This window comes from Notolepis coatsorum (assembly GCF_963971535.1).
Source record: "Notolepis coatsorum genome assembly, chromosome: 3".
Taxonomy (NCBI): Eukaryota; Metazoa; Chordata; class Actinopteri; order Aulopiformes; family Paralepididae; genus Notolepis; species Notolepis coatsorum.
In genome coordinates this window covers 12,489,186-12,777,543 of record NC_140167.1, presented here as the reverse complement: position 1 = coordinate 12,777,543, position 288,358 = coordinate 12,489,186, and the positions used below count along the sequence as shown (strand labels likewise).

The 288,358-nt window shown below is 44.2% G+C and overlaps 10 protein-coding genes across 14 annotated transcripts in view; 3 read left to right on the top strand and 7 right to left on the bottom strand.

Annotated features, from left to right (window-relative positions):
• The first annotated feature begins 5,031 nt into the window (after positions 1-5,031).
• ndufaf1 (NADH:ubiquinone oxidoreductase complex assembly factor 1) lies at positions 5,032-11,349 on the top strand. Its single transcript, XM_084309592.1, has 5 exons — positions 5,032-5,206; positions 6,070-6,622; positions 7,823-8,008; positions 10,642-10,716; positions 11,049-11,349. Exons 2-5 carry the CDS (start codon positions 6,104-6,106, stop codon positions 11,187-11,189), a joined length of 921 nt encoding a protein of 306 aa, XP_084165718.1. The 5' UTR covers positions 5,032-5,206; positions 6,070-6,103; the 3' UTR covers positions 11,190-11,349.
• Positions 11,350-11,555: 206 nt separating this feature from the next.
• nusap1 (nucleolar and spindle associated protein 1) lies at positions 11,556-25,984 on the bottom strand. Of its 2 annotated transcripts, none has more exons than XM_084309590.1 (12): positions 25,841-25,984; positions 24,841-24,909; positions 21,991-22,191; positions 20,398-20,578; positions 19,046-19,138; positions 17,167-17,279; positions 16,986-17,036; positions 16,689-16,858; positions 15,088-15,251; positions 13,545-13,676; positions 13,349-13,454; positions 11,556-12,410 (listed from the first exon to the last, which is right to left on the bottom strand). In XM_084309590.1, the coding sequence occupies exons 1-12, from the start codon at positions 25,913-25,915 to the stop codon at positions 12,323-12,325; spliced, it is 1,443 nt and encodes a 480-aa protein (XP_084165716.1). In that variant the 5' UTR covers positions 25,916-25,984; the 3' UTR covers positions 11,556-12,322. The 2 variants fall into 2 exon arrangements, with proteins under 2 accessions (XP_084165716.1, XP_084165715.1); XM_084309589.1 differs by having other exon boundaries at positions 11,561-12,410; positions 16,689-16,861.
• Positions 25,985-28,572: 2,588 nt separating this feature from the next.
• Positions 28,573-41,015, top strand: oip5 (opa interacting protein 5). The gene is made up of 5 exons (XM_084309599.1): positions 28,573-28,748; positions 31,691-31,757; positions 33,254-33,376; positions 33,692-33,773; positions 39,755-41,015. Exons 1-5 carry the CDS (start codon positions 28,589-28,591, stop codon positions 39,848-39,850), a joined length of 528 nt encoding a protein of 175 aa, XP_084165725.1. The 5' UTR covers positions 28,573-28,588; the 3' UTR covers positions 39,851-41,015.
• Positions 41,016-48,524: 7,509 nt separating this feature from the next.
• Positions 48,525-64,583, bottom strand: chp1 (calcineurin-like EF-hand protein 1). The gene is made up of 7 exons (XM_084309598.1): positions 64,117-64,583; positions 62,507-62,579; positions 58,482-58,562; positions 56,473-56,600; positions 54,001-54,062; positions 51,882-52,004; positions 48,525-50,223 (listed from the first exon to the last, which is right to left on the bottom strand). The coding sequence occupies exons 1-7, from the start codon at positions 64,181-64,183 to the stop codon at positions 50,170-50,172; spliced, it is 588 nt and encodes a 195-aa protein (XP_084165724.1). The 5' UTR covers positions 64,184-64,583; the 3' UTR covers positions 48,525-50,169.
• Positions 64,584-68,133: 3,550 nt separating this feature from the next.
• On the bottom strand, positions 68,134-87,967 carry lgmn (legumain). The gene is made up of 14 exons (XM_084309591.1): positions 87,863-87,967; positions 87,367-87,526; positions 87,015-87,112; positions 80,843-80,924; positions 79,228-79,310; positions 78,335-78,410; positions 77,528-77,590; positions 76,923-76,989; positions 75,499-75,617; positions 74,075-74,164; positions 73,440-73,649; positions 71,587-71,757; positions 69,786-69,853; positions 68,134-68,963 (listed from the first exon to the last, which is right to left on the bottom strand). The coding sequence occupies exons 2-14, from the start codon at positions 87,502-87,504 to the stop codon at positions 68,921-68,923; spliced, it is 1,308 nt and encodes a 435-aa protein (XP_084165717.1). The 5' UTR covers positions 87,505-87,526; positions 87,863-87,967; the 3' UTR covers positions 68,134-68,920.
• Positions 87,968-102,292: 14,325 nt separating this feature from the next.
• Positions 102,293-212,011, bottom strand: pcnx1 (pecanex 1). 2 transcript variants are annotated; one of them, XM_084309587.1, is made up of 36 exons: positions 211,818-212,011; positions 209,455-209,672; positions 199,845-199,950; positions 196,105-196,141; positions 192,910-192,984; positions 190,270-192,021; positions 175,787-175,916; positions 171,809-172,011; positions 170,718-170,811; positions 166,998-167,055; positions 154,462-154,688; positions 153,028-153,181; positions 151,556-151,588; positions 148,521-148,692; positions 147,680-147,790; positions 147,122-147,213; positions 145,309-145,418; positions 142,580-142,685; positions 139,565-139,657; positions 138,769-138,919; positions 137,621-137,762; positions 133,156-133,333; positions 132,206-132,314; positions 130,822-130,951; positions 130,649-130,707; positions 129,454-129,669; positions 127,047-127,300; positions 125,701-125,931; positions 124,911-125,011; positions 123,115-123,265; positions 121,320-121,550; positions 119,625-119,899; positions 114,520-114,701; positions 111,511-111,989; positions 110,333-110,473; positions 102,293-103,661 (listed from the first exon to the last, which is right to left on the bottom strand). In XM_084309587.1, the coding sequence occupies exons 1-36, from the start codon at positions 211,968-211,970 to the stop codon at positions 103,521-103,523; spliced, it is 7,095 nt and encodes a 2,364-aa protein (XP_084165713.1). In that variant the 5' UTR covers positions 211,971-212,011; the 3' UTR covers positions 102,293-103,520. The 2 variants fall into 2 exon arrangements, with proteins under 2 accessions (XP_084165713.1, XP_084165714.1); XM_084309588.1 differs by lacking the exons at positions 171,809-172,011; positions 175,787-175,916.
• Positions 212,012-214,181: 2,170 nt separating this feature from the next.
• med6 (mediator complex subunit 6) lies at positions 214,182-225,902 on the bottom strand. Its single transcript, XM_084309596.1, has 8 exons — positions 225,864-225,902; positions 224,483-224,642; positions 223,707-223,798; positions 220,838-220,920; positions 219,608-219,716; positions 217,993-218,108; positions 217,853-217,880; positions 214,182-214,758 (listed from the first exon to the last, which is right to left on the bottom strand). Exons 1-8 carry the CDS (start codon positions 225,883-225,885, stop codon positions 214,628-214,630), a joined length of 741 nt encoding a protein of 246 aa, XP_084165722.1. The 5' UTR covers positions 225,886-225,902; the 3' UTR covers positions 214,182-214,627.
• ttc9 (tetratricopeptide repeat domain 9) lies at positions 224,575-231,016 on the top strand. 3 transcript variants are annotated; one of them, XM_084309593.1, is made up of 5 exons: positions 224,575-224,704; positions 227,424-227,734; positions 227,934-228,183; positions 228,916-229,098; positions 230,608-231,016. In XM_084309593.1, the coding sequence occupies exons 2-5, from the start codon at positions 227,438-227,440 to the stop codon at positions 230,688-230,690; spliced, it is 813 nt and encodes a 270-aa protein (XP_084165719.1). In that variant the 5' UTR covers positions 224,575-224,704; positions 227,424-227,437; the 3' UTR covers positions 230,691-231,016. The 3 variants fall into 3 exon arrangements, with proteins under 3 accessions (XP_084165719.1, XP_084165721.1, XP_084165720.1); XM_084309595.1 differs by having other exon boundaries at positions 224,622-224,711; XM_084309594.1 differs by lacking the exon at positions 224,575-224,704 and having other exon boundaries at positions 227,248-227,734.
• A 6,779-nt stretch (positions 231,017-237,795) lies between these two features.
• On the bottom strand, positions 237,796-263,405 carry map3k9 (mitogen-activated protein kinase kinase kinase 9; the record flags this gene model as incomplete). Its single annotated transcript, XM_084309962.1, has 12 exons — positions 237,796-237,916; positions 238,136-238,496; positions 239,569-240,402; positions 242,471-242,583; positions 245,380-245,515; positions 246,806-246,931; positions 248,116-248,356; positions 250,494-250,669; positions 252,069-252,217; positions 254,556-254,736; positions 258,906-259,319; positions 262,991-263,405. 12 exons carry the CDS (start codon positions 263,403-263,405, stop codon positions 237,796-237,798), a joined length of 3,267 nt encoding a protein of 1,088 aa, XP_084166088.1.
• Positions 263,406-271,757: 8,352 nt separating this feature from the next.
• slc8a3 (solute carrier family 8 member 3) overlaps positions 271,758-288,358 on the bottom strand; it is a gene marked incomplete at its 5' end in the record, with an annotated part of 38,491 nt that continues 21,890 nt past the window's right edge. Inside the window, 5 exon segments of the mRNA XM_084309393.1 lie at positions 271,758-272,175; positions 275,449-275,718; positions 283,732-283,831; positions 284,107-284,299; positions 284,301-284,320. Coding sequence (XP_084165519.1) covers positions 271,799-272,175; positions 275,449-275,718; positions 283,732-283,831; positions 284,107-284,299; positions 284,301-284,320 — 960 coding nt within the window. The 3' untranslated portion in view covers positions 271,758-271,798.

Sequence of the window (288,358 nt, the reverse complement as noted above, 5' to 3'; positions counted from 1 at the left end):
CCCTGCAGAACAGGCAGTCAGCATGGCCGTAAGCACACAAAAAGGTTAACCAACGGAAGCAGGCAGCGCACCGGGGAAAAACCAGGCAACAGGCTGTTAACCCTAGCCTGGAGACTGCGGACGAGACAGGCGCCAGAGGGGACAGCTGAACACAGCCGCCCCGGCGGAAGGAGCGTAAGCTGGCGGTGTTGCATGACCAAGCCTCCATTTAAAAACCCCCACCCAGAGGGGTCGAGGCAGAGAAGGCTGACACGATTGGCAGACGTCATGAACGTGCAGGGGCACCCTCAAACGGTGAACCCGGGAGTTGACACTGCTCCAACACACCAGGGAATCAACCACCTCGGTGTTACCCAATGCGGTGGTTGTTCCTATAACCCCCCAAGAAAAAACTCCAAAACACACCTGCGGGCATACACCGGCTATACCGCAGTACAAGTGTTTCAGTTTCCAAAAAGGGTTAACCCAGGCCTACGGGTCGCAAACATCACTTCGGACCGGGCCTGGCGGTACGGGAAGCACAGGGTCACCAGAGGAGGTCAAAAAAACCACCCCCACAGGCCCCTCTTCGCCATGCGTGAGAGAGGAGCGAAAAATAATGGAGAACCAGCCCCTAAGCACACCGTACCTGGTATTCCCCGGCGGTCTCCCAACCAAGTACTAACCAGGACCAACCTGTGTAGCGGCCGAGATCCGACGAGATCGAGCGCGTACAGAATGGCATGGCTGTAAGCCATGACGACAGTGCTGAGTAAAAACATACCCAACCAGGGTCTCCATAGCGCTTAACCCTGTGACACCCAGACCGACCTGGCATTTTTCCCCCTGAAAAAAGCCCAAGTCCCTCAGGGTACCAGAACAGCAGATCTGCATCCCCGGCGGACAACGGGTTCAACTGATCTGGACCAGCGTGACCAGAACCAGTCCCGTGCCCTAACCACGCCGACATGCCTACTCCAGGAGAAGGGCAGATATGCGTGTTGATCTTAACATGAAAAGAAGGCGCCACCCAGACGTTCGGACGAACCGCGCCTGGTGGCCCACCCCAAGGGCGTGAGACCCCACTACATATGTTCAGATCCATCCCGTCATCATCCCCCAGACATGAACGAGAATCCGTCGACAACCCACCCAGGTCATGGGATGTGGTCGTCGGAAGAGGAAAAACCCCCATCTCAGTTGCTTTATAAAAACGCTGTTTCAACCACAAGCAACCAAGGCGTGCCAGTCAATCGCCTGTTTACAGCGAGCTAGCACTATACGTGCGTCGGGACACACCCCCATCAATGAACAGGCTATTTAGACCTGTCATTGAATCCCCAAGGCGCCCAGGGGAACGACAAGAGGGGTGTGACACTCCCTAACTCCAACACTTCTGGAATAGAAAGAAGGAAGCATCAACAGTATGTATCCCAGTCTACACAGCCGGGGTAAAAAATGTTCACATTTTTACATCCCACCACCCTCCCATAGGAAAGAGACGGGGATCCCCAGAGAGACTTCCCACGCGAGCTGTACAGATTGAAAAGAATATATTGCACCTTGAGCCATGTAAAAAACTGGTTTTAGGGCCTCCGGGGAAGAGGCACTGAACCCATACACACTCAACAAACGAATTGAATCGAATATACATACAATAGAAAAGGACCCTTCTAGAGGGTCCACTCACTTTGACAATCTGAGGAGGAAGGCTCTGTACTCTGATGGAGGCTTCCTCACATGGAAGAAGGAGTCCGAACTCACAGAAGGCCTGAATAGGCGCTTGGTGAGGAGGAGCCCTGACCACCCCCCCTGAAAACAGATCCATCACATGGACCTGAACAGCACACGGAAGTCCTACCAACAGAGACGCGCACGGTGACGTACTCTATGGCGGGGGAATTCCTGCGGTGCACACGCCCAATATACCAGGCCGTGGGACCAGGAACTCCCTCCCCCCCCCCCCCCCCCCCCCCGTAACGTGCCGAACCGCCACGTGACGGGAACCTTGAAGGACAGGGGGTGTACCCCTGACCGACAGAACAATGGGGAGAGGAAAGGTTACCAGTTCACCCCTTTACGACCCCACACCCATGATACGACGTAACGACAAAAAGAGAATATGACACAGTCATAGTCAGCTCTATGAAGCGTCTCACAGCTCCACACAGCGCATGAGCTAACCTGCTATCTGATTTTTACTAAGGAAAAACACAGAATAGAGAGGGCTCTAAGAACCCCGGTCCAACATACACATGTGCTTCTGTGGCCAGTACAACCCAGTTGTAGGTCACATGACACACACAACCCATCATCACCTACAAAAAATGGCAAAAACACTCAACAGAGGAACGCCGTTTTTTTCACAATGAGAGAATACATCATTCTTGATTAGTATCGACCACAGGCCTTGCTAAGCACACATGACAGCAACCAAACCAATTTCCCTTTAGGAAATAAGTTTCTCCAACAGATTTAGCACAACCTCAGCAATCAAGCTAAGAGTTACATCGTATCCCTACCACACAAAAGACACAATTAATGCACAACATGTCTGATAGGAGGTGATAAAGTCCCCAGGGAACCGGGGGGGAAAACACAATCCTCCTATTTTACCCTCAATACGGCCAGTCAAAACAGGAAAACCTGTTAATGTGTGAACACACTGTTCATTGTCATTACAGTCTGAGAAAGAACATTCTTTTACTCACTTGTCACCAAGCATAGCTTCATAGGTTAGTTGCCTTAGTAGTGAGTACACGGTACACATAAACACCATGATGTTTCTCACACAACAACCAGATCAATACATCACGATCTGCACGGAGAAGCTAACTGCCAGTGACAAAAACAGCTCACACATAACCCGCAACGTATCCTAAATGCATTGCGACAACACACGTTTTGGGAAAAAACACCGTTATTCACAATACATTTAGCAAAGTAAAACCAGAAGACGTGTTATGAGGTCTGGCCAACCCCGTACCTACCCGGAACGCAGATCAGCGAAGTGCAGTCACAAGACACCGTAGAACACAGCCGACCTGTGTTGTTCGATCCGGGCAGCGTCGCCGCTCCAACCAGTCGCTACAGTCCTCTTTGTTGACGCAATCCCCGTCCAGGCTCAGGGCAGGGTCGACGAAACATCCCCTGTCAAGGATGACGTCGCGGTCAAGAGTGTAAAACATGTTAAAATCAAAGCACGTTCAACAGAATAGCATCAAGCCAACGGCGATCAGAAGCGAGCTCCGGCGGCGCGCGAGAAGCTAAGCTACCCCGCGCCAGCCATGGCCCTAGCAGCAAGCTAACATTTACCCAGCGACCACGACATGCTAGCCCCGCAGCTAACAGCTGACTGGCTAACAGTAGGCCTTAAGCAGGCCATGCAGCGATCCAGCAGGCTAACGCAGCAGTTAACAGCTGACTGGCTAACCGTAAGCTATGAACATGTAAACAATGACATAACACTCACCCAGACAGGCCGCCGTTCTGAACATCTCCTCACTTTTTAAGAGAAAAGAGAAAACAAGACGTCAACACCGCTTCACAACGGTGACCATCCGGCGGAATCAGCACAGTACCAACTGGCCTGTGTAGCTGACTTCGAACATGAATCTGCCGCTATCGCACATTACATGCACATATCCCCTCGTGAAGGAATACTCTCATTTGGATATGAAAGATGGGGTCTTAACACGGTGACAGAGAGAATCCACTCGTCCAGAACACACAGGGATCACCAGTGTCAATGGTCGCGGCCCACTAGTTAAAACTATAATGGTCTCCAGACCAAGGCCTTCTGTCGCCTAGGCGGCTAAACAAAGGACCCTAGCCTGGGGCCGGTTTCCATAAACTTTGTCAAGTAGCCCCCATAGCACTAACAGACAAGTGGAGCCCGCCAGCAAACACTACTCACCCAACCTGGAACGCACCGCTCCTCACAACAGCGGCATGTCCGACAGTTCAGCTGTGGCCTGACAGGTTTCACCCCAACAAACACAGCAAGGAACTGCAGTTGAGAAGCATGCAGCGGCGTGCTCCCAATACGAAAACCGGTGGAGGGTTTTTAGAATGATCATCATCTTCTAGACACTCCAGTACGAAGACAATATCGCCGTATTTTCTCGAAAATAGTGAGAGAGAAAATAAAGATATGATGTCAACGTATCCTTGTTTCCCAAGCTGTTCCTAATCCAATTTCTTCCATCATGGTGTCAAGTGTGGGGATCTACCGAGGCACTTCTTCCTTGTGGTGAAAGCGAGAAGGAGGAGAGCAGGTGACCACACACCTGCTTATGAAGGTAAGCTGATGAGGGGTGTGGTCAGACTAATACTGGTATTAGAGGTACATTTGTGGTTTATTCAGTACGCGTGCACGTACGCGAGATAGTGCAGTAGTGATGCCAAGCTAAGCCACTAACGATACAGAACTTTAAGCATTGTTTCGGAGTTGGTTAAGGTTAGGCATTGTTTCGGAGTTGGTTATGGTTAGAAAGGTTAAGTTTAGGCGCTGTTAAGGAGCTGGTTAAGGTTAGAGTTTGTCTTAGAGAATGGCAATATTCTTTCGGAGTTGGTTATGCCTTATGGTTAAGGTTAGGCATGGTTAAGGTTAAGGTTAAGGTTAGGCATAGTTTCGGAGTTGCTTAAGGTTAAAGGGTTAAGTTTAGGCGCTGTTAAGGAGCTGGTTAAGGTTAGAGTTTGTCTTAGAGAATGGCAATAGACAGCCTATTTCCGCGCGACAGCTCTCAGCAGCCGCGTCACGTGCCTGTCGGGGCCAATCAGGCCTACCCCGGAAGTAACTTATTGTTGCGGAACCGGTACAGGCGTCCGGAACGAACTTATAGTTGCGGAACAGTAACAGGCGTTCCGGACGGGGATCTTTGGTGCACTAGAGTCGCGTTCAAGAAAACGAAGCCTTCCGAGTGTCACGTTTTTTCTTCTTCAATTAGTTTGAGTGGCGTGTTGCTTCTGCGTTGCACATTTCTATCTGGTGGCTGCTGAATGCACCCCATGTATTTCCGCTGTCTCCACACTACTCACAACCTTGGGATTTGTACATGTTTATCCATCCGACTTCGCACGTCTAATATAAACAGTCTGTATTCCGCAGTTTGGTTGTAAGAATGAAATATATACATATGAATATTATTTCAGCGAGCATCGAATAGTAACCGGCATGGCGCAACCTGGTGATCATCACTCTTTTTCTGGTCCAGCATTGCTTCATGTAAGAAGTGAGCACACTAGACACACGTAACGTTAGCGTTAGCCTTCAGTAGTCGATGATAGATAATTATTACACAGATCTATAATAAATATCTTCTTTTGTTTTGTTTTATTATAGAACAGTGGTCTTACGTACGACAACCTTTGACGTCTTTAATTTCACATCTTCAAAACAGCCAAACCCTTGCTCACTTTATCACATGCACCTAAATGTAGATTATGTGAGGAGGAACCCGGCTGTGTTAGTCACTCACAATCTATCAAAGCAGTGTATTGTACGTGGACACTGTTGTGGAATATTTTAAATTAATGAATGAAATGGGTACAATACAGTACGGCTCAATACACACAATTGTTAAGGGGATGCAGACCAGAGAAAGACGTTTGTCTTTTACATCAGGGTCCCCCATTTTCAATTCATAGTGAAGGAAATTTTGCATTTTATACTGTAAGACACAAGGTTACATAGGAAAGAAAGACGTTTGGTCATGTCAGGCATCTGGTACTTGACAAGGTACTTGAAAATTACTCTGGCTATGATTGTGAAGTGAAACCCAGAGTCATAAGTAACCCTGAGCTAATTGTATACAGTAAGATAATGAAGTTATCGTGGGGGAGTGCAGCATGGAAAGAGATAAGCTGCACCTGGGCCTAGATAGAATTTAAGACATTTTGTTATGAGAAACAGACTAAACTATCTGTACATGTACGCTAGAGAATGTATGCCCAGTAAGCTGGTGGTTTATTACAAATAATTGTAATAGGATGAACATATAATGTTTTCTATAACAACACACATTCAAATAATTTAATTTAAGTATAAATAGTTTTGTCATATTCTTTTTTTCTGTTTTATCCCAACAGTGAATCACTGAGATAAAACTCCCATCTCCAGAAAATGTCCATGTCGAGGATCATGAGTCTCCCTCCAGCGAGGCTGCTCGGCTCAATACAACACCAACGGCAGCTCCTGGTCCACTTGATAAACTCTCCGCTGATTGTGACAAAAAGGTCCATTCTTCAAAGTGAATATAGACGACCGGGCCAACCTAAAACCAACGACCCTCCGTGGAAGAAAATACGGTTTGACTTCTCAAAGGGTGTGGAGGGGATGAAGAGACATTTCAGAATGCTGAAAAAGGAGTTTGCGGACCGCTGGGTTGGTCCCGAAGGTAAAGAACTCCTTGCATACATGCTGGAGCAGAACAGCGTGGTGTGGGAGTTCAGGGGGGCGGAGAGTCTGCAGCAGTGGACGGTGTCTTCAGATCATGAGATAGGGGGGCAAAGTGAAGCTTATTTGAAGCTTGGTCGAAACAATGACACCTGCTTTGTTTATGGGACTCTGTGCTCTGTCCCTCCGAGGGATGGGGAAACACGTTATAGTGGCTACTGCACAATGCGCTCCAAACAACCACTGGTAAGTGCCTGTGTGATCACCTTTTACCTCTTTTATAGACCTGTTTGCTGTCCACAAGTGTGCGCGCGCATCAAGGGGGCAAAAGGAACTCAATCCTGGTCAGAACAACGGGGCAGACTACAATATATTTGCATTTGTTAGCCATGCTAGCGATCTAAACAATTAATCCATGCCAAAGCTAGATATGTAAAAAGTGAAAGACTATACTGATTTGGCAAAATGACATCCAGACGTTTTCGTTTGAAACAACTTTTAGTCAGGAGAGTGTCATGGTTTCTCCATAGGGCCCCATAGTATTTTAGCTTGTGCAGGTAGGGGGCAACTAATTAGTCACATGACTCAGTTGGTATTGCTGATTGGCTCGGACACGGTATGTTTGTATAGATGCAGTCCTCAATTTAAAGGTGCTATGCTATAGATGTCACACATGAATGTCATTTATCCAATAAGGTGAATTCCACATAGGGAAATGGGAAGTAGGGAAGTACATGTGTAACGGATGGTACTGTGAAGCGCAGTCACGAAGAGCTGGGGTGAGTAGCGGTGCTATGGGGTAAACTCACTCTCATCCTCAAAAGACACATAGACACGTTACAAAGCAGTGAGTTAACTTCTTGGTATAGCGGTCTGTGCTGTTGCCCGTGGCGTGGGAGACCCGGGTTCGAAACTCCCTCGGGGCATCGAAGTTTAAGGTGACGATGTCACAACCGTTACACGTGCATTCAACATGTAAACAACAACATTCATTTTGGACCTGCTATTTTTTTTTTATCAATATTAAAAAATATATAATAATAATGTTTTTGGGGAGAGGGGCAATACTTTTATTACACACCTTTCTAAAAGCTCTGTGGATGTATTTTATGAAAACATATGTATGGCACCTTTAATGTCAAGACCATGGAAAATCAGTGTAAGGGAAGTAGATGAGTGTCCCCTCCCTCAACAACTACTGTTGTGGTGCCTTTGAGCAAGACACTGAACCCCCCAACTGCTCCAGTGGCCAACAGTAGGAGACTGGTTGTACTGGGCAGCTTCCAGGTGTGTCAATGTGTGTGGACCCGTATCTGTGAATCAGTGTTGCTGGAAGAAGTGTGCTCCACCATCAACCTATCCTGGATAAATAAGAGTAAAAAGAATATATATGTATATGCACTTGTGCAGATATACACAATTAACCCCAAAACATATTTTCTCAAGGCTTCATTTGACAGGAAGAAGCATTTGGATTGGTCCCAGTTCAACACCCTGCATCTGCGCATACGTGGCGATGGCCGTCCATGGATGATAAACGTTGCAGCAGAAACCTACTACTCTCACCAGAAAGACGACGTCTACAGTTATTTCCTGTACACCAGGGGAGGACCCTACTGGCAGGACGTCAAGGTACTATTCACCTGCGCTGCATCACAGTGCTGCACTAACAAGCACTTTAACCCTTGTGCGTTCCTGGTCATGATTTCTACTACTTTTCTACTTTCTTGACTTTTTTTGTGTGTGTGTGTGAGCACAGCAGTGTCTGTGTTTATTATTATTTCATGAAATTGGGGCCATATCTTATTTTATGTCAAAAGATTTGGTTTGAAACACTCTAAAAAAAAAGTTTGTCATATAGGGGTACAACCGTGTCCCTGGCGTCCATTTTCATCCCATCCACTTCCATGTTAATAAAAACGCAATAAAAACGCAACAGTCTAAAAACAAAAAATGATATCTCCTCCCTAATTTTCACATCATATATCGATAAATAAACAGAATAATTACACCAGGCATGCACTATAAAACACTTTTAGTAATAGATTAGTACTAACCGGTGCTTACTAACGCTTACTAACAGCTATTTCTGACCTAAATAGTCAACCTTTCTTTTTTATAATGGCAGATTCTTATTCACAGGGATTTTGGCCAGTTTTCATACGCTGTAATATGGTGTCTAAAATGTATAGATATATGATGGATATGAATATGAATTTTTTCAATAAAAACGGACTTAGTATCAAACGAACACGAATACAAGTGGTTAAAATTCAGAATTTTTTGTAATTTGTTACAGATATCTTGAGATTAGGCTATTAATGTTAATCATGGGGAAAACATTTTTTTAAATAGTAAACAGTTAAAATGATATGGCTTTAAACATGATGTATCATTTCATCTCTTAAGCCCAGTGAGTGTCAGCAGTTCTAGGGAGCCACAAGGGTTTTAAAGGTAGAATCTGTAATGCCGTGAAACAGTGACCTCCAGGCAAAAGAGCCCTGCTTGGTCTTGCACTTTGTTTTGGTCTGATGTGTGGGTTGGAGTATAGTTAACTTATTAAGACTGTGAATTTCACCAGACCTCTCTTGGCAGAGACGTGAGGTGTGGCCAGCAGTAAATCAATCAATCAGTCCCCCACTCAACTCTAACCCAAAAGAAATTGGGCTCTTTTGCCTAGAGGTCACTGTTTGATGACATTACACAGGGAATCTGCAGGGTCTTCAAAAGTCTTAAATTCATAGTTCTCAATTGAAGGCCTTAAAGGGTATTAAAAAGTCGGGAGCTTAGTGCGTCTGGCGAGAGCTTGTATGGAACAAGCGAGAATTTAAATTGGCGCACAGTTCAGTGTCGCTATGTGTTTTTAGTTTTTTTTGCTAGTATGGTCGTGAAATTGGTATTAAAAAGTCTTAAATGTAACTTGTTGAAACCTGCAGATACCTTGTTTCAGGTTCTACTTAAAAAAAGAAAAAAAAAATCAACCGCAATTTACTTTTAGGTTGAAATTCTGTTAAAGGATAGCCTTGCAGGCCAGATTAAAAAAGAAAGAAGTTGTGAAATTTGTCTGCCTTGCGAGGCTAGTAAAAGCAGAAATCTTCTTGAAATTGCCCTAGATTTTTTTGGGGTTGTTTTATGTTAAGAGGGTTATGAGCTCTGAAATGTACAGTAATGCAATGTGACGACATCCTTAAATCATACTGCCTGAGACGGCTGAAAGACCTTATGGACACTAATTTCCTTACCTATACTTAACATCTAGAACAGTGGTTTCTCAACATGGGGGGCAGGGCCCACAAAGGGACCTCAGGCATCTGCCAAGGGGAGACTGAGATGATGGGAAATTATAGAAAAACATTACAGAATGCTTCCGTCGCAAAACATCAAGTAATTATTCAACTACATAAATAATACATAGCGCAGGGCTTTCCCTACACAATGTTATTAAACTATTGTTAAACCTTAACCTTATATACTGTACTTAAAGGAACATGCCAACATTTTGGGAAATTAGCTTATCGTCTTCTCCAGAGACAAGAAGATAGATAACAGTTTCCTCTCTGTGCGTTCAGTAGAAAGCTATCTGCCTGCACGTTAGCCTAGCTTAGCACAATGAATGGAAGCGGACAGTGCCGGTTAGCCTTCGGGAGAGGTGTTAGTTGGACAATGCCTAGGCTAAACAGCCCAGCATTGCATTATGAATTGAAAATGGGGGACCCTGATGTTTTCAATCAATCAGTCCGCTTCCATTCATTGTGCTAAGCTAGGCTAACGTGCAGCCAGATAGCTTTCTACTGAATGCACAGAAAGGAAACTGGTATATCTTCTGGTCTCTCTCTGGAGAAGACTGTAAGCTCATTTCCCCAAATGTTAGTGTGTTCCTTTAAGCTTATAACCATCCTGGGGAAAGCCCTGCATAGCAGTTATCATCACATAAATATAATAGCAGGCTTTTTCCTTTCTGCTGGTGTCTCATCTACTGTTTGTTATGAATGAGATGAAGGAAATTGAGGATTTTTGCTTTGTAGATATTTGAGTACTACAACGGCAAAAGCTGGTTTTGAATCACTTTTATGAGGTTAAATGGAATAAGCTGGACAAACTGCATTGGAGTGTGTACAGATTGAGCTACGGTGATGACAGGCAGAGGCACTGAAATAGGTTGAGAACCGCTAACTCTAGAATGAAGAAAGTAATATAGACAACATAGGTCCAGGACCATAGGAAGTATTGGCATGACTAAGATATATCCTATTAACCTTTTACAGATCCCATTCTCCAAGTTCTTCCTCGCACACCGTGGGAGAATACAAGATAATCAACACCCCCTCTGGCTGGACAAGGTAGTACACACCAAGATGCTCTTTTTGATGTGCAAATTAGATCTCATGTCACGGCCATGCATGTAGCCGAACCTTGTAGTGTAGCCATAAATATGAATTTATTTATTTTTGCACATCAAAAGTACCTAGCTTCTTTTCCTAAAACCTGACTCTACTCTCAACTACAAAGTACACTTTTTTTCAAGCAATTAAAGTGTTTATCCAATATTGGAATACTCTTGTATCCACAGAACTTGTATTAGAAGCATTATACCAAGTGCTTGACTTGTGCTGCAGACTAGTGTGTAATACAGAGCACTTAACGTCAAGCCACTTTGTGTTTTTATTTACAGATTAACACGGTTGGATTCACCTTGGGCGATAAAGCAGATGGTCCTTTTCAACTGGAGATCGATTTCATTGGCTTATGTAAAGACTATGCCCACACGGAAGAGTTTGCCTACGAGCTTTACAAGAGGAACCCTGAAGTCTGAAGAGTCAGACTGCCCAAGCAGAAACAAGACAATACAAGATTTATATCTAGAACTCACTGAAGATGAATTGTCTTCTGATCCAAGAGCTGCATCATGACATTGCCAATAAACAAAGCTTCATTCATAAGGACTAAATGCATCCAAAACATGACCATTAAATGCTTTGTAGCGGGATTCCTAATGGATTATGGTAATAACCTCCACAAGAACACAAGGGTTTTATCCTTGCAACGAGGTGAAGCCTGAAGAGATGAGCTATGGACACATGTCAAATTATCCATTTATAGTATCCGTCGTGTTTGGTTTGTGTGTTCTGTTCTTCCACTGGATAACCTTTATTTTATAAAAATTAAAGCAAACAATCTTTTCCTTGAGATTTATTTATTTACAGCGCAAATCAGTTTAAACATGAGAACCAAAATTCAATAACAATCTCAATTAGTATATTTTTTACTGATTAAAACAATTGCACTGGGAGGGGGTGCCACGATTCAGTTTAGAAACAATCTAAACGAGCAAATTTGAACCATGACCTTAAAATCTAAAGTCAATTAATCAATTGGGAATAAACCGCGGTAGTTATTACATTCTAAATATAAAAATTACCATATGGCCTTAGTGTGATACATTACAAAGAAATGGCAGCTATGTCACACTTAATACCATGTAGCCTATCTTTTTAAAGAAGAATTTGAAAGGACGGTTGTCGGGGCATAAACCAACGATCTGACTTTACACAACTAGTCTAACAATGGCATAGCTGTCAATGCTGAAGATTTTAAAATCAAATCCTCTGACACCCCTACAAAAGCAAATAAAAATGGTAGAACACCAGAAATACAAGTTAAATGTTGCAGAGGACAAAATACACATCGGGGCGCCAGGGTGGACCCGGAGACCTTTGCCGCATGTCTTCCCCCACGTCTTCTCCCATCCTTCCTCTGACGGGCCCATCCGGATAAAGCAATAAATGCAAACAAATAATAAAATACTCTACACATCGAAATATATAAAAATGTACCCTTATCATCCCAAGTTGTAACGTCATGTTTGAAGGATTCATGTTAACAGTAAAATTGGAATGACAAATTAAGAAATGAAAGGGACTGTACAAACAAAATGCAAAACGTTTCTTATGTGAGAACCAGGCCTCTCCTCGCTCCAAGGACAGTCTCCTTCTTCTGCTTCCTGCCGTCGACGTGTTTCGTTCTCCGTTGCTCCCTTAGGAAACACAAGAGCAAAACCATTACAGTCCAGCCTCTTATTCTGGGAAGAGACGAGGTAAACAACCTCAGCTAAAATACCATTTTAAAATGTTAATTTACATTTAAACACTTTAATTCTAAATAGGGTTGGGGGCAATATATCTATATAGTCTAACCTTTGATATTGTATTGTGGATTTTTTTTCTCTTTAATTGTGGCACACAATTTTGCTGTCTAAATCAATGCAAAAAAGCAAATGGGAAGTCAGCTTTCTCACAAAATCATTTCTGAAATGTTACAAAAAAAGTACAGTCCCTTCCACTTTATAGAGTAATATGTATCCATCAGTCGTTACGCCAATTCCCAACCCCCTTCCTGGTTGTTGCGCACTCGCCCCTACTGTTGGTCCGGGAGGCCGGAGACTGTCACATGCTTTCCTCCGACGCATGTGCAGCCAGCCGGCAGCCAGCCTGGCAGCGCAGATTCTCACCGGGAGAGTGTAACGTGTGGAAGGTCACACTACCTCCCTCCAGATCCTACCCTCGCTGTGCAGGCGCCCCCCAACCGAACTGTAGGGTCGCTGTCCACAGCTTTCCCATCCCTAACACTGCCAATTGTGTTAGTATGAACGACCAGCCAAGCTGATATTGAATATATATTTGATTTATATTACAACTGTTTGACATAGTTTGATTTGGTTTAGTGGTCTTGTCATTATTGTTACTGTCCTGTGATGTCTTGTTTCATGTAGAATAAAGAAAAATGTACAGTCCCAATGGATTGCGTCACTTCCATTAACACGCAGGACCAATATGATAAACATCAACTGGATTATCTGACATGTGATTTTCCACATCCATGAGATATATAGCTAGCGAAAAAAGAGATTCTGAATATTGTTGACAAATGTTTTTCCACATGGCCCTAATTCTAAAGGCCTTCCGACAGACCCACCTCGTCTGGACCTTGTGCTGTTTGTAATTCTTCTGATGAGACTCCATGAGCACAGACTTGTTTGCTGCCGTGTTTTCCTTGGAGTCTGCGAAAGGCTTCAGCTTCCCTGTGAAAAAACACACAAACCACAAAGTCAGGGTCCGACGATCCTCTCCAGCGAAGGTCATTTGAAGCGGATGAGGCTCTATGGTCTCACCTGTATGAGGCTTGTAGGAGAGAGCACGAGAGAGACTGGCTTTCAGGTCGAAGCCATTCTTGTTCGTCCCGGGGGTGCTCACGCTCGTGTTGGCGTTGAGGACACTCGTGTTGGCGTTGAAAACGAAGGCTCCTTTGGAAATGGGAAGAAAAATAATTAAGGAGTCTATTTAGCAGTAGAGCCGCTGCGATAGTGGCATTTCTATAATGACAATGATCGTCTCAGAACTTCAGAAGTAATTGCAAATACAGTTTAAGTTTATTTTTACCCAGGGACAGTGCACATTAATCAACATGTTCAGTTTCCACATCAATGTAAATAACATGCATGTCTTTATGTGTGGGAGGAAACCCACACGAACACAGGGAGAACATGCAAACTCCACACAAAGGCCCCTGCTGGGGTTCGAACCCAAGACCTTGCTGTGAAGCAGCAGTGCTAATCACTGCGACCGTGCCGCCCAAATTGGCTTTTTGGGCTTGAATACAAAGTGCGACCAGGTCGCGTGTAGCTTTTCTCCAACGCGTCAGTGTTTCCGGGTTCCCGTTTTGCGCTCTGATTGGCCAGGTCATGTGACATGTGCGCCAATCGTGGGACGGCAAGTTCTGCGCCTATTTCCGGGTCGAACAGCCTGCAAACTACCTAACGCCTAGTTTATCACTGGTTAAGCTTAGGCGACTCTTTCGAAGTTGGTTAAGGTAAGAGTTTGGAATCAGGGCAGGTGTTCTATCGCCATGCTCTAAGACAAACTCTAACCTTAACCAACTTCGAAAGAGCGCCTAAGCTTAACCAGTGTAGAAACTTGCGGTCCCACGATTGGGCGTACATGTCACATGACCTGGCAAACAGAGACACGGAAACACAAACGTGTTGGAGAAAGGCTTCAAGCGACCAGGTCGTGGAAGCACTATGAGGCTCTGCAACAAGAGCCATGTTGCTCACTGTGCTACGCTGCAATTACAACGTCCAAGCATCGATAAACATCAAATGATAAACTGAGCATAAAGTGACACGGCATCTAACATCTTTGCTATTTCTCCTGCACAGAGATGTAGCTTGATCTGAATATTAAGTAATGACCTATTGGGTGACAGAATATAATTTGACCATTTGCAAACATATTTGCTTTTATTTGAAAGAGGGAAATAAATTGAATGGCGTTCATACAAATTAACAGATTTGCAGCGACCCTGATCAGAGTATAGACAGTTTCACTGGAACGCTGTTGCTTGGACCAAGTGTATTTCCTGTCAGTTATTGTATTACTATTAGCAATTGTAACTCTGCAACAGGAAATTGACTTTTGGAATATTCATGTTGTTCATGATGAAACCGTCCATAGAAAAGGTCCACAAACCACTCGGAGGACTCGGTAGGGTTTTACCAGGAGTCTTTGTGGCAGAGACAAACCACTCGGAGGACTCGGTAGGGTTTTACCAGGAGTCTTTGTGGCAGAGACAAACCACTCGGAGGACTCAGTAGGGTTTTACCTGGAGTCTTTGTGGCAGAGACAAACCACTCGGAGGACTCAGTAGGGTTTTACCTGGAGTCTTTGTGGCAGAGACGACCGCGGTCTTGATGATGTTGGGCTTTGACGCATCATTGGCCTGTTTGCCCGGCGTGCTGGAGGACACGCAGGCAGACCTGCGCGCCGGAGTCTTCACCAAGGACATCTTGTACTCATTATCATGGGTAGCTTCAGAGAACCTGCACACAAACAGATATTTGGTTGTCCGCTGTGCCATTAACTACAATGTCATTCAAGTCTGTCATCAGAGAGGGAACTGCGCCCTGAGAGGGAGGTTCGAAGGGTCAAAGTGGGTATCGAACAAGAGGGAAGACTGTCAGGTTTTAAACTGTGGATACCAAACAGAGAAGGTAAAGACGACTTTGAACTGTTAAACAGTAATCCAGAACTATTTTATTGCACTGTAAAAAAAACTGATTTTATAGTCTGCACTTTTATGTGCTCATTTCATCATTCATGACTTTTCTATTTCTACTCAAACTGAATCAAACCATAAACAAGGGGCCCTGTTGGGATGTTAGATACTAATGTGAAAAAATTATTTTACATCTGCACATTTTACCCTTGCTATTATTTTACTTATTTTTACTTTTGTCTCTACGCCCCACTATCCGATGGATGCATACTCTGACCTTTATCATGTTTTGAACAGATTACAGAAGCCTATTGGAACGTGAGGTTCTCTGATATGATTAATATATTTGCATTTTATCCCACTTTATGCTTTGCTCTTGCTGCTTGTTTTATACATATTTTATGTCTCATTTCTTACTGATGTAAAGCACTTTGAACTGCAATCCCCTGCGTGAAAGGTGCTATACAAATAAAGTTATTATTATTATTATAGTCTCCATAGAAACAGGCCTGGACTATTTAGAGGAAACTATTACCAACATCCTCTAGCAGACAAAACAGCGATTATTTTTGCTTACCATCCATCGATGTGATGTTTTTGCTTTGATATTGTGAACCGTGATATAAAACTATGTTGTGTAAATTAATCATTAAAAGCAAATAAGTCAAATGTCTCAAAGAACAAAATTCTGAAATAAATGACAACACACTTGCCATTATCATGCAGTCCAATATAATTGATATTTAATCATTTAGCTGACTATTATCCAAAGCGACTTACAAATTGTAAACAACAAGTCAGCAGGAGGGGTACATCTCTGGCAGCTAAAGGTCAGTAGCATCGTTTGTCAAATAGTGTTGAACTTGAGTGTTACACTCTGAGTGCATAGTAGTATAGACATATTAGCATGCTAGGTAGTAGTATAAGTATAGTGATATAGTATATAGTAAGGTACAGACTTGTACCCAAGTCTGTAGCAGTCAAGTTCGACACTGTTTGACGAACAATTGTACCCTTCCTGCTGACTTGTTTTACAGAACTTGTATCGTGTCAGCTAAATAAATAAATGTAAATAATAGTAAAGACAGTAAGAAGGTTAGTTTGTTTTGTTTTTATAATGTACGGTATATAATATACATTATATAATATAATGAACACAATCACAACATTTAACATGATGCCTAAGCGAGCAGATATTGTGGTTATGTATCCAAAGAAGTCCCTCTCATTATGGTGATATTCCCTAGCAGCCAACACTCACCTGACGTTGATCCTGCGGGTGGAGAGGACAGAGGGTCTGAACGGAGCCTCCTCCTTCTCCTTCTTGGCAGGCTTGCTGGCTGAGAGCAGGGTGCTCCTGCTCCTGTCTGCAGCGGGCCTCTTCTGGACCGCCGGTGCAGGACTGAACAGGGAGGTCCGACTCGCGTTCGCCTTCTGCAAAACACGGACGCAACGATGATCCACGATCTTGGGTGGGAATTCAGAATTATACTGAAGCAATGTTTTCTTTAAAAAGGTCATTATTGATGTCTGGCGGGTGTTGCTACTTGCTACTCACTGCTTTAGGTTTCCCATCAGTTGGCTTCGAGATGGTCTTCTCCGATAGAATCTGTATGAAAATAAATATTAAGTTCACGTTGAAAGTATTACACTATATATATTCTGGACAAATGTATCAATCCAAGAATCTTCCATTCATTCCCATAATACAGTTTGTTTAAGTCTGTTAAGTTATTTACCTTCAATTCTTTCACCGAATCCCTGTAACTCTGGACCTGGTTGGCCTTCCTCTGGACGTAGGAGTCGATGGACTCCATCTTGTCGAAGTGTGCCTCGTGAAGTTTCTTGAAGTCTGCAGAGGAGATTAACAAGTTTTATGAACAAATACGGTGCAAAGAGAAAACAAAGTTTTTAGCTCATTTGAAAGAGTGAAATATGCAGTGACCATATATGTAGAATAATGAATAGATATAGAAAACAATTTCCCTTCTTCCGTGGGTTCAAGCATCTGCCTTGGATACGCAACAGTGGGCTGGCATCGGCGGCAGACTGAAATGTTTTTCGGAAATCGACAACCGCTTTTGTCGTTGAAAGAAGTCATGCCTAAGATAACTTTAAATGTGGAAATCTTTTCACGACTCTATATCTACTCATTTAGCGAGGCTATTTTGTTATGATTAGTTGATTACTCTAGTTTCAGGGAGTGCTCGACATCGCCCGCAACACCCACAAGCCTGACAAATTATCGGGGCAACCGAGTAAAGTACAGGAATACAGTGGCCTAACGTCCCACTCTGTGCTACAGGGACTGTATACAGAGTCTGGAACTGGTTCTCTCAAAGAAACGGTAATGACCACGGACAGTCCAAAGCCTCCTCTTCCCAACATTTGTATCGTTTGTTCACCAACAGCCTGGCGTTTTTGTGACCACATGCTTCCAACTGTATAATAACTCAACTTGAAGCACATGCACTACAACAAAACCTACACCTGGGTTCTCTGATTTTGCCAGGTGTAGGGCATTATTTTGTCGCAGTGCACATGCGACAAGTTGATCAGAAGCACATGGTCAGAAAAGGCCCAAGTGCTGTTAGTGACCGAGGTGCCGCTAGTGACCGAGGTGCCGCTAATGACCGAGGTGCTGCTAGTGACCGAGGTGCCGCTAGTGACCGAGGTGCTACTAGTGACCGAGGTGCTACTAGTGACCGAGGTGCCGCTAGTGACCGAGGTGCTGCTAATGACCGAGGTGCTGCTAATGACCGAGGTGCCGCTAATGACCGAGGTGCCGCTAGTGACCGAGGTGCTGCTAGTGACCGAGGTGCTGCTAGTGACCGAGGTGCTGCTAGTGACCGAGGTGCTGCTAGTGACCGAGGTGCTGCTAGTGACCGAGGTGCTGCTAGTGACCGAGGTGCCGTTAGTGACCGAGGTGCTGCTAGTGACCGAGGTGCCGCTAGTGACCGAGGTGCCGTTAGTGACCGAGGTGCTGCTAGTGACCGAGGTGCTACTAGTGACCGAGGTGCTACTAGTGACCGAGGTGCTGCTAGTGACCGAGGTGCTGCTAGTGACCGAGGTGCTGCTAGTGACCGAGGTGCTGCTAGTGACCGAGGTGCTGCTAGTGACCGAGGTGCTGCTAGTGACCGAGGTGCTACTAGTGACCGAGGTGCCGCTAGTGACCGAGGTGCCGCTAGTGACCGAGGTGCCGCTAGTGACCGAGGTGCTGCTAGTGACCGAGGTGCTGCTAGTGACCGAGGTGCTACTAGTGACCGAGGTGCTACTAGTGACCGAGGTGCCGTTAGTGACCGAGGTGATGCTAGTGACCGAGGTGCTACTAGCCACCGGCTCAGAGGAGTCGCCCCATGGTTTCATTATTTCCTGGTCCATGTTTACCCGAGCTCAAAGAGTGTTGATGTGTGTTGGAATGTCCGTTCTATACATTAACCCTTTCACTACCACACCACCAAAAGGGAAAACCCTTTCACTGTGACAATACAGAAGGTTAACCCTTTCACTGTCACACGACAAAGGGTTAACCCTTCCCACAACCACACTACAGAAGGTTAACGATTTCACTGCCACACTACAGGGTTATTGTACACTGACGGAGACGGGAACACTTACTGGGCGTTGAGAGCTTCGGCATGGCCCTGGTCCTCTTGAGGAGCCCCTCGTGGCGGGGGATTCTACCCGCTTTGGACACTTTCGGTTCATCCTCTACGAACAGACACATTGAACATGATGCATAAGAACTGAAAGTATTGTGAGTGAGTATGAAAAGATTATAGAAGAAAAAAAATTATGTAATTCCGTTGCTAGGGTTTAAACTTTACAGTTTGGGCCCAAATGTATTCCTTGTCAACTATTGCATCAGCAAAAAACCTTCATACAGTCTTTTACTATTATGCACTTTGCTACTAAGTAATCTACCTTGACTATATTACTCTTTACTATGCCAATATGTCTTTACTACTAAGTATGCACTCAAGACTGTAGCACTCAAGTTCAAAACTGTTTGACGAACAATGTTACTGACCCTTAGCTGCCAGAGTTGTACCCTTCCGCTGACTTTTTTGTACAGAACTTGTACGTCTCTTTGGATAAAAAAGTGTCAGCTAAATGACTAAATGTAAATGTAGCAAACACTGCAACAGGAAATAAAGTGGGTCATTTTTCAGAATGTAACTTGTCACTTTGAAACCGTTTATAGCTCTGAACAACATGTTGCCATCAGCTGCTACTAGGGCTGACCCCGATTAGTCGACTACCGGTAATTGATCGAAAGGAACTGTAGTCGACTGCCAACCTCTTAGCCGAATGCAAAAAATTTAATATATATATATTAGTGGTGTAAAGGTACACGTATCCGTACCAAACCGCTTCAGTGTGTACCGTACCGTACGGCTGTGTATCGTACAAATACGAAAACAGTATGTTAACCACTAACGACCACCCACCGGGGTCTGTTAGTCGCCCGATCGTTGAGTGCCGGAAACGTAGATCTACGTTTTTCTTACTGTATTTCTTTTATTCGCTATTGCCATTCATAATTCAGCGGGGCACCTTGTACATGCTGTACTCAGTGTGTCTGAGCTGGCAGACTGTCTTATACCGCCCTCTAACGCCTTCGGCGCGCCGGTTTAAACCACATTGCATGCGTGCACGAGGAAGGATAATAATTATGATTTCATTATTTCAGGAAGATCCGATAATCAGGCGAAAAATGACTTGAATTACACAAAAACGCCGTTTGTGTCTTTTCCCTGGAATTACTCAGAAGCAACCAAACTATATTCATATTCAAAACGGAAATGTACAGATGAAAATGGAATGGTGAAATAAAAAAAATATATTCTTTTACATATTTTTTTTTGATAGTCGACTATCGGCAAATTTCGGCCAATCAAAGTCGACTATTCAAATCCTTAGTCTGGGACAGTCCTAGCTGCTACACACACAAAATCATCGTCACTTACCTTTAACTGCGGGGACTTGGTCTTTGATGTCAGCTTGTTCCTCGTTGTCGGTAGCAACAGGCTCTTCGAGCAGTAAAGCAGCCTCAGCGTCCTTAACGGGAGACATAGTCATCGTCCTCCTCCTCTTCGCACTCCCAGCAGCGCCATCATCAGCACCGGATTCAGTCGCCTCATTGTCCTTCTAGGTTGGGAAATAAGAGGTGAGCATCCCTATATATATATTTATTCTTACCGTGTGCGTGTGTGTGTGTATATATATATCCACACCCGTCATACATGTACATACCTGGCGTGCATATAATCTTTTTTACATATCTGTAAATACTATATCTAAAAATATCAATTACCTACTCTTACAAGTTACGCTGCGCTGCTGACCAGTATGACTATGACTACAACCATACTGTCTTTATACCTGTATCACTGTACACATTAATACCACATACATCCGATTAGCAGCACTATTACTCAGTAGTACAAATTTATATATATTTTTTTTGATCCACTTTTTCTCCCATTTTTTCTATATTTTCTCCCATCCCAATTTCGTATCATCCAATTCAACCCTCCCCTGTCACGGACGCTGTTTCTTGCCTCCCACAAGCCGGCTGCAATGTGGACTAAGTCATACATAGCACAAGTCCCCTCCGGTACTTGAGGTAACAGCAGTCGCATCTTTTTCACCTGCGCAGCTCGATCTCTCAGTGGCGAGGAGTAACGCGTGGGAGGCTCACGCTGCCCCCGACACTTCCTGATTCTACTGCGCAGGCGCACCAACCGACCTGTAGGAGTCGCTGTCCACAACGCCCGATCCCCACCCATCAGTTTCCCACCCCCTAATATGGCCAATGTGTGTATTAGTACGGACGACCAGCTAAACTGAAAGCAAATGTGGAGCGCTGGGCTCGAACTGACGAGCCCAGCGTCTCCAGCATTTCATGGTGAGCGCCTTGCCCACTACGCCACGTAGCCGCCCTTACAAATTTATATATTTTATACCCAGTTTAATCACCTGTATACAGTGCCGTCTGAGAGAAATGCGAGGCCCATTGCGAGATTTAAACGCGAGCCCCCCCCCCCCCCCCCCCTAAAGGTTAATAAAGAAAAATGATTAATAAAAAATATTTAAAAAAATTGCATACAGTCTGCATCATAACGTTAGCCTTCTGTATCATAACGTCAGTTTATACTCTGGACTGGATTGATAGCAGGGCTAGTATAGCCAGCTAGGCTACTGCAGGTCTTCCAGCTCTTGGCTAATTGCTAACAGAGCCAGCTAGGCTAGGCTACTGCTAACAAAGCATTAGCACCAGTGTAATTCGGCGATTCCACACAGAAGCAGAGCCACTTTGCTAGTTAGCTATGGCCCAGTGCGACCGCACTGCTCGCACCCTCTAGCGGCGGCCCTGCCTGTACATTGTATATATTACTATCGCACTTTACTGTTATATTTGCACTCTGGTTGGATGCCAAACCCATTTTCATTGTACTGTACTCGTACTGTATAATGACAATACATTTGAATAGAATCTAATCATGGGAATTCAACTGCCACAGTGTGCGTCAGTCAGAAGAATAAGCAGACTTTGTTACCTTGGCTGCACTAAGTGGCAACTCTGGATCACAATCTGTTTCAGATATCTTCCTCTTGGTCTTCGTCCCCCTTCGTTTGGTCACAAAAGTGTTGGCGACTGGCTTGCCGAGTGTTTCCACACTTTTGTCCTCTTGGACAATATGCTGTTGTTCTACGTTGTTGTCGTTATCTTTGGCAGCGATACCATCATTCATGTGTTCCTGCGAATAATATGAAAGCAAAAAGTGACAGTGAGCTGATGAAGCACCTGGTGTTGGTGCACTCGCTAGGGTTGGGTACCGAACCCGGGCCCTCTTTAGGACGATTTGCCCACCAGCGCGACACTGCACTTTGCGAACGTCTAGGGTGGCCAACCAGTAATTGCCACAATAATTACTGTGGTACCACAAAGAGCCACACCATTATATAGCGTTTCTCAACCTTTTTTTCAGTCAAGGCACCCTTCATACGTTTATAGGTCCCACCATCTGGCCTCTGGCTAATGTTTTTTTTATTTTTTTTGGGCCTCACAGGGTTGGCCACCTCTAGCGGCTTGGGTCTGCATTTTTTATAAAAACATATAATATATAGAATTAAAGCCCTATTTGTTGCAGTTCGAATGCCACCTCACCCGACCAAATCAGTTCAGCGGTTCTCGATAGGGATGTCCGATATTATCGGCCGATATTGGCATTAAAATGTGATATCGGAAAATATCTGTATCTGTTTTCAAACAAAATAAATAAATAATTTTTTTTTTTTTTTTTTACATTTCTATAACCCAGGCAAGCAAGTAAGAACAAATTCTGATTTTATTTATTGTCAAAAGTATGCATAATGTTATGTTAATTCCACAACAAGACATATGTAATGTTAATTACCTGAAATTATTCAGGTTTTTGGGGGGGGAAACCCTGCATATATCGATATCGGAAATTAAGAGTTGGACAATATCGGTATAGGTAAAAAAGCCAATATCGAGCATCTCTAGTTCTCGAGTTACATGCCGATATGTCAGGCGTGCGACTTTGTACACGCAAGCCTCATATTACCATCCCTGACTCCCGAGGCTCTGGAACTGTCGATCATTCGCCGATTGCTAAAATGATTGGACAGGGTTGTAGCCAATGAGTGTAGCTTTCCAATGATACTTTGTGTGAATCAGGGATCTAGGTGAAAATTGACGAGTGAAAACAGGAAGTGAAAAACACACAGAGTGGTCCTTCCCCTAGACTTAGTTTGGAGGAAGGATATACCAAACTTGGAAGTAGATTTTGATTGGGATGAAGTCTGGGCAAACGTTCGGCTGTCGTCACGCAACCCGGATCATCAACAGATTCATCTTAATTTTATTCATAGGACTTACTTAACTCCTTACGTTTGCACCCTCGATGCTCCTTGTGTTTAAACGGTGATATTGGTACATTTATGCATATGTATTGGGAATGCCCTCCTGTTGAGATATTCTGGGAAGAAGTAACCACTCAATTATCAGAATTCTTATTTCTGATCATACCTGTACTGCCTTCTGTATTGTTGTTGAATGATGTTTCTCAGTTATCAACCTCTGTACATGTAAAGAGACTATTTGTCCGGTCTCACGGCTGCCAAAAAGTTGATAGCATCACGGATTCAACCGGATAAAATGTGCCGGAAGGTATGGGTTCTTACCTATCTCGATGTGATTTATCTAGAGATATCTACCGCACAAATTTTAGGTGTTAATGAAGCCAGCATAGCAATCTGGTTAGATGTGGTGGAGAAGATAAAGGATAGCATATGAACTTGTAATCCCTGGTGTTAAACTGAATAATGGATAGACAGTCCAAGAGGGGGTCCTGAGGGGGGGGTGGGGGGGGAAGGGAAGGAGAAGGAAAGAGTGAGGAAGAGCAAGCAAGAGCATATGTATTGTATTGTATTTATTATGTGTATATCTTTTAATCTACATTTATTTTGATTTAAGTAATGGACTGTCATTGTTATTATTATGTCGGTCATAGTCCTGTGATTTATTGTGGATTTCTACTGTTAATGTATTGTGTGTCTAGTTTTATGTTAAAAGAAAGTGAAAATAAAAAAACATTTGTTCAAAAATAAAACACAGATATTGCCGTCAATGAGGAAATGCATTACCGGAGAACTTTTTTTTGTACACAGTTTACCAAAATCACTCTAAATCACCCATTTCTGAACAAATTTTCTTGGATATTATTTTCTTGGATATTGCAACTACTACACAAAAACGTAAGTACACAATTACAAGTACAACTCGTTCAGCCCTATGTTACTCTATTTCATTAGCACTAAAAGAGACCAGGCTTATGCATGTGCTACAAGTATAAAGATACGCTTTTCAAAAAATGCCATCCTCAAGTTCAAGTTTAAAAATGGCCACTTTTCTGGGTGGCTGTTAATGGTACCGAATTTCGGTACCTTTACATGTTTAGTATAAGAGTGTAATATTACTTGACAAGAGGGAGCCTTTTCTACAAATAGATATATTACTGTCCCGTCTCAGACTTGGGTCTTTGGCTGGCAAGATAATGTTGATATTTAAACACATAATCCATGATCATGCGATTTATTTTTGTGTGGTGTGTTACAACAATAAATAACAAAATGTTCTAAATAAATAACAATGTTGAAATTGAGAAATTTGGATTTATTTTTTACAACTGAAATAAAATAATGTGGTATTACAAAAAGAGTTGTACCGAAAAAAGGTACCACTGGGTACCGATACCGAATTCCAGGAACTGGTACCGGGTATCAGATCAAATGTGAACGGTACCCAACCACCGCTCGCCACGCGGACAAGAAGATCCAAATCAAAACGTAGCGTTGGTCAGGAGGATGAATGTTTAAGTTACCTGCTCATCCTCATGCTGTTGTTGTTGCTGCTGGTAATGCTTCTTGAGCTCCTTCAAGAGTTTATCAGCCTGTTAAAGACAAAAAAAAAAATGGTAAATGGACTGCATTTGTATGTCGTGTGTCATATATGTTATGAATTGAAAATGGGGGACCCTGATGTAAACAAGACGAACGTCTTTCTCTGGTCTGCATCCCCTTAACAATTGTATTGTATATTGAGCTGTACTGTATACTGTACCCACTCTGCAATCTGTTAAATAAAGTTCTCATTCATTCATTCGCCTGTAACCACTTTAAAAATGAAACGCCTATTTTCTATGCAGTGGTAGTCTGGTAGAATAGGTCAAACACAGGAAAGCGTGATTATTATGAATTAATTTAGTTTATTTCGAATAAATATAAACAAGAAATAAGTCATAAAATATATGACAATTTGCTGTGAAAAGAAAAAATAACCGAATTACTGTTGACAAGATCCAGTAATAGCAACCGTTGTCTCTTCCATTGCAATGTACAAAACAATGGTTGCTATGTCACACCATGTTGGGAGAAAGAGAGCTCAGCTTACAATATCATTAATTCACATGAAGACAGCGATATTATTTATAACATTATGAGATTGATTGAAAATTGTATTAACAGATGCAGAAAGGGTACAGTACAGCTCAATACACACAATTGTTAAGGGAATGCAGACCAGAGAAAGACTTTAGTCTTGTTTACATCAGGGTCCCCCATTTTCAATTCATCAGGACGTTGACTCGGGGTCGGAGCCCCTTTCGTGACTTGTTGGAGTGCATATCAGACCCGGGCTAGGTAACTATAATACACGTTCATTGAAATGGATATATTACACATTTGCATTTATACTATCACACATCAGAACAGATACGCAAGTTAGGTTTAACACCCATTATAAGCGTTAGCTGGCGAATGTTTTCTAGAGCCACGTTAGCCCGAGCAGTTAATTTTCAAAAATAAAAAATGTACTTTCATTACCTTCATATTTGCTTTGATGCCAGCCTGTTTGCCGAGACTTCGCAGCTGTGCATATTTCATATTGTCCAAATCCATTGTATATAGTGTAAATGAGTCTTGTTTGAGAGACAGTTTCACCACAACGAGAGTTCTGAGCGCCTGACCGTTAAGTGTATCTTTTTCAAAACACAGCAGTGCGGCTCATCTGATTGGATAGTCTTCTTCTTCTTCTTCGGAGTTAATGGCGGGTCGCAACCACACCACACCGCCACCTACTGTACAACCCAGCAACTGGATCCGGCAAAGAAAAGAAAATAATAAAGGAAAGAGAAAAAATACCCCAACACCACCCTATACAAACCTAATACAAATAAAACTAAAACCTAAAACACAAACATCGTTGGCATAAGCGGAAGTACCTCATATAGCCAATCGGAATTGAGCAAAGTTGTGTTTCTCCTCTGTCCACTTGCTTACTGGAAAGTACACTGCTAAAAAAATAAAAGGGAACAGTTAAACAAATCCTAGATCTCTCGATGAATGAAATATTCCAGTTGAAAATCTTTATTAATTACATAGTGGAATGCGTTGAGAACAAAACACATAAGAATGATCAATGTAAATCAAAATCATTAACCCATGGAGGTCTGGATTCAGAATCCTACTCAAATAAAAAAAGTGGAAAAATCAAGATCACAGGCTGATCCAACTTCTGTGGAAATTCCTCAAGACAATTTTTCCCCCAACTTTTTCCCCCTCCATTTTCCTCCGATTTTCTCCCATCCCAATGTTAGTCGTTATGCCAATTCCCAATCCCCTTCCTGGTCGCTGCGCACTTACCCCCCCACAGTCGGTCTGGGAGAGTGGAGGCCATCACATGCTTCCTCCGACACACGTCCAGCCAATCAACCGCTTATTTTCACCTGGCAGCGCGGATTCTCATTGAGAGGGCGTAGCGTGTGGAAGGATCACACTATCCCACTCAAGTCCTATCCGCGCTTAGCAGGCGCCCCGACCGAACTGTAGGAGTCGCTGTTTACAACGACCCGGACCCACCCCGCCAGCTTCTCCCACCCTCTAATACAGCCAATTGTATTAGTGTGAACGGCCAGCCAAGCTGGTGACAATTCCGGAGCTGTGAGCTGGATTCGAACAGGCGAATCTAGCCGCTCCGGGGTTTGGTGGCGAACGCAATCTCCGTTACGCCACCTGACCGCCCTCCTCAAGACAATTCTAAATGAGGCTCAGTAGTGTGTGTGGCCTCCACGTACCTGTATGTATCCCGTACAACATCAGGGCATGCTCCTGATGAGACGACGGATGTTCTCCTGAGGGATCTCCTCCCAGACCTGGATCAGGGCATCAGTCAACTCCTGGACAGTCTCTGGTGCGACGTGGTATACAAATAAAGTTTATTATTATTATTATTATTATTATTATTATTATTATTATTATTATTATTATTATTATTATTATTATTATTATTATTATGGTCTGCAACTTCTGTGGGTTGCAGACACCGCCTCCTGCTACCTCTAGTGGCAAAATGCAAACGTAACCAAAAATATGCCAGAAAGGATGAGGACAGGGAAATGGTCTGTGACTGTGGCCACCACCTGCCGAACCATTCCTTTATAGGGGCTGTCTTGCAAATTGCCTCTCATTTCCACCTGTTGTCTGTTCCATTTGCACAACAGCAGGTGAAATTGATTCACAATCAGTGTTGCTTTCTAGACAGCTTGATATCCCAGACGTGTGATTGACTTGGAGTTACATTGTAATGATTATGTGTTCCCTTTATTTCTTTGAGCAGTGTATTAATGATCGGTCCTCATCCTAGGTTGCTTGCTTATATGTGCAATATTTACGTTAACTAAACATAAAGAAAAAAATATTAAGAACGCCTTCCTTCATCATATATTTTCAAATGTTCTTACTGATGCACTGCTCTGGTGTATGTTAAATACCCTGTTGTATGTCCGTTCTATTTTATAATTTGTTGCCTATTTTTAAACTGAATCCAACCGCACTTTGTCTATTCTATTTTTATTATTTGTATTACTGAATGAAACTGTAAACAGAAAGGCCTATTGGGATGCTAGATCCTAATGTGAAACACTATGATTTACCTTACCTTGCTATTGATTGATTGATTGATTGATTGATTGAAAAGTTTATTAACAGATTGCAGAATGGGTACAGTACAGTACAGCTCAATACATACAATTGTTAAGGGGATGCAGACCTGGCAGAGAAAGACTTTCGTCTTGTTTACATCAGGGTCCCCCATTTTCAATTCATCATATGACACACACGAGACAGTACTGCTACATCTATACATTTACCTCTCTATCTTTTTTATGCTCGCTTATGCCTATATTTTTTACTGTTGTGAAGCACTTTGAACTGCAACTTCTGTATGAAAAGTGCTATACAAATAAAGTTTATTATTATTATTATTATTATTATTATTATTATTATTATTATTATTATTATTATTATTATTATTATTATTATTATTATTATTATTATTATTATTATTATTATTGTTATTATTATTATTATTATTATTATTATTATTATTATTAAATGTTGATGGAAATGTTTTCGCGGTGACGTTACATTTCTTGCATTTCTCTAATTGTCCAGCTGGTGGCAGTGGTGTCCAAACCAACCCTACTGGTCCAGGGACAAACTTTCAAATCACAAGCGGGAGGGCGGGGACGGGAAGTTACCTCGCTGAAAATGGCGCTCGATGCAAGTTTATCAATGCTATCGCTATCTAATAACAGTATAAATGAATTAAAGGTGGCGAAAGGAATGGGACAAAACCTGATGACTTTCCACTGTGAAGAATGCAACGTTGTGTTGGGAGACTCGAGCGGTTTTTGTGGGGAGGTCGACTGTATGGACTCTATCATGTGCCTTAGTAAGTTAACCTCATACAATGGATATTATGACAAAGCAGGTCCCATCATAGACCACTGCACTTCCGCGTTTCATGGAGCTCGTGTGTGGGGGGGGGGGGGGATACAATTATGAATGAATGTTAATGTACCCCCCCCCCCCCTCACGAGCTCCCATGAGCTCAACATACAGGAAGTGTTGCGGTGGTGAAAGTAGAAATACCCAGATAAATGAGTACTCTAGTCAAAGTAAAAGTCCTCCATTCGAATTTTACTCCAAACGTATTTGCTATTGAATGTACTTAAGTATCTAAAGTAAAAGTATGCATTCTACATGACTCCAGTCAGTGCTTGGGAGCATGCACTCCTCTATTTTATAGGTTATGTTAGTGGTATGTGTTCCAGTTATGCTGCTCTGATTACTCATCTTGAAGTTGACAGGGTTCAAATGTGAAAGTACATAATCATCATACATTTTTGCCATGTTTTTTGTGTGCAAAATATCTTTCTTCGAAGTCACTAGTAACGGGTGGTTTCAGATAAATGTAATGGAGTAAACGTACGGTATAAAGTTCCCTAAAATGAAAATAAGTAGCTTGAAATTGTAGTTGAGTACAGTACTTTTTAGATGGAGTAATATATCATTAGTCTACCGTAACTGTCCACAGAGTGGACAAGTTGGTCGCAAACAGGTGATTGTAATCAAATACTAGCAGGTTATTATAAATGACAACGGTGGCCGACAAAAACGTCATGAGGATACTATGAATAGCCTACTGTAGTTGGGGGGTAAACAGTGGTTGGTAATTGTTCTCGTACAGTGTCTCATTGTGTTGTTGACATAGTGCAGTGGTTAGAGAAGAGTGTCTATTCTTCTGATCAGCACTGTGCTGCGTCCTCTCACCAGGCCACAAGTGTCTTATCCTTCAAAAACATTCATACAATTGACCTTTTACAAAATAGAAATCTCACAGTAAGCTATAATCAGAATGATGTGTCTTCATGTGTTTTACAGAGGAAATGGTTGTAAACCGACGTACATCGTATCAAACATAATGAGTTTCATAGGCTTTGCCTTTGTAGTGTCTTAAGTTGCCTATAGTTACATTACGTAACTGACCCATGAAACTGAAAACTTTTGACAATTTCCAAACTGGAACATATGGAGACGAATCCGATCACACCGTGAGCTTCCTGTTTTGGAAAAGTCCACGCAGCATGGTTTTCGAAGGCTAAAACAGTTGGGAGTGTATCAGAGCCTGGTCAGAGAGAGGATACAGCACAGTGCTATGTTTCTAAAGTGAACCCATACTTTAAGTTTAGAATACATTGTTCAGTCCTAACAACATATAGAAATATGGGAGGCTAAGTGGCGCAGTGGGCAAGGCGCTCGCCACTAACGCAGGAGATGCTGGGTTCGAGCCCAGCTCTCGGCGTTGCTTCCGGCTTGGCTGGTCGTTCATACTAATACAATTGGCAGTATTAGGGGGTGGGAAAGCCGGTGGGTGGATCGGACGTTGTGGACAGCGACTCCTACAGGTCGGTTGGTGCGCCTGTACAGCAGAATCAGGAAGCAACGGGGGCAGCAGAGCCTCCCACGCGTTACCCCTCGCCGCTGAGAGATCGCGCTGTGCAGGTGAAAAGATGCGACAGTTGCCTCCTCGTGTACCGGAGGGGACACGTGATGCAAGGTTTGGTCCACATCGCAGCCGACCAGTGGGAGGCATGGTCTAACAACGTTCGAGACGGGAGGGTAGAATTGGATAAATACGAAAATTGGGATGGGAGAAAAATAGAAAATGGGGAGAAAAAGTTGATATAGAAATATATATAAGAACAAAAAACCTGCTTGTCTACTCTATATGACGAGATGCAATTCACAATCAACAGACACAGTTACTCCACCAGGCATGTGTCAATGGAAAGATGTACTGTAAAGATGCCAAGAACAAATGCAATGAAAAGGACTGTGATGTATAGAGCAATGACTGCATGGAATTCCTTACCACGGTCTGCATTAACTAGGGTTGAAGAAAAACAGACATTTAAAAAACACCTTAAAAATCATATAAGAAAGAATCATGGTACTGTCAGTTAAGTAAACATAGTGGCTGATTGAGAAGATGGGTATGTGTGATTGGTGAACGTAGATTTTTAATATATTTGTATGTTGTATGGATATGTATTGTACTTTAAGTTAACATATATGCGGGCGGCTAGGTGTTGCAGTGGGCATGGCACTCACCACCAATGCTGGAGACGCTGGGTTCGAGCCCAGCTCTCCACATTGTTTTCAGTTTGGCTGGTCGTCCGTACTAATACAATTGGCAGTATTAGGGGGAGGGAAAACTGAGGGGTGGGGATCGGACGTTGTGGACAGCGACTCCTACAGGTCGGTTGGTGCGCCTGCGCAGTAGAATCAAGAAGCATTGGGGGCGGCGTCCCTCCAAAGCGCAGACCCCTGACGCTGAAAGATCGCGCCGCGCAGGTGAAAAGATGCGACGGCTGCTACCTCGAGTATCGGAGGGGACTCGTGCTATGTATGGCTTACACGTCCACATTTCAGCCGGCTTGTGGGAGGCAAGAAACAGCGTTCGAGACAGGGGAGGGTTGAATTGGACGATACGAAATTGGGATGGGAGAAAAATGGAAAATGGGAGAAAAAGTGGATTAAAAAAAAAGTTAACATATATGCCTTGAAACATGATTGAGTAGATGGGTATGTGTGATTGGTGAACTTAGATATTTTATTATATAATATTTGTATGTGTTATTGAGGTGTATTGTTTTATTGTATTGTATTGTATTGATTTTATTGTATTGATATTAGTTAGTTAATACTAATTAGTTAGTATTAGATATTATGTATTGTATTGAGTAATAGTAGCCTATGCCTGTGGCAATGGCTAATGAGGATCCGAATAAACTAAACTAAACACCTGTACTACTGCTTGGCTCACTTCAGGAGTAACTCAGAATGTGGTCATCAGTGAGGATGTGGAGTTGGCCCTGAAGGGGAGAATGGCTTGTTGGTGAGTTTTTAATTTTATTTAACCAGGTTTTGAATAGAATCAACCTCCCATAGCCCTCAAACCTGTTTTAAACATAGAGCGTGTACGTGTTTCTGTAAATGCAGTGAGGGTAGAGAGATAATGAAGGTGTCTCCAGAGCTGGTACTGGTATAGTGTTTTAGCCTGTATATAATGCTGTATATGTTCATATATATTCTTACCGTATATATATATATCTATCCACATCTGTCTGTTAGTGGTGTGGATTTTTTTTTTGCTAGCTTTTATGTTCTTTTACAATGTAGCGCTTTGGGATTTGCTCCACAACTATAAAGCACCCTACAAATCAAATATATTATTATTATTGTATTATTAAAGCTATTGCTCTGGTCATGCATCGACTCAACTCATAGAAAATATTAGTATTATAGTATTGAACTGTTTTTAACAGCTGGGTATCGAGATACCTTTCTAGTATGTGTATCATGCAACACTAGTAAAGACATTTATTTTGACATTCTGATTTAAGAACTTTATAAATAAAAGTTAATTTATCTGACTGCTTGTATTAATTGATGAAAAAGTAGCCATGAATATAGATTATAAAATTGAGGATGTAATATATTATTGAGCGCATTGAGATGCATCGTAGAATCGAATCATGGACAGCTGAATCGTAATCGAATCGTGAGGCCAGTGAAGATTCACAGCTCTACTGTCTGTACTATACCATCTGTAGATCTATGATCTGCACATGACATATCCCTTACCTACTCTTACTAGTTACGCTGCTGACCAGTATGACTTACTACCATAGTGTCTTTATACCTGTATCACTGTACATATTAATACTAGTACAACTCTGTACATACATCTATATATCTATCCACATCTGTATACATACCTGTATATAATCCGTTTTACATATCTGTAGATGTAGATATAGGTACTATATATGATATGTACATATCTCTTACCTACTCTGTACATACATCTGATTAGCAGTATTACTCAGTACTCATTTATATATTTTATACCCAGTTTAATCACCTGTACATTGTATATCACTATTGCACTTTACTGTAACATTTGCACTCTGGTTGGATGCCAAACTTATTTTTGTTGTACTGTACTTGTGCTGTATAATGACAATACATTTTAATGTAATCTATACTGTAATATCGTTATTTTAATTGCTGAGTGACTGCACATCTTATGGATGGACGCAGAAGTACATTTTGTGATTTGAGTGTCATCGGTTAGAATCTCGAGTGTGAAAAGTAAACAGACCCTTCCTTCCCAATGTCAGGGGTACATATAGATATCATTCAGTGGGCAGCAGCACCCAGATGAGACTTGTTAATGTGCAAACGTGTAAAACACAAACCTGTTCACTCACTTTCTCACTCAATTACCTCTCCAAGTTGTTGCTGTAACATTACATCAATGTTCTTCTTAGTCAACTTGGACTGAAAGATCGCTGCAAGTATCTTAACATTACTATTACTATTATTCAGCATCTACAGTGCTCTGAGCTGCTCTGGCTGCCAGTCTGATGTGGGCGTACTTGTTGGTTCAACCCCAGAGCATCTGGACTTGCTACGCGGCAACTTTCTTCTTCGCAAAGAGAACATCAATTGGTAAGCCCCCCCCCCCTAGCCATCAACGCTCAGGAGCAAGATAAGGTATTCCTTTATTGATCCCCTTGGGGAAATTCAGGCATCATAGCAGCATGGGGGAGGGGGAAGAGGAGGTACTAGTAATAGTAGAAAGATATAAATATAGACAATACAATTACAATAAAAATGTACAGTGTCAACAATATGATTAACTCTGAATATAAATAACATGATAAAGTAAACCGTGTAATCAAAGGTGCAGGGTCTGTATGCTCTATCAGTTATAGACTTTCAAAGTCTGTATTTTGATATGCTACTCTGTATCTTCTTCTACAGTTATAATCTCATCAGTAACAAGATGGTGAACGCCTCCAAGATGTCCTTTGACTTGAAGCCCCTTTTGGAAAGCATAAAGCAGGTAAATGTGAACATAAATCGGGTAAATGTGAGCATAAAACAGGTGAATGAGCATAAAGCAGGCGAATGAGCAACATCAACTCAAGGGTCTCCGGCAAGCTGAACAAGGCTAGCTCAGTAGTGGGTGGTGAGCTGGATGACCTAGAGGTGGTGGCTGAGAGGAGGATGAGGAAAAAGCTAGAAGCCATCCTGGAGAACCCCTCTCACCCCTTCTACGAAGAGCTAGCCAGAATGAAGAGCACGTTCAGCCTAAAAGACTCATCCCCCCCGACACACCGCACAAACGCGTTATTTTTAAACCTAGCCGCATTTTTCGGAGACGCTTTCTGATTGGCCGACGCCTGTTTCTACACTGGTTAAGCTTAGGCACTCTTTCGAAGTTGGTTACGGTTAGAGTTTGTCTTAGAGCGTGACGGCAAGTTCTTTCGACGGTTAAGCTTAGGCACTCTTTCGAAGTTGGTTAAGGTTAGAGTTTGTCTTAGAGCATGGCGATAGAACGCCAGGTAGTTTGCAGGCTGTTTGGCGCGGAAATGGGCAAAGACACAGCTCGTCACGCGATTGGGCAAACATGTCAGTGGCCAATCAGAGAGCGTCAGTCAGTGGCCAATCAGAGAGCATCTCCTAAAAATGCGGCTAGGTTTAAAAATAACGCACCACAAACCACCTGGGCCGGTCCTTTATACCGGCAGCCATCAGGCTCTACAACAAAGGGCTCGGGCGGTTCTGCTGCCAGAGCTATCACTGTCACAACTCGGGACCTGAGAACTAGAGACTCTCATCAACGACTATCTTGATTCTTTGCACTAGAGACTCATACCACTGGTCTATCTTGTGTTTGTACTTTTATATTACCATTTTATATTACTTTATTTTATATTACTTTATTTTATATTACTTTATTTTATATTACTTTATTATTATTATTTTTTTTTATTTTATATTACTATATTGTATTGTACTGTGAATCTATGCATCCCCCCCACCCTGTACCCCCCCCCCCCCCCCCCCCCCCCCCATGCTGCTTTGACACCCGAATTTCCCCTAGGGGATTAATAAAGGATTATCTTATTTTATCTTTATCTTAAAGCAGGTGAATGAGCATAAAGCAGGTGAATGTGAACATAAAGCAGGTGAATGAACATAAAGCAGGTGAATGAGCATAAAGCAGGTGAATGTGAACATAAAGCAGGTACATGTGAACATAAAGCAGGTGAATGAACATAAAGCAGGCGAATGTGAACATAAAGCAGGTGAATGTGAACATAAAGCAGGTGAATGTGAACATAAAGCAGGTGAATGAACATAAAGCAGGCGAATGTGAACATAAAGCAGGTGAATGTGAACATAAAGCAGGTGAATGTGAACATAAAGCAGGTGAATGAACATAAAGCAGGCGAATGTGAACATAAAGCAGGTGAATGTGAACATAAAGCAGGCGAATGTGAACATAAAGCAGGTGAATGTGAACATAAAGCAGGTGAATGTGAACATAAAGCAGGTGAATGAACATAAAGCAGGCGAATGTGAACATAAAGCAGGTGAATGTGAACATAAAGCAGGTGAATGAACATAAAGCAGGCGAATGAGCATAAAGCAGGTGAATGTGAACATAAAGCAGGTGAATGAACATAAAGCAGGTGAATGAGCATAAAGCAGGTACATGTGAGCATAAAGCAGGTACATGTGAGCATAAAGCAGGTACATGTGAGCTTAAAGCAGGTACATGTGAGCTTAAAGCAGGTGAATGAGCATAAAACAGGTAAATGTGAGCATAAAGCAGGTGAATGAGCATAAAGCAGGTAAATGTGAGCATAAAGCAGGTGAATGAGCATAAAGCAGGTAAATGTGAGTATAAAGCAGGTACATGTGAGCATAAAGAAGGTGAATGAGCATAAAGCAGGTAAATGTGAGCATAAAGCAGGTAAATGTGAGTATAAATCTGAATCTGAATAAGGATAACTTTTATAAATCCCTCTTGGGGAAATTCGGTGACATACACATACAGCTCATAGTCTCATTAAACGGATATTTCACAATCATTACATTTTTACAGTAATAATGGTAGATGATGACGCTCTGTGGGTTTCTCCCCCAAACCTGCACCGTTGATAAATAACACAAAAGTCTGTTGTATGTGGAGTTGTGTCCTGTAGTGTCTTTTTTCCCCTTTACACTTGTGTTCGCACTGGCGCTGCATGTGGTGTATTGTTACAGCCATTCCACCTGTACCGAGATTAATTCCACCGGCTTATAGCCGTGGCGGCGGTAATAAAAGAAACCCTGGGCCCAGAGACTGGCCTGGGATCTAATTCATGCCCCGTCGCCCCCTTCTCCGTCTCCCTCTCAGCCTTCCTGCTGTCTGAATAAATAAAGACAAACACTAAGAGGATTGAACTGCATGATGTCCTTTAAAAAAAACTAAAAATCTGATCTCCCGACACCATTGAGGCGAACATGGATCGATAAGCCGGTAATTGGATCCGTGGTCATAAAGCGACAGCCTCATGAAAGCGAGCAAGCAGCCACACCCATCCACATTCCCCCCGAGCTATCTGCCCAGGTGGATGGATGCACACGCCTTGTGTCGTCTACAACAGACGAGCTGTTGTTTGATCCACTGGCTTTAACCCCACTACACACTGAGCCGAGCTGGCCATGGTTACACGTCCACTGCAGCTGCTCATCGTATGATGGAAAGAGGAATGTTCATTATTATCTGAGCAACGAGCACGCTCTCAGGCCAGAATGACAGAGAAATAGTTATTAGGTCTAGAATAACTTCCACTTTTGGATCAGTTTAGGAGTTGCACGTCGTGTTTTGTCATGTTTTATACAGGTGACTCTACCCATGTCATTACCAATTATCTTCAGCAATTCAGTTGTTAAGTTGTGACCTATCGACCGTCAATAAACACCTCAGTGCCGTGTTGTTTTAATAGATCCGAGGCATAAATGTGGGGTATGTGCTCCTGGTATCTCCCGCTGTCTGAAGCGGAGTGTTTGGCCCGTGGCATCAAGACTTAACAACGGAATAGTGATATGGCCTAGCTGACGGGCACCTTGGAATAGAGTGATATGGCCTAGCTTGACGGGCACATTGGAATAGAGTGATATGGCCTAGCTGACAGCACCTTGGAATAGAGCATGGATGGCCAACCAGTTAGAGACTAAGAGCCACAAAAATTACTGTGGTACCACAAAGAGCCACTCAACCTTTTTTTCAGTCACGGCACCCTTCATGTGTTTATGGGTCCCACCCTCTGGCCTCTGATGTTGCTAATGTCTTTTTTTATTTCGGCCTCACAGGGTGTATAATATAATCATATTTCAAATTGCATGTGTCCGGATGGCACAATTCAGTACTGTATCTACAAAACCTTCTGTTTAATCATCTTCCCTTTATTAATTTGCTTAGATTTTCCAGGTCTGGTAAATTTTAGCATGGTGTTATTCACAGTCAAAGATTAAAAAAAAAATATATATATATATATATAATTTAATTGATATTCTCCTTTGGTTCATTACAATTTACTCTAGCCTAGTAACATACACAATATTTCTGACACCGGGAATACATTCCCTGAGATCCATAATGTCCCTAGAATCAGATACCAAGAACATGCAAATGAACCATTAAAAAAAAATATATATATCTGTAAATGTTTATTCTATGTCTTAAGGTGTAGACAACACAAAATGCAATGTCCGCACATGTGGACACCAGGTTGCAGGAGTGTACATGAATGACCAAAAAAAGTATAATTTTTTTTAACACTTTGACTGCCATGAAACGTGTTTTGACGTCATTGCGGGCCATGCTCAAGTTGCCGGAGGACGCTGTACAGCGTCCTTATATCAATATTTCAAAAATCTGCGATCGGATTCATATGTCCCCTCCGCTGGCCTGAGATCCACCAGCAGGACCCACTGAGCTCTCTGGCGGTTCAGGAGCGCCATCTGGTGGCCGATCGGCGCAATCGCTTTAACAGGAAGTGGCATAGAGGTTGTGCTAGACGTCCGTAGTACTTCCGGGCGCTCGCTATAGGTCCCGGGACTCTGGCTCGTCACGCTACACAGTGATCGATTGCCAATAACTCGATAAACAACATGATTTGGACGTATATACCATTATACAAGCTGGAGATGGACCGGGTAAATTTACATCCCATAATGATAAGATTTCAACTCTACGATGATCGCCCAACGGCGCGCGGAGACTGGGGTGAGTTTCAGCGTGTAACGTTACCGTCTTCGATACTAACTGCTATTATCAACATTTGACCCACATTAGATGATTGGTATAACGCTGCCCACGGAATTATAAACGCCCCCTAGCCCATCCGGTCAACACGTGTAGTAACTTCTAGAAGTACGTCTAGTTGGAATTTTTTATATCACGCTGATTGCCATAAAACTGTATTGCATCATCAATATAATGCATTTGGGGCTATAGATCACGTTCTGGAGAAAGCTGCAGAAAGAGATGAAAACATACTTATACATTAGACCATACTTTACTATGAATATGTGAATGAAAAAGTTTAACGTTGCTACACAATGAACAATACATATAGGACTTTGAATGGGCCCTAATAATGGCAATGTAGCAATAGAATTTAAAAAGTTATAGCCCTGCAAAGAAGGGGTACTTCTCCATAGACAAATAGAGCTGGCAATCTATGGTATATCATGAATTTAACCCAAGGCAACCAAAGTGGAGGGATGCAGCTCGCGAGCCGCAGGTTGGCCACCCCTGGAATAGAGTGATATGGCCTAGCTGACGGGCACCTTGGAATAGAGTGATATGGCCTAGCTGACGGGCACCTTGGAATAGAGTGATATGGCCTAGCTGACGGGTACCTTGGAATAGAGTGATATGGCCTAGCTGACGGGTACCTTGGAATAGAGTGATATGGCCTAGCTGACGGGCACCTTGGAATATAGTGATATGGCCTAGCTGATGGGCACCTTGGAATAGAGTGATATGGCCTAGCTAATGGGCACCTTGGCAGCATATAGGTCTGGTCCTTAAGGTCCCTCGAGTTTGCTCGGAACAGGGTAAATCTGAATTTCATTACAATGCCCCTAGCTCATCACAATCAAGTTGTACGTGTTTTAATTGATTGTTATCCTTACTTGTCTTATTGTTGTGATTTGACTCTGTATGTACACTCGACGTGACTGTAAATTAGGGGAACTTCAGTTGCCTTTCGAGTTTAAATAAAGGTTTGAAATTAAATGAAAATTAAATATATCATAATGAATAACACAGACCAGAATCTTCCAATTCTCAAGAAATTAAGGTCTGGATAAAGTATGACATCCTGAACTGGACAATGTGTTGAAACACCGTCATCAAGATCACATAAAATCATGTACAAAATACTGGGTATTTTTTACCTAATAATTGCAGGTGTACTAGGGCAGGGCGATATGGACAAAATATCACATCACAATATTTTCCTTAGTATTGATAGTATAACGGTATTTAGTTTTCCAGTATTAAATTAAGATATTTCTTTATTGATCCCCTTGGGGAAATTCGGGCAGCATGGGGGAGGGGGAGCGGAGGTACAGGTATGGGCAGGGTAATAGTAGAAAAGAAAGACATAAATATAGGCAATAAAATTGGATCTGAATACAAAAAATTCTAAGAAACTGTAAACAATATAATTAACTCTGAATATAAAACTATGAGAAAAATAAAGTGTAAATATTAAGTAAAGGTGCAGATATTATACGTTACAATGAATATAGGCAATAAAGAATTTGAATCTGAATACATAAAGTCTTTATCTTCCAACACAATTGTCATGGTGCTGTTTCATTCAAAATGTTCTATTCTTTTTACAATGTGTATATATCCTGGACGGTATAGTAATCCATACCTTTCTATAGATCCATGACGATTATAATTTCCTATTTACCTCCCAGCCCTACGATGTACTAATCAATACTTGTGTTTATCCTCACGGTCTCCAGGAGATGCTGCAGATGCAAGCCCAGGCCGAGCGCATGTCCCTCATCGAGAAACGGCTGAGAGAACGGGACACCTGTAAAATGGAATTCGGATGCTGAGTGTCCAGCACTGGGATGTGTGACAGTGTGTTCCTCCCATCTTGTATATATACAATATATCTTTCTGTTGATGTTGGTTTGTTAGTGTCTATATACCTTTTTCTTTTTGTATTAAAGTTGCCGTAATAATTATGTTGAGTTCACGGTGAGTGAGACTGTGTATAAAATGAGTCTTTTCACATTACTGATACAGGATACAACGAGATACAAGATACTTTAATGCCACACAACAATGGTTGGTGGTAATTGTTTGCGGTACAGATTGTTAAGCACTGGTTACATCAAACATGAAACAGACATCAAACATCAAAAACGCCCCCCTCCCAATCCCACAATAAATACATATATACATAAATACATATAGGACAGTCACGGTAACAGTCAGTGACGGATGCTTGCCCGTCTGTGCAAAGGGGGGCGGTCCAGGGTGTTCAGTGTTCGGACTGCTGTGGGGAAAAAACTGTTTGTGAAGCATGTGTGTCTGGTTAGGATGGACCTGTAGCGACCTGAGGGCATGTGCTGGAATAAGTGGTGTGCTGGATCGCCATCAACGGTATTCGTTTTGAATACTACATACGTTGATCGGCTGGATCGATATGAAATCATTGTAGGATCAAGGTGGAATTGACGTCAGATCGCGATTTCCAGTATTGATGTCCATCGGGTCCCCGACATAATCTGGCACAACACATGCATCGAGGGGCCATGGACGCGTTCCAATGTGCTTGGATGAACCGCTAGACTTGCCTGGACCAAAATTCTCCGCCCGGACGACATTAGATGTGACGCACAGTCTGGAACAGGGTTTCAAAGGGTGGGCGATACTGCCACCTAGCAGGATCTCGCCGGTATTGCACTCTCGGGGTCTCAGTATGGCTTTTAACGGTAACATAGAGGTCCGTGAGACAGAATATAATATTAAAATCGAACGTATATATGTGATTGGCGTTCAACGGTTGGCGAGCAAACACGTATATATAGACGTGAATGGTGCACATTGAGACACGATACATTAAGTGTGGGGTCACCAAAAAAATTCCTAAATAAAATGGGGTTGTGGTATAAAAAAAGTTTGAGAACCGCTGAATTAGAGGCATAGCACTTAAAAAGCATTTAAACCGGGTGCACCTGGGTAGTGTAGAGGTCTAAGCACTCGCCTACTACTGCAGAGATTCTGGGTTCGATTACCACTTCACCGGTAATTCCGGCTTTGTCAGTCGTCCCTACGAACATGATTGCCAGTTTTTGCGAGTGGAAAGCCAGTGGAATAGGAGTCCTGGTCGCTACAATAGCGACTCCTACTGGTGGTCGGTTGGGGAGGAGATGGCGTTAAAAGGCTGGTGACTCAACATGTATTGGAGGAGGCGTGTGGTAGTCTACACCCTCCCCAGACCGACAGTAGGGCAGCATGTGGTAGTCTACACCCTCCCCAGACCGACAGTAGGGCAGCATGTGGTAGTCTACACCCTCCCCAGACCGACAGTAGGGCAGCATGTGGTATTGTGGTAGTCTACCACTACAAATTTGGTCTGCCCAGATCCTAGAGATTTGTTTGTTTTCATGGGCTTGTTAAGCCATACATCCTTGGTCCTGTTGTGACTATTTAGTATATTCATTGTATTGCATTAACTTGTGCATTTTATATAGTATTTTGTATTTGTTTGTTTCTTTATACTGTAAAGCACTTTGATGCCACTTCGGTTGATTTTAAATGTGCTATATAAATAAGGTGACCTTGACCTAGGAAAGCAATTGGCGACTAAATTGGGGGATGGGAGAAAATATAGAAAAATACAACACATCCGCGCTGCCAGGTGAAAAGAAGCGGTTGATTGGCTGGACGTGTGTCGGAGGAAGCACGTGATAGCCTCCACTCTCCCAGATGATCCAACTGTGTAAGTGCGCAGCGACCAGGAAGGGGATTGGGAATTGGCATACGACTAACATTGGGATGGGAAAAAAATCGGAGGAAAATGGAGAAAAAAAAAAAAAAAAGACAACACACGAAAATAAATACATAAACATTGACCATCCAATTGGCACCATGCTGCTTTTTATTGCTGAATTTCTGATACAGATTTTTTTTCAGTTAATACAAAACCAGACAAGAGGTTCACACAGAATGCAGCCCAAACCCCTTCCTCCTAGAGTGCATAGTTTCTACATAGTGTACCACCACCACCACCTCTGTGGAACAGCTGATCGACAGAGTGATGTCACTAGATCTTCTTACCTAAGACTATCCTCGAATTCTCTCGTGAGAAGAGAGGCGATTCCTGTTTCCGAGCGGTACTTCTGAGCTGCACCGCGTGGCTACATCGCCTCTCAAGTCTGACACAACAGAGGGCATAGCTAACGAGCGACATATGCTTTGTGCAGTTGTGTTATTGTACTATTATTCCATTTTCCAATATTTTGTGTGTAGTTTGCATTACTAAAGAGCTTTAGAAATTATTTGGTTTGTATAATCGGAACATAACGTTATAAAAGGCGCACCAAACACGCCGCTCGCTGTTGTGTCATGTGACCGTCCCGTGAATAGCATCTTGTTACATTAACATTTCAGTATCATAGTTATACTCGTTCACATTACAAAGTTGGATTATTGCATGCAATACAAATCATTCATTATTCTAAGTCATGCATCGTTTTTTTTACCCATATATTCATGTTGCTAAACGCCTAGTCGCTTATAAATTCAGATTATAAATCCCCACGCAGGCTATAGCATTACATATCTTTTAGAACACGGTATTCAAGACGGGATGACGATGATGATGATAGTAGATGGAGAAAAAGTGCTTTTCAACAAGTGTCAAGTTCAGCCATTTGTCCTTTTGAGGCTACACGGTTAATGAATGTAAATGTTTGTTGGGAGGGGATCCGATGAGACAACACTGCAAAGACTTAACTCTATTGCTTCCAGGGTAATGATGGGTATTGTACTGTTTGCTTGTGATTAGATTTAAATGTCTTGTAGATCTACGCTTTATTGTTTGGTTCGTTTGTCGTTGCAATGCCACGGTACCCATCAGCCTATCCTGTTTCCACAAGGACTTGGGAGTTCAAACTTTTCATCAGTAATACTGTATTCTAAAGCCAAAGATAATACATCTCCTGGAAAATGACCACGGCAAACTACCACAGGAAGAAGGGAAAAAAAGAATCCCTTCCACATTACACTACAGAATCCTTTCCACATCTATACCCATTACCCTGGCACTAAACTCATGCATTATCGTTGGTTATTGCTTCTAAAACTATAATTAAGTACAATTTTGTGGATTAAAATGTCCAAACAATATGCGGCATACCTACATTACAATGTTATGCTGATATATTTACTCTAGCCCACTAAATTGTCTATTCTCATTCTCTACCTATCAGATATAAATCTAGAGTTTAAGTAATACTTTTAGTATTACAATTCTCTATAGGGATCACACAATCACATCTGAGACTTTCTGGAGCCCCCCCCCCCCCCCCCCATCATTATGAAGGTGACTCGTTTTAAGTAAATTGACACCTCCGACAATAAGAAAAAATATCAGCTCTTGAGCCTTCTGTTGGACAAATTATGAATGAGTTAAAAGCACTATATATATGTGTTATAATCTAAATATAAATCAGTGGTTACAATACAGCTCAGTTAAAAAATTACTTCAACTAGAGCATAATTAAGCCTATTCAAACTTAAGAAGTACTTGTACTATGTCCTTGAATACTTAAGATCTAGGTAAATACTATAATTAAATGGTCTACTACAGCCTAGTTCTAGATTAAAGGATGTCTCACATTAGCCACGGCTTACATTTCCAGACACTGGGCGACAAAATGTAGCTCATTGCTGTACCTAGATATATAATTAGTTATTTTCCTCTGTGGTAGTATACTTAATTATATGATACCAAGGCTCTTTACCAGTTCTCACTCAGTAAAGGTGCTGTAAGTGGTACTTTGTTGTTTAAATAAGTTAAATAGCTCAAATTCCAACAGCCATCACTGATATAGAGTTTTGTCAGTAACATGGGTCTCCCAGTCCCTCTGCTTTGCAGCAAACAGAAAATAAATGTTCTGGTATCCTGTTCCCACTTCACCCAATCAGGAGGTATTTTTATTTATTTCAAGAAATCTTGCAGAGTCACATTTTCTCACTGCACTGGCAAATTTATTTGACTGGTTTCAAGAACATTATTTGCTTAAAACTTTGTGACCGTTTTTCTCCTGGTGAAGTGGGAATGGGATACCAGGAAATGTATTTTCCAGTTTACTGCAGAGAGGAGGAACTGGGAGACCTGTGTTACTGACCAGACACTCAGTGATGGCTGTCAGAATGTAGTTTTAGAATCATTTTAACATGTAGACGACTATTTTTTAACAACGTAAAATACCACTTACAGCACCTTTAATTGTCTCAGACCTCAGATGGACTGAAGATACATTCCCACTGGGGTTTTGTGCTCCAACTTGGTTAGAAATCCATTCCACTATTCTTCATGAAGCAAGCATCACTACTTTTCATGCACGGCTACTGTTAATGTTGGCACCACGGTCCCGCTAAGCAAGCTAATGCATATGAGTCTATACATATCTTAATGGAAGACATTGGTGATTTTGCTGTTTTTTCGAACAACTTGTCACTTGTTTATACAATATACAATTTTGTCAACAACATGACAGTTAGAGATAAAATATTGCACAAATCCCGGTTAATATGAAACTACTGTCGTACTAAATCTAAAATAAAATAAAAAGATGCAACCGAAACGGATCTAGCAAATGATACCAGGGTTACGTTCAGGTAAGGACCAATCCAAGGTGGGAATATTCTGAATCAACCACTCGGCCTAAAGTGGAAAGCGCATAACGTAGCATCGGCATTTATGGACTAAACGAATAGATTCGGTTATAGTCCATAAATACGTTTTGTTGTGAAACAGTACGGCGGAATCTGGAAGCTGCAAGTGTCGCTGGGGTAACAGTTGATTTGTTTTGCTCTGGGAATCTTCCTCACAAGGGTCAGTGTTCTTCTAAGTCACAAAAGGGGAAAGTATAGCTATTACGTCTATAACCACGATAGGACATTGAAAAGAAAATACGTGGAGATGCAGCTAAATTGCTACAGCGTTTGGACAGTTTGGCTACACATACTGATTACGCTTCTCTCCTATGTCACCTGCATGACAATGAGGTAGTGCAAAAATCACATTTCAATCACAGACCAAGATCTTTGCTACAGTGTGTCGTGTCTTGCTTTCCTCCCAGATAATTGGGCCAATGTGCAATTTGTTCATAACGGAAATTGTTTTGTTCTAATTTAGCAAAGAATGGGTGGCGTAATTTTTAAACCAATTCTCTAAACTATAACCATGTTTGCATGTGCAGGCAGCCTAATAATACATTATATGACTGCACTTATTCCAAATGAACTGGGCTCATATAAACACTAAGAGTGACCTTAGTGGCCCGTGTCCAATGGCAACTTCAAAGTAGTTGGGATTTTCTTGCACATAATCAATGCAACAATCCCAACTACTTTTCAACTGGGTTAGATGGATGACTGATAATCCAGTCGCAGCCTGCATGGAAACTAAACTAGTCTAGAAACTAGCAGGTTATATAATTATAACATGATGGAGGCAGGGAGAATGCCAGGACTGGCCCCAAAACGTGCCGACGTCCTCACCCGCCGACCAGGCTGCATGCAATCTATAGTGGACATGGCGGTGTAGATGGGATGTTTTGGATCCAGCTTGTGGTCGAGAGGCCAGTGTCCCAACAGATATCCCAAAGACCAGAATCTGTTGTCATCATCTTGAGTCTTCTTCGGTCTTGACCTCCAGTGGGTTGCTGCTGGCCGGGTTGGAGTTGGTTCTGGCCTGCAGGGGACATCTCTAGAGGCTCGTCTGGCATCGGCTGACTTTGAACCTGGACCGTCTGGACGTGAATGAATGAATGAAAACTTTATTTAACAGATTGCAGAATGGGTACAATACAGTACGGCTCAATACACAATTGTTAAGGGGATGCAGACCAGAGAAATACGTTTGTCTCGTTTACATCAGGGTCCTCCATTTTCAATTCATAGTGCGTATGAAAGTATTTGGCAAATAAAACAAAAGGACACTGGCAGTGCATTCAGTACAAAATCATACACTTAGCATGCTGAAACGTGACTGAAAATCACTGACCTTGGACATGGTTTCCTCAGAATCTCGGGGTAAATAATTGCAGACTTGTAACCCAGCTAACGTTATAGCTGCAGGCAGCTCCGTGGCGTTATTATTATTAACGATGGTAAACAAAAGCGAAGGGGGACCGAATTTACATCATCCAAAGCGGAGTGGTGGACAACATACCGATGGCCGGGTGAACTAGGCCAGGTGCTGAGGCATTAGGAGAGAAAACACTGGCTGGCCGGGACCCCCGACGAGAACCAGGAGAGGAGAAGGTCCCCTCGACCGCTCTTCTTCACACACCCTCTCTCTGCTACGCCATTTTCGAGTAGGGTATATCTGCAGAGCCGCCCAGACGTTGGTCTTGCGGCTCTGCAGATATCCCCTATTGCCATTTTCACTCCCACTAGTCATGTGACGTTCGCGGAACGATCCGACTCATTTGAACGGCTCTTTGGTAGAACGAAGGGAACACTCGGGTGTAACGGTACGGTACACAACAACCACAGTTCGGTACGTACCTCGGTTTTAAAGTCACGGTTCGGTACGGGTTTTCGGTACAGTGGGGGAAAGTTTGGCTTTCCATGTTCCACTCAGGGGTGATGTAGTGTGCAGTAACTAATTGTACTTAAGTTGTAGGGCTGTCAACAAATATTCTATATTGAAATTAATAATCGATTTGTTAAATAAAAAATAAAAAAATAATGATATTAGATTGTGAAAAAAAAAAAACCCCGGTGGGTTAGTGGTTAACATACCGTTGTATTCGTTCGGTACACAGCCGTACTGAACGGTTCGGTACGGTACGGATATGTGTACCTTTACACCCCTAGAACAGAGTCATACGTGGGGCCGTTCTATAGCGCGATAAGGATATATGCGTTTTATTTAGCGTATTTTTTCTTTTTTAACTGTAAGAACGAATTACTGACAGGATATGGCCAAGGACAGATTACTTAAATCGGAGACAGTACTGTATATTTGCATATCGTATGTCACAAATGTAACTACTATATACCTGTATATGTCATGTATGTCCCTATTCCATAAATAGTTAATTAATTAATTAATTAATTAATTATTAATGTCATGATGTCATGTATGTTGTGTATGTCATAAATCTCACTATGAATTGAAAATGGGGGACCCTGATGGACAAACGTCTTTCTCTGGTCTGCATCCCCTTAACAATTGTGTGTAATGAGCCGTACTGTATTGTACCCATTCTGCAATCTGTTAAATAAAGTGTTCATTCAGTCAGTCGTGTCACCTTAATATAGGCCTATATATTTTCATTCAAACTTTGGCGGACGTTAAATATCATATACACATTTTAACGATTTGAGGCTTCGTTTCCAGGGGCTTTAAGTATCTACGTTTGTATCCAAATCGTATGTGTTACACAAATATCACATGATTAGGTTATCCCCAAACACTGCAAAGGGGTTTCCAATGTGCCCATCCGACAAGTTTAGCTTGCTAACGTTGGTTACTGGCTCGGTTTTAACCATGAATAAGTATTTGTATGGATTTCCCATTAATATACATTACATTTATATCACAATTTCGCATTTACATAAGCAGTTATACTGCAGTTGACAGTGTTCCATTCCAGCTTACTGTAAAAGAGGAGGATCTGCTGCGACAAATAATAGTTCTTAGTCAGTCATAGATTTCTTTGTAGTTTATGCAAAACAAGTAAACAATTTACAGAGCAGTTGATGCAAAAAACTTCAAGAAAACATGAAAGGAATTTTCCAGTGGCTTTGCATTTGTTTTCCAAAAGACAAGACAGCCGTTATGTGTAGACTGAACTGCTATAATAATAATATAATAATAATCGTCTGTCTCACAAGCATGGCACCATGTACAGCACTGTACATGTTTCTTTTTCCATATCATTAAATTAAATGTTTTGATTTAAGACCAAGTTTCAAAATATTTTGATCTAAGACTAAGACCAAGTAACCCCCGCCACACAAAAATAAAAGACAACAACGACGAGCCGTTATTTTAGGTTCTTGGAAAGGGACGGAGCCAAAAGATCCGGCTCCCTTCAAAGAGCCGTAATGCCCACCACCAACTCCCACTACAGACGCACGGCGATTGCGCGTTGAAGACGTCACTCAAAGCCCCCCCCTCCCTCATGTCACATAGAAATAGATGCAGTAGCAGCAAAGATGTTGTTGGAGCATCATCACTGGTAGCATTGAGCACAACAACAACAACAAAATGGAATGGTCATTCGATCATTCAGTTTGTCACGTTGGTCTATTAATTATAATGTACCTTCCCTGCTTTCATTCCTAATGAAACGGTATTTCTGACTGCATAGAACACGTTGTTGAATCAGTTGTGCAAGCTCATTAAGCATTCTATTGTCTCCCATGTGGGGAATCGACCAAAAACAGGGTCATTGATGTATTTTGGCTCCTAAACGACTGTTTGAGAAACCAGACTTCATAACCAGCTTCATAACCAATACCAACAAATGAGACTTTGTTATCATGGCACTTATTTTATTCAAATCACATGAAATCATTGGATAATTTCTAGACTTAACGTATCACATGATATAACATTTGAATTATAATTTGATTGATAATCACATCTCGATTAATAAAATGGGCGAGTTGTATTTCCAGCACTTCGGTCACTGAAAGGTAATCTTGGAAATCATACCATTTAGGAACCTCACAATCACGCACACACACACACAAAAAGAAATAATAATAAAATAAAAATCAACGGTCATACATCTGCATTTTCGGTCCAGTATGTTGGCCTATACAGAAAATATATCCCTATTTCATTGAATCCTCATTATATACCTGCAACTATCCTGATGAATAATGCATAACAGATAATGAGCAGTGCATAGTTTTCCTTTATCCACAAGAAAGCTGACCGTGGAAAGAGACAAGCATGGTGTATTATCCTGGACTTATGCAGTTCTAAGCCTCTGCACTAAGCAGTCAACAGCCTGGGTTTCCACTACGGGGCCAAGTAGGGACTACTGGGGCTTCGCTATGGGCATCACATTCTCTCAAAACAACAGACCATAATGTATGTCATTTTTTTTTATGTCTTATGATGATTTATGGGCCAAGTTCTAAATGTACATTTAAATTAAAGAATACCTTTCCCCGATGGCATGTTGGAAGTTGATGAGTTGGCTTTGGCCCTGCAAAGAAAACATGCAGTGGAAAAAGAGGCTTATTTGCTTTGAAGGAAGGTCAAAATCCATTTTGGTTGCAGTCCCAACACGAGATATGGGCAATTACAATCCGTTGGCAGTGGCTTAGGTCAAACCATATGAAGATAAACACACACACACACACATGATCATAGGTTCCCCATGTGTCTGGTGATATTTATGAACGGGAACCCAAAGTCATGGCACTTCAGTGGGTAAAACGCAAGAACTCAGAAGGTCCTTGGAGAATGAATGCTTTAAGGGAGAGGGGGAGAGAGAGGGAGAGAGAGGGAGAGGGAGCACACTCTGAAGCTTCGGGCTGGTCGGACTTGCCCTGTAACGAGTCAACGCGCGCGGACGAGTGGTAAAGGTCTTGCTAGCGTTAAAACATTGCCTGCTTTTTGAGGTGGGATTATACATCAAATAGTTTTTAAAGTTTTTTCTTTTTCTTTTTTTTTACTTCCAACATCTGCATATTTATATGGACAAAGATGCAACACATGATAAATATTCACAGAGCAGTGTGAGTAAGCTTAACACGGCCAGACTCGGCCTTTCCAGTCGGCTCATTACAATAGCAAAAGCCACGTCGTACCATGGATTTCCACATTAAACATCGCTCCGGTGGGGGGGGGGGGGATACTGTGACCCAGGCAATAAATAGAATTCCATTTCTGAGGGGGGGGGGGGGGGGCAACACACAGCGACAGCATAAAACAACCCAAAGGCACGCAACTTTTCCCTTTGTTTACGGAGCAGCGCAAAGGCAGGAACTCAAAAGACAAATGAGATCTATGACGTCGTCTACCGGCTAATGCTTGGTCAGAGGGGGAGGGGGGGCGATGGGGTGGGCCGCCGCAGCTGCCCCCCCCCCCCCCAAGAGTCGATGAAATGGGGTTCGGGTCTCGCTTTGGAACACTGGCGAAGGTGAAGCGGCGCTCGGCTTCTCAGTGCAGAAACCGGATGCTCATCTTCTGCTCCACGTCCACCTTCTCCAGCACCTGAGAGAACCGGCAGACATGGAAGCCATTTTTATTATTTACCTGGGTTACCCAAGCAGTCAACAGCCTGGGTTTTGCCTATTTACCTGGGTTACCTGCGTTCAAACAGTCTTTTCCTGGCACCTAACGCTCAGTCTTTGGTGCTGCTGCCTGGATGTCACTATGCTATTTATTTATTGTAATGCATAAGATTCAAGAGGTTTATTTATCTCATACATACCAGGGCATACAGTGAAATGCGGTTGGCCATGCCCGCTACGATTGTGCAAGAATACAATAGTAAATAAAATAAGTAGAATAGACATGATAAAATAGACATGTTAATAAATCCTGAGATAATTGCAATACAATGTTGAGCTACGTGTTAAAGGCACTGGGTCCTATGTACACTACTAGACAATATACAGTTTTTACTTCTATGTCCCTATGCTATACTTGCTATTACTAACTATACTATGCAATAATCACAACAAGTTCTTTTCTTAAAGTGTCCTTTTTCCCCTTCCTTTAAAGTGTCCTTTTCTTGTGTGTTTAAAGTGACCTATGGTGCTGAAGGGAATCTATGTTTATCAATGTGTATATAATGTATATATATCGGTGGGTGACAGCATCTACTCAGACGGATCTATAGATATTAAAAGTAGCTGGCAGTCAGAGAGTGTGTTGCAGCAGACTAACAGCAGCAGATGAGATTCAGGCTGTGCTGTTTACAGCCACAGCATCAAGGTCATTGTCTACAGCAGCGCTGGGCAGTCGTCACATAGCAGTGTAAACTTATATTGTTTACACTGCCTTTTTTTACTTTTCTACTGCACTATAATTTTATTACCTGTATTGTGTCTTCTACTATTACCCTGCCCATACCTGTACCCCCCCTCCCCCATTGTGCTATGATGCCTGCATTTTCCCAAGGGAATCAATAAAGGAATATCTTATCAGAGATAACAGTAGTACTGACAAGAATAAAAGTGTATGTCATACATATGTATATTCCAAATACATAGAAACATGGTTGAAAATTGTTTAAGTGGTCCCGCAATAACGATTCAATCATTGTTTTACCTGAATTTATCCCATTCACATTTAGCTGCTGCTTTTCTCCAAAGTGACTTACAAATTGTGTATAATTATGAACAGCATTGGATTCCAGAAAGTTCCACAATGGAATTAAGTCTGAGAACCTTTTGAGTAATCCTTGATTTAGAGGTGTGTAATGTACATGTTTGTTTTTATGCCAAATAAGGTAATAGTCTCAGGAGCAAAACCAGTGGGTTATTGTTAGTGAACCATATTGTTATGGTTAGTGAACCATAATAACAGGACAATGACACAGTGTCATCAACTGCCATTGTAACGCTACACTCAATCTATTTATTCTTTTAAACAAAGTACAGCGTGATAAGGATTAAAGGAACATGCCAACACGACCAGCTAGCTTAAAACACCTCTCCCAGAGTTTAAGACAGGCTAGTGGTCCGTATTCGCTTCCATTCATTTGTGCCAAGCTAGGCTATAGCTTGCAGCCGGATGGCCTTCTACTGAACGCACAGAGAGGAAACTGGTATCCCATCTTCTTGAGCGCATTTCCCATAATGTTGCCGTGTTCCTTTAACACTAGGCACATTCCCTCGGCAGTAAAACATGAAACCTGACGTTACCTTGATGAACTCGTGAAAGGAGATGGAACTGTCTCCGTTCTGGTCGGCCTCCTGAATGGTCCTGTCGGCGATGCTGCCGAGCTGCTCGTCAGAGATGTTCACACCAACCATCATCCTCAGGACCTGGACATGTGGACACAAGAACTTTAATAATAATAATAATCATCATTCCAAAATTAGGTATCTGCCTTTTGGAAAAAAAAGAAAAAAAAATTTATACATACTCATACACTTTTAACACTACACCATATTGTATCTATTTATTACAAAAAGATTAGCACTACATCCATACCTCATTTTAGCATTTAGTACCTCATTGTTTGCATTTTCAACTTAATTGTGTACTTTAGTTTGTATATTTTGTATAGTGTTTGGACTTTATTTGTTTGTACTTTTCTTTACTGTATGAAGCACCTTCTCAGGGGGCGCATACAGAACCAAGCATTTCACTGTAATGTACATGGTACTTTTATGTGACAAATAAAAAACAAAACTTGTAACAATTAAATAATTGTCCTTTACGAAATATATAAAAAATGTGCAGATGTAATCTGTACTTTTGAAATACTGAGGAATGCATTTCAAAACATAGGCTATTTCCCCCCCCCCCCCCCCCCTCCAAATGGATATACGGCATTTTAGAATGAAACCCTTTAAATAACTTTCCCAGCGGAGGTGAACATGAGACAGGCCTTCGCAAAGCTGTCCGCGGTTTTGAAAATAATGTACGTTGTTTTTCTACTACTCAATGTAATTTGTAGTTGCTGTAGTTAAATAATAGCAAGTAAACACCGGCTTCAGTTAAATGTAGGAATTAAGAGATCATCACTACAGTAAACATTACATTTCCGGAGAAAAGGGAAATTGGTATGAAAACATTACTCGTGGCTGTATGGCCGCGAAGGCTCGTGTCGCCTGGAGCGTGTAAGGCAGCAGTGTTTTGAGCAAAACAAGAGATGAGTTTCCTGAGTCATTAAACCCTGGGCTTACAGCAATTAAAGGACACACAATGTCGACCAAACAGAGATGGTTTCCCAGGGAGATGGCAAATAACACGATAGGAATGCAAACAGAGAGACAGGACGCTGAGGGTTCTCCGACAGTGGGTTCTCTAAGTCCGTCTCCGACAGTGGGTTCTCTAGCACTTTGAGTTTTTTCACAAATATAAAGAGCGGTACAAATTGAATCTATTATTATTATTATTATTATTCTCTAAGCGAGTCCATGACTCACTTAGACTATATATATATATATATATATTATGAATTTAATCTTACTGTATATATATATATATCGATCCACATCCGTCTGTACATACCTGCATATAATCCTTTTTACATATCTGTAGATACTATTTACGCCGCTGGCCAGTATGACTTACTACCATAGTGTCTTTATACCTGCATCACTGTACATTTACTACAATTCTGTACATAAGTCTGATTAGCACTATTACTCAGTAGTACTGGTTTATATATTTTATATAAACATTGTGTACATTGTATATTACTGTGTATATATCCTTATCCTATTATATGTGACAAATAAAACAAAACTTGAACTATTTCACTTCATGGTCACATTTGCACTCTGCTGGTTGGATGCCAAACTTATTTTTGTTGTACCGTGTACTTGTGCTGTATAATGACAATAAGTTTGAATCTAATCCAACCACAAATATGTATTTATATGAGGGGGGTGGGGATCCCCTGGCCCAAGGCCTATGATTTATCAATATGACACATGACGAAATTGAGAAACACTGGTCTTAAGAAATCAGCAATGTAGTTACAGTAAGAGATCACACCATTATCAAGAGAGGGCAAAGTCCTGCCTTCATTAGTGAGGAAATGCCACTAGTGACTCTACAGCACTTTGAAATGGACATTATTACACAACAGCACAGCACTGGGTCCTTGGTTGAGTCACAGTATAAACAGCAACTGTGTTGAGAAACAACAACGGAGAAAGGTGCGTTTCAGATCCTGTTATACAGAGTTTTGATTTCCTGATCAAATATTTGCTCTCTCTCTCTCTCTCTCCCTCTCTATCTATCTATCAAACGCATTGTGACACAACATCCCCATTATTCACACCAGCCCGGAAGTCAAGCGCCCACCTGCAGTAGCTCGTCACGGGAGATTTTGTCATCTCTGTCGAGGTCATACAGGCGGAAGGCAACTGGAAATAAGAAGCAGAGGTTTCAGTCAGACGAGTTTGGTTTTATTTGTATTGCCCAATGAAACAAAGAAAGAATGTTAATTCACCGACTACATCGGAATACATCAAATCCTTATATAATATATATTACAGATTTTTCACTCATGCATTCATTGTTCTACACATCTGATGACAGGCGTATCGTAATATTAATACTTTGCGCACACGTAGGCTCTCTCAGGGACGAGCGATCAGCAGTGTAGTGGTGAATTTACAGAAATTTTCCAATGTTCCTTTAAGATAAGATACAGTATCCCTTTATTGATCCCCTTGGGAAAATGTGGTCATCATAGCAGCATGGGGGATGGGGTGGTACCGCTATGGGCAGGGTAATAGTAGAAGACATAAATATAGGCAATACAATTAGATAAAAAGATATAAATAAGCATAATTAACTCTGAATATGAGAATATGAGCAAGTAAACAGTGTAATCAAAGGTGCAGATGAGGGTCAGTTATATTATACGTTACAATAAATATGGGCAATAAAACACTTAGAATCTGAATGTATACTATGGGTAAGTAAAGTAAACAAGTAAAGTGTGTGTCAGGGGGCTCATACAGAACCAAGCAGTTCACTGTAACGTACATGTACTTCATATGCGACAAATAAAACAAAACTTGAACTAGTGTTAGTTTTTTCTATTCTCATAAAGAACCTGGAAACTGCCTAAACGTCTCCCAGTCTTCCCGGACCCTCTGGTAGAAACCGTGAGGCGCGTGACAATGTGTCTGGACGCGGAGACAGCGTGAGACAGTGTGGAGACAACATGGAGACAATGTGAGACAGTGTGGAGACAACGTGGAGACAACGTGAGACAGCGTGAGACAGCGTGAGACAATGTGAGACAACGTGAGACAGCGTGAGACAGCGTGAGACAATGTGAGACAGCGTGAGACAGCGTGAGACAGCGTGAGACAACGTGAGACAACGTGGAGACAACGTGGAGACAATGTGAGACAACGTGGAGACAGCGTGAGACAATGTGAGACAGCGTGAGACAACGTGGAGACAGCGTGAGACAACGTGGAGACAATGTGAGACAACGTGAGACAACGTGGAGACAACGTGGAGACAATGTGAGACAACGTGGAGACAGCGTGAGACAATGTGAGACAGCGTGAGACAACGTGGAGACAATGTGAGACAACGTGAGACAACGTGGAGACAGCGTGAGACAATGTGAGACAGCGTGGAGACAGCGTGAGACAATGTGAGACAATGTGAGACAGCGTGGAGACAGACTAGACGCCCGCAGCCAGGCCGACCCTCCAGACTAGACCCCTGCAGGCTGACCCTCCAGACTCTCCAGACTAGACCCCTGCAGGCCGACCCTCCAGACTAGACCCCTGCAGGCTGACCCTCCAGACTAGACCCTCCAGACTAGACCCCTGCAGGCCGACCCTCCAGACTCGCCAGACTAGACCCCTGCAGGCCGACCCTCCAGACTAGACCCCTGCAGGCTGACCCTCCAGACTAGACCCTCCAGACTAGACCCTCCAGACTAGACCCTCCAGACTAGACCCTCCAGACTAGACCCTCCAGACTAGACCCCTGCAGGCCGACCCTCCAGACTCGCCAGACTCGCCAGACTAGACCCCTGCAGGCTGACCCTCCAGACTAGACCCTCCAGACTAGACCCCTCCAGACTAGACCCTCTAGACTAGACCCTCCAGACTAGACCCCTGCAGGCTGACCCTCCAGACTAGACCCCTGCAGGCTGACCCTCCAGACTAGACCCCCGCAGCCAGGCTGACCCTCCAGACTAGACCCCTGCAGGCTGACCCTCCAGACTAGACCCCCGCAGGCTGACCCTCCAGACTAGACCCCCGCAGCCAGGCTGACCCTCCAGACTAGACCCCCGCAGGCCGACCCTCCAGACTAGACCCCCGCAGCCAGGCTGACCCTCCAGACTAGACCCCCGCAGCCAGGCTGACCCTCCAGACTAGACCCCCGCAGGCCGACCCTCCAGACTAGACCCCCGCAGCCAGGCTGACCCTCCAGACTAGACCCCTGCAGGCCGACCCTCCAGACTAGACCCCCGCAGCCAGGCTGACCCTCCAGACTAGACCCCTGCAGGCCGACCCTCCAGACTAGACCCCCGCAGCCAGGCCGACCCTCTAGACTAGACCCCTGCAGCCAGGCCGACCCTCCAGACTAGACCCCTGCAGCCAGGCTGACCCTCCAGACTAGACCCCCGCAGGCCGACCCTCCAGACTAGACCCTCCAGACTAGACCCCTGCAGGCTGACCCTCCAGACTAGACCCCCGCAGCCAGGCCGACCCTCCAGACTAGACCCTCCAGACTAGACCCCTGCAGGCTGACCCTCCAGACTAGACCCCCGCAGCCAGGCCGACCCTCCAGACTCACAGAGCAGCTTGTTGGTCCTGCTGTTGAGCGGCTCACTGTGTGCAGCGTCTTTGTTCTTCTCGTTGTCCTCGATCGGCCTGAAGTGAGCCAGGGTCCTCATGAAGCCCCTGAAGTTCACCTGGTCCTCCCTGAAGCACAGCAAGAGGGGGGGGGGGGTGAGACAGAAGAGAGAGAGACAGAAGAGAGAGAGAGGGTGAGACAGGAGAGAGAGAGGGGGTGGAGAAAGTGAGACAGGAGAGAGAAGGGGGTGGAAAAAGTGAGACAGGAGAGAGAAAGACCGGTGGAGAAAGTGAGACAGGAGAGAACAAGAGAGACAGAGAGAGAAGGGGGTGGAGAAAGTGACAGGAGGGAGGGAGGGAGAGAGAGAGAGAGAGAGAGAAGGGGGTGGAGAAAGTGACAGGAGGGAGGGAGAGAGAGAGAGAGAGAAGGGGGTGGAGAAAGTGAGACAGGAGGGAGAGAGAGAGAGAGAGAGATGAACACAAGTGAGGACATCTCAGAGTAAATATATATTTCTGTTTCGTGTCTGAGGTTATCAAACCATCAACTCACACTAGAAATCAATACTCCACTATCCTATAAACAATTTAAAAACATCACAAACTGGCCATGTAAATTGGCCATCGTTATTCTCGGCGAGAAATTCATTGGCTTACCCTCATTTACAAAACCCTCCTTGATCTGACCCCTCCTTATTGATACACTTGTTAAAACTATCATCTACTCCCTGCAACACCAGAGCTGCTCACCATATCTCGCTAGATGTTCCCCGTGTTAACACTTCTATTTATTTATGTTATGTTTTACCTTATATATGTACTTGAACCGTTTGAACTTGTAATCTCGACGACGTTGCAAACAAGGGTAAAACCTCAATGTACATTTTGAGAATAAATAAAGCTTTCAATCAATCAATCATTGTGCCTGGGGCGAGGCCAGAGATTATTTCACAGCTGTGGTTAATAATAAAGCTATATCAGATTCTATCTGCGTAATCATCCAGGTGATTCATCCAAATCGCATTTAACTTTCTACTCTACACATAAATAAAAGGAGATCCGGGAGTCGACACTGGAGGGCTGGGGAGATCCGTCAACAACGGGAACCACGCTCTTCTCTGGCAACACAATGAAAATGGCCCAAGTGGGGGAGTAAGGAAACACCGCTTCAGCAGTCAGGATTCCTCCGAGCAGAATAAAAGGTTTTAGCCAGAGTTCCCTGCTGTGGCCTCAAGCTGCGCTAAACCAAACAGACCCAAAGCGAATCCAAAGAGGAAGAACTACATGTGAAACCATTACAAACCACGGCTAAAATTAAGACGCCTACACGCCGGATGTCTCTGGACCGTAATGACATGTTGAGACGATCGCTTTAAGAACCAACGAAACAAAACATTTGACCGAAATGGAACCTGTAATACACTGACCAAAAAAACCCTGATGCAAACACACACACACACAAAAACAGCTCCATTTCTTTAGGAACGGTTACAATAGAAGAGCCACGAAAAAGGCATTACGGAACGTTTCACCCTTGTGGTGATTATGATTCAAACCTATAATATGCGCTCTTCAGAACAGAAACATATCACAATATGAAAGAAAGCAATATCCATATTGTGAAAACTACGACACTTAAGATGAAAAGGAAATGTACTAGTCTCTAAACAAGACTTTACCATAATAATTATATTGCACATTATATATCGCAATGGCAAGATCTGCTCAAATAAATGCAGATGGAGTGCATTTATATAGTGCTTTTCTAGTCTTCAAACCACTCAAAGCGCTTTACAAGGTGCATCATGCCTGACATTAATCCACACACATGCCGACAGCGGAGGCAGCCTCGCAAGGTGCCAACCCGCTCTTCGGGAGAAAATTATGGGTTCGGTGTCTTCCTCTCGACAACGTGAGCCGTAATCGAACCAGCAACCTTCAGATTACCCCCCCCCCCCCCCCCCTAATATGATGTTTTGTCCATATTGTTGAGTCACAGGAAGTACTACTTACCCTTCAGGGAAGAATGCATTGATGATTCTGTCTCCCAGAGGATTGATGGCCAACTCTGGGATTCTCTGGAAATCTTCTCGACTACAGAAATAAAGAGGGGTGTGGGATGTGAGACTGATGTGTTATCTATTTAATAAGGAACATGCCCACATTATGGGAAATGCACGTACCGGTCTTCTCCAGAGTCAGACAAGAAGATGGATACCCATTTCCTCTCTGTGCATTCAGGAAAAAAATGTCCAGCTGCTAGACAGCCAAGCTTAGTACAAATGAATGGAAGCGGATGGGTAGCGGCTAGCTAAAACACCGGGAAAGGTGTTATCGGCCAACTCCTAGGCTAGCCTTTACGCATCCGCTTCCATTCATTTGTGCTAAGCTAGGCTAACTTGCAGCCAGATACATTTCTACTGAACACACGGAGATCTTCTTGTCCGACTCTGGAGAAGACGGTAACTGCATTTCCCATAATGTCGGCATGTTCCGTTAGGTCGGTGTCACAGACCGTTGCCATGCCACCCAGCCCTAATGGGCTTAGAAGACACTAGCTAACCCTCGATCAAACAATATATTATCGATCACACACAAACAAAAACAGCATATAGGCCTAGGCATATCTACTGTACATATTATGCAAATGCAAAATGCTTGTCCTCATATGACTTTATTTTATAAAAAGTAACCAAAGGGCTCTATGGAGTTTGTCCCAACCTCATATCACAGTCCCACGTATCTTAGACAGGTTGACGGATAACTAATCGTCACCAGCTATAGATTTGGCACGTCAAGGCTCACAAGGCCTAGAATAGGACAACGTGTCTTGAAATAAACAGTAAACGCTTGTAGGGAAAGAATAGCCGAGGGAGTACAATATATGAAATAATGATAGTTAACAAGCTAGTATGTGGAATATAACAGTATGAGAGTGATTCTGTGTCTGTATTGGCTGCCAGAGCCAGTGTGTCTCCTATGCGAGACATTAGTACATGAGCGACTGTTGTGGCAACTGATGAATGATTATAAGAAAGAAAGAAAAAGTCACCTTGGAATCAAAGAGACGGCGCCTGACTGCATATCACAACATAAGGCAAAGCTTCAGCGCGAGCCGCGAGGACAAGGGGATGTGAGAACTTGTTATGTGTAAACATTAAAAGGTGCACTATGCGGTTTTGGAGGTAGGGGGGGTTTGTTTGCAAAAGACATTTACTGTAATTCTTAGAATTGTTCCATCTTGTATTATTGTGAATGAAAATAGTTTCTAGACACTGTGAACCAAAACGTAAGCCTAGAATATGTTTGTAAACGACAGCAGTGAAATAGTAACTTTTCAGGAAGCTTTCTGGCTTCAGACAGTGTTGCAGGGACCCAGTTTTCCTCTGAGGACAGTTTGTTTATTCAGTTATGAAAATATACTTTAGAAATCATTTACTCCTCTGACTCTCACAAAACGACATAGTGCACCTTTAACACTACACAGTGCATCTTTAACACTACACAGTGCATCTTTAAAACGTTTAGGTCTTTCAGAAGACAGGCGAGACCGAGCGGAACAAATGGTTCGGCTGATATTACCGACAGTCTTGTTGTCAGAGAGACTGACCTGTGGCTGAACTCGTTTCACCAAAGACAAGTAGAAACACTTGTAAGTTATATAGTCAAACTTATTTTTTGTATATATACAATTTTAAGACATTTTCTGCTTTATTGTGGATAGGACTGTTAGGACAGTTTGGAAATTGGGAGAGAGATGGAGGAGGACATGCAGCACATATCCTGGGCCGGATTCGAACCCAGGCCAGGACACGTCTATTCTTTCCCCAATACATTTCCAGTTCCGCGTTCGCGTTCTGCGATCTGATTGGCCACTGCCGTTTCTGGTGCGATCCGATTGGCCACTGACGTTTCTGGTCATGTGACATGGGCGCCCCAATCGCGTGACGCGCCAATTTCCGGCTCCAACAGCCTGCAAACTACCCAACGCCTAGTTTATCACTGGTTAAGCTTAGGCGACTCTTTCGAAGTTGGTTAAGGTTAGAGTTTGGAATCAGGGCTGGCGTTCTATCGCCCCCTGCTCTAAGACAAACTCTAACCTTAACCAACTTCGAAAGAGTGCCTATTGCTTAACAGGCGAAAGAACTTGCCGTCACACGATTGGCGCGACCAGAAACGTCAGTGGCCAATCAGAGCGCAGAAGGCGAACGCGGAACTGGAAATGTATTGGGGAAAGAATTCAAGCGTTCCGCAACAGTAAGTGACTTCCGGGGTAGGCCTGATTGGCCCCGACAGGCACGTGACGCGGCAAACTCAGGACGCGCAACGAGGCTGCTGAGAGCTGTCGCGCGGAAATAGGCTGTCTATTGCCATTCTCTAACACAAACTCTAACCTTAACCAGCTCCTTAACAGCGCCTAAACTTAACCGTTCTAACCTTAACCAACTCCGAAACAATGCCTAACCTTAACCTTAACCATGCCTAACCTTAACCATAGAAAGAATATTGCCATTCTCTAAGACAAACTCTAACCTTAACCAGCTCCTTAACAGCGCCTAAACTTAACCGTTCTAACCTTAACCAACTCCGAAACAATGCCTAACCTTAACCTTAACCATGCCTAACCTTAACCATAGAAAGAATACATGTTAAAAAAAAAATCACGTTAAAAAAAAAAGATTTGATGGGATTCGAACTCACCAACAACGGACCGCAGGATCGCAGGACCGCTGCTCTGCCAGGTGAGCTATAGCGCCGAATGAGAGTCATGGCGTATTTGGACGGTTACGTAATTCCGTAAGATCTGCCGCTCGGCTCCGCGTAGCGTGCCGCGCGGCAGAGAAAGTTGCGCGTCACGTGCCTGTCGGGGCCAATCAGGCCTACCCCGGAAGTCACTTACTGTTGCGGAACAGTTACACGCGGCCAGGACACTGCGGTTACACCGAGCGTATATAGGTGGCGCGCCACCGGGGCGCCCCATAGTCAACATTAAGGCTCTGTGTGTCGAGCTTCTCAGCAATGATTGCTTACTTCTTTACCTATTCCTCCTTCATAGTGGAATGTCAACAGCTCCGGTAGTTAATCAAGAACAAACCGAAGCCATGTGTTACCACAGAGTTCTCAACTGATTCCATTTATAACCCACAGTCCTTCCAAGTAGGGATGTCCCGATACCACTTTTTTTTCAGACCAAGATACTTTCTGATACCAAGTACAGATGTGAGTACTTAATATCATTACAGTTCTAATCAGATGTTGCTCACTTTCTGACTGGATCAAATAATAATATAAAAGAATAGAAATATAATAGAAACTTTAACATTAGATTTTGCGTTTTCCTGAACAAACATGGCACTGCCACTGAGTAGTAGTATTGGGGTAGTTTTACGAGTATGAGCACAGTATCTGAGTCGATACCGAAACAGGCATTGGGACATCCCGGTCTTCAAGGATTCTTCATCACATCCCAGATAGTATGAACCCCAGCATAAGACAAGCCCAACCTTCAGACAAGTACAGCCTTAAAATACCATTTAATTACAATTTATAAAACTTACTGTATCCTTAATTCCAAGAAGAAAATATTCAACATCAAAAACAACAATGATTTATTTTGCACATAACCGCATACATTTCCCAAAAAGCAGTCAATTAGTTTGACAGCTACTGAGAATTAGCTGGGTTATTAGTTTGAATATGTCCTCCAGTGATGTCATCGGAGGACACTGAATCCTCATGCTGTGTTAATTACAGGCCAATGGAATGATGTAGATGACAATGTAGCAGTCCCCTATAAGACAAAGTGTCGCTATTTTTCACAAACATCATGTCATTGAGCTGTAAATTGACACAACACAGGGATTTAGTCTTCCAATGACATCACTGGAGGGCATATTCAAAGTCACCGACACTCAATAATGGTCGAACTAAATTAATGTGTGTGCAAGACTGTAGACACGGGGAGATCTCATGTGACGGATCAAATTCAGCATTGTTTTTGTTTGTCTGTGTCCCTTTCGGTGTTTGTTATTGTTTACCTGAGGGTTCCATTTTCACCTTTATCCAAGCTGGTGAAGCGACTGTAGAGGCGCGTTATCTGACTGTGAGAGACTGCAAGGAACACAAGTTGTAGTCAGACAACAAGAGAAAGTTCAGCTGCAACGTTACATCTGTCGAAATACTTTGTGGTCTCAAAACCTGCCCACTTTGACAACCTAGGATGGCTTAGAGTAGACGACAGAGTACAGCAACTTGCAATGGGCCTGGTCTACAAGATACACTACGCGACCAAGATACCCATGTACATGTCAAAATACTTCCCAAAGGTCAGTGAATACCACGATCACAACACCAGAGGGAGCTCCACAAATCATGTAAAACCCAGATTCGGCTCAAACAAGGGACTAAACATGTTTCGCAATTATGCCACATCAATGTGGAACGCCCTACCTAAAGCTGTAAAGGAATGTGAATCACTACCCACTTTCAAAAACACTCTCAAAAAACACCTACGTGAGACTGCAATTCGAAACTGGCCCCTACAAATGTCCTAACCTAGTTGTACAGTAAATGACCAAGTAAGGCTTTGTCAGTATTCCAATGTACAGTGTAAAATGTGTGTGTGTCCCCTACCCAACCCCCCCCCCCCCCCACCGCCAATGTACAGCCCTCACCCAACCCACCCAACCCCACCCACCCACCCAACCCCCCCCCACCCCCCCACCTCCAATGTACAGCCCTCACCCAACCCACCCAACCCCACACCACCCAACCAACCTCCTCCAATGTACAGTTTCTACGCCAAATGTATATACACTCTTTTTCTGGACACTTTTGTATCACAAACAGTACTGTACTTGCAAAACTGATATGTCATAAATGTATAGATGTAGCAGTACTGTCTATCTGTATGTCATGTATGTCATATATGTTATGATGAATTGAAAATGGGGGACCCTGATGTAAACAAGACGAAAGTCTTTCTCTGGTCTGCATCCCCTTAACAATTGTATCATATGTATTGAGCTGGTCTGTACTGTACCCATTCTGCAATCTGTTAATAAACTTTTCAATCAATCAATCAGCTAGTAGTACACCTGCTATGTTGCACTAACAATGATTGATTGATTGAACACTTTATTAACAGATTGCAGAATGGGTACAGTACAGCTCAATACATACAATTGTTAAGAGGATGCAGACCAGAGAAAGACTTTCGTCTTGTTTACATCAGGGTCCCCCATTTTCAATCCACAATGACATTTATGACATAAACAAAATACAGATAGACAGTACTGCTACACATTTATGACATGTGCTGGTGGTTGTCAAGAGTACCATTATTACCGAAACTACTCTGGACAAAAGTTGTCGCACTGGTTATCCGACTATGGTATTTCTCAAATACACAAACAGCCCACATCGATTCCAATAAACGTTATCCTCAGAAAACAAAAACGACCAGAAACGACAACGACAGTGAACTAGTAATAATGTTCACCCCATCATTATCTTCTTCTTACGAGTTATGTTTTGCAAGTCAGAACAAGATAACAACAACAAGAGAGCGTCAACAACGCAAACATAACATTTTGTTGTTATTAAAAAAACACAACACTCCCAGGAAATAGACTGGAGCTCAACTTACATCCAGTCTCCTTCTTGATTTCTTCGATCTCCTCTTCTCTTAGTAACGTGGACGCTCGGGAACCCATGATGGTTTAAAATAAATGGACCCGGACCAGACTAGTAGAAGAAGTGTGTCTTGTTTCGCAACAAACCTAACTATCTGCCCGTGGTGTGAACTTCTCTAAGGAATCCTGCAGAGACAGACAGAGAGCACTTCTTCTGTCGCCCGAGCTGTTAGCCCCAAGCTAGCTAGCTGGCTAAGCTACTTAGCTTGCTTGGTCTCGTAGCGACGGCTCCAAACTAGAGCCAGATATTAATAATAACTTAATCCAACCAGCGATGCTGCGTCTCTTCATGTGATTCACTAGCTCTCTGTGCTTTAAAGGAGCTTGTTTAGTGAGATGTGTTGTGTTGTTGTGTTGTCATGCTCCGGTGATACAGCTATATCTCCCTGCTCGGTGAAGTGGGTGGGCAGAACAGGGCAGGGAGGGCAGGTAAAGCGATGACACGGGGCTAAAAAAGGCCCTTCCTACCTCCTGGTCTCTGACATAGAAATAAAACGACAAGAACAAACCACAAGCGAGGGGGGGGGGGGACACACGGCGGTACCACCTTTTGCCACACGGTGTCGCTGTAGGACTGCAAAGAAATCCAATAGCCTCCAGCTGCAGCTCCGGAGGGCGTGTTCTATATCTATGGTCTGTGTTCGGTCTGATTGATTGATTGATTGAAAAGTTTATTAACAGATTGCAGAATGGGTACAATACAGTACGGCTCAATACAAACAACTGCCAAGTGGATGCAGACCAGAAAAATACTTTTGTCTTGTTTACATCATTTATGACATACAAGACATACAAATATACAGTAGGCCTACTGTGTAAGAAAAAAAAATATCATAAGATAAGTATAGATTTGGACATTTACCGGGGACAGTTTCTAATTGCAGCCACCCGTAGGTGCTCTTTGAGAGCGGTTTTGAAGGAGGGTAGGGATTCACAATATTTTTTTACGGCTGTGGGTAGGGCATTCCGCATTATTGTGGCATAATTGCTAAACATGTTTAGTCCCTTGTTTGAGCCAAATCTGGGTTGAATATGATTTGTGGAACTCCCTCTGGTGTTGTGGTCATGGAATTCACTGACCTTTGGGAAGTATTTCGACATGTACATGGGTATCTTAGTGGTGTAGTGTATCTTGTAGACCAGGCCCATTGCAAGTTGCTGTACTCTGTCGTCTACTCTAAAAAGACATCCTAGGTTGTCAAAATGGGTAGGGGTAAGGTGGGTTTTAGGAGTAAGGCCAAGCTGTAGTCTGACCAGTTTGTTTTGTGCAAGCATAGTCGTAGTACCCTTGAATGAGTGCTCCTGTTAGAGTCTTCAAGGTATTCTTGTTTACCAGAGAGGAGATCCGGTACAAGAATCTTGTTCATTGGTTGACTTTTTTTATTACATTGGTTGCCATTTTGTCACAGGAAAGATTTGCCTCTAGGATGGAACCCAGGTAGGTAATTTCATCTTTCCTTGTGACAATATTCACCCACTGTAACAGAGAAGCCGTTGGCCTTGCTGAGTTATTTGATCCAAAGAGAATGGATTCTGTTTTACCCAGGTGTAATGATAGTTTGTTATCAGCGAGCCAGGTGCAGATTCTGCCGAGTTCAGAGCTGAGGTCTTTTTCAACCTGCAACTTGTCCCTGTCAGAGACCAGCAGCAGGGCTGAGTCGTCCACGAACAGGAACAAGTTGCAGTCACAAGCTGATGACATGTAATTTGCATAAATTAGGAACAGTAAAGGTCCTAGTATGCTTCCTTGTGGAACACCACAGCTCACTGGGAACTCCTGGGAACTCTCCCGGGGGTAGAAAACCTGGCCAAAACCGTCTTGGATAGTGGTATGTTCTAGAACAGCAACACCAACTTCGGTTTTGTAGAGGGGGAATCTTTTATGACCGTTTTGATAGTTATTATCAAGATGCTCGCTCTGTCTATCAGTAGTCTCCGTCAATATCTTTCTCTGCTCTATCAGAGAGAAAACGGCACGATTTCCAAAGACGACTTAAAGGGGCAGGGATTGTCAAAACATTGTTAATCTTACATACAAAATATATATATATATATCCGTTAGTTATGAATCTGAAATAGCATTAACTATTTATGTGTTTATCGGTTAGTTATGAATCTGAAACCTGGGTTACACTTACCTCTTATCTAAAGTCATCTAATTTACATGTAAGCTATAGCGACCACTGCTACGCCTGTCCTGTGTGTCTGCTGTCAACACCACCATTCCTCCCAGGTGTCAGGCTCCTCATTCATTTCCATTCATTTTGACGACCAAGTATAAATATAATACCTCTGAATTATAAACAAAAAAAATGCAGCAATATTATTCTGTGAAATATATTTTTCTGAGTCAAATGTACTTGTTTTTTTTTTAGCTAATGTCACCATTTTCAAATAATGAGTATAGGAACTATTTCTAACTTGAGGTGTAGTTTGACCAACTGTCCACTTCTCACAGAATGTTTAGAATCTTTGTTCCAGCAAGGCAGTAGGTAACCATGATAACCACTCTCCAGACATTCCATGCAGGGCAAAGATACACAGCACACTCAAACCTACGACATATTCACCGGATCTGCATTTATTTTTCAAAGGTCATAAACAGACCCATGACTAACCCATGATCTGTAAAGAAAGACACATAATCAAATGCCAAAACAAATAAGTACCTACTACCTTTGACCCAGAACTGTCTGCTTTATTGAAATCTGCACAGTAGTAGTTTCTTTATATTTCAGATGTATGATATTTAGACAAGGTCCCCAAAATGAATGGAAGTGAATGAGGAGCCTCACACGTGGCAGGAATGGAGGTGTTGACAGCGGAGGACAGGGACAGCAGTGGTCACTAGCTTATTTGTAGATGACCTTAGATAGAGGTAAGACCGCTGAAAAGTTATACTAGAGTGAAATATCCCTTTAAAGGTTGATATTCTTCCAACCTTTGCACAATTCAAAGTTTGGTCACTAACCATTGTGCTTCATTTTGTAATTGTTTTTAGCCTGATCTTCTTGTTTTTGTGTTGTGATTTTTATTTTATTTTTGCTCCAATCCCAATTTAGTCGTTATGCCAATTCCCTTCCTGGTCGTTGCGCGCATTGCCCCACTGTCGGCCTAGGGAGGGTGTAGAACTACCACATGCCTCCTCCGATACATGTGGAGTCAGCCAGCCGCTTCTTTTCACCTGACAGCGAGGACTCTCACTGGGGGAACGTAACGCATGCGAAGGTTCACGCTATTTCGCCCCGATCCCCTCCCTGCTGAACAGGCGTCCCGACCGACCAGTAGGAACCGCAGTTTTACAACAGCCAGGACACATACCCCACCGGCATCCCACCCGCTAACACTGCCAATTGTGTTAGTAGGGACGACTGACCAAGTCGGAGGTACCGCTGGCAGCTGGATTCGATCCCAGAGTCTCTGCGGTGGTAGGCGAGTGCATTCTCCACTGCGCTACCCAGCCGCTCCTTGTGTTGTGATTTTTATCTCTGTGTCATCTTATCTCTTTTAACTGTGTATAAACCCAACGTCACGGTAAATGAGGGAAACCTCAGTGTCCCTCAAGTTTAAATAAAGGTTGAATGAATTAATGAAAAATCAACCAACTACCAGTAAATGCTGGCTGGTAGATTTGGTTGTGAAACTCGTGATTGGTACATGTGTCTACTGCTCTTCTGTGGGTCATGGGTCTGCTTCTGCTGGGTCCCATGATAGTAAAACAGCTCGAGTCCCAGGACTAAACTTGCTCATGTGGGTCAAGTTTGTCAAGAGCTGAAAAAGTTATAACTTTTTTATTGATTATAGTAGGCTATTACACTGGCGTTGTTCCAGTGAGATTTTGCCTGTCATGGCTGTAAAAAATAGAAAAGATTATCGTCTGATATCAGGAAATAAATCAGAATCACACGAGACATTTTCCATTTGGTTTGAACAGTCAGTGTTTTATTTCAAGACCCCTGTGTTACCAACAAAGCATCTTGAGCCAATGGCCTTACATTACTTGGTGGTAGGTTCGTTTTTTTTTTACTAAAAACATTCATGCTGGGCCCGCCGCCACACATAAAAGTGAAAACCCAATTAGGAACATCTCAAGGTCCATGTCATATTTGTCTCAGATACGACTTTAAAAATCACAAGCAGTAAAACATTCATCCAAACACAGCAACGTTCACAGTGACATAGTGCAATTCATTCACGTCGTTCAATTTCTCAGTAAAATCAAAAAGATCACAAGTAAAAAAGAAAGAAAAGTGTTAAAGGGGTGTGAAAAAAAAAAAAAAAAAAAACGAAAACAAACAACGTCAACTAGATTCTTTATGCCGGGATCAGACTACACAATAATATGTTTTTGTCCTTCACGGTGGTCGCCATCATGTCAGATTAGGTTACCGTAGCATCCTAAAACGCCTTGGCCAGGGGACGGGGTGCACTGTGCAGTATGTCCCCGACAGATCGCCGCCTTGGCGTGACGGAAATTGTCACACTAGAAGAAGAAGAAAAAAGGCAAACAAGGGGAACAATTCTAAACACGCTTGACTTTTCGTCGCGGGGCGTCCCAGACGCCACATCGCTGTTCTTCAATCGTGTCACACTGTAAAGAGGTAAAGAAAGGGGCACGGCGCTGGAACTGGTCGTGTCTGAATTGGTGTCTGAATTGGTGTAGTCTGACCCTGGCAGTGCAAAGAGAAGTCATGTCTTCTCGGCTCCTCCCAGAGAGAGGCAGCGGTCCAATCGGAGGCTTGTGTGGATTTCCCTACGTTACTCAGTGAAGTAACACACGTAGTCCATGGCTCTCTGGATCCTGCAGAAATGAAGAAATACAATGAATTAGATATGTATTAATGAAATGAAGATGTAAAAAAAACCTTGGGCCTTGCTGTTTTCCTCACCTAAATTGAATCAACTGACCAGAGAATTGTACACTTTTATTTTGTTACATGATTATCAGAATCAGAAAAGTAAGCTTGCACATACAAGGAATTAGTCTTGGTCATTTGGTGCATCTAACATTAACAGACAATATCAACACTTACCGAACAAGTAGGAGTCAATAAAAGAACATGTCAATTATAAGTAGAATAAAATATAATGTAATATATAAAACTAAATTAGAATAAAAATACAATAGAATAGAATATTGGCTATGTACTCAGAATGGACACCAACACGATCCCAAGAGTCGCATTACACTGGACCCCAGAAGGCAAAAGAAAGAAAGGGAGGCCTAAAACGACATGGCGTAGGACTATGCACCAGCCGGCGTAATGGGGATAAGTAAGTAAGAATATGGGGCTATACAGTTGTGCAGGATTGTCATAGAATAGAAAATACAGTGGAATAGAATCCTAATCCTATCCTAAACGTTATGACAGGACCTAAACATCCCATTTAGTCCAGCTGTAGCTCTGGATCTACAATATATCTAACTAACGCTGAAGAGCAGGACATGCCAATACAAACTTGTGGAGAGTTAGGAATACGGCTTGGTTTCATCAGGGAACTATCCCAAAATGTTAATTATGTGTGTAACTATAATGCTCTAAATAAACTTTGGGTAGAAATACAGGTAAAATAACTTGTACAGAGAGTTATGAAGCGGGCATTGGACAGTGTCGACTCGTACCTCTCTGCAGAGTATCCGCCCTCACACATGTTGACCAGAGCGTAGAGTTGCCTCAGAGCGTATTCATACTGAAATACAAGAGAACACAGAACAAATTAGAACCTTTTCTGGAACTCAATGTCGCTTTAACCCTTTCACTATCACCCTTTCACTGCGACACTACAGAAGGATAACCCTTTCACTATCACATGACAAAGGGTTAACCCTTTCACTACAGAAGGTTAAACCTTCGTCTGTACTGTAGTGTGGTAGTGAAAGGTTAACCATCTGTAGTGTGGCAGTGAAAGGGTTAAAATAGTGAAACAAAATACACAGACCATAGGTGTAGTTTTAGGGGGGGTTGCAGGGGACATGTCCCCCCTCAATAATGAGAAGAGGTACATTTGTCCCCCTCAAAAGATAATAGTGAGAGCAGTACTGCATTATATTCCATCATATTTGTGCCAGCGGGTACCTGAATGTTGTCTTTTCCTTTACATAAATAAAGACATTTCCACCATAAATTGATGCAGAAAAGGCACAACTTGGTGCATAAAAGTACACCAGAATGAAGTGTTTGATCCTCAAAGGTTCCGGCGAATGGTCCCCCAGGCATTTACTACCAGTGACCATCACTTGCCAACTATTTTCTTTGTTGAACGTTCTGTATGCAAATGACGGTGATCCAAGCAGGGTTTTCCCCCTGTTATAGAAAATACTATCATCATTTAGATTTAAAAAAAAAAAGGGCCGAAACTCAAAGGAAACTCTAGTCTGAACACTTAATACTTCCTGTATTTAAATATTAGGTATGAGGTTTGTGATGTGAATGGCATGTGACGTCAGTTTCCTCATTTTAAAAGAGAACGAAAACTAGGTTAAAATAAAGCCCATGACAGAGTTGAGGAATAGACAGGTTTCACAGCAGGGGGAATGAATCCATGTTATCCCTAAAACTAAGGTACCATTTATTAAAAAACTAAAATAAAAAGACTGAATCTTGATGTATAAAGGGATGCACCTTAATAGGTTTTTGGGTGTGGTGCTACACCTAAGTCATATAGTTCCAATGAGCAAAATATATAGGTGAAATTGAGATTAGTCAACTCTGCACGGTGTGTGTGTGTGTGTGTGTGTGCTACCTCTTTACTTTTGCGTACCGGATCTTGGTACTCTAGGACTGACAAAGGACATAAAGGCTAAATTTGTACAGGACGTATTGGGTCTAAATTTGATAGCCGGAGGGACGGTTCTACTCTGCTGGACCTCAGTGCTGCTCCAGTTGAAGCGGGTGTGTTTGTAGTGGTTCTACTCTGCTGGACCTCAGTCCTGCTCCAGTTGAAGCGGGTGTGTTTGTAGTGGTTCTACTCTGCTGTACCTCAGTCCTGCTCCAGTTGAAGCAGGTGTGTTTGTAGTGGTTCTACTCTGCTGTACCTCAGTCCTGCTCCAGTTGAAGCAGGTGTGTTTGTAGTGGTTCTACTCTGCTGTACCTCAGTCCTGCTCCAGTTGAAGCGGGTGTGTTTGTAGTGGTTCTACTCTGCTGTACCTCAGTGCTGCTCCAGTTGAAGCGGGTGTGTTTGTAGTGGTTCTACTCTGCTGTACCTCAGTGCTGCTCCAGTTGAAGCAGGTGTGTTTGTAGTGGTTCTACTCTGCTGTACCTCAGTGCTGCTCCAGTTGAAGCGGGTGTGTTTGTAGTGGTTCTACTCTGCTGTACCTCAGTGCTGCTCCAGTTGAAGCAGGTGTGTTTGTAGTGGTTCTACTCTGCTGGACCTCAGTGCTGCTCCAGTTGAAGCGGGTGTTTGTAGCGGTTCTACTGCTGTACCTCAGTGCTGCTCCAGTTGAAGCAGGTGTGTTTGTAGTGGCTGACGGCAGCTTTGTAGCACTGGTGCTGGGAGAGGTCCTGTCTGTCGTTGAGGATCTTCTGGGCCTGGATCTTGTCTCCGGTCACCCTCTCCACCACACGGCTTATGGTCTCGACCATCATCTCCCTGAGCTGGACGGACAGAAGACAGTGTTGCTGTAGGGCTGGGAGTGTGTGTGTGTGTGTCTGACGTGATACTGTTGTGGATCCATGAGAAGGTATGGATTTCTACAATACTGTTGTCAACGATATATACATGTTGTAAAAAATATATATATACTGTTTATATATATAGTTTTTGCCTTTTATCTTTCCTCCCATCCCCCAATTTAGTCATAATGGCAATTCCCCCTGGTCCTTGCGCTGCCCTAATGTCGGTCTGAGGAGGGTGTAGACTACCACATGCTGCCCTACTGTCAGTCTGAGGAGGGTGTAGACTACCACATGCTGCCCTACTGTCAGTCTGAGGAGGGTGTAGACTACCACATGCTGCCCTACTGTCGGTCTGAGGAGGGTGTAGACCACCACATGCTGCCTTACTGTCGGTCTGAGGAGGGTGTAGACTACCACATGCTGCCCTACCGTCGGTCTGGGGAGGGTGTAGACTACCACATGCTGCCCTACTGTCGGTCTGAGGAGGGTGTAGACTACCACATGCTGCCCTACTGTCAGTCTGGGGAGGGTGTAGACCACCACATGCTGCCCTACCGTCAGTCTGGGGAGGGTGTAGACTACCACATGCTGCCCTACTGTCGGTCTGAGGAGGGTGTAGACTACCACATGCTGCCCTACTGTCGGTCTGAGGAGGGTGTAGACTACCACATGCTGTCCTACTGTCGGTCTGGGGAGGGTGTAGACTACCACATGCTGCCCTACTGTCAGTCTGGGGAGGGTGTAGACTACCACATGCTGCCCTACTGTCAGTCTGGGGAGGGTGTAGACTACCACATTCTGCCCTACTGTCAGTCTGGGGAGGGTGTAGACTACCACATGCTGCCCTACTGTCGGTCTGTGGAGGGTGTAGACTACCACATTCTGCCCTACTGTCAGTCTGGGGAGGGTGTAGACTACCACATGCTGCCCTACTGTCAGTCTGGGGAGGGTGTAGACTACCACATGCTGCCCTACTGTCAGTCTGGGGAGGGTGTAGACTACCACATGCTGCCCTAATGTCGGTCTGGGGAGGGTGTAGACTACCACATGCTGCCCTACTGTCGGTCTGGGGAGGGTGTAGACTACCACATGCTGCCCTACTGTCAGTCTGGGGAGGGTGTAGACTACCACATGCTGCCCTACTGTCAGTCTGGGGAGGGTGTAGAGTAGACTACCACATGCTGCCCTACTGTCAGTCTGGGGAGGGTGTAGAGTAGAGTAGACCACCACATGCCTCCTCTAATACATCGCCAGCCGCTTCTTTTCACCTGACAGCGAGGAGTTTCACTGGGAGAGAGTAACACATGTGGAGGTTCACATTATCTCCCCTTCCCTGCTGAACAGGCGCCCCCTGACCGACCAGTAGGAATCACTATTGCAATGATCAGGACTTTACAAAGAAAATGCAAACAAAGTGCAATACCAAGGCTCTTTTGCCTAGAGGTCGCTATTTGACTGCATTACAGATTATACCTTTAATGCTTATACATGAGATGCCTGGATTTTAGGGAGTCCTGTTCACGACCACATTAGAACTCTACCGTTTCACGTCAAAAAACGTCATTGTTAACACGTCATTCCAGCCGTGGCGTCTCCATTCGATGACATTCCTCTGTTTATATATTGGGGGCCAAACCGCTGACAGCGTTGTCCGTCTTTACCTTAAGGTGGGCGCTGATCTCCATCAGCAGTCCCCTGGTGAGAGCCATGTCGTTGGAGTACATCATCTTCCTCTTGAGGATGGCCAGGGGCACGTCCGGGCTGGGGACCAGGTCTGGGTTGGCAATGGGCTGCAGGGTCATAGGAGGGGCAGGCGGGGCGACGGCCATGGAGTTACCCTGGAACGCCATCACCTTCATGTTGGCCAGAGTCTAAAGCGAGAGGCAAAATAAACAGTTTTCATTTCGATATCGGATACTTCTCAACTGCTCAATGTTTTACATGTTTAAATAAAGGTTACGTTAGCATGTCGGTGTGTGAATGTGAGGAACAAATTGTAAAGCGCTATATAAATGCAGTCCATTTACTGTCTCAGGGACAGACAATCTGCAGAATAGTAGTGCATTTCTAGACTTTTTCCAAAAACGTTCTCTTGATTTTGTTGCGTTTTTAACTCTTAACTTTTGTCTAGGGCTCTTTTCCAAGTCTTGACTTTTTAAGACTTGAAAATTCTTTAAAAAAATCTATTTCCCAAAAACTTGAACATCCTTTCCAGATCTCAGGGAGTAGATTGTACAAAATGTCAGAATCTCAGAGCACATGAACACAGCCCTGCAGTCCCTCATTCCTCCCTGACCTTGTTTCCAAACTGCTGGACGTGGCTGGTGTTGGTGTGATGCTTCACGATCTTGAACTGCCTCTCCAGGGACTCCTTAGTCAGGTCCTCCTACAAACACAGTCAAGAGGGTAGAGATCAAATATTTGAACATTAAACAATCTTTGAAAAGATTCCTCTTCTTTTGTATTTTCGTCCGACTGGAAACGTTGGAACAAAAGCTCAAAGCTTCGACACGGTAACTCAAGATTCAGATTCACAGCTTTATATTTAATTTAATTTTTTTTTTAAATGTACATACATTCAGAAAAACGTGAGATGCTTGTTTTTCCCGGATCCTCAGCCGTAGTAGGTTTGTAAACAACAATACACAACTATCTATACAAACTATACAATATAAGGTATATGTTTTTTTACAAGGTAAAAAACAGCGGATAAATAAAGAAAAAAGAAAATATTCTACAGTGTAAGTAGCAGCAGTGTGTGTGTGTAACAAGTGCGCTTGTGTGGTGTGTAAGTCACTTAACTCACTCACTGCCAACAACGATTATACTCGTTATTGGCCGCCAACCGTTGAACGCCAACAACAAGTATACTCGTTATTTGATCGTTATTTCTTTTATTCGATATTTCTATTCATTACAGGCCCACTGACTCGGGGTTAACATTGGGAATCACATTGAGAATGCCTAGGTGCAATACCAGCCGCATCACGCTAGACGGCGGTATCGAGCACCCTTTCTAACATTGTATCCTGGGCTGTTGGATGGCCAAGGGTTTCGGGTTACATTTTTCCTTGTCGGGCAAGACGAACGGTTCTGCCGGTTACATTGAAGCCCGTCAAATATGCCCGATCCATATGTTATGGTGGATTATGCCGTTGAGCAAATGGACATTGGATGTACCAGATGGCGATCAAGAAATTGGAATATTGTTTTTGGAATACTCCCGGTCGCAGGTAAGGACAATTTGACGTAAATTAAATTTCTTTCGCTTTTGTACCGATCGGGCTGATAAGCGTTTTTAGTGTTGAATACAAATGCCGTTACCGACAATCAAATAATCAGAAACGACCCCCCCCCCCCCCCCCCCCTTTCATGCATTCATGATGGAACATAATACCTATGATGTAGATTTGGTGACTAACTCACATCGTTTACAGCGTGGCAATACTACCACAGGATAAGGCTAATCCCAGGCTAATAAGGTGATTTTGTGTGTATGCTCATGTGATAATTCAGTGTCTATCTGTCAGTAGTCTGTTTGCCCGGTGGAAGTAGCTGTTCAGTGTTCTTTTGGATGTGGAGCCGAGACCGCGGTACCGTCTGCCATGACGGCATGAGCTCAAACAGTTTGTGATTTGGGTGGCAGGGGTCTTTCAGGATCCTGTGTGCCTTGCTGACGCATTTTAATGCTTTTTGTAATGACGCCCTGGTAGTTCTCACCACGTCAGAGTCCTCCATCCAGTTGACGCTGTACCAGTCTCCCAGGTAGGTGTCCCTCGCCTCGTCGTAGTAACAGGCGTACGACGACTCGTGGGAATTGGCGGCAGTGGTGGCAAACACTGGAGGAGGAGGAGGAACCACGACGGTAAAGCAACACCTTTACTTAAAAGTGATAAACTAAAAATAACCTGGAAATGACTCGTACAGAAAATGTCCAACTCATTGTTGACCGTCTCAATCAAACAGGGGAAAAAACATTATTTGAGAAAAGTACAATACAGAACACAGAATATCTGCCATTCTCGTTCAGACGTAGTTTGTGTTAAAGGGGCACTTCACCAAAAAGAAAAAATGCTGATTTATTTAGCAAAAACTAGTTTGTGGCAATATTCAGACAAATTTACTCTCAATAACTGTCAAACTAAATGAATGTGCGTAAAACTGAGTTTTGGGATGGGTGTGAGATTATGGCCAAAATAAATCAGAGTTTGGTTGGGTACAAAATATGCATGAGGGGGAATGTGTGCTAAAAAAACAAATGGTAATGACTAGAGAAACATTGGTCTCCAATATGGGTCATCGTGTACAGTGATACTACATTACAGTAACTGTTTGCCACAATATGGGAAGCGATCATTGTAAAACAGATTAAAACACTCTAACGGATGAAGATAAAAACAGGACCTTGACCCCGAGGGTCAAAACGTTATGTGTATCACATGGGGGACAAGCACGAGAGAGAGTGACTTCGCAGGCAAAGTGCCATCAAAAACTGCTGAGCTCGTCAGCGACAGGCTAGAAGAGCAGAGACCACCGGAGAGAGACTGCCTTTCACCTTGATACAAGCTACATCTATTACAGAGAGTTCAGTTGCACCCATAGCCACACTGGCACAATGCCGGGCTAAAATACTTGTACTGGCATCGACACAATACCAGGCTAAAATACTTGTACTGGCATCGACACAATACCAGGCTAAAATACTTGTACTGGTATCGACACAATACCAGGCTAAAATACATGTACTGGCATCGACACAATACCAGGCTAAAATACTTGTACTGGCATCGACACAATACCAGGCTAAAATACTTGTACTGGCATCGACACAATACCAGGCTAAAATACTTGTACTGGCATCGACACAATACCAGGCTAAAATACTTGTACTGGTATCAACACAATACCAGGATAAAATACTTGTACTGGCATCGACACAATACCAGGATAAAATACTTGTACTGGTATTGGCACAAACAAACAAAACAAAACAATCACAACGAACAGCCAAGTACATCTTTACTGTAAAACCCTATGCAGTTGATTGATTGGACAACTTGATGTTGATTGATTCCATATCTCTTCTTTCCCGGAAAGTGATGTGTGCGGTGGGGGGGGGGGGGGGGGGGTCAAGTGTAACTCACCATCAATGTCTTTGGGCAGATTAGTCATCATGGACCCAGACTCACAGGCCTCGATGTAGAACACCATCTGTAGTGAGGTGGAGGAGGAAGTTCAGCCTGACGTCATGCTTTCACTCATTCACATCATCGCCACATCATCTGACAGACATAAATCTGTTTTTTTTTGTCATAATGTGACTCAGATCAGTTTTTCTTTCATAACAGTGTGAGCAGCACAAATCACATGGAATTCTGATTTGGGCCACTTTCATATGTGCTCCTATAGGTCAGATACAGGTCTGATTAGTTTTAATTAGTTGGTCTCCACTGCACATCGAAACATTTATTAAACCATAAACTGTGACTTCAGTGTCCTCCATGTTTACATCCATCTTCATTATTGTTCATTTGAGCGTGCGGGTCAGTTCAGGAGCGTGACCAGTTCACACTGCAATCGGATATTGGCCAGATAAAAAATAAAACAATGTGAACAGCCAGATCTGAGCAATAAATCAGAAGTGAGCGCACTAAGGCTTGCAGTGTGAACGTAGCCAAGGAGCGACCAGGAAGCATGTTTGGCCAAAGAGTACAGATCAATGAAGATCAATGAGGGCAAACACTCGCACCTTTTTGTATCTCTTGTTTTCATGCATGTATGTTATGGCCGTCATGAAGTCGTCAACGTGGAGCTGAGGGCAAAAACATAAAGAGTTCACATTAGACACATGTTTTCTTAATTTATATGTACAACATTGTGAGTTTGAATATACGTCTCTCTCTCTCTCTCTCACTCCATCCAGACAACCTCCCTCTCCCTCGGTTTTTCCCTTCTTCTCTTCTCTCTCTCCTCTCTCTCACTCACACATTCGCACACCGAAGGCGGAGGCGACCATGCAAGGTGCCGACCTGCTCATCGGGAGCAGTTAGGGGGTTAAGTGTCTTGCTCAAGGACACTTCGACACGCTGCCCGGTAGGAGCGGGAATCTAACCGGAAACCTCCGGATTGCCAGACGACTGCTCTACCTCCCGAGCCACTGTCGCCCCCCCCCCCCCAAATTTACAATTCTCTTGTAACTAAAACGTTTTTTTACAAGTAAAACATGGACACCAGGTCGACATAAACATCCTGAGAGATCGTCTGATGAAACGAGAGTGTCACAATCCCACGTTCTCGTTGAGGAACCGCTCAGTGACTCAGCTCTGCCAGTAAACCCCATCACAAGGTATTACATGACAAGCCATTAACCGATGGGTCAAGGCAACAGTGGAGAGCCTGGTGTTTGTCTGACTGTGAACAACTGGGTTATAGTGTTTGTACAGTAAGTCCTGTGAGGTGAGTTTAACATGGAGGTGAACATCTGGGTTATAGTGTTTGTACAGTAAGTCCTGTGAGGTGAGTTTAACATGGAGGTGAACAAGAAAGTAAAACTGACCTCATCGTCGGGGAAGGCCAGGATACCAGGAGCGCCGTGATCAGCGAAAAATACAAACACATGATCGTCAGGGCCGCTGCCAGGGGAGAGAGAGATAGAGAGAGAGGAGAGAGAGAGAAAGAGAGATAGAGAGGGAGATAGAGAGATAGAGAGGGAGAGAGAGATAGAGACAGAGAGAGAGGAAGAGAAAGATAGATGGAGAGAGAGGAAGAGAAAGACTATTAGAAAACCTGAGAAACCAGCTAGGTGTAGTTTTATTCAGTTCCTGCTCATTTAATTTTGATGTCGCAGATTTATCTCTCATTGTTCATCTTAATCTTGAGTACAGGCAAATAATAATTTCACCAATACTTAAATAGATTCTAAAAAAAGATATATACCGGTATATATTGACGTACAAAGCATGCACAAAATTCAGGGGCAAGTACTTTGCAATGTGGCTTTTAATTGTCAAAATAATAAATTGGGAGGTGCTTTTTATTATGAAATTGTTGTGCTTTTGTGGAGCTGTGCATTGTCATGAACGGAACAAATACACATTGTATGAAAAATTAAATGAAATTGGCAAAATAATCGTCCATTCTTTTTCTGTATTGAAAACCTGCATACGGTAATACACTCATTGTATCCCCTTTCATCTCTTATAAGATAAGATATTCCTTTATTGATCCCCTTGGGGGAAATTTGGGCATGATAGCAGTATGGGGGGGTACAGGTATGGGCAGGTTAATAATAGGAAGACATAAATGTAGGCCATCAAATTTGATCTGAATATAAAAATATGAGAAAAAAGAAACAGTGTAAACAATATAATTAACTCTTGAATAAAAAGATACGAGAAGAAGAAACGGTGTAAACAAGGTCTGTATGTATCACTTATTATCACTACTGACCTCTTCAGGACCTTCCCGGAGCCTCCTTTCACACTCGCAGAGTCGCCCTTCAACACGGCCAGGAAGTTCTCTGGGGTCACGGCCTTCAGAAGACAGAAGACAAACGAGAGCTTTAAAGAACCCCTCCACTCCATTTCCCCCCCTACGCTTAACTCCTCACGACTTTGACGATGCAGATTGTCACTTGCGCAGACCGTGTCACCAGAGGGCATTTTTCCACATTATTTCCGATACGATATATTTTTGTATTCATACAAAAAACAAGCATCATACAGATCATGTTGTTATAAGTTGAGGTTGTATGAAAAGGAAAACTCCAGGATCAGCTGAAGCCACTGCTTTTTTTTTTTAGAGGAACCCAGCGAAAACAAAACTAATGAATACATCTATAACAACACGGTATATAGAACAAAACAAGACGTATTATATAGAACATAACACGGTACAGACATGGTACACAATACTAGTTGTCATGTATTTGCGGAGTGTGATTTTCTGTAAACAATCATCGGTTATATGAAGACGAGAGTTTATTTTTTTCCCCGAAGAGGGAGAGCTTCCTGAAACCTTGCATGTGTGACGTTACCCATCGGTTGACCCTCCGTATCACGGGGCCAACATGTGGTAACGTGACACCTTTCGCTTCAGCATGAAAGCTGAGTCGGTATATCGACGCGTCTTGAAAGAATATAAGCCGCCGACTTGGAATTCCTGGTAAATATCAATGGGTGCTTGTTGTGGGAACAATTGAACATCTTGGTGGATAAAACCATATTCATACAAATTGTTATTCAATATAGAACATGTTTAAGGCTTTGGAATAGATCTGGAGGGGATCTATAACAAACCGGTAGTGATTACTTTGAACATTAACAGTACGTACAACCGAGCATTGAGGCCGGCCAATCCATGAGAATGGACTTTTAATTTGTACGAGGCTGCAGACGGTTGTACAGAAACAAAACCAGTTTTCTATGTTTAGCAGAAGGAAGGTCGTTGAAGCTGTTTTTCTGTCCGTTTTGGATTATGGATACATTGTTTATAGACGTGCTGCTGCTTCCACTCTAAAGCCTCTGGACTCTGTATAGCATTCTGCCCTTAGATTTATCACTGGTGACAGTTATGGTTCCCACCATTGTATCCTATGTGATAAGGTCGGGTGGTCCTCTCTGGCAGAGAGACGTTTCTGTATAAGGCCATTATTGGTGATCTCCCACCCTACATCACCTCATTGCTGGATTGGAGCTCTGGACCCGATCAGATTTCAATCTGGTGATTGGTTTACACACTTAAGGTTCCTAGAGTTTGTACTGAGAGAGGAAAATCTGCTTTTAGCTTCTGTGCCCCAGAAACATAGAACGTTTTGCAGTGCATTTTAAAACTCAATTCATTAGTATCTATTGGGTCAGTTTAAATGTTTAATAGCAAACCACTTCACCACAGTCTGCAGTTGTTTTTAATTATTTTAAATGTTTAATTGATTGACTTTCTGTTTCTATCCTTTCTTCTTTTGTCTTTATTATGTTTTGTATTATTTTCTCTAGCTTGCTGCATGACAAATAAATACTTCTTCTTCTATCTGAGCTCATACAAGCGTTTGTTCTGAAATACCCACCTCTCCAGTGTAATCCTTGGGAACTCCGCTGTACACATCTGTACCATTGGGCCTGTTGATCACGACACCAGGGGTGGGGTTGCTGGGAACAAACAAATTAAATACTTAGAAAAATGAAAACGGGAAGTGAAATTTAACAAATGACGAGCAGATGAACGATCACCCATCAGGTGACCACCACCATGATGACAGTGGTGATAATGCTACAGTACAAGTGGGGTACAACTTGGGTATCACTTCCTCATACGACAGTGAATACGGGGGGCGACAGTGACTCAGGAGGTAGAACGACCGTCTGGTAATCAGAAGGTTCCCGGTTCAATTCCGGTTCCTCCTGGCACACTTAACTCCTAACCCTTAATGTCTTCCTTCTCATGTTATTTATTTCTAAAGGTAATATTTTTCACTATCACTGAGAGAAATCATTCCACATGTAATTGGTGATAAGTGGAAGACATTTTTAGTCAAGGCACTGGGAAAAGCTATAACTATAAAAATGTAAGATTATATTTGTTGTGTTAGAAGCAACATGGACCACCTTCCTGCCTACAGTGGTTATTTTACACAAGTTACCAATCAGCCAACATGACAGGTGATGCTGATGATCATACTGCAGATCAATAACCTTAAGTATGATAGCAGATATAAAATGAAAAACTTTACATAATAATCTTCAGAACTTGAACAAAAGTATGTCCAGGTATTTATTTGTTTACATAATCATCTTCAGAACATAGTAGGGCTGGGCGATATGGCCAAAAATGTTATCACGATAAACATTTTCATATAGTTCGATATCGATAATTATCAATATTTTTATTAGTATTATTATTTAAACAACAAATGTATGTTTATTTTGCAGCAATTCTTTGTCATTGCCGCCATCTTTAGTGTTACAGCCCCTCACACTCCAGTTCTCAGCTGCAGCTGGTTTGAAAGCGAAAGTACCAAAACAAGTGGCTGTGGCTCCAGGGGAGTTGAACAGTTCTGGCTCTGCTCGTTTCTTTTCTATCTTTTAGCGCTTTTTTGGTGGACAAACCACCGCACATGTGCACCGTGACTCGCGACTGGAGTCTAGCTCTGCTAGCACACATAGCCTACTGTGAACAGACAGTTTCAAACTGTATTTTAAATTAGAAAGCAAACAAAATAAATGGACAAGAGAAAAATAAATCTCAATTTGGTCAGTATTGTCATTTGGACAAGCAAAGCCATTACTTTATGTTTATGTTTATTTAGGATCCCCATTAGCTTTTGCACTTGACAAAAGCTATTCTTCCTGGGGTCCAGCACTTACAACAATACAACAATATTCAATACAAGCCTCCTATCATCCATGCTCTTAAACCAGTCGTCGGTCATTTGGGCAAGTGCTGTGCTTGTAGAGTGACCATCTCTATATGCATGTTGGTAGTTTGTTATCAGACTGTTACTTGAAAAGTAGTTTTGAATTTGGGTGTATACAATTTCTTCTATTATTTTACTTAACACTGGGAGGAGACTTATGGGTAGACTGTTGGAACCAGCGAAGGTTTTTCTTTTGTCCTTAGGTAATGGGATAACCTCGGCTTCCTTCCAGATCTCGGGGCACACACCTTGCTCTAAACATTTATTGAAGATGTGACTTAATGGCTTATATATGTATTAAGTTGCAGGCAAGAAAGACAAGTCTGTCCACTGTCTCTGGCTTTAAAGCTGCCCTGTTGCAGGTCACAACATTTTTATTTTTATTTTTTTATTATCGATATTATTTTTATTATTATAATATATCGCGATAATTATCGTTGTCGTTTTATTGCCCAGCCCTAGAACATAGCCTACATTACTGTATGTCCAGGTATTTCTATTTTTACATAGTCATCTTCAGAACTTAGCCTACATTATGTCCAGGTATTCTGCAACGCACAGATCAACACACGTATGCAGCAAGAATGGACACCTTCATGGACCCATGATTGATTGATTGTTAGCAGCTTACTGACTAAATTAACAATCGATCTGTGTTGAATTAGCCATGATATCTCTGGGCACCGTATGTGAACAGTGTTGTTATCAATGTCTCTCTGACTGTGAAGCGTGAGAGTTGTTTTTCTGCTCCTTATTAGTCATCATCTATGTACTTCTCTCTATCCACTCAGTAAAACCATGTCCTCATGGCCAGTAGAGAGACTCAAAAGGAGCTTCTATCCCACCATCAGGATGTTCAATGTGGACTCTGTGTAACACTAACCCATCCATTCTACATTCACTGCACACACATCCACATGCACACGCTCACTTTAAACACTCACCTTCAACATTCACTAACAAACACTTTTTAACACTACACCATATTTTATATATTTATTACTAAAGAATTTACACTGCCTCATTTTGTTTGCATTTTGTGTTTGTATATTGTATATTATTTTGTATAGTGTTTATTTAGTGTTTACTTTATTCTTTTTACTGTATGCAGCACAATCGCAGGAGGCTCATACAGAACCAAGCATTTCACTGTAATGTACTGTACATGTTATATGTGACAAATCAAACAAAACTTGAACTTGAAACACATACAGTACATGTTATGTTGGGCATCTGTAGTCATTCCTTGCCACCAGTCTAATAACAACAATAAATGATTTTAGAACATTGAGAATAGGAGTGAATTGAATACATAACCTTTTTGGAGGGCATCTGACATTTAGTATTGGTATTGGTTTTGTACTTCCTTGTTGAACTGGTTTGTTTGTTAAGGTATGCCTTGACATAGGAGTCCAACCCCAGAGGGCTTGCTGGTTTCAGTTTAGTTTTTATTGTTTCAAATAGTTTTTAGTTTGGTTGTATTCGTTTCAGCATTAGTTTTATAGAATAGGGCCTGACAGGGGCATGTTTGGAGAAGTTCAGAATAGGTATTGTGTAACACAAACACATCACATTGTGAAGGCAGCCGACTCACTCATCCCAGTCTCAATAAACATAATATTCACTAGTTAATTGTCATGCTTACTGTGTTGACAAATTTGACCAAATTGACAATGACTAGCACTAGACATTTTCTGTATATTTGTATGCGTTAATAAAAAAAATCGTTTTACATTATATTACATTTACATTTGGTCATTTAGCTGACGCTTTTATCCAAAGCGACTTACAAGTTTTGTACGACACAGTAGGAAGGAACTCTATCAGCTGAGTAACAATGTTCATCAAAGTGTTCAGACTTGAGCGCTACAGTGTTGAGTGTATGTTAGTATATTAGGAAGAGTGCATGACAGTAAGGTTATTATATATATATATATATTTTTTTTTCTCATTTCAGATATTGATTGAAGAAGTGTGTCTTCAGTTACACTGAAGTATTGAAAGTATACAGTATAGTTTCAGTTCGTCTTTCTTCTTTCACTTCCTGCTGGGGTGGAACCAGTCAATTATGTCGTAGACGGATCGTCGTGATAAATATAGGTTTAATAGTGAAAACAATGCTCTCATGAGGGAGAGCAGGGGACACTGAGCGAGTAGAGAGGGGGGGGGGGGGGGGGGGGCTGTGAGCCCCACGACTCTCACCAAGGTGTGAGATTTATTGTTTGGGGGGCGACCAAAAGGGATTCCTCCAGTCCACTGCCTTCCTTTGTAGTGATCTGTGACTGCATTTCACACACCTGTTTCACACCCTCAACCTATGTTGTCATGTCAGCGCTTTTCAGTTTGCAGGGGTAAGGGGGCCAGTAAGGGAGCCAGTAAGGGAGCCAGTTTGCAGGAGTAAGGGAGCCAGTAAGGGAGCCAGTAAGGCAGCCCGTTTGCAGGAGTAAGGGAGCCAGTTTGCAGGGGTAAGGGAAGCCAGTAAGGGAGCCCGTTTGCAGGAGTAAGGGAGCCAGTTTGCAGGGGTAAGGGAGCCAGTATGCAGGGGTAAGGGAAGCCAGTAAGGGAGCCCGTTTGCAGGAGTAAGGGAGCCAGTTTGCAGGGGTAAGGGAAGCCAGTAAGGGAGCCAGTAAGGGAGCCCGTTTGCAGGGGTAAAGGAGCCAGTAAGGGAGCCTGTTTGCAGGGGTAAGGGAGCCAGTTTACAGGGGTAAGGGAGCCAGTAAGGGAGCCAGTTTACAGGGGTAAGGGAGCCAGTAAGGGAGCCAGTTTGCAGGAGTAAGGGAGCCAGTTTGCAGGGGTAAGGGAGCCAGTATGCAGGGGTAAGAGGAGCCAGTAAGGGAGCCAGTTTGCATGGGTAGGGGAGTCAGTAAGGGAGCCAGTATGCAGGAGTAAGGGAGCGAGTAAGGGAGCCAGTATGCAGGAGTAAGGGAGCCAGTAAGGGAGTCAGTAAGGGAGCCAGTTTGCAGGGGTAAGGGAGCCAGTATGCAGGAGTAAGGGAGCCAGTAAGGGAGCCAGTAAGGGAGTCCGTTTTCAGGGGTAAGGGAGCCAGTAAGGGAGCCAGTTTTCAGGGGTAGGGGAGCCTGGCAGTAAGGGAGCCAGTTTGCAGGGGTAGGGGGGCCAGGATGAGGTGTGGGACCTTCAGATTGGGCAGAGGGGGGTGCAGCGAGCTATTGCCTGGGAATGTCCAGATATCCATTTTGTGTGAATATACCTGCATATAATCCTTCTATATACCTACCTATAGACCTGCATATAACCCATATAACTCTGTATGATAGGATGGGGGGGGGGGGGGGGGGGGTTCTCTGCATGCGTTTTATTTGTCTTTATTATATATGTATAATTGTTTTTAGTAAAAAAAGAAATAAAAAAAAGAAAGTGAATACTATTGTTTTTGTATGTCTATCCTAAATGTCAAAGAAAGATTGATCACAAAAAAAGAATGGTGGAGAGGAGGGGGCCAAGAGTTCACCAATAGGTCACAGAGAGGTCAACCATAGAACCAAGGTACCTGTTCACGTGCATGCACATCTCACGTGCGCGGGGGGCATATTATTTACTACTACTGTGTATGTAGTGATGATGACTTGGTGGGGTTAGGGGGGGGGGTGTATAATTTGCTATTCATATTATGGTATATTTTGTTTGAAAAATAACCGGAAAAGGAGTCGCAAGCCCTATTTTTCTTGACTCAGATATGACAGATTTTGCCTCCATGAAAAAAGCACCCAGTCAGGTTTTTCGTTGTGTACGGACTAACACTCCTGCTAGAGACTGGGTAATGTAATTCCAGGAGGCCCTGAAGGGACACCAAAATTAGTTCCTTGTGACTGCACAGTCCAGGCTCAGTGTCTCAGTGTCTCTCTCTCTCTCTAGAACTATGTGCCACAGCAACAGGAAGCGAGTGACTCAAAACAAAAGTGACTTTTCCTGTCTGAAATCTATATAAAAAATAAATAGAATTGTGAAAGATATTCGGCAGGCTGTATCATATCATTTCACCATTTCAATGCTAGGATATGATTATAGTTATATGAGTGAGGTTCTTTCTCACCATGCTTTACAACAAACAAGGGTGGCTCTGTCTGACACAATTATAATATTCACCACTAAATATTTACCAGCCCTAATGGATGTATGAATTGATCTTTTGAGTTTAGTTTTTGGAAGAGAACGCCTATCAAGTCATGTGGCCGGTGAAACGGACACATCCAATCATATGACAGCATTTGGCTGGTGAATCCCCACCAGTTAATGTTGTAAACAGAACTTCCCTTATGGACATTAAAACATCTCTATCGGTTTCCAGGCTGGATGGAGACCGGAAGCAGAACCAAAACAAAACAAAGTAACCAAACACTAGCAGCCAATGATGTGAGTGGATTCCTAAAAGCCTATGAGGAGAGTGGATTCAAGCCTATGAGGAGAGTGGATTCTTAAAAGCCTATGAGGAGAGTGGATTCTTAAAAGCCTATGAGGAGAGTGGATTCTTAAAAGCCTATGAGGAGAGTGGATTCTTAAAAGCCTATGAGGAGAGTGGATTCTTAAAAGCCTATGAGGAGAGTGGATTCTTAAAAGCCTATGAGGAGAGTGGATTCTTAAAAGCCTATGAGGAGAGTGGATTCTTAAAAGCCTATGAGGAGAGTGGATTCAAGCCTATGAGGAGAGTGGATTCTTAAAAGCCTATGAGGAGAGTGGATTCTTAAAAGCCTATGAGGAGAGTGGATTCTTAAAAGCCTATGAGGAGAGTGGATTCAAGCCTATGAGGAGAGTGGATTCTTAAAAGCCTAGGAGGAGAGTGGATCTTTAAAGGAAAAGGGAAACTTACTTCTCACTGGTTGCCAGGTCGTCGTACATCATCACCACTATCTGCTCATCGGGAATGCCGTTCTTGCGTACAATCTGGTAGGCATGGCAAGCGTCAGCCTAGGGGGGGGGGGGCAATAACAATAACAAGCAGAGAGGTCAATAAGAGGTTAATACATCATGTGAACTATTTACTGTCCGGAAAAGAAACTTTCCAAAGTGACCATTGGGACAGCCGCCAGGCCAGAGGTAATCTTATCAAAGAGTCAATAAGGAAAAACCTCTCTCTCTCTCTCCTGAATGCGAGCAGCCAACACACACAGGGTCATGTTCAGAGTTGATAAGGTAAATGTGACATTGGTTTTACTTCTTACCTGATGTCTGTAATTGTACCAGCCGTTGGAGCCTGCCACGATCAGAACCCAGTTCTTCCCCGTCTTTGCCTGCTCTGAGGGAAAGGCGTTTGCCAGCCCCAGACTCAGACCCACCAAGGCAATTAACAGCTTCATCATTGCCTCTGCTTTTGGGGGTGTCCTGTGTTGGTGAGAAGATTAAGAAGCAGAGTCACAACAACACTCCCCTCGTCCAAATGCACTGCAGATGCCAGTAATCATTATGTAATGTGTCCCGTGTGTTGAGTTACTTTAACGTTGTTTGTTTGCGGATGGTAATACACACAACACACTAGTAGTTACACACTAACAACAGTGTCACAACAACTTGTCATGTCACATGATCTCAGGAAAGCTAGTGTTAGCTAGTAGCACAGTGAGCTATCTTCATTGAACTGCTCGAATGCTGGGATTTAATGAAACTAATGTAAACACAACCATACTAGAAATACGAAGTCAAATGGTAGGTCTTGGTTACCTTGTGTTTGTTGTAGCGTAGCTAGTTGACACCGACGCTTGGTGTTTATCCTACATCCACAGGAGTCAATGGGACATTTATATGTGATGTCGGGGGGAAACAAAGTGACGGGGGATCTGCTTTGGCAGCCAATCCCGTTGCTCCGTGGGCGGGGCTTGGCTGATCATCACAGTCATGTCATGTGCTACTATCTCAATTATCTTCTTCAGAAATATTATGGGATGCATCATGCATGCTAAACCCACTGTCTTTACTCAACTTCTTATTTGTGTATTGGCTGAAAATAGATGGACACTAGTCCATACAGATTGAGGCAATGGTACATAAATAGTGTCTTTCGAGGAAGTACAATTAAGTGATATTGTTCAGGGGGGGGGAGTACATAATATATATAAAAATTGGAGTTCACAGTTTATCCACTGTTATGTTACCACTACTGCATCACTAGAAATACGCGTAGAAAAGTGATTTTTTTGTATCAGAAATTGGCCCATGTCACCCCGAAGTCGGCCCATGTCACCCACTTCTTAGGGACCTGCACTGGCTCCCCATTGCTGCACGTATCCGCTTCAAGGCCCTCAACCTAGCATACCGTGCGGCAAAGGGAACCGCTCCCGCCTACCTCCGGTCAATGGTCTCTAACTACACACCCTCAGTTGTACAGTAAATGACCAAGTATGGCTTTGTCAGTATTCCAATGTACAGTGTACAGTGTCCCCCCCCTACCCAACCCCCCCCCCCCCCCACCTCCAATATACAGCCCCCACCCACCCACCCAACCCCATCCCCCCACCCAACCTCCTCCAATGTACAGTTTCTACGTCAAATGTATATACACTCTTTTTCTGGACACTTTTGTATCACAAACAGTACTGTATTTGCAAATCTGATATGTCATAAATGTATAGATGTAGCAGTACTGTCTATCTGTATGTCATGTATGTCATATATGTTATGCTGAATTGAAAATGGGGGACCCTAATGTAAACAAGACGAAAGTCTTTCTCTGGTCTGCATCCCCTTAACAATTGTATGTATTGAGCTGTACTGTACTGTACCCATTCTGCAATCTGTTAATAAAGTTTTCAATCAATCAATCAAACTCAAGACCCCTACGCTCTGCATCTTCTGGCCGCCTCAGACCTACTCCTATCATCAAAGAGAAGCCGCCTATTCTCAGTCCTTGCCCGACAATGGTGGAATGAACTACCCATCCCAGTTAGGACAGCCGAATCCCGTCCAATCTTTCGCGGTCGACTAAAGACTCACTTCTTCAACCATTATCTGAAATGATAATAAAAAAGAAATTAAAAAAAAATCTAACCCTGACTAACCGTACTGTCATGCACTTGTCCTAATAAACTAACCTATACACTGTAACACGCAACACTTTGATGAACATTTTTACTCAGCTGATAGAGTTGTACCCTTCTTGCTGTCTTGTCGTACAGAACTTGTAAGTCGCTTTGGATAAAAGCGTCAGCTAAATGACAAAATGTAAATGTAAATGTAAATGGAAGGAGACAGCTCTGTACAGGATTATTTATTTGTAATACAACTGTAATTACAAATACTGGATTATGCAACAATACTAGTCATAGACTACTATCTTGTGATAATTTTGCAATTGATTGTGTCTTAATACATTCATGGTGAATTGTGAATCAGATCCCATAATTGGAATACTTCTAATTCTTCTAATTTTGTTTACACTATTATTTTATTTACACTATTGTACTAGTGATCTACTGATTTGATTTCTACTGACAATGCTACATCCCCTGTAATCTAAAATAATAATACAAAATGATTATAATAATTTGATCTCACACACACACACACACACACACACACACACACACACACACACACACACACACACACACACACACACACACACACACACACACAATAATAATAATAATAGGAATAATGAGAGCATTGTCCAAGGGAAGCGGCAGTTGTGATTGGAGGATCAAGAAAAGAGGGCAGGGTTTGAAATAGGTCAATTCTTATGACACTTTACATAAGTTCACAGTACTGGGTACAATAAATGTCACAGGTTCTTCTCACTGTTGATCACCTGCTCAGTCAGATCAAGGCTTTGACCTTTGCCCTCTTATTAACCTCTAGTGACTCTGCATCTCTCCGCTGAGTGCCAAGGGGCACAGCACATGCATTGGGAAGAAAGATGGCTGTTATTAAATGGGGCTAGAATGAACAGTGGACAGTGCCGGTTAGACACTTTAGTTTAAAGGAAGGAGGAGAAAAAAAGAAAAAAAATCACTTTAAGGAAATAACTTGTTGTGGTTCTTGTATAGTATAGTTAGTAATAGCAAGTATAGCATGGGGACATAGAGTAAAACTGCATATTGTATACTAGTGTACATAGGACCCAGTGCCTTTAATTTGTAGCTCAACATTGTATTGCATTTATCTCAGGACTTTCAACATGTCTATTTTATCATGTCTATTTTATGTCTTTTTATTATCTATTGAATTCTTGCACAATCGAAGCGGGCATGGCCACCCGCATTTCACTGTATGCCCTTGGCCTGGTATGTATGTGATAAATAAACCTCTTGATTTTTTTTTTTTTTTTTTTGATGAGTATTTCATTTTTAATCTGACAATGAAAAAAAAATGGTTATGATCAGGACTGAAGTTGAATAAAAGATTTATGGGAAAAAAAAAGTGACATGGGATGATGATGATGCATGGTAACGTTAGCTATGTTAGCTAGTAGCTAGCATGTTTATTTTTATCACTGACTAACCTGGTGGTGCAAGAAAACATTTGGTAAATGTTGCCACATTTAGCGGCATCTCCTGCAAGGGCCTTTCTTTTTATTTCTCTCTCCCTCTCTGCTCCACTCTTCCTCTTTTTTTCACTGTTGAAGTGTTGGAACATTTAATTTCCAGTCATTTCCATCTGACTGTTCTGTGAAATACAAACAGTCAGCAGTATGTATTTTTCTCTCCCTCCCTCTCTGCTCCACCCTTCCTCTTTTTTCCACTGTTGAAACATTTCATTTCCAGTCATTTTCATCTGACTGTTCTGTGAAATACAAGCAGTAAGCAGTATGTATTCTTCTCTCTTTCCCTCTATGCTCGACCCTTCCTCTTTTTTCACTGTCCATTTTATATAATGGTCATAATGCTTGAAATGTTTTGTCTTTCGCCATTCCATTCGCCATCTCCACTGTCAATCAGTTGTATGGCCTGGTCCCGCCTCCACCAATCACATGCGGCTCCCTTTGTGTGTGTGTGACAGACAGACAGAGCTCCCGATGGCCAGTCGGGGCCTTCGCCATACATGGATGCCAACATGAATCTGAAGGAAATCCTAACATGCAAGGTGTCTAAATAATGTGTTTCTTAATGGGGAATTTAAATATGAGTACATTTTTGGGATAAGATAACTCTAACCTACATAATTTTGTATTGCAAAATTTCCAAATGTACCCATCCCCTTTCGAAGATTTTAAAAGATATGGGAGTTCAGGAAGAAATCCTGGACAGTCTGTGTTACACCCTGTATGAATGTTGGCTTTTTCTGAGGATGCTCCCTTTCTCTCATTAACTTATAGGTTAACCCAAAGTCTTTAATTTGTTGAAGAAGACGATACTTTTTAAGAATCGTGCCTGATGACACACTCAGTGCTGCTTTTTTGGCGCCGTGGGCCAGGAGTTTGTTTGTTTGTCTTCAGATCTCTTCTGAGGATGTGGTGGAATAGCAGGGCCTTTGGGATTTTCTGATTCCTTACTTTGCTTCCTGATAGCATATTCTTTGTTTCCGTGCCTGGAGAGTCCAGCACATTATTGTTTTTCTCAGGTTGTTTCGTTGCTTTGTTACATTTGTAATCTTCTCTTTTAAAGTTTGTATTTCTCTTGAATGCCTTTTTCACGTTTTACTTTGTTTCTGTTCCTGTCTGAGAGACTCTCTGCGCTGTCTGGCATTGTTATCTAGAATATCCTGATTCAAACCTCTTGAATCTTGAAGGCATTGTCCAACTAACACCTCTCCCGAAGGCTAACCGGCACTGTCCGCTTCCATTCATTGTGCTGTGCTAGGCTAACGTGCAGCCAGATAGCTTTCTACTGAACGCACAGAGAGGAAACTGGTATCTATCTTCTTGTCTCTCTCTGGAGAAGACGATAAGCTCATTTCCCAAAATGTTGGCGTGTTCCTTTAAAGGGGAAGTAACTCCAATACAAGGCTTGCTTGACCCCAATGTTTACAAGTTCTGCCATTTTGTATTATTGACCGTGGAACATTCCTCCAACCACCTGCCTCAGTGAATTATATTGAAAGTAGATACTCTTGATTCTTACAAGGTGCGCCGACCTTGATGGGTTATTGTCAATAACCTGTGACTGATAAATAGCATCAACAGCCTCGTGTCTTGAAATAAATACAATAAAATCAATATAATTGCATAAAATAAATTCTACAACTCACACATATTATTGTTTTGACTTTGGACTGTCGTTGCTCTCTTCTAGCTTTTGAGAGACTTGTTCATATCCACAATTCAATACTGTGTGGTCCTTTGGAATAACGTGTATTTCCCCCTCTTATGCCCATCATTTGCACTGTCTGGATTGTCATGTTTTGTGGGTTTCACTCGATGGAACAGGTTTTCTTGTGTTGGTTGTAACTTGCAGATCAAACACGAAATGTGGTAGTTTCCATCTGCACTTCTGTACTATTTGAACTTGTTCCTGGTAAATCAACATACACAACAACTGCAGTTTCCGCAAATGAACCCACAGATTGTCTCAGCTGTTTCCCCTACAACCCTTTTGCCCCAGGAGATCTGAAATGCTACAAAAATATATGCAATACAAGACAATTGAAATATGAACTATCTCTAACCCCAATTGTATATCTGAGTGGAAATTGTATATTATTTTAAACCTTTATTTAAAGAAATCATCGAGGGCCGGCCCTCATTTACAACAATGTCATGGACATACAAAGTTATACTAAACAAGATCATACAAAATAGAAAATAAATCTGTTAAAACAATTACAAATTGAAGCAGAATGGGTTATGATCGTGGATTCAAATTGGATATGAATAAATATACTGAGAATAATAAATGCATTGCACCTGGGCCTGAGAACCACCATAGTGACCAGAGCCACTCAGAGCCTGATTAACTGAGTGATTTGATTCATGAATTCAAACATAAAGCACTTTTCAATTCAAATGTTTGTCATGGATGTAAAAGATTGATAGTACAATGGGACTGTTTGAACTGTGGATAATCAGTGTTAACCAGATGCATGTCATCAGACTAAGGCTTGTAAAGAAAGTAGTGCAGAATATTCATCATGCCACGTTGTGGGTCGACGGCATGAGACCTGATAACATCATGTTCTCACAGACAGTCAACCCCGTGATGGGAGTGTTTTTCATCATAAGAAGCTAAAATGTCATGAAGGTCTTTGATGTTCAGCATCAATAATGTTTTGGTCTTTTCTCCTTTTACTTTCTTTTAAACCCGGATTTATAAATTGATCTTGAAATTTGTATTATCATTTCCCCTTATTGATATAATGTATATCAATGACATGTAATAAATAAATAATGGGGGAGGGGGGGTAGTCCACCCAACAATTACATTATTATGGGGGGGGGGGGGGGGTGTATTTCGGTAGAAAATACTTCCTACATGAAACCGTTCACAGCAAGGTCTGTGGATTACTGTATCTTCAGTATCCGCGGTTCATGATTTCTTAATTTTTAATTTTTGTATCTCTCTTTCTCTGATTTTCTCTGTTTTTCTCCCCGTCCCAATTTAGTCGTTGTGCCAATTCCCCCCCCCCCCCTACCTGGTTGTTGTGCGCATGTTCTCCTACTGGTCGATACAAGGGAACCCTGAAGTAGCCGCACGCTTCCTCCGACACGTGCAGCGACAGCCAGTGGCTCTCTTCTCACCTGGCAGCGAGGACTCTCATTGGTGAAGTGTAACGCGTGGGAGGTCACGCTGCCTTCATCAAGTCCTGCCTCCGCTGAGCAAGCGCCCAGACCTGACCTGTAGGCGTCGCTGTCCACAACGCCAATTTCCCACCCACGGCTTCCCTCCCCCTAACCCAGCCAAACGAGTTAGTATAGCGATCAGCCCAAGCCAAGGCAATGCTGACTCTCCGGGAGTCGAGACCGCAGCCTCTTGCATTGGTGACAAGCGCAATCTCCGCTACGCCACCTGACCGCCGTGGTTTTATTTTTAGATTTTCTTTAATTTTTTTTTAGTTTTTCAAATGTATTTTTCTGGTGCCACAAACCGAGTGCCATTCAGCTCCATTGTATTGGGAGTGACGGCAGAAAATCCCCCCACCCAACCCCCTCCAATGTACAGTTTCTTCCCCTTCGGATCTATATATTTTTATGATCTCTTTTTCTTACACAGTACCGTATATTTGTATGTCTTGTATGTCATAAATGTCTTGATGAATTGAAAATGGAGGACCCTTATGTAAACAAGACAGAAGTATTTTTCTGGTCTTCATCCTCTTAGCAGTTGTTAGTATTGAGCTGTACTGTATTGTACCCATTCTGTAATCTGTTAATAAAGTTTTCCAATCAATCAATCAATCACTCAATCAATCAATCGATATTTGTGAACACAAACAACCGCTTCCCTAGGGCAGAAAACAACTACTACTTGGAAGTTGTGATGTTGTCGATATGTTCGATTATCGATTATCACAATTTCCAAGGCATATTGTTTTCTGCTCCTGGGAAGCAATCATTTGTGTTCACAAATATCGATCGGGTCGTTCACGACCATATGAAAAACATGAACAACTTTTAGCGATGTCACCAAAGAGCTCAATATTACCCATTAACAGGGCTCTTCATGTGGCGCTATGTGCCCAGTGTCACTTCTTGTAAACGGGGGGAAAGTTCCTGCTGATGTGCTGGTTTCTGACTTGTCCTGGTAAAACCTGCTGAGCATGCAAAGCTACGTCTTGCTTCACACTCATATAGACCAAGTTTATTCCCTGTTCCCCTAGCAACAGAATAGCAACGTCATTCTTCTGAAAAGGTCTCGTGTATAGTAGTTACACACTGTCATGCACAGTCACACGTGGGAGCTGCCGTGTATGCTCCATTGGAGTAGTTGGGGGGTAAGTGCCTTGCTCAAGGGCACCTCAGCAGTATTGTTTGAGGGAGAGAACAGTGTTACTTAACCCTCCAGTCAACCTTCAAAAAACTCCCACCTTTCTCCCTAGTGACGGAAACTGCGATCTCAGTAAAACATAATCTTTTTCATGTATTGTTTTTTTTTCTTTCATGAATATCATTATTAACTTCAGTCCTCACCATACATATGGAATATTTATAAATTTTCAGGATTTAAATTATTTTTTAAATTAGGGTTAGGGTTAGGGTAACCCTAACCATAACCCCCTAACCCTAAAGAAAATAATGGTTAAAATCCTCAAAAAGTGCTAAGTGGTGCAGTGGGCAAGGCGCTCGCCACTAATGCAGGAGATGCTGGGTTGCTCTAATGCAGGAGATGCCACTAATGCAGGAGATGCTGGGTTGCTCTAATGCAGGAGATGCTCTCGGCATTGCTACCAGCTTGGCTGGTCGTTCATACTAATACAATTGGCAGTATTAGGGGGTGGGAAGCTGATGGGGTGGGGATCGGACGTTGTGGACAGCGACTCCTACAGGTCGGTTGGTGCGCCTGCGCAGCAGAATCAGGAAGCAACGAGGGCGCAGACCCTCGCCGCTGAGAGATCGCGCTGTGCAGGTGAAAAGATGCGACAGCTGCCTCCTCGTGTACCGGAGGGGACACGTGATGCAAGGCTTGGTCCACATTGCAGGCGGCTTGTGGGAGGCATGGCCTAACAGCGTTCGAGACAGGGGAGGGGAGAATTGGACAATACGAAATTGGGATGGGAGAAAAATAGAAAAAATGGGAGAAAAAGTAGATAAAAAAAAAAAATCCTGAATGGTAGTCTGACGGACCGGATTAAACTAGAGAGAGCTACCAGACAGGGTTGTTGTCTTTCGCCGACGCTCTTCGATGTATTCATCGAACCACTGGCCCAACTAATTAGACAGACCAAAGACATCAAAGGGGTGGAGATAAGGGGGACGGAACATAAATTGGGATTATTCGCAGACGACGTGATAGTATATATGAGACAACCAGACACAAGCTTCCCGACACTGATGGATCTACTGACAGAATATGGATATTACTCAGGGTATAGACTTAATGTGACGAAGACACAGACATTAGCACTGAACTACACACCAACGATAGAGATCAAAGAAAAATACAAAATCAAATGGGACATGGACAGGATCAAGTACCTAGGGGTGAACATCACACGATGCAAACTATACACAGATAAATCAGAAAATCAAGAGATCTAGAAAGATGGACGGTGATGCCCCTAGATTTCAGTTCAAGGATCGAAATCATTAAGATGAACATATTACCAAGGTTACTATACCTATTTCAATCCCTACCTATATTAATACCACAAAAACTATTTAGGGAATGGGATAGACAGATATCAAGATTAATTTGGGGGGGGGGGGGGGGGAAAGGCCAAGGATCAGATATGTGACTCTACAATTACCAAAGGAGAAAGGAGGGATGGCAGTACCCAGTTTAGAAAGCTATTACTATGCAGCACAGCTTAGAACAGTAGCATGCTGGTGCAATGTGAACTATGAGGCCAAATGGAAAGATATAGAAACCAAAAGAGAGGGATTCAAAGTGCAGGCACTGATAGGAGATAGGGAGCTGTTCAGAAGACAGGAACAACTACTAGATCCAATGACCAGATTCACTATAAACATATAGAACACAATAGTAAAGAAATACAAGCTAGAAAAGAATCTAAGATACTGAGATGGATAGCACACGACAACAAATTCAGACCAGGGATAGAAGACCATGGGTTCAAGAGGTGGGAACGGGGGGGTATAACAGCAATGTGCACGATGACAGAAGGAGGGGAGATGCAGACTCTACAAAAATTGAAAGAAAGATACGGACTAGAGAATAGGTACCACTTTAGATATTTACAGATTAGGGACTACTATAACAAGGAAATAAAGCAAGATAGAGACAAAGAACAGAATGGGGTAATTAAGATAATGGTAAAGTCATACGAAGGATGGAAGGGGAGGGTGACATCAGCACTATATCAGGCAATAATGGATAGTAAGGGAAATACAACATTGTATGTAAAAGAAAAGTGGGAAAGAGAGTTGGAAATAGAGATAACAGAGGAGGAATGGTATGACACATGTAAGACACAACAAACAACCACAGGATCAAGGATATGGAGGGAGTTTGGGTGGAAAAATATAATTAGATACTTTATAACACCAGAAATACAGGGCAATTACACACCAGCAAAGAAAACATGTTGGAGGGAGTGTGGACAGGAAGGGGCGAACCATACACACATATTCTGGGGATGTCAGAAGATAAGGCACTACTGGGAAGAGATAGGAGGGATAATAAATGAAATAATAGGATACGAAATACCCCAGGGAGGCCAAGTGTTGTATTTGGGGAATCTGTCACAGGAAGGAATCCAAGGGGAAGACAAATATTTGATTAAGATATTGATAGTGGCAGCCAAGAAAGCTTTAACTAAACTGTGGTACAAGGTAGAAGTGCCGACAAAGGATCAATGGATAGAGTTGGTAGAGGGGATACAGGAAATGGAGAGAATCACACATCTGCTGAGGCTGCAAGAAGAAAAGTTTGAATGGAAATGGGGGAAATGGGAAGAATACAGGAGGGGAAGTAACGACATCACAGAGGTTTGAAAAGGATACAAGGAAACGAATAAAAATGTAAATAAATAATGCAAATGTAATGGACCGAAGGACCCATGTCACACTTTTTCTTTACTCATTTTTGTCTATTTGTTTTAATTTATGTACTGTGTATTGTCTATGAATGTTGTCTATGTATGTTGTTGAAAAAATGAAAAAAAAATTTAAGTTTAAAAAGAAAAATTAAATCCTGAAAATGAATAAAATGCACAAACCTCTTGGAGGCCTCATCCATCCTTTTATCATGTTACGTATGAATCACTCATTTTAAACTGTACAGACTGTGTATTAAAAAAATTTGTTTAAAATGGGAGTCAACCTGTTCATTTCTGCGACTAGGGTGGAAGGTGTATAAAACGCGCTTAATTAATAGTGAAATAAATAAATAAAAAACATGGATTATTGTAATGTGACTCAAAGATGTGATACTGAGCTACTTTCCTGGCATATACATAAAATATAGCCAACGTTATCCACAAACACAGGTGAAAAAAAGGCTATTTGACGAGAATTGCGACGGAGGAGGGTTAAAGGGATAGTTTGAATTTTTCACATTTGACACAATCGATGCATAGCTGTCGTTATCGCTATGTCATTAGCTAGTCCCGCATAGCCATACCTCTCTCCACACTAAGTTAGCGCTGGAGAAAGGCCTGGCTGAACCTATTATCATAACACCATTTCTTCAAACAAATCACAATCATCCTCGGTGGCACTAAATCTCACGGAGGAGATAAAACTGGGAACGAGGTTAGGATGCAGTGACGGTGGCCTTGCAAAATAGTATCACCGATAGCGGAAGGGGAGGACAATTCCGAGTGAAATAGTCGGCAAATGGCATGTTTATAGCCACAGTCTCAGTCCTGGGATCCAGACCAGTTGTTAGCTGACTCACCGGGTCCCACGGTGGAAGTTCTGTCTGTGTTCCGAGCGAGCTGGTCAGGTCCAGACAGCCAGGAAGCACACAGGGCCCAGTCATGTCAACACAAGTCATTTAGCTGACACTCCAAAGTGACTTACAAATTGTGAACAAGTCAGCAGGAACTAGGAAGGGTACAGCCAAGGGTCAGTGGCATCGTTTGTCAAACTTGAGTGGATAGTAGTAGCCTATAGACATATTAGTATGATAGGTATAAGTATAGTAGCATAGTAATAAGGTACATAATAGTAAAAAGACAGTAAGGTTATTTATTTATTTAATTTCAGATATTGTTTAAAATAGTGTGTTTTTAGTCGACAACGGAAAATTGGCCGGGTTTCAGCTGTCCTGACTGTGGTGGGAAGTTCGTTCCACCGCTGTGGAGCGAGGACCGGGAATAGCCTGCTTCCAATATAAACCCAAGTTTGCATCGGAAATACATGAGGGCTGTTGCTGATGCGGATACATTTTTTCTTAAATCAGACCTGTGTGCTGCCTGTCTGTAGCCACCCGGGTCGTTCAGAACGCGGCCAGGACTTTGACCAACGGGACTCTGTAACTCCGATAATGGCTATACTTAGATTACACTAGTGGCAAGTATTTCATACCACTTTATGTCAAATAAAATTCCAACTATAAACTTAAATCACTTCCCCTCTGCCAGACTGTGGATTTGAACCGGCAACATTCCAACATTAAGAAACCCTTCTTTAAAGGTAGAATCTGTCATGTCGTCGAACAGCGCCCTCTAGGCTACAGAGCCCCCGCTCGGTACTGCACTTTGTTTGATCTTCACACATCAGACCAAAACAAAACATATAAACAACGTGCAATACCAAGCAGGGCTCTTTTGCCTAGAGGTCGCTGTTTGACAGGATTACAGTCCACCTTTAATTTATGAGCGGAATTTTATATTATGAAAAAACATTGGCGGTCAGAGGGAGAAGACACGCTTCTGTCCATCTGTCCAGTCACTGGAGAGACGGCCGTAGTCTGGGAATCAACAACCATCCTTCCAATTCCTTTCAATGAGAAACAATGGCCGCTGTGTTCACCTAGACTCTAGAGGAAAGTAATATACCGGTACCTCTAGAATCTTAAATGGCGTCAAACGGTGCCCTCTAGGCAAAAGAGCCCCATCTTGGTATTGCGCTTTGTTTACATCTTTTGTTTTGGTCTGATGTGTGGTTTGGATTTGAATGGGTATCGAGGAGGAGCCGCTAACGCTGGCTACACCTCAGGCTCGGAGAGGTCTGGAGATAGCTATACAGCTACATAATATCATGTTATTGCTATATTTATATATAGTAACTAGTAAGTATACTGTGAATTCCTCCAGACCTCTCTTGGCAGAGCCCGAGGTGTAGCCAGCAATAGCAACCTCTTGCCCCCATCCCAAAATCAACTCCAACCCCCACATCAGACCAAAACAATGTAAACAAAGTGCAATACCAAGAAGAACACTTTTTCGCAGTTTGATGGAATTACAGAAAGCGGACATATTGAAAAGACAAGACAATAAGAGAACTACCTGACATATACATTTAGGCTACCGCTGTCCTGTGACTTAAAGGGATAGTTAGTGATTTTTGCAACCCTAGCCCTATTTGTTACCATTGATCGACTACTTCCTCATACTAGCTCTGGCTAGTTGGCCACAAACCAATGCAAAGTCAATGGGGTCAAGCTCCTGTCTGTACAAGCCGACTTGAGGCTCACAGAAATGTACTCCACAGTGACACACAAAGTCAATTTCAGCGAGCCTCAGTCAGCTCGTACAGACAGGACAGCGTGACCCCATTGACTGTGCATTGGTTTGTGGCTAACTATCCGGAGCTGGTACGAGGAACAGCATGATTGTGCTGAGAAAGGACTCTTCAACATCATTGGTAAGTAAGAAATAGAGCTAGGATTCCCCAAATCTTCATACTTTTGATTATAAAGCAGGTCTAGGTGATACTATATAAATACTGTGACAGTATCAAAACGCTCAGTCCATGGAGAAATACACGGAGCCAAAACAGTGCCTTCAAATGAGCCGTTTGGACTTCCGTGAGTTTGTGATGTCACAACTATGTCGGCCCTCAGCATGGTCCGCCGCCCCAAACTTTGTACGCTGAAGAAAACACCAAGCGGTCATTTTGTCTCAGAGCCACAAGACGGAACGTTGTGGTATGATATTAATGAGCCTTTTGGGTGCCATTAACGAGTATACTCTCGTGTTTCTTTTTTGGATCTTTTGATCTTTTTCCTTTGATCCCTGTTCTAAACATCCAGCCGCAGCTCCGTGGCACAACGTTGGAATTGCAATGCCGATCGAAATTCGCCAGGTGGCAGTATTGCCTACCTTATGAACATCATGGGCCAGCTATTAGTGTGTTAGTACCAGCCCCCAAACAACTAGGTAGTCGTTGTGAGCAGCAGTGAGCAGGACACGTTCGACAATCGCGATCGCCTAGAGCGAACTATTGGATATGAAAAAGACTAAATGGATTATGATTATGGACGATAAGGTGCGTTTGTTGGACTAAGCACTACTGGTAAAACAACTATAATCAAACCGACCGATGAGGAAACCTATTCGGCTCCGTCTATAGTCTGGCCCGAGCAAATGAAGAAGACGGATGAGGGCTACCTACCGCGAGCAGCCGCAAGATTTGCACATATGCTGCGCAAAACACACTTTATCTCACAATCTAGAAAACCAGCCTGGATTTTAGTGAAACGAGGCAATGTTTAGCTTGGAATTGTTAACGAACGAAGGTATGTAGAAACAAACTATTTTTTACATGTCGACTAGAAATAGTGTCTGTCAAATGAGCCATACTACGGTCTCCATAACTATAATATAGAATATACAATAGCTCCGCAAAGATCGTGAAAATGGTCAAGAAAAGCTGGCGCCAGGCAGAGATGGGGAAAGTCGGTGGCACTCAAAGAGTTAAAGACACACAAAACAGCCTGCTTCATGTAGAGAGACACTGAAGAGAGAGGAGATGCAAAGCTATATTGAGATGGTTTTTGGTGGTTTTGAAACCACATATCTCCTTATGGATGTATGGGACCGTAAAACACTGAAAGCAGGTGCACTGATACCAGCCTGCAATCCTTGTGCTCTGTATCGATGAATGTTACCAAGAGTACTTGCACAATACCAAATAATAATGAGGTTTATCCATCAGTAAAAAAACTAAAGAGCAGGTTGGTATTTGGGTAGATTAAAACTTAAAGAAAAAGATTAAACTGTCCATAGAGAGAATACCCCCCACCCCCAAATAAGTTTTGAAAGGTCAATCATGGTCAATATAAAGTCAAGTTACTCAAGGAGTACTCAACAGGAAGTACTTGCACTTGGTTCAGCTAAAAGTGGCATCAGTGCACCTCTAATCAAACCATCTCAAATCCTGCCCTCTTTTCTTGATCCTCCAATCGCAACTGTTGCTTGTCCGAGGGTAGTCGTGATTGAAGGATCAAGAAAAGAGGGCAGGTTTTGAGATCGGTCCGTTGAAAGTTTAAAGTACATCCTCGTTCTTTTTTTTTGTTTGCCAACTAGAAAAACCCCACCAAATATAAGTATATGCATGAAACAATATATTGTGCAGGCTTATTAAAAGAGGATATCAGCAATAAATCAAACTGTTTTATTTCTCCATATAGAAAAGAATTAAGTTAAATAGGGAAACAGTCCATCAAAAATTCGGCATCTTGTTTTCAACCGATGGTCCTTTTATACATTAACCTTTGTCCCATAAATGAAAAAAAAAAAAAAAAAATGTAACAAAGTGTAAATACCATGTTCACAGTAATAAATATTCAAAACAAAAATCTTTTGTACATCGACATATATATATATATATATTCATATATATATATATACACACACATACATGTATATATATATATATATATACATATACACATATATATATATATAAATAATCATATACAGTAAAAACCTCTTTCAAGTTTATCAAACATAAAACAGTAAAACAAAAATGGCTGAAAACAGAATGATGATTGCATTTCTTTTCATTCCCAAGGCATCGGTAACCATGGCCATTCAGAGTCTGTAATAAATAAAATGTGATATTATCTCAAGATTGTAGTGCATTGCTGCAGCAAAAAAGGAAAAGAAAGAAGGAAAAAAAAAAAAATCATAGTGCAAGTATTTTTTCTCTTTTCTCGCATCATCATCTTGCAAATTCCAAAACCAAAATCGAAGAGGAATGACCCCAAAATAAAAAGTGTATGTTGAGCACAGCACCAGCAAATCTTTCCCACATAATCTACACCGTGAGTTCCTCTGTAGTCTTGGCAGCAAAAAAAAATAGCTTTCACATGTGTGAAACCATGGCAACTATTCAACACCAGGCTTATTTGGCAAATTATTCTGAGACAAAAAAAATTAAAAAAAATTCCCACACGCTCGTAACACTCAGTTCTGTCAGAATCATAAATCAAACCTGTATTAGTTTACAGAAACACACACACGCACGCACGCACTCACACACACACACACGCACACACACATGTGTGCATCTGCCAACAACAGAATCGATGAAATGCATAGAGAAAGAATTACCAGTAGCAATAATGAACTTAATAGGGTTGTTAACTGTCATGCAGCATTTCTGTGTGAGACGCAAAGCAAAGGCAGATCCTGTGGATGCAGTGAAGGATGTCTGGTGGTGACGGTGGACTCTGCCTCTCCTCACGCGTTTCCCTGGCTTCCTGCCCCCCCCCCCCCAGCAGTAAGGAAAAGGGGGACAGAGGGGGGGGGGGGAGAGACCCCCCGCGTTTCCTCGTCATCCGTGGGCTCTCTCGTGTCCCGCCTCCGGAAGCCGGGAAGTTCGGCTTTGTCCCGAAAAAAAAAGAAGAAAAAGGTGCGCGTGACGTGGCCCGCCCCCGGCTCACACCTCTGCCCCCAGCTCAATCACCCCGGTCTCTATGACGGGCACGAGCCTGTCTTCCACCTGGACCAGCAGGATGGGCTTGTCAATATGGGAGCGATTGGCTGCGTCTCGGCTACAAGGCACCCACCGGTGAATCACCTGCCAAGGGGGAGAGAGAGGAGGCGGTTAGAGAGAGAGAGGAGGCGGTTAGAGAGAGAGGAGGCGGTTAGAGAGAGAGAGGAGGCGGTTAGAGAGAGAGAGGAGGCGGTTAGAGATAGAGGAGGCGGTTAGAGAGAGAGAGGAGGCGGTTAGAGAGAGAGAGGAGGTTAGAGAGAGAGGAGGCGGTTAGAGAGAGAGAGGCGGTTAGAGAGAGAGAGGAGGTTAGAGAGAGAGAGGAGGCGGTTAGAGAGAGAGAGGAGGCGGTTAGAGAGAGAGGAGGCGGTTAGAGAGAGAGAGGAGGCGGTTAGAGAGAGAGAGGAGGTTAGAGAGAGAGGAGGCGGTTAGAGAGAGAGAGGCGGTTAGAGAGAGAGAGGAGGCGGTTAGAGAGAGAGGAGGCGGTTAGAGAGAGAGAGGAGGCGGTTAGAGAGAGAGGAGGCGGTTAGAGAGAGAGAGGAGGTTAGAGAGAGAGAGGAGGCGGTTAGAGAGAGAGAGGAGGTTAGAGAGAGAGAGGAGGCGGTTAGAGAGAGAGAGGAGGTGGTTAGAGAGAGAGAGGAGGCGGTTAGAGAGAGGGGAGGCGGTTAGAGAGAGAGAGGAGGCGGTTAGAGAGAGAGAGGAGGTTAGAGAGAGAGAGGAGGCGGTTAGAGAGAGAGAGGAGGAGGTTAGAGAGAGAGAGGAGGCGGTTAGAGAGAGAGAGGAGGTTAGAGAGAGAGAGGAGGCGGTTAGAGAGAGAGAGGAGGCGGTTAGAGAGAGAGAGGAGGTTAGAGAGAGAGAGGAGGCGTTTAGAGAGAGAGAGGAGGCGGTTAGAGAGAGAGAGGAGGCGGTTAGAGAGAGAGAGGAGGCGGTTAGAGAGAGAGAGGAGGCGGTTAGAGAGAGAGGAGGCGGTTAGAGAGAGAGAGGAGGCGGTTAGAGAGAGAGGAGGCGGTTAGAGAGAGAGAGGAGGCGGTTAGAGAGAGAGAGGAGGCGGTTAGAGAGAGAGAGGAGGCGGTTAGAGAGAGAGAGGAGGTTAGAGAGAGAGAGGAGGCGGTTAGAGAGAGAGAGGAGGCGGTTAGAGAGAGAGAGGAGGCGGTTAGAGAGAGAGAGGAGGCGGTTAGAGAGAGAGGAGGCGGTTAGAGAGAGAGAGGAGGCGGTTAGAGAGAGAGAGGAGGCAGTTAGAGAGAGAGAGGAGGCAGTTAGAGAGAGAGGAGGCGGTTAGAGAGAGAGAGGAGGTTAGAGAGAGAGAGGAGGCAGTTAGAGAGAGAGGAGGCGGTTAGAGAGAGAGAGGAGGTTAGAGAGAGAGAGAGGAGGCGGTTAGAGAGAGAGGAGGCGGTTAGAGAGAGAGGAGGCGGTTAGAGAGAGAGGAGGCGGTTAGAGAGAGAGAGGAGGTTAGAGAGAGAGAGAGGAGGCGGTTAGAGAGAGAGGAGGCGGTTAGAGAGAGAGGAGGCGGTTAGAGAGAGAGGAGGTTAGAGAGAGAGAGGAGGCGGTTAGAGAGAGAGGAGGCGGTTAGAGAGAGAGAGGAGGTTAGAGAGAGAGAGAGGAGGCGGTTAGAGAGAGAGGAGGAGGCGTTTAGAGAGAGAGGAGGTTAGAGAGAGAGAGGAGGCGGTTAGAGAGAGAGGAGGCGGTTAGAGAGAGAGAGGAGGCGGTTAGAGAGAGAGAGGAGGTTAGAGAGAGAGAGGAGGCGGTTAGAGAGAGAGAGGAGGCGGTTAGAGAGAGAGAGGAGGCGGTTAGAGAGAGAGAGGAGGCGGTTAGAGAGAGAGAGGAGGCGGTTAGAGAGAGAGAGGAGGCGGTTAGAGAGAGAGAGGAGGCGGTTAGAGAGAGAGAGGAGGCAGTTAGAGAGAGAGAGGAGGCGGTTAGAGAGAGAGAGGAGGCAGTTAGAGAGAGAGGAGGCGGTTAGAGAGAGAGGAGGCGGTTAGAGAGAGAGAGGAGGCGGTTAGAGAGAGAGGAGGTTAGAGAGAGAGAGGAGGCGGTTAGAGAGAGAGGAGGCGGTTAGAGAGAGAGAGGAGGCGGTTAGAGAGAGAGAGGAGGTTAGAGAGAGAGAGGAGGCAGTTAGAGAGAGAAGAGGCGGTTAGAGAGAGAGAGGAGGCGGTTAGAGAGAGAGGAGGTTAGAGAGAGAGAGGAGGCGGTTAGAGAGAGAGGAGGCGGTTAGAGAGAGAGAGGAGGCGGTTAGAGAGAGAGGAGGCGGTTAGAGAGAGAGGAGGCGGTTAGAGAGAGAGAGGAGGTTAGAGAGAGAGAGGAGGCAGTTAGAGAGAGAGGAGGCGGTTAGAGAGAGAGGCGGCGGTTAGAGAGAGAGAGGAGGCGGTTAGAGAGAGAGAGGAGGCGGTTAGAGAGAGAGGAGGTGGTTAGAGAGAGAGGAGGCGGTTAGAGAGAGAGGAGGTGGTTAGAGAGAGAGGAGGCGGTTAGAGAGAGAGGAGGCGGTTAGAGAGAGAGAGGAGGCGGTTAGAGAGAGAGAGGAGGTTAGAGAGAGAGAGGAGGTTAGAGAGAGAGAGGAGGCGTTAGAGAGAGAGGAGGCGGTTAGAGAGAGAGAGGAGGCGGTTAGAGAGAGAGAGGAGGCGGTTAGAGAGAGAGAGGAGGTTAGAGAGAGAGGAGGAGGTTAGAGAGAGAGAGGAGGTTAGAGAGAGAGAGGAGGCGGTTAGAGAGAGAGAGGAGGCGTTAGAGAGAGAGAGGAGGCGGTTAGAGAGAGAGAGAGGAGGTGGTTAGAGAGAGAGGAGGCGGTTAGAGAGAGAGAGGAGGCGGTTAGAGAGAGAGAGGAGGCGGTTAGAGAGAGAGGAGGCGGTTAGAGAGAGAGAGGAGGCGGTTAGAGAGAGAGAGGAGGCGGTTAGAGAGAGAGAGGAGGTTAGAGAGAGAGGAGGAGGTTAGAGAGAGAGAGGAGGTTAGAGAGAGAGAGGAGGCGGTTAGAGAGAGAGAGGAGGCGTTAGAGAGAGAGAGAGGAGGTGGTTAGAGAGAGAGGAGGCGGTTAGAGAGAGAGAGGAGGCGGTTAGAGAGAGAGAGGAGGCGGTTAGAGAGAGAGAGGAGGTTAGAGAGAGAGAGGAGGTGGTTAGAGAGAGAGAGGAGGTTAGAGAGAGAGGAGGTGGTTAGAGAGAGAGGAGGCGGTTAGAGAGAGAGAGGAGGCGGTTAGAGAGAGAGAGGAGGTTAGAGAGAGAGGAGGAGGTTAGAGAGAGAGAGGAGGTTAGAGAGAGAGGAGGCGGTTAGAGAGAGAGAGGAGGTTAGAGAGAGAGGAGGAGGTTAGAGAGAGAGAGGAGGTTAGAGAGAGAGAGGAGGCGGTTAGAGAGAGAGAGGAGGCGTTAGAGAGAGAGAGAGGAGGTGGTTAGAGAGAGAGGAGGCGGTTAGAGAGAGAGAGAGGAGGTGGTTAGAGAGAGAGGAGGCGGTTAGAGAGAGAGAGGAGGCGGTTAGAGAGAGAGAGGAGGCGGTTAGAGAGAGAGGAGGCGGTTAGAGAGAGAGAGGAGGTGGTTAGAGAGAGAGAGGAGGAGGTTAGAGAGAGAGAGGAGGCGGTTAGAGAGAGAGAGGAGGCGGTTAGAGAGAGAGAGGAGGTTAGAGAGAGAGAGGAGGTGGTTAGAGAGAGAGGAGGCGGTTAGAGAGAGAGAGGAGGCGGTTAGAGAGAGAGAGGAGGCGGTTAGAGAGAGAGAGGAGGCGGTTAGAGAGAGAGAGGAGGCGTTAGAGAGAGAGAGAGGAGGTGGTTAGAGAGAGAGGAGGCGGTTAGAGAGAGAGAGAGGAGGTGGTTAGAGAGAGAGGAGGCGGTTAGAGAGAGAGAGGAGGCGGTTAGAGAGAGAGAGGAGGCGGTTAGAGAGAGAGGAGGCGGTTAGAGAGAGAGAGGAGGTGGTTAGAGAGAGAGAGGAGGAGGTTAGAGAGAGAGAGGAGGCGGTTAGAGAGAGAGAGGAGGCGGTTAGAGAGAGAGAGGAGGTTAGAGAGAGAGAGGAGGTGGTTAGAGAGAGAGGAGGCGGTTAGAGAGAGAGAGGAGGCGGTTAGAGAGAGAGAGGAGGCGGTTAGAGAGAGAGGAGGTTAGAGAGAGAGAGGAGGTGGTTAGAGAGAGAGGAGGCGGTTAGAGAGAGAGAGGAGGTGGTTAGAGAGAGAGGAGGCGGTTAGAGAGAGAGAGGAGGCGGTTAGAGAGAGAGAGGAGGCGGTTAGAGAGAGAGAGGAGGTTAGAGAGAGAGAGGAGGTGGTTAGAGAGAGAGGAGGCGGTTAGAGAGAGAGAGGAGGCGGTTAGAGAGAGAGGAGGCGGTTAGAGAGAGAGAGGAGGCGGTTAGAGAGAGAGGAGGCGGTTAGAGAGAGAGGAGGCGGTTAGAGAGAGAGAGGAGGCGGTTAGAGAGAGAGGAGGCGGTTAGAGAGAGAGAGGAGGCGGTTAGAGAGAGAGAGGAGGCGGTTAGAGAGAGAGGAGGCGGTTAGAGAGAGAGAGGAGGTTAGAGAGAGAGGAGGCGGTTAGAGAGAGAGAGGAGGCGGTTAGAGAGAGAGGAGGCGGTTAGAGAGAGAGGAGGCGGTTAGAGAGAGAGAGGAGGTTAGAGAGAGAGGAGGCGGTTAGAGAGAGAGGAGGCGGTTAGAGAGAGAGGAGGCGGTTAGAGAGAGAGAGGAGGCGGTTAGAGAGAGAGGAGGAGGTTAGAGAGAGAGAGGAGGTTAGAGAGAGAGAGGAGGTTAGAGAGAGGAGGCGTTAGAGAGAGAGAGGAGGCGGTTAGAGAGAGAGGAGGCGGTTAGAGAGAGAGGAGGCGGTTAGAGAGAGAGAGGAGGCGGTTAGAGAGAGAGAGGAGGCGGTTAGAGAGAGAGAGGAGGCGGTTAGAGAGAGAGAGGAGGTTAGAGAGAGAGAGGAGGTTAGAGAGAGAGAGGAGGTTAGAGAGAGGAGGCGTTAGAGAGAGAGAGGAGGCGGTTAGAGAGAGAGGAGGCGGTTAGAGAGAGAGGAGGCGGTTAGAGAGAGAGAGGAGGCGGTTAGAGAGAGAGAGGAGGCGGTTAGAGAGAGAGAGGAGGTTAGAGAGAGAGAGGAGGCAGTTAGAGAGAGAAGAGGCGGTTAGAGAGAGAGAGGAGGCGGTTAGAGAGAGAGAGGAGGCGGTTAGAGAGAGAGAGGAGGCGGTTAGAGAGAGAGGAGGCGGTTAGAGAGAGAGAGGAGGTTAGAGAGAGAGAGGAGGCGGTTAGAGAGAGAGAGGAGGCGGTTAGAGAGAGAGAGAGGAGGTGGTTAGAGAGAGAGAGGAGGCGTTAGAGAGAGAGAGGAGGCGTTAGAGAGAGAGAGGAGGCGGTTAGAGAGAGAGAGGAGGCGTTAGAGAGAGAGAGGAGGCGGTTAGAGAGAGAGAGGAGGCGTTAGAGAGAGAGAGGAGGCGGTTAGAGAGAGAGGAGGCGTTAGAGAGAGAGGAGGCGGTTAGAGAGAGAGGAGGCGGTTAGAGAGAGAGAGGAGGTTAGAGAGAGAGAGGAGGTTAGAGAGAGAGGAGGTTAGAGAGAGAGGAGGTTAGAGAGAGAGAGGAGGCGTTAGAGAGAGAGAGGAGGCGGTTAGAGAGAGAGGAGGCGGTTAGAGAGAGAGAGGAGGCGGTTAGAGAGAGAGAGGAGGCGGTTAGAGAGAGAGAGGAGGCGGTTAGAGAGAGAGAGGAGGCGGTTAGAGAGAGAGAGGAGGTTAGAGAGAGAGAGGAGGCAGTTAGAGAGAGAAGAGGCGGTTAGAGAGAGAGAGGAGGCGTTAGAGAGAGAGAGGAGGCGGTTAGAGAGAGAGAGAGGAGGCGTTAGAGAGAGAGAGGAGGAGTTAGAGAGAGAGAGAGGAGGCGTTAGAGAGAGAGAGGAGGCGGTTAGAGAGAGAGAGAGGAGGCGTTAGAGAGAGAGAGGAGGCGTTAGAGAGAGAGAGGAGGCGGTTAGCGTTACGGCAAAGTCAGCGAGCGAGACACTTAGAACTGAAGTAAAGACCCAGGAACAAGCTGAGGAGATAAAAAAAGACCCAGGCCAGATCTGAGGAGATTAAAAAAAGACCCAGGCCCGATCTGAGGAGATAAAAAAAGACCCAGGCCCGAGTTGAGGAGATTAAAAAAGACCCAGGCCCGATCTGCGGAGATTAAAAAAGGAACACAGCAACATTATGGGAGCCTAGCCGTTGGCTAGAAACACCTCTCCCTGAGTTTTTCTTTAAGCTAGGCTAGCTGATCCGTATCCGCTTCCATTCACTTGTGCTAAGCTAGGCTAGCTTGCAGCCGGATAGCTTTCTACTGAACGCACAGAGAGGACATTGGCATCTATCTTCTTGTCCGACTCTGGAGAAGACGGTAAAGCGTGTTGCCCATAATGTCGGCATGTTCCTTTAAGTCTCACCTCAGGACAACAATGAAGAGTTGTTAAAACACACTCTTGTTAAGTGGGAGACCCGTGACCCAATACAGGTCACTGTGTAATGATCTCCTCCAGACTAAACATCTCAACAAATAGGACATTTAAAATAGGCTTTCTAGTGGAAAAAAAAGAAACATTTCTAACATAAAAATATTGGGTTGTTAAAGGGATAGTTTGACATTTTAAATTTGGAATGCCATCCTCCAGCTAGCTGTGCCCCGTGGTCTAAAATAACGACCGCTAACCTTCCCCTTGGGGGAAACTGAAGGGCAAATGAAGAATATTTTCCTGCACAATGTGACAAAATGTCTAGTGGAGATTAACAACGACAAACAACTACAATTCAAAACATCAAAGTATCCAGTATTTGTGATGCACAGACGTAGGAAAAGCAAACGGGTGAAAGGACGTACATGTCCTTCCATGCCCTCCAGGGGGCTCCAGTCCCTCCAGCAGGTCCGTCCCGCCCTCAGCCTCACAGACTCGTCAGGCCACTGCAGCTCCTTGCGCTTCGATAGGTTGATGTTCTCCAGCACCTGGGTCACGTCCACGATCTGGGGCAGAACCACAGGACGACAACGCAGGGTGAGTTCCGACGCCTCGCCCAGTTCCTCCTCATCATCATCATCATCATCATCATCACCCGTTTATTATTTTTATTTTTTGTATCCACTTTTTCTCCTCCTGTTTTTCTGTGTTTTTCTCCCATCCCAATTTTAGTCGTTATGCCAATTCCCCCCCCCTCCCCTTCCTGGTCGTTGCTCGCATGTCGGTCTAGGGAGCCCTGAAGTCTAACAGATGCTTCCTCCGACACATAGGAGACAGCCAGCAGCATCTTTTCACCTGCCAGCGAGGACTCTCATTGGCGAAGTGTAACGTGTGGGAGGTCACACTACCTCCGCCATTTCCCTCCCTCGCTGTGCAGGCGCCCTGACCGACCTGTAGGAGTCGCTGTTTGTTTACAACGACCAGAATACCACCCCACCGGCTTCGCTCCCAATTGAGCCAGTATGACGGCCGGCAACGCCGACAGCCGGATTCGATACCAGTGTCTCTTGCGTTGTTGACGAACGCTTAGTGCGCTGCGCCACCCAGCCGCGCCACCCAGCCGCCCCATCATCACCCGTTTCTTGTGTCAGAATGAACTGCATGATTAACCTGTACTTGAATCCTTCAGATGACCATAGTAGCAGGCCAGGAAACGTGCCCCTTTCAACCACTTGGCCGTTAGCAGCCAGTGGATTCACATGTTCACCAGACACTTTTGTTATAATAATAATAATAATAATAATGACTTTAATACAAAAACATTTCACATATTTCCTATTATTTCATCTCCCGACAGCCGGGCTGCCCTCCAAAGAATTTTATACCTGTGCAAATGAAATGTAAGACTTTTTAAGGCCTTAAATTGAGAATTATGAATTTAATACTTTTTAATACCCTGAAACAAGTCGCAGTGAAACACTCTACCACGGCACAGAGATCGGGTGTTTTCTTTCAAAAGCGGTTACAGACGGTTCCAAGCAGCCATGTCGGAAGAAAAGAGAACCACGCAAAGAAAAAACGTTCCGTGCAAAATTCAACAAACCTGCACTCTGTAGGAGATGTCTTCCCTGCGCACGGTGGAGACGGTGGGGTTGTGTTGGTGCGGGTGGTGGTGGTGGTGGTGGTGGCCGGCGTGGTGCTGCTGCTGCTGCTGGCCCAGGAGGTCGGTGCAGGGCCCGTCGTTGCCCAGCAGGCCCACCAGCGTGTGCCTCTTGCAGGGCGGGATGCTGTGGCTGGAGAGCGAGGCGGAGGGGCCGGCCGCCGGGTCCGAGGCGGAGCCCGCCAGGCGGAGCTGCAGGGAGGCCGACGGGTCCAGGCGCAGCTGCAGGGAGGTGGGCAGCGTGCGCAGCGACAGCTGGCTGGCGGAGGAGCGGCGGCAGGGCTCCAGGCCCGTGGCGGAGGTGCGGAGGGACGAGTGGCGGCTGCTGCTGTAGCGGTAGGAGGACTGGCTGGCTACTGAGGCGCGGGCAGGGGAGTGACGCACCAGACCAGACTGGACTGACTGGCTACTCTGACTGGTGCCTGGACTCAGAGAGAGAGAGGGGGGGAGGCGGGGGTTAGGAGGAAGGCCCCCTGCGGACTAATAATAATAATAATGATGATAATAATGATAATGATGATAATAATAATACTACTACTACTACTACTACTACTACTACTACTACTACTACTACTAATGATGATAATAATAATGATACTAATAATAATAATGATAATAATAATAATGATACTAATAATAATAATGATAATAATAATAATGATACTAATAATAATAATGATAATAATAATAATAATAATAATAATAATAATAATAATAATAATAATAATAATAATACTACTACTAATAATGATAATGATTATAATAATACATTCCCAAAGTACCCATTCTCTTTACACGCACACAATAAATAAAATTACTTAATAAATACAGACTAGAGTAAAACAAACAATGTATCTTTGAGAACTGAACATCGTGTTCGAGACGTTACTGTCATTACAGCACAAGTATGATGGCTGCTAGACGTTACTGTCATTACAGCACAAGTATGATGGCTGCTAGACGTTACTGTCATTACAGCACAAGTATGATGGCTGCTAGACGTTACTGTCATTACAGCACAAGTATGATGGCTGCTAGACGTTAGTGTCATTACAGCACAAGTATGATGGCTGCTAGACGTTACTGTCATTACAGCACAAGTATGATGGCTGCTAGACGTTACTGTCATTACAGCACAAGTATGATGGCTGCTAGACGTTATTGTCATTACAGCACAAGTATGATGGCTGCTAGACGTTAGTGTCATAACAGCACAAGTATGATGGCTGCTAGACGTTATTGTCATTACAGCACAAGTATGATGGCTGCTAGACGTTACTGTCCTTACAGCACAAGTATGATGGCTGCTAGACGTTATTGTCATTACAGCACAAGTATGATGGCTGCTAGACGTTACTGTCATAACAGCACAAGTATGATGGCTGCTAGACGTTATTGTCATTACAGCACAAGTATGATGGCTGCTAGATGTTATTGTCTTTACAGCACAAGTATGATGGCTGCTAGACGTTATTGTCCTTACAGCACAAGTATGATGGCTGCTAGACGTTACTGTCATTACAGCACAAGTATGATGGCTGCTAGACGTTACTGTCATTACAGCACAAGTATGATGGCTGCTAGACGTTACTGTCATTACAGCACAAGTATGATGGCTGCTAGACGTTATTGTCATTACAGCACAAGTATGATGGCTGCTAGACGTTAGTGTCATAACAGCACAAGTATGATGGCTGCTAGACGTTACTGTCATAACAGCACAAGTATGATGGCTGCTAGACGTTAGTGTCATAACAGCACAAGTATGATGGCTGCTAGACGTTAGTATGATGGCTGCTAGATGTTATTGTCATTACAGCACAAGTATGATGGCTGCTAGACGTTACTGTCATTACAGCACAAGTATGATGGCTGCTAGACGTTATTGTCATTACAGCACAAGTATGATGGCTGCTAGACGTTACTGTCATTACAGCACAATTATGATGGCTGCTAGACGTTACTGTCATTACAGCACAAGTATGATGGCTGCTATTGTGAACATTCACATTTAAAGAGAGTAGAGGTTAAGTGCTTTCAGGTAATGTGTCACATTCACACACCAAAATACATGGCTGTTTAAAACATTTAAAAATGGACTTGGGCTATATTAACTGTATATTAACACAGTTGAGGGTGGAAAGGAATCCCAACCTGAGCGTGACATGAGAGCAAAATGGCGGCCATGTGAATATGGTTCAATGGTTCTTCTTCTCAGACTTTACTTATATATATTAGATTAAAATGTATCGTCGTCATACAACAGTACAACGAAAAGGAGTTTGGCATCCAACCAGAGTCCAAATGTAACAGTGCAGTATTAATATTCACTGTACAGGTGATTAAACTGGGTATCAAATTTATAAATTAGTACTACTTGAGTATATATATATTCAGTTCAATGAGAAAGTGTGTCCAAACTTTTGACTGGTACTGTATATATATATATAATACTGAAGGGGCAATCAACTGCAGGAAGGCATTAAAATGTAATAAAAAAACACTGACCATATGGGGTCATATGAATAAATACACGTCTTTAATCTATGATGAATCAGCGTTTAAAACGTTTAGTATTCTCTACTACTCTACTGAGACACCAGGAAGGCTGAAAGGGCAAGACAGCAGGGGAGACACAGGAGAGGGATCTGATCCAAGGTCAGCAGAGACGAAGAGTCTTATTAACCACTTCACCGTCTCCGAGCATGATGGACCCACCCATCTCAAACCCTGCCCTCTTTTCCTGATCCTCCAATCACAACTGTCGTTTCCCTCTGAGAAAGGGGGAGAAGTAACAGCTGTGATCAGAGGATCGAGAAAAGAGGGGCGGGATTTGAGAGCAGTCCAATTCTCTCATCTTTAAAAAATATTATTATTATTTGTATCACTATCATTATTATTATTACTATATTATTATTCCTCTTATCGTTTTTATTTTTGAAGAGTTCTCACCCAAAGAGTGTGGCTGGTAGGCCAGGGGAGGGGCAGGTCCAGGAATTCCACCCTGGGACACTGAGCTCTGTTGAGAGTCACTCACCCCTGTCCCATTCCCACTGGCACAGGACAGCCCGCCTGCGTCCGAGTCCTCGATGTTCCCTCCGCTGTTACAGCCCGCCCCGCAGCCCTTCCGTAACCTGGCCAGGGAGGAGAGGAAGGACTTTAACGTGCAATCACACCTGTCGCTCTCCGCGGGACCAACAGAGTAGGAGGACCGAGAGGAGAGGGCGGAGCTCGAGACGTGTAAAAATGTGAGTAACAAATTGTAAAGCGCTTTGGATAAAAGCGCTATATAAAAAAGCAGCCATAGCCATTTATGTGTCAATCAGGAGAGAGGGGGGTCCTTGGTGGATTTCTTATACAGGGAATCTGCAGGTTTCAACAAGTTACATTCAAGACCTTTCAAGACCTTTTAAGACCTTTTTAAGACCACTTAACTCATTCTGCGCCAATCATGTAATAATTAGGGCTGTCAGTTTATCGCGTTAATTAGATTAATTAATTACACAGCAAATTATCGCGTTATGAAAATTAACTCAAAATTAATTACAAAAAGAAAAAAAATATAATTTTTTTTTATAATATATATTTTTTTATCTCATTCATTCCATAAGAATGTAGAATACACATTTAATTTTTTTTTAATATGGTCCATTTGCATGTTCTTGGTATCCGATTCTAGAGATATCTATGAATCTCAGGGAATGTATTCCCAGTGTCAGAAATACTGTGGGCTAGATCCACAAAGAATGGATTGCACGGTGCAAGTTGCACCCTTACTTACAATTCATTACGAATTGAAAATGGGGGACCCTGATGTAAACAAGACGAAAGTCTTTCTCTGGTCTGCATCCCCTTAACAATTGTGTGTATTGAGCCGTACTGTATTGTACCCATTCTGCAATCTGTTGATAACATTTTCATTCAATCAATCAATCTGCGCGGTGATTGATTGAATGCAAATTTTATTTTGAGTAAATTGTAATGAACCAAATGAGAATATCAATAAATTTTTTTTTATCTTTGACTGTGAATAACACCATGCTCAAATTGACCAGACCTGAAAAATCTAAGCAAATTAATAGATGGAAGATGATTAAACAGAAGGTTTTGTAGATACAGTACTGAATTCTGCCATCCGGACACATGCAATTTGAAATATGATCATAGAATATAGAATATCAGGCATAAAATGGTTATGCGATTAAAATGCGATTAATTAGATTAATTAATTACAAATCCTGTAATTAATTAGATACATTTTTTTAATCGCCTGACAGCACTAGTAATAATACGCGTTTGCTCGCCAGCGGTTGAGCACCAAACACGTAATATTACGGTTTTAGATCATTCTAGCAGTCCCTGGGTCGTTTGTATCCGTTGGAATTGCAATGCTGATCGAATATCACTAGGTGGCAGTATCGCCTACCTTTTGAACTCGGATAGAAAGGCAACAGGATAGTCAATGAATGCACCGGACTATCGAGGCTCGCTCTGTGGGGGAGGAGCTCTTCCAAAGCAATCGTTAGCAGATCTGATCGCCTCAAAACCTATAGTGTCCCGTAAACACGTGTAATTACATATAAACGAGTAATCGCGATCGCCGATGGGATCATTGGAATTATTCTTTTTGGATTACCTTCTGGCTAAGATAAGGACCCCCTATGTCTATTTTACCGAACGTGAAACATGTTTATGTAATGATCACAGTGGCTTACTTTACCGGTCATAAACGAGGCTTTTTCTAACGATCGGATTTTCGATGATGGTTTTGTGAAGGTACATATGTACATGTTATATACCTTTGATTTGGGAGTATTTGGGGGTTCAGGGAATTAACCAGAATGAGTCGGGCTTATTGCACATAACACCGGTTCCTGACAGGCAGCGAGCGAGCGAACTGGAGACGAAATCGTGCGAGACACTGTCCTGATATGACGCGGCGCCAGCGTTTCCGTTAGCCGGTAATTACCGGTATTTGACCGGCAAAATCTGTTGAAGTCCGACATATTTAATCTCTCCGGTCTTAATGTCCGGTGAAAATAATTCCCTGAGTCTAAGCACAATTAGATTATTTGAATTGTATTAAAATAGGCAAAAATTAAATAGCCTATGCGATGAACGAAACAATCATTACATGATTTGTTTCATCGTTGCTTCTAATAATGACAACGACGTTGTCAGCGAGAGCTTAGTGCTGGGTGTGCAAACTTTTGTGAAGCTGCAGAGCCGGAGCAACAGCAGCACAATGCAGTACTCCAGCAGTACTCCAATTCAGCCATTTTCAATTCAATGTTGGGTGGGGGGCGCTGTTGTGCGGTTCCCAGAAAAGAGCCAATAACAGCTGAATCTGCTGCTCTGCAGCGCCATACTCTCGCAAATAAGTCATTGGGAGGTGGAGAGAGAGAGAGTCGTCACGCAGACCCACGATAATGTTGCCGTCTCTCTCTGCCAAATTTCTCAGTTCTTCGCTTGATATAATTAATACAAATGTCCAATATAACGGAATTCGTTAGCTCATAAAAATGTGATTATAACAGACTGTTGTTTATTAATGTCGGGCGACTGCCCACAGACACCTATTTGATTTAAAGTCGGCAGCAGCACGAGTCTCGGGACTTATTTTATTTGGAATATAATGACTTTATACGCAAAAGTAGCCTAGTTTTAAGTAAAAATATTATAAATCTACATGCCTTGATGATGTCATTCTTTTGTTTTGTTGTCATTTTTTTTTTTTTTATCCACTTTTTCTCCCATTTTTCTATATTTCCTCCCATCCCAATTTCGTATCATCCAATTCAACCCTCCCCTGTCACGAACGCTGTTTCTTGCCTCCCACAAGCCGGCTGCAATGTGGACTAAGTCATACATAGCACAAGTCCCCTCCGGTACTTGAGGTAACAGCAGTCGCATATTTTCACCTGCGCAGCTCGATCTCTCAGTGTCGAGGAGTAACGCGTGGGAGGCTCACGCTGCCCCCGACACTTCCTGATTCTACTGCGCAGGCGCACCAACCGACTTGTAGGAGTCGCTTGTTCACAACGTTCAATCCCCACCCTTCAGTTTTCCCTCCCCGTAATACGGCCAATGTGTATTACTGCGGACGACCAGCTAAACTGAAAACAATGTGGAGAGCTGGATTCGAACACGCGAATCCTAGCGTCTCCACACTGGTGGGTTTTGTTGTCATTCTTTTGCCTATCAATTGTTTTTAAGCTCAATAAACTCTGACCGGAATGTCTCTCATTTGACCGGTAGATTGAAATCTACCGGACACTGAGGCCGGCAACAATTTTTTCTAACGGAAACCCTGCGCAGCGCGTGTCCGAGTGTGTCTCTGTGTGTGTGTGTGTTACCAGGAACAGGGGGCAAAGCAGCCTGCGATTCTCGACCAATAAAAAGTGTTTAGGGGTGGGACTCGGACGCGTAATCGCTCAACTAGAGACACAGCAAGCGAATATTTGAGGGGGGAATGACATCGCCGCTCAGTTCGCTGTCGCTCGTGGCAGATCAGGATAGTCTGATTGAAACGAATACATTTTAATCATTTTCGCAATCACGCTCGCTCGCGTCGCTCCCTGTCAGGAAGGGGTGTAACGCGTTTTATCTCGCGATCTATGAAAAAAGACTGGATTATCTTGGAAATGCGCGATGTTTAGCGTGTAATAAACTACAGTGTGTAGAAACAAACTTTTTTTCCATGTTGAACTACAAGTAGTGTCGGTCAAATGAGCCACACCAGTGTCTCCACAGCTATAATACAGAACACACACACAGCTCTGCAAACATCGTGAAACACCGTGGACATAACTATTTTAAGATGGCCTTCTAGCGGCAGGGATGGGGATTAAGCGTGGCGCTGAAAGTTAAGAGAGAAATGTAATACCAATTTCACGACCATACTAGCAAAAAAAAAATAAATAAACACATAGCGACACTGAACTGGCGGCTGCACGCTAATAAAAATTCTTGCGTGTTCCATACAAGCTCTCGCCAGACGCACCAAGCTCCCGGTAGCCCCGCAAAAAAGATTAAATACAAAAATATTTAATATATATAATATTATTTCATCTCCCGACACCCGGGCTGCCCAAAATGTTTTATACCTGTGCGAATGAAATGTAAATAAATAGAGAATTATGAATTTAATATTTTTTTTAACGTTTTAATCCTCTAATATACAGTATGTGGTCGATACTGTCGCAAAGGACCATAACCTCATGGCTCTCATTTACGTTTTACATTAGCTCAATATTGATGTGGTCTCTTTGATCTGCTGCATTTTGTACCACTTAAAAGTTAACAATTAATATCCCACATATTTTTCATTCACAATTTTCAAAGACATTTTTTGTCCGATTCCCCCACACGCAAAAACACAAACAGGACACACACACAAACAAAAACAGGACACACACACGCAAAAACGCAAACAGAACACACACAGAAATACCCAAAAAGGATACACACACACAGAAAAACCCAAACAGGATACACACACAAAAACACAAACAGGACACACACACAAAAACACAAACAGGACACACAAAAACACAAACAGGACACACACACTAAAACACAAACAGGACACACACACAAAAACACAAACAGGACACACAAAAACACAAACAGGACACACACACAAAAACACAAACAGGACACACACACACACTGGGGCGACAGTGGCTCGGGAGGTAGAGGTTCCCGGTTCGATTCCTGCTCCCCCCGGGCAGCGTGTCTATGTGTCCCTGAGCAAGACACTTAACCCCTAATTGCTCCCGATAAGCAGGTCGGCACCTTGCATGGTCGCCTCCGCCGTCGGTGTGCGAATGAATGTGTGAGTGAACGGGTAAAATGTGAGGAACAAATTGTAAAGCGCTTTGGATAAAAGAGCTATATAAAAAAGCAGCCATTTACCATTTACACGCAAAAACACAAACAGGAAACACACCCACACACATAAACACAAACAGGACATACAAAAACACAAACGGGACACGCACACAGACAGTAACGACTACCGCTGCACAGCATGAAAGCACGAGCCACACACGGACCTGTGCCAGGTGCTGACCACGAAGTTGCGTATGTTGTTGATGCTGATGGGGCCGCCCAGCACGTGGCCGAGCTGCGGGTGGGTGTTGCAGTAGGAGGTGGTGAGCGGCGACACGTAGATGGGGTAGCCGATGGGCTGGTCGCACGACGAGTTGATCATGTTCCTCAGCGCCTGCTTGGCGTTCTGGATGCTGCCGCGCTCCGGGTTCCTGTTCCGGAGGAACACCAGCTCCTGCTGCTGCCCCGCCCACAGGCCGCGCACGCACTCCTTATTGACCTGCAGGAGGAGGAGGGGCAACCATCAGTCAATCACCAAAGTAAAATGCAAAATGATTATCAATCGTAAGTGGTTAATGTGATATCATTATTGAAAAAGCTCCTTCTGAATATCATGATATTTATCAGCCCTAGGCTACTTTTTTTTGCCTCCCTCTGGACCGCTATCTAGCTCAAGCTGGCTTCTTTCTCCCTGCGATTGATGATGTAGGATCTTTTCTCCCTGCTTCAGCCTCTCGCCTCCCCTCTCGCCTCTATCTGAAGAGTAGGGTCTAAAGAATAAAGTGTGTGGGTAGCAGGGTTAGTAGCTCCTGTCTGAGTAGGTACTGAGGTGTGTGGGTAGTAGGGTTAGTAGCTTCTGTCTGAGTAGGTACTGAGGTGTGTGGGTAGTAGGGTTAGTAGCTTCTGTCTGAGTAGGTACTGAGGTGTGGGTAGTATGGGTTAGTAGCTTCTGTCTGAGTAGGTACTAAAGTGTGGGTAGTAGAGTTAGTAGCTTCTGTCTGAGTAGGTACTAAAGTGTGGGTAGTAGAGTTAGTAGCTTCTGTCTGAGTAGGTACTAAAGTGTGTGGTAGTAGAGTTAGTAGCTTCTGTCTGAGTAGGTACTGAGGTGGGTAGTAGAGTTAGTAGCTTCTGTCTGAGTAGGTACTAAAGTGTGGGTAGTAGGGTTAGTAGCTTCTGTCTGAGTAGGTACTAAAGTGTGGGTAGTAGAGTTAGTAGCTTCTGTCTGAGTAGGTACTGAGGTGTGTGGGTAGTAGGGTTAGTAGCTTCTGTCTGAGTAGGTACTAAAGTGTGGGTAGTAGGGTTAGTAGCTTCTGTCTGAGTAGGTACTGAGGTGGGTAGTAGAGTTAGTAGCTTCTGTCTGAGTAGGTACTGAGGTGGGTAGTAGAGTTAGTAGCTTCTGTCTGAGTAGGTACTGAGGTGTGGGTAGTAGAGTTAGTAGCTTCTGTCTGAGTAGGTACTAAAGTGTGGGTTGTAGAGTTAGTAGCTTCTGTCTGAGTAGGTACTGAGGTGTGTGGGTAGTAGAGTTAGTAGCTTCTGTCTGAGTAGGTACTGAGGTGTGGGTAGTAGAGTTAGTAGCTTCTGTCTGAGTAGGTACTGAGGTGTGTGGGTAGTAGAGTTAGTAGCTTCTGTCTGAGTAGGTACTGAGGTGGGTAGTAGAGTTAGTAGCTTCTGTCTGAGTAGGTACTAAAGTGTGGGTTGTAGGGTTAGTAGCTTCTGTCTGAGTAGGTACTAAAGTGTGGGTTGTAGGGTTAGTAGCTTCTGTCTGAGTAGGTACTGAGGTGTGTGGTTAGTAGAGTTAGTAGCTTCTGTCTGAGTAGGTACTGAGGTGTGTGGGTAGTAGAGTTAGTAGCTTCTGTCTGAGTAGGTACTGAGGTGTGTGGTTAGTAGGGTTATCATCATCATCAATCCGCGCGGCGCACCTTGATGACACGGAAGCTGAGGTATCGTCGATTGAGCATGATGATCTTGTACTCGTTGGTGCCCTCGTCCAGGACGTGCCGCAGGGCGAGCAGCGAGGGGGAGTTGGACAGCACGGCGCTCCTCCAGGCCGGGTCGCCCTCGTGAGCGATGACCAGGTTCTGCTGGTGGGAGGAGATGGCCTCGAACAGGACCGCCGGCTCGTCATACTCATCCGGAGACGTGAAGTGGTCCTGAGGAAACAGAGGGGTGAGGATTAAAAAAGAGCTTTTAGGATTTATTGTTATTATAATCTAATTATATATATATATATATAAATATATAGAGAGATAGAGATATAGAGAGAGAGAGATAGAGATATAGAGAGATATAGGGAGGTGTAGTGGTTACGTCATTGCTGTTTTTAGTGTTCCACCCTCTGTCCAACGCAATGTATTTCCCCATTGACCATTTCTAAATCGTCTCGTTTAAAACAAATAAAGCATTAACATTGGCATGGTGTACCTTTCTGTGCTTATTCATCCACAATCTATAGCTCAACATGAAAATATTCGCAATTATTCATAAAAAAAAAATCATAAAAAAAAAGAAAATCGCCAAATTTTATTTCAACCAAAAATGCTTAAACAATAATGTTAGTGATAGAAGGGAACTCATTTTGTGCAAAATGGAAAGATTTTCAATTTCCATGCGGCAGAATTGTTACAATAGCCGATAATCCATTTTCCCAATGATAAATCCCTATACAGGTGGAACAACCAGTGACGTCAGACTACACCTCCCTATAGAGAGAGAGATATATATAGAGAGATATAGAGAGAGAGGATGTGACAAGCAGGGCTTTCCATAACATAAACAATGGTATTAGGGGCGCAGCACCACTATGACAACATGCCAGTGCCACCATGTGTTTAAGCCAGCTTAGAAACAGACACATCATTGTCTAATACATGATTGCTCTGTCCACTGTGTGTGCGTGCGTGTGTGTGTATGTATGCATGTGTTCTTGTGTTAAATGTTAAACTATTGTGCAACCTTATACATTGTACTTTATAAATAACTTATTTGGAACTAAACTTATTTGGAACTCACCGTTGAGTTTGCTATTTTATTGAAATTATGTTTTTAAGTTGCAGGAAATTACAGCAAATGGCTTTCGATATTGCAAATGTCTTTGGCTTGCGGACACCCCCCCCCGCCCCCCATGGAATCACCCCCTAGTTGAGCCTCAGCACCATCTCCTTTGAGAATCCTGGGGACCCAAACTCATATCACCACTACATGGTATACATGTCCTCCCCTCCCTGATGACACCGTGATATCACCACTACATGGGATATATGTCCTCCCCTCCCTGATGACACTGTGATATCACCACTACATGGTATACATGTCCTCCCCTCCCTGATGACACTGTGATATCACCACTACATGGTATACCGGTATACGTCCTCTCCTCCCTGATGACACCGTGATATCACCACTATACATGGTATACATGTCCTCCCCTCCCTGATGACACTGTGATATCACCACTATACATGGTATACATGTCCTCCCCTCCCTGATGACACTGTGATATCACCACTATACATGGTATACATGTCCTCCCCTCCCTGATGACACCGTGATATCACCACTACATGGTATACATGTCCTCCCCTCCCTGATGACACCGTGACCAGGTGATGGCCAAAGCTAGCAGCATTTCCAAGGGATTCCTGTTGCGAGACATTTCTCAAACCTCTACAGTGCATCATCTCTCACGCACGCGCGCGGGGTGGGGGAGGGCCTCACCTGGTGCAATTTGAGGGACATTCGGATGCCGGGCACGACGACCTTCCTCAGGAGCTCCATGTCTGCGAAGATCCACTCGTCGCGAACCGAAGAGATGCGGAAGTCTCCCTTGAACAACGCGTGTAAGCCGTACAGGAAAGACTCCAGGTTGCTGTGGAGCAAAGAGAGACGGGGATGGAGACAGGAGGGCATATCGTCCATCATTCAATCAACACCATGACATTAAACGTATAGGCTACAGAGTAAACATGCTATATGCACTAAACTGACGTTGCTCAGTTTCTTTCTTGTTATAGGTCTATCTACCAAACACTTGTATTATTGTATTTTATGAATCTTAGCATTGCTGAGATTTCTCCCTTTTTTTTTTTTTTTTTTTTTTTTTATATTTGATATATTCATCGTTGTGTTGTTGGCATTGATTTTATGGTGAAACCGAAGGCAGATTCTCTCACATTGTGGACAATAAAGTGTTGCTTATAAATACACTACAGTGTGATGTAAAACGGTTGAAATAAAGATTGTCTGGTAGGTTTATTCTGTGATCAACAGAGTCTCAGGTTTCAAAGCAGAGCGCATCTGATGAAGTGAGCCATGATGAATACAGGGTGTCACTGCCTATATACAACGCGTCACGCCCCCACTATCCGAGCCACGATGACTCGTCATTAGTGGCACCCGGCGCACCTTGATGACGCGCGAGCAGCGGTATCGTCGACAGAGGCTCAGGCTCAAGACGGAGTACAGAGAGCAGCTGATGAAGGGAGCCATGAATACAGGGTGGTATATATACTGCGTAGCTGTTGCTAAACAGGGCAGGGATGATGATGATGATTCACTGGACGTCGCTGAGCTAGACATCCTGTTTGACAGGGAACGGTAGCGCTGCGGTGGAGAGGGTGCGCCTGCAATGTCACTTGGGAAAACAGACCGTTTGCAAAAAAGGGGCCTAGGGAACGGAGATTTAGCACATCACAGAAGCATCCGACTCCCAGGCTAGAGAGGCAGTGAGAGTAGTGTTGTCACGATACTGGAATTTCGAACTTCAATACGATACCTTGAAAAGTATCGATATTCGATACCACGGGGAAAAAGGTTCAATCTTAAAATGTTAAAAAAATATATATATATTTTTTTAATAAATGTTGCTTTTGTTGCTGGTTGATTCTCCTCAGCTTCTCTCTAGTACTATAAGAAAAGATAAATATAACACTTTTAAAACCCTTTGTTTATCTTTAGATCACACATTTAAAAATAACTAAATGATATAATCTTAGAAATTAAGTAAACACTGTAATCTGTGTTGCATGTACCTGACAAACTGAACTGTTTGTATTACAGTCATATTCCAACTTAACTGAATGCACATGTGTGTGTGTGGACTACTGTACTATTACAGGTATTGAAATGAACAATGCAACTTCCTTATACAAAAAAAATATATATATATATATATTATTTTTTATTTTTATGAATAATTAAATATCGATATTGCGGGAAATGAGTATTGAAACTGTTAAATATTCAGAATCGAGTAAAGCCTTTTGAATGATTAGGGAAATGAGCTTTTATTGTACCGTCATGTATCTGGTTTCTTTGACCTACTCGAGTCTCGGGAGTCCTTGGAAGGCGGCATAAAAGTGAAGTTATTGACCCGTGTTCACAGGGCGGCCGTCCTTCTCTCTTACGTCACACTCAGGGTTCCCCCCCCCCCCCCGAACCCGACCTCAGCGTGACATAAGGGCAAAATGACTGCCGTGTGAATATGGTGGATATAATGAGAATTGAAAACCGACCTGGACATGTGATGAGCAGCCGTGCCCAGAGCTCTGCGCCCCAGAACACACAGGCCGAAGCAGAGCAGCACCAGGGCAGAGTCCTTCTCGCTGTCCAATGGCTGCAGAGAGGAAAACACAACTCAGTTATTGTAAACTATCTATGAAAATATTATCTCAGGGGCATTACAAATAGAAAACCATATATATATAAAATTAAAATCTCCCTTGGTATCAAACGGAGTGTTCGAATATTTGGATAAACTATAATATAACATATAATACAATAGTTGTGTGTGTACAAGCTTATTATTATTAGTAAAATTATTCAAAATGCCTTTTTTGCTACCCAACTGCATCAGTCACATCTCCCTCTCCCAGAAGTGAACTATAACTAACTAATATAAAGCCTGTAGTAACTAACTATAACTAACTAGTATAAAGCCAGCTGTAGTAATTATAACTAACAAGTATAAAGCCCCCTGTAGTAACTATAACTAACTAGTATAAAGCCTGTAGTAACTATAACTAACTACCGGTAGTATAAAGCCACATATATACACTTTATATATATATTTATTCAAATGATTAATCCTCACTGCACTGTCTTTGTCCTGTGTCTGTTGTTGCTGTTATGTGAAAAAAAAATTATGTAAACATGCATACATTGTAATTGCCAAAACAATTACCAATGTGTTTACACATATGGCTCATTAAAGGAATCTGAATATCTAGTAACTATAACTAACTAGTATAAAGCCTGCAGTAACTAGAACTTGTTTAGAAGCCGTGCTGCAGACAGCCAGCCCACCTTGGCTCTCCTGGAGTTGCAGTACTGGATCCAGCTCAGGTAGACCCCACAGAAGCTGTCCCTGGAGATGCCTGCGAGCCGGTGGTCGTAGTCCTCGTCGATGTTGGGGTTAAAGGTCGGGTCCAGGTCCACGTAGTTCCTCTCGCCACAGGCCCGCAGGCCGTCCTTCATGGTCTCGTTAGCCAGCCACTCCTCCAGTTTGGACGAGGCGATCACATAGTAGATTATACCCTGAATACGGGGGAGGGGAGAGTGCAGGTTTTTAGAACCCCCCATTTTTATTTATTTATTGGTATGATCCTGTCACGCATGCACTTTTGTGTGTTACTTGGATTATACCATTATCGTGACCAGACTCCGAGACGATTTCCCAGGAAATTTAAATATCTAAAATCTCCATCTAAATGTAAATTGATTATTTGATTGAGAAATTCACGAGTGACTTTCGATTTAGGAGGTTGATTTGTCTTTTTCAGGCTCTCTCTCTTCAAACTTTAAAAAAGGAGCTGTAAGTTAAAACAAGTAGTCTACAAGTGGTTAAAATAGCTCTACACTCCCATTACTGATACAGTGTCTGGTCAGTAACATGAGTCTCTCAGTCCCTCTGCTCTGCAGTAAACACAAAATACATTTCCTGGTATCCTGTTCCCACTTTATCCAATCAGGAGAGAGAACTACACACTGCAAAAATAGTCTCGACAAAAATAAGAAATAAAAACTAGTTTCAAGCAAACAATGTCCTTGAAACAAGTAAAATAATATACCAGTGCAGTAAGCAATTATTTTAAATAAGTAAACATATCTAGGGTTCTCTCTCCTGATTGGATAAAGTGGGAAGGGATACCAGAACATGTATTTTGTGTGTTTCGGGACTAAACAGGGACTGGGTGTTACTGACCAAACACTCCGTGATGGCTGTTGGAATGTAGAGCTATTTAATAACACTTATTTGAACAAGAATACACCACTTACTGCACCTTTAAGCTGTGTTATAAATTTGATTTCAGTTGAAACAATGACAATTAACACCCATCCTGATACAACATCCACAATACAGTGTATAATGTCATTTCATCATCGCAACTTCAAAAGCATCAACACCAAGGACCTTAAGAGTTGAACACGGTTTCCTATGCGCTGCCGAGAGATACACCACACCCAGCGCTTTAACCCTTTCACCACCACACTACAGAAGGTTAACCCTTTCACTACCACACTTAACCCTTTCACTGCCACACTACAGACGGTTAAGTGTGGTAGTGAAAGGGTTAACCGTTTGGTATAGTGTGGTAGTGAAAGGGTTAAGTCGGTACACTACACAGGGCGCGGGAGGGCGTCTCACTGACCTTGACGTAGTAGGTGGTGAGAATGCGCCGGAGGTCGAACACTTGCAGCATGGAGGCGGCGCTGTTGTCCGTGATGCTGTAGCCCTCCAGGACGTACTTGGTGACGAGCACCTCCCAGGCCAGCCAGCGCTGGCCGAAGGCCGCGTTGAAGGACAGGACGTGGGGGAGGTGGCCCGGCTCGCAGCAGCAGCAGCCCTCGTCCTCCTCCACCCCCTCGGTGATGGCCTCCACCTCCCGCTGCTGGCAGTACGTTCCTGAGGGGGGGGGGGGGGGGGGGGAAGAGTCGGCAGGGTCAGAGACACTTCTCTCCTCGGACGGCGTCGCCGGGGGAACGGCTCGGCACCCGGGTGTGTTTCCTGTCAGCTATTGTGTTAAACCGTGCAACGGGAGATCTACTGGGGTGTTGTCGAGTTAGAAAAGGTCTCTGGGATGCTGGTGGAAGACTATTTGTTGTGATCAGCAGGATGAGGGGTTAAGCTGGTAGATTTCAGCTGTTTTATGAGACAAATGCTGGTAGATTTCGGCTGTCTCATGATGCTGGTAGATTTCAGCTGTCTCATGAGACAAATGCTGGTAGATTTCAGCTGTCTCATGAGACAAATGCTGGTAGATTTGGGCTCTCTCTCTAGTAAGTTTATCTACGGTATGCTACTGCACTAACCACGTTGGATGTAAAGTTGAAAAATCCTTCTGGCTGGTAAAATAGTGACTGTAAAGACTCCGGCACAACTGCAGATCCTTTTTCTTGTGTGCGTGTGCCCTTTTCATGCTTTTCTCCCATCCCCCAATTTTGTCATTATGCCAATTCCCTCCTAGTCATTGCACTGCTCTACTGTCGGTCTGGGGAGGGTGTAGACCACATGCCTCCTCCGGCTCCGATACACGTGGAGTCGCCAACCGCCTCTTTTCACCCGATCGATCGCCGGGAGAGCGTAACATGCATGGAGGTTCATCTCCCCCCAGATCCCCTCCCTGCTGAACAGTCGTTTGTTTTTGGACCTTTATTTACCCACAGGGTGTTTCACTGAACACGGATATTCTCTCAACAATGCTTTGCTTCACACTCAAACAGTCACACTCATCCACAAGGGGAGTCGCAAAGTTATCTGATCTAAACCTCCGTAAAGACTAACCTGGGGGTCCGTGGAGTCGACCCCACGTTGAGAACCACTTCTCTGGCCCACACACTGCTTATTAAAGTGGTTCATAGTGGAATCAACCCAGTACTTTGTTAAGAGGATGGACACATGTGCTGGAGGTTCAGCCAGGTGTGTTTCATAAGATAATAAAGTTCACCTGGAACACCTGTTAAACCAAAACCCTCTGTATAAAAACCACCCTCTGTATAATGAGTAACGATTGTTCCAACGATCCTCGTCCACTCCGGGACTGAAGCGTCTTTCAACATGTGACAGTAATTTAACAGGTCTGCTAGAACTTTGGGACGATATGACGTGATGTATATTATACTCAAGTCACGTGCTTTATGTTTCATTGTGCACTTTATGCCTCGTTTATGAACCGCAATGTGTTTTTATCTCTTGCACTGCGCGATGGCCTCTCATGAGACAAAAAGTTGGTAGATTCTCTCTATTAAGTTTATAAGATAAGATATTCCTTAGGGTAATAGTAGAAAGACATAAATATAGGCAATACAATTCAGATGAGGGTCTGTTCAACTTTGGGACGATATGACGTGATGTATATTATCCTCTCGTGCTTTATGTTTCGTTATGCACTTTGTGCCTCGTTTATGAACCGCGATGTGTTTTTTATCTCTTGCACTGCGTGATGGCCTTGGGGTCCGGCACACATAATTTGTCCACCGGGAGACAAAACGAGGACAGTTCTGTCCAACCAGGGTTCTTGAAATAGCTGCACAGACCGGAAAGAGAGATTAATTCAGCTGCATGGACTATGAAGTTGAAAATCAATCATTTCATGGCGAGACGACACAATTAAAAGTAAAAGCGCTTATTCTTTAAATGTAACTGTGGTGCCTTTAGGGGGGGGGGGGGGGGGGGGCGGCTGGGGCTCTGCATACCCTTGAACGGGGGGGTGGGGGGGGGGGGCGGGGCGCCTGTAGGGATGAGTACTATGGTCAAGAGCCAATAAGGGACTAATTGATTAGTTAGAATTATTCAAAACTGCTAATGATAATATCATTATAATTCATGAGGTTTAAAATATTCACCATTTAGTAATGTATATAAATTATAAAATGTTGCTATGCTTTAAATTCTATGCCATGACATCACTGTGTGATTTTACTGTAGCTGTGGTTAGAAATTAAATGTGTTACTTAAAAGCATCCTGGGTGCTTGGTCTTCGTCGGACCGCAAGGCGTACTGAGCATGCAGGTCCCACGAGGGCGTCTAGTCTCTCCCAGGGTGACCTCCCCCCTCACCTCTGAACTCCAGGCCCCGCAGCTGGAAGGTGACCAGGCCGTTGCCGATCTCCACCAGGTGCACCAGGGCGTTCAGGTAGTCGGAGGCCAGGATGAAGCAGTCGCCGGTGCCGAAGTTGCCCCAGCGGCCCAGCAGGAGGTCCCCGCACAGGCTGTGCTGCAGGGAGCGCGTCAGGTGCTCGTAGAAGATGGAGTTCAGGTTGTTGTCGTCGGAGCCTGCGGAGGGAGGGAGGGAGGGAGGATGTTTCATTTATCTCCACTGAGGACCATGATGGAGATAAGTATCTATATACACACACACACACACACAGGTGCAGCTCGATAAATTAGAATATCGTGGAAAAGTTATTTTATTTTAGTAATTCAATTCAGAAAGCGAAACTCGTAGATTATAGATTCATTACACAAAGTGAAATATTTCAAGCCTTTATTTGTTTTAATTTTGATGATTATGTCTTACATCTCATGAAAGCCCAAACTTCTGTATCACCAATAACATTTTTTAAATAGATGTATTTTTCTTTTGTATATAGAAATGTCGGCCTTCTGAAAAGTATGTTCATGTATGTTCACTCAGTACTTGGTTGGGGCTCCTTTTGCACAAATTACTGCATCAATACAGCTAAATATATAGACTTTTCCACGATATTCTAATTTATTGAGCTGCACCTGTATGTATATATATACACACACACACACACACACACACTTGGTTATATATTATAACGAATATCAACGATAAGCGTAATTTCAATGTAAGATGATTCACTGGGTTAGGGCACTTACAAGCGTGTAGCTTCACTTCAGCCCTAACCTTTTCGGCCAACTTTATGTGAATTGATTTGTGTATGTTATTTTTTAAATAAACTTAATTCATTCATATAAAGGAACTTACTTATACATTTTAAGTATGTTTTACCGTTCTCTCAAATGTCGAGAGGAAAACAGACAATTTCACTGCATTTCATTGTATCCACCTTGACAACATGGTGAATGGACTGCATTCATAAAGTATGTTTATCCAAAGCGCTTTACAACTTATGCCTCACATTCACACACAGACAGCAGAAGCAACCATGCAAGGTGCCAACCGCTGCCGGGAGGAGCTGGAATCGAACCGGAAACCTTCAGATTACCAGACGACCGCTCTACCTCAATGGAAGTTCAATGAGAAAACAAGAGCGTGAAGGTTCACCTGGGTTTCTGTCCAGCTGGGAGGCCAGGCGCGTGTTCGAATGATCCACTCTCTTGGTGCTGGAACAGAGGAGACAAACGCAATTATTATATTCAAAACAAACATATTGCACTATTTTAGAACTAAAATAACATGGCGGCAGGAACACAGTATAGGGTTCGAGGAGCGCGTACTTATAGTCTCTCTCCCAGAACTTGACGGGGCGCACGTAGGAGGTGATGAAGATGGCACTGCCCAGGAAAGGGTTGAGGGGCGTGGAGAAGACTGCCGACACTATAGCCTGAACAAACAGCATGGCAGAGTCTGGGAGGGACTCGGAGTCAAGGATTAAATAAAACGTTGTGAGGGTTAAATCAGGCTCAAAGAGACAATAATAAATTCAGACTTTATTCCAATGAAAGAACAGACCGGGTACTTGGGGCTTGTCAGCGCAAGTCTGAGTCTTTCTCCAAGCACAGCTTAGTTGTAGCAGAAGAGAAAATAAAAAAAAACTCAAGTGTGTGTTCATTTGCACCTTCTCCTCTCACACAGAGGGAGATCGTGCATCTCTTCCGGCTCAGGCGCTAACGTATGTTACTGATAATGGTCAACAAACGCTGAAAAGATCTCAATATCATATCCTCCAGGGTGAACCCAGGACTCCGGGTTGTGGTCGACCACACCGCTCAAAGCTGAGGTCAAGGGTGCACTCTGGACCTCAGGGTCATGGGTGAAACTTTCTTCTTATATGAAACTAGCTCGACACCTTCCTTTGTTGAAATGAAGGCAATTTTCATTATGCAACAGAATTATTCAAATTTCTTATTGTAAGTTTTGTACATGCCATCTGCTTTTCTAAACACAGTCAAGAGTATGTTAATTTAATTTCCCCAATAAAGATGGCCAATTCATACATGTTATTCCTATGATCGAAGACGGTCCAGAAATATATGTGAAGACAAACAAGAGAGGTTATAGATCATGACACTGAGACTTCCCAGAGGAACATTCCGAGTATATGGGTACATATCCGTTTCAGTACTGAGAACATTACATTAGAATAAAGCTCGTTTGGGTATAAAAAAGAAAAACATTCCGTCTGTCCACAAAATCAGTCTCTCATTCATTGTCAATGGAGCAGCTCCAGACTTTATACCGGATGACGTCACATGTTTGAGTCTGGGTTCTCTGGTTTCTGGCTTCAGGAGAGAGAGTAGCTCATGTTCACACATACTGATGGAACTGTCCTGGGCCACTTTTGGTTTTCAAATGGTTTGTATAGCTATTTTTGAGGGTTACAAATGTGCATTAATAAGCATTATGGCATAATAAGCATCAATCAAAATCTAAATCAAAGACCGTTGACAGTCTGGAATGATTGTGCATAATTGTATTGTGTGATGACTGAATAAAACTACTACTATTATTACTACTACTACTTCTGTTCTACTACTACTACCATCTCCAGCTATATTCCTAACATGAACCCACACACATTTCGCCACACAGTCTTCAAGATGTGAGGAAGACGTGTCAACCTGAGCTAAGGAGCATGATGATGATGATGATGAAGGATACGAGGCACGGCGAAGGGCTGAGCGAAGGCATGGAAGGCTGAGCCCCAGGTGATCTGCCAGGGGGCGATGTAGGTGTAGACAAAACGCAGCTTGTAGAACAGCTCCCATAACTGCAACAAATAAAAACAGGAAGATCAATTAGAATAGAAAATAGTGAGACGTCGATCTCGAACCACAGCAAACAGAACCATTATCTGAATAGTCGATGAGAAGGACGGTTTAAAAGGAACACACCAAAACATTACGGGAAATGTGCTTATTGTCCTCGGACAGAGTCGGACAAGAAAAAAGATACTAATTTCCTCTCTGTGCGTTCAGTAGAAAGCTATCTGGCTGCAAGCTAGCCTAGCTTAGCACAAATTAAAGGAAGCAGAGCAAGAGCCCATGTATTGTATTTATTATTTTTATGTCTTTTAGTCTACTTTCATTCTGATTTAATTACTGGACTGTCATTATTATTTCTGTTATTGTCCTGTGATTTATCGTTGATTATTACTGTTATTGTATCGTTTGTCTTGTTTCATGTAAAAAAAGGGAAAATAAAAAACATTTGTTCAAAAAAGAAAAGAAAAAAAATTTGTTCTAAATAAATAATGATAATAAATTATTTTAAGTTTTGAATATATATATTTTTTTACAACTGAGGTAGGTAGATTACATTTTTAGAGACTAAAGTACCGAAAAAGGTACCGTTAGGTACCGGTATCGATTCACAGGTACCGGTACAGGTTAAAATGCGAAAGTTCCCAACCACTAGCTTAGCTTAAAACTCTGGGAGAGGTGTTTCCGCAGCTAAGCTAGTGGTCCGTATCCACTTCCATTCCATTCAGTTATCAATCATCTCGTCAGACTCTGGAGAGGACGGTAAGCGCGTTCCGCAGCTAACCCTCGTTGTCCACGATACCCACGTAAAAAAAAAGAAAATACAGTGCGTTGTTCCGTTCCCCTCACCTTGCTGAAGACTATGGACATGAGGAAGAGGTCGAGCAGCAGGGTCTCCGAGAGGTGGCGGTAGTCGAAGGTGAAGAAGAGCACGGTGAAGAGCACGGTGACGTACTGGTAGGTGGGGCTGCAGTAGGAGGAGCGAAGCAGCTTCAGTCCGGCCACCGTGATCATCAGAGCGCCCACCCTGGAGGAAGCAGAAACAACATCATAACCACCGTGATCATCAGAGCGCCCACCCTGGAGGAAGCAGAAACAACATCATAACCACCGTGATCATCAGAGCGCCCACCCTGCAGGAAGCAGAAACAACATCATAACCACCGTGATCATCAGAGCGCCCACCCTGGAGGAAGCAGAAACAACATCATAACCACCGTGATCATCAGAGCGCCCACCCTGCAGGAAGCAGAAACAACATCATAACCACCGTGATCATCAGAGCGCCCACCCTGGAGGAAGCAGAAACAACATCATAACCACCGTGATCATCAGAGCGCCCACCCTGGAGGAAGCAGAAACAACATCATAACCACCGTGATCATCAGAGCGCCCACCCTGGAGGAAGCAGAAACAACATCATAACCACCGTGATCATCAGAGCGCGCACCCTGGAGGAAGCAGAAACAACATCATAACCACCGTGATCATCAGAGCGCGCACCCTGGAGGAAGCAGAAACAACATCATAACCATCGTGATCATCAGAGCGCGCACCCTGCAGGAAGCAGAAACAACATCATAACCACCGTCAGGCACGTGCACACATAGAGGCCAAGGGGTGCCTGAGCACCTGCCTTTTTGAGCCTCATCAAAAAAGTGCCCTTTTTGAAAAAAAAATATTTAAAATTTTTTTTTTTTTTACCGTTACGCATAGACTGCCCTTCCAACTGAAAAATGTCAGGATAGAATTAAAATATTAGGTAAAGAGAGAGAGATGTCCCATATTCCATTGCAGTTTGCACGGCCTCCTCAGCGTGCCTCTCCGCGGACCTATATATTTTATGCATAGCGTGGGTGGTGATGATGATGATGATAGAAACCGCTGTTGAATGCTGGTATTACACTCATTGAGGGACACGAAGAAGTCAAGTCCGATGGGATTTGGGAATCTCAAATACAAATCGGGATTGGAATAAAAAATGCATTTATATTAAACAATACAGAATATACAGCACTTCTTGGGGTCTGTAGGGTAAGCACTTATTCCCTCCCCCCTGAACATTTATGGAGATATATGGGCCTTTTAAGTCAGTGATAAAAGTGTCTTTCAAGGATAAGTGAGCTCCTGCACTGATTATTATAGTTCAATTCAATATTTGATCACCAAAAACCCCCAAAAAGCATAAAAAGGGGGCCCCCCGCCCGAAAAGGGCCCTTAAAAATTGCGCGCTGTGCGCGCTCGGTTAATGTATACACACAAGTGTAGTGCCCTTTTCAGCCTTTGAGCACCTGCCCCTCTAAAGTCCTGTGCACGTCCCTGACCACCGTGATCATCAGAGCTCCCACCCTGGAGGAAGCAGAAACAACATCATAACCACCGTGATCATCAGAGCGCCCACCCTGGAGGAAGCAGAAACAACATCATCATAACCACCGTGATCATCAGAGCGCCCACCCTGGAGGAAGCAGAAACAACATCATCATAACCACCGTGATCATCAGAGCGCCCACCCTGGAGGAAGCAGAAACAACATCATAACCACCGTGATCATCAGAGCGCCCACCCTGCAGGAAGCAGAAACAACATCATAACCACCGTGATCATCAGAGCGCCCACCCTGGAGGAAGCAGAAACAACATCATCATAACCACCGTGATCATCAGAGCGCCCACCCTGCAGGAAGCAGAAACAACATCATAACCACCGTGATCATCAGAGCGCCCACCCTGGAGGAAGCAGAAACAACATCATAACCACCGTGATCATCAGAGCGCCCACCCTGCAGGAAGCAGAAACAACATCATAACCACCGTGATCATCAGAGCGCCCACCCTGGAGGAAGCAGAAACAACATCATCATAACCACCGTGATCATCAGAGCGCCCACCCTGCAGGAAGCAGAAACAACATCATAACCACCGTGATCATCAGAGCGCCCACCCTGGAGGAAGCAGAAACAACATCATAACCACCGTGATCATCAGAGCGCCCACCCTGGAGGAAGCAGAAACAACATCATAACCACCGTGATCATCAGAGCGCCCACCCTGGAGGAAGCAGAAACAACATCATAACCACCGTGATCATCAGAGCGCCCACCCTGGAGGAAGCAGAAACAACATCATCATAACCACCGTGATCATCAGAGCGCCCACCCTGGAGGAAGCAGAAACAACATCATCATAACCACCGTGATCATCAGAGCGCCCACCCTGGAGGAAGCAGAAACAACATCATAACCACCGTGATCATCAGAGCGCCCACCCTGGAGGAAGCAGAAACAACATCATCATAACCACCGTGATCATCAGAGCGCCCACCCTGGAGGAAGCAGAAACAACATCATCATAACCACCGTGATCATCAAAGCGCCCACCCTGCAGGAAGCAGAAACAGCCATAAAGATATAGTTTCCTTAAGTAAAGATAGTCTGTTTACTTTTCAGACTACATCACTGCATGACGTTCAGACAAGCTTCATTTATGGTTATTTGCGATACTCTGTATACACCCAATACAAGGTTTTGAAAGTTTTCCTTCAAACTAATTTGGTCGCAGATTTTGGCTCTCTTGGGCAGAGCTGTTTAGCAGGCTGTGACATACAGGCGTAGAAACAGCTCTGCGTAGGAGTGTGAACAGACATACAAGATGTTATGACTCTAGAAACTAATTTAATGAGTCATTTATTGTGGTTCAAATCTTGCCAGGGAAGAAGATTAGCAGCCAGCTGAAATGAGCTCGTAATGCTATACGGGCAACTATATGCATCTGACAAAAATAAACGGTGAGAGATTATTTTTTTAATGCAACAAAGGGATGTACGGTTGGATTCCGTTCCATTCAGAACCGGTTCCAAGATAGTACAAATCCTATCACCCTTAACCCCAGTCTTTTGAGTCACTTACAACATCCCTGAAAGAATATCTTGTTGTTGCGCTGAGTGCGAAGTCATCTCCCCACCCCCCAAATAATTACCTACAAAAGGCGATAAGGGATTTGAAAGGATTTAAGATTCGATAAGTAGATTTGGATGAAAGTGCTTTCAAAACCAGAGAAACCTCCACTGCCTTCTTTGAGGATAAGTAAAAAAGGACTGAATGAATGAATGAATGAATGAAAGCCTAACGGATGGTGTAAAGTAGGGATGCACGATATTGATTTTTTGACACCGATACCGATATCTTTATGCTCCTCAAGCCGATACCGATAACCGATATTTATTGTATTATAATATTTTTTTTAACTGTATATATATATATATATATATATTTTTTTTTATCATTTTATTTTTTTTAGTATTTATAAGCTCCGACGTCATCGGTACTGCTATCGGTACTCGAGAAATTATGGAGGTTTTTTTTGAGGAATTTAAACGTCGCAAACTAATCTTGTTGGCCGTTGTCTATTATCTCTCCTGCCTCTGTCTCTGCCTGCGAGCGGGCTCCCTCCCACACACACACTCACTCCCACACACACACTCACTCTCACACACACACACACACTCACTCACACGGGTGCTGCGCTGCCGACTCAGTACAGACAGCTCTGCTCTCATAATGGCGGAGAGAACGAAATGTTCAAAAGTCTGGGTCTATTTTACTAAAGTCGATGCTGACAATGCTCGTTGCCACAAGTGCAACAAGACATTTGCCAGTAATGTATAAGCGCTGGTACTTGTCAATGTGGCTGGCGGGGAGATAACGTTAGCTCCGAGTAGAGTAATGGCTGACAATCCGGAGGTAAATAAACGAACGAGAGCTTCTGATTGGTGGTAAGAAGAAGAGGTGGGTGCAAGCCGTGGGACGTAATTGGCAGATCGACTGTCTGTCTCCGAATGTAACGTGACTACGTCACAGCCAAGAAAGGGAGCGCTCGATTTGTGAAAAACTCCCTGTTCCTAAACCACACGCTATCAGTTTTACCACAGTACTGGCAAAACGGGAGGAGGCTATAATAAAAACAAGCGCCCTTCATCCAAATCCACCCACACCGGATTTCTTTTAACCAAAAAATGTATTATATGTTATCGGAGCTATCAATAACGTTATCGAGTTTATCGGGATGACGTCATAATTGCTGTAGTTAGATATCGGCCCGATAATTATCGTGCATCCCTAGTGTAAAGACGGATGGTGTAAAGACGGATGGTGTAAAGACGGATGGTGTAAAGACGGATGGTGTAAAGACGGAGGGTGTAAAGACGGAGGGTGTAAAGACGGATGGGTGTAAAGACGGATGGTGTAAAGACGGAGGGTGTAAAGACGGATGGGTGTAAAGACGGATGGTGTAAAGACGGCGGCAGGGAGCCTCACTCGGTGTCCAGCTTCCTGGGACTGGCCAGCTCCTTGGCGCTGCCGCTCAGCACGTTGAGGATGACGAGGGGATACAGGACGTTCTTCTCCACAAACAGCAGCCACACGTGAAGCTTCTCAAACCACATCACGTAGGCAGCGTCTGCAGACACAGTGGAGACATGCGATTATCAACGTTTTGTTCCATGTGACGTGGTGTACTTTCTGACAGTATATGTGGTGGTGTACTTTCTGACAGTATATGTGATGTGGTGTACTTTCTGACAGTATATGTGATGTGGTGTACTTTCTGACAGTATATGTGGTGGTGTACTTTCTGACAGTATATGTGACGTGGTGTACTTTCTGACAGTATATGTGAAGTGGTGTACTTTCTGACAGTATATGTGATGTGGTGTACTTTCTGACAGTATATGGGCAGTGGTGTACTTTCTGACAGTCTATGTGACGTGGTGTACTTTCTGACAGTATATGTGATGTGGTGTACTTTCTGACAGTATATGTGACGTGGTGTACTTTCTGACAGTATATGTGATGTGGTGTACTTTCTGACAGTATATGTGATGTGGTGTACTTTCTGACAGTATATGTGTGGTGGTGTACTTTCTGACAGTATATGTGATGTGGTGTACTTTCTGACAGTATATGTGGTGGTGTACTTTCTGACAGTATATGTGGTGGTGTACTTTCTGACAGTATATGTGGTGGTGTACTTTCTGACAGTATATGTGGTGGTGTACTTTCTGACAGTATATGTGATGGTGTACTTTCTGACAGTATATGTGGTGGTGTACTTTCTGACAGTATATGTGGTGGTGTACTTTCTGACAGTATATGTGTGGTGGTGTACTTTCTGACAGTATATGTGGTGGTGTACTTTCTGACAGTATATGTGATGTGGTGTACTTTCTGACAGTATATGTGGTGGTGTACTTTCTGACAGTATATGTGGTGGTGTACTTTCTGACAGTATATGTGATGTGGTGTACTTTCTGACAGTATATGTGGTGGTGTACTTTCTGACAGTATATGTGTGGTGGTGTACTTTCTGACAGTATATGTGGTGGTGTACTTTCTGTGTCTGGTGTAATAGTGTCTGGTGTAATAGTGTCTGGTGTACTAGTGTCTGGTGTACTTGCAACGCCTACCTCGGACTTCAAACTGGTAGTACTCCTTGGTCTTGAACAGGGGGTGGGAGAAGCAGTACCAGGGCAGCTGCTTGCGGACCTGAGGCAGCAGGTAGTGTGTGAGGAGCCCCACCGCGCCCACCAGACCGTACAGGACGTAGCTCAGGAAGGGCTGAGGGAGAGGAACACACACACACAGGAGATTCACATGATACAGAACACGTATACAGTGTGTGTCTTTAGATGTGAAGCACCTCATAGACCTACAATGTCACCAACTCAGTCAGTCGATCGATCACTCACTCACTCGTAACACTCAAGTCACAGGCAAAACATTTAGTATCCTCCTCGATAGTAAAATGACTTCCATTTCTGATTAATTTCTTTTATTCGATCATTATTATGACATTTGAATTATGTTTCAGAAAAGGTGGTTTCTGTCTTGCTAATCTAATTGGCTAAATCCGAGTAAAAAATATTGAAATTTTATCAGTACAATCTTTACTCCTGTAATGAACACGGTGCTAACATGGATGCTTTACTCTACCTGCAGAGCGATGAACACGGTGCTAACATGGATGCTTTACTCTACCTGCAGAGCGATGAACACGGTGCTAACATGGATGCTTTACTCTACCTGCAGAGCGATGAACACGGTGCTAACATGGATGCTTTACTCTACCTGCAGAGCGATGAACACGGTGCTAACATGGATGCTTTACTCTACCTGCAGAGCGATGAACACGGTGCTAACATGGATGCTTTACTCTACCTGCAGAGCGATGAACACGGTGCTAACATGGATGCTTTACTCTACCTGCAGAGCGATGAACACAGTGCTAACATGGATGGCGAAGTACAGGACAGCGATGACCACACAGACGATCAGGTCAGACTGCAGACGCTCGTTCTAGAGGTTGGAAAATAAACATGGGAGACGTTAGAAGATCAGGGCCTGCAGCAGGTCTAGCAGGCTTCCTGAGACACATCAGGGTCTGGTTAGTCACAGAAGGGAGTCATTCCAAAACACTAGGAATCCATTTTGAGGGAAGTAAATAGTTGGCTGTAATTTCTGACTTAAACCAGAAAAATATAAAATTGACTAACTATTGACTTCAATGACACAAAAGAATGTTAACCACTTGAAAATCCAAATTTTTTCAAGATGGCTGCCACCGACAACATCGAAATACCATTCCCTACATAGAATTTGATAGAGCAGGCATAATTCAGAAATGTCAGTGTTGAATTAGATCTTTTTCACCAAGAATAAAACCTTGCTAGAATATTTCCATCTCATTCCCAGCCAAAATCCATGATGGCCAAGCTCAGGAAATGGTAGATTTCCAAAAGTATGACATGGCAATTTTCTCTCAGGAATACATTTCTTGCAGTTTTAGCTCAATCAAACCAACATGGTGCACACTGAAGTTCAGCAAATGGTCGGATGATTTGTGTCCGATATGCGGTTTCACTGTCATAGTTTACCTTTGACCGATTCAGTTAAGGCGTCTCAATGATATCTTCACCGATAAAATGGCTTAATCTCAGTAATTCATTAATTCTCTTAATCTAAACACAAGTCTCATCTCACGTCTGAAAACACTAGCTGGTGTTGAAAGGTTGGTCATTAGCAATGCACGTCATATTTGACAGTGCAGAGTCGGGCCTCTGGCAAGCAGGTATGATGCAAGGGTGCAAGGTCATGGCATTCAACTTCTTGGACGCATGAAATCATAACTCAAAACTCATAATCCCAAAGTTGCTGTGCTGTCAATCGAATACTGTAACCGATACAAGCATTACATTTAATCTCAAGTTTCAGTGAGGGGGGGAAGGCGGCTGGGTGGCGCAGCGGACATTGCGCTCGTCACCAACGCAAGAGACACCGGGTTCGAATCCGGCTGTCGGCGTTGCCTCCGGCTTGGGCCGGCCGTCATACTAACTCAATTGGCAGAGTTAGCGGGGTGGGAAGTCGAAGGGTGATAGTCTGGTCGTTGTGAACAGCGACTCCTACAGGTCGGTTGGGGCGCCTGCACAGCAAAGTCAGGAAAATGGCAGGGGCAGTGTGAGCCTCCTACGCGTTACACCTCGCCAATGAGAGTCCGCGCTGGCAGGTGAAAAGATGTGACAGGCTGCCTCCACATGTATCGGAGGGGACATGTGATGCAAGGCTTCTATCCTCCCTACAACCAGCCAGTGGGGGGCATAATGCGAGCAACGATCAGGACAGGGGAGGGAGAATTGGCACGAGAGGTAAATTGGGATGGGGAGAAAAATCACAGAAAAAAGAAGAAAAAGTAGAAAAAAAAGGTTTCACGTCCTCTTAGATTGTCGGCTTGAGAGAAATATCAATGTCTGTGTACCTATTATCTTTTCAGATTCAAGCTATTGTTCCCCTTCCTAGGAATTGACCATTTAACTGTGCCATGTGAATTTGTGACCCTGAACCAATCAATTACAGGTAGAATTCACAAATATGAACGGGACATGTTGCTTTCATTAGTCTACAGAATTGTTCCTTTTTACAGCTAAATGGATGTCAATTGCACAGTCATCTGATGATATTTTCAGATCTAATTTTATTGCCTATATTTATGTCTTTCTACTACTACCCTGCCCATACTTGTACCCCTCCCCCATGCTGCTATGACGCACGCATTTCCCCAAGGGGATCAATAAAGGAATATCTTATCTCATATTTTATTCCGGATGACCCATCATCCGAATCCGATTAGATACCCGATGATCAATCATTGAACAGCAAGACATCTCAAATCTCACCCATCGGTCGAGTTGCGAACATGAAGCGACCCAGAATCACAACATCCCTTTAACCCTTTCACTACCACACTACCAAAGGGTTAACCCTTTCACTGTGACAATACAGAAGGTTAACCCTTTCACTGTGACAATACAGAAGGTTAACCCTTTCACTGCCACACGACAAAGGGTTAACCTTTTCACAACTACACTACAGGTAGTGTGGTAGTGAAAGGGTTAACCTTCTGTAGTGTGGTAGTGAAAGGGTTAACCTTCTGTGGTGTGGTAGTAAAGGGTTAAGAGAGTTGTATATAGATAAAGGGAACTAATTAATTACAGAGATAAAATTCTATGACGGAAACGGAAATTTTTGGCATCGTCGGTGGCAGCCATCTTGCAAAATGGCGGCCGTGCAGCGTTCTTTTTCATCAAAGTAGACCCAAGAGAACCTCTGTGCCAAATGCTGTACTCGTAGCCACATGTGAATGACTGCCAAAAGCCTGCAGTCCTCTTGCCTAGCCACAATGTGGATCTCTCATTTTGGAGGAGGCAACATTACAATTATCCAAACTATCTGTGGGTTTAACGAGGCGATGACAGGTGGTGGACTAAGGCTGTCCCCCGAAGCCTGTTTTTGGGATTCGAACTTCGTCAGGGTTTTTTGAACGAACGTTCGAACCATAGTTAATTTTTTATTTTTTTTTATATCCTCAAACTAAATCCTCAATTTGAATAAAGTGATTAATCTGATTAAATTAGTATTTTTTTTTTTATTAAATCAACTTTGCAGACCCAGACCCAGCCCAGGGAGAAGCCCCAGCCCAACTAAATCAACTTTCTTTAATGAATATAACTCAGTTTTAATACTATAATATTAGTGTAGCCTAATCTTTATCTGCAACTGTGAAGAAAAAACCCATTGCATTGGTTCAAACGGAATGAATATAATTTTTTTTAAATATTTGTATATAAAAATATATATATATATTCTAATGTTGATTTTGAATTTGAATGCCAACATAACAAACGAAGGTTTGAACGTTGGGGCTCAGCCCTATGGCGGACTCACCACCGACGCCCTCAGCTTCTCCGGCAGCGGGTCCTGCACCTCCGACAGGGGGTCCTCCGGGTTCTTGTCCTTCAGGTCGGGCAAGACCTTTGATTGTATTAACGAGCTGTGAAGAGAGGAGGAGGAGGAGGCGGAGTTAAAAAAAATTAAACTATTTCAAACCGGTTGAGGTCTGCTTTTATTTTTATTTATTTAATTCCATGCGTTTAAAAACCAAATCATAGACTGAGGCGATCCGGTGTATATATATGTAGTACGACGATGTCGGGAAGTCCTACGGATTATTCTTTAATGTGGATTTTTTACTACAATGTCTCCTCGACATTCATCCAACTGTGGAGGAGCGCCACAGACGGAACATCACAAACCACAGCTGGATGAAACAGGACATTAACAAAACATTATATTCTCGCTCGATTTCCTTAGTATCAAAATATTAATGTTTTTAGTGCGTCAACCTGCACTAGAACCAAAACGTACAACCTGCACTAGAACCAAAACTTACAACCTGCACTAGAACCAAAACGTACAACCTGCACTAGAACCAAAACGTACAACCTGCACTAGAACCAAAACGTACTTAAAAACAAGGGAGGGATTGTGGAACAAACGACCCCCTGTCATCACCGTTGGTTTTAAGAAAAAAAGATTAAAGATTATTATTTTAAGAATAATTTTGGTAGTACTAAGTAACAGGGCTGTACCGAATATCATTGTTTTGGTTTCTCGCATTTTGAATGTTCTCTTGAGGTTTCCGAATGCGGGTGTTCCAATGTTTGCTGTGACATCATCATCATAATGGGGAGTGAGAGGTTACACAGGCTATCTATGTTAAATTATATTTATCTATTAATTAGATCATGAGGGATTGAGTCAGAGCCTGACTATTTGCTTTATCTACCGTAATTGCAGTGTTTGGTTTTTTTATTTAATTATTTTTATGTATGTGTGTTTTGTCAATATATTGTGACGAGTGTTAATGTATATTGTTGTGTTGTCACCATGTAAGTTATTGGACCCCGAGAAGAATAGCTGCTGCTATGCAAAAGTTAATGGGGATCTAAATAAAACAAAAACAGTTCCAGAGGAAACGGCGCTCTGTAGCAGCAGCAGTGGCCTGGCGCCACACACAAGCAGCAGCAGCTAGGGATGGGTACAAAATCCGGTACTTTTAAGGGTATCGACCGAATCACGTCGGTACTACAGAGTACCGATTCACGTGAGATCCACCGGTGCCACATTTTGGTAATAAAACAATTTCGTTTTCGCAAAATGAAACCTATGAAGTGTGCCGCACGTTCACGTCAATGTTCACGTGCACAATACACGCTTACCTAGGATTTGACTTGATTCAACAACAACAAAGCAGTCGGGGGGGGAATGGTAAGCCGAAAACGGTCGCAAGTGTGGTTACACTTTACAAAGCTAGATGCAGACAACGCTCGCTGCAATATTAACAAATTGTTCTAAATAAATAATAATGATAATAAATCATTTGAAGTTTGGACAATTTTCTTTTACAACTGAGGTAGGTAGATTAAATTTGTTTGTTATCTATGTCCATCTCTGTACAGCTCGACTAGTTTAACATAGGTCAACTAGTATAACAGCTCAGACTAGGGATGTCCGATATTATCGGCCGATATCGGCATTAAAATGTCATATCGGAAAATATCGGTATCGTTTTTAAATTTTTTTACATTTCTATAACCTTTATTTACCCAGGCAAGCAAGTACGAACAAATTCTGATTTTATTTATTGTCAAAAGTATGCATAATGTTGTGTTAATTCCACAACAAGAGATATGGAATGTTAATTACCTGAAATTATTCCGTTTTTGGGGGGGGGGGGGAAACCCTGCATATATCGGTATCGGTTGATATCGGTATCGGAAATTAAGAGTTGGACAATATCGGTAAAAAAGCCAATATCGAGCATCCCTAGCTCAGACACTAGGAGACAGTCTGACTGTGTCTCTTTAACAACGACCAAGGTTGGGGAGAGATGACATTTGGCCCATCTCTTTCGGTCCTAGTGTGAGCCATGGCAAGGCCATAGCTAATCTTACTGATCTCTGTGGAAGCACAGATACCGGTATTAAACTATGTTCTATGTTTTTATATACAACTGACTATCTAATTTCTATAGTTCACTGTCATTGGCTCATTTTAAATATTCCACAACAACAATAAAGTACAAAAGAAAAAAGGTACCGCCGGGTACCGGTATCGACTCAAATGTGAGCAACATTTGAAGCTTCTATTGAAGTATTCGAATGAAGCTTTGAATGTCTATAATTTTCCTTTTTTTTATTATTCATAAATCTATTTTTTATTTATTTTTTTTTAAACTAAATCCTCAATTTGAATAAAGTGATTAATCTGATTAAATTAGTCTTTTTCTTTTATTAAATCAACTTTCTTTATCAGTTTCGTCAACATAAATAATCCAATAAGGGCACGGTTGGTATGAAAGTGATGGGGACGTCTTATAGTATAATAGTATAATATTAGTGTAGCCTAATCTTTAACTGCAACTGTGAAGAAAACCCCCATTGGTTTAAACAGATTGAATAGACAGAAAAAATATATATATATAAAAAGAAAGAAAAAAAAATATTATTTATAAAAAATAAATAATTCGAATGTTGATTTAGAATTCGAATGTCAACATTATGATCGAAGCTTCGAAGCATTCGGTACAGCCCTACAAGCAGCAGCAGACTCACATGAGGACGGAGGGGTCGCTGCTCTGTCGGCTGAGATGGTAGGACACCGCCACCAGGAGGCCACAGAACACAGAGAACAGCACAGGGATGTGGTGCGGCTCCCAGCTCTCCTGTAACACACACACACACACACACGCACGCTGGAACATCTCGACCAACATTTACACTACTTATGGTTTGCAAAAAATAAAAAGGTTATGGTGATATGATGCAGTCATTATAGCACAATTACCATAGCCAGATTTGCTATGGGATAGCCAGAGCCAATGTTCAATTTGAAATTAAACTAGAGCTCAAAAAAGGTAGATGCATTTTAATTTTTTTTTACTAAATGTTATTAGGTAAACTGAAGGTGATGATACAGTGTTAGATTTTTTATTTTTATTTTTTTTTAATAACCTTTTCCCCCCCTTCTTTTTCCGTTTTTCTCCCATCCCAATGTTAGTCGTTATGCCAATTCCCAATCCCCTTCCTGGTCGTTGAGCACTCTACCCCTACCGTCGGTCTGGGAGGGTGGAGACTATCACGTGCTTCCTCCGACACACGTGTAGCCAGCCCACCGCTTCTTTTCACCTGGCAGCGCGGACTCTCACTGAGAGGGTGTAACGTGTGGAAGGTCACACTACCTCCCTCCAGATCCTTCCCTCGCTGTGCAGTCGCCCCGACCGAACTGTAGGAGTCGCTGTTTACAACGACCAGGACCCACCCCGCTGACACTGCCAATTGTGTCAGTATGGACGGCCGACCAAGCCGTTAATGTGCACTATAGCTTGCATATGTATATTATACCAAGAAATATAGATAAGACTTTATTCCAGTGTCGTGACATCACAGTGAGAAATGTGGACGTCTCAAGCATTTTATTGGCCCCCCTTTTCCCATTAGCTTTTATGATCAATTGTATATAAGATAAGCCTTCATTGTCCCCAAGAGGGAAATTATAATATCTTTTTTTAAAGGGGGGGGGGGGGGGGGGGGGGGAGAGGTTCATGGGTGGTCAGGAGGGGTAGGGGAGGGTCAGGGGGGGTAGGAGAGGGTCAGGGGGTAGGAGAGTGTCAGGGGGGTAGGAGAGTGTCAGGGGGGGAGGAGAGGGTCGGGGGGGTGGGAGAGGTTCAGGGGTGGTCAGGAGGGGTAGGGGAGGGTCAGGGGGGGTAGGAGAGGGTCAGGGGGTAGGAGAGTGTCAGGGGGGTAGGAGAGTGTCAGGGGGGGAGGAGAGGGTCAGGGGGGGAGGAGAGTGTCAGGGGGGGAGGAGAGGGTCGGGGGGGTGGGAGAGGTTCAGGGGTGGTCAGGAGGGGTAGGAGAGGGTCAGGGGGGGTAGGAGAGGGTCAGGGGGGGTAGGAGAGGGTCAGGGGGGGAGGAGAGTGTCAGGGGGGGAGGAGAGGGTCGGGGGGGTGGGAGAGGTTCAGGGGTGGTCAGGAGGGGTAGGAGAGGGTCAGGGGGGGTAGGAGAGGGTCAGGGGGGGTAGGAGAGGGTCAGGGGGGGAGGAGAATGTCAGGGGGGGAGGAGAGGGTCGGGGGGGTGGGAGAGGTTCAGGGGTGGTCAGGAGGGGTAGGAGAGGGTCAGGGGGGGTAGGAGAGGGTCAGGGGGGGTAGGAGAGGGTCAGGGGGGGAGGAGAGTGTCAGGGGGGGAGGAGAGGGTCGGGGGGGTGGGAGAGGTTCAGGGGTGGTCAGGAGGGGTAGGAGAGGGTCAGGGGGGGTAGGAGAGGGTCAGGGGGGGAGGAGAGTGTCAGGGGGGGAGGAGAGGGTCGGGGGGGTGGGAGAGGTTCAGGGGTGGTCAGGAGGGGTAGGAGAGGAGGAGGGAGGGTGTCTCTTACCTTCAGAGCTCCGTAGCAGAGGCCGTAGAGCAGAGCCACGGTCACCACGCTGCGCAGGAAGCTGTACAGCGCCGACAGAAGGCTTGTGGAGGCTGCAGATTAACACAGTGTCAGCAGCAGCACACCCTCTTCAACAACACTGACTCAGGCGCCGGGCCACCGGCTCGACTTATGAACCATTCTCCCGTGCCGGCGTGCGTTATCGTAACGTTAAAACGTGTGTGTGTGTGGGCTCGCAAGTCATCTCGTCAGAGAGAGACAGATGGAGATACGGAGAGAGACACGGAGAAAGAGAGGACACGGAGAGACAGACAGAGAGACAGAGAGAGAGAAAAGCACAGAGAGAGAGACGGACAGAGAAAGAGACATACAGAGAGACATACAGAGAGAGAGACCGACACAGAGAGACATACAGAGAGAGACAGACATACAGAGAGAGAAAGAGACCGAGAGAGAAAGAGACAGACAGAGACACAGACAGAGGGAGACAGAGGGGTTAACCCCCCCCCCCCCCCCAAAAGACAATTCAACGTACATTTAAGAATCAGAATCACTCACCATTCCCCCCAAACACGTGTATGTCCAGCTGTTCAAAGAGGTACATGAGGAAGGTGTTGACTTGGGGGAGCAGCCCCACGAAGAACACGATGGGAAAGCACAGCGTGAAGACTGCGGGGAGACGGGAGACACTGGTTACCATCAGGACAACTCAATACAACTCACCGTACCCCCCTCACCGTCGACAACTGCAATCATAATAATCACAACTACCTACCTAGTAGTAGTAGTAGTTTATTCAGTCATCATCTCACACAATACAATATGCACAATCATTTAACAATATTTGATTTTACAGCGACTGAAAAGGTATAGACTATACACGCCTGTCCTATATTCCTAACAAAATTAAGACTCCAAAACAGTATTCTAAAAGAAAATAGCAAAAAACAGTATTACGGTATTCACCTTTGTAGTTTTCAAAAGTAGCTTTACAAACAATTTTCTTAAAAACCAAAAGCGAATTTTACTCATTCTTAACCTCATACTATAGTCTACCCATATAACTCGATGATAGTATAACCCCCAACACTAATACTTGCCATGAAAAATATTATTTCTTTGAAGCCCCGCAAAAAACGACTTGAATACAAAACATTTAATATGATTTCATCACTCTAAAATGTCACTCTAAGAAACATAACTGTACATTAGTATATTATTGTGTATAGTATTGTATTTTATTCGTATAACTTTTTAGCATGTCTATTTTATTATCTATTCTATTTTATTATTTGTATTTTTGCACAATCGAGGCGTCCATGGCCACCTTCAGTTCACTACATGTCTGTCGTGTATGTAGTATGTGACAAATAAATCTCTTGAATCTTGGGTACGTTACCTATGATGAGGTCCCTGGCGGACGCCAGGACGAGGGAGCTGGTGAGGGCGACTCCGTAGAGGGTGAAGCGTGCCGTCGTGGTCCTCTGGCTGCCGTAGTGGAGCAGCCAGATGAGGCCGCAGCACAGGCAGAAGTAGACCGGCCGGCTGTACGCTATGATGCGGTTATGACCCTGGAGAGAGAGAGAGAGAGACGAGGAACGGAAAGACGGCGGCGTTTGAGACCAGAGCTGCTGCTGGTGACGGTTATGGAAAGAATCGAGACATTCAACGATTACTTTTAAACTGATTAAATCGGTGCATTTAAAAATAGTTAACCCCCACCCCAAAGAAAAAGACAATTCACCGTTTACATTTAAGAATCAGAAAGGTCTTTATTGCCAAGTAGTTTACACATACAAGGAATTTTATTTGGTCGTTTTTTGGTGCGACATTAACGGACAGACAAGTATGGTAGAATAGAAGAAAAAGGTAGAATAAAAGAAAATTTTGTTTTGTGTAAATCGCTAGCATGGACCATGACGCAGCAATTACTGGACACACACGGATGAAAGCTCACTCGCAGATCTTCTCGTCTCATAATGTCATGTGCATATCGGTGTGTGGAGTGAAGTTGTGGAATAATTTACCCGAATACATCAAACAGAGTAAACATGTGGCACCATTTAAAAAGCAGCTAAAAAAAACACACATTGGAAAAATACAGAAATGAGTATTGAGCATAAACAAAGTTATGTTATATTGTGTATGTAGTACTGCTGTCAAGTGAATCAAGTTTTTTTTTCTTGTAATCTTTTAATATACCGTAATTCCTCTAATAGTAACCCCGGCTTGTATTTGTTTCAACTGTAGCGGGTACCAGGCTTGTATTAGGAGGAGGCCTGTATAAGAGGGAGGCCTATATTTCAAATTTTCAAACGGATCATAATGAATAAATCAACATTTTGTGTCAGTTTGAACCCAGTAAAATGTACTGGGTTCATTTATTGAAACCAAGTACTGTATGAAATAGTAAACAGTGCAATTACAGGTGGTCACTGGTCATTTCAACGTTTTCAAAGTGAAATCATGTAACTAGCTCAGTATGCAGCTCAGTATATTAGTAACCCGGCTTGTATTAGGAGGCCGGCTTATAATTGCTTAGCTCAAGAGCGCACCCGGCCATTAATAGAGACCCGGCTTGTATTTGAGACCCGGTTACTATTAGAGGAATTACGGTAGTTAAAGTATATTCTATATTGTAATACACTAAATAATGTTATATCTAGTAAAATTAATGGAAGAACAAATATAAATGTAAGGGGGTAGGGATCAATAAGCTTAGCTTCACTCTACTCCTTTTTTATTTTTTTACCGTTTTTCTTTTAATGTTTTCTTTTTATTTTTTGTATTTGTTGCTATGATTGTTTGGTTCGACGGAACAAGATATAGTGAGTTGTTTGGAGAAATATGGAGAATAACATGTCCAAAAATAAACTTTTTCATTCATTCATAATGGTGAGATTATTTGCCATAAAGTCGGCCGTACTCATATCATACAGTGCGACAACAGCGAAGTGCACCATCTAGCGCTGCATCGTCGACATACATGAAGACTTCACTGGATACTTGGGTGTCATGTTGGTGTACAAACTAAAAACAGGACCCAGAGCAAAGTAGCTCGTCTGCCCGCAGGTTCCAACCTCTCACCCAAGAGACAACTGGCAATTATGGGCCCGACAGTCAAACTCAATACATCATGTTTTGACCGAAAAGTGTCACGAAAAAAAAAAGACAAGGAGACATTGAAATAGTTGTGTGAAAGAAAAGAGAAAAACTGAAAGAAAGAGGTTGTCTGGATGATGAGAAAGAGAGAGACAGAGGAAGAGAGAGGGAAAGGGAAAGAGAAGGAGAGGTTGGACAATGAGAGAGGGGGGGACAAAGAGAGGGGGAGGGGAGAGAAAGAAAGGCCGAGAGAGGTTGACTGGATGATAAGAAAGAGAGATGATGAGAGACAGGGGGAGAGAGACAGAAGAGAGAGAGGGAAAGAGAAGGAGAGGTTGGACAATGAGAGAGAGGGGGGGACAAATAGAGGGGGAGGGGAGAGCGAGTGAGATGGTTGTCTGGACGATGAGAAAGAGAAAAACAGGGAGAAAAACAGGGAGAGAGAGGTTGTCTGGATGATGAGAGAGAAAGAGAGAGAGAGAGAGAGAGAGAGAGAGAGAGAAACAGACAGACAGAGACAGACAGAGAGAGAGGTTGTCTGGATGATGAGAGAGAAAGAGACGCTGTCAGGATAATGAGAGAGAGAGACAGAGGGAAAGAGGGACAGACAGAGACAGAGGTTGTCTGGATGATGAGAGAGGAGGGGAGAGACAAAGAGAGAGACAAAGAGAGGTTGTCTGGACAATGAGAGACAGAGACAGAGGGAAAGAGGGGGGGAGAAAGAGAGAAATATAGAGAAATGAGGGAGAGAGAGAGAAAGATAGAGGGGGAGGGAGAGAGAGGGAGGAGAGATGAGAGAGAATAGAAAAAGAAAAACAAAGAGGGGGGGGTCTGGATGGAGAGAGAGAAAGAAAGAGAGAGAGAGAGAGAGAGAGGAGAGAGAGAGATGGCCTGTACTCCAGAGAGAGATGGTCTGGATGGTAGCAAGATTAGACGGAGAGCTAGAGAGACACACACACACACAGAGGTGGTCTGCACTCCAGTGGGAGAGCTGTGGTCTAAACCCCAGCCAGCTATTTAAAGCCCCTGCCTGCAGCCCAGTAGGAGACGCATTAATAAAAGACACCGTTTCAGGACAGACCCAGAGAGGATGGAAAGGGGGGGGGGGGTCAGGGCTCCATGACGCCAGGAGGGGGGGGGGGGGGGGGGGGGGCGATGAACACACAGTGCATACAGAGAAAACAACAGCGTTCTGAAGACGCACCAAGAGAGAGGGAAACTACAAAAAGCAAAGCTACGATTAAAATGACGTGATGTTTCTATAATAACCCCTGTATTAGTGGCCGAATACAGGAAGGCGGACATCTTTTACTGGTAATAAAAATGACTCACGTGTCGGGGAGAAGAGGAGTCTGGTTGGACACTCTGAGGAAAAGAGACACAACAGGGAACATGGGTTTAGAACAAGATGCAGAACAAACCCAGGTACAGAAGACCCGCGCTGTTACATTACTACTGATAATCCGGGTACAAATGACTAGAGTCTAGACCATCGTGGGTTCGAGTCCCTGTGATCATGAATCACAAAAGCTAGTTAAAAGGATGTGTATCGGTGATAATCAAACGGTAAACAAAGAGGCTTATTAATTAAGATATTTGACACCAATATGAAAAACGATGTGATTTAATGTTCTTGACTTTGTCTATTTTGCTGCTATCTATGTTATACCGGTACTTATTTTATGTCTGCACTCTTGTCAATTTTGTGCTCATTTTATCAGACTCTTTCTTACTGCTGTGAAGCACTGAGCTGCAATTCTTGTATGGAAGGTGTTTATACAAATAAAGCTTATTATTATTATTAATCCAGTAGAGTTAAAAATCTAATAAATGTATGCTGTTCCAGAGGGGTCTGTACCATCTGTGCGACGCTCACGGCATCCCTGCACTACGTCACTTTCAAATTAGAACAGGTACTTTTAGTGCAGATGCTTCTCAAAGGAATTTCAATCTCAGGGAAGCAGCAAACGCTTGTATTTTCTTAATTTTTTTTTTTTAAATCTTGGGAAATGGTGTCGTCACCTTCAGGGTCCACCGACATTGAAAGTTTGAAACGAATCATTTTGGGCTGCTGTACCCAAACCTCAGGATTTACCACAATGGAATTTAGATTCTTAAAAGATGCACTCGGCTGATTTGCAAGCAACAACAAGTGGAAAAGACGACAACAACAATAGTGCTGTATGTAGCGTATACATACATATATATATGCGTCTGAATATACCTGCATTATAATCCTTCTTTATACCTATACACCTGCATATAACCCAGACAACTCTGCATGATAGCATGTGCAATAATGCTGTATATACCATATATATATATTTATTCTTACCATATATATATATATATCCACCTATCCATCCGTCTGTACATACCTGCATATAATCCTTTTCACATATCAGTAGATACTATATCTATATCTGTACATATCCCTTACCTACTCTTACTAGTTACACTGCTGGCCAGTATGACTTACTACCATAGTGTCTTTATACCTGTACATATTAATACTACAACTATGTAGTGTACATCTGATTAGCAATATTACTCCGTAGTACCAATTTATATATCTTATATCCAGTTTAAATATCACCTGTACATTGTATATTACCATCTATTGCACTCTACTGTTACATTTGCCCTCTGGTTGGATGCCAAACTTCTTTTCGTTGTACTGTATTATAGTGACAATAAATTTGAATCTAATCTAATCAAACGGGTAACAACATGGCTGTGCGACGTAGCTCCATCCTCTGTACTTTAGTGAATGTAAAACGGTGTCGTTTCTTCTTCGGACTCACCTTGAGTAAAGAGTATTGGCAACTTGCGATGACGAGGCAGAACTGAAAGACCCAGATGTCGGTGAAGAAGCCGTGGACCAGCAGCACCGAGCCCAGGAAGGCCACCAGCACGGCCAGCGCCACGGCCAGCACGTTCTCCAGCACCTCCCGGTTCCTGTTGCACCACCAGGACCAGAGTGTTACCAAGACGGACCTTTCAAGAACACCTTGTTTGTTTGTTAAGGAACACCCATGGTTGGTGGCGGGGCGGAGGATTGACCTACATCTCAAATACCGCCCTTTTTTTTCTTCTTTTTATTATCCTCCAACTGTCGCTTCCCTCGGAGAAGCTGTGAGAATAATCATGAAATAATTTCGGATTTTTTTGCTCATGAAGTGAAATCTTTGACTAGGTATTTCTACATTTCAGATTTAATTGTATTGCCTATATTTCATGCGTCTTCCACTGCCCTAACGACCCATACCAGTACCTCCCCTCCCCTATGCTGCTATGATGCCCGAATTTCTCCAAGGGGATCAGTAAAGGAATAACTTATCTTAAATAGAATAGTATTCAAGTAATGTTTCAGGAATTATCCAAAACATCAGAAACTACAGAGAATCCTTTTCTTTATCCCGTTTCCTGAAATGGGGACACTTTTGTGGACCGACCAACCAACAGAGCGGGTTATAGAGCTGCTGGTCGCAGCTAAAAACAAAATACCAAAAAAAAAAAAGGAAAATGGTGCATTTATATATGAGCTTTTATCCAAAGCGCTTTACAATTTGTTCCTCACGTTTTCCCCATTCACACACGGACGGCGGAGGCAACCGTGCAAGGTGCCGACCTGCTCATCGGGAGCAGTTAGGGGTTAAGTGTCTTGCTCAAGGACAATTCGACACGCTGCCATGGGAGGAGCGGGAATCTAACCGGGAGCCCTCCGGATTACCAAGACGACTGCTCTACCTCCCGAGCCACGGTCGCCCCTAACATACAATACCAAAGATATACAGGATATAAATACTGATAGAACAGGTTCATAGTCAGGTTCATTCTTATTTTACTAGGTCAGCCGATGATGGACAGATTATGTTACCACGTCCAAAATCAAATGCTTTAAAGAGGACGGTTGTTTATCGTGCCATCAATCATTGGAATAACTGCCCACTGAACATAAGTAAATTGAATAGCAAAGTGTCTTTCAAATACCACCCGAGAATGCACTACTTAAATATGTGAGCAAAATATTCTGATGTTTATAATGATAGTCATATGTATCTCATGTATTGTTATGTTTTGTGTCGTCTTTCTGTGTGGACGCCAGGAAGACTAGCTCGCCACTTAGGTGGCAGCTAATGGGGATCCTTTTAAACAATAAACAACAACAATAAACTGATGTACTGTCCCTGTCCTACCACACATGGTGGGGGGCGGGGCGGGGCGCCACACCTTACCTGTCGAACAGTGCCAGCAGGGTGAGCCTGTCGAAGTGCAGGCCCACCCACAGGTAGGGCAGCAGCCAGAAGCGGTAGTACTGCTTGGCCTTGCGCACGGCGGCGGCGGGGTCCTCGGGGCCCAGCGCGGCGTCCAGCAGCTCGGGGCTCAGGTCCGTGTCCTGCTGCTCCAGCAGCTCGGGGTCCATCGTGAGCAGACGGTTCAGACGGATCTGAGGGAGGGAGAGCTGCCGCGGGGTCAGGTCAAGTACGTAACGCACACATATATATATATATATATATACTAGTGCCGTCAATAGATTAAAACAATTTAACTAATTAATCTCACAATTTTCTGTAATTAATCTAGATTAAAAAAATAGCATTTTTCTACTTGTGGCTTCCTAAGGATTTTGACACTCACTGGGCTTAAGGCTTAATAATTTTAACTGTTTACTATTTAAAAAAAAAAAAATCCCCATGATTAACATTAATAGCCCAATCAAGATATCTGTAACAAATTACAAATATTTCAGAATTTTATATATATTTGTGTTCGTTTGATACCAAGTCTGTTTTTATTGAAAAAATTCATATTCATATCCATATTCATCATATTTCTATACATTTTTGACACCATATTACAGCGTGTGAAAAATGGACAATTCCTGTGAATAAGAATCTGCCGTTATAAAAAAGAAAGGTTGACTATTTCGGTCAGAAATAGCCGTTAGTAAGCGTTAGTGTGCGGGAGCTTAGAGGACTGTATATAATTATCACCTTAGGGGGTGTGGTAGGATGCCTTAACTCTTAAACTAATTGTACCAAATACACAACTGAGTGAATAACTTAAAATGGAGTCACCTAAACTAGAAAGAGCGAGGAAACTGTTTGAAACATAATGCTTTTATATAAGCAAAAAAGGGGAAAAAGATACATACAAAATATTGTTATCACATTACACAAAGCCTGATTAAATACTATTACTAAATTTAGATGGGCGCCCAAATAGTTATAATAAAGTGTTCTGGCCAAACGTTGCCGCGGTTACCACTGTGACAGAGGAACAATTCCCTCTGCAGGATGAGAGAGATGGAGGTGATGAGGAGTAGTAGACCGCTGCGTGTTGACGAGGGCGGGAAGACGCTGCCCGGTCCAATAGGCGCCACTAGTCTGCTCCTGCAGACCAGATGCTCCGCTGTGGTGGTCCGAGTGTCTCGCTCCGCTCCGTGGTGCTGCACGGCGCACGCCGACAGCTGCTGCAGACACGCTGGTCCCCTCTGTACCACAGGTTACTGCTATGGCTACTTCGTAGGACTAGTTGTGTCCCTTTACAGCGACACAGACCTTATCTAAATGTTCTCTGGTCTGTGTTATATATCGACTGATATGTCCAGTACAGAGCAGCTATCGAAGCATGAGCCGAAGCTACTTTAGGTATTAGAGCCGAGCTAGCTAGCTTCGGCTAACTGGTAACGATAGATGGGGAATACTATAGTCTGCTGTAATATGCTAATCCCAGACGTTTACTAAACATCAAATTAGCTGGGTACTAAAACTCACTCTCTCTTGGTGGTATAATGTCCGCTTGGTAAGCCACTTTACATACTTGGTCACCGTCAAACTATAACGTTAACGAGAGCAACGCCGTGTGTACGTCCGCTCTCTTCCGTTGGTCCGGTCAAGTTCAACGTCAATAAGCTCATAGAGAGGAAGTGACGCAGATACGAGGGGACACTAAACCACCTCTGGCCCACTAGATGGCAGCACCGTCATATAACCTGAGATGCAATCAATAGGCAGCAGTGTAACATTATGTGGTAAATAATAACTTAACTCCCACATATTAACTTAAAGGGGGATTATTTTAGGTCTAATTTTACCTAATTGCAGACCCTTCAGCACAGCCGCCCCCTGATTTGCGGCGCTAATCAGTACTGAGGTCTGCTGAATGTCTAGTAGTCACTCAGGCTGGTCAGAGTCAGAGTACGGGGGTAGTCGGATCAGTCGAGCCACTGGTCTGTGGTATGTTCTTCCTCCGACCTCCACGATAGCAGAGCGGACTCTTCCGTCTTGCCCTTTTACCACACTCTTCACCCCTCCGGTGAGCCAGCGGGCTCGGGGAAGCGCCTGATCCACGATCATGACTGGGGTTCCTGGTTCTAGGTTGCCTCTTTCAGTGATCCACTTGCGGCGGCCTTGCAGCGATGGGAGATATTCGGTGGTGAACCTCTTCCAGAATTGGTCGGCTAAAGCCTGACTATACCTCCATTGTCTTCTGCCGATGATCTCGGTGGAGGCGTAGACCGCAAAGGGAAGGGCCGCGTCTCGCCGCCCCATCAAAAGGCTGTTGGGTGTTATGGGGTCGAGATCGGCCGCGTCGCTACTGACGTACCCCAGTGGCTTGGAATTCAGAATGGCTTCAATCTCCACCAGCACGGTGTTGAAGACCTCTGCCTTCGGAACCTGTCCTCTGAGCGCGGCTGCTAGAGCAGCCTTTACTGACTTGACCTCTCTCTCCCACGTTCCACCGAAGTGGGGTGCATTTGGAGGGTTGTAGGAGAAGGTGACCTGTTGGGAGGCCAGCTCGTCCCTCAACTCCTCACTCATCTGGTGGTAACTCTTGATGAGTTCAGCTTCTCCTCCCTTGAAATTCGTCCCGTGATCAGACCATAAGGTATGGGGTCGCCCTCTCCTTCCAGTAAATCGACGGAATGACTGGAGGAAGCTGTCTGTTGTCATTTCAGCCAGCACCTCGAGATGGACGGCTCTCGTGGTGAGGCACTTGAAGATGATTCCCCATCTCTTAGCAGTTGCTCTCCCGATCTCCGCCTTGATGGTGAAGGGCCCGAAGCAGTCCATGCCCGTGTTGTGGAAGGGCGCTTCTTGGAGACGGAGGCGGCAGGATGGGAGGTCAGCCATTCGTGGCATGATGGGTTGGGCTCTGAGCTTCTGGCAGTCTGTGCATGACCGTTGGTAACGCCGCACAGCCTCCCGGCCGCAAAGTATCCAGAACCTTCTCCTGAGCTCCGCGAAGAGCCGCTCCGCTCCAGGGTGATACAATTTGGTGTCATAGTGACGAATCACCAAGTTAGTCACCGGATGCTTCGAGGGGAGTAGGATGGGGTGTTTGCTGTCCTCAGTGAGGCCCTGAGCCCGTCGTAGGCGGCCTCCGACACGTATGAGGTCTTTCTCGTCCAGTTCGGGGGCCAGTAGCCTCAGCTTGCTGTCTCTTGGTAGCTCCATCTTCCGTCCCAAGCACGCCATCTCGATCTGGAAGACCTCCCGCTGCACCCTCTGCAGCAACATGATCTCAGCTGCGGCGTAGTCGTCGGCGCTGAGAGGGGTCGGGTCTCCGGGACCGGGGTTCCGGTGGTGGAAGGTACGTACTTGGAGCTCTTCTAGGGTCTGGCAATCCTCAACCTTGGGACCGTCAGTATTTGAAGGGTCTTGGAGTCCAGTGAGGCCGCAGAAGATGGACTTCTTAAGTTCCACCTCCACCTCTGCGTTCTCCAAGTTCGGAGGAGAAGGCCAGTCTTCTTCTGGCTTGCGTAGGTAGTCGGGTCCACGGTGGTAGAGGTTGGGACGTGCCAATTCCTCGAGGGTCGCACCTCTGGTGATCACGTCCGCCGGGTTAACATCTGTCGAAACGTATCGCCAGCAGCTGATCCCCACAAGCTCTTGGATCTCTGTCACCCTTGTTCCTACGAATACTTTATATCTGCACGAAGTCGACTGGATCCACTGGATGACTGTTGTGGAGTCAGACCACATCGACACCACGTGAAGGGGGAGGTGCAGCTCTTCCTTCAGCATCTTTCCCAACTGGGCTCCACTTAGAGCTGCGCAGAGCTCCAGCCGGGGAATGGATTGCTGCTTCTTGGGTGCAACTCTTGAGCGTGCAAGAATGAAGGAGACGTGGACTGTGTCGTCGGGCTCCACCGCGCGCAGGTACGCTACTGCACCATATGCCTTCTCAGACGCGTCACAGAATACATGAAGGGAGAGCTGGCTGCCGGTCAGACTGACGCTCGAGGGAAAGTAGCTCCTGGGAAACTCGATCTGTTGGAGGGTGGGGAGCTCTTCTTCCCACTTCTTCCACTTCGCCCCGAGTGTCTCTGGTAGGGGGTCATCCCATCCCTTCGCCTCAGTCCACAGCTCGCTGACCAGAGCCTTGGCACGAGTCGTGTAGGGGTTGATGTAACCCAACGGGTCATATTGACTCGCCAGAGTACTGTAGATCGACCTCCTGGTTACGTAATGGCGAGTCTCGATTTTCTTTTGCCGGTAACACAGGGTGTCAGACTTGAAACGCCAGAGGAGACCCAGAGTCATTTCATGGGCGTCCTCACTTGACTGGGAGAGCCAGGTCTCGCTGCTGTCAGCCTTCGCTTCGTCTGGGAGGTCTCGGACGACCTCAGGGTTGTTGGTGGCCCACTGGCGGACCTCAAAGCCAGCGGTGGCCAGGAAGGTGCGTATGTCATGCACCAGCTTGTAGGCCTCTTCCGCGGTCTCCACGCTGTGGAGGCAGTTGTCCACATAGAAACTGTGGTGGACAGCATCGGAGACTCCGGGGGGTGCGGCGCCGTCGTCGACATGAAGCTGCAGGGCGTAGGTGGCGCAACACGGGCTGCAGGTCGTCCCGAAGGGCAGCACCTCCCACTGATAGATGGACGGTTCCGGGTCGTCTGGGTTTTCTCTCCACAAGAACCTCATGAGTGGCTTATCTTCGTCGAGCAAACACACCTGATGGAACATGCGTTTGATGTCGCCACTGATGGCGGTCTTCTGTCGTCGGAAGCGCACCATGACTCCGAGGAGAGGAGGGGTCAGAGTCGGACCGGGCAGGAGATAGCGGTTGAGGTTCTGCTGGCGCACTTGAAAGCTGCAATTAAAGACCACTCTGTTCTTTCCGTTGTGTTTAACGTTATGGTGTGGAAGGTACCATGACTCGGTACTCCTTTCCGCCTCCTCAGGCTTCAGCCTCCTGACTAGTCCAGACTCTATGAGCTTGCTCATTTCTGTGGCGTAGGCGGCAGCCGTCTCGGGGTCTCTGCTGAGTCTTCTTTCAGTGCTAAGCAGACACGGCTTCGCTACTCCTGGGGGAACCTTGAAGGTCGGCATGGGCTCTCTTCTCAAGAGCGGTGTGGCGTATCTGAGGACACCGCGCACGCAGACACGCTTGGTCTTGGCTTGGAGAAGATCCATCGCCGCCTTATCTTCTTTGGAGCGAGTGTGTATCTTCTCGTTTTTGTATGGAGCAATGTCCAGCTGCCATAACCTCTGAACATTCTCCAGCAATGCCTCGTCTTCATGCCCCGCTCCAATGAAGAGGCAGTGGGTCTGACGGGCGTTCAGATTTCTTAGACTGATGGGGCCCTGCAGGGTCCAGCCTAGCGGAGTCTCCAGGGCGACGGGACATCCGGGTGGACCCGGGATGATGTGCTTGGGTAAAGTGAGGTTCACATTATCGGAGCCGAGCAGGAGGGTGGGCTTCACCTCCATTGCAGCGTTGATCCCCAGATTACGGAGATGTGGGTACCTCTTCATGAGGGACTCCATCGGGTAGCCGTAACTGGAGAGGCACAACCCGGCAGCTGTGAATACGCGGCTCACTTTGAAGACTTCCTTCGGCCGTCCGGCCGGTGTGAGGGTGAGGGCCACACTTTCTCCTCGAATAGTGGTGCGCCCTGGTTGGATGGTGAGGAGATCCAGCTCCTCTGCGTCGCCCACGAGTCCAAGGGCGATGGCAGCCTCACGCATCAGCAGCGTGCGCTCCGAGCCATCGTCAATAACCGCGTAGGTCTCCAGAGTCTTGTCGCGGTTCCGCAGGACCACCGGCACAATCTTCAACAGCACGCGGGGAGTGCTGCCTCTCACGGGGCCCACGTAGTAGTTGCGTAGCTCTCTAGAGGGCTCATCACGGACTTCCGCCACATAAGGCTTAGCCTTGTCGTCTCTATTGTTGAGGTCGTGGAGGGCCGTGAGGTGGATCTTCCCGCACCCGCTCTGTCTGCAGGGTCCCTTGAGGGTGCAGTCCTTTGCTCGGTGCTCACGGGCGCACTTCCAGCACCGCTTATTCTCTATTATCCACTGTTTCTTTTCCTCTGTAGTCTTCTCCTTGAACACGGGACAGTTGTCTAGCCAGTGGACCTCTGTGCAGCACTGGCATGGCGGCGGAGTCTTCTTCTCTCCTTTCTTCTGGGAGAAGCCTCGTTGGCCTTTCGGGGGCCCTTGGTGCTCCTTTGATGTGGTTTCATGTACGGTGGTCAGCACCCTAACGGGCCGCCCTGTTCGGTCTGACTTGTCTCGTCCACTGCGTCCATTGCCTCTCGGCTCTTCCCGCTTGGGGAGGCGGATGTGCCTCATCTCCGACTTCAGGAACTCTGAGAGCTCCATCAGGGTAGACAGTGGCTGTTGGGGGTGGAGACGCTCGTGTTCCCGTCGGAACCTCTCTTCCCTTTCCTTTGGAAGCTTCCTGACGAAGCGTTCTACGTTGGAGCCTGCATAGAGCTCAGTGCGGCCGGTGGCTCCTTGGAACGTCAGGAGGCTCACCAGAGCCTGTACCTTCAAGGAGTATGCGTCCAGGGCGTGGTCGTCCTTTATGTCTGCCATTTCTCCCAGCTCGTGGATCTCCTCCACTATGTGGTCCCACGGGCGTCCCCAGCGCTCGTCCAGGGCCTGGAGAGACGAAGTATAGGGGGTGGGGGAGTATGCGTTGGCAGTGCATATGAGCTTGGCCGCAGGCAGCGTACAGTGCATAGACAGCTCGAGGAACTTCTGTTGCTCGCTGTGGTTGGCGGCGCCCAGGAGGAACTCCAGACACATCCTCATGTCATGGTACTGACTTCTAGAATTGTCTTTGAAGAATGGGATGGCGCTCCCTGGTGGGCGCTGTGGGAGCGGGTCGTACCTAGGGGCCGGTGCAGTTACGGGCCAATGTTGATGGGATCTGGAGGTTGCTCTGTGTGTGGCGGGTAGCCGCTCACATTGAGAGCGGGGTGGCACCTCTCCTGGTGCCGTATATTCCTCCTGCAGACGAACCAGTCGCCTTTCCAGGTCTTCGGAGTCGGCCTTGTCCCTTCTTCGGGGTCGGGGATACGTAGCCGGGTGCTCCTCCCTTTCAGGCTGGCGGCGCTGGGGTGAGTTATTCCTAGTGGATGCTCTTGATGATTGCCTGGAGGCAGAGGCCGATTGCAGTTGGGCGGTAGCGAGCCGGGTGTACTCCAAGGCCTGGGCTGCCGCTCTATCGCGCTCCCGCTCCAGTGCTTCCGCGGCTCTTCTCTCTCTGTCGAGCGCATCTTGGCGTCGTTGAGCCTCTCTTGCGAGCGCATCTTCGCGTTGTTGTTGCATGCATTGGAACATGAATTCTGTTTGGCTTGTAACGCTCCCTCTGCTTTGTGCTCTGCTGGGGGGCCTACTAGTTCTGCGAGTGTCTAGGAAGAACTCTCCCGGTTGGAAGTGATTGAAGTCCTGCCTGCCGCGTAGCTCCACTCTGTCTGGGGGATTGATATCCTCTCCAGGTTGCGAGTCGTTTTCAGCTGAGTCACTCTCCTCTTCTTCTTCAGACTCATCTTGCTCATCATACTCATCTTGGTTGGCGGTATCCAGTGGCGAGAAGGTAGTTATGTCTTTACTACACAAGACTGCCACCTGGTGTCTCTTCTTCTCTTCAGGCCGCTGGGGGGTGTCAGTCGGGTCTGACTCTGTTCTCAGAGTCTGATCTAACTGCGGTGTGGCAGCAGCACCCTCTACTAGCTGGGGTGTGCCTGCCGTCTGATCTAACTGTGGTGTGGCAGCAGCACCCTCTACTAACTGGGGTGTGCCTGCCGTCTGGGTTGTAAAGTCCCCTACTGTCCGGTCAGCTGATGTGTTTAGCATATGCTGATTGCTCTCCGAACTAGGGCTACTGGGTGTACCCAGGACACAGTCATCTAGTCGGGAGGGTAATCTACGCTCCCTAGGAGCACGTGTCTTCCCTTCAGGGAAGGGGGGGGGGGGGCCCTTTGAACCTACCTCGCTCTTTTGTGACATCCTATCTGGTTTAACTCCGGCTCGAAGTGACCAAATTGTGCGGGAGCTTAGAGGACTGTATATAATTATCACCTTAGGGGGTGTGGTAGGATGCCTTAACTCTTAAACTAATTGTACCAAATACACAACTGAGTGAATAACTTAAAATGGAGTCACCTAAACTAGAAAGAGCGAGGAAACTGTTTGAAACATAATGCTTTTATATAAGCAAAAAAGGGGAAAAAGATACATACAAAATATTGTTATCACATTACACAAAGCCTGATTAAATACTATTACTAAATTTAGATGGGCGCCCAAATAGTTATAATAAAGTGTTCTGGCCAAACGTTGCCGCGGTTACCACTGTGACAGAGGAACAATTCCCTCTGCAGGATGAGAGAGATGGAGGTGATGAGGAGTAGTAGACCGCTGCGTGTTGACGAGGGCGGGAAGACGCTGCCCGGTCCAATAGGCGCCACTAGTCTGCTCCTGCAGACCAGATGCTCCGCTGTGGTGGTCCGAGTGTCTCGCTCCGCTCCGTGGTGCTGCACGGCGCACGCCGACAGCTGCTGCAGACACGCTGGTCCCCTCTGTACCACAGGTTACTGCTATGGCTACTTCGTAGGACTAGTTGTGTCCCTTTACAGCGACACAGACCTTATCTAAATGTTCTCTGGTCTGTGTTATATATCGACTGATATGTCCAGTACAGAGCAGCTATCGAAGCATGAGCCGAAGCTACTTTAGGTATTAGAGCCGAGCTAGCTAGCTTCGGCTAACTGGTAACGATAGATGGGGAATACTATAGTCTGCTGTAATATGCTAATCCCAGACGTTTACTAAACATCAAATTAGCTGGGTACTAAAACTCACTCTCTCTTGGTGGTATAATGTCCGCTTGGTAAGCCACTTTACATACTTGGTCACCGTCAAACTATAACGTTAACGAGAGCAACGCCGTGTGTACGTCCGCTCTCTTCCGTTGGTCCGGTCAAGTTCAACGTCAATAAGCTCATAGAGAGGAAGTGACGCAGATACGAGGGGACACTAAACCACCTCTGGCCCACTAGATGGCAGCACCGTCATATAACCTGAGATGCAATCAATAGGCAGCAGTGTAACATTATGTGGTAAATAATAACTTAACTCCCACATATTAACTTAAAGGGGGATTATTTTAGGTCTAATTTTACCTAATTGCAGACCCTTCAGCACAGTTAGTAAGCACCGGTTAGTACTAATCTATTACTAAAAGGTATTGTTTTTTTTTTGCATGCCTGGTGTAATTATTCTGTTTATTTATCGATATATGATGTGAAAATTTGAGATTAGAGATACATTTTTTTTTTTTTTTTTTTTAGACTTGCGGTTTTATGGCGGTTTTATTAACATGGAAGTGGATGGGATGAAAATAGACGCTAGGGACATGGGAGGTACCCTATATGACTAACTTTTTTTAGAGCGTTTCAAATCATAATCTTTTGACATAATGAAAATATATGTAAAATGAAGATATGGCCCCAATTTCATGAAATAATAATAAACACAGACACCGCTGTGCTCTCACACAAAGTCAAGAAAGTAGAAAAGTAGTAGAAATCATGACCAGGAAGCCACAAGGGTTAAGACCAAAGTTTGTAACAGATATTTACGTGAGTAAAATCATGGAATTAATGTAAAATCAACACAAAGAAAGTATATTATTTAGATTCAAAGACTATTTTAATAGCTTTCTTTGAATACAGTTTCTCTCCTGTGAAATACAAATGTTCAACAAAACCATCAACATTGACTCAGCTAGACCGCTTTCTTATATCCGCGGCGCTAAGATTGAACATTTTTCACTCCATAGATTAATCTAGATTAATTTATTTTAATGCTTTAAATAATTTAAATGAATCTCTCCAAAGTTAAAGCATCAACTTTGACAGCCATAATATACACACACAGATCTGAGGGAGGGAGAGCTGCTGCAGAGTCAAGTACGTAACGCACACACACACACACACACACACACACACACACACACACACACACACACACACACACACACACACACAGTATTGTACACCACCAAACACCTGTGCCCGCAAACACACGTGTTGGTGTTGACAAGCTAATGCACGGACATGTACACGTATACACACACACCACACAACTGCATGTACACACAGGATACATACTGGATATCTACGCACACACACAAAGACCTGCACCTACAAATACACACAAATACCTGCACCTACAAATACACACAAATACCAGCATCTACACATGCACGTACGCATGGACAGTGGACACACAAATACCTGCATCTACACACACAAATACCTGCACCCACCCACACACACACACAAATACCTACACCCACCCACACACACACAAATACCTACACCCACCCACCCACCCACACACCCACAAATACCTGCATCTACAAATACCGGCACTTATACACACACACACACACAACTGAGGGAAGGAGAAAGTGCTCCAGGGTCACAGGCAGGTTAAAGGCATCAAATAACAAACACATGTACACACACATGTACACACACACACACACACACATGTACACACATCTGCACACACACACACACACCTGTAAGCGAGGGCTGCACAATTGATCAAACTAATGCAATATCCAAAGACGCAGGAGGCTGTGAAATTTGATAAATGCAAACCGTGTGGCGCTGCAGAGACGTATTCTACACACAAACACACCACCAGGCAACATGTGTCCAAAGAGAACACCCCCACCAGAGAACACCCCCACCAGGATGTGTCCAAAGAGAACACCCCCACCAGAGAACACCCCCACCAGGATGTGTCCAAAGAGAACACCCCCACCAGATAACACCCCCACCAGGATGTGTCCAAACAGAACACCCCCACCAGAGAACACCCCCACCAGGATGTGTCCAAACAGAACACCCCCACCAGAGAACACCCCCACCAGAGAACACCCCCACCAGGATGTGTCCAAACAGAACACCCCCACCAGAGAACACCCCCACCAGAGAACACCCCCACCAGGATGTGTCCAAAGAGAACACCCCCACCAGAGAACACCCCCACCAGAGAACACCCCCACCAGGATGTGTCCAAAGAGAACACCCCCACCAGGATGTGTCCAAAGAGAACACCCCCACCAGGATGTGTCCAAAGAGAACACCCCCACCAGAGAACACCCCCACCAGAGAACACAGCTTTTTATGTTGAGATAATAATGGTGGGAATTGGTGAAATTTCACAAATATTGCAGGGTTTGGCTACATTTGCGCCAATTGTGATCGCAAGAGGGCAAAACCATTACGTAAAAACCAGTCGTACAGTAAAATCTCAATCAACTCTATTCATTATTCTCTATCTACGGTTACACCTGTGTTTACCCATCCATGACAAGTCAAAAGGTCTGCTGTGAAGAGGGTCTATAGACCTCTCAGGGTGAGGTCTGCTGTAAAGAGTCTATAGACCTCTCAGGGTGAGGTCTGCTGTAAAGAGTCTATAGACCTCTCACGGGTGAAGTCTGCTGTGAAAAGAGTCTATAGACCTCTCAGGGTGACGTATCTTCTAAAGGTCTGCTGTGAAAAGAGTCTATAGACCTCTCAGGGTGAAGTCTGCTGTGAAAAGAGTCTATAGACCTCTCAGGGTGAAGTCTGCTGTGAAAAGAGTCTATAGACCTCTCAGGGTGACGTATCTTCTAAAGGTCTGCTGTGAAAAGAGTCTATAGACCTCTCAGGGTGAAGTCTGCTGTGAAAAGAGTCTATAGACCTCTCAGGGTGAAGTCTGCTGTGAAAAGAGTATATAGACCTCTCACGGGTGATGTATCTTCTGGCTGCTCCTGAGGAACATTAATGGCCTATTAATAGACAGCTCCTAGCTTAGTCTGTGGTCCCTGCAGCTGTGGTCGCGTACACAAAGCCTTCTGATATACATGTCTCTCTCTGATAAGACAGGGGGGGGGGGGGATTTTAAGCGACAGTTAATAAAAATAAAGAATTGCTAGCCAAAACTAGCTTAGCGTCGCAGATCAGATCACCCGGTGTCTCGGCAACATCCGGGACTTTATGGTCGGCAGTTTGGCTTTTAAAAACTGAAACGTTCACAAAACATTAAATCCAACATTAAGTCAAACGCAATGTTCCCCATTAACCCCACAGGCAGTATCAAGGAAAGAATTACTCGTAAAACGGGAACGGAAAGGACTTCTGCTATATAGGCTGAAAAGAAATGCACCGGGGCTTATGATGTCATAATGACATGAACATGTGACCGGTCTATTGGCTGACACACTTCTAAACACAGCTTCACCGGCAGAGTGTAGTGTTGTCGCCGGGCAGATGAGGAACGAGGTCGCTTTTCTAAGTGCATCTCGTAGTAATTTTCCCGGGGAATTAAAACCGGTGTTAAGTCTGTTGTTGTAACACGGTTCGGTACCGGTGAAAACGGAGCCCGCTCGGCACACACACACACACACACACACACACACACACACACACACACACAGACACACACGACCCCCCGCACTGCTTTATACTCACCAGGTCATGGGGGTAGAAGCGCACTGAGGTAGAACTGGAGAGGTGGGAGTCAGTGTCCCTGAGAGGGGGAAGAGATGGAGGGTCAAGGGTTAACACCTGGAACACTACTGTACACTCTGCACTGGGGATGCACCCTACTACTACAGTATATACACTAGAGATGCACCCTACTACTACAGTATATACACTAGAGATGCTCCCTACTGCTATACACTAGGGATGCACCCTATTACTATATACACTAGAGATGCTCCCTACTACTACAGAGATGCACCCTACTACTACAGTATACACTAGGGATGCACCCTACTACTACAGTATATACACTAGAGATGCACCCTACTACTACAGTATATACACTAGAGATGCTCCCTACTGCTACAGTATACACTAGGGATGCACACTACTACTACAGTATATACACTAGAGATGCACCCTACTACTACAGTATATACACTAGAGATGCACCCTACTACTACAGTATATATGCACCCTACTACTACAGTATATACACTAGAGATGCACCCTACTACTACAGTATATACACTAGAGATGCACCCTACTACTACAGTATATATGCACCCTACTACTACAGTATATACACTAGAGATGCACCCTACTACTACAGTATATATGCACCCTACTACTACAGTATATACACTAGAGATGCACCCTACTACTACAGTATATACACTAGAGATGCACCCTACTACTACAGTATACACTAGGGATGCACCCTACTACTACAGTATACACTAGGGATGCACCCTACTACTACAGTATATACACTAGAGATGCTCCCTACTACTACAGTATATACACTAGAGATGCTCCCTACTACTACAGTATATACACTAGAGATGCACCCTACTACTACAGTATACACTAGGGATGCACCCTACTACTACAGTATACACTAGGGATGCACCCTACTACTACAGTATATACACTAGAGATGCACCCTACTACTACAGTATACACTAGGGATGCACCCTACTACTACAGTATACACTAGGGATGCACCCTACTACTACAGTATATACACTAGAGATGCACCCTACTACTACAGTATACACTAGGGATGCACCCTACTACTACAGTATACACTAGGGATGCACCCTACTACTACAGTATATACACTAGAGATGCACCCTACTACTACAGTATACACTAGGGATGCACCCTACTACTACAGTATACACTAGGGATGCACCCTACTACTACAGTATACAGTACACTAGAGATGCTCCCTACTACTACAGTATATACACTAGAGATGCACCCTACTACTACAGTATATACACTAGAGATGCACCCTACTACTACAGTATATACACTAGAGATGCACCCTACTACTACAGTATATACACTAGAGATGCACCCTACTACTACAGTATACACTAGGGATGCACCCTACTACTACAGTATATACACTAGAGATGCTCCCTACTGCTACAGTATATACACTAGAGATGCACCCTACTACTACAGTATATACACTAGAGATGCTCCCTACTACTACAGTATATACACTAGAGATGCTCCCTACTACTACAGTATATACACTAGAGATGCACCCTACTACTACAGTATATACACTAGAGATGCACCCTACTACTACAGTATATACACTAGAGATGCACCCTACTGCTACAGTATATACACTAGAGATGCACCCTACTACTACAGTATATACACTAGAGATGCTCCCTACTACTACAGTATATACACTAGAGATGCACCCTACTACTACAGTATATACACTAGAGATGCACCCTACTACTACAGTATATACACTAGAGATGCACCCTATTACTATATACACTAGAGATGCACCCTACTACTACAGTATACACTAGAGATGCACCCTACTACTACAGTATACACTAGAGATGCACCCTACTACTACAGTATACACTAGAGATGCACCCTATTACTACAGTATACACTAGAGATGCACCCTACTACTACAGTATATACACTAGAGATGCACCCTACTACTACAGTATACACTAGAGATGCTCCCTACTACTACAGTATACACTAGAGATACACCCTACTACTACAGTATAGACACTAGAAATGCACCCTACTACTACAGTATACACTAGAGATGCACCCTACTGCTACAGTATACACTAGAGATGCTCCCTACTACTACAGTATACACTAGAGATGCTCCCTACTGCTACAGTATACACTAGAGATGCTCCCTACTGCTACAGTATACACTAGAGATGCACCCTACTACTACAGTATATACTAGAGATGCTCCCTACTGCTATACACTAGGGATGCACCCTATTACTATATACACTAGGGGTGCACCCTACTACTACTACAGTATATACTAGAGATGCTCCCTACTGCTATACACTAGAGATGCACCCTATTACTATATACACTAGGGATGCTCCCTACTACTACAGTATACACTAGAGATGCACCCTATTACTATATACACTAGGGATGCTCCCTACTACTACAGTATATACACTAGAGATGCACCCTACTACTACAGTATACACTAGGGATGCACCCTACTACTACAGTATACACTAGGGATGCACCCTACTACTACAGTATATACACTAGAGATGCACCCTACTACTACAGTATACACTAGGGATGCTCCCTACTACTACAGTATACACTAGGGATGCACCCTACTACTACAGTATATACACTAGAGATGCACCCTACTACTACAGTATACACTAGGGATGCTCCCTACTACTACAGTATATACAGAACACCAATAGGATCCATCAGTTCTACAATATAGACTTTGACCGTTAAGTTTGGACGTCATAATTGGAATGACGTGAGACTTGAGACATGATCCATCTTCTACATGAGACATCTAACTAAAAATGCAGAAAATCTCATGGCAAAGGCAAAATCATGAGGCTGTTCTGAAAATGATTTTTTTTTTTTTTAAAGGAACACACCAACATTATGGGAAAGGCACTTCAGTACTAGAAAGCTATCCGGCTGCAAGCTAGCCTAGCTTAGCACAAATAAATGGAAGCGGATACAGACCAGCTAGCCTAAGCTGGTGGCCAAAAACACCGGTCTGGAGTTTTAAGCTAGGCTAGCTTGCATTCCGATAGATTTCTAGTGAACGCACAGGGGGGGGAAAACGGTATCTTATCGTCTTGTGACTCTGGAGAAGACAGTAAGAGCATTTCCCATAATGTCGGCGTGTTCCTTTAAGTGATCCTTTCTATACATTTCACACATCATCGTCGTCCGGCTCTGTACATGTTGATCGTTCACTGCAGCCGTGTCAAGCTGATGTGTTGCACATGATGGACCGCGTTGCCCCTCCCACCCCAACTTCCCCCTTTATGTATTTTTTATTAGGGATGTTCGATATTATCAGCCTACCGATATTATCGGCCGATATCGGCATTAAAATGTGCTATCGGAAAATATCGGTATCGGTTTTCAATTTCTTTTTCTATAACCTTTATTTACCCAGGCAAGCAAGTAAGAACTAATTCTGATTTTACTTATTGTCAAAAGTATGCATAATGTTGTGTTAATTCCACAACAAGAGATAAGTATGTAATGGGGGGGGGGGACCCTGCATATATCGGTATCGGAAATTAAGAGTTGGACAATATCGGTATAGGTAAAAAAGCCAATATCAAGCATCCCTATTTTTTATGTATTTTTTTAAAATACCTGCAAATGGCAACTTGATCTTGAACTCACCATATGTTATTCGAGGCTCGTCTGGTGGCCGGCTCGAAGTTGACCAGGGACATGTCGCAGCCGCCCGCCTCGTACAGGGAGGGCGTGAGCTTCCCTGTGGAATCACAAGCACAGAGAAACAGTCAAGCTCTCCGAAAAATCACAACAAGCACAGAGAAGACACAGTCAACCTCTATGATGAAACCACCACACACACAGACAGGCACAAGCGTCAAGCGTGCACACACACACACACACACACACACACACGTGGTCTCCTCGTACCGGCAGAAAGCTCTAGGCTGTGTTTTGATTGACAGTTATGATTACCTGTTAAGTGCGGTAATCCGCTTACCACCGGGGTTGAGAAAGAAGGGGGTGAATTTGCGTCAATTTAAATCACAAAGAAAGACTACATCTTCACACATGTTCATTGACATTCTAAGCGCTCGCTCGCTCGTTAGTGGTGCGTGTGTATGTGTGCGTGCGTGTGCGTGGACGCCATGGGCGATCCGCGACACACTGTTCCTCGGCATGGGGAGAATAATCACGCTATTATGTTGTCGTCACTGAATAGCAGCACATATTAAAAGCCAGCTTGTGTGTGTGTGTGTGTGTGTGTGTGTGTGTGTTGGCTATAGACACCACATCATGGGCATGGCTGAGTAAGAGCACAGGCAAACTTGTACACACACGGTTACGACCCGATTACGGCGTTTTTTCCGACGACCGTAGAGAGGACTGCGGGCGGGCCGTGACCGATTACGACACCGTCGCGGCTTATATATATATATATAGATATATAACCGCTGGCTGTCCGGCCGATTTTTCTCCAAGCAAAACAAAGCCACCGTAGCAATGCTCCGTCCCAGAGAGACGTACAGGAATAGTACAAGCAAAAAAAGGCCAGAAAACTGGAATCACAAGATGTCAAGAGATTCAACAAGTGTCACATGCGCTTGACTTCTCTACAGAAACTGCAATTCCAAGAGTTCCTCCCCATTCCCACACCGCCTGCCCCCCCCCCCCCCCCCCCCACCAATCCATCCCGCCCCCTGAACATGCTGCCTCTCTCTCTCTCTCTCTCTCTCTCTCGTTCCATTCCTTCCTACCGAAGTCGTCCTGCAGGTTGGTAGTACCACCAACGGTCGAGGCCTTGTCCTGAGAACCATCAAGGTGCGCACTTCCATTCCTGGCCAGCAGGGAGGCGCTTGCGCTCAGCACAGTCACCTGGGAGGGGGTTCTGGATGGTTGACTTTTCACCTGGGAAGTAGAAGGCTGCTGCGAGGAGGCCTGGCTGAGGGCCTCCTGAAGACTGTTTGGGGGGAGGGGGGAGGGGGGTGGGAGGGGGGGCAGCGGGAGAGGAAACGAGAAGAGGAGGGGGTTGGTATTCAACATGATCATCACAAGAAGAGAGAGGGAGGATAAGCCAGAGAGGTAATTTAACAATATGAGGGTTTTTTTGAGGTTTTTGTTTAGTAATAAACAGACCGAGACACAAACAAAAAAAACCGAGGAGAGTGAGGCGGCGGCGTAACCGGAGGAGGAGGAACACCGGAGAGCTAGTGCTGCGGAGAGAACAGGAGATCCTGAGAGAGGTGCGGGAACGCGATCTCAGGGGTTACAAGTGAAAAGGGTCTCCTCTACACGCCGACACACACGGAGAACACAAAGGGGAGGCGAACTCGTATTTCAGGAGGCGGCGCGATCGTTCACACGGGGGGGGGGGGGGGCGACGAGTGACACGGCGAAGCCTCGGGAAGGACTAGGGGAGGACTAGGGGAGGACTCGTCGGGGGCGAGGCAAAACAAAAGAGTTGGTGGAGAAGGTTGTGAAATAATCGGGAGGGAGGGGTGTGTGAGGTGATGCGACAGGTTTGGCAGGAGGAGGAGGAGGAGGAGGAAGATGAGGGGGGTTGATTAGTGGAAAAGGAGCAGTTTTGCATTTTGAAAGCTCATTGACCCCTGGGCCCTGGCCGATGACGGCAGACTTTCTACTTGCTAATGTTTTTTTCAAGGCTCAGCATTTGGAGATGTGACCTTGCTGGGAGGATGCGCAGACACAGGGGCTGGCTAGAGGTGGATAGCTGGGAGGATGGGCAGACAGACACCAGGGGCTGGCTAGAGGTGGATAGCTGGGAGGATGCGCAGACAGACATAGGGGCTGGCTAGAGGTGGATAGCTGGGAGGATGCGCAGACACAGGGGCTGGCTAGAGGTGGATAGCTGGGAGGATGCGCAGACAGACACAGGGGCTGGCTAGAGGTGGATAGCTGGGAGGATGCGCAGACACAGGGGCTGGCTAGAGGTGGATAGCTGGGAGGATGGGCAGACAGACACCAGGGGCTGGCTAGAGGTGGATAGCTGGGAGGATGCGCAGACACAGGGGCTGGCTAGAGGTGGATAGCTGGGAGGATGCGCAGACAGACACAGGGGCTGGCTAGAGGTGGATAGCTGGGAGGATGCGCAGACACAGGGGCTGGCTAGAGGTGGATAGCTGGGAGGATGCGCAGACACCAGGGGCTGGCTAGAGGTGGATAGCTGGGAGGATGTGCAGACACCAGGGGCTGGCTAGAGGTGGATAGCTGGGAGGATGCGCAGACACAGGGGCTGGCTAGAGGTGGATAGCTGGGAGGATGCGCAGACACCAGGGGCTGGCTAGAGGTGGATAGCTGGGAGGATGCGCAGACACCAGGGGCTGGCTAGAGGTGGATAGCTGAGAGGATGTGCAGACAGACACAGGGGCTGGCTAGAGGTGGATAGCTGGGAGGATGCGCAGACAGACACAGGGCTAGAGGTGGATAGCTAGGAGGATGCGCAGACAGACACAGGGCTAGAGGTGGATAGCTGGGAGGATGCGCAGACACCAGGGGCTGGCTAGAGGTAGATAGCTGGGAGGATGCGCAGACACAGGGCTGGCTAGAGGTGGATAGCTGGGAGGATGCGCAGACACAGGGGCTGGCTAGAGGTGGATAGCTGGGAGGATGCGCAGACACAGGGGCTGGCTAGAGGTGGATAGCTGGGAGGATGCGCAGACACACAGGGGCTGGCTAGAGGAGGATAGCTGGGAGGATGCGCAGACAGACACAGGGGCTGGCTAGAGGTGGATAGCTGGGAGGATGCGCAGACACAGGGGCTGGCTAGAGGTGGAAAGCTGGGAGGATGCGCAGACACCAGGGGCTGGCTAGAGGTGGATAGCTGGGAGGATGCGCAGACACCAGGGGCTGGCTAGAGGTGGATAGCTGGGAGGATGCGCAGACAGACACCAGGGGCTGGCTAGAGGTGGATAGCTGGGAGGATGCGCAGACACCAGGGGCTGGCTAGAGGTGGATAGCTGGGAGGATGCGCAGACACAGGGGCTGGCTAGAGGTGGATAGCTGTTGTTTTAGAAAGCAGGGAGGGGGACCTCATTCCTGATGGGAATCTAAAGTACTTCCCAATGTGCTCAATCATGGTGGAACATAAAATTCCTCCCAAGAATTTCACACTCGTCACTGTGCCTTTGTTCACTTTTTTTACAGGATCGTGGCACATCTCATCTCCTTTGGCGTTACAATGCCAAGGCAAAGGTTAGGTCTCCAAAGGTAGAGGTATAGTAGACGAGTGGATGAGAACAGAAAAAGATGTCATATGAAAATAATTTAATAAAGTACTAGATTCCTCTATAAAGTGTTAGCCAAAATGTCACTGTGACCTTCCGTGCCGATGAAAGATTTATGGTCTAAAACGCCGGCTGGGGTCTTAATAAACACTTAACAGCCATCTGGGGCGTCTTGATATTAAAAACAACAAAACTCACATCTTGGGGGGGGGGGGTCTGATCTAAGCTTTCCATTTTCCCGATGATCAATATCACGGACGTCGTTCCCCCCCAGAGAGGGACGGGGGAGGAAGGCAGAGTAACGCGATACAGCGGGACGCCGGTCTGGGTTATTGAACACACCATGCACATTTCTGAAAGGCAACGGTATGCAAGAAGCCATAACATCAGCCCTCCCAGCTCTCTCCCTCTCTATGGTGAGGACTATCGTCTTATCCATGCTCCAAATGGGAGGAAAATAAAACAAAACGGGTTAGAAGAGGAGAAGAAGAAGTGAGAACCGAAAAAAAGCCCCCAAAGAAAAGACCAAACTTAACCCTTTCACTGCGACGATACACAGAAGGTTAACCCTTTCACTGCCACACACACGACAGCCGGTTAACCCTTTTCACTGCCACACACGACAGAAGGTTAATAACCCTTTACCATGACACAACCGACGGTCGCCGTAAAGGGGTAAAGTAGTAAAGGGTAGTAGTATAAAGGGTTAACCTTCTGTCGTCGTGTGTCAGTGAAAGGGTTAAAAAGATAAGAGGAAAGGAACCCCCCCCCCCTGCATGCAGAACGGAGACGACAAGACGCGCATGCTGTTGTTGCCGGCGGAGAGCTCATGCTATCATTTCCCAGCATTCAAAGTAGACTAAGGAAGGACGCGTGGTGGCGGTGGTGGTGATGTGAGAATTCATTAGGAGTTTAGGAATGCGTGAATATTTCCCCTAACGGAGTTGCACTTCCGCGTTCGGTTTGCGCGATCCGATTGGCCACTGACGTTTCTGGTCATGTGACATGTGCGCCCAATCGTGTGACGCCTGTTTCTATCACCGGTTAAGCTTAGGCACTCTTTCGAAGTTGGTTAAGGTTAGAGTTTGTCTTAGAGCAGGGCGATAGAAGAACACCAGCCCTGATTCCAAACTCTAACCTTAACCAACTTCGAAAGAGTCGCCTAAGCTTAACCAGTGATAAACTAGGCGTTAGTTAGGTAGTTTGCAGGCTGTTCGAGGCGCGGAAATAGGCGCAGAAACAGGCTTCACGCGATTGGCGCACATGTCACATGACCAGAAACGTCAGTGGCCAATCAGATTGCGCAAAAACCGAACGCGGAAGTGCAACTCCATTAGGGAAAATATTCACGCGTTTAGGATGGGAGAGGAGGAGGAGGAGGAGGAGGAGGTGGTGGTGTTGGGAACATAACTGCATGATATAATACGACACCAGCGAGAGAGAGAGAGGAGGCGCCTCCTGGTGGTTGTTTTCATGCACAGCAGCATTTACCTGAGCGGGGATCCGATGAGGGAGGCGGGGGGCGTGGGGTTACTCCCCGCGTTGTGCCTCCGCCGCACCGCCTGCCGACGGAACGTGCTACGCTCACGCCGAAACGTGACCGTCTCCTCGCTGCCCGGCGCTGTCGTGGCGAAACACATGAGTGGCGCACAGTCAACAATGGGCTGCCCCTCGACTTCTCTTTTTTAAGTTTTATTGTTTTTTTTTTGTGAGAGAGAGAGAGAGAGAGAGAGAGAGACGTGATGCTTGACAGAACATCCACATGAGGAGGCAACACTTTCTAGAGACAACATGGCAAGGAGGGTTATAGGGAAGCAGCAGCTGGACACCCCAAACGGGGGGGGGGGGGGGGTCCGGGGTCATCAAAGAGAAGCAGGCTATTCTCGGTCCCCCCCCCCCCCCCCCCCCCGCCCCCCAACACCACAGTCAGGACAAATTAACCCGCCCAATTTTCCGGCTTCGACTATAAAACACACTTCTTCAATCAATATCTGAATTGAATTTAAAAAATACTATACTATATATGTACTATACTACTACCTACTGTGCTAATATGTCTACTACTACCTACCTACTGTGCTAATATGCCTATACTACTACCTACCTACTATGCTAATATGTCTATACCACTATCTACTATACTAATACAATGTCTATACTACTACGCTAATATGTCTATACAACTACCTACTATGTCTATACTACTACAGTACCTACTGTGCTAATATGTCTATACCACTACCAGTACCTACTATGCCAATATGTCTATACTACTATCTACTGTGCTAGTAATATATCTATACTACTATCTACTGTGCTAGTAATGTCTATACTACTATCTACTGTGCTAGTAATATGTCTATATACTACTATCTACTGTGCTAGTAATGTCTATACTACTATCTACTGTGCTAGTAATATGTCTATACTACTATCTACTGTGCTAGTAATATGTCTATACTACTATCTACTGTGCTAGTAATATGTCTATACTACCATCTACTATGTTAATATGCCTATACTACTATCTACTGTGACAATATGTCTATACTGCCTACTATGCTAATATGCCTATACTACCACCTACTGTATACACTACTACCTACTATGCTAATATATCTTAAGACTGTAGCACTAAAGTTTGACACCGTTTGACAAACAATCTTACTCAACCTTCCTGCTGACAGAACTTGTACGTCGCCTTGGATAAAAGAGTCAGCTAAATGACATGTAAATGAAAATGGCTGCCTTGTTCATTTCAATAGCAGTTGGCTGCGGCAAAGCCCCTCCGTTAGTGCAGCAGCCGGCGGTGGAGAGGGTGCGTTAGTGTTTTCATCACAGGTTACCGACAGCAGCATTCATACGAAACATGATACAAATAGAATCTGGCCTAGATATGGCTCTAGGCGTGTGTGTGTATGTGTGTGTATAGAGGGGGGGGGGGGGGGGGGTTGTTTACAAACCTAATCCTTACCGTAACGTCACCGGAGACCTCACATTTTAAACTTTAAAAAAGGGGCACTTCACCGGAAAAAAACAACGTTGATTTATTTGACACATAATCTCACACAATATCCCAAAGGCTCCAAAGAGTTTTGCACACGACAATCATTTAGTTTTTTACAGCGATTGAGAGTTAACGAGTTCGAATGTCTCCCGAATCTAGGGCTGTCTTAAATACTTTGAAGCTTCGTTCGATGGGCATGGGATTCGAATATGTAAATAAAATTTGATTATGTAAAGAAAAAAAAATTATATGATTTAAAAAATAATAATAATAATAATTTGCTAAATCAACTCTGCCTCTCTTTGTTAATTACAACAAGCAATGCTGTTTGTTATTTAAGATGAGGTCGGACTCAGCACTGACAGATTTGTGTTCATTGTGCTGCTTTTATAAAGCCTCAAATGACGGCTTACAATATTCCATGAAAGCAAAGTGTTTCGTTTGTCTAAGATTTAAAAATGTTTAAACTTTACAGCACTGACAAAGTGGAACAAAGTGCTGTACAAGTCCCACAACATAAATAAAAGTAAAAAAAATGTAAAAAAAAATATGTATACCTTTTTATTTTATTTCGAAGCTTCGAATGAAAATAGAATCTCGGCCCCGAAGCTTCGAATTCCAAAAAAAAACATCGAAGGTCAGCCCTACCCGAATCCGTGTGTTAATTACAGCTCAATGAAATGATGTAGCTAAAAGAATAGATACGGATTGCAACAGGTGTCGCCAGGGACACTGTATCCTTCCTTGTGTTGTGTTAATCACAGCTCAATGAAAGGATAAGGTAGCAGTCCCTATAAGACAAGGTATTTCATCTACACTGTTTCATTGAGCTGTGATTAACACAACGCAAGGATTCCGTGTCCTCCGATGACATCGCGGGAGGGGATATTCAAGCTCGTTAGTACCTCTCGATAACTGTCTAAACCACCGGTTCTCAAACTACGGGTCTCGACCCAAAGTGGGGTCGCGGGTAGCGCATGGCAAAAAAAATAAAAATACAGCCGTGTGTATTTGCCATGTCTCGCCGACACACAGTATTCCGATACACATCTCACTACATCCTCCTCCGCATGTATAATCGCGGGAGGGGGGGGTCTGGTATTTTGTGTGTAACCTGGACTCGCAATGGATAGGTTTGTTGTCAGAAGTGGTGCCGGTTGGCCGCAATGAAATGGGCTCTGCGCATAACCAGCTGCTATACCACACCGACTGAAGTGAGGTGGCTATCTCGAGGCGGAGTATTAAATCGCCTTTTTTAACTCCGAGAAGAAGCGCAGATTTTCCTTGCAGACAAAAACAACACATTGGCAGAGAAATGTGCTGATAATGAGCTGGAAACTCCATTAGTGGCACTCCAGGATAATCAGTGGAGATGTTGGGGTATTTTTAATCTGCTTGATGGATTTTTGTAGGAACAGAATGTTGCAAAAAATTATTTAAAGCCCACCATCTGTAGCCACTAGAAGGGCTTATTGAACAATTTCGGAGAGAGAGCGCGGACAATTTGGACAACTGGATCAAAGATCCGTTCATTACGCATGACGCAGCAGGCTCCCACTGTCTGAGCAGGAAGCCTCAATGATCTTTCGTGTGACGAGCTACTGAAAGTCAAGTTCACTGGACTGGACAGGCCCTCGCAAAGTTCTGGATATCAGTCCGAAACGAGTACCCAGTGTTGTGTAACGCTTCGCATCAACATACCTCTGTGAGGCCGGGTTTTCAGAGTAGAAGCGGATCTCCGCTAAAGTGCATGTGAACGCTTTTTCTTTTCATGTTCTGGCAACATATCTTGGCTAAATATGCCTTGTTTTATAAATGTATACAGAAACAATTATGTTGCTTTTGTTGATAATATTCATTAATTTCATTGATAAACAGTGCTGTAATTTCATTTTCTAATAAATATGCATGATCAAGTTCAACAACGTGTGCTTTTATTTTGTTATTCCTTATTTCCGCGTTGAAATTACGCGATACATTAAGTACTACTAAGTAAACTAAAATCAATGCGTGCTAAGCGGTTTAGAGCCTTGGGACGTGTGCGAGAGTATACAAATGAACAGCCGAAGTGAACAGCTCATGTATTGTCGCAGTGAAAGGGTTAACCATTTTGGTAGTGTGGTAGTGAAAGGGTTAACAGGCTGGATTACACAATACAATGACATCATCTCCAGACTCCACCCCCAGCGAACTCCCGTCTGGGCAGCTTAGCTGACATGACACCTGAGTGATATGCGGAACGCTCAGCCTGCGCTGATCGACACAAACCAAAGTCCAATACCGCCTCCTCCCCCTCCTGCAACCGGACACCGCAGCTTCCAAACAAGTCCGACGCACAATTCACAACCGGTCGACAACGCTGCAGTGCAAGAAAAACGTCCTCCTTATGTTTCTCCAAATGCGCCGATGTAGGAATTGACCCGTCTAGGCTTCCCGGCTTATAGCCGTCAGAATACAAATCAACACGGTTCATGTCCAATGTCAAAGCGGGAGGCGTGGCTGTTTCTCACTCTATTATAGAAGAGGTCAGGAATCTAACACTCATCAGAAGTAAAAAGAAATATCAAAGCTCTTCAGACGACCACTAACGATGACAGGTGCTCTTAGGCGGACAGGGAACTTCGGTTTCAGTCTTGTTGCATGAAAATAACCAATACATACACGTTAGGGCTGGGCGATATGGCCAAAAAATTTAATCCCTGATTATTATTTTTTTTTTCTTCGATTTTAATCGATTTCTTTCTCTTAAAAACTAGAAACGCCAAGGAAATCATTCAAATAACCTTTGTTTTTATTTGACAAAAAAATTATCAAACCAAGATGAATGTCCCTATTGGGATTGAAGTGCAAACCTAACTTTCACCAATCTTCACTTAATTTTTTTTTATAATATATACATATAATATAAAAGGTGACTCTTGATCAAACAAAGATGAATGTCCCTATTGGGATTAATAGTGCAATAACTTGCTTTTTCACCAAACTTCACTTAAAACAAATAAGGTGCTTTTTTTTATCTACTTTTTTTCTCCCATTTTCTATTTTTCTCCCGTCCCCAATTTCGTATTGTCCAATTCTACCCTCCCCTGTCTCGAACGCTGTTAGGCCATGCCTCCCACTGGTCGGCTGCAGTGAGGACCAAGCCTTGCATCACGTGTCCCCTCCGGTACACGAGGAGGCAGCCGTCGCATCTTTTCACCTGTACAGCGCGATCTCTCAGCGGCGAGGAGTAACGTGTGGGAGGGACACGCCGCCCTCGTCGCTTCCTGATTCTGCTGCGCAGGCGCACCAACCGACCTGTAGGAGTCGCTGTCCACAACGTCCGATCCCCACCCACCAGCTTCTCACCCCTAATACTGCCAATTGTATTAGTATGAACGACCAGCCAAGCTGGTAGCAATGCCGAGAGCTGGGCTCGAACCCAGCATCTCCTGCATTAGTGGCGAGCGCCTTGCCCACTGCGCCACTTAAGGTGCCTCTTGATCATCAAACAAGAATGAATTTCCATATTGGGATTAATAAAGTGCAAATCTAACTTCCACCAAACATCACTTTTTGTAAAATAAAAGGTGACTATTGAAAACATTTTTTATTTATTTTTTTTGAAAATCGATTAAAATGTTTCTAAATCGTCCTAAATCATTCATTTGAATTAATCGATAATATCGATTAATCGCCCAGCCCTAATACACGTATGTAGATCAATGTTTAGGCCCTCTTCAACCCGTTCACTACCACACTATAGAAGGTGTAACCCTTTCACTAACACGCAACAGACAATTAACTGCCTGTAGTGTAGTGTGGTAGTGAAAGGTCAACCTTCTGTAGTGTGGTAGTGAAAGGTCAACCTTCTGTAGTGTGGTAGTGAAAGCGTTAACCTTCTGTAGTGTGGTAGTGACAGCGTTAACCTTCTGTAGTGTGGTAGTGAAAGGTTAACCTTCTGTAGTGTGGTAGTGACAGCGTTAACCTTCTGTAGTGTGGTAGTGAAAGGTTAACCTTCTGTAGTGTGGTAGTGACAGCGTTAACCTTCTGTAGTGTGGTAGGGAAAGCGTTAACCTTCTGTAGTGTGGTAGTGACAGCGTTAACCTTCTGTAGTTTGTTAGGGAAAGGGTTAACCTTCTGTAGTGTGGTAGTGAACGCGTTAACCCTTTGTAGTGTGTTAGGGAAAGGGTTAACCTTCTGTAGTGTGGTAGTGAACGAGTTAACCCTTTGTAGTGTGTTAGGGAAAGGGTTAACCGTCTGTAGTGTGGTAGTGAAAGGGTTAGAAATCTGGGGAAATCTGACCAAAACCATTATTTAGGCCTACATTGTGCTAAGATAATACCAATTATCTGACAGTTAAAGAGCCCCCATTGTTAAAATGTATTATTACTTTTACTTCTAAGTAAGTATTACTATTATCGCGTGTTTTGCATTGTTTTTACATAATGAGGGGTTGTCTCAACACGGAGATTGTGAAATATGTACATAGTGGAGTTACTGCAGTTCAGCTGTGACAAGAACCCTCCCTATTGAAACAAGACATTCAGAATTGCAGCCACAATCGACAGACAACACTGGGCATGTGAAGAGATCTTGTACTAAAGTTTGAACAGTGAGTCATACTTTATCTGCAACGTCTAGTTTGACAGTGTTATCTCAATTTCGGTACAGGCTAGACGTACGATAATTATCGTATTTGTATGATAAAAGCAACTTGCTCGTTAAGAGACGCAGAAACAGTCCGTTGAGAACAGGACTGAAACAGAGGGGTATAGAGGCTGCTAGAATGAGAACAGGACTGAAACAGAGAGGTATAGAGGCTGCTAGAATGAGAACAGGACTGAAACAGAGAGGTATAGAGGCTGCTAGAATGAGAACAGGACTGAAACAGAGAGGTATAGAGGCTGCTAGAATGAGAACAGGACTGAAACAGAGGGGTATAGAGGCTGCTAGAATGAGAACAGGACTGAAACAGAGGGGTATAGAGGCTGCTAGAATGAGAACAGGACTGAAACAGAGGGGTATAGAGGCTGCTAGAATGAGAACAGGACTGAAACAGAGAGGTAGAGGCTGCTAGAATGAGAACAGGACTGAAACAGAGGGGTATGGAGCAGCGTTTCCGTTAGCCGGTAATTACCGGTATTTGACCGGCAAAATCTGTTGAACTCCGACATATTTACTCTCTCCGGTCTTAATGTCCGGTGAAAATAATTCCCTGAGTCTAAGCACAATTTGATTATTTGAATTGTATTAAAATAGGCTAAAATTAAATAGCCTATGCGATGAACGAAACGATCATTACATTTGTTTCCTCGTTGCTTCTAATAATGACAACGACGTCGTCAGCGAGAGCTTAGTGCTGGGTGTGCGAACTTTTGTGAAGCTGCAGAGCCAGAGCACTATCAGCACAATGCAGTATTCCAGCAGTACTCCAATTCAGCCATTTTCAGCCAATGTTGGGTGGGGGGCGCTGCTGTGCGGTTCCCAGAAAAGAGCCAATAACACTGAATCAGCTGCTCTGCAGCGCCATACTCTTTGCAAATAAGTCGTTGCGAGGTGGAGAGAGTTGTCACGCAAACCACGATAATGTTGCCGTCTCTCTGCTTTCTCAGTTCTTCGCTTGATATAATTAATACAAATGTCCAATATAACGGAATTCGTTAGCTCATAAAAATGTGATTATAACAGACTGCTGTTTAGTGTCTGACCGACTGCCCACATACGCGGTCTATTTTATTTCAAGTCAGCAGCACGGAGTATCGAGGGACTTATTTTATTTGGAATATATTAATGACTGTATACGCAAAAGTAGCCTAGTTTTAAGTAATAATATTATAAATCTACATGCCTTGAGGATGACATTCTTTATATAGCCTGCCTATCAATTGTTTTAAAGCTCAATAAACTATGACCGGAATTAATCTCATTTGTCCGGTAGATTGAAATCTTGCAGGTCACGGAGACCGGCAACAATTTTTTCTAACGGAAACCCTGGTATAGAGACTGCTAGAATGTTTTGAAGCAGAAACCTTCAACGACATGTTTAGGGGACATCCAAGACCTATGAAAGAGGCACTTCAGCAAAAAACAATGATGATTTATTTGCACATAATCTCAGACATAAAACAACTCCAAACAGTTTTGCTTTTGCACACGTTCATGTAGTTTGACAGTTATTGAGAGTGAATGAGTTTGAATGTGGCCACCAGTGATGTCATCGGGGACGCTGAATCCTTGTGATGTGTCGTTTTGATTACAGCTCAATTAAATGAGGTCCCTTACGCAAGGATTCAAAGTCCCCGATGAGATCACTGGTTGGCCATATTCAAACTAATTTACTCTCAATATCTTGTCAAACTAAAATAACGTGTGCAAAGCCTTTTGGGGTTTTTGGATGCATGTGAAATTGGCCCAGTTTTGAACCGAAATCACCCCGAACTTTTACTCCAGGCCCAGGGACTACATTTGATTTCACGGCACTATATTCTTCCCGTTGGCGTCTGCGTTTCCACTGCAGTGGAAACTAAGCCCCGCGAAGATTGGGCAAATGAGTTCGCCGACGTGTGAAAAAGGTCTCTAGGCATTCCAGGGCCTCACCATCACTATCATACTACTAACATGGAAGGACAACTTTCTCTGATCCGATCTTTGCGATCACGGTTAAGTGAACAGACCCAATGTTCCCTGCAGACCATTTTGCTGTATATTGGTCGCCACTAGGGATGGGTACCTTTCACATTTGAACCGGTACCTGTGAATCGATACCGGTACCCAACGGTACCTTTTTTCGGTACTTTAGTCTCAAGAAATTTAATTTACCTACATCAGTCGTAAAAAAATAATTCCAAACTTCAAATAACTACAATTTCGACAGTTTTCGGTTCAGTTTTGTCATTGCTCCGACTGCTTTGTTGTTGAATCAAGTAAAATCCTAGGTAAGCATATATTGTGCGTGTGAACGTTGACATGGAGAAAAAAAAAAAAAAAAAAAAAATATTCGATACTCTGTAGTACCGACGTGTTTCGGTTCGGTACCTCAAAAGTACCGAATTCGGTACCCATCCCTAGTCGCCACATTGAACAGGAACGCGCAGCAGACCCCTCAATGCACTGGCAGCTCACAGGAGTCCAGGCTTATAGTAGACTGTTGATCTTCTCTGTGATAGAGTGCATTAGAAGATCACTAGATTTATATAAGCTTATAATACGCATTTCACATTGGCATTTCTGGTTGAAATTATCGGGTTACTGGAAAAATGAATGTTGAATGAGTCATTAAATACTTAACCTACAAACATAAAACTGTTCCGACAGCACAATTTTGATGTTAAGTTTGTGCTGCAGACTTTTGAAAACGATGGTAGAAATTAAATGCTGCCAGTCCATTCACCAGCCGCCAAAGTTCCTGCACTTCGGAAAAGTCCTACCCCCAAAGCAGGGACTTTTTGAGGGAGTATAATCGAGTAGATGTCCCTAGTCTCTGGGGAAAAAGTTCCTGCGGTCGAAAATGGGCTATTATGTCCAAAATAAAATCAGCATTGTTTTTTGGTGAAGTGTGCCTTTAAGTCAATATCTATGAACATGGAACACTTTTTCCCCTGAAGCATCAAGGCTTGAATTCATGTCGTCAGGTAGGGAATTTGGGTGACCTACTTTGTGAGCTGCCTCAAAGATAAAGAGATATTATTTACACCCAAATGTGTTTCATTTGGGCTAAATGTAGGGCATACAGCTCGGAATCAGAAGGATCCCCCGTCAAAATCACCATGGTTACCGTCGTCATGTTCAGACTGCAGGCAAATCAGATTTCTTCTCGAATCAAGAGCTTTAAGACGAGACCGTAAGGCACCGCTACTTGGAAACGATCAGGTGGGAACGTGGCAGCAGCGTGAGTGAGACGTGTACAGAAGCTTCCTCTCTCCAAAGTGCCGGCAGACAATTCATTCCGTTCTCTGCATTATTATCCTCCTCGTCTGTAGGGCTGTACCGAATGCGTCGAAGCTTCGATCATAATGTTGACATTCGAATTCTAAATCAAGATTAAAAAATTTTATAAAAAGAAAATACATTTATGTGTCTATTCATTCTGTTTAAACCAATGGGGTTTTTCTTCACAGTTGCAGATAAAGATTAGGCTACACTAATATTATAGTATTATACTATAAGACGTCACGGTCACCATCACTTTCGTACCAACCGTGCCCTTATTGGATTATTTATGTTGACGAAACTGATGAGTTATATTCATTAAAGAAAGTTGATTTAATAAAAATAAAAAGACTAATTTAAATCAGATTAATCACTTTTATTCAAATTGAGGATTTAGTTTGAGAAAAAAATAATTGATTAAGTCCTAAAATATGACGACAGACATTCTAAGCTTCGTTCGAATACTTCAATAGAAGCTTAAAAATGTTAAAATGTTAAAAAGAAAACGACATTGGGTACAGCCCTCCTCGTCTGCTGCCCAGCCGCTCTGATGTGCCTCCGTCGCTCTCTGGATTTGGCCGAGTCATCGTGGCTCTCGCTGCCAGAGACGCACAACAAGAGACTTTTAAAATCCAATTTGAGCGGCCAGATGGACAGAGACGTAGCGGCAGAGAAATCCGATTGGAATCACATTTCAAAAACCACCTCCAAAATGTGGTTTGGATCCAAATGTGCAAATTTGCAACATTTCATGTTCGCAGACCATGATTTCCAAAAAAAACATTTTTATAATCTGGATATGCCAAAAAGACAGTCTTGAACAAGAAGACCATAGAGTCCTAGGGATTGATCCTACTATTCACCATCTATGGAGCAGCTCTAGGAGTGGTCTATAGAAATAAATAACACGTGTGAATTCTACTTCAGATGGATTTTCCCCCCTTTAACAAAAGGCTCTTTAAAACGTCCGATCCACACGAGAGCCTCGATGCATCAAGAGTTAATCGGGATTTAATGCTGCTGCTGCCAACCCTGGGAAGGCAAGTGGAGGCGGAGGCACACCCAGGCTGCAGCAGCCCACAGACAGAGCCGCTGCCGAGCCAAGACAAGAGTCAACAACACCAACTCACCAGGGCCAGGGCATGTGGAAAAATCATTCAGACGCACTTTTTTTTTTAATATATATATCTATATTAGGGATGTTCGATATAGGCTTTTTTACAGATATCCCGATATACCGACATTTCCGATATTACATTTGAATGCCAAATATCGGTAGGCCAATAATATCGGACATCCCTAATCTATATCGATATATATATCACAATATCGGCTTATGTATGGAGAATCACATGTCAGGTAATCCAATCAATATTCATCATATTGATCCTGCATGGTAATGAAAGGTGCGACAAACAACTGAAACATTTCAGAGATTATTTTGGGAGTTATTGATTTAACAGAATTGTGTATTACAATTCTATTATTTTTTATTTTTTTTTACTATCTTTTTTCCCCTCCTCTTTTTCCGATTTTTCTCCCATCACTCTGTTAGTGGTTATGCCAATTCCCAACTCCCTTCCTGGTTGTTGCGCACCCCCCCTACTGTTGGTCCGGGAGGCCGGAGACTATCACATGCTATCCTCCGACACATGCGGAGCCAGCCGGCAGCCAGCCTGGCAGCTCAGATTCTCACTCGGAGAGTGTAACGTGTGGAAGGTCACACTACCTCCCTCCAGATCCTTCCTTCGCTGAGCAGGCGCCCCGACCGAACTGTAGGAGTATTTTTCTGTTTACAACGCCCAGGACCCACCCACCCTCTAATACTGCCAATTGTATTAGTACGGACGACCAGCCAAACTGAAAACAATGTGGAGAGCTGGGATCGAACACGCGAACCCAGCGTCGCCAGCATTGGTGGCGAGTGCCTTGCCCACTGCACCACCTGGCCGCCCGTGTATCACAATTCTTGATGTAAATAAAAATTCATGGCACGATATCACAGTAAGACGATATACACACACATCTATATATAGGCCTATATGGATATATTGCTCAGCCCTACAACAACCAACCAAAACCCTCAAATAATGTCCACAACACTCATCAGCATGAGCCAAACTAAAGACTGATAATTACTGAAGCTTTGATTATTCACTGACAATTACTGAAGCTTTGATTATTCATGATAAGTACTACTGAATCTTTGATTATTCATGTTAAGTACTACTGAAGCTTTGATTATTCATGTTAAGTACTACTGAAGCTTTGATTATTCATGATAAGTACTACTGAAGCTTTGATTATTCATGATAAGTACTACTGAAGCTTTGATTATTCATGATAAGTACTACTGAAGCTTTGATTATTCATGATAAGTACTACTGAAGCTTTGATTATTCATGATAAGTACAGTAGGGCTGTCTTAAATACTTCGAAGCTTCGTTCGATGGCACAAGCTTCGAACATGAAAAAAATAAGCGAAGTTTATAAAAAAAAAAAGAATTGCCTCCAAAATCTTGCGCCTCCATTCCAATGAAACGAAAGAAAGCGGCGCCTCGACTCCACCTCTCTACAACAAGCATGTGGAGATTATGCACGTGGAGAAAATGGCATATCACAACTCTACCTACTGTCAAATCACCTAATTAAAATCGAAGCTCGGCCCCGAAGCTTCGATTGCCAAAAAAAGCTTCGAAGGTCAGCCCTAAGTAGTACTACTGAAGCTTTGATTATTCATGATAAGTACTACTGAAGCTTTGATTATTCATGATAAGTACAGTAGTACTACTGAAGCTTTGATTATTCATGATAAGTACTACTGAAGCTTTGATTATTCACTGAAGCTTTGATTATTCACCGATAGTTACTACTGAAGCTTTGATTATTCACTGATAATTACTACTGAAGCTTTGATTATTTATTCACTGATAATTACTGAAGCTTAGATAGATTCACAATATAAAAAAATATCCCACGACACAATAAATAAGACAATAATTATAAATATCTGCCTATTGCCCAGATATGAACCTACTGGTCACAAGAGAAGCAGGGCAAGAGATCAAGGCCAGCCATGAGAGAGCTAGCGTAGGGCCGGGGGATACAACCAAAATAAATATCATCACCAATAATCTTCAGTGTTTTTACAAAGAGTGTTTTTGTATGAGACAGTATTTAATTTTCCAGTACAAATTACAATGAGATATGTTTTTATGTCACTCAGTATGCATACATTAGTGGATGCAGTGATTCCCACAGGATTTTCAGAGACTATGGGGGGTGAACCTTTTTTTTTGGTACATTTTAAAGTTAAATGCATCAATCTGGTGCACTTTGAGAGCAAAATAAAGAGGCTAGATCTATGATGAACTTTGTGCTCAAAACACAAAATCGACTAGTCCAGTGGTTCCCAATCCTCTCCTCGAAGCACCCCAGCCGTTCAATGTATTTGTTAAATTCCACCACCACCAGCACACCTGATTCAACTTAACTAGCCCTTTATTAGTTGAATCAAGGTGTGCTGGTGGTGGAATTTAACAAATACATGATGGAGCGGCTGGGGTGTCTCGAGGAGAGGTTTGGGAACCACTGGACTAGAGCAGATATTTGAGCCATCAAATAAATTAAGCAAAAGTGGTTACCTGTGTTGAACTGGTTTATTTTTTAGAAAATAAAAAAATATAGTGGATTACTATTACAGCTACTACCACTGCCAATACTACTGATACATCCCTATTGGCAAACTTTATTACCGGTATATATATATATTTTTTAATAACATGTATTTTTTTGGTTCATTATACAACTGTGGCGGCCTGGCGAGACTAATTAGACTGCCGCCACAGTCTAGGTAATTAATGGGAAACCCTGGTGAATGACTGTATTGTTTATATAAAAAAAAAAGAGAAGAAAAAGGTCATGGATCCTTGACAATAATATACCTTCAAAATGCGGTCTCCCTCCCCGCCCTGAAGCTAGAGTGTTTTCCTAACCTCTGCACACAGAGCACTGTCCCATCGTCACGCTAACAGTGATGCACACAGAACACTGAGCTGCACTCAGTCAGGCCTGCTGTCACTCCATGGAGAGTCTCCATGGTGACTGAACGAGCAGGGCAGGCAACATCTCATGTACAAACGCGTGCACACACACACACACACACACACACACACACACACACAGACACACACAAAGGCAACAATGGCGCAACCATTTAAGGTCTAGACTACACCCAGACCAGTGGCAAAATTGTATCTTGAACAGCATGCTCCTTCAAAGATTACAGAAAGCAGCCAACCAATGATGACGCAGACGTGATGCCGCCTTGCTAGCAGGCTTCCAAATAACAACGCTGCTGCGTCTGTATCACTGCGGACAGTGAGCGCTCTCGACACGTAACGCACACTACCTAGTAGACAAAAGGCCTTAACTCGATCATCTCTGAACAAAAGCAGACAGGAAGCGAGCCTGGAGTGAGACACACGTTTGCCTAATGATGGTCTATAGCCAAGGATGTTAATAATAATAATGACTCAGCTGGTTTGTGTGGAGATAAAAAAAAAATTGGATCAATCAACAGGAAGTTAGTTATTAAAAAAAAGGGGTGATGATGATCAGTGACCGGTTGTACAAAACCACTTACGCAAAAGGTTTCACTGCATAATAATTGCCATTTAAATGTCACTTAAAAATAAAAAATAAAGTGGGTTGCGTAACACTTCCTTTTCTGGACTTCCTTATCGGGGGGGAGCCAAGAAAACGCCCTCGTCTCATAAATCACTGTGGCGGGTAACACACTTGACTTGAGGGAGAAACTGAAGTGGTTTTATACAACCGGGCTCTTAATTAGCCTTTACTTTCTTTCTCCCCATGCATTTTCATCAAAGATCCTTACGCTTTGCAAATTCAATTACCGTAAATGACTTGTCAATGAACAATTGTGTTCTACCAGAAACCATCCGTTCCGTAGTGCAGTGTGTGTGTGTGTGGGGGGGGGGGGGGTTGTGTGTGTGTGTGTGTGTGGGGGGTGTGTGTGTGTGTGTGTGGTACCCACCCCGCAGGGAGCCGCTCGTGGCGTCCTGAGGCTCCGAGAAGGCCGCCTGGTTGGGCAGACTGTTCCTGGAGCGCGTCACCGACTCCAGCTGGGAGGCCCGGCCCAGCAGCGACGCCGCGTCCAGCACCTCGCCCTCTTTGGCTTCCAGGTCCGACTTGGAGGTGGTGAGGAGGGCGCGCGGCGCGGCCGGGGCCCCCAGGCGGCCGGGGTCGTTAAGGCAGGCGGCCGTGCCGCTGTCCAGACTCAGCACGCGGGCGTGGGTTTTGGCGCTGCCCGCGCTGCTGCTGGGCGTGCGACGGGAGGCGCGCCGCTTGCCCGCCCCCGACCGGTCCCCGCCCTTGGAGGAGGCGGCGGCGGTGTGCTTGGTCTTCAGGGCGCGGTAGCGGGCCTCCGGCGAGTGGCAGGAGTGCGAGGTGCTGGAGGAGCTGTCGGTGCTGAGCTGGTGCGTGGACTGCAGGCTGGAGGCGCAGCTGAGCTCGCTCTGGTCGCTGGAGTCCTCCTCCGCGCCGCCGGCGAACAGGGCGCTGCTGCGCGGCTTGGCGGCGGTGCTGCGCAGCGACATGTAGTCCCGGTGGCGGCTGGCGTCGAAGCTGCTCGCCCGCTTCTTGCCCGTCCGCCGACGCCCGCCGCTGCGGCCGGCCGACGACGAGTAAGTCCTCTGGACGAGGTTGGCCGACTTGGGCCGCACGTCGTCCCTCTCGCGGTCCCCCCCGCCGCCAGCCGCCGCCGCGCGGGCAGAGGAGCCGTCGGCGCTCGTCCTGGCGCCGGGGGGCTCGTCCGGGAGGCCGCAGGTCTCCACCGGCTCCTGGGCGGCGGCGGAGGAGGAGGGGGGCGGGGCGTCGTGGGCCAGCGGCCGCCGCTTGGCCGTCAGCTCGTTGGCGTGGGGGTTCTTGTTGGCCTCCCTGGACGGCCGGCCGCCGAGGCCCCTGGAGCTGATGCTGCCCAGGCTGGAAGTCCTGCCGTCTGCGGCGCGCGCGGCCGCCGCCTCACCACCACCACCCCGGTGGTCCCGGTCCCGCACGCGCTCGTCCCCCGACAGCGACAGCAGGCTCTCCACGTGCGTGCTGCTGGTCTGCTCGCTGTGGAAGCTGCTGACGGTGCTGTTGGTGTCGCGGTCCGTGCCGCTGCAGTAGCTCTCCGTGGAGCCGCTGCTCCGGGTGCTCAGGCTGCGCAGGCTGTCGGCGCTGCGCTCGCCCCCCTGGGACTTCCCCCCCGCGGAGGAGCCTCGCCCGCCCGCCTCCGCCTGGTACAGGCCCGAGCCGCCCTCCCCCGCCTCCCGGGAGGCGGAGCGGCCCATCCGGTAGCACTCGGCCCCGGAGGTGGAGGCCACGGCCTGGTCCTGCTGGTACAGCCTCTCCGCCGCCGCCTCCCTCTCCCGCTCCGCCAGCGCCGCCCGCAGGGGCCTGGCGGCCTCCAGCTCGCACACGGGGTCCAGGCCGCCCCGCCTCGGGGGAGGGTAGAGGCCGAAGTCGGGCAGCGAGGGGTCGGGGAAGGCGGAGCCGGCGGAGCTGGAGGTGCGCGGCAGGCCCCGCGAGCGGAGCTCCTTCCTGAAGGTCTGCGACTGCATGGAGGCGTGCGTGTTCACCTCCGCCTCGCAGGACGGGTGCGACTGGCTGAAGTGGTGGGCGGCGGAGCTGCAGAGCTCCGCCACCTCCCGGGTGAGCTCCGGGGGGCCCAGCGAGGTGGAGGGCTGCATGGAGGCGAAGGAGTCGTTGGAGACAAGGCAGTACATCTTTGGGTCGGACAGCAGGTCTGGAGGGGGACGACACAAAGGACAAGGCGGGGTTTTTTTTCTCCCTTCGCTTTTCTCAATGGAAGCATAACAGATTCTCCTTCTCCTTTTAAAATCAACGTTTCAGCACATCAATGCCTTCATCAGAGTGACGCCACTCGTTTAATGTTTTATCTGTAGTTTGTCATTTGTTTTCGTCTTTTCACAAGTTTATAACCTCACTTCTCTGGATACATGGACTGCTGGAGAACTTCAGAACTGTTAGGACTATCTGACTCTTAATAATAAACACTGCACTGCACAGACCCTTGTTACTACGGTTTGGACCATGTATATACCATCATCGCTATTACTACGGTCCGATTGATTCCTGCCACAAGTTCTGTACGACAAGTCAGCAGGAAGGGTACAACTCTTTCAGCTGAGTAACAATGATCATCAAACAGTGCTGAAACTTGGGTGCTGCAGTGTTGAGTGCATAGATAGACATAAGACATATCGCACTAATTTATGTCCAATGTCCCTAAACTGATTGGCTAAGACTATAACTGTTTAGTAAGAAGAAAAGTATAGGTCAATACTTAAGGAACACGCCAACACCAACATTATGGGAAATGTGTTCGCCATCTTCTCCAGAGTCAGGCAAGAAGATAAGATCCTCCTCTGTGCGCAAAGTAGAAAGCTATCTGGCTGCAAGCTAGCCCCAGCTTAGCACAAATGAATGGAAGCGGATACGGACCAGCTAGCCTAGCCGTTAGCCTCCCTGAGTTTAGTGGTCCGTATCCACTTCCCTTCACTTGTGCTAAGCTAGGCTATAGCTTGCAGCCGGAAAAGGAAATTGATCTCCATCTTCCCGTCTGACTCTGGATCAGACGGACGAGAGGCTCCTGGTTTGGGCCCTCACTCACCGTGATCATGGCTGCAGCTCTGGATCAGACTCAGGCTGATGTCGTCCGAGGCCTTCCCTGAATCTCCTGCCCCTGCTGCGCGGAGACACAGAAACACAACCAGGGGGTCATCACTTCAGTTATTAATCCCATCACAGCCCCCCCCTCCCTCTCTCTGAACACCCACACTGGTGGCTCAGCAGCAGGGAAGAGGAAGTTGTTGTGCTCGCCTCAGAAACATCTAGAGTTCTCAGAAATGCTACACAAAGAGTAGAGACTAGTGCTGTCAGGAGATAAAAAAAAATCGATCTAATTAATTACAGGATTTGTAATTAATTAATCTAATTAATCGCATAACCATTTTAGGCCTGATATTCTATAATCATATTTCAAATGGCATGTGTCCGGATGGCAGAATTCAGTACTGTATCTACAAAACCTTCTGTTTAATCATCTTCCCATCTATTAATTTGCTTAGATTTTTCAGGTCTGGTCAATTTGAGCATGGTGTTATTCACAGTCAAAGATAAAATTTTTTTTTATTGATATTCTCATTTGGTTCATTACAATTTACTCAAGCCTAGTAACAGACACAGTATTTCTGACACTGGGAATACATTCCCTGAGATCCATAGATGTCCCTAGAATCAGATACCAAGAACATGCAAATGGACCATATAAAAAAAAAAGTCTGTAAATGTGTATTCTACGTTCTTATGGAATGAATGAGATAAAAAAAAAAAAAAAAAAAAAATGTAATTAATTTAGAGTACATTTTCATAATGTGATAATTTGCTGTGTAATTAATTAATCTAATTAAGGCGATAAACTGACAGCCCTAATTGTAACATTTTGCAGTGACAACTCAATTCCGATATTACAATATCGTGACTCACACCCCTACCGAGAACATGGATGATTCACTTCCGTATTTCAAAACACAAAAACTATGGCAGTGGAAAAACAGGTCATCATGAGTTCATCATGTTGCTTTACATATAGTTTCTTTAGAGCTAAAGTTTTGACATCAAAGTGACCGGACGAGGGTTGGGAACCGGGGAATTTTTGGGAGCTAGGGCTGTACCGAATGCTTCGAAGCGTCGATCATAATGTTGACATTCGAATTCTAAATCAACATTCGAATAAAAAAAAAAAAAAAAAAGTTTGTGTGTCTATTCAATCTGTTTAAACCAATGGGGGTTTTCTTCACAGTTGCAGTTAAAGATTAGGGTACACTAATATTATACTATAAGACGTCACCATCACTTTCATACCAACCGTGCCCTTATTGGATTATTTATGTTGACGAAACTGATAAGTTATATTCATTAAAGAAAGTTGATTTAATAAGAAAAAGACTCATTTAATCAGATTAATCACTTTATTCAAATTGAGGATTTAGTTTATAAAAAAAATAAAATAGGGCGGCTAGGTGGTGTAGTGGTCTAAGGCACTCGCCACCAGTGTGGAGACGCTAGGATTCGCGTGTTCGAATCCAGCTCTCCACATTGTTTTTCAGTTTGGCTGGTCGTCCGCAGTAATACACATTGGCCGTATTACGGGGAGGGAAAAACTGAAGGGTGGGGATCGAACGTTGTGAACAAGCGACTCCTACAAGTCGGTTGGTGCGCCTGCGCAGTAGAATCAGGAAGTGTCGGGGGCAGCGTGAGCCTCCCACGCGTTACTCCTCGACACTGAGAGGTCGAGCTGCGCAGGTGAAAAGATGCGACTGCTGTTACCTCAAGTACCGGAGGGGACTTGTGCTATGTATGACTTAGTCCTCACTGCAGCCGGCTTGTGGGAGGCAAGAAACAGCGTTCGTGACAGGGGAGGGTTGAATTGGATGATACGAAATTGGGATGGGAGAAAATATAGAAAATGGGAGAAAAAGTGGATCAAAAAAAAATAAAAAAAATAAAATATATATATATAATAATAGAAAAAAATATATAGACATTCGAAGCTTCGTTCGAATACTTCAATCGAAGCTTCGAATGTTAATAAATGACATTCGGTACAGCCCTAGTTGGGACCGGGGGGGGTTGGGACCGGGGGGATGGAGAGGGTTGGGACCGGGGGGATGGAGAGGGTTGGGACCGGGGGGATGGAGAGGGTTGGGACCGGGGGGGGGGGGGTAGGGACCGGGGGGATGGGGGGGGTTGGAACCGGGGGGATGGGGAGGGTAGGGACCGGGGGGATGGGGAGGGTTGGTACCGGGGGGATGGGGAGGGTTGGGACCGGGGGGAGGGTTGGAACCGGGGGGATGGGGAGGGTTGGTACGGGGGGATGGGGAGGGTTGGTACGGGGGGAGGGTTGGAACCGGGGGGATGGGGAGGGTTGGTACCGGGGGGAGGGTTGGGAGCGGAACCGGGGGGATGGGGAGGGTTTGGACCGGGGGAGGGTTGGGACCGGGGGGAGGGTTGGGAGCGGGGGGGGTTGGAACCGGGGGGATGGGGAGGGTTGGGCGCGGGGGATTAAAAAGATTAAACCCCAGCAGAGCTCTCTTCCCACTTCAGGGCCCCTTGTCATCAGAAACGTCCGGCTAATTAGAATGGCATCGAGCGACTCGCTGAATAATTCAGACGACGCTGCCGCCCGGCTCCGACACCCGCAGCACAATGGACCCACAGCTCTGCTGCGACAGTTCATTCATCTGCCGTCTTCCTCTCCTCCGGTCCTTCAATAGAGCCGTCCTTACAGTGTTATCATCACCGCTTCAGACCCGGACAGAGCGCTCCGACTCGATTCTGAGGTGCAGCCGCCGCCGCATCTTAAGAAACAGTGACTGGCGGTTTGCGATAGCGCCGCGCCGTCAGACCACATCTCCTGGGCAGCGGAGGACCAGGGTGATCCCACAACATGCACCAGAGGGTAAATGGTAAATTTATATAGCAGCTTGTATCCAGAGCGCTTTACAATTTGTTCCTCACACACCGACGGCAGAGGCGACCATGCAAGGTGCCGACGTGCTCATCGGGAGCAGTTAGGGGTTAAGTGTCTCGCTCAAAGATACTTCGACACGCTGCCCGGGAGGAGCGGGAATCAAACTGGGAACCTCCAGATTACCAGATGACTGCTCTACCTCCTTAGCCACCGTCATTGGGGAGAGAGGGGCTTACAATGTATTTAAAAATAAAACCGAGGGAGGAAGTCTGTACGGGGCTTTGAAAGGGTCTAAAAAAGGACACGGTAGTAGTAGCAGGGGGTCACACTCACCTTTGGCTGCGGCCGCTCCCCCGTGGGTGGACGAGATCTATAAATCACAACAGAGAAAGAGAGAGATATGTCAAGACATGACGACGCGCATCTTTTAGAAATATCGACCCCCCCCCCCCACGCGAAGTCTCCCGACCGACAGGTGTTCCGGTAATTAGCGTCTATTTCCAGGGGCCGCGCGGGGCGAGGCGACAAACCTGGCGGGACGCCGCGAGACCCAAAGAGAGAGAGTAATAAATTGGGCGTCGCAAACAAGCCTCCGCTTATCCGCCGTCGCCGCGGAGATGAATGTCGGCTCTTCCTCACAGCGGGTCGCCCGCCGCGGCAGCTGAGCAGAACCTCGCCAGGTGATTAGCAACTCAAGGACACAGAGTACAAAGACACTGGAACACGGCACCCGCGAGGATTCAGAGGTTAAATATATCTCGCAGATAAAATATTAAAGGGGGGGGGGGGGGGGGGGGGGGGGGGGGGGGGGCTGACGGCAAGCCGCGCGAGGACCGCGCTTAATGAAAACACATCCGTCTTTACCCCCTCCGTCTCCGGTCGGAATAAAAGAACAAGAAGCGTGGTAATCGTCTAACCTATACTCTGTATGCGGCCCGATCCCACGTGAAATAATGTCAATTAACTACTAATCGACCACAGGGACAAAGGTGTACATTGTGTAAAATGTACAATGTGTACGTATTACAAATAAGTGCATACATTACATATTCAAAAAAATTTTTTTTTTTACTTTTTCATAAAACCTTTCCCGGTGCATGGAAGGTTCTTCCTTCGCTGCATCTCGAAAAGTATGATCTCCGACCACTGTGTGTCAACTTGTAACCGTCTTAGCTGAATTTCTATTATTATTATTTATTGTGTATGTATGAAATTGATGGTAAACTATGTCTTGTAAGCTCGTCGTCGCTGTAAATGAGGGTAACCTCAGTGTCTTACGAGTTGGAATAAAGGTTTGAAATGAAAGTGCCTTTACCTCAAGACTAGTACCAAGACACTTTTCTGATAGGCTCGCTCGCCCCAAACCCTAACCACACTGTTACCTTAAACTAACCATAACCGTGGAACCCTAACTTTAAATCTTAACCATATCCATTCAACTTTAAAACCAGACAATAATCATAGTATTGCCGTGTTTGTATCAGAGTGGGTGGGTGGTTTAGTCTGGTGGCGAGAGCACGAGTTCGGCCGTGACCACAATCATTGTTGGTTTGACTCCTGGTCCCAGCGTTTGTTTTGGACTTTTGCCGATACAAAATGTAAATATATTACTTATGGCTGTAACATAACGTACATTATGTACCTTTTTTCTTGTGGTGGATTAGTACTTTATTTATGTTTTCTGATGAGACCGTGTTGCTGTATGCGATGCTTTTGAAGTTAGGAGAATGCCAATCTCAACCCATTGGCTATGGTCTTATATTTATATAATTTTTTCTTTTTTTTTACCGACAACAATTTAGCCTCTGGGGGCAATGGCCAATGTTTCGGCGCTTCTGGTGTAGCCGTTTCCGATTCCCAATATCCAGGCCAAGACTTCCTCTTCCGTGCGCCAGTAATTGTTTACAGTCTGAATAGCGACCAACTCCCGCAATTTTTTTCAAAGGCCCAATTGTGAGATTTAAAAAAAAACGTGTTTCTCTTATTATACAAGTGGAACATTTCTCCACACAATACTATCCAGGCATAATTTCGACTGATGCGTTCCGCCTCTTTTGCTCCCCCACGCAGACTGTTCACCTCCTGTGTTCCATTTGACGTTTACATTTAGTAATTGAGCTGAAGCTTTTATCCAAAGCGACTCAAAAGTACACAATACAAGTCAGCAGGAAGGGTACAACTCTTGCAGCTAAAGGTCAGTAACATTGTTCATCAAACAGTGTCGAACTTGAGTGCTACAGTCTTGAGTCAGTGCATAGTAGTATAGACATATTAGCATACTGTAGTACTGTAGGTAGTCATATAGGCATGGTAGATTACTTAGTAGTAGGGCTGACCCCTATTAGTCGAATAATCGATCGAAAGGAGCCATAGTCGACTGCCAACCTCTTAGTCGAATACAAAAAAAAATGTATCATTCTTTCCAAAAGAAAAGAGGCCTAGAAGCATGGCTAACGCTAATGGTACGCATACCAGAGGCTATAACTGCCTAAGAAAACAGGCACAGAGGCACTGAAAGAGGATTTCACCCATCTAATGAACACACAGACTAGACAAATATCAATATGTATCCATCAGTGGACCAATTGCATGCTTTTGCAGAGGACAAGAAGCCTTCCGTCGACTCCTTCAGACTTTAAGCACCCCCACAGCCCAAAAAAAATAAAAAAAATAGCCCTACTTAGTAGCAAAGTGCATAATAGAAAAAGGTTAGTATTTTTCTCCTGTAGAAAGGAAACCTGAACGCTTCTGATATCTTAGTCTTGTCCTTTGCCTACAGATTCTGCAGATATTCGTTTATAGAGATTAAGCGAATGCTAATATAAAGCCTGCTACTAGCTCTGGGTTTACGATACGTGCTCAATAAACCGGAAATGGAAGAGTAGTTTCTTCAAGCGCGTTTAAAATAGAGGAGAGAGAGAGAGTCAACATTGGGAGAGTCAAAAGAAATGGGCCTTTTTCATAGCATATAAAGTTATCGTAGTTGAGTAAAAGATATTCACAGTCACAGAAACCCGCACGGTACTCCGCTGCGTTTGGCCCGGGTAAGTAGGCATGATGATTCACGCTGCGCTTAAAAAAAAAAGCCACACGCACGGCAGTACTTGCCAACACTTGCCAGTTGGTGAGACAATAACATATAGGCCACCCTACCGCATGCCATCGTGGCCCAACCGTGGAGAATGATAAGACAAGAGGACCGATGACTGCATTCAGACACGCACAATACCCCAAATGATACCGCTAACGATATGCAACCATGCGGCGCGCGTGGGCACGTGTGAATGGAGTGTACCCGCTATGAAAGGTCATTAGACGCAGCTGTGTTTACACAACCACGATGCGTCCTGAATGTTCCCTGGGAGACGGGCCCGTCTGCCGCTTCGACGGGTGGAAGGAAGGTTTTGCCCGGACAATTTAGATTTTATGGACGACTCTACTGGCTGTAACATCTCGTTGCTTGTAGCCTTTCAAGTCCCGGCGATGTAAGGTAGGTAGGCTGGATGAAATATTACAGGCTGGCGGGTTTGTACTAAATACTGCAGTGTAATTCATAGTGTCCTCATCATGATACGTTTTGCCATATGATACTACGGCACAATGCCTCATTGGCCACGATTGTACTCGACCACTTGATCACAATCGCCCGTTATTTGCGACCAAGACGGCTGCGATGAATAGGTTAGTATCTTGAAAACAAAACAAAAGAGAAGAGTAATAATAATAATAATAATAATAATAATTAATAATGCATTCAATTTATAGTGCACTCTACATTTGGAAACCAACTCTCAAGAGTGCTTACAGGGTAAAAAACACAAGACTTTAAAAACATAGGCACATTTTGCGAGATGAGTCTGCTACACAACAATAACGGAGAAAAGCAGCTCCGGTCGTCGTGGGTGGTGAATTCTTTGGGAAGGTTGGGTCCGGAAAGAAAAAAGCGTGGAAAATCACCGGTTTAATTAGAGGTTTTAATTAGCGATTTCCGTGCCAACAGCCCACCCAGGAACACCTAGCCCCAGGAACCTCCTCCTCACGCTGCTGCCACTGCTGCTGCTGCTGCTGCTTACCTGGTGGCTGGAATCCATCCCTGTGTACGAGTTCCTGGAGCTACAGTCCACCGGGGGAGTCTCTTCCCGGATGAAGTCCGCCATCTCGATACCCCCGCCAGGGTCCCTGCACACACACACACACACACACTTCAGTTCAGTTATCAAGCACATCAACAACACCCCGTCTCCCTTGGAGCGTGTGGATCGACGACACAGAGGGAGAAACGTACTATTCACTCATACATCCAGGTCCATTTGTTACCAACACCTACACATGTCACCCCTCTCACCTTCCACCCAGTCACTCCATGGACCACGATTTAGAACAAAAAGACAAAGACGACGTTACACAACTTCCTTATAAAACACAGGTTTGGGTTTTGTAGACTTTTAATTACAATCTGTGCGGATTCTAAAGAAACTACCGAGCAAGGGGGGGAAAAACAGGAGAGACAATCCCAAGTAGACATTAGCTATATTTAGCATCTGACTGGGGCGTGCTTGTTTAACCAGTCGGTATGTTGAAACAAAAAAAAAAACGGCTCGCCAGGGATCGTCTATTAATCATTTCCATACGCCAAGTATGTTTCATAACACACGAGGTCAAACCGCAAAACAAACACGGGAGGAGAGCGAGTCCGACGCCACGGCACCATGGGGCAGGAGCCCGGACAAAGTACAAGGAGGGGGAGGGAGAGAGAGGAGAGAGACAGAGAGGAGAGAGGGAGAGAGGGAGAGAGAGGAGAGAGGGAGAGGAGAAACAGAGAGAGAGACAGAGAGAGGAGACAGAGGAGAGAGGGAGAGAGGGAGAGAGAGAGAGACAGAGAGAGGAGAGAGGGAGAGAGAGAGGAGAAACAGAGAGAGGAGAAACAGAGAGAAACAGAGAGAGGAGAGAGAGAGGAGAGACAGAGAGGAGAGACAGAGAGAGAGAGAGAGAGAGAGAGAGGAGAGACAGAGAGGAGAGAGGAGAAATAGAGAGAGAGAGAGACAGAGATGAGAGAGAGGAGACAGACACAGACAGAGAGGAGACAGAGAGACACAGACAGAGAGGAGACAGAGAGACACAGACAGAGAGGAGACAGAGAGACGGAGAGAGACAGAAAGAAAGAGAATGAGTGATGAAAACAGGGGGAGACACTGACCAAGACAGGCAGAGAGAGAGAGGAGAGACAGAGAGAGAGAGAGAGAGAGGATGAAACGGGTGGTAAAAAAAAAAAAAAATTCATCAATTTAAATTTTCAACCAAGGGGCTCCGCCGCCGCTGCTAGACTCAAACAACCTGGAATGGGGCTCCAGATGTGTGGGCAAAGCGGGGACCGGGCAGCCCTGTGGCTGAGGCTGCAGATGTGTGGGCAAAGCGGGGACCGGGCAGCCCTGTGGCTGAGGCTGCAGATGTGTGGGCAAAGCGGGGACCGGGCTGCCCTGTGGCTGGGGCTGCAGATGTGTGGGCAAAGCGGGGACCGGGGCGGGCGGCCCTGTGGCTGAGGGCCCTCATTCCTCTCTAGCTGGTTTCCCCTTTCCTCAGCATCCTGCTAAGCAGCACTCCTCCAGGAATGTGAACATGACTCACTCCTCCAGGGCGCCCGGGCAGGGAAAAAAAACGCTGGAAGGAGCCTCGCTGGGTTAGCGTTGCCCGCAGAATGAGGACCCGGGGGCCCGCGTTCCAAGCCGGGGAGGAGAGGGGAGGGGGGGTTACGTAGGTGTGTAGAGACCTCCTCCGCAGGGGAGGTGTCGAGTAATTGGTCGACTTGTTTACTTACTGGGGGGGGGGGGACGAATAGACGTACCAGGGGGGTTTGGGGAGGATAAGCAATACCGCTTGTTTCCAATGAGCCCCCACCCCCCTAATACCCAGACATGCCAACCTATTACGAGTTTACATTGGGGGTTCGGAAAGATATCGGGCTACAGAGTGCAGTACAACGGTGCCGTGACCCGGGTGATCTTGTATCAGAGCGTGACGGTCGGTATTGTGATATTTATTATCACGATACTACATTAGATTAAAATGTATCGTCATCGTCATCATACAGCACAAGTACAGTACAACGAAAAGAGGTTTGGCATCCAACCAGAGTGCAAATGTAACAGTAAAGTGCAATAGTAATATACAATGTACAGGTGATTAAACTGGGTATAAAATATATAAATTAGTACTACCGAGTGTACTACTAGGGGTGGGAATCGCCAGAGACCTCACGATACGATACTATCGCGATACTTGCGTCACGATACGATAGTATCGCGATACTAAATATATCGCGATACCCTGAGTATTGCGGGGGGGGATTACAGTCATATTCCAACTTAACTGAATGCACATGTGTGTGTGTGTGGACTACTGTACTATTACAGGTATTGAAATGAACAATGCAACTTCCTTATACAAAAATCCCTGTATCGATACAGTATCGCCACGCAAAGTATCGCGATACTACTACGTATCGATTTCCCCCCCCCCCACCCCTATGTACTACAGATGTATGTACAGAGTTGTAGTATTAATATGTACAGTGATACAGGTATAAAGACATAGTCGTAGTCATACTGGCCAGCAGCGTAACTAGTAAGAGCAGGTAAGGGATGTACAGATATAGATAATAGTATTTAGAGACATGTAAAAAGGATTAGATGCAGGTATGTACAGACGGATGTAGATGGATACTATTTTAAATGCTTTCATTAAAAGACCATGCTTGAAAGTAGGGTTGGGCATCGTTTGGATTTGAACGATTCCGATTCTCCATTTCGATTCCTGTTATTTTTTTTTGTCTTTTTCCCCCTCCATTTTCCTCCGATTTTCTCCCATCCCAATGTTAGTCGTATGCCAATTCCCAGTCCCTTCCTGGTCGCTGCGCACTTACCCCCCACAGTCAGATCATCTGGGAGAGTAGAGGCTACCACGTGCTTCCTCCGACACACGTCCAGCCAATCACCGCTTCTTTTCACCTGGCAGCGCGGATTCTCATCGAGAGGGCGTAGCGTGTGGAAGGATCACACTATCCCCCTCGAGTCCTATCCGCGCTTAGCAGGCGCCCCGACCGAACTGTAGGAGTCGCTGTTTACAACGACCCGGACCCACCCCGCCAGCTTCTCCCACCCTCTAATACAGCCAATTGTATTAGTGCAGACGGCCAGCCAAGCTGGTGACAACCCCGGAGCTGTGAGCTGGATTCGAACAGGCGAATCCAGCGCACAGCTCCGGGGCTGGTGACGAACGCAATCTCCGCTCGGCCACCTAACCGCCTCGATTCCTGTTCTAAACGATTCTCGATTCCGATTCTTTGAGGTGCAGGTCAAAACAGGTCACAGCTTATTTTTATTTCTTTAAATCTTAAATTTTTTTTCATACTATTCACATTGTCAGTTGACTTGATACAGTTTAATTTGGTTGCTGTACTGTAACTAGGGTATTAATTAACAAAGTATTTTTTTTTTTTTTTAATAGAAATTAAGAATTGAAATGCAAATATGTTACTTCCGGTTCCTATTAGAACCGGAAGTTAGGAACCGGTTCCTATTAGAACCGGTTCTCGGTGCCCAACCCTACTTGAAAGTCACAAGGCCTTGCATTTCATGCGTTAGGCTTTACTGAATGAATGAATCATGAAGTTTTTAAATGAGCAACATAACTGATCTTTAACATTTAGTTTCATCTTATTTCAGCCTTTTGTCATGATTGAATAAATGTAAAAATTGGGTTGATAAATGACAATATATTTCCATGTCCAATTATAAAAGTATCGCCTTGTGGGCAAGAACCATGAATATGTTCTACTGGGAGCACTCTGGCGAGTCCAACCTCTAATTACTGGTGACGTGTTTTAGATGCCGAGATGACAGAAAGCCCACAAGACCCGGGGCGATAAAACCAAATATCACCACAATATTTGTCTAATTGTTGTCAGCATAATGATATTTAACTTGTTTGGTTTTTCCAGCACAAATTAGTGTCTTTTTGATGTTTTCTTTTGTAAAAACATTGTCATGGTTCTACATCCATTTGAACTGGTCTATTTATTTTCGCCCCGATTCCCATCGTGAATTCTTTATAACCCTGCTGGCGATGTGCCATTGACCTATTTCAAGTCCCGCCCTCTTTTCTTGATCCTCCAATCACAAGTGTTGCTCTTGAATACACTTGTATGTGATGAATAAACCTCTTGAATCTAAATGTATACTGAAACCATACAGCATGCGTTTCTATCGCTGGTGGTGGTGCCGTGTAAACTAGGGCTGCTCCCTCAAGAGTCCATTAATCACTCGCTTTGGTCTTAAGACAAACAAGACTTTTTAGTCGAGTCGTTTAAAAAAAATATAATAATTCATGCTGAATGAGTAATTTTATAAAAATAAATTATGAAGCTAATTTCTCACGGGCTGGACGGTATGGTCTAAAATGTATATCACGGTATAATTTGAAGCATAGACGGTATTACGGTATATATCACGGTATATTAACTTATCTTTAAATGTCTATATAAATGCTTCTGAAGGGGTAAAACACTGGTATGGCAGCTATTACTGTACTCTTGTATTACTAGGACACATTTCACATAGTACAGAGGTATTTTAAGAACATTTATTGTGCAAAACTGCAATAGAAAAAAATGCAAAACCTTTTCTCAAGTGTCTGCGGGCAGGTAACGGGTATCTTGGATCCAGTGCTTTGACCATGTCTTTAAAGCCCTTTCGATCGACAGTTTGAAAAGGAACCATGTCCTTACACAAGTAAACAGTGTTTGCAGTGTTACTGTAATGCTTTCATGCTTGCTTGAATTTTGGGCAGATAAAAATACACAGCAAGAACTGGACAATACCCACAAAAACGATATTTATGGGCTATTTGGCGAGTTCAGACCTCAACCAAACAAGCATGTTGAGCCTCACGGCTCAGTGGATGATGAACACTTCTAGATGAAGCCTCGTTACAAGCCCCTGGCTCGCATTAGGCCTGGCAAATTTTTTTTGCCATTGCTATATACATTGGTTTCTTGTTCGAATGCATTTATTTCTATAGACTGATGTATTTTTCTGCCACGAAAAATGGAGCCTCTAATAATTGCCCAAAACGTAAGCTGTAAAAGATACGATACAAAGCCACTTATTCTGAGATAATAATTCATGTATCTGGATAACCAATGCACGGATTTTGTAGAGGCCGGTAGCGTTATTTCGGGGAAATTGATATCTATAGTCTGGTGTAGTTTGAGAGTCTCTATGAATAATAATAATTAGAGCCTTCATTTTTCGTGGATGAAAACTACACCAGACTATAGATACCAATTTCGCCGAAATAACGCTACCGGCCTCGACAAAATCCGTTCATTGGTTATCCAGATACAGATGAATTAGCATATTAGAATAACAAATAACGCATAAAAGACACACGCAACATCCAATTTGTTTTTTCTCCAGCGCGACCATCACGTCTTTCGTTATTGGCATGTCTAATAATGCCGTTATTAGAAAATGTGCGTGCACGGGTACAACAGATCAGTCAACAATGTCGAGCTAAAAAGTGAAGAACATGAGGCTTCAATATCTTTTCCGTGGTTTGATGCAGTGGACGGCATAATCGGCCAAAACCAACCAGTGATCCCTCCGTTGTCCACAGTAATGTGTAGGGCTGTCTTAAATACTTCGAAGCTTCATTCGATGGCACGAGCTTCGAACTAATTATAATTTTTTTTGCCTCAAATCTTGCGCCTCCATTCCAATGAAACGAAAGTAAGCGGCGCCTCGACTCCACCTGTCTACAACAAGCACGTGGAGATTATCTGTGTTGAAAACAACAAGGACATGTGCAGCAGACATGTCGATGAAGAAGTCATCAGACGTGTGGTTACACTTTAAAATATGCAAAGACAATGCCCAAAAAGCCGAGTGCCAGATATGCCAGAAGAAAATGGCATATCACAACTCTACAACAACTTTGTCAAATCACACGATGGCGACGCCACACAAAACATTAATAAGGCTATGCCTATGCTGCTATGACTAATGTGTTACCAAGTTGGCTAATTTAATTGTAATCATCTGCTTTTGTAGGTGCATTGTCTGATATAATTATAAATTAAATATAATATAATTGTTTGCTTGATAGACGAAGGTTGCAACATAATTATGTAATGTCATGTCGTTGGCTGTGAGAGCAGCCCCACTGCACCCAGGCAGCGCAGCCGAGTGAAACCTTGTTGGCTGCGTCACAGTCACGAAAGGGGCTACTTAATTAATTAATCCAATCCACTTTATTTTAGAGCACATTTAAAAACAACAAAGTTTACCAAAGTGCTGTACAAGTCCCACAACATAAGACTATTTTTTTCCCCGAAGCTTCGAATTAAAATCGAAGCTCGGCCCCGAAGCTTCGATTGCCAAAAAAAGCTTCGAAGGTCAGCCCTAGTAATGTGGCCGGTTAGCCCATCCAAAGCGCCCGACGTTGTGACTAGTTGTGTTCAGCGGGACTATAGCAATCAAGTATATATGCATATTATCTTTTACGTTGTTCGTTATATATCATATGTTTTGTCTAGAGAGAGAGAGAGGGGGCTGCTAGAGGAGCTAACGTTAACTTGCTGAGGCTACATCAACATTTAACATTACATAAGGTTTTAGCACAACGTGGAGGATGCAAAGCATGTTAGACGATTGGACCCGTCGCAGAGTTTACATTACACATAGAAACTACGCGACTCGCAAGAGAAGTTGTCACTCAGCCTTCAAACGCAGGGCGGAAGAGCTAGTTTGCTTCTAGAATTGAAGGTCCGCTCTGTTCCGCGTCTATTATGAAATGACAATTGCGCATTGACACGCCCACTGCGCGAAGCCTCTGTGCTCCTAAATAACTTTTTCCAGTTCACACATATCTATTATCTATATCTAATTCCATCTATTTTTAGGGGCAAATGCAAGTGAAATAGTTGCACTGTCGAGCCCTGGCTGTGGTTACGTGACGTCATTGCTATTTTAGAGCTGCTCTACCGGTTACAAGGTATAGTCAAAATCCATATCGTAGCGCAAATTCATACCGTTTATACCGTCCACCCCTAAAGCACTTGATCAAAAAAGTTTATAAAAAATTGCAGAATTGCATGTGGGAAGTCGGCTGGGTGGCGCAGCGGAGATTGTGCTCGTCACCAATGCAAGAGACTCCGGTCTCGAATCCGGGTGTCAACATTGCCTCCGGCTTGGGCCAGCCGTCATACTGGCTCAATTGGCAGAGCCAGCGGGTGGAAGTCGATGGGTGGTAATTTGGACATTGTGGACAGCGACTCCTACAGGTCAGTTGGGGGACGCCTGCACAGCAGAGACAGGAAGTAGCGGGGGTAGTGTGAGCCTCCCATGCGTTACACCTCGCCATTGAGAGTCCGCACTGGCAGGTGAAAATATGTGACAGGCTGCCTCCTCGTGTACCGGAGGGGACACGTGATGCAAGGCTTCTATCCTCCCTACAACCGACCAGTGGGGGGGAATAGTCAAGCAACGTTCAAGACAGGGGAGGGGAGAATTGGAAACATGAAATTGGGATGTGAGAAAAATAGAAAATAAGGAGAAAAAGTGAATCCAAAAAAAAGAATTGCGTGTGGGAAACACAATTTAACAAATTTGTCGATGACATGCCAACCCATTAAGAGAACAGTACAGCGGTGCGTGCCGCGACCCATGGTCTTGCATCACTGCGTAATGGCCGGTATTGCGATATTTATCACCATATTAGATTAGATTCAAATTCATTGAAAAGCTGACAGACAAAGTCCTATGACTATTAGTCGAATAAGAATTATTTTGGTCGAGGAACAGCCCTAGTATGAGGCATTTGGATCTGTGACGTTTACCTTAACATACGGTTTACCTCCGGGCCCCAACGCCCACTTCCTGCCCACACGCCACCTATTCCCCTACGAGAAAAACGACTAAAGACAAGGATCTGAGCTGCTGCTCTGATGCGTACGCCTTTCAGATGAGATATCGATTCACAGCGCAGCCCCTGTGTCTTTTCCCTCCCTGTCACTAGAGGACAAACCTTTGACCTCGGGCCTGACAGATAACTGGAGATTAGATCACCTTTAAAATGGCTTCGTTCCCTCTTGACAACATCCTCACCTCTTTCCTCTTTCTCCCGTCTGAAACACCCAGACTGATCAGGAAGCGGCCACAGACCCCCATTGGATAAGAATTCGTCTCAGGGACTACTATAAGACCCTTGTTGTTCGACATGACTGTACAAAATTCTGTAGCTGCGATACAGGAGCAGAAAGTGAAACCTATGATCAGAATAGTCAGTCAGTCATTAGTCTTGTAGGAGTGCGGTAATGATAGCGCAGACAGAGGCGCGTTCCGATGCAAAAACAAACTATTTTATTACGCACTCTACTGTCGCACAAACAACGCTTTCATTCATCTTTCACTCGTCTCTCTTTAACTACGTCATCCCCCGCTAAGGGTCACGGTGAGGGGAGATGTAGTAAACACCACAATAGGCTAGAATGCCGTGAATTATGACCCAGTAGCCACTACAATCTAAACTTTTGTGAATGCAATAGAGAAATTAAACTATTGACAATGTTTCCGGGGACCCCTTGAAATGCCCTCCCAAGGACATCTGGGGATACCCGGACCTCACTTTGAGAACCCCTGGACTAACGCACACCACTTCGTTCAGCCGTTCACTCGCAGGCCGACGGCGTCCAGGCAGCCGCGAGGCGCCAACCGGCTCATCCTGGGAGCAGTTAGGGGTTCGGACGGTGTCTCGCCACAAGGACACTTTCAACACGCTGCCCCCCGGGGGAGCCGGGATCGAACCGGGAACCTTTTACGATTACCGGATGACCGCTCTACCTCCTGACTGAGCCGCCCCTATGGTGACCGACATCAGCCTGACTTATCTTAGTGGTTGTAGCGGTTTACTGTTGCCTCGGGGGCTCGTTCACATCTAATGAGACGATGCAGGGGAAAAACCGCAAGTTTAATAAAGTGTCCCCTTGTTTCGAGTGGGGGGCGGGCGTTTTGGGGCTCCGGCAGTACCGCACAGGGTTGCCAAAAACAATGAAGCGGCATTCCACGAGAAAGTTGAAGTCAACTGTTTGCCGTAACGCAACCCCCCCCCCAATGACCAATCGATCACGACGGAAGACGAGGGATTGGGTGGGGAGGGGAGGGGGGGTTTAAAAGCTCACAATATGATAAATGGTCATCTAAATTTATCCAAAGCGCTTTACAATTTGTTCCTCACATTTCACCCATTCACTCACACATTCACACACCGACGGCGGAGGCGACCATGCAAGGTGCAGCCGACCTGCTCACGGGAGCATTTAAGGGTTAAGTGTCTTGCTCAAGGAGGACACTTCAATGCGCTGCCCCCGGGAGGAGCGCGGGAATCAAACCGGGAACCTCCGGATTACCAGACGACTGCTCTCTACCTCCCGAGCCACTGTCGCCCGCCCCCCAATATGAAGTCCACACACCAGCACACCGCGCTGCCTGCGGCGAGGTGCCGCATTCCCTGATTAGAAGTGAATGAGCCCTTACACTCTGGGGAATGTGGTCCTCACACACACACACACACAGTCAGTCTGCCTCTCCAATGATCAAACCCACGGCCGTGACTCGCATGTGACCTTACCCCGGGCCGTTGCTGTCCTCCTGGCGGGTGGCGTTGCCGTCGTTGGCTCCCTCCGTGCTGGCTCTGCTGCCCTCCGTCTCCTTGGCCCGGTGGTGCTCCACCACCTCCCCCTCGTCCAGCGCGTGGTGGAGGCGGTAGTTCACGGTCTTCAGGATCAGGAACATGGCAGCGATCACGCCGCAGTAGATCCCCACTATCACCATGGTCGCCGGGAGGGCCTGGCGTGACGGGAGAGAGGTGTTAAAGTGAAACGCATCTCGGAATATACAAACACCCACGGTAATGGTATAGTCTAAACATCAGAGGTGCGACACTGGGACGACACAGGTGGCAGGAGTAGCCTAAATAATGGCAGGGGGGGGGGGGGGGGGGGAGCAGGGATTCTTCTGTTACAAAATGGAAGGGAGTTTGTTTGTGTGTGTGTAAGCGGAAATCTTGAAGAAAAACTGAAAATGGCATCCCTGAGAGCACTTCCCTATGAAAATATTAGGTCAACAGGATTTAATGGTGGGGTAGGATAGAATGTCTTGTGACCAAGTATTACACCCTGGTTGGAAACGAAATTTCACTGCTCTGTATGTCTTGCACATTATGAGAAGCGACAATAAAGCCGACTTTGACAGGTTAACCGCCCACGTGTACAGAACATTTGTTCATAGCAAATAAGAACAGAGTCAAATTCTTTATAACTGGGAGTTGAGTAATGATGAGGCAAGCTAGTACAAGGCAAACATATGGGGTGAGGTGTTTAAAACTCCCACTGTATATGCTGCTGTCCCACGAGATATTCAATGTTTTTTAATAGATCTAGTCATCGCCACTAGCGCTGCTAGTCTAACTTGTGGAGTTAGCAGATGTATTCATCTCTTCACTCCAGAAATAGAAACCGCACACGGATATGGAACTCCTCAATATAGAAATTAGTTTATTATAGTCACTTCCTGACCAACACCTGATTTATACATTTGAGTATTAAAAAAAGGGGGGGGGGAGATAGTCACTAGGCTATCGTTCACCGTGGCTCGTCTAACTTATAACGTTGGCAGATTTGATAATGGCATGATTATAGTGAAATGCAGTGCTGTGTCCTAGTTGTTCAGGCTGCGTGGAAACACAAACAACACTGAACACAGGAGGAGGAGTGCAAAACTAAAAGGCAACCGCTGCGACATAACTGGTAGAGAAATGGGGGATAAGGTTGCCTTCAAAAACACGAAAGGGTAACAACAACGTTAGATTATTATGCGTAAAGCAAATAAAGAGATTATGCCTTTTGGGAAACAAATGGGCCCAATGCAGATCCCTTTCGGAGAAAAACGTTACTGAGAAACAACACGAGCTGAAGATTACATTTATTAAAAACGCCATTTCTTGGAAAGCACTTATTTTTTTAAATAACTGAACGTTCATAAATACAGGTGTGCGTGTGTTTCAACCACAAAAAGACATCTTAACGTCCAATTGACAACGTTAGCTCCTGAAAACAGGCGACATTAATACATGATACCCCTGAGAGGGGTAGCAAACAGAGTCCGTTAAAGGAAAACTCAAACATTTTGGGAAATTAGCTTATTTGCCATCTACCCTGGAGTTAGATAAGAAGATACATAAATTGTTTCTTCTCTGTGCATGCAGTAGGAAGACATTGGGAACTAGGCTATTGGAGGAACCTACTTCCAGTGACTGACGCTAAGCTAGGCTAACGGTACTCCTACACACAGAAGAAAAAGGTATGTATCTTCTTGTCTAACTCCAGGGTAGATGGCAAATAAGCTAATTTCCCAAAATTTTTGTTTTTCTTTAACGTCAACTGATAATAACGTTAGCCAACGAACGTTAGCTCCTGAAAACTGGCGACAATACATGATCAGACAGGTAGAAAACAGTCAGTTATATTATACTACGCAATCTTTCAAAAGAAATTACCCTTTTATCACATCCTCGTGGAGGAGCACAAGTATATTATATAAACATTTTAACAAAAGAGCCCCTTTTGGTTCCATCTAGTTCCTGGATGATGATGGGGGACACTAGTGAGGAGGAGGAGAAACAAACCATCGACACCATTTGATGTTGGGCTATAATTCCGAATACTAACTATAACAGGACATCATTATTATCCACTAGCCTCTGGTGAGGTGTTGACGAGGTGACTGTAGCTCAATGGCGACCCTGTTAACATCCCATAATAACGCCTCGTTTGTGTGTTAGTTACATGAAAGGCTAGCTTGTGTTTCCCTTCCAGGAACTAGTCCGAGACCAGTCCATTAATAATAATAACCCGTGATGGCAACCGACTCCATTCAGATCCGATCCTACAGAATCCTGTAGTTAGTACATCCAGATCTCCACAGATCACTCACCATGTACAGAGTGAAGGGGAAGCAGAGCAGAAACAGCCAGATGTACAGATGTAAAGCGTTGACGAACGTGTTCTGATGGGGGTCGTAATACCAGCCGCCTGTGATCGAAGCCCAGACCCCCTGCCTCAGGATCTGGAGGGTTTGAGACCCCATGATGTTGTATTAGTAGTATTATTATTATGATCCCCCTCGAATCCAAAAAGAAACGACGAATATAAACGGGGGTCGACACGACGACACGGAGCAGGCTAGTCGTCGTGGTTCGACATGATGATGATGATGACAAGCGGTGCTCTGTGTTCAGACCTCGGCCTGAATAAAGTGCTCCTCGCTGCAGCCATCTTCTCTCCTGCAGCTCTGCAGCCAGCTGGGGCTCTGTGAGTCTGTGCTCGGTCCTCCGGCGAGCAGCCTGCTATCCCACCACGCCCTGCGAGACGAGACGCCGCTTCTTCTTCTTCGTTCGTGGGACCAACGTTAGAAAAAGGTAGTGTATTCCATGGTGTATTCTGCGTGATCTTTTTCCGTAGCCTATGTTTGCGAGGACGCTCTCTGATTGGCTAGCCGCGTACAGCGAAGACCCTCTCTGATTGGTTTAGCGCCGAAGGGTCTCTTCCGCCTTGTACATATATTATATTCTCTGCTTCAAAGTGGTTATGCTTTGGCCCTCTTTCGAAGTGGGTTATGCTTAGAGTTAGGGTTAGGGAACAACATATCAATTGTTGTTGAATAATTATATGCGGAAGAGACCCTTAGGCGCTAAACCAATCAGAGAGCGTCTTCGCAAACATAGGCTACGGGTGAAAACATCTCGAAGACACTCTGACGTCACGAGACCGCCGCCATCTTGGTATGGGGGAAACAAACGTATTTCTCTACTGATCAAATGTAACGCGTTGAGCTCCGTTTTTATTACATTTTTTTTTTATCACATTCTTGTTCATTTCATAACCTTTTCATATAATTTGTTTTGAAAATATTGAGGTCAACATTGGCATTTCACTATTTCGAAAGCCTTTCTGGTGATTCTAACTAAGTGCATGTTTCCCCCCCAAGCCATAGACATGATGCACTGATTAGACAGAAAGTTAAACAGACAGGAAGTTGACTTCGAGAATAAGATTGTTGCGAGCCTGTGTGTTGTTGAGGCGACACTACGTTACACATGACTCGGCCGTCATGGCCATGTGAAGGAGAGGAAATAAGTAGTACACTCCCGTGAAGGAAACATTTAGGGGAAATAACAAATGGGGGACACGGCCGCGGCTAAATAGCGACCTCATGCGGCGACTGGAAGCTAGTGTTTACAAAAGACAAATCAGAGATGATCAATCAAAACCCGTGACCTTTTTTGGAAGCAAGTCATATACGCTTTAAATGAGTCAATCTCAATCATGGTACATCATCAAAACAATTAGACCTATATTTTAGATAACAACTTATTCTGAACATCAGGGAAATTATAATGATTCATATATATGTAATGGTTGTGACGTCACCTCAAACTTCAATGCCCCGAGTGGGAGTCGAACCCCGGTCTCACACACAGCAGGCAGCAACACAGACCACTATACCAAGAGGTGAATCCACTTCTAAGTACTGGGTCTATGCGTCTTTTGAGGATGTGAGAGTGAGTTTAACCCATAGCACCGCTACTCACCCCAGCCCTTCTTGACTGCGCTTCACGATACCATCCGTTACATATATATATAAAAAATCCAGACCATTACAGTTGTGATAAAAAAACAAATGAGAATAATGAAGTATGATTTATTACAATCTATTATAATACAAAAACACTGAAAGAGAGCTCAAAGATTAGGCAACGGTCCATGTTGTCATACAAAGACAAAAATAAGTAACTTCAGTTACTGTTGTTTGCCTTTGTACAACAAGTACCGCTCGGCATGTGTATTTTTTTTTACCACCATATCTGTATCCCTCTAAATGTGCCATATAAGCACAACTATCAGTACTGCCCTACAAACTATAGTAACCAAAGTCACTGGTTTTTGCCTTGGTTGGGCAGTAATGTCGACATCAGACAAGCTCAAAGCATCTCGACACACCACTGATGACGTTTACAGCTGCAGCAAAGGTTTCACTATCCTGACTCTGACACACACACGCACGCACCCCATGTGTTGCTTCGTAATGAAAACCACTGCAGGAGCCATGACCTCTCAAAGATAGTGCTGATGTCAACAGTGACGAGAGAGTCTGGTGCCGATGTCAGCATATCATTCTGGGAAAAAAAAGCTCTTCATTAGCAAAACACTGCAAGGGTTCTGTACACATTGCGATGACTTTTTTCACTGACGCATTGAGGCGGTCCGCCCCCCCCCCCCCCCCCCCCCCCCCGTTGTGCTCAAAATTGACCAAACTTGACTGATGTTACAGTGGAAAAACAGAGAGGAAATGAAGTCCTGTGGCAGCAGGACAGACGAGAAAATTATAATTCATCCCGACAACTGAACCCTAAGTGCTGAAGAAACATGTGACTCAAAATAAATGTTTTATTTTTTCCCCCCGGACAGACCCATGTATTTTCAGTTGTAAAGTCAAATCCGAAACTGGAAAAAAAGTTACATGGTTCTTCGTATGAGGTTCTCCGGTCATTCAGAGGAGCACCTTTTGGGAAAACCTTCTGGAAGAGCGACAGCGACCAGCGGATAAACTCTCATTTCCAAATAGTTCATCCAGACAGTTTCTATGCATGTTCTCCCTCGTCCACCTTCCCTTTTGGAACCCCAACCGGAGCGCGACCCAAGGGCAAAATGGCCGCCGTGTGAACATGGCCGCCGCCGGTCTCTTCACTGCAGCCTGGCTCGTTTCTCCGGGGGGGGCTTGCTGGGGGGAGCGGGGGCCGAGGTCTTGGTGGCCGGTTCTCTCTCTTCTTGTTTCACCGTCTCAGCCGGAGGTTCGGGCTCCTTTTTCACCTCAACTGCAACAAGAGAGAGAGATGAGCCATAATTGTGTGAAAAATTGTGTGTCAATGTCCAAATATTTATGGGCCTGACTGCATGTCATGGCCAGTTACCTTGTGTAATACGGTTACATTTAGTCATTTAGCTGACGCTTTTATCCAATGTGACTTACATTACAACAAGTCAGCAGGAAGGGTGCAACTCTTTCAGCTGAGTAACAATGTTCATCAAACGGTGGTGAAACTTGGGTGCTGCAGTGTTGAGTGCATAGTAGAAAAGATATTGATTGAAGAAGTGTGTTTTTAGTCATAGTATATATATATTCACATTCAAATTCTTTATTGCCTATATTTATTGTAATGTCTAATATAACCGGCACACAGACCCTCATCTGCACCTTTGTTTACAGGGTTTATTTTTTGTATTCAGATCAAATTTTATTGCCTATATTTATGTCTTTCTACCTGTACCTCCCCTCCCTCATGCTGCTATGATGCCCACATTTCCCCAAGGGGATCAATAAAGGAATATCTTATCTTATTAAAAAAAACTGCAGTACTATTATAGAAAGAAATATATTTAAAAGAAACTATGCTGATTTACTTTTTTTTTATTTTTTTTTTATTTTTTACACGCATCCAAAAACCTTTGCACACATTAGTTATTGAGAGTAAATTAGTTTGAATATGGCCACCAGTGATGTCATCAGGGACTGCTACCTTATCATTTCATTCAGCTGGAATTAACAACACAAGGATTCAGTGTCCCTGATGACATCACTGGTGGCCACATTCAAACTTAAGTTACTCTCAGTAACTAAATAACTGTCAAACTAAATTAATGTGTGCAAAACTGTTTGTGTGTGTGAGATTATGTGCAAAATAAACCAGCATTGGTGTTTTTTGTGTGTGCAAAGTCCTCCTTTAACACTTTGAGTGCCAACGACGAGATTTCTCGTTAGTTCATGCCAACCGTTGAGTGCCAGAGAGACGAGAGATCTCGTTTTTGATATTTTTTTTTTATTTATTAGCGATGCCGATTTTCCATTCATATTTCATCAATCTAGTCTCACGTTACCACTGGAACTCTCTCTGAGCTCCATTGAGAAAATACCGCCCCCTATCGTCTCTCCGGATGGTACTGCACCCCTTTGGATTGGATTGAATGAAACTCATGGAGAGAAAAAAAAGTCCTGCTTCCACATTTTACTTGTCAGACAAGTAACCCGAGACGATCGAAGTCATCGCAGACCACCAGAACAGCGGATAATGTGTGTTTCAAGTACCCAGCGTTGGATCAATAAACGCTATCGATATTTAGAATGGCGATCAGGAATTGGAATAATCTTTTTGGAGAACATCTGATCGGAGGTAAGGAATCTATTTGACCAGTCTTGGGATAATCAGAGCTTTTTTCACAGATATATCAACGTGGGCCCTATGCGTGTGTGTGTGTGTGTGCTGATCAGGAAATAAGATAATCGATTTTTCAGCCCGCTTCCCTAGCGTGCATAAGTACACATACTATCGATAATCTAGCGTTTATTTGAAAACTATTCATAAATAGGCCGAAAAATGACAACGTTTTTGTGTATTCCAGTATATTCCAGTAAAGGGCGATTATCACAGAATCTTCTGAAATTTTCTGAAACTTTCAAGAAACTAGCATTTTTCAAAATGGTATAAAACAGAAATGAACCGATTAAAAAACAATCAGTTTCGACAATGTTGACTGCAAACCGGTGGAGGTCAGAATGATCATCATCTTCCAGACACTCCAGTGACGAAGACATTATCGCCGTATTGTCTCGAAAATAGTGAGAGAGAAAATAAAGATATAACGTCAACGTATCTCCTTGTTCTTCTGTTTTCCTTTCTTCAGCTAAATACTTTCTTTCCCACGTCAAGTGATATACAGGCACTCTCTTGGGGTGAAATTTGAGAAGGAGATGAGTGTGTGGCCCCACCCCTGCTTATGTAGGTGGCAGATGGGGGTGTGGCCAGACGGATGCTGGTATGTAAAGGTGCATTTGTGAAGTTTTTATTCAGTGCAAGTCACTGGAGTGAGATATGTGCAGTTGACGCCGAGCGGAGCTAATACGATATAGAACATGATAAGCGACAGCAACCACCTCCAACTCAACACCAGTAAGACCAAGGAGCTGGTGGTGGACTTCCGGAGGGGCAAGAGGAGGCCCCCCCCGATTCCCATCACCATCCGAGGGGAGGAGGTGGAGGTGGTGGAGTCATAAGTTCCTTGGGGTACACCTGAACAATAAAATGGACTGGTCAGACAACACAGAGGCCCTCTACAGGAAGGGACAGAGCAGGCTGTTCTTCCTGAGGAGACTCAGGTCCTTCAATGTTTTGAATAGGCTGCAGTCATTTTAACAGTCTGTAGTGGCCAGTGTCCTCTTCTATGCTGTGGCATGCTGGGGGGGCTACACCAACTCGAGGGACACCAACAAGCTAAACAAGCTGGTGAGGAAGGCTAGCTCCGTGGTGGGAGTCGAGCTGGTCAGACTAGAGGTGATGGCAGAGAGGGGGATGAGAAGGAAGTTGGCTGCCATCCTGGAGAATCCCTCCCACCCGCTCTACGACGAGCTAGTCAAGATGAGAAGCATGTTCAGCCACAGACTCATACACCCCCCCCCCCCCCCCCCCCCCCCCCGATACTCAACTAACCGCCTCGGACAGTCCTTCATACCAGCGGCTATCAGGCTCCACAACAGTGGGCAGGGACTGCGGCCAGACATCCAACTAGAACTAATAGGAACCCAAGGAGGACAATAACACTACCGTATGCATACTGCACCTTATGTGAATACTGTGATACTGTGAATACTGTATATTTCAGTTAGTTAGATAGTAAATTATATTTACTTATTTGTTTACACTGCTTGTGTTGTTTTTACTACCTGTACCCCCCATCCCCCATGCTGCTATGATGCCTGAATTTCCCCAAGGGGATCAATAAAGGAATATCTTATCTTATCTTATAAGTGAATCACCTTGACAACATGAGTGACAACAACAGCCTGCAATGGAGCAGAAATGAACTACTTGTGATCTGAATATCTTGTGGATGAATTAAGCACTTCTGAGTTCATACCTGGAATAGGCTTCTCGCCAGGCTTAGGCTGCAAAATGAAAGGACACAAACACAATCACATCACTATGATCAATAAACCTTATTTTTTTTAAAATATTGCAAAAGCTTTACACAAAATAGCATCTCGAGTCTCACATTACCTGGTAAAACGTTGGTGGGAACTTTGACCGGAGGTCTACGAGGAGCGTGTCGACTCTCTGCCTCTGGAACAGTGAACTGGGCTCCTCCTTCTTCTTGGACTTGGGCTTGTTTTTCTCTGGACACATTAAACATGACTGTTGGTTAGAGGTAGGTGTGTGTGGTGTGTGTGTGTGTGTCAATACAATATTGTTTAATTTGATCAAAATGGTACATTTTCAATACTTCCTCCACTGACAACTTGTGTCATGCTAAAGAACTGGACTTATCCCCCCCCCCCCCGACACACCAGTAACCGCCTGGGCCAGTCCCAGTTGGCACGAACTGCTGCTAATTACTGGAGAACTAACGGCTGGTTAGTTAGAACTGTTAGGTCATTATTACTTGCACTTTGTTCCATTATTCTATCATCTCTCTGTATGGATCATCATGTTTTTTTCTTTTTAAGAATGCTGCATAATGTGGTTCAATCCCCGCCACTGACAGGAGGGTGTATTCCAGCTGTGAGCTGGTGACTGAAGGGTGGCTGGTGTTACATCTACGGTACCCACCATCTCTGCCTAAGTGCCCTTGAGCAAGGCACTGAACCCCAAAACTGCTCCAGGGGCAACCCTGAGCTCAGACCTCTGATGAAATGCACATGTGTGTGTAACTAGGAGGGATATGAGGACTGTGTGTAACTAGGAGGGATATGAGGACTGTGTGTAACTAGGAGGGATATGAGGACTGTGTGTGTAACTAGGGGGGATATGAGGACTGTGTGTAACTAGGAGGGATATGAGGACTGTGTGTAACTAGGAGGGATATGAGGACTGTGTGTAACTAGGAGGGATATGAGGACTGTGTGTGTAACTAGGAGGGATATGAGGACTGTGTGTGTAACTAGGGGGGATATGAGGACTGTGTGTAACTAGGAGGGATATGAGGACTGTGTGTAACTAGGAGGGATATGAGGACTGTGTGTAACTAGGGGGGATATGAGGACTGTGTGTAACTAGGAGGGATATGAGGACTGTGTGTATGTATAACTAGGAGGGATATGAGGACTGTGTGTATGTATAACTAGGAGGGATATGAGGACTGTGTGTAACTAGGGGGGATATGAGGACTGTGTGTAACTAGGGGGGATATGAGGACTGTGTGTAACTAGGAGGGATATGAGGACTGTGTGTAACTAGGAGGGATATGAGGACTGTGTGTATGTGTAACTAGGAGGGATATGAGGACTGTGTGTATGTGTAACTAGGAGGGATATGAGGACTGTGTGTGTAACTAGGAGGGATATGAGGACTGTGTGTGTAACTAGGAGGGATATGAGGACTGTGTGTGTAACTAGGAGGGATATGAGGACTGTGTGTGTAACTAGGAGGGATATGAGGACTGTGTGTGTGTGTAACTAGGAGGGATATGAGGACTGTGTGTGTGTGTAACTAGGAGGGATATGCGAAAAGACAAATTTAAAATCGACAATAATAAAGTAATCTTCTAAATAGTCATCAGCTCATTGAAATGCGTTTGTAGGCGATCTCTACGGAGGTAAAGATGGAGGTGAAGTGAATGAAGCGAACGGCTGACAGGAGATCAACCTCATTGAGATCGTGGACCTCGGGAACTGACCTCTCTCCTCCTGGTCTTTGAAGTGCCACCAGTAACCCTTGGACGGGTGGTAGCGACAGTAGGACATGGCTTCGTCAAAAGCAGACTGGACGCCGTGGACGGCAGAGAGCTAAGTGAGAACAGGCACATCAGTCAGCGAGAGAAAGAACTGAATTAGTTAAAAAAAATTAAAAAAAACACACATTTTCGATTCAAGACACCAGTCAAGATTTGGGAGAATAGAATACTAAAGAAATTCTCCTTCCATCAAACCACCCACGTTTAAAGGAAACATGCTGACATTATGGGAAATGCGCTTACCGTCTTCTCCAGAGTCAGACAATAAGGTAGATAGATATAAAAGAAATCCAGCTGCAAGATAGCTATCTTAGCACAAATGAATGGAAGCGGATACGGATCAGCTAGCCTAGCTTAAAACTCTGGGAGAGGTGTTTTTGTGTTTCAACAGCTAGGCTTGGTGCTCCGTGTCCACTTCCAGTCATTTGTGCTAAGCTAGGCTAGCTTGCAGCCGGATATCTTTTACACAGAGAGGAAAAAATTAGCATCTACCTTCTCGTCTGACTCAGGAGAAGACGTGAGCGTATTTCACACAATGTTGGCGTCTTCCTTTAAGTTCCCAAAATATTGTGTTATTCGGTTGAATAATGAATGATGGTGTGGTGGTTACACCCCCCCCCCCCCCGCCTCTGGAAACACACGTACCCCTGCTGGCATGGGATCGAGTCCCGCCAGAGTCTTCTCTCCTGTGTCTCCTATTCTACCTTCCCACTATCTCAATTCTAAGACAACGCAAAGGGGAGTTTATGCCCCTTTAAATTATGCCAAATTTATACTCAAGACGTCAAATCGACGCGAGCTGACGTGGACCGCACAGAGCTGTGATTGGCCCGCTGCCCTGACGTACTTCATATATTCACCACTTATCATCTCGGGGAGCTCAGTCGGAGCACTCCATTATCGATCGTGATTATTAACTATGTTACGAACATGGACAAAATCGAAGAAAGACTGGCCAAGGAAGTCCGAGAATATAGCCATTTGTAGAACACGACACAGCACAGCCACCTAGTGGTTCGGTCGGTGTACTGCAAGCCCCGCATTGAACTGAGGTGGAAGTGGGTGGAAGCTCCCACATGCTAAAAATCTGCAGACAGCCGACATTGAAGCATATCTCTGCCTTATTGTACACACACACACACACACACACAAAAAGAGTGATATATATCTCACCACTCTTGAGCCGATCACTGTTCCCAGGTCTGGGGCCTGATACACCACTCCTGCTATGATATAGTAGTCAGCCAGGGGTATATCTAGGTGCACACAGAGGAGAGGTGCAACGGTTAGAGCCAATAAAGAGTAGGGCATTAAAATCCATACAGTTAATATATTCTTTCACACTTCCCCCTTTAGATAAGTGGTTTATTATCCATTAATCATTTCTTATCGCCAGGAGAGGACATTCACACACAAAAAAACATTATTGACATTGTACAAACCACAGGCTGAGTTGACTGATCGTCACTGAGGCAGGAAAGTGTGCGCGAGTGATTTGTTGTGCTTTATACACGGCAAACATTACACACTACTGGCACACTACTGCTGGCCGTGGGTCCGCGGTGGCACACAACAGCGCCGCACGAGACTATAAAACAAGCATCGATCGGGTCTTGGGGTGATTTTTTTTTTTTTTTTTTTTTATCTACCTTTTCTCCCCATTTTCTAATTTTCTCCCATCCCAATTTCGTATATAATCCAATTCTTCCCTCCCCTGTCTCGAACGCTGTTAGGCCATGCCTCCCACAGGCCGGCTGCAATGTGGACGAAGCCTTGCATCACGTGTCCCCTCCGGTACACGAGGAGGCAGCCGTCGCATCTTTTCACCTGTACAGCGCGATCTCTCAGTGGCGAGGAGTAACGCGTGGGAGGCTCATGCTGCCCCCGATACTTCCTGATTCTGCTGTACAGGCGCACCAACCGACCTGTAGGAGTCGCTGTCCACAACGTCCGATCCCCACCCACCGCCGCTTTCCCTATGTTTGTGACGACATTTTGTAAGATACAATTGTAAGATTGCTATGCTATTGCTGGATCTTGAGTCATATTTGATATTTGATCTGAATTTCGTGCTAGGGGACCTCAAAGACCTATATTAACTTGTTGAAAAGGACTTAAAATATGTCCACTTTAACATTTTGATTGACACGCAGTATGCCGATCATTATACCCAGTCTGCCACCGCTGTAAGCCTATGGAGATGTTTACCTTCTTTGCAGGGCTATAACTTTTTAAATATTATAGCTATATTGACATTACTATGGCCCATTCAACATCGCGTATCTATCGTTCCGGATGTGGGAACGTTATATTTTTTCATTCATAAATTTTTTTTTCTTCTACTTTTTCACCCATTTTCTATTTTTCTCCCATCCCAATTTCGTATTGTCCAATTCTACCCTCCCCTGTCTCGAACGCTGTTTGGCCATGCCTCCCACAAGCCGGCTGTAATGTGGACGAAGCCATACATTGCACGAGTCCCCTCCGGTACTCGAGGTAGCAGCCGTTGCATCTTTTCACCTGCACAGCGCGATCTTTCAGCGTCGGGGGTCTGCGCTTTGGAGGGACGCCGACCCCGTCGCTTCCTGATTCTACTGCACAGGCGCACCAACCGACCTGTAGGAGTCGCTGTCCACAACGTCCGATCCCCACCCATCAGCTTCCCACCCCCTAATACTGCCAAATGTATTAGTATGAACGACCAGCAAAGCTGAATGCAATGCGGAGAGCTGGGCTCGAACCCAGCGTCTCCTGCATTGGTGGTGAGCGCCTTGCCCACTGCACCACCTAGTTGCCCTCATTCATACATTGTTGTGTTAATACCGTCGAGAATATAAGTATGTTTTTAAGCTTTTCTGCTGTAATTCCAAAAATGCGAGTTATAGGCCCTGAAGCATATGATAGATTATCGATTGGCGTTTCTTTCCTATACACGCTATATTAAAAAATTCAAATGTATATGATCGGTATACATTATGCTTCATCATGCGTGAAGGAAATGGACAATCAAGCTGAAAATAACATTATATTCCTCTTACCGTTCGCGGCGCCGATGAGACTGGATGAAAAATATTCCAATTATTTGACGTCGATCTGCTAGATCCATTTCCCGTTTGTATGACGCAATAAAAGCCGAAATCATATATATTATTGCGTTTCGAAAGTGATCCCAATGCACTCGATTGTGTCTCTTGATCCACGTAACAAGATAGTACTGCCGGAGGGATTTCCTCGATGCACCAGCGCCACTTCTGGTTTGGTGTGGAGTGTAACTCGCCCGATCATCCACCAGGCGGCGGTATTGAGGCGTTGCAATATCAGACAGGGTGCCGCTGCAGTCCCGGAGGGAGGCTGGATGAATTATGAATGCCATGGCGAAAAAATTTAATATTGATCCCAACAACGAATTACGTCGTTGTTGGCATTCAACGCATGGCGGGCAATAACGAATTACGACGTTGTTGGCGACCAATGTGATAAGAACCAATTCTGGGGGAGCTCCAGTAGCTCACCACGTACCGCGAGTGCTATTTCAGCGCCGTGGACAACCGCGCTCGCGCGGATCTGGGGCTGAGCGCGTTCGAATCCCGGACGGCAGCCGTGCCTTTCCCAGAGTGTCTTTCCCCCCATCTGAACCCTTTCAGCCTGCTTCTGTCGGTCGAACTTGACCAAGTATGAATGCGAAGAAAAAGCGATAAACGCTAAAAGAACCAGGTCAAAGTTTAAAAAAAAAAAGAACCAATTCTGTGCCAGTCAGTTACTGCAATTAAAATTTGAAGTCCTTAATTGCCCTGTCAGTGACTGGGAGTTTATCTCTGTGTGTGCACACAGTCAGTCTTACATCAGACACTAGTACATTACTCTGTTCCACTTTGCTAATGCAGGTATATCCATCTAGGGAGGCACAGATACCGGTACCGGATATCAGTCCAATAACAGTTCAATTAAACTCTCATATATTTCTGAAGGCATATAAGGCTATTATTTGGTATATTTGAGCTTTTTCTTTTACGTCAAGTGACACTTTAGCCCAACTCCTCACATTGAGTAGGTGACTGCCTCTGCTGTTTACGGATGATGTAAAGAATAGGCTCCTGAGCGTGAAGAAGGATGTACTCCACTCCGACCATCTGGCTGAAAAAGAGAAGAGACGTTTGTGTTAGAATCTGTAATGTTATCATTAAACAGGGACCTCTAGGCAAAACAGCCCGCTTCCATTCATTCGTGCTAAGCTAGGCTAGCTTGCAGCCAGATAGCTTACTACTGAACGCACACAGAGGAAATTGATATCTATCTTCTTGTCTGATTCTGGGTAAGACTGTAAGAGCATATCCAATAATGTTGCCGTGTTCCTTTAACCTGCACTAGAACCCCTGAACAACATGCAACCTAAAGTAAATCTATAATCTAAGATAAGACAAAATAGCCTAGCTTAGCACAAATTAATGGAAGTGGATGGGGATCAGCTAGCCTAGCTTAAAACTCGGAAGTGTTTTTGGCCAAAAGCTAGGCCAGCTAATCCATATCCGCTTCCATTCATTTCTGCTGAGCTAGGCTATCTTGCAGCCGGATAGATTACTACTGAAGGCAAAGAGAGGAAATTGATATCCAAGTCAAGTCAAGTCAAGTCAAGAGTCAAGTCAAGTCAAGTCAAAAAAAAAGAAAAAAAAAAAGTTGTAAGACAGTAAGAGCATTTCCAATAATGTTTCTGTGTTCCTTTAACCTGCACTACAACCCCTGAACAACATGCCACCTAAAATAAATCTATAATCTAAGATAAGACGAGATAAGATGTCTCTAAAGTGCTCGCAGACTTACTTCAGATGCTCCAGCGTAAGGCGCTGCATCTTAACCATCTCGTTATTACAGGTCCGGTCGTAAAACGGGTTGCTCCTCTCCGAAAAATAGTCCAAGACATTGCCAGGGTTGAGGATAGGCACCCAGCCGCTGTCAACCCAGGATATTCCAAGGAGGTTGTCTGGAAAATAGATTGATATTCGGATATTGAGTGTCAGCAGCACACCTGACGATAAAGCCGAGGTAAATGGTAAATGGCTGCATTTATATAGCGCTTTTATCCAAAAGTACTACTCACCTACACTGTATGGCTGGGAAATTAAACAAGTTAACATTTTTATTATGATTTTGGTTTCCCACGATCATGAAAACAAGATGCCGTATTGCTCTCATTTTGTCCTGTGTAAATACAGCGCACCCTTCCTTTGAAGAGAAAGGGGAAACAAATTCAAAGTCATATGAAAGAATATGTCTCTTGCTTGCTTGCTTGAGTTTATATCTTATCTTGAGTTAAGAGCACTCAAAGAGCATCACATTTCACTGACTGAAATGGTTGAAAGAAAATGTTATGTCATGTTCCTGCATTACTACCTACATTAAACAACATAACACTTGTTTTCAGTCATTCTAAAAGTAAGTATGTTAATGTGACTGTCCATCAAATTGTATTTTACAACCATTTCAGTCAGTGAATTTCAATGTCATAGGATTGCATTTTCATTATTGTTTGGAGCTCATAGCTCAAAAAAAGGGCAATTTTTAGGATTTTCTGTGTGTGCCGAATTACAACCTAAACATCTATTTCAGTGGAATACCCCTTTAATTACCCTGCCAATTAACGTTAATATTAATATAATTGAATTTGGCAATAGGTGAACTTATTTTATATATTGTCAAATAAAATCATTCATTCATTCACTTCTGACTGGCTTGATTGATTGAACATTGTATTAACAGATTGTAGAATAGGTACAGTACAGTACGGCTGAATACACACAATTGTTAAGGGGATGCAGACCAGAGAAAGACTTTCGTCTTGTTTACATCAGGGTCCTCCATTTTCAATTCCTCAAGTAACCCTTTCTAGGCTCACGTGAGATCAGAGATCATACACCGGAAAACATTTACTAAGTCAAGCCACAAGTGACTTGCAGAAACGTAGCTAGCTAACCGCTCTGGCAAACATACGTGTTTACGTTTAACAAAAGCTGAGCAGATGTTAGCCAGCTTGCTAACGGTGACAGCAACAGGATATGGACCTAATTAGCTCATTTAGGTTTTTCTGTAGAACGGAATAGATTAAACGTCACACCAATCCATCATATATCCATTACACACCACTCGTTAAATAAAGCGGGCTGTACAATATTTCGTAATGAGATAAATCTGCTTATTTAGGTACCTCTCAAATCCACCGACGCCATGATGTAAACAAATGGTCGCAAAGAATATCCGCAAATTCTGTCTGTGTCGCGGTTTGATGACGTTTCTTACGTCGAGCCGTTAGAACGAAGTGACGGGAAATCAATAGCAAAATACTTTAATACAATAAAAAGAGAATTTATATATATCCAATACAATATGAATGCAAATTTTAAAAGAAAGACAATTCAATCAAATGGAATTGGACATACTATAATTCAAAGAGATTAGGCCCACAAAAAAAGGATATGCTAAAGTTAGTAAATCAACTGATTATGTTTTGTGAAAAGTGTTTTACAAATTAGCAAAACGCGCGTGTGTGTGCGTGTGAGAGAGATAGAGAATCGATATCTGGTCATGATGATCTGATATAAGATCACAATGTCTACCTTTTCTGTTGATGCTCCTCATGGAACATCGATCAACGCACTTTAAAGATCAATATACTCTTCCAAGAAGTTCCAAATACGCATGGTCACTAAACCGCATCAGTCTGTAAATGTTTTATCTGACCTTAGTGGTGACCTTCTTAGTTTAAAAAAAATCCTAATCATGTCTTATTTATTTTAACTGACTCGTCATCATTGGAAATAAGGGCAAGCTCAATGATGTTACGAGTTTTAAATAATAGTTTGATGATGATGATAAAATAGGCATATTGATATAAAATAAAAATAAAACATCCATTTTTTGTTTTCGTAATCAAGCCCATTTTTGTATAGCTTTTCGTGTTACTGTGCTTGTCTGCCAATTGTTCCACTTCCAGAGATTTGGAATTCCAAAGACACACCCAACACGCTTATTGCTCAGTGAGGAGGATGACAGATGGAATTATGGATAGTTGAATGAAGAATAAATACATGTATCTTGGCCATCATCACAACGTATAAAACGGAGATCCCCTCGTGTTAATAAGCACGGCCTTGTTGTTCGTCGAGTAAAACTCCTAATAGGGGGGTCACAGAGCAGACAGCATTACCCCACATCAACTCCCGTAAATGACATCATCATACCGTATGAATTTATGATGATGTCATTTACGGGAGTTGATGTGGGGTAATGCTGTCTGCTGCACCCCCCTATTCATACCCTGTCATTGGGGACCACGCAGCCTGTCATTGAGAGTCGGACCAAATAGCCTGCGCACAGCACACACGCACGCACGGTTTGGATGCAGTTTTTACTCGGATGATGCGAGACGCGACGGTCACGGATGATGTTATCTGATTCATCTCGAGAAGATGCCAGCTGCATTCCTCCTCCAGGTTTGAGATAACAGAGAGAAGCGAGACCGGGCATGAACGCACAGATAAAAGACTGCAGATAATATTCCAGACGGGTTTATTATTAAAGCCTGTGACGAACCAATCGGATCGTCGTCGAAAATAAGCTCTCTAGTAGAATAAAGGCAACAACACGCGACCTGCAGACGTGCTCACATTTAGACGCGAAGAATGCAAGATAACATAGAAAGAGAGTCAATATTTTAAAGCACTTTTTTTTTTATCTGGCGTTTTATCTGACTTTGATCGTCGAACAGGTTTTGGGGGTGAAATGAGTCAGACTGGGCTGCATGATGGCCCCCCGGCTCCCCGGGTACTAGATGGTGGCGCGCCAACAAGCCCCGCGGACAGCACCAGCAGCGCGCCGAGGCTCCAGCAGTGCGCTCCTCAGCCTCCTCCTCCCTGCAGCGGGAGCCGGACCCGGGATGCCCGCTACCAGCAGCAGCAGCAGCAGCAGCAGAGGCACCACCACGGGCACGGTGCGCCTCATCTGCTCAAACAACCGTCCCATTCCGAGCCGGCCGACGTCGTGAGACGGGCACTGGATTTCAAAACCCAGGGCACCCAGGTTAGATGTAGCAGTATCTGTATGTCATGTATGTCATATGTCCTGAATGATGAATTGAAAATGGGGGACCCTGATGTAAACAAGACGAAAGTCTTTCTCTGGTCTGCATCCCCTTAACAATTGTGTGTATTGAGCTGTACTGTACTGTACCCATTCTGCAATCTGTTAATAAAGTTTTCAATCAATCAATCAAACCCAGTGCTACAAGGATAAGAAGTACAGGGAGGCGATCGGCAAATACCACCGTGCCCTGCTGGAGATGAAGGGCTTGTGTCGGGTACTGGGCGACCCCACGGACACCACCACCTCCACCTCCAGCTCCTCCAAGTCTCCATCCTCCTCCTCCAGCTCCCTCCTCCTCCCGACCATCAGCAAGTCCAGCTCGCTGACGGACGAGCAGAAGGGCGCCATGGAGAACGCGGAGCTCGAGTGCTACAACAGCCTGGCAGGTATGAATTGGACACTATATGAATTGAAAATGGGGGACCCTGATGTAAACAAGACAAAAGTCTTTCTCTGGTCTGCATCCCCTTAACAATTGTGTGTATTGAGCCGTACTGTATTGTACCCATTCTGCAATCTGTTAAATAAAGTTTTCATTCATTCATTCATTCATTCATTCAATCATTCATTCATTCATTCATTCATTCATTCATTCAGTATAATACGATAATAGCGACGCACATTTATTATTGGTTCACTACGATTCTTCTGGGACTATATAGCTACTCTCCAGAATCTATGAATAATTCACGAGAATGAGTCATGCGCGGGCTATACCCCCCATCGCTCCTCACTTTATTTTTTTGACATTCGGTTCATGTACTGTAGATGTTTTATTCATTTATATATCACGGGCAGTGAGCAAATAGCACCATTGCCTTGGAAAAACTACTACATTAGCTTGATGGGATCCACACAATTATTCATACAGAGAGATATAAGTGCTCCTCCCGTCCCCTCTGTCTCTCTCTCTCTCTCTCTCTCTCTCTCTCTCTCTCTCTCTCCCCCCCCCTCTCTCTCTCTCTCTCTCTCTCTCTCTCTCTCTCTCTCTCTCTCTCTCTCTCTCTCTCTCTCTCTCTCTCTCTCTCTCTCCCCCCACCTCTCTCTCTCTCTCCCCCCCACCTCTCTCTCTCTCTCTCTCTCTCTCTCTCTCTCTACTCCTTTCCCCCGTCGTCAAGCCTGTCTCTTACAGATGGAGCTGGTGAACTACGAGCGAGTGAAGGAGTACTGTCTGAAAGTCCTGCGTAAGGAAGGAGAGAACTTCAAGGCCCTCTATCGTACCGGCGTGGCCTTCTACCACCTGGGTGACTTCCAGAAGGCTCTGCACTACCTCAAGGAGTCCCACAAGCAGGAGCCTTCAGGTGAGGGTTCAGATTCCACTACACTCTGTGTTTCAGAATGTATATACTGCCTACAGTCCCCCCCCCCGCCCCACCCACCTACCCAACCTCCTCCAATGTACAGTTTCTACGTCAAATGTATACTCTCTTTTCTGGACTCTTTTTGTATCACAAACAGTACTGTATTTGCAAATCTGGTATGTCATAAATGTATAGATGTAGCAGTACTGTCTATCTGTATGTCATGTATGTCATATATGTTACGATGAATTGAAAATGGGGGACCCTGATGTAAACAAGATGAAAGTCTTTCTCTGGTCTGCATCCCCTTAACAATTGTATGTATTGAGCTGTACTGTACTGTACCCATTCTGCAATCTGTTAATAAAGTTTTCAATCAATCAATCAATCTAGATCCCATAGTCCGGACGGTTAGGATTCAGATTCCACTACACTCTGTTTCAGAAGGTACTGCCTAGATCCCATAGCCTGGAAGGACCTTTTATTTATTTATTATTATAATTATATATATATATATATTTTTTTTTTACATGGGAATCGTCACGTTTTGACCTATAGCTGCAAAGCCATTGTGGCGGAACCAGAGAGGTCAATTATGCGCATATTCAGATTGTAAACGGTGCATTTATATAGCACTTTTATCCAAAGCACTTTACAATTTGTTCCTCACATTCACTTTAAGCAGGGTCCTCCCTCAGAAAATCTTGAGCGTCAAACACTTCATTTCCTGTATTCTGGTGTACGTTCATGCACCACATTGTGCCTTTTCTGCATCAATTCATGGTGGAAATGTCTTTATTTATGTAAAGGAAAAGACAACATTCAGGTACCCACTGTCACAAATATAATGGCATATAATGCAGTAAGGCTCTCAGGCATTCTGTATTGCTTTCAACTATTTATTCTATAGTTACAGGTAAGATGGATAATGTAAATCTTTTGACCCCTTATCTTTTTACCTCTTTTGGGTAGGGTGCTGTCTTTCATATTATCTATATTTTTTGAGGGGGACAAATTTACCTCTTCTCAATATTGGGGGGGGGGACATGTCCTCTGCAACCCCTCCTAAATCTATGCCTATTTGTGTGTGTGTGTGTGTGTGTGTGTGTGTGTGTGTGTGTGTGTGTGTGTGTGTGTGTGTGTGTGTGTGTGTGTGTGTGTGTATTTGTATACCTTCTTATCTGTGTGCTGTAAACCAGAATGTGTTCTTAGATAACTGTATCTACGTATACAGGTATCCTAAGATTGTGTATCTCTCTGCACCTATTATTCACCACACATTTCTACATACATTAGATACTGGTGTGTACAGGATAGGGTATACTGTATAGATTAAAAAGGTATTTCTGTAACCCTGCCATAGCCCCAAATGATTGACGTATACGTATTATTATTATTATTATTACTACAGATTTCAGTTTTGATGGAAAGATAAGAGTGTATTGACGCGCCACTTCCTGCCTGAACAGGAAATAAAGCGGCCTTTATTTTCCTGCCTTTGTTTCGCAGACACCAACGTTATCCGCTACATCCAGCTGACCGAGATGCGGATTCGCCGGATCGCCCAGAGGGACAAGAAAGAGGCCACATAAACGGCGGCCTGATGACTTCTCTCACCCGTCGCCAATAATTTCACCTGTCATTGCGCGCCGCCCCCCCAGACCTTACGCACCACGATTCGGGGGTCCTGGTGTTAAAAAGATACACGTGTTTTGCTTTTCGCTTTGCACAGCAACTTCTTGCCAATTCTGTGATTTAACCCCACCTGCCATGTGTGTGTGTGTTTGAAACTTTTTTTCCCATAACAGTTTCTGAATTTCTGCTTCCAACCGGCCTAGTAAGAGTATACGTCCCGAGTCTGTTTTAAAGGAACACGCCAACATTTGGGGAAATTAGCTTATCGTCTTCTCCAGAGAGAGACAAGAAGATAGATACCAGTTTCCTCTCTGTGCGTTCAGTAGGAAGCTATCTGGCTGCACGTTAGCCTAGCTTAGCACAATGAATGGAAGCGGACATGACCGGTTAGCCTAGGCATTGTCCAACTAAAACCTCTCCCGAAGGCTAACCGGTCATGTCCGCTTCTATTCATTGTGCTAAGCTAGGCTAACGTGCAGCCAGATAGATTTCTACTGAACGCACATAGGAAACTGGTATCTATCTTCTTGTCTCTCTCTGGAGAAGACAGTAAGCTAATTTCCCAAAATGTTGGCGTGTTCCTTTAAGTATTACAAACGAGTCTGACGCACTGCCAGTCAAAACATTGCACCAAAAAAGGGCCCAACACTTGTGATGGAGACGGAAGTAATAAAGAGTCCTTTTCTTTTAGTGAGTCCAGCATGTCTGTAGGTGACCGTAACTGTAGGTTAAAAGAACACGCCAACATTTTGGGAAATTAGGTTACCGTCTTCTCCAGAGAGAGACAAGATAGATACCAGTTTCCTCTCTGTGCGTTCAGTAGAAAGCTATCTGGCTGCATGTTAGCCTAGCTTAGCACAAGGAATGGAAGCGGACATGTACGGGTAGCCTTCGGGAGAGGTGTTAGTTGGACAATGCCTAGGCTACCCGTACATGTCCGCTTCCATTCATTGTGCTAAGCTAGGCTAACGTGCAGCCAGATGAGAGCCAGGGAGGAAACTGGTATCTATCTTCTTGTCTCTCTCTGGAGAAGACGGTAAGCTAATTTCCCAAAATGTTGGCGTGTTCCTTTAACAAGATCTCTTTATAACAGCACAGGGTTAACTTGTTCACAACAACCACCCATGTTTTATCACATGGCGTATTTTTAAAAGGAATACAACGACGACACAAATCTGATTTTTTTGAATACCGTTGATGAAACTTATGTCGATGAAAGGTGCTTTCAGTAAATCGATTTTAACTTAGGATGTATTCGAGTTCTATGCGTGTAACACCATAAGCACAGGTTGCTAAATGCAGTATGAATTCAAGAGACATATCACAAATTGTATATAGGCTACTTTATAGAAATTGCAAAAAAAAAAGATATAAGGGAGAGAGAGGTAAGCTATTTGTGTCTTGTTTATAAATGCCAAAAGAAGCACTTCATTCACAACATATATTACAAAGAATATGTTTGTTTATTGTTATGATATACGTATAATAAAGGTGTCTATTGATTGAAGTAGATTGTTTGTGTTGCTTTACTACACCGTCTTTCACTTCTCTGTAGTGGAATAACTGTTCTTTCTTAAAGAGGAATGCTAAGAATCACATATTCTTTCCGTGCCTCAGGACTGTTCAGTCAGTATTTGTGAACACGCACCACTCTCTCCTAAAGCTACAAATCAGAGAGAGAGATCCCTCCAATTGGTGATGTCACTGGGATGTAAAATCTGGGTCTGCTCAATAGAAAAAGGTAAATGGACTGCAATTATATCGCTCTTTTACCCAAAGCGCTTTACAATTTGTGCCTTACATTCACCCACCCACTCACTCACACATTCACACACCGACGTCGGGGGCGACCATGCAAGGTGCCGACCTGCTCATCGGGATCAATTAGGGGTTAAGTGTCTTGCTCAAGGACATTTCGACACACTACTCGGGAGGAGCGGGAATCTAACCGGGAACCATCTGATTACCAGACGACCGCTCTACCTCTTCAGCCACTGAGCTCTGACTTTGAGGCCACAAAAAGCTCTTACACCCAAATTAGGTTAATATTCTAGCATTGCTAGAAAGTCTGAACCAAAATTTAAACCTCATTCGGATGTAAGAGCTCACACAAACATTTTATGGCCTCATAAAGTGAGAGCCCGGCCCTCGGGCACAGGAAGGAAGGACGTACGTGAATTCTTAAAATGCGTGACATTCCCCTTTAAACGTACCAAAGCTATATTTATAGCTATATCAAACCCTTAGGCGATGCTATTTCTTCTGTCATTTCATTAAAGCTGTAACTGAAACAACACGACGATCCGGTGGCCTCGAATGATGACATCAAACGAGGACAGATTCTAATTAACCCTTTTTTAGTAGAGACATAAAAAAAAAAATTATGTAAATATGTGTAAATGAAGCAGACGGACCAAATTTCATGACATAATCATCAACACAGCCACCGTTATCCACACATACACACAAAAAAAGGCTAAATGTAAAAAGAAAAAAGGGTTAATGTATCGTGCTGCTAACAAAAAATGGATCCGAGTCATAACTAGACTAGACTACGCTGTGCCTGCCTGGGGGACGTTTCAATCGATCGATCATCCTAGATATAGAGAGGGGGAAAAACATTTCATAGCACATGACTGATACAATGGATTCATATCATCTTCCTCTCTGTAGTTGCCATGGTGAGAGAGGGTAAGCTGGGTCCCTCACTTGACTTCACTGATGATGATGATGCTCACAGCGTTATCTATTGAGGCAGAACATTCACTGGATGCAACACAGGCAGTGTTATGGACCAACGACAAAAATATAGACTGTTAATGTAAACAGTGGCAGACCTAGTGATTTGGGGACCCAAGGTGAAAGCCAATATGACACCCTTAACTCATTCGGCGCCGTTCACGCATATATACGCGTTTGTCCGCCAAACGAATAACGGCAACCACGTCGTATATATACGTTATTGGATCGTTATTTCTTTTATTCGCTATTTCCATTCATAAATCATCCAGGAAGGCTGTGGTACCATATGCAATGTGTCTGAGATCGCAAAGGTCCAATACCGCCGCCTGGTGGTATGCGGCCGATGTTGCACTTCCTTTGTGACTCTGTGTATCATTGAAATTCCTCCGGGGGCGGAGTTTTCGAGTAGGCTGGACCGAGGGGTATACCCGATCGCATTGAATCGCTTTCGGGACGCCCAATTCATTATGCTGTGGGGGGTTATGGCATGGGCCAAATGGACATACGATCTAGCAGATGGCAATCAAATAATTGGAATATTCTTTTTGGAATCTCATCGGCCACAGGTAAGAGCAATTTAACGTCAATTTCTTTAGTTATTGACAATCAATTAATCAGAAACGACCCCCCCCCCCCTTTCATGCATGATGGCACATAATATACCGATCATATGCATTTGAATTTTTTATTGTATAGGGACGAAATGACAATGGATTAAGTATAATATGCGCCGCGGCCTAATACTAGCCTCCCAGGAATTACCCTAAATTGCTCTAAAACAATACTTATATTCACCACGGTATAAAACGGGAATGTATGGATGGAAAAAATATTCCTTTTTCACATCTTGAACGATAGATACTCGATGTCAAATGGGCCATAGTATTGCATCCATAGCTATGATATTTAAATAGTTATAGCCCTGCAAACAAGGTGAGCGACTTCCATCGTTTACAGCGGTGGCAGTAGCTACTACAGGATGAGGCTAATCCGTGGCCCCAATGAGTTAACTCCTGATGCCTAATAGTAGGGGTGTAACGGTATTTTTTTTGCATGCAGAACTTAATTCAAAACTCAAAAGTCCCCCCCCCTTCCCAAAATATAACTTGCGCAAAGAGATTACCTGTAATTTAAATATACATTTTACAATCGAATGTATGTTTTTTTCCGATTAGTAATTTGAATATAGAATATTCGTTGACAGCCCTACTCAACAGTAACTGCAGACTACGTCCCCCCCGAGTGGAACATGGAAAGCCACGTTCTGCAAACTTCCTCCCACTGTACCGAAATGAACCATGAACCATGACTTCCAAACCGAGGTACGTACCAGACTGTGGTTTTTGTGTACCATTACACCCCTACCTAATAGTCATCTAATGTACATAGGAACAATGCCTTTATAGTGGGGTGGTCATGATATCTCATGATTAATACTTTTTATTGTAATAAGGGATATTTTTCAGTAAGTTGCTTGTATGTCTATTTAAATTGATCAAATAATGTTTATCTTTTGCACATATTTTTGTCCTTTGAGGGCCCCCCTGGTTTCTGGGGCCCAAGGCAGTTGCCTATCTTTGCCTAATGGTAAAGACCACCCCTGCATGTGAAAATCTTCAATGTCCCCTGCTCATTTACCCTGTTATTGAAGTGGGAGAAAGTGTAGTCTCATTGAAATGAATAAATACATAAAAAAAAACAATAAAAACATTAGCACAGTTGAAATGTTTACTATGGTTTTACCCAAATCAGTGCTCCAGTGCAAATACATGTCAGTCAATAACAGTATCCATCCCCCCCTGAAACATTGTCCATCGCCGCAGCGTCAACGTCAGCTTATTCACTGTAACATCTCAAACCATTAAGTCATACTGTCGCTACACTTTTGTAGGGAGTGTTTTCCGTTTCAACGAGCACCCTAACCTCATATACATATATACCGTGTATTGAACCTGTGTCACGTTCTGCGCACTCTGTGAAGAAAAGAGCATTCACGTTGACATGTATACATCATCCAAAGGACTTCAAATGAATGAACCCGAGAGATTGGAATCTCAGCAGTTAGGTTCAGAGGTCACTTGAGATGAGGAAACGGTGAAAGGGAACGAGCAATCGACCACGCGTCCATACATTACAGACGTGAAATGAGATCAAACGGAGACTTAAGGGTGCGCCCTTTACTCCTCAAGCTGTTAGACGGTAAAGTACCGGTAAATGTACCCTTTGGAAGAGAAATGAAATCTTGTAATTTCTTTTAGTCATGTGAAGGAAATAAATGCAAGAATAGATCAAGATTAAGCTAGTCTGCATTGAGACTGTTAATACTGGTTGCTCCCTGTGCTATACCGGCGTGACATTCTGTGAATCTTGCACCTTTAAAATCTTTGAATGTGCACACGCACACACACACACACACACACACACACACACACACACACACGCACACACACACACACACACACACACACCGCATCAAACCGTTCCAAAGCATATCATGCTCTAAACAAAAACCTGATAATGAATAGTAGTTTGTTTCATGGGCCCGAACACACGTAAAACAAGCATTCATCAACAGCGCTAATCATTACAAAAATATATATAAATAAAAGCAAGGCAAATACAATAACTTAAAAAAAAGAAAAAAATCAAATAAATACATTCTTAAAATTAAGTTCATTTAAATAAATCAATGCAAATATATAAATAATCCCCCCCCCCCAAAATATAACATTCACGTGCCACCACCTGGGGCCTGCTCCAGTTTGCGTATCATTCAAGTCCCATGCAGTCAGCTATACTTACAGAGCACACAGCCCTCAGTTCCACTCACACCCTGTCTCAGAGACATTCAATTTACACACAAATACAAACATTCCCTTTTAGTTTCAGACAGACTCGTCCGAATAGTGACATTCTGGCTTTATGGTAATAGTTTATATCATACAGAGGTTGAGAGAGAGAGAGAGAGAGAGACGATGCAGAATACATTGTTTAGCGTAACGTTTCAAGATTGTGGGGTTGCTGATGCAAAACAAGTGCTTATAGGACGGCGTCCCATTTCATGGGGATATATTTAGACGTGTTTTTAGTGACGAGAGGTTACTCGGTACAAAACAGAACCGAGAGACAAAGAAAACCAACACGCTGCAAAGACTGTCAGCTAATAGCACAAACGTGTGAGATCAGGAATCCATTCAAGTAACACAAAGAGAGAAAAAAAAGAGGTTTTCCTCGGAATTAAAGAATCGCACTCAAATAGAAAGTGTGTAAATCATCTCGGACTAACGGTTGGGAAAAAATAAATAAATAAATATAAAAAAAACGTAAAACTTTACATTCATGATGCTTTTTCCCAAAAAGTGCACTTATTATTAAAATGCACAATCTTGAAAATTGAGCTTGAAATTAAGGGGAGGTGAACAGAAAGACAGAAAAAAGAGAAGTAAAGCCTCGTGACGCTTCACCCTCGACTTCACATCTGCTGCTCGGTGGAGCGTAAAACCTTGCCGGCGTGAACCGAATGACAAACGACAGGGCGTCTGCAAGTGAGAGAGAGAGAGAGAGCAACCAAACAAAAGAAAATAATCCTTCTGTCACTCTGGACACGTTAACAATCCAAAGCCTTAATAGTGCGGAAGTCCCCTCCTCACGTCGTACTGTACCAATGGCAATCCGCTCTGAGTAGTAGTGAGTCTAGACACCATCGCTTTGCCCATCATGTCCCCATTACCTAAAAGGGATTATGTTTTGCACATAATCTCTCACACACACACATACTCTACCGTTTTTGCACACATTAATTTAGTTGGACAGTTATTGAGAGTTATTGAGTTATTGACCCCCAGTGATGTCATCGGGGACATTGAATCCTTGTGTTGTTGCGTCAATTACAGCACCATGAAATGATGGAGATTAAATAGATGAAATAGTAATACATTGTCTCCTAGGGACTGCTACTACCACAAGACAAGGATTCAGTGTCCCCGATGACATCACTGGTGGCCACATTCAAACTCATTTACTCTCAATAACTGTCAAACTAAATCAACGTGTGCAAAACTGTTTAGAGTTTTTGGATGTGTGTGTGTGTGTGTGTGTGTGTGTGTGTGTGTGTGTGTGTGTGTGTGTGTGTGTGTGTGTGTGTGTGTGTAAGCATTGTTTTTTTTTTGGTGAAGTGCCCCTTTAACCCGTTCCTGCTACCTCCAAGTGTAAAAGTCCATGTAAAAACGTCCTTCCCGCGGCGGCGATGGGATCTAGACCCTACCGTCTCTGTACGTCAGCTTTGACACAGGCAGGGCCGATACATGGAGGGAAACTGACCTAGGACCAGAACCCAGGCCTATAGTGGTACGGTGAGTCTTTGGGAAAGCTGATCTCCGGTCTGCAGAGCGGCTGCGTTCCGTCCCGGCACTGGCCGTCGTCGCGCTGGTCCAGCAGGTTCCTCCGCGGGGAGTGCGGTGTAGGGGCCTCGTTCCTCCGCGGGGAGTACGGTGTAGGAGCCTCGTTCCTGCGCGGGGAGTACGGCGTCGGTGTAGGGGCCTCGTTCCTGCGCGGGGAGTACGGCGCTGGGGCCTCGTTCCTGCGCGGGGAGTACGGCGTCGGGGCCTCGTTCCTGCGCGGGGAGTACGGCGCTGGGGCCCCGTTCCTGCGCGGGGAATACGGCGTCGGGGCCCCGTTCCTGCGCGGGGAGTACGGCGTCGGGGCCTCCATGGGGGTCGGCAGCACCGCCACGTCTCCCCCCCCGAACTCCACGGTGGGAGGGGTCTCCGTGCTGGAGGTGTGGGCGGGCGACTCGCCGCTCCCCCCCGGGCCCTGTCCGTTGTTGCTCCCCCTGGGCCTCGGGTCGGCCCAGAACACCTCGCAGCGCGCCCGAGGCGAGGGCCGCGGCCGGGCCACGAAGTCCAAGGTCTTGGGCCGCTCTGGGGCGCAGCGGCGCCGCGGCGTGGGGGGGAACACCAGGTTGGGGTCGGGCAGGCGGGGCACCCCCGAGCAGTCGTCCTTTAAACCCCTGAAGCAAAGCCCTGGAGGAGACGGAGAGAGAGAGGGGGGACGGTTATTATTACTACGAGTAACGCCTCACTGAGCACTAAACAAGATGAACAAATACTTTACCAAAGGCTCGCTCCCTTCAAGTTTCACGTTTTGTATTATTTGTCACATATAAGGTTCATTATACATGGTTATGTATGAGCCTCCTGAGATTGTGCTTCATACAGTAAAAAAGTAAAGACAAAACACTATACACAATATAGAATATACAAAACTAAAATGTACAATGCATTGTCTCTCATATCTCTCAGTATCTCTCTACATTGTGTGACGTACATGGGTACGTGGGTTGGTCATTACCATTATTACTGTATTTATGACACCATCTGAACATCAGGTTAGTATATGTAAATATGTTATGTTTTGTATGTGATGTGTGTGTGTGTGTGCATGATAGCTAATGCTGTCTCTTTTTCTCTTCCTGTCAGGTGCCGCCCATCCCTACACTGAAGAGTGCTGATTGCCTAATGAATGACAGCTGATGGCAATCACCTCGAGAGGGACGGGTGGACAAATACCTGACAGCACACACACGTCTGGGCGCCTCATTTGAATCACTGCCACGTTCCAGAGTGGAGTGAGGAGGTTGCCTTCTCGCCTAGCTGTATTGTGGCGCGATACTGTGTGGCTCGGTGCCATTTACCACTTGGTGTGGATTAATCCTCCTAGTTGTGGTGTCCTATGATGGACACGTTGATATTTTGTTAAGTGTTTGTTTGTCTGTATGTATACCTTGTTTGTTCTCCCCTACCTTTTTCCCTGATCACCATGGAGGAGGTTTAAAGCCCTACCTCCATTAAATATATGATTTACTATTTGGAAAACGTCTGGTGTTGTGTCTTTCTTACCTACCTGGGACAATGTTTTAAAAGCATTTACTGAGAGAGGCTGTTTCTTGTTCATGTGCAGCCGGCTCCAGTTACTATTCTGTGTGGTCATCAGACCTTTATACATGACATATCATAGTTTGTTTAACTATCGCGGTATCTTTGTAAATATCTCTGTTGCCGGCATGCAAGTCTGTATTTCTTAGAGGACAAACACCTGTGTTCTCCAGCGCCATCTTCTCCGGCAGAGGTTGGAGGGCGCTCGCGGAGCAGCCCTTCTTGATGGCCCCGTCCGACGGGGTCCGGTGCAGGCTACGCACCACGCTGGGGGCGGAGGGGACGTGGGTCGGGGTGAGCGACTGGCGCGGGTGGCGCTTGAAGCTCTCGATGCGAGTGTTGACCAGCGGGTTAAGGAGGGGCTGCGGGGGGGGCAGGAGGGCCTGCGAGACGGGGGGCAGCAGCCACGCGGCGGAGGGCGGGGGGGCCTGTGCCCGGGGGGGCGAGGCGGCGGGGGCCGGGGCCGGGCGGCAGCAGACCAGCAGCTCCTCGCTGTCGGGCCGTATCAGCGAGCGGGTGGAGTTGCAGTCGGACGCCGACGACAGGGACAGCAGCGTGAAGGAGGCGGGCAGCGGGCGCTCGGGCAGCGGGGGCACCGAGGGCTTCATGGGGCTGTCTCTCCGGAACAGCTTGCGGGTGGTGGGACTCGTGCTCCGCCGCTGGCCGCCCGTCCTGTGGAAGAAGCCCTCCCAGCGCGGCCTGACGCTCTCCTCGGGCTGCGCCACGGCCAGCAGGTTGACGCCCAGGCCCACGGCCGCCAGCAGGGCCCCGCAGCCCAGCAGCACCAGCTCCGAGCGCCGGGCCCCGCCCGGGCTGCTCCTCCTGCTCGGGGGGGTCTCCGGGGGGACCGGGACGCTGGGGCAGTACTCCCCTCCGTCGCTGTCGGCGCTGTGGCCCCCGCTGCTGCTGTGGCCCTCCCTGTGGAACGGGATGCAGAGGAGGGACTGGCCGGGGGAGGCCCCTGGCTCGGCGGAGACGCAGCAGTCTTCGTTCTCTGGGGGAGGAAGATGGTTCACAGGACTGTGTCATTTAAACTTTTACATTTTAGTCATTTAGCTGAAACGCTTTTATCCAGAGCGACTTACAAGTTCTGTACGACAAGTCAGCAGGAAGGGTACAACTCTCAAGGACTCAAGGTATGGCTGAAATCAACGCAGCAGTGCTCACATAATTATGTAGACTGGTTTTGTTGTTTTGATCATGGACTCTTGCTCTGATAACTATTTGTTCCGATTTGTGATTTTAATTCTGTATTTTACTGTTGATTTTATATTATATCTTTTAGAAAAGCCTCAATGGACTAGTGTCGAAAACTAGCACTTGTGCTATAAACACGCAAAACAGCGCATCTGGTCTGTCCACTGTGGCTGTGGTGTCCATTTTAAAAAAACATTTTCATTCATTCATTCATTCATTAGCATAGTAGGTAGTAAATATAGACATATTAACATAGTAGTATAGACATATTAGCATAGTAGGTAGTAGTATAGACATATTAGCATAGTAGGTAGTAATATAGGCATATTAGCATAGTAGGTAGTAGTATAGACATATTAGCATAGTAGGTAGTAGTATAGACATATTAGCATAGTAGGTAGTAGTAGAGACATATTAGCATAGTAGGTAGTAGTAGAGACATATTAGCATAGTAGGTAGTAGTAGAGACATATTAGCATAGTAGGTAGTAGTAGAGACATATTAGCATAGTAGGTAGTAGTAGAGACATATTAGCATAGTAGGTAGTAATATAGACATATTAGCATAGTAGGTAGTAGTAGAGACATATTAGCATAGTAGGTAGTAATATAGACATATTAGCATAGTAGGTAGTAGTAGAGACATATTAGCATAGTAGGTAGTAGTACAGACATATTAGCATAGTAGGTAGTAGTATAGACATATTAGCATAGTAGGTAGTAGTATAGACATTAGCATAGTAGGTAGTAGTATAGACATATTAGCATAGTAGGTAGTAATATAGACATATTAGCATAGTAGATAGTAATATAGGCATATTAGCATAGTAGGTAGTAATATAGACATATTAGCATAGTAGGTAGTAGTATAGACATATTAGCATAGTAGGTAGTAATATAGACATATTAGCATAGTAGGTAGTAGTAGAGACATATTAGCATAGTAGGTAGTAGTATGGACATATTAGCATAGTAGTAGTATAGACATATTAGCATAGTAGGTATACAGTATAGGCATATTAGCATAGTAGGTAGTAGTATAGGCATATTAGCATAGTAGGTAGTAGTATAGGCATATTAGCATAGTAGGTAGTAGTATAGACATATTAGCATAGTAGGTAGTAATATAGACATATTAGCATAGTAGATAGTAATATAGGCATATTAGCATAGTAGGTAGTAGTATAGACATATTAGCATAGTAGGTAGTAATATAGACATATTAGCATAGTAGATAGTAATATAGGCATATTAGCATAGTAGGTAGTAGTATAGACATATTAGCATAGTAGGTAGTAGTATAGACATATTAGCATAGTAGGTAGTAGTATAGACATATTAGCATAGTAGTTGGTAGTATAGACATATTAGCATAGTAGGTAGTAGTATAGACATATTAGCATAGTAGGTAGTAATATACACAAGATAGACTCCTTAGTAGCAGAGTGCATTGTCCTGACTGTCCTGACTGTGGTGGGAAGTTTGTTCGACCATTGTGGAGTGTCATTGTGGTTGTCTTGCGACGGTCATAACCCTCCTTTAGACGAATAAATATCATACTTGCCATTATGCATTATCCTTTGAATAAGTATATTACACAATACAATATACAATCGTAAAATTATTTGTATTTTCTTCTTGTAGTATAATTGTATTCACAATATCGCACACACACCGCACACAATCACACAGAAAATAAGTCAATCTGAAGATGTTTTAATGTGATTATCCAATTAATTTAGCCTTTGATCTTGCAGTAAATAAGAAGAGACAGCAAACTAAAGATGTATACTACTGTAATGTATTATATAGCACAGAGCACTCAGACTGCAGGGAGGATAAACATGCTGACTGGATGTTCCTTACCCATCTCTACAAGGCTTGGCACGCCTGGCACTGCAGGACTGTGTCGGGGCGACCTGCGCAGATTAGGGGCACTGCAGGAGCGCTGTCTGCTCCCCTCATGCTGGGACTTCACACTGATGCAGGTTAAAGGTTAAAGGTTAATAAAGGAATCAAAAATATATATATATATAAAAATAATGAAAACACACAGTAGGCTAATAGTGACACTGCATGAGCCAGAAGCCAATTTACTGTAATCATAGATTAGATAGATACTGTAAAAAGATATAGATATTAGATAGATAGATAGATAGATAGATAGATAGATAGATAGATAGATAGATAGATAGATAGATAGATAGATAGATAGATAGATAGATAGATAGATAGATAGATAGATAGATAGATAGATAGATAGATAGATAGATAGATAGATAGATAGATAGATAGATAGATAGATAGATAGATAGATAGATAGATAGATAGATAGATAGATAGATAGATAGATAGATAGATAGATAGATAGATAGATAGATAGATAGATAGATAGATAGATAGATAGATAGATAGATAGATAGATAGATAGATAGATAGATAGATAGATAGATAGATAGATAGATAGATAGATAGATAGATAGATAGATAGATAGATAGATAGATAGATAGATAGATAGATAGATAGATAGATAGATAGATAGATAGATAGATAGATAGATAGATAGATAGATAGATAGATAGATAGATAGATAGATAGATAGATAGATAGATAGATAGATAGATAGATAGATAGATAGATAGATAGATAGATAGATAGATAGATAGATAGATAGATAGATAGATAGATAGATAGATAGATAGATAGATAGATAGATAGATAGATAGATAGATAGATAGATAGATAGATAGATAGATAGATAGATAGATAGATAGATAGATAGATAGATAGATAGATAGATAGATAGATAGATAGATAGATAGATAGATAGATAGATAGATAGATAGATAGATAGATAGATAGATAGATAGATAGATAGATAGATAGATAGATAGATAGATAGATAGATAGATAGATAGATAGATAGATAGATAGATAGATAGATAGATAGATAGATAGATAGATAGATAGATAGATAGATAGATAGATAGATAGATAGATAGATAGATAGATAGATAGATAGATAGATAGATAGATAGATAGATAGATAGATAGATAGATAGATAGATAGATAGATAGATAGATAGATAGATAGATAGATAGATAGATAGATAGATAGATAGATAGATAGATAGATAGATAGATAGATAGATAGATAGATAGATAGATAGATAGATAGATAGATAGATAGATAGATAGATAGATAGATAGATAGATAGATAGATAGATAGATAGATAGATAGATAGATAGATAGATAGATAGATAGATAGATAGATAGATAGATAGATAGATAGATAGATAGATAGATAGATAGATAGATAGATAGATAGATAGATAGATAGATAGATAGATAGATAGATAGATAGATAGATAGATAGATAGATAGATAGATAGATAGATAGATAGATAGATAGATAGATAGATAGATAGATAGATAGATAGATAGATAGATAGATAGATAGATAGATAGATAGATAGATAGATAGATAGATAGATAGATAGATAGATAGATAGATAGATAGATAGATAGATAGATAGATAGATAGATAGATAGATAGATAGATAGATAGATAGATAGATAGATAGATAGATAGATAGATAGATAGATAGATAGATAGATAGATAGATAGATAGATAGATAGATAGATAGATAGATAGATAGATAGATAGATAGATAGATAGATAGATAGATAGATAGATAGATAGATAGATAGATAGATAGATAGATAGATAGATAGATAGATAGATAGATAGATAGATAGATAGATAGATAGATAGATAGATAGATAGATAGATAGATAGATAGATAGATAGATAGATAGATAGATAGATAGATAGATAGATAGATAGATAGATAGATAGATAGATAGATAGATAGATAGATAGATAGATAGATAGATAGATAGATAGATAGATAGATAGATAGATAGATAGATAGATAGATAGATAGATAGATAGATAGATAGATAGATAGATAGATAGATAGATAGATAGATAGATAGATAGATAGATAGATAGATAGATAGATAGATAGATAGATAGATAGATAGATAGATAGATAGATAGATAGATAGATAGATAGATAGATAGATAGATAGATAGATAGATAGATAGATAGATAGATAGATAGATAGATAGATAGATAGATAGATAGATAGATAGATAGATAGATAGATAGATAGATAGATAGATAGATAGATAGATAGATAGATAGATAGATAGATAGATAGATAGATAGATAGATAGATAGATAGATAGATAGATAGATAGATAGATAGATAGATAGATAGATAGATAGATAGATAGATAGATAGATAGATAGATAGATAGATAGATAGATAGATAGATAGATAGATAGATAGATAGATAGATAGATAGATAGATAGATAGATAGATAGATAGATAGATAGATAGATAGATAGATAGATAGATAGATAGATAGATAGATAGATAGATAGATAGATAGATAGATAGATAGATAGATAGATAGATAGATAGATAGATAGATAGATAGATAGATAGATAGATAGATAGATAGATAGATAGATAGATAGATAGATAGATAGATAGATAGATAGATAGATAGATAGATAGATAGATAGATAGATAGATAGATAGATAGATAGATAGATAGATAGATAGATAGATAGATAGATAGATAGATAGATAGATAGATAGATAGATAGATAGATAGATAGATAGATAGATAGATAGATAGATAGATAGATAGATAGATAGATAGATGGATGGATGGATAGATGGATAGACAGACACCTGCAGTCAGCACTGTGCTCTCTCTGTGGCCCGGACCCCCTGGATCTGCCCGTCTTCCTGGAGCCCTTCCTCTCCTCCTCCTCATCCTGGAACCCTGCGTTCCGTCCCCAGGCGGTACACCCCTCCCCCGGAGTGACTGCAACACCACAACAAGAGATATGGTTTCCAAGCGGATTCAACTTAGCCGATCATCGACATCAAAGGGCCAAACATGAAAGTGTTTATCGTGAATTATCCATGGGGAAGCTTGGAGAGACGACACAGATCTCTGGCGATTCATCTTTTGTTTTGTACTCATCTTCAATATGTAAAATAAGATACAACAGAATTGTCCTGAGACAATCCATGTTGGTAGAGATCTGTGGATCTGGGGACCCGACACCAAGGAAAGGTTGGCTATGGAAGCAAGTTCCTCTCGGAGAGCGAACACACTGTCTACTAAGCACACAAAATAAGACGCTCTTCACAACATGACAAATTACTCTAAATCCACACGGGCTCACAGAGCCTATGGGTAGACAATGTGCAGTGAGTTGAAGTATAGGGTAAGGCTGCCCCCTCGTAGTCGATGAATTGGTCACATTAGCATCTTAGTCAACTAAGGTTTTTTGGCCACTTGATAATTTGTTGTGTTTTTTTTTGTCGTTGTTTTGCTAAATTATATACAGTATTTCATAGTCATAGAAAATGATGAGTACATATCTGGCATATTTGTTTTTGTGGCCGAACTAATGTTATTAATCCTGCGGCCGTACTATTTAAAAACAGCAAATCAAATCCCCATCAATGGAAAATTAACCCGCCCATACCCATGCTGATTGGTCCTTGTGCAAGACTATAAAGCGGGGATCTTTGATTAAACACCTGCTATCAGAAGAATAACGTTTTTACAAAAATCTTTTAGTACTTAAGTACATTTAAAAGTAGAAACTTTTTGACTTTTACTCAAGTGTGTTTTTAGCCAGATACTCTGACTTTTACTCAAGTACGATTTTGAGACGGTACCAATACTTTCACTTAAGTATAAATGTACACATATCTATGACACATACTACATCACATATCTACGCCACACACTACATCACATATCTACGCCCACATATCTACGCTACATATCTACGCAACATATCTACGCAACATATCTACGATACATATCTACACAACATATCTACGCTACATATCTACGCAACATATCTACGATACATATCTACACCACACACTACACTACATATCTACGCCACATATCTACGCTACATATCTACGCAACATATCTACGATACATATCTACACAACATATCTAGGCAACATATCTACACCACACACTACACTACATATCTACGCAACATATCTAGGCAACATATCTACACCACACACTACACTACATATCTACACAACATACTACACCACATATCTACGCCACACTTACGCTGGATGGCTCTCAGCCGGGGCAGCATCGGGGGGCTGGAGGGAGGGCTGGACCCGCTGCCCAGTAAACTCCTGCTGCGTGGGTCGTGGGACGGAGACGCCTGCACTGTGATCTTGTGCTGGAAATCTGGAGGAGCCAAAAACAGGTGTTCACTTTTAGGGGAGGGCATTATTATTTTTTATTTATATAAAAGATTCTTTTTACTTTTACAACTTATCATAACTCACTGCAACACAAAAGATACAGATACATTTATACTCTGTTTACTCCCATCCACACACTCACTACACTACAACACACACATTGATGCATACACACACACACACACACACACACACACACACACACACACACACACACACACACACACACACACACACACACACACACACACACACACACACACACACACACACACACACACACACACATACACACACACCCACACAAATAGGCAAATGGTCACAGTGCAAGCCTTAGTGCTCAATTCTGATTTATTGCTCAGATCAGATTTATTTTGTTCACATTATTTTTTAAATGTGGCCAATATCAGATGCCAGTGTGAACCAGTCACACTCCTGAACTGACCCACAAAGCAAATGTTTTCTTTGTTTTCTTCAAAGTCTTTTTCTTTAAAGTAACTAGTAACTGATGGGTTCAGATAAATGCAGTAAATGGAGTAAAAAGTAAAAATGTTCCCTTGAAATGTAATGGAGGGATAGTATTTTCCCTAAAATGAAAATACTCACGTAAAAGTACAAGTAGCTCAAAATTGTACTTAAGTACAGTACTTGAGTAAAAATACTTAGTTACTTTCCACCACTGAGTATATACAGTAGACTGAAAAGAGTAGCCTGTCGGGGAACAGCCTATCAGGAAACAGCCTGTCAGGGAACAGCCTATCAGGAAACAGCCTGTCAGGAAACAGCCTGTCAGGGAACAGCCTATCAGGAAACAGCCTGTCAGGGAACAGCCTATCAGGGAACAGCCTATCAGGGAACAGCCTATCAGGGAACAGCCTGTCAGGGAACAGCCTATCAGGAAACAGCCTGTCAGGGAACAGCCTATCAGAGAACAGCCTATCAGGGAACAGCCTATCAGGGAACAGCCTATCAGGGAACAGCCTGTCAGGGAACAGCCTATCAGGAAACAGCCTGTCAGGGAACAGCCTATCAGGAAACAGCCTGTCAGGGAACAGCCTATCAGGGAACAGCCTGTCAGGGAACAGCCTATCAGGGAACAGCCTATCAGGGAACAGCCTATCAGGGAACACAGCCCTCCGGCGCAGCTCAGGGCGCGGCTCACGGTACCTGAGGGCAGGCTGATCCGGTTCCCGTCCTTGAGCTTAAGGCGACTGCGGCGGAACTTGCCCTGCCGGCTCTCCACACGCGGCTTCTCCTGGTACAGCTGGTGGATGATGATGTTGAGCTCGCGCTCCAGGATGTGGATCTCCCGCTCCGCCAGCTCCTGCTCGCGCCTCCGCAGCGCCTCCTCCTGGCACTTCTGCTGCAGCGCCGCCTGACTCAGCTCCTCCTCCCACGACCGCAGCTCCTGTCAAGAGGAGATTCCACTTTAACTTACAAAAAAAATTTATTCTATTTATTTTTGGGCTTTCTGTATTTTTCACCCATCCCAATTTAGCCCTTCCTGGTCGTTGCGTGGGGAGGGTGTAGAGAACTACCACATGCCTCCTCCTCGCCAGCCGCTTCTTTTCGCCTGACAGCGAGGAGTTTCACTGGGGGAACGTAACGTGTGCGGAGGTACCGCTGACAGCTGGATTCGATCCCAGAGTCTCTGCAGTGGTAGGCGAGTGCTTAGTCCACTGCGCTACCCAGCCGCACTGACTTTACGTTTTTAATTGATTGATTAAACAATGTATGTTGAAATTAATATACAGTTATTATTCCATGAAAAGGTAAACAATGATTTACCAACAGATATGAGTCTCTACATCATAGTACATGTTATAGTACTATAACATAAATATAGTACTTGATGAAACACCAGTGAAGGGAGGTGCCCACTTGGTAACCCTGGTGATATTCAGACTCTTGCTGCCTATCTATCGACATGGTGGGTTGTGGTGGCCATTGGCGGCTATGTGGTAGGGTATGTAGCATCGGCATTGTCAATACCTGAGAGACAGTGGCTCAGGAGGTAGAGCAGTCGTCTGGCAATCCGGGGGTACCCGGTTCGATTCCCGCTCCTCCTGGGCAGCGTGTGGATGTGTCCTTGAGCAAGACACTTAACCCCTAATTGCTCCCGATGAGCAGGTTGGCACTTTGCATGGTTGCCTCCGCCATCGGTGTGTGAATGGGTAATATATAAGTAACAAATTGTAAAGCGCTTTGGATAAAAGCGCTATATAAAAAAGCAGCCATTTACCATTTACATTTGAAACATTTCATCCTGCACCCACACCCCTTACCCTAAACCAGGTTTGTATCCTATTCCCTACCCCTACACCCTATACCCTAAACCGGGTTCGTATTGAAGGAAATCACTGGTTTTCATTTGGTTATAACATGTAGGTAAAGTACTGTACATATCTATGTAGATATTTAGTTTGGCGGATCCTCTGTGTGTGTGTGATAAACGCTGAGACTGTAGAGACACAGACAGGGGGAAGGGGAAACCACGACCATGAGGACAGAGCTAGCTACAGGCTAACAGAACAGATAGCTACAGGCTAACAGAACAGATAGCTACAGGCTAACAGATAGGCCGCAGCCACAGAGCGCGTATCGAGAGATGAATCTATTAATCTAGGTTCATTAGACCATCAAAGACTTTTCATTTTGTACGAGATGCTATGTTTATGAAAATAAACATCCCGCTGATAAAGAGACCACGTTTCCAGTACATTCTTCTGTCCGGGTGCATTAACTGGGTGAACAGTGTTACAGCAAGTATGGGGGAGGGTCGACTTCCAAGTAAGACAACCATCATCAACAACTAAAGACACAACGCAGAGATTTCACGGACGGTGATACAGTAACAATCAACGAGGAAGCTGTCAATACTGTAATCTTACAGTATCCTACCCCTATGAGTATCCTACTATGAGTAGCATAGATGTGTCATAGTCATGGCGAGAGCCTTCTTCACCCCTCCTCCTTCCACACCATCACGGCGGAAGCCTTCCTCACCCCTCATCCTCTCACACCCTTATATGGGCAGCATCCGACCCCAGGATTCCCACGCTGCCAGAGGGACACTAATTAACGCGGCTGTGAAGGATTCCCTCGTCAACGAACCCCTACTTCAGCCCACGGATCCTGCTCTACCCTCGTCGCAGTGTTAACCTAACTACCTAGGTACAACGACGAACCCTAGCCTTGCTACTCTATCCTTGTTGAAATACCTTGTCCTAATCTTGTTCTCTCTGTGCCCAGGACCACCGCTCCGAGACACCACCCACCTGGACACCCCGTGCTGCACAAGGAGTGCACCTGCTCTTGTCCATTGCACATTCATGTACCTGTTGCACATTCTGTACCTGTAAACCTGTCTGCTTGGGGGGTAAACATTAAAACCTCCTGTGTTCTGCTATTGGGCTCCGCCAACCCCTGCCCTAACAAGATGTTTGTCAAGGGGATTGGGTTTCTTCATTGAGCGCTTATCCTTTACATCATTAGGGGAACACGTATCTTGTGTTTCATTATAAATATGAAACGGTCATCCATACCTTCTCCTTGGCCCTCAGCTGATCGAACATCTCCTGTATCTCTATCTTCCAGTCGTCCTGCAGGGAGCAGAAGGACTCGGCCGGCATCTCGAAGAAGCCGGACTCCTCGATGCTCGTCAGCTGGTCCAGGATGCTGGTGAACAGCGGCCGGAAGTGAGGGTCTGGGCTCCAGCAGTCTGTGGTGGTGATGAGTGGAGAACAGGGTGAAGCACATTTATCTTATGGTTCACATACTGTACTTGTTGTATATACAATAAAAACATACTTGTTCATACAAGTTCAAGTTCAAGTTTGTTTATTAAATATCACAATAAAATACACATACTTTACGGTGAAATGCTTGGTTCTGTATGAGCCCCTGAGAGTGTGCTTCATACAGTAAAAAAAGTAAGTAAGAAAGTAAGTAAAAAGTAAGTTAAAAAAAGTAAGTAAAGAGGAATATACAATATACAGTAAAATGCTATATACACTTTGCTGTTCATACTCTTGCACATAACTGCCCAATTGCACAGCCCTGCTAATTATCCCATCCCACTGTATTTAAAAATAATTCTAATTAGTGTATATACTTGACCACATCTTGCACAGTTGTACAGCCCTGGCCTATTTTAATTAAAATGTTTACTTATAATTGTACTATATTCTATTGTGCTATATTTAATCTAGTTTATATCCCATTTTATTTTATTCAACCTCTTTATTTACAGTTGTACAGCCCTAGCCTATATTTTATTTCATAATGAATTATATTCTATTCTGGGCGGCTACGTGGCGTAGTGGGCAAGGCGCTCGCCACGAATGACGGAGACGCTGGGCTTGCCTGTTCGAGCCCAGCGCTCCACATTGCTTTCAGTTTAGCTGGTCGTTCATACTAATACACATTGGCCGTATTAGGGGGTGGGAAACTGATGGGTGGGGATCGGGCGTTGTGGACAGCGACTCCTACAGGTCGGTTGGTGCGCCTGCGCAGTAGAATCAGGAAGTGTCGGGGGCAGCGTGAGCCTCCCACGCGTTACTCCTCGACACTGAGAGATCGAGCTGCGCAGGTGAAAAGATGCGACTGCTGTTACCTCAAGTACCGGAGGGGACTTGTGCTATGTATGACTTAGTCCACATTGCAGCCGGCTTGTGGGAGGCAAGAAACAATGTCCGTGACAGGGGAGGGTTGAATTGGACGATACGAAATTGGGATGGGAGAAAATATAGAAAATGGGAGAAAAAGTGGATAAAAAAAAAAATTATATTCTATTCTATTGTGCTTCTATCTTAACCTCTTAACTGGCACCCAGAAAAATGGCAATTTTTAAACTTGAACTTGAGGACTGCATACCTTGCAGAACCTGCAGAATAAACATATCCATGATGTGGAAAGTGTCATCTACTCGTACAGTTTATTTCTGGCATACAGGTTTGAACTCCTCTGTAAACCTTTGTTTAAAGAATTACACTTCTGTGCAAAACAAACACCTGTACTTTTGAAATATTGAATAAGAAACATCAGGTGACAATTGTTACCCGGTTGAGAGTACTGTATAGATGTTTTAGAATAAAGCCCTTACAGTTGTTTCCTCTTACCCTCCATGAGACGTACGAAGGGCTCTGGGCAGGTGGAGGGGATGGGTAGAGCCAGCTTGTTCATAGCCACTCCGTACGCCACCGCTAGGCCGTCAATACCCCGGAACGGTACCTCTCCTGTGAGCAGCTCCCACAGCAGTACGCCATAACTTCAATGTTGAGGAGGAACGAAAGAAAGGAAAGAAAGAAAGGAAAGAAAGAAAGAAAGAAAGAAAGAAAGAAAGAAAGAAAGAAAGAAAGAAAGAAAGAAAGAAAGAAAGAAAGAAAGAAAGAAAGAAAGAAAGAAAGAAAGAAAGAAAGAAAGAAAGACAAAAACAAAGAAAGAAAGAGAAAGAAAGAAAGAAAGAAAGAAAAAAAGAAAGAAAGACAGAAAGAAAGAAAGACAGAAAGAAAGTAAGTTACAAACAGTGGTGAATCATCCTGAACATGTTCATGAATGTGAATTCATTTAAAAACTAAAAAGTCATAAAATTGTCACTTGTTTTGCATGAAATCTATTCCCAGAGGAGAGAACATGTGGAATGAACTACGAGCTGGTATAGGCTCTCAAACATTCTGGTGGATAGAAATAGAATGAACTGTTTTTGTGTTCCAGCAATTATTGTGAATATCAGTGGAAGACAGAAAAAAGGTGAAATTACAGAAAGGCGTCAGTAGAATTAGTAGAATTAGCAGAATTAGCAGAATTAGTAGAATGCTGATGGACATACTGTGACAGATCAACGTTGATTGACACATGTATACGACGTATATGGACCACTAGCTCAAGCTTAAAACTCTGGGAGAGGTGTTTTTGGCCAACAGCTAGTAGGCTAGCTGGTCTGTATCCGCTTCCATTCATTTGTGCTAAGCTAGGCTAGCTTTCAGCCGGATATCTTTCTACTGAACACACATTTTCCATAATGTATAGCGGGTTAGACCATTGTTTTGGGATCTTTGGACCAAAATTATTGAGATATAATCAATCTGTGCCAGAAACTGAGAAGAACAAGTCATGTTGCATTGATACAGTATATCTGACATGATGTTACCAGTGGGCCTTGGTGTCCGATTTTAGTGTAACAAATACCCTGTTTTAGCCTGGAATCAGCCCCGATATCCGACACTAGTATCTCATCCCTCCTCACCAACTATCCATGAGGTGAGCGGCGGCAGCAGCCAGACAGACGCAGGGTTCCTGAGTGAGGAGGACTAAATTTAGTCTCTGCCACCGCTGCTCACTCAGCCTCCCCTCCTGGCTCCCACAGCGATCACCTCTTAATCCCCGGTTAGAAAGGGAAACCCCACATCCAGTCAGGAATAGCTGAGCTGGCCCGGCTAATGCAGTTACTGTTGGCCCTCCTCCCTGCAGACTGAGCCCACATGCCCCCTGACAGGAGCCTCTGTCCAGAACACAAGGTGACTAGTGACTAGGCTCCTCTGGTGCTGCTGGTGTTCTGTGTGTCTGAAGCAGTGGAGAGGAAGAGGACTAAGATGGAGTGTTGAATGTCGTTCTATACACTGCCTACTTGCTCAAATGCATATATTCAGAGTTAATTATATTGTTTACACTGCCTATTTTTTTACTTTTCTACTGTACTATAATTTGATTGCCTTTATTATGTCTTCTACTATTACCCTGCCCATACCCGCCTTCCCCCCCCCCCTCCTCCATGTTGCTATGATGCCTGAATTTCCCCAAGGGGATCAATAAAGGAATATCTTATCTTAAGTATCTTATATGAAAATGAACGGGATAGCAGGTCAGAAAACTTGGAAGAAGAAAAAAAACTGTCACCTATTTTCACTGGCATTTTTGTGAAATTCTGGGTCAATTTGCTTATATTCATAAAATAACCACTTCCAGTGCTTCAAATCAAAATATCACAATATATCCTATAAATCAAAAGAACTTGTTTATAACGTTATAATGTTGTGGATGGAATGTCGTCATTATATGGCTTATAAGATGAAATGATAAGATAGTAACAAGATATGACTGAAATCAATTGTAATATGTGACTGAATTAATATATCAAGACTGCCGCAATTATCCGGGAGGCTTTCGGGGGGGCATTCTTTGCCAACTGTCCGTGCAAATCTGGGAGCAATATTTGATTAATGCTGGTAATTTTGCCCTATGCCATTGTTTATTTCCTGCACTAGATGGGAGCGTAGCACAATTATGTTTACACTTCAGCACTTTGACATTTACTGTCGTTTGAACATGCTGACCTTATAAAAAAATCTATTTCCACCAAATAAACAATGTAAATAAACCATGTAAACACATAGCTATTACATGGAATCACACTGTCACGTAATCGTATGATGTTAAATGAAGCAATCGTCGCATGACGAGAAACACAGTGTATGACGCCGCTCGTGACTCTCCCTCCCTATATCCGGCTCTCAATGAATCTACGACGCGGTGAGAATAAACGAGATGCGTCAAGTTTTTTTTTTTCGTCTGCATTAATCGGGCCTCGCCCGGCACCCCGCCCCCACCTCCAGATGTCGCTGCCCTTGGAGAAGGTGGAGGAGCGGATGACCTCGGGAGCCATCCAGGCGTAGGTCCCGGCGGCGCTCATCTTGGTGGTCCGGTGCCACTCTCGCGCCAGGCCAAAGTCTGTGATCTTCAGGGTCTTGTTGCTGAGGTCTTCCATTTCCACCCGTTCTAGGATCAGGACTTAGGGTGGGTATATATATATATATATACGGGATGCGGGGCGTCCACGGTGACGATTGGGATGGTGGTGGTGGTGGTGGTGGTGGTGGGGGGTGATCATGAGGAGGGTGGGGCAGGGGAAGGGGATAAACAATCGTGTTTTGGATGGGTTGGGTGGATTGGTGGAAGTAAAGGGGTTGTTGGTGGTGGTGGTACAGTAGCAATGGGTTGTGATGATGATAAAACGCATTGCGTGTGAGAACGCAAAAAAAAAGTAAGACACACAGAAACGAAACAAAACAGGGTGCGGTTTGTGAGAAAGGCCATGATAAGAGGAGAGGAAGGATGAAAGCACAATAATGTAAGAGAGAGAGAGAGGGGAGAAAAGAGGGAGAAGCCATGAAAAGCTGAGCCATCAAGACAATAGAGAAGAAAAATACAGAATTTGATCAATGCCAAGAATGTCATTAAATGGACTGCATTTATATAGTCCTTTCATCCAAAGCGCTTTACAACGTATGACTCACGTTCACCCGTTCACTCACACACACAGACGGCGGGGGCGACCATGCAAGGTGCCAAGCTCCTCATCGACAGCAGTTTAGGGGTTAAAGAGGAGGCGTCTTGCTCAAGGACACTTCAACACGCCGCCCCACGGGAGGAGCCAGAATCGTACCGGGAACCTTCCGATTACCAGATGACCTGCTCTCTCTACCTCCTGAGCCACTGTCTCTCCCCTACTTAGGTAGGTATACTTAGGCATCTTCTACACAAGAGTGCAAACTCAACTGTGCCCAGATCCCGCACACCCTAACCCAACAGAAATAGCCTCCCCTGGCTGGCACACCCTCCCTCCCGCACTGCTGCTAGGCAGTCGAAAAACAACCCCAAGTCCCGGCAAAACATCGGCAAACGGGCTCTCCACCTAACCACATGCTCTCTCTCTCCCCCCCCATTCAGATGTACAATGCCAGGCCATCTGCTGTGGCTGTGCCCAGCTGAGAGAGGGTGTGTCTGCAGGCTGTGGTTCACATCAAGGGATCCGTCATCTGCCACTAATGTGCCTCTAATGTTACAGAGGGCCATCCCCAAAGAGACTAAAACCCAAACACGTGGGGCGATGTGCGGCTGAAAGGAGTGGAGGTCAACAACACCCCCGTAAATGGAGTCTTTTCAAGGTATTAAACAAAAAGACACTTGATTGATTGATGTTGTGTAATTCCTTAATTGACGAGTTGGTCACAAATTAACAGAGAGAGAGAGAGGAAGGAAGGAAGGGGGAGGGGGGGGAGAGACTAAGCTGGTTTGTCTTGTAACACAGTTTTATTTTGTTGCGTGAGGCAAGCGTTACTTTAGTTGGGTCCAAAGGACATGTCAATATTGTTATTCACATTTATTCGTATCTCTTTTTATTTTGGTTTCATTCTCCTCGGTTGGGTCCAGGATTCGTAGTTTGCTGCATAAGCTTTATTCTAACCTACATGTGATAAAAAAAATAAAAAATTTAAAAGGCTGCTCTCACCACATGCAGCACCACATCTGCAAAATTATACGTCTGATTCCAAAATGTTTGATGGATGTTGCTCAAGCAGTTTTTTTTTGGGACAACTACTGCACAGTAAAATCATATAATGACGTAATATGAATAGCATCACATGTCGATGAGATGCCCTATTATTAGATTAGATTAAAATGTATTGTCATTAAACAGCAGATTATACAGCACAAAGTTAAGCACTTTGAACTGCAATCCCCTGTATGAAAGGTGCTATACAAATACAGTTTATTATTCAGTACAGTACAAAGAAAAGAGGGTTGGCATCCAACCAGAGTGCAAATGTAACAGTAAAGTGCAATAGTAATACACAATGTACAGGTGATTAGACTAGTTATAAAATATATAAATGAGTACCACTGAGTAATAGTGCTAATCAGATGTATGTACAGAGTTGTAGTATTAATATGTACAGTGATACATACAGGTACAAAGACACTATAGTAGTAAGTCATACTGGCCAGCAACTTAACTAGTAAGAGTAGGTAAGGGATATGTACCGATATAGATATAGTATCTACAGATATGTAAAAAGGATTATATGCAGGTATGTACAGACAGATGTGGATAGATATATATATGTAACGGTTGTGACAACGTCACCTCAAACTTCGATGCCCAGAGGGAGATTCGAACACGGGTCTGCCACGCCGTGTGCAACAACACAGGTGAATTCACTTCTTTGTACCGTGTCTATGCGTCTTTTGAGGATGTGAGAGTGAGTTTAACCCATAGCACCGCTACTCACCCCAGCCCTTCTTGACTACGCTTCACGATACCATCCGTTACACACACATATATATATATATATATACGGTAAGAATAAATGTACTGTATGTATGGGTATACAGTATTATTGTACATGCTATCATACAGAGTTATATGGGTTATATGCAGGTGTATAAGTACAGTATGTATATAAGGATTATATACAAGTATTATTATTATTATTATTATTATTATTATTATTATTATTATTATTATTATTATTATTATTATTATTATTATTATTATTATTATTGTTATTATTATTATAATATTATTATTATTATTATTATTATATTATTATTATTATTATTATTATTATTATTATTATTATTATTATTATTATTATTATTATTATTATTATTATTATTATTATTATTATTATTATTATTATTATTATTATTATTATTATTATGTTCTATTCTATTATTTATTATTATTATTATTATTATTATTATTATTATTATTATTATTATTATTATTATTATTATTATTATTATTATTATTATTATTATTATTATTATTATTATTATTATTATTATTATTATTATTATTATTATTATTATTATTATTATTATTATTATTATCTTTTTCCTGCCTGTACCCCCTCCCCTCCCCCTGCTGCTATGGCACCTGAATAAAGGGACACCTGACGGGACACTTGACTTGACCCGTGCCAGCATGTGGGTTTGTTTACACTGTCCTGCACTCTCACTGTTGTCACCAGGGTGTGGGGGCTTTCCCCTCTACAGCCCAGGACGGCAACTATTAGAGTATAGCTTACGCCATGAAACAGCCAATGGCACCCAAGTACCATAGCTTATCACCGGGGGGAACGGGCCAATGGCGAGACATATGTCATTTGAATGTCCAATAGGAAGGCTGAGGCAGAGCGTTGTGACAATCCTCGGTAATAGGCTTGGGATTTAAGGGATCCAGCTCGAGTAAAAGGCAAGATTACAACTCCAAAAACATACACGTCGTCTACGTGACTGCACCCCGTTATAATGACTGATGATCACCTGTCTGACGTATCGATGCCCGAAGAGCAAAACCTCCTATCTGAAATGTTTACCTTTTTGAGAAAACAACAAAAAAGTGTGCAGAATGCAATTTTCTTCAAGTATACCCAATACAATACACTGTTTTTGGACTATATTACTATATTATGTGTTAAAGGGGAACTATCTTATAAATGGCCTTTTTGCAGTGTTTAGCATTGTTTCCTAGCTATGTGGACTTATATTAATAGGATCTATGTCTCTAATTCTCATATTGGCGCATTCTTCCAATTCTCCTCTCACAATATTCACCCTCACTGAACTGAGTCATCTGAAAATGTGCATATCTGTGATGTCAGAGATTTCTCAGCTGCATAATAATGTGGCAGTTGATGTGGCAGTTGGCACCAGGCCACACAGTGGTTGGAGCCCAGCCTCAAAACGGCTTAAGATAATGAGGTAGAAAAATGCTGTTTTTGAGGACTTGATTAGAAATACAAAACAATGAATTTTTTGGAGAAAACAAAACCTTACAGAGGTGTTCCATAGACTCACAGGAATTGTGTAAAAGTGCCCAAATAGTGAAAGAAATAGTAAAATAGTTCCCCTTTAACAATACCGACCAGGTATGAGTGCCTGCAAAGTGCAGATAGGAGGGTTTCCCCCCACTTTTTATGCAGATAGGAGGTTTTGCTCTTCGGCTCGTTATGGCGTTTTAACCCTCATAACTCCAACTTTGCAAACATGACAAGCGGGGGGGCCATGCACACACAGCAGGCTATGTGATAGTATTCCTAATAATGTCCAGTAATAATAACAACCATAGACACTAACGGAAGAGAGACACACAAAAGAAGAAACACTCTTACTGTTGCTGGACTTGAGGTCCCTGTGTATGATGGGGACAATGGCCTGACTGTGGAGGTAGTGCATGGCGCGGGCTATCTGCACGGCCCAGTCCACCAGCGTGCAGGGCGGGATGCGCTTCCCCGCCAGCGCCCGGTTCAGCGGGCCGCCCCGGGCGAACTCCATCACCAGGCACAGGTTGGGCTCCAGCAGGCACACGCCCAGGAGGCCCATGATGTTGGGGTGGCTGAGCATGGCGAAGAGCTTGGCCTCCTGGCGCACGCTCTCCAGGGTCTGCCCCTCCTCCTCGTCGGGGTCCCGCCGCGCCGCCTTCACCGCCACCTCGGCGCCGCGCCACACCGCGCGGTACACCTTGCCGAAGCCGCCCACGCCGATGATCTCCTCCAGGGCCAACTCCGAGAACTCGATCTCCAACACTGACGTACACAATGATGAATGAATGAATGAATGAATGAAAACTTTATTTAACAGATTGCAGAATGGGTACAATACAGTACGGCTCAATGCACACAATTGTTAAGGGGATGCAGACCAGAGAAAGACTTTCGTCTTGTTTACATCAGGGTCCCCCATTTTCAATTCATGATGACATACGGGTTAACCCTTTCACTGCCACACTACCGAGGGGTTAATTAACTCTTTCCCTGCGACAATACAGACGGTTAACCCTTTCACTGCCACACTACCGAGGGGTTAATTAACCCTTTCACTGCGACGATAGAGAAGGTTAACCCTTTCACAACCACACTACAGAAGGTTAGCCTTTCACTACAACACTACAGACAGTCTGTACTAGTGTGGTAGTGAAACGTTAACCGTCTGTAGTGTGGTAGTGAAACGTTAACCTTCTGTAGTGTGGTAGTGAAACGTTAACCTTCTGTAGTGTGGTAGTGAAAGGTTAACCGTCTGTAGTGTGGTAGTGAAACGTTAACCGTCTGTAGTGTGGTAGTGAAACGTTAACCTTCTGTAGTGTGGTAGTGAAAGGTTAACCTTCTGTAGTGTGGTAGTGAAAGGTTAACCTTCTGTAGTGTGGTAGTGAAAGGTTAACCTTCTGTAGTGTGGTAGTGAAAGGTTAACCTTCTGTAGTGTGGTAGTGAAAGGTTAACCTTCTGTAGTGTGGTAGTGAAAGGTTAACCTTCTGTAGTGTGGTAGTGAAAGGTTAACCTTCTGTAGTGTGGTAGTGAAATGTTAACCTTCTGTAGTGTGGTAGTGAAAAGGTTAAAAGAGAGATAGAGACGAACAAATGATGTAAGCTATATAAAAGAGACTCATCTTCACTAAGTGCTTCCATTCAAGGACAGTTCACTTATATTACGTCAAGTGTTGCCTATAGTGCTGGAGACAGTGTGTCTGTGTTGTGTTGTGTAGTGTAGTGTTGTGTAGTGTAGTGTAGTGTTGTGTTGTGTTGTGTTGTGGTGTGTTGTGTAGTGTAGTGTAGTGTAGTGTAGTGTAGTGTAGTGTAGTGTTGTGTTGTGTTGTGTTGTGTTGTGTAGTGCAGTGTAGTGTAGTGTAGTGTAGTGTTGTGTAGTGTTGTGTTGTGTTGGTTGTGTAGTGTAGTGTAGTGTTGTGTTGTGTTGTGTTGTGTAGTGCAGTGTAGTGTAGTGTAGTGTAGTGTAGTGTAGTGTAGTGTAGTGTTGTGTTGTGTTGTGTAGTGTAGTGTAGTGCAGTGTAGTGTAGTGTAGTGTTGTGTTGTGTAGTGTAGTGTAGTGTTGTGTTGTGTTGTGTAGTGTAGTGTAGTGTAGTGTTGTGTTGTGTTGTGTAGTGTAGTGCAGTGCAGTGCAGTGCAGTGCTGTGTTGTGTTGTGTTGTGTTGTGTTGTGTTGTGTTGTGTTGTGTAGTGTAGTGCAGTGCAGTGTAGTGTAGTGTAGTGTAGTGTAGTGTAGTGTAGTGTTGTGTTGTGTTGTGTTGTGTTGTGTAGTGTAGTGTAGTGCAGTGCAGTGTAGTGTAGTGTTGTGTTGTGTAGTGTAGTGTAGTGTAGTGTAGTGTAGTGTAGTGTAGTGTAGTGTTGTGTTGTGTTGTGTTGTGTTGTGTAGTGTAGTGCAGTGCAGTGTAGTGTAGTGTAGTGTAGTGTAGTGTAGTGTTGTGTTGTGTTGTGTTGTGTTGTGTTGTGTAGTGTAGTGCAGTGTAGTGTAGTGTAGTGTTGTGTTGTGTTGTGTTGTGTAGTGTAGTGCAGTGTAGTGCAGTGTAGTGTAGTGTAGTGTTGTGTTGTGTAGTGTAGTGCAGTGTAGTGCAGTGTAGTGTAGTAACTAGTGTAGTGTAGTGTAGTGTTGTGTTGAGTTGTATTGTGTTGTGTAGTGTTGTAGTGTAGTATAGTGTTGTAGTGTTGAGTTGTGTAGTGTAGTGTTGTGTTGTGTAGTGTATAGTGTAGTGTTGTGTTGTGTAGTATAGTGTAGTAACTAGTGTAGTGTAGTAACTAGTGTAGTGTAGTAGTGTTGAGTTTTGTTGTATTGTGTTGTGTAGTGTTGTAGTGTAGTATAGTGTTGTAGTGTTGAGTTGTGTAGTGTAGTGTTGTGTAGTGTATAGTGTAGTGTTGTGTTGTGTTGTGTTGTGTAGTGTATAGTGTAGTGTAGTGTTGAGTTGTGTTGTATTGTGTTGTGTAGTGTTGTAGTGTAGTATAGTGTTGTAGTGTTGAGTTGTGTAGTGTAGTGTTGTGTAGTGTATAGTGTAGTGTTGTGTTGTGTTGTGTTGTGTAGTGTAGTGCAGTGTAGTGTAGTAACTAGTGTAGTGTAGTAGTGTTGTAGTGTTGTGTTGAGTTGTGGTGTTGTGGTGTTGTAGTGTTGTAGTGTTGTGTTGAGTTGTGTAGTGTAGTGTAGTATAGTGTTGTAGTGTTGTGTTGAGTTGAGTTGTGTTGTATTGTGTAGTGTTGTGTTGGGATCGGGCTGTAAACACCTGATTCCAGATCCCCCCCAATAGTCTACAAAGCAGACTGACCTTGATGAATATTTCAGGTGGGATGTTATATGCAAGTAGGCCACCTGCCTCTGAGTGTGAGAGATGGAAAAGCAGCAGAAGTAATGCCGTGCACCCAAACAACATGGATCCTCATCTCCATCAATCATAGAGAATCACATACCGGTCAAGACATGTCCCCTGGTGGAGGATGCAGCAGCTAAGAGAGGGTTTAGTAGGATAACTAGTTCAAACGATATTGGCCTGTTCAGCAGCTATGGAATTCCACAACACACTATGTGTCTGTCTATTAAAAAGGCCAATCACAGTCAGCAGTTCTTTAAAATATGACTCCGGCCGGCCGCAGTGCACTATCGCTGATTGTTGCTTGTGCTTCTCACTGTGTCTCACTTGAGCCTCGAGGCCTCGGCCTGACATTCAACCTGCTGCACGCAGAAGAAGCTATTTCCTCTCTGACACAATTTTAACATTTTGAACAACAATTCTCCATTCCCGTCTCGGAGAGCTGCTGTGACGGGGTGGGACTGAACAGGAGTATAAATAGGGCCTTATGGGGTGCCCATTGATTGATTGATTGATTGATTGATTGATTGAAAACTTTATTAACAGAATGCAGAATGGGTACAGTACAGTACAGCTCAATACACACAATTGTTAAGGGGATGCAGACCAGAGAAAGACTTTCGTCTTGTTTACATCAGGGTCCCCCATTTTCAATTCATCATAACATATATATAACACTGGGATGCTCTGTACACCCGCAGCGCCAATACAGTGCCTTTATATCTGATGATGAAAAGGGCTAATAAACACTATTATCTAATAAAACATATCACACTGCAGAAGGCACGGGCGAGCAGTGTGCTATGAAACCCGAGCAGCAAGGCGGGGTGTGTTGATGGAGCGCCGCCGGTCGCCTTGTTTGACAGGAAACAGTCTGATGATGAATAACGGTCCTGAAGCTGCATGGCCTACATTGACTGAGGATACCTTGTTATTTATGAGGCGGGCCTATACTCACACAAAAAACGCATAATGGCATCATATACCGGTCTGAACGGTGTCTCACTAAAAAACCACAAGGGAACATTCTAGGTTTAATGCGATATGTTTTAATGATAGTTTAATTTGCTCTGGTATGCAGCAGCACAATGGGATGGATGGATCACTATACTCACGGTGCAGAGGGGGGACCGAGAAATCGCAGTCCTGCTCCGACGTGTCCAGGATCTTCTCCGAGATGCCGTTCACACTGCTGACATAATTACACGGGAAAATGCCAACCCGGTCCGCTATCATCCCGGTCCACCAGCCCTCGTCCCCCGACACCAGGGAGTCCTTCGACAGGACCTCCACCAGGTCCCCCTTCCGCAGGCTGAGCTCGTCCTCCGCACCGGCTTCGTAGTCGAACACGGCCGTCCAGAAGGAGCCAGGCGGGGCGGCTGATCCTGCAGCCGGCGCGGCTCTGATGATGCCATTCTCCTCCGGTGGTGGCCAGCAGAAAACATCGGGTTCCGTCTCATTCGAGGAGGAAACGCAAGCCCGACCGGGACTCAGACTATTATTGCCCAAAGCAGGTTTGAAGACATCCATTGAAGCGATCCATAGCAGGGGCGACCTGGAGGATCACTGCAGGCGCGCATACACCTGACGTGAGGAGGAGCGAGGGTCGGAGCGCCCTGCCTCCTGCGGCGGCCACTGCTGCACTAAGTAGCGGCTAATCCCGCAGCGATGCCACCGCGGAAATCAACAACATCACTCCTTCTTTGCGACATGTTTTCGTTCGCCCCTAATATAAAATGCAATTCTAGATTGTTGTTGTTGGTATTGAAAGCACAGTGCGACGACTGCTGCACCCAGCCGTCATCATTGTAACGGTAACTGCCTGAGCGCAATGGTCTTTATTATTCTAAGCCAATTGTGCCGATGTGCGAATCATCCTCTCGCTTTCGATTGGCGCACGGTTACATCAGTCAAGGTTGGTTCCTTCCCACCTTCACCTCTCAACGTCAAATTATGATCACACCCTTTTCATACCGTGTTGTTGTTGGCTGTGTGTAACCTGATTTAAAACACATTTACCGTACAATGCCTGCTGAGCCGATGATGATGACATTAAAACACACACACAAAGCATTTTCATTTTATTTTCAAATTGTCTCCTTTATTTTGTTATTGAATCCCAAAAACAAAATAAATAATAAAGCATAATAAAATAATCAACTGAAGGTTAATTTACATGCATAATTCCCTGAAATAAAAACAGAATCCATAGCAAGGAGTAAAAAACAATCAATCAACGTAACAAACAATCAAATAAACAATCCCACTATATTTCAGTGACATAATGAGGATAAGGTATGATGTGAGTTTGAGTGTGTGTCCACTGTCTATGTGTGTTGTGTGTGTAGATGGTGCCTGGAATTCAACCAATAGTTCCAAAAAAAGAGAGAAAAAAAAACAGTCATAGACCATAAAAACAACTAATACCAAATTCTGCACCTCTTCGGTAAGAAGAGATATGAGAGAATTGAAATGGACTAAGCTGCTCATGTTTGATTAAAGGGAAGTTACAGGGTTTTAGGACCCCGATCTATAGGACCCAGACAAAATCCATTATAATAATAACCTTTGAGTACTATAGTTTATTAGTTTCACATCCCCATTGACTTGCACTAGCATCGCTAACAAAATGCTAACAGTAAGCCGGTGGAAATTCTCTCAGAAATGAAGAGACTGGCGAGGAAACCATTTAGATTTTTGTAAAAGCGGGCATGACACGTTTAGTCATCAATAGAACAGAGCCTTCTGTTTGATGGACGTCAGTGTAAGCATAGATGTACATGTACATGTACATGTAGGCTACAATAGACCTTTTCTAATCTGACAACATAAATAGTCCCTTTGTATTTCCTGTCGCAATGTTTGTTAACCCTTTCACTGCCACACGACAGCCGGTTAACCCTTTCACTGTGACAATACAGAAGGTTAGCCCTTTACTATCACACAACCGACGGCGATGCTCCATCATTAGCATCATTAGCTCCTCCGCGGATTTAATACAGTTGCTGACAGGAGCCAAAGCTGTTCCCCTAGCAACGGAATAGCAACAGAAATACTTCTGAAAAGGTCTGTATGACTTAATTGAATTCCAGTCTGTGATCGATGCAGCGGTAGAAGACATCATATATAGGCTATACATCGGAGGACAGCTTCAACCAGTCAAGGTAGACACACAGTATAGATGCAGTACAGTGTTTTCACAGAGGAAATAATCAAGACAGTTTGATAGTTGGTGTGGATTAAAAGAAAAACATCAACAACAGATGAACAGGGGCCTCAGAATGAAGAGTAGTGTGTGAGTGAAAATTCAATCAAAAGTGAACGTCAGCCAAGACACTGTCAGTCGTTCAGCCCAGTTCAACCACGCCTGACACCAGGGGTTATGGATCAATTGACCTTCCAGTGAGTCAGTCAACTCAAAATGTAAACAGAAATTGCAGTTTACTTTGCCGTATGACAGAACATCCACCCTCATTTGCTTGTCGATAGGTTGGATAGTTGACCGTTCTCGTGCCCAAAAGGTTGTAGATATTTTAATTTGAAAGAAAACCTGCCTGTTGTATTCCATTACAAAAAAGGTGAGTGGTCGCTGTAGTAGTAAATGTACATGTAGTAAACAGTACTTACATTTTTACCACAGACCCGGTATAAATAAATTAAACTGACCATGGTACTACCATGGTAAAAGTCAATAGCTTATTGTCATGGTACCACTTTAGTACTTAAATAATACAATACCATGGTATAATCCAATTCAAAGCATGATACAGATGGAATTTCCATCCTACTATGTTTTGTGAGCAAATAATTATGGACTTTGTTTGTGGAAGGGCTCATTGAATTGGAAGTGAATTCATCCAACCCCCCTGCCTGATATAGTTCACAAGACTAGTCTTGTTTATATGTCCAGTTGTTGTGTTTATTTACACTGTCCTGCAGAAGCTAACCGCAGTAACCATGTAAACAGTGAAACTGAGAAAAATAGCTTTAAAGTTCTTCGACTATCCAGTGATTTAGTAGTTACTACAATTCCCTATACCCCTTTTCTCTAAAAACAGAGCAAGATTGAACTATTTGTCACAAGATAATATTGATATTGAGAAGTTCAATTTCACTTGTAACTCAATTTAGCTTCTGCAGGGCAGTACAGTATAGGCCTATACATGTCCAAGCTATTTCTAGGGTGTAAACAGAGGATTTCTGTTGTGAAGGTCATGTGTGACCCTCAACGCTGGGAGAAGAGAGACTGTTTCATTCGGCATCATGATTTGAATACGATTACACCATGGTATTATTTAAGTACAGAATTGTACCATGATAAAACTAACAGAGAGAGGGAGGGGGGGAGAGAGAGAGGGAGAGGGGAGAGAGAGAGGGGATAGAGAGGAGAGAGAGAGAGAGAGAGAGAGAGAGAGAGAGAGAGAGAGAGAGAGAGCGAGGGGGGGGGATTATGATGGTTACACGACCACTCTAATGTTGTAGGCTACATTTGATTGGATTAGCACAGTGCAGACCATCTAAGGCTTCCCTATTTCATCAGGCACCAAATAAAGATGTTAATCATCTTATAGATGAGAAAGAGAGGGAGGGAAGGAGATAAAGTATGCCTAATACAACTTATTAATATCTTGACAATATCTTTCCACAAACCTACACCCGTGTTCCCACAATTTGAATGTGTTTGCATGAACTGCAGTTATTATAAATATGAACGATTACGTTTCTGTCCTATGGGTTGTTATTCCATAGCCTATACACTAGCCTACATCCTGGGCAGCTTATAAAATGTAAACAAAGCTATTTCCTTCTGCACCCTCTTCTTGAGCAATTAAACAGCACAATGATGATATCACACACACACACCAGACACACACACACACCAGACACACACACACACACATCAGACACACACACACGAAACAGGCAAAGTGTGAGGTGACAAGCACGGTCTGGAGGGTTTGTAAATACTGTTCCTGTAGTTCTGTGTAATATGGGCATAATGGTAACATACTGTAGATGAAGGCTAGTTTAAAATACTAGACGACTGGTTTCACAGAAATAGATTAAGCCTGATAGATCAACCCTATCCCATAGCGTTTATCCCACTGCTATTAAGACAGGGTCCTAATCAATCTCCTAATCAAACTGAAATGTATTCGATTTTTAATCATTATCATTTTTTTTATCATGATTTGATCATTGATTTGAAATGAAAAGAGCATCAGAAAGACACTGTATGCTTCTTGCCTATATGAGTTGTCACTTACCAGCTCACACAACGGTAGCTTGATGTCTGCTCCCCTATGAAATTAAACACTGTATTTACCTTATAGTGGTAAGACTACCCTAAACACAAGGACAGTGTGGATGCATACTGCACCTCATGTGACACTGTGAATAATGTGAATATTCCTCAGCTAGTCAGATAGTAAATTATATTGACCATATTGATCAAATTGTTTACACTGCCTGTGTTGTCTTTTACTACCTGTATACTGTGTTGTTTTACTACCTGTACCCCTCCCCCCCTCCCCCCCATGCTGCTATGATGCCTGAATTTCCCCAAGGGGATCAATAAAGGAATATCTTATCTTATCTTATCTTAATATCCATGGATCTCAAACGTTGGGGTCACAGGAATATTCTGACCTCTCAGTATGGGTTCCCCAGCCAAAACAAAAACGGGCGGGGAATTTCTGTCCTATATTAAAAAAGGGTGTTTTGAATGAAGATCAATGGAAATTTCGTCTATAAGTCTAGGCTTAATGAATGGCAGTGAAACCTGCCCACCGTCTAATAGTAGGCCTATAGTCTCAGCTTGTGACTGGGGGAGAGCTCCTAAAATGAATTTCACATGTGGAACATTGTTTTCACACGCTAGTTTACATGTGAATTACATGATTCCTGTCCAGTGTTAAGTAATTCTCACAGTATACAAACTGTACCTTCACATACAGTATCGTAAAATCTGCTCATAAGTGATCACAGATTTGATTACATGTCACGATATGCAAAAGCAAGTTTCACACAATATGATACCATGAAAATGACATACCGTGAAATCACATATTTTTGTAGCTGTTTTTCTTTTTCCCACATGTGGAATTCTTGTGTTTTTTATTCATAAAGAGCCAGGGGCTGACTATATTCCTGTACTTGTGGCAATGCAAAGAAGAAGTAGGGGGTGGTCTCAAAACGGCGTCCAACTTTGGAAAGTTTCATTTATTTTTGACAATTCTCACGATGTGGGTTAGGAAAACGTACCCACGCATCAAAAACGAATCCCGTCCCCCTTACACAGCAGAGAGGAACATTTTCAAATTCTTCAAGCATTTTCAAATTTCTTTTTATGTGAACTTCAACGAAACTTTCTTCAGTGTCTCAAAACAACATCAACAAAAAGCCTGATTCTCCAGTGATTAGAATTGACAATAACACACATTCCACATCCCTCCCGTATAATAAAAGCTTGTGTCTTGAAGTGTGTCGTGTGTGAGATATATATTAGTTTTGTTCTTTTACATCTTTTAAGACAAATTATACTGAAAACCCACCCAGAGAGGCATGCCCGTGTGAGGACCGACCCAGAGAGGCATGCCCGTGTGAGGACCGACCCAGAGAGGCATGCCCGTGTGAGGACCGACCCAGAGAGGCATGCCCGTGTGAGGACCGACCCAGAGAGGCATGCCCGTGTGAGGACCAACCCAGAGAGGCATGCCCGTGTGAGGACTGACGACGGCGTGGTGAGAGTGTTCGTGCCTCTTGTGTGCACGGCCTGACGTCAGCACAACATACATAAACATACATCTGCTGATGGTACAGTAATAATACAAAAAAATTATAATAATCAACGCTTCTCATGAGATAAAATCATTAATACAACCAAATAAAATAACACAGTGAACCATCAAAAAAGAAAAAAAAAGAAAAAAAATGAAAAAGACTGGCATTTTCCCTGTCGCGATGAAATTGATAGGATTGGCATTAATTCTTGTATACTGAAATTCGTATAGAAAAAATTTAATTATTTCTTTCATCGACTTTCAGGAGGGGCGGGTATGTCGGGCCTCAGGTACACATTAATGTTTGAACATTAAAATAATAATAATAATAATAATAATAATAATAATAATAATAATAATAATAATAATAATAATAATAATAATAAATTAAAAAGAGAGACACAGCAAGACACTGTTCATTTTTTAACGTCGCTCTTCCACCGATATCAGCTCAGATGACCTACAGGTGAGATATGTGTGAGAGTTTGTTGACATGCCAGTTGACCAACACACCTATACAGTATTTATGTAAACATACACCGCAATTATGTACATCATGTGTCCGCGTCCGGCTCTGCACGGGCCCCTCGGCCTGACTCTCCCCCATCTTGTAACATCTGGTCCTGGACAGACAGGGAGCTTATCATCTGCATGGAGGTGTACTGTACATACATGGAGGTGTACTGTATACTCTTTGAGTGTGACTGTGTGTGTGTGTGAGAGAGAGAGAGAGAGAGAGAGAGAGGGAGAGAGAGGAGAGAGAGACAGAGAGGAGAGAGAGAGACAGAGACAGAGGAGGGGAGAGAGAGGGGAGAGAGAGACAGAGACAGAGGAGAGAGAGAGAGACAGAGGAGGAGAGAGAGAGAGAGAGAGAGAGAGAGAGAGAGAGAGAGAGAGGAGGGAGAGCAGGGGACATATCCTTTACGAAAAAAGTATCACAGTAGTTTGATGGTATACTTTCAGTTTTTACCATGATACCGGCCATTGTATGAATAATCTACCATGGTACTGCCATGGTGGTAGAAGTGGTATACCAATCACCACGGTATAATAATCCAATTTAAATCATGATACCAGGTGGTAATATCGTGGTATTTCCACGTATTTCTTGGTCACTATATCGTCGTTGTGTAGTGACCAGAATATAATGGACCGTACCATGATGCTTTTTTGGTAAGGGTTTACAACGCTGCTCTCTGCACAGGAAGGGAGATCCTAAGGAGGGTGATGTGAAGTGGTAGAAGAAGAGATATCCTCAGGGTCTGGAGATTGACATCCCCCTTGTGGACATACAGTGTCACTGCGACTTTACGACTCACCCCTAGTTTTAAAAATATGTTGCAGCCCCGACCTCTTTGGTAATCTAATCAGTGATTTTTCTTAAAATTGGCCAATACTTTACTGATTATATAGCAACATAGACACTTCCCCCCCTCCCTTCTCTTAAATGCAAATTAAGTTATAAACATTTAATTGTTGTTGGGAGTTTTAAAACGTGTATCTTCCCCCCCCCCCCCCCCCCTCTCGTTTTAAAAACAAAGCACCAGTCATGTATTAAACAGCATTCAATATTACATTAGTTTCAAATTCAAACTCTAGCTACTGCTGCTCTGTCACCCGATTGGACGCTGGACGCTTCCTCCCACATCCGATTGGTTCCCGCCGCGTGGAGGCGGTGGAGGACCTCGGTCGGTGCCCTGCAGCGCTCCTCCCTTTGAAAACAGGCACTCTAGATGCAGTCCAACGCGATACCTATAATATTGGCCTTTTTGCACACGTACAAGTAGAAGTCTCCATAAATAGAACTATACAGCAAAGTGCATGGAAGAAACCGTATAAAAATACCTCTGAATATCTCTGCAGCAACACGTATTTTTTTCCTTTTTTTGGATTTCTGATTTCAAAATGTGAAAACTTAGTGAGACCAAGATATCAAGAAATAAAGTACAATGTTATATATATATATAATTATTATTTTCATATTTTTTTTACCTAGGCAAGATACATAACTCTTAAGAAATGTGAAGACATCGTTCCAGTAGGCTACCGTATATGACCTCCGACCTCCCCCACCCGACCCCCGAGCCACAGTGACCCTCCTGTCTGTCGGAGCTGAAGGTGACCACATTTAAACGAATATTCAAAATATACAGAAAATATGGAAATATATTATATATAGATACGTATATAGTACGGAAGTAACGTCAATGTTCAGGGCAGTTTGATAGTGTTGGCTTTGTCCTCGACCCCCCCCCCCCCGCCTGCCAGTTTGATTGATGGGTCCTCTGCCAGTACTCAGTAGTCGGTAGTCGTCACTGTGGTTCCTCCTTTTTGCTTGTGGATAAAACCTCCCTTGTGGAGAAACTCTCTGCAGTGTTCATTGGGAAACTATAGGCAAATTAAAAAATAAATACTATGAGTCCATTCGACTGTCACTCAACAACACATTCCCATCATGATATACTCTTTTGTCATCCTTAACACAGAAAATCAGAAAATAGTTTCTTTGATTCCGTCATTTTTGCACGTAAGATATTTTTTTTTTGTCATCGTTTGATTTTTTATTCTTTTGCGTTTTTATTCCCCAAAATACTTCATTAAAAAAAAAAGTCATTCTCATCAGGTGCTGAGAAAAATATAGAACCTCTGATAGCTCAACTCTCTCTCTCCAGATTGATAAGACTGCAGTCTCCTCCAGTGGAATGCAGGACCAACCCTCCTCCGTGTGTCTCATCCCGGGACCGGTCGGCGAGACCCCCAATCCCCGCCTGTAAGCACACTCACCTGGGGCTCGGGTGGGCTCTCCCCGCCCGGACGTACAGGCAGCGGCAGCAAACAGGCTTTTTACACAAACACACACACACACACACACGCACGCACGCACACCTTCGAGTGTCCTTACAGACAGGGTTGAGAGAGTGAGAGAGAGAGAGAGAGTGGGAGGTGTGGGATTGGGGGGAGGGGGGCGACTGGTCCCGCCCTCTCCCCAGGTTTACCTCTCAGGTCTTTCAAAAATTCCACAATGAGATTTCACTCTTTGATTTCTGATGTTGTACTTCTGAACCTCTGTGTTATTTTCTTTGTTTTTTTTTAAATTTTGTTTTCGCTTTTTTTATTTTTCCTTTTTCCCCCTAGAAGGTTCTAGAAGCCCTCTATATGACAGTAGGCCTCCAGGCTCGAGAAGAGGATGTAAATGAACCAGAGACCGAAGAGGAAGGCTGACGTGGCCAGTCTGTGCCCCCGCGGGCCGCCCAGTTCCCCCCCGATGTGGGCGCGGCGCCGGTAGAGCAGCACCGAGACGGCCAGGAAGGCCAGGATGGTGTAGAGCGTGACGTTGAAGGCCAGCGAGCCGGCCTCCACAATGAACGGCTTGCCCTGAGTGTGCCAGTAGATGGCCGCCACGGACCAGGCCAGGCCGATGCCCAGGAACACGTTCACCGCGTTGCTGCCCGTCACGTTGCCGATGGAGGCGTCCGCGTACGAGTCCTGCACCGCGCTCACCTTGCTGGCAAAGGTGTCTGTAGAGAGAGAGGGGGAGGGGAGGGAGAGGGGGGGGGAGAGAGAGGGGGAAAGGGGGGGAGAGAGAGAGGGGGAGGGAGAGACAGAGAGAGAGGGGGGGGAGAGACAGAGACAGAGAGAGACAGAGGGAGAGAGAGAGACAGAGAGAGAGGGGGGAGATGGAGAGAGAGGGAGAGAGACAGAGAGAGAGAGAGAGAGATAGAGAGAGAGAGGGAGAGTGGGGGGGAGAGAGAGAGACAGAGAGAGAGGGGGGGGTTAGTCCGAACTGTCATTCAAGGAGTGCCACGGTCTAGAAAAGCTCAATCAATATTTGAACCCTTGCACTGAAGAGCCATATAAGTCAGTTTTTAATTTGTTTTAGACAGCCCATGTATTTGCAGTTGTAACATCAATCCGAATCACTTGGATCACTTGAATCATGTGTGCTATATCACCAGAAAGTACTCAGCCTCTACTGTCTTGAACTATGAATGAACGCAACACTCTAACTCACCATCTTTTAGATAATAAAGTGTAAACGTCAAACAGACTTATATGGTTCTTCATCTGAAGTACTCATTTGTGAACATGAGCTACTCTCTCCCAGGAATTAAAACGTGTGATGTCATCAGGTATAAATTCTGGAGCTGCTCCATTGATAATGTACGGGAGACTCACTTTGTGGACCCACAGAACATTTGTTGTGAGCTTTCATACCCAGATGAGCTTTATTCTTTTTTTTTTTTTTTTTTGGTCTTTTTCCCCCTCCATTTTCCTCCGATTTTCTCCCATCCCAATGTTAGTCGTATGCCAATTCCCAGTCCCTTCCTGGTCGCTGCGCTTTACCCCCCACAGTCAGATCATTTGGGAGAGTGGAGGCTACCACGTGCTTCCTCCGACACACGTCCAGCCAATCACCGCTTCTTTTCACCTGGCAGCGCGGATTCTCATTGAGAGGGCGTAGCGTGTGGGAGGACCACACTATCCCCCTCACGTCCAATCCGCGCTTAGCAGGCGCCCCGACCGAACTGTAGGAGTCGCTGTTTACAACGACCCGGACCCACCCCGCCAGCTTCTCCCACCCTCTAATACTGCCAATTGTATTAGTGTGAACGGCCAGCCAAGCTGGTGACAACCCCGGAGCTGTGAGCTGGATTCGAACAGGCGAACCAAGCTCACAGCTCCGGGGCTGGTGACGAACGCAATCTCCGCTCGACCACCTAACCGCCCCAGATGAGCTTTATTCTATAGTAGTGGTCTCAGTTCTGAAACATAAAATGTACCCGTATAATGGGAACATTCCTCCAGGTGCTCTCAGTGACATCTATAATCGTTCCCAATTAATTGTCTATGGAGCAGCTCCAGACGGTATACTAGATGACATCACATGTTTGAGTTTTATCCACTTTTTCTCCCATTTTCTATATTTTCTCCCATCCCAATTTCGTATCATCCAATTCAACCCTCCCCTGTCACGGACGCTGTTTCTTGCCTCCCACAAGCCGGCTGCAATGTGGACTAAGTCATACATAGCACAAGTCCCCTCCGGTACTTGAGGTAACAGCAGTCGCATCTTTTCACCTGCGCAGCTCGATCTCTCAGTGGCGAGGAGTAACGCGTGGGAGGCTCACGCTGCCCCCGACACTTCCTGATTCTACTGCGCAGGCGCACCAACCGACCTGTAGGAGTCGCTGTCCACAACGCCCGATCCCCACCCATCAGTTTCCCACCCCCTAATACGGCCAATGTGTATTAGTATGAACGACCAGCTAAACTGAAAGCAATGTGGAGCATTCGTGGCGAGCGCCTTGCCCACTACGCCACGTAGCCGCCCGATGACATCACATGTTTGAGTTTCAGCCCTCTAGCTCTTGGATTAGGGAGAGAGCTGTTTGTTTTTTTCTAATATTGTTGGACTGTCTTAGACCAGATAAGTTCCTCTTTAAGGCACGCCGCCTGGCGGACATTTGCGACCTATGGAGCGCACTCTTCTAGTTTAAATCAAGTCACCTGCAGAGTAGGATGCGAGTATTTATGACAGATGACAGAACGAGTTCACAAATGGGTATTTCATACACAGACATGTGTGTACACACTCTGGTACACACGCGCACACACACGCGCGCGCGGCGCACACGCACACTCTCATACACACACACACACACACACACACACACACACACACACACACACACACACACACGCACACACGCACACACACTACTGACACACATTAAATCCTTGGACTCTGTCTATCACTCTGCCCTCAGATTCATCACATCGTGGTGATAGATATGACACTCATCACTGTGACCTTTATGAGGAGGTTGGTTGACCCTCTCTGATGGAGAGGCGCAATAAACGCTGGTCGTTTTTCCAGTTTTAAGGCCCTTATTGTTATTGGTGAGCTACCTCCTTATACTACATCATTATTGGAATGGAATTTTGGAACCTATGGAACCCGTTCTAGTGACTGGCTGGTCCTTAAGGTCCCCTGAGTTTGCTCTGAACAGGGTAAATCTGCATTTTGCTATGATGCCCCTCTAGCTCATGGAATGAACTCCAACAGTCCTTAAAGCTTGAGATTCTCTCCTCTGTTGCAGAGTTTAAAACCTTGATCTCCAACCTTTGTCAGTCAAGTTGTACGTGTTTTAATTGATTTGTTATCCTTGCTTTTTGCCTCGTCTTGTTGTCTTACTGTTATGATTGTATAATGCCTTGTGATTTTATGTTGTCTTATTGTTAGGATTTTATATTATTGCCTGTATTTATGTATTTTACTATTACCATGCCCATACCTGTACCTCCCCTCCCCCATGCTGCTATGACGCTTGCATTTCCACAAGGGGATCAATAAAGGAATATCTTATCTTATGCTGTGTGATTTTGTTGTCTTATTTTTGTGATTTTATATGCTGTGTGATTTAATATGCTGTGTGATTTGATGTTGTCTAATTGTTGTGATTTTATATGCTGTGTGATTTTATATGCTGTGTGATTTGATGTTGTCTAATTGTTGTGATTTTATATGCTGTGTGATTTTATATGCTGTGTGATTTAATATGCTGTGTGATTTGATGTTGTCTAATTGTTATGATTTTATATGCTGTGTGAGTTTATATGAAAACTGTAAATGAAGGAATGAAGGACCTCTGTTGCCTTTTGAGTTAAAATAAAGGTTTGACATGAAACACACGTGGGCACAGACACACACCTACAAACAAAACAAAAAACAACAACAACAACAACAACAACAACAGCACACAGACAGACCCCTCCCCCGTCCTCCTCACCGGGGACCGACGTGCCGAGCGCCACGAACACCACGGCGGTGACGGAGTCCTTGAGGCCGATGGTGCAGCCGAAGTGCGACGCCAGGTCTCCGATGATGGCGGTGAGCAGGCCGATGATGGCGATGGAGATGATGAAGCACGCCCAGCCGTGCATGTACTCCGTGGGCGGCACGCAGGCGAACAGCACCTTCCAGAACACCGTGAGGAAGTGCATGACGTAGTCGAAGCAGGACGGGAGACGTTCCTCCCCCGTTTCGTCCTCGTCCTCGTCTGCCGGGCGGAAGAGAGGGGGGGGGGGTTACAAGAGTGATAGGATGACAGCGGAAGGTGGAGGAGGCAAGCAGAGAGAGAGAGAGTGAGTGAGAGGAAATGTTTTAGGGGAGAGGGAGAGAGAGGGAGGGAGGGAAAGAGGCAGGGAGGGAGAGGGAGGGACAGGGAGAGAGAGGGAAGGATGGAGAGAGATGAAGAGAGAGGGAGGGAGGGAGAGAGAGGGAGAGAGAGGGAGATGGAGGGAGAGATGGAGAGAGACAGAGAGACAGGGAGAGGGAGGGAGAGAGATTAAGAGAGAGGGAGGGAGGGAGAGATGGAGAGAGAGGGAGAGGGAGGGAGAGGGAGGGAGAGAGAGAGAGGGAGAGACAGGGAGAGAGATTAGGAGAGAGGGAGGGAGAGAGGAAGGGAGAGAGATGAAGAGAGGGCGGGAGGGAGAGTGGGAGAGAGAGGGAGGAAGGGATAAAGACGGAGAGAGAGAGAGAGGGAGGGAGTGAGGGAGGGAGGGAGAGGCAGAGAGGGAGACAGGGAGAGAGGGAGGGAGATAGATGAAGAGAGGGAGGGAGAGAGATGGAGAGAGAGGGAGACAGGGAGATACGGAGAGAGAGGGAGGAAGGGAGAAAGACGGAGAGAGAGGGAGGGCGAGAGAGAGGGAGACGGAGAGAGAAGGAGGGAGAGGGAGACGAAGAGAGAGTGAGGGAGGGAGAGGGGGGGGAGAGGGGGGGGGGAGAGGGGGGGGGGAGAGGGGGGGGGAGAGATGGAGAGAGAGAGAGAGAGGGAGGGAGGGAGGGAGAGAATGACAGGGGCAGAAAAAAACATAAAGATAGATGAAGCCCAATGGTGGACAGAGTGGATGAGAGAGCAGGGAGGATAAATAGAGGGAGAGGAGGGGGAGGAGGGTGGCGGAGAGATAGAGGATGAGGGATGACAGAGATGCGGGGGGTGGGGGTGCAGGGAACAACAGGGTTGACATTATGGATAATCAACCTTGAACATCCCAATTACTCCCCGATACGTAAAAGAGAATAACCGCAGAAGCCTGCGGGACACATCAATTATTCATCTTCAGCAGGAAAACTGCAGAGGTTTACACAGGATGACACATTGTTTTTGTCAGTCGTTCAGCGATGGGGGTTTACAGGTAATAACTTTGCGTTTTTAGCTCAGTTGAAGGTCTCGGGGGGAGGGGGAGGGGAATTAGTCTACATGTGCAGAGCCTGCGATTAATGTTACGAAGAAACACATTTACATAATTCGTAGAATCATAAATCATCATGAATCCAAGCTAAATCATGTCTGATGCCCCGTGGACCAAATGGAAGCCGAGAGTACGTCTGTGAACGGAATCGCAGGCCCTTCCTTTGTAAACGACAGTTAAACGACAACTTTTCAGGTCGCTTTCTATAGCGTTCTAAGGGCCCAGTTTCCCATTATGAAAATATACCTTAGTAGTGGTGCATAGTGCACATTTAAAGCGGCACTTCACCAAAGAAACAATGCTGATTTATTTTGCACATAATCTCACACACATCCAAAAACTCTAAACAGTTTTGCTAAAATGTTAATTTAGTTTGACAGTTGTTGAGTGAAACATTAGTTTGAATATGGAGAGTAGGGGGTTCCCCAACGTTCCTGGTCAAATTCCCAATCAGGTTTCTGACATAAAGGCCACCTAATCATCCCTCCCCCTTAATTGGCTGATATCAATCCCTGTCTCCTGAGACGTTCAGCCATTGTGTAGTGTGATGTGTGCCGGGTGCCAGTGTATGGTAGCCATTGAGCCTGCAGCGTAACCAGGGTTGGGTGCTACCAGTGGTGGTGAAGGAGGCCATTTCACACTACCTTGTGGGGAGCGCTTTGAGTGTCTAGAAAAACGCTATATAAATGTAATGAATTATTATTATTATTATTATTATTTCACGGTACTTAACACAACACAAGAAGCCAATGTCCCCCGATGACATCACTGGTGGCCACATTCAAACTCCCCAATAACCGGCAACGAAATTAATGTGTGCAAAATTGTTGAGATTTTCTGAATGTTTGTGACATTATGTGCTAAATAAATGGTGTAGTGCCCCTTTAAGGCTATATAGGGTCCCCTAAGTTTGTGCCTTTAGGACTGAAGACGAACAAGTAAGAGAGTGGGAAATACAAACCCTTTCCCCTCGTCTCTATGCTGGACCATTCTCTACTGGTTGATAAACTTAAATGTTATGGTTTTAACTCTTCTGCTTTAAAGTGGATACTAAGTTATTTGTCCTCTAGATCACAGAAGGTGTATCTAAATGGCAGCCTGTCCAGTAGCAGAGGTCTAGAGTGTGGCGTGCAGCAAGGAAGTTGCCTAGGACCTTTGCTCTTCTCTGTATTTACGAATGACCTATCTTGGGCTACCAAATGTGCTACAACAGTTCTTTATGCAGATGATTCAACATTGTATTACGCGGCACCATCATGCAATGTACTTAATGAAGTTTTGAGTAGAGAACTTAAAGTTGTGCATGACTGGGTAGTATGTAATAGACTTGTCCTTAATATCTCCAAGACTAAATGTATTGTGCTGGGAACAAGGCACAGGTTATCTACAAATCCAAAGCTTCATTTAAACTTGTGTAATTCAGCAGTTCAACAAGTTGAAAGTACTAAACTCCTTGGAGTGATGCTGGATTGCACTCTGTCTTGGTCTCAGCATATTAATTATATTGTTTTAAAAATGGGAAGAGCAATTGGTATTTCCAGGAAATGTGCTTCTTTTGTTGCCCGTCCCCTTTTATGTCAGATAGTGCAAAGTTTAGTTTTATGTCATCTTGACTATTGCTCTGCGATGTGGTCATCTGCTGCCAGTGGTGACCTCAGGAAGCTCCAGGTGGTCCAGAACAGGGCAGCACGGTTGGTACTGGGCTGCTCACTAAGGTCTAATGTGAGCCGTATGCATGCCCGCCTCTCTTGGCTTAACGTTGAAAATAGATTGTCTTTTAATATACTTGTGCTGTTCAAGTTGGTCATGAGCAGTAAGACTCCTGTTTTTATACATAATCAGATTGTTTTTAGTAATACTGTGTACGAGCATTACACTAGAGGTTCCAGTAGTGGGCAGCTTGAATTGCCAGGTCCTAGAACCAGCGCTCTGGGGAGATCTTTTATTTTTAGAGCATTAACTCTGTGGAATGGCCTGCCTCGGAACCTCTGCTGCATTTACAGTAGATTCACTTTTAAAAAGAATCTTAAATTGTTTTTAATTGTTTTTAACACTGTAAAGTAATTTTTTGTTTTTGTTTTACACTAATGTAATTTTAGCTATATTAATTGTTACAGTAGGTTCATTATGCATTGTGTGTACTGACTTTTAATAATTTTGTTTTTTGCAATAGTGATTGTTTTTGTATGTTTTTTTGTGTGTGGACCCCAGGAAGACTAGCTGGTTGCTATCGCACCAGCTAATGGGGATCCCTAATAAAATAAAATCAAATCAAATCTTACCCGCAGTTTTGAGATCAGCATTTTTATTTGTAAATTGTGTTTCTTAGTGTTTCTTTCCCCTCGTAATCCCAAATCCCCAAAGTCATTTCATGGACCTTCATGGGTCATTTTGTCCCCGAGCGCCCCTGCTGCTGTTCCGCCTCACTAGGGGTCAGTCGGTCAGTCTGGACGGGGCTGGGCAACACACCAACAGCCATCATGTATCATCTGTCTGTGTTAGAGTATAGTGGTGGTCAGTGGGTCAACAGCCATCATGTATCATCTGTCTGTGTTATAGTATGCTGGTTGTCATCCTGATACACAATTTTACGTCAACGTCAACTGAAAATAAATAATACAGTTATACACTTCCTATCACCATACAGTTATACACTTCCTATTAGGGATGCTCGATATTGGATTTTTTACCGATACCGATATTGTCCAACTCTTAATTTCCGATACCGATATCAACCGATACCGATATATGCAGGGTTTTCCCCCCAAAAAACGGAATAATTTCAGGTAATTAACATTACATATCTCTTGTTGTGGAATTAACACAACATTATGCATACTTTTGACAATAAATAAAATCTGAATTTGTTCTTACTTGCTTGCCTGGGTAAATAAAGGTTATAGAAATATTAAAAAAAAGAAGATTTTTTATTTATTTTTTGAAACCGATACAGATATTTTCCGATATCACATTTTAATGCCAATATCGGCCGATAATATCGGACATCACACTTCCTCTCACCATACAGTTATCACACTTCCTCTCACAATACAGTTATGACACTTCCTCTCACCATACAGTTATACACTTCCTCTCACCATACAGTTATCACACTTCCTCTCACCATACAGTTATCACACTTCCTCTCACCATACAGTTATCACACTTCCTCTCACCATACAGTTATCACACTTCCTCTCACCATACAGTTATCACACTTCCTCTCACCATACAGTTATACACTTCCTCTCACCATACAGTTATCACACTTCCTCTCACCATACAGTTATCACACTTCCTCTCACCATACAGTTATCACACTTCCTCTCACCATACAGTTATCACACTTCCTCTCACCATACAGTTATCACACTTCCTCTCACCATACAGTTATCACACTTCCTCTCACCATACAGTTATTACACTTCCTCTCACCATACAGTTATCACACTTCCTCATACAGTTATACACTTCCTCTCACCATACAGTTATACACTTCCTCTCACCATACAGTTATCACACTTCCTCTCACCATACAGTTATACACTTCCTCTCACCATACAGTTATCACACTTCCTCTCACCATACAGTTATACACTTCCTCTCACCATACAGTTATCACACTTCCTCTCACCATACAGTTATCACACTTCCTCTCACCATACAGTTATACACTTCCTCTCACCATACAGTTATACACTTCCTCTCACCATACAGTTATCACACTTCCTCTCACCATACAGTTATCACACTTCCTCCCACCATACAGTTATCACACTTCCTCTCACCATACAGTTATCACACTTCCTCTCACCATACAGTTATACACTTCCTCTCACCATACAGTTATCACACTTCCTCTCACCATACAGTTATCACACTTCCTCTCACCATACAGTTATCACACTTCCTCTCACCATACAGTTATCACACTTCCTCTCACCATACAGTTATCACACTTCCTCTCACCATACAGTTATCACACTTCCTCTCACCATACAGTTATCACACTTCCTCTCACCATACAGTTATCACACTTCCTCTCACCATACAGTTATACACTTCCTCTCACCATACAGTTATCACACTTCCTCTCACCATACAGTTATCACACTTCCTCTCACCATACAGTTATCACACTTCCTCTCACCACGCAGTCCAACATAAATGATTATTCAACATGTGAATTCTCAGACCTAACCAGATTTTCTAAATATCCATATCTAATTGTATTGCCTATATTTATGTCTTTCTACTATTACCCTGCCCATACCTGTACCCCTCCCCCGTGCTGCTATGACCCCCGAATCCCGCCCAGGGGATCAATAAAGGAATATCTTATCTCCTGATATACTGCACTGTATAAAATCCATATCGAAAAATGTCCCTCTGGATGTGGTGATAATCGTTTCATTCCATTATCTCCCGGTGCTAGTCTGGTTAAACGGCTTCCTCGGCCTGTTAAAGGGCCGCCGAGCGGGGGGTGATGTGGCGTGGTCGTGGGCGGAGAAGTGCAGGGAGGGGGATCCTCCGGCAGCGCCTGGCGGCCCATAGGGCAGTGCCACACGCACGGGCACAGACAGACAGGCGGGCAGGGCAGGGCGGGCAGGGCGCTGTGATGATTTGAAGTGTCAGGCCATGTGAGGCGCATGCATCTTTCAGTGGGGAAGGAGGGGCGGGGCGGTGGGGGGCGGTGGGGGGTGTCATGAAAAAATAAAGAGCTAAATATTTCAATGGCAAAGCGATGAACCAGGGGGGCCTTCAAGGAGCTCACCGTTTGGCCCCCCGGTGACTAGCGGGCGGGTTAAACGGCCAGGCTGCGCTCGCCGGCGGAGGAGGAGGAGGTCGGAGGTCGAATTTTACATACAGCTCATGCGGTTTCTCACTCTTGCACACCGACCTGTATGCGAGTGCCTCTATTGTCGTTGTGCCTCCCTCTTTTCTAATTTTGATACTGTGGATATAACCCTCCATAGCGTATTGTAGCCCCTTTTGTCGGGACCTGGAGGATATTGCGGCATTATTGCTCCAAAATGAGTCTGTTAAGGCGACTCCGACGTTACGGAGACCCTCCATTATGGCTTTGTTGAACGTATCTGGCTCTCAGCTTGTCGGACTAGCAACAGTAACCAAGGGGGGGCGTGGCTTTGCGAAAGGTCCATTAGCAGGCACGCGCAAACGGGGGAGGCTTTGGGTGCCCAAGCACTTGCCCATGTGCCCCTTGATGACCAAAGTTACCTTTTTTGGCAAGGCTTTTAATTTTCCTTTTTATTATTATTATTATTATTATTATTATTATTATTATTATTATCATTATCATTATTATTATTATTATTATTATTATTATTATTATTATTATTATTATTATTATTATTATGATTATTATTATTATTATTATTATTATTATTATTATTATTATTATTATTATTATTATTATTATTATTATTATTATAATAATTTATTTGTAAATATTACAAGAATAATTGTAATAAGGGCGGCCGGGTAGTGCAGCGGACTAAGCGTCTGTCTACCACCACAGAGACAGTGGGATCTAATCCAGCTGTGGTGCTTCCGGGTTGGCCGACCGTCCATACTAACACAATTGGCAGTGTTAGCGGGTGGGAAACCCGGCGAGGGTGGGTCCTGGTCGTTGTAAACAGCGACTCCTACAGGTCGGTCAGGGCGCCTGCACGGCGAGGGAGGGAAATGGTGAAGGTAGTGTGACCCTCCCACGCGTTACACTTCACCAATGAGAGTCCTCGCTGCCAGGTGAAAAGAGGCTGCTGGCTGTCTCCTATGTATCGGAGGAAGCATGTGATAGACTTCAGGGCTCCCTAGACCGACCAGTGGGGGGCACATGCGCGCAACGACCAGGAAGGGGAGGGAGGAATTGGCATAACGACCAAATTGGGATGGGAGGAAAATACAGAAAAAAAGTGGATAAAAGAAATAAGAATAATTGTAATAATATTATAAATAAAAATAAATATTTGAATCCCGTGACGCGTTGCCCTCCCTCATGGAATGACGGGCCCATTAGCCAATAGAAATCTATAATACATTTTGATAAATCCCAAACTATTTTAAGGCATAATCATATAGTATGATGCAGTTTGTTGTAAGATTCCGTGTTACATTCTCTGAATATTGGTTGCTAATGCTATAGTTTGGCTGGTTGGTTACGTTACACTGTAGTTGGTGTTCTAACATTTTGATACATGTGCCCTTTAAAAAATGTGAGCCCCTGCCCCTCTAAAGGCCTCTGCACGGCCCTGCTAATGAGTCCATGTGGTGTGATCTTGGTTTAAGTTCCCTTTGTTATGGTTGATCGACATGATTGAATCAACGTCGATCTGTCTAAGTATGTCCATCACTCAGCATTCTACAAATTCTCACTGATTCTACTAATTATACTAATTATACGCCTTTCTGTAATTTCACCTTTATTCTGCATTCCACTGATATTTACATACATTTCTGGAAAACTAAAACAGTTCATTCTATTTCTTTCCACCAGAACGTTTGAGATAATATACTGTTAGCCTAGATTTTATTATATATAAAGAAATGGGTATCGATCTTCTTGTCTGTCTCTGGAGAAGACAGTAAGCGTATTTCCCATAATGCTGACGTGTTCCTTTAACTTGCGTCGATACTCGCATGCGTCACCAAACTCTATGCAGTGCATGTGAAAAACATAAAACCATCTAATTATTTAAATGGGGTTGAAAGTAATCGTTTGCATTGTGTCTGTGTGTAGGACCCTCTAGAGTTCAAACGGAGAACGTGTTTTTTTATTTAATTTTTTTTAACTCTACCTGCACTGACTGTAATGGCCTCCATGAACTGCTCTCTCCAGGAGTTTGTCCCGACCACCAGCGCCAGGTTGGTCTTCTTGATCAGCTTGTCCACCGTACTCTGCATAAAACAACAGGAAAGAGACAAAAAATTTGACATTTAGAATTTGAGCTTTCAGTGTCCATTGTAAGGCTCCTTTAACCAAAAGGAGCAATACACCGGCTCCGCCACAAGATGGCAGCAGCATCAAATCCCAAGGAGCAGAAACCAATCCCTCTCATTTGATGCATGAGAGAAAAAAGCATGCAACGGAAACCAATATGGTGGCTGCATTTCTCTGTCTGACAGAGGATGTGTGTTATTTGTGCGTGTTTGGAGGTGAACGTTGCCCTGACCTTGAACTCGTATGACTCTTCGATGATGACTTCGAGCTTGGGATGATCCCCCAGCACGGGCTTGCCCATCTCCGCGATGCGTTTGGCCTCCTCTTCGTCCGACGACAGCTTCCTGTCTGGTACGTCTGATGATGGGGAGGCGGTGGGAAGAGCAAGACAGAGGAAAGAGGGGGGCGCGGGGGAGTTAGACAGCCTTCAAACTAATCTGTGAGATTCTGTGAAGAAGATTTCATTTGATTCCCATGTCTTCTGTGCTACTTCTCACCATACAAACCAGAATTAAGCTGTTTACCGGGGAAAGACACCACTGTGTTCACACTGCAGGAACCAATTGAATGCCGCAGATTTCACCAATCTTTCACCGCCCTTTCACCAAAATATCCTCTCGTTGCCGATATACCACTGTGGTTATAATTGTATGTCATACCACTGTGGTTATAATTAGTCTTATTCTCATTCTGCACGATGCCGGGTCGCAAACTGGACAAAACAACAAACACAGCATACCCCAATAATTGATCTATCGCAAGCCCCGCCCTCTTCTCTCCATATCCTCCCATCACAACTGTCGCTTCCCCTCGGAAAGAAGGGAGGCCGGGGCTTGCGATAGGTCAACTACTGTAGGTGAATCACGAGGCATGCAGCTCCAACAAATTCCATAAAACAAGCGTTTCAAACATAATATCTGGAACGCGGTGTGCAGACACACATACACAAAGTGACCTTATCTCAGCTGTAGGGTGGCAGAAAAAGTGCCAGTGCTGGAGGAAAAGAAGGACTTCACGACGCACGCTGATTCCTGCTCCCAGCGAAGCTCTTCTTGTCGTCGTCAGACCAAATTATCGGCTGACAAAGACCCACCTGTTGTGTTGAAATGTCACAGAAAGATTCAGCGTGCGAGCAGCATGCCTTCTCTGTGTCCCCCCCCCCCCTATCCCAGGTGGGGGCCTATATCTATATATATATACGCTGTCGGCTCTCAAACCTTGTTTTTTCCCGCGTCAGGGACCCGCGACTTGATACACAGAAGAAGGCAGCGAATGCACATTTGAAAAGATGATGTCTTGTGTATTCCTGTTGTTAGATTTGATTATTAAAAGGGCACTTCACCCAAAAACACAGCTGATATTTTGCACATCATCTCACACACATCCGAAAACTCTAAACAGTTTTGCACACGTTTGTTTAGTTTGACAGCTATGTGGCCAGTGGCCACCAGTGATGTCATCGGGGGACATTGAGTCCTTTTGTTGTGTGAATTACAGCACCATGAAATGATGTGTAGATGACTGTTGAACTAAATTGTGTACAAAACGGTTTAGAACTTTTGGACGTGTGTGAGATTATGTGCAAAATAAATCAGCATTGTTTTTTTTTTGGTGACGTGCCCCTTTAATGCAGAATTCCACAACTGTCTACTCTACACCGTACGTAGTTGAGGGGAGCCCATGCAGTGGAGAAAGTAAAACCTGTGATCAGAATAGTCACTTTTAAGATGCTGGGTTCGAGCCCAGCTCTCGGCGTTGCTACCGGCTTGGCTGGTCGTTCATACTTATACAATTGGCAGTGTTAGGGGTGGGAAAGCCGGTGGGTGGGGATTGGACGTTGTGGACAGCGACTCCTACAGGTTGGTTGGTGCGCCTGTGCAGCAGAATCAGGAAGTATCGGGGGCAGTGTGAGCCTCCCACGCGTTACTCCTTGCCGCTGAGAGATCGCGCTGTGCAGGTGAAAAGATGCGACAGCTGCCTCCTCGTGTACCGGAGGGGACACGTGATGCAAGGCTTGGTCCTCACTGCAGCCGACCAGTGGGAGGCATAGTCTAGCAACGTTCAAGACAGGGGAGGGAAGAATTGAAGGGAGAATTGGCGAGGCGAAATTGGGATGGGAGAAAAATAGAAAAATAAGGAGAAAAAGTTGATACAAAAAAAGAATAGTCACTTTTATATATTCTCTCGTTTCGTACTGAACGAAATAGTGAAATTAAACGATTCCACATTATTTTCCTGCAGGGGACCCCCCCGGAACCCCCTGAACGACCACCTGGGGGCCCACTTTGAGAACCACTGTTGTAACAGCAAAGAGGCCCTACGGCGCTTTGTATCACAGAGACACGGTACAAGAAGCACCATCACATCAGTTCCGTGTCGTCTAGCAGCAGAATGCGAGCGAGTGTAACACCTGGATTCTAACCGCCGGGTCGAGAGCGAGAGTCAAAGGGGGGGAAGCCCCCCACATGGCCGAGTGGGAATAGTAGGCTTACTAGGCTTCAGGCGGTGGGCTACTCTGGTGGTACACTCACCCCCCACCCCCCTCCTCCCCCGAGGGGGAAACCTATACAGGGCACGGCACCATTGTAACACTTCCTAGATCTGAACACAGGTCTCCCCCGCGTTCGAATCCAAGCATCTATCAGTCAGGCAGCCAGGAGGAAAACCCTCCCTGACAGAGAGAGATAGGTCGACTCATCTCCAGGCAAGGCTACTCTGCTCTCCTATAGTGGTCCTAGCCGACCCCCCCCCCCCCCCCCCCGGGCCGATGGGAGATATTAACACTTACGGGGCTTCAGGTGGGGGGCCACTCTCTCCGTGACGCCCCCCTCCCTCCCTCTGAGCCACCTGGTGCAAAGACCTTGTCATCTTTTATACGGGCCCCGAGTCCTAGGCCGCTGACAACAGGCCCGCTATTAAATATTAACGCTGCCATTAAAGATCACAGCCAAGTCGTCCCCGCAGGAGGGCGTGTCGGGCGTGCGTGCACGTACACACACACACACACACACACATGCACGTGCGTGAACGTTTTTTACGCACGGCGGCACACACACACGCACGTTTTTAAGCGAAATCAGACAGTTGCGCACATGAGAGCCGGTGTCGTGTATAATACGCCGAAGGTCGGGCGAGATTTATATTTCGCTCATGTTTAAAATTTGATTATCCAGACTATTCCCCCCCCCCCCCGCATGGTTACACCGCATTATCGCCACGACAGGACATTATTTCCTCGAAAGAAAAGGAGAGAGAAACATTAGAATTAATCTCACAAAAGGTAATCACGTTTTTTGACAGTTATCAAGTGTTTGCACCTTGGCTCCTCAACGGAGGGCCGTCGTTTTGTGTGTCTGTGTGATTAATTAACCACTGAACGAGGGCACAAATCAGCCATGAGGCAGGCAGGGTGCCCCACCGTCTCACTGGAGACACCGGACCCCCAACACCTTCACACATGCCTTCGAGCAACATTGTACTATAGTGTACTTATTTTATGCCTATTCTTAAGTCTGCACGTTACGTTGCACTACTTTTATTGTCTTTTATATCTATTCTTATGTCTGCAATTTATGCATTGTTTTTTATTCTGTCAATTGTCTAAATGTTATGCCTATGTTCAATTTATACTATTAGCTGTGTGGACTGGAGTGTGGAGGGCACTCTGGACTGCGGTCCATGTGTAAAATGTGCTATATAGATAGTTATTAATATTTATTATTATTATTATTATTATTATTATTATTATTATTATTATTATTATTATTATTATTATTATTATTGTAGACATGTGTGCATTGAAATGTCTGTAAAGTCTCGACGACATTGAAAAGGAGGGTGACCTCAATTGTCTTTTCGAGAATAAATAAAGGTTTGAATTGAATTGAACCACCCTACGCTCTGGCCTCTCTGAGGAAATGCATACGTGTGTGTGTGTGTGTGTGTGTGTGTGTGTGTGTGTGTGTGTGTGTGTGTGTGTGTGTGTGTGTGTGTGTGTAACTGAGGAGGCATACTAATCGTAACTACCTACCTCATACTACAGTCTACTCATATAACTCTGTATGATAGCATGTACAATAGTGCTGTATATACCATATATATATATATATATATATATATATATATATATATATATATATAATATATATATATATATATATATATATATATACACATCTGTCTGTACATACCTGCACATAATTTTTTTTGTACAGTACTTGTGTGCTGTATAATCACAATACATTTTAATGTGATCTAATCTAATAAAAAAAATGCAGGAAAACACATTCAATTGCTGTGTGTTCATTGACAATAGAGTAAATCCTCCTACAATGTTGGAAATAATAATATTATGAATATTACTTATTTATATAGCACACTTTAAAACACAACAAAATCTCAAGGTGCTTCACAGAAGATAAAGCAGCGTTGGCCGACAATCACAACAACACTAACACACCAGTGCCATGCAGCTCGTCCACGAG

What these genes read in the sequence shown, in the direction of transcription:
- nusap1 (XM_084309589.1), bottom strand. Translation starts at nt 25,915, where the DNA reads ATGGATTTGGACAATATGAAATATGCACAGCTGCGAAGTCTCGGCAAA. An exon ending in ACCCGCAGGATCAACGTCAG is followed by an intron (nt 15,252 to 16,688) that starts GTGAGTGTTGGC and finishes GTTTGTGTGCAG; the next exon opens with GTTCTCTGAAGCTACCCATG. An exon ending in CAGCACAAGGTCCAGACGAG is followed by an intron (nt 12,411 to 13,348) that starts GTGGGTCTGTCG and finishes GTGTTTCCTAAG; the next exon opens with GGAGCAACGGAGAACGAAAC.
- lgmn (XM_084309591.1), bottom strand. Translation starts at nt 87,504, where the DNA reads ATGATGAAGCTGTTAATTGCCTTGGTGGGTCTGAGTCTGGGGCTGGCA. An exon ending in CCAAGGATTACACTGGAGAG is followed by an intron (nt 79,311 to 80,842) that starts GTGGGTATTTCA and finishes TGTCTTCTGAAG; the next exon opens with GCCGTGACCCCAGAGAACTT. An exon ending in TCCGGGAAGGTCCTGAAGAG is followed by an intron (nt 78,411 to 79,227) that starts GTCAGTAGTGAT and finishes CTCCCCTGGCAG; the next exon opens with CGGCCCTGACGATCATGTGT.
- med6 (XM_084309596.1), bottom strand. Translation starts at nt 225,885, where the DNA reads ATGGCGTCGGTGGATTTGAGAG. An exon ending in GAGGCAGTCACCTACTCAAT is followed by an intron (nt 220,921 to 223,706) that starts GTGAGGAGTTGG and finishes GTGTGCACCTAG; the next exon opens with ATATACCCCTGGCTGACTAC. An exon ending in CAAAGACCAGGAGGAGAGAG is followed by an intron (nt 218,109 to 219,607) that starts GTCAGTTCCCGA and finishes TAATGTGTCCAG; the next exon opens with AGAAAAACAAGCCCAAGTCC.
- pcnx1 (XM_084309587.1), bottom strand. Translation starts at nt 211,970, where the DNA reads ATGGGGTCTCAAACCCTCCAGATCCTGAGGCAGGGGGTCTGGGCTTCG. An exon ending in CGAGCCTCGAATAACATATG is followed by an intron (nt 167,056 to 170,717) that starts GTGAGTTCAAGA and finishes TCCCCCTCTCAG; the next exon opens with GGACACTGACTCCCACCTCT. An exon ending in ACATCTCCTACAGAGTGCAG is followed by an intron (nt 110,474 to 111,510) that starts GTTTGTTGAATT and finishes GTTCTGCCCCAG; the next exon opens with ATCGTGGACGTGACCCAGGT.
- ttc9 (XM_084309593.1), top strand. Translation starts at nt 227,438, where the DNA reads ATGAGTCAGACTGGGCTGCATGATGGCCCCCCGGCTCCCCGGGTACTA. An exon ending in GTGCTACAACAGCCTGGCAG is followed by an intron (nt 228,184 to 228,915) that starts GTATGAATTGGA and finishes CCCGTCGTCAAG; the next exon opens with CCTGTCTCTTACAGATGGAG. An exon ending in CCACAAGCAGGAGCCTTCAG is followed by an intron (nt 229,099 to 230,607) that starts GTGAGGGTTCAG and finishes TTTGTTTCGCAG; the next exon opens with ACACCAACGTTATCCGCTAC.
- oip5 (XM_084309599.1), top strand. Translation starts at nt 28,589, where the DNA reads ATGCTATCGCTATCTAATAACAGTATAAATGAATTAAAGGTGGCGAAA. An exon ending in CGCAAAGAGAACATCAATTG is followed by an intron (nt 33,377 to 33,691) that starts GTAAGCCCCCCC and finishes CTTCTTCTACAG; the next exon opens with TTATAATCTCATCAGTAACA. An exon ending in TTTTGGAAAGCATAAAGCAG is followed by an intron (nt 33,774 to 39,754) that starts GTAAATGTGAAC and finishes CACGGTCTCCAG; the next exon opens with GAGATGCTGCAGATGCAAGC.
- chp1 (XM_084309598.1), bottom strand. Translation starts at nt 64,183, where the DNA reads ATGGGTTCCCGAGCGTCCACGTTACTAAGAGAAGAGGAGATCGAAGAA. An exon ending in AATCAAGAAGGAGACTGGAT is followed by an intron (nt 62,580 to 64,116) that starts GTAAGTTGAGCT and finishes TGTTCCTTGCAG; the next exon opens with TCTCTCACAGTCAGATAACG. An exon ending in CAGGACCAACAAGCTGCTCT is followed by an intron (nt 54,063 to 56,472) that starts GTGAGTCTGGAG and finishes TCTTATTTCCAG; the next exon opens with TTGCCTTCCGCCTGTATGAC.
- ndufaf1 (XM_084309592.1), top strand. Translation starts at nt 6,104, where the DNA reads ATGTCCATGTCGAGGATCATGAGTCTCCCTCCAGCGAGGCTGCTCGGC. An exon ending in CCTACTGGCAGGACGTCAAG is followed by an intron (nt 8,009 to 10,641) that starts GTACTATTCACC and finishes AACCTTTTACAG; the next exon opens with ATCCCATTCTCCAAGTTCTT. An exon ending in ACCCCCTCTGGCTGGACAAG is followed by an intron (nt 10,717 to 11,048) that starts GTAGTACACACC and finishes TTTTATTTACAG; the next exon opens with ATTAACACGGTTGGATTCAC.